This window comes from Adiantum capillus-veneris, chromosome 4, assembly GCF_014529385.1.
Source record: "Adiantum capillus-veneris isolate H3 chromosome 4, ASM1452938v2, whole genome shotgun sequence".
Taxonomy (NCBI): domain Eukaryota; kingdom Viridiplantae; phylum Streptophyta; class Polypodiopsida; order Polypodiales; family Pteridaceae; genus Adiantum; species Adiantum capillus-veneris.
The window spans coordinates 75184472-75472829 of NC_140934.1; the positions used below are offsets into that span (position 1 = coordinate 75184472).

At 43.2% G+C, this 288358-nt stretch overlaps 5 protein-coding genes across 18 annotated transcripts; 4 read left to right on the top strand and 1 right to left on the bottom strand.

Annotated features, from left to right (window-relative positions):
- Positions 1 to 35883: 35883 nt before the first annotated feature.
- On the bottom strand, positions 35884 to 37962 carry LOC147459431 (uncharacterized). The gene is made up of 2 exons (XM_086511593.1): positions 37405 to 37962; positions 35884 to 37295 (listed from the first exon to the last, which is right to left on the bottom strand). The coding sequence occupies exons 1-2, from the start codon at positions 37499 to 37501 to the stop codon at positions 35884 to 35886; spliced, it is 1509 nt and encodes a 502-aa protein (XP_086367719.1). The 5' UTR covers positions 37502 to 37962.
- A 1744-nt stretch (positions 37963 to 39706) lies between these two features.
- On the top strand, positions 39707 to 170962 carry LOC147459432 (uncharacterized). Of its 13 annotated transcripts, none has more exons than XR_015187874.1 (14): positions 39708 to 39909; positions 121112 to 121371; positions 124762 to 124808; positions 125031 to 125106; positions 129930 to 130013; positions 130202 to 130306; positions 130404 to 130517; positions 131820 to 131876; positions 133653 to 133778; positions 133865 to 133942; positions 142258 to 142369; positions 168715 to 168834; positions 169103 to 170617; positions 170697 to 170772. XR_015187874.1 is itself a non-coding variant. In XM_086510703.1 (14 exons), the coding sequence occupies exons 2-14, from the start codon at positions 121183 to 121185 to the stop codon at positions 170810 to 170812; spliced, it is 1287 nt and encodes a 428-aa protein (XP_086366829.1). In that variant the 5' UTR covers positions 39711 to 39909; positions 121112 to 121182; the 3' UTR covers positions 170813 to 170962. The 13 variants fall into 13 exon arrangements, 8 of the variants coding, with proteins under 8 accessions (XP_086366837.1, XP_086366832.1, XP_086366835.1 ...); XR_015187873.1 differs by having other exon boundaries at positions 170545 to 170617; positions 170697 to 170759; XR_015187871.1 differs by having other exon boundaries at positions 39709 to 39909; positions 142258 to 142359.
- Positions 115394 to 120440, top strand: LOC147459433 (uncharacterized). Its single transcript, XM_086511594.1, has 6 exons — positions 115394 to 115506; positions 115657 to 115767; positions 117493 to 118327; positions 118434 to 118883; positions 119557 to 119718; positions 119814 to 120440. The coding sequence occupies exons 1-6, from the start codon at positions 115394 to 115396 to the stop codon at positions 120246 to 120248; spliced, it is 2106 nt and encodes a 701-aa protein (XP_086367720.1). The 3' UTR covers positions 120249 to 120440.
- Positions 170963 to 186395: 15433 nt separating the features above from the next.
- On the top strand, positions 186396 to 192169 carry LOC147459434 (uncharacterized). 2 transcript variants are annotated; one of them, XM_086510713.1, is made up of 2 exons: positions 186396 to 187309; positions 191968 to 192169. In XM_086510713.1, the coding sequence occupies exons 1-2, from the start codon at positions 187112 to 187114 to the stop codon at positions 192034 to 192036; spliced, it is 267 nt and encodes an 88-aa protein (XP_086366839.1). In that variant the 5' UTR covers positions 186396 to 187111; the 3' UTR covers positions 192037 to 192169. The 2 variants fall into 2 exon arrangements, with proteins under 2 accessions (XP_086366839.1, XP_086366838.1); XM_086510712.1 differs by having other exon boundaries at positions 186424 to 187367.
- A 32489-nt stretch (positions 192170 to 224658) lies between these two features.
- Positions 224659 to 225752, top strand: LOC147459435 (uncharacterized). The gene has a single exon (XM_086509831.1). It carries the CDS (start codon positions 224747 to 224749, stop codon positions 225647 to 225649), a length of 903 nt encoding a protein of 300 aa, XP_086365957.1. The 5' UTR covers positions 224659 to 224746; the 3' UTR covers positions 225650 to 225752.
- Positions 225753 to 288358: the final 62606 nt, after the last annotated feature.

Genomic DNA, 288358 nt, shown 5'->3' on the forward strand with positions numbered 1-288358 from the left:
ACAAACAATATGTCCATCTCACTAAATTCTCCAAGGATGTTCTTGAAAATAGCAAAATCACAAAAGGTTTGCAAAGTTTAACAATAAAATAGGTCTTCTTTGTCCATATCATTTAGGGTGTCCCAAGCATCTTAAACCTTGTAATTTTGCTCTAAAGCCTATTGCTTTCCTCTTTTTCCTAAATCTCAAGTGGATAGAATCCAGCTCACTCCTGACCGAGTGGCTCTTTGGATGTATACATGTCCAAAAAACACATGTAAACTTGCGAACCTACTACCTGCGAGCTATAGCTAGCTCAAATTGTATCCACAAATGCATACATAACATAAAATTGCATAAGACCGTGCCAAAAAGCTCTTAGGAATGCTCCACACAATCATACATGAGCATTACATGTGCTGCATCATCTGTGCTAGAAAGATTGTGCAACATGTGAGCAAAACTACTGGGAAACATCGATCGGTAAACTCGTCTACCGAAAACACCGTCCAAGAGCTGATCATGCTCGAGGAAAAAACCTACTCCGGAATGGGTCATCGGAGTCGAAAATTGGAGAATCATCAAAACCAAAACGCCGTGGAGAGTACGTCGAAGCAGGGCCGCTACAGATGGGGGCTAGCCGAGAGTCAATGCCCCTCCACTCGTCAGTCTCTTGCAATGTTGAAGTCGGGGTGTCAAGGATGTATGTCGGAGCTAAATCTGCTCCGGAATGAGCATGGGAGGGAAGTCGATGGAAAAGCTACAATGGAGGAGAACCCTTCCACTCTTCTTCTTCACCTCCTTGTGTGTGTGTATGTGTGTGTGAGAGAGAGAGAGAGAGCGCGATCGAGCATTGCGGCGGCACGATGGCGGTGAAGCGGTTGAGCGCGCCGTAGCGACGTCTCCTTCTTCTTCGCGGCGAGGAATCCTCCACGGCAGGAGCATAGAGCGGTGAGTGACACACCATTGCCCTCTTTTGAGCTTACTAGTTAAGCTAGTTGTGTGCTTGGAGCCGTCTATGGCTCGCACACAGTGTTAGGCAAGGCCCTTGCTTCGATAGTGCGGCAAGGAGCGCACATTTTTGGCGCCGCTGCCGGGGAATTGCCCTGCACTAAGCCCAAAAGGCACTTTGTGCTTCTCCTATGAGTTGTTTGTAGTAGGAAAGAAGAGGAAGAGGAAGAGGAATGAGTTGTTTTTCTGCAAGTTGTTAATTTCTGTATTGTCTGCAAGTTCTGTGATTTCTGCATAATGTTGTGTTTTCTGTTTGCACATAGTCTTTGCACAATTAGTAGTCGTTAGCTTGTTTGCAGTGAATGAATAAGAAGGAAGGCAATTAGCAATTTCTTCTTGCACACAGTCAGTACACAGTTTTCTGTCAAGGTTTGCTTGCACACAGTCTTTGCACACTAAGGTAGTGAGAGAGGAAGTAGGTGGACAGTTAGCTCACTGTCAGTAAGCAGTTAACAGATTAGTTAGTAGATTAGTTAGTAGATTAGTTAGTAGATTAGTTAGTAGATTAGTTAGTGGTTAGCAGCACTGCTAGGAAGTAGATAAGGTAGTGAGCTGTTGACTAGGAGATTAGGTAGGTGACAGTGTGTGTGGCCAAGAAAGGGTCACCAAAAAAAAAAAAAACCAAAAATATTTAAGCGTGAGTGACTGGGCAGCTACACTAAAATTTTGATCATGATCGGGATCATTTCCCCAAGCCCAAGCCCAAGCCCAGGCCTCAGGCCTCAGGCCTATGATATATAATAGACTCACGCTTATATATATACCCTACCCCCTCAAGAGGGAATGAGAGCATGTGGGGCAAGTCCTCCACTCTCCTCCCTTCTCTTCCCACTTGCACCCTTAGACTTTCTAATTTGGGCCTAGTTCCCTACTAGAAATTAACGGTTTTAGGGATTCCGAGGGCATAAAGTGACCAAACGGAGGGCTGTAAAGCACGGCACGTCCCTCTGACCGAAACGCTCGTTTTGAGCTATCATACGTTCTATTCTATAGCTGGGTCAAAGAAAAAAGGACCAAAAAATCAAAAAAGAAAAAGGAAAAGACTTGGGTTGCAAAACACCCAAAAATACTAGGTGAGCAGCCTTCACGGGCACTCACTGACACTTCTAGGGGATCCAAGTCATATGAACCTACGCTCTGGACGAGTGTTAGAACACGAGCATATTGGTAGTGCCTCCATGTACGCGGGCACCCATTATTCCTCCACCCTAGGTTCTGGACCTTCGATCGGGACTCAAGGGAGCGCGACCCAAGATCCTCATATCGCGTCTAGTGATTCTTCCTCTGACTACGAAGTCATGGAGGGGTATCCTACACCAAACCCTGATAGTTCAAGTCAAGACATGCATGCCATGGGCCCACGGCCCGGGTCGAGCGTGTTTAGCCGCTTAAAAGAGACCCTTAGTAGAGCTACTCGCTCCGAACATGCGGTTAATGAAATAAATGAAGGGAGTGGGGAAGTAAATTCGTCATTCATACCTAAAATAGACCCTATGCTTCTTGAGAGTGTGCATGTGAATGTTCCATCCATTGCACCTCCTGATCCTTTAGGACTATCTCCCTCTGAGGTTTTACTACCCGATGGTAGGAGTCTTGCCGAAGTACAAGAGATCGAACGCTATATGCAACCAACAAGGGAGAGGGAAATCCAGAACCTACGAGGGCTAGAACAAAGTCGAGCCCTGAAAGCAAAGTCTCCTATGACAACAATCATGCCAGCCGAGCAACCGAGTGCTCCCAAGGTAGCAGTCACGGAGGGGCAAGCAATGGGGAGCAATAATGCTTCCACTTCGAGGGAAACCTCCAGCACGCCAGGCCTAGATGGGATATTCCTAAACGAAAATTGGGAGTATGACCTACAAGAAGAAGCTTTAACTGATCGGTACACAGGACACACCTATCATGTGGGTTGGTTAGATGTTCTACAATCCACATCGGGTGCTACTAGCATAGATGAGAACCAACAGAAAGTCTGTGATGTCCTCCATAGGATTCTCGAGTTAGAAAGACAGAACACAGGGATCAACATGCCTGCAACTGTGCGCTCCTTGCCGCACTGTCGAAGCAAGGGACTTGCCAATACACCGTATGCGAGCCACAAACGGCTCCAAGCACACAACAAGCCTAAACTAGCAAGCTCAAGAAAACAAAGGGTGTGTCACTCACCGCTCTACGCTCGCCTTCGTGGTGGATTCCTCGCCGCGATGAAGAAGAAGCTGCAGTCGTGCCGCGCTCAACCGCTTCGCCGCCGTCGTGCCTTCGTAATGCTCGATCGCACACACACTCTCCCTCTCTCTCTCTCTCTCACACACACACACACAAGGAGGTGAAGAAGAAGAAGATGGAGATGGAGCAAGAGCACTCTTCAATTGCACAAATGAGAGAATGAGTAAAAATTAAGTTTAGTTGGCTTTTATAGGAGCTCACCCCATTCACACTTGGGCGCCCATGCTTAACCAACTAATCCCTTGAATGTCCAAGTTAAAGTGCGCCTCTCATCGACGATCACTCTACCTTTCCCTATTGGACCGACAAGCCCGGTACCTGACTCTATCGAATACATAATACGCGTCCATCGTAGGTGATGGGTGTCCGTGTGCCGTGAGGGTTAACATGCCCCCCTTCCTGATGTAGATTTCGTCCTCGGAAGCTATTGAGTTGAAGCTGGTTCGTCGAGGTGGAAGAGCATTTGAGATGAATGTCCTTAGCCTTCTTCAGTCACTGCAAAATCAAACAACATTGGCACAGTAATGGCATTCTCTTAAAAAGCATATGCAGTTTTAGGTAGAAAAATTGATTGGTCAAAGAATTTCAAACAATTTGTTAGCAATGAACATTAAATTGCAATGTAATCAAATGCATAAACAGATGTAAAGGGAAAAAATTAAACAAGTCCGGGGTCGCTAATTTGACGGTCGAAAAGCACTAGAGATCGAATATTAATACCATGGGTAAGCTTCTTAATTTTTTGTGGTCAATTAAGTTGTTTAATCGCGAGAGCCAAGTATTCATGTTCGAGGGCTGACTAGAGGCTATATCTAGAAAACCTTGTAGTTAAGCTACCATAAAAGGAATTTCTCATGAAATCATCGCCTGGCTGATTACTTTTTCTTTGACCCCCCAAGGTCTTTTCACACTGATTCAATTTTGAAGTGGGTGCTTATTTTGTATGCCTTGGGTTTTTTGCTTTTCAAGGAAAAGCGCCCACACTGGGAACCTCTAGGGCTCTAGTACCATAGGCAATACATGTGAGTGAAGTACCAAATCAAGCTGAGATTTCTCTTCCAGCTTAAAATTTTACATTGTGGCACTTTGATTTTTTGTTTGTTCATTTTCAGCATTTTAATTTTGTAACTTTGGGGGGTCATATAACACTGTTACACTCCCCAGGCTCATCACATTAGTAAACTCCCTTTATAATACTTAAGCTAAAGGTCGATAGGGTTAAGCCCACTAGAAAGCCCTAGTACATTTCATACAATGCTGCCTAAATCGGATTAAGAACCTAAGTAACCATTGCTTATTAGGAAGGCATTCCCCATGGTATTAAGAGAAGATTTCTAATACCTAGCTTGGTCAAACTAGCTTAGTCGGACTGCTTGATTTTTAAACCTAGACAAGTGATTATGACAAAACACTACATTGAATTAAATGTTTGATACTAAGCCAATGCGCTGAATATTATGCTACCAATCACAACCAAAGCAGACAATCATAGATGCAAAAAAGATAAGGGCAATGCTAATGGACAAGAAACACCTGTTTGTGTTGATGGTCGCGCTTGATTTGAAGGTTCCATGAAGGTCCAAATCCTATCAATAGCAATACGCTCCTGTACACACTAGGAAACAAAAGGAATACCTCCAGGAGGCACATCAGTGGGAAAAGAGAACTTTTCTAATCTCTCAACTCTAAAACAGTCATGACATAGGTTTCTGTTGCAGTGTACCAAATGTGACATGTGTAGGTCTGAGTCAATGTTTTGACTTTAATGTGCATACTCCTTTGCTAATTGCTCTTGCTCTTTTTTTTTTTTTGAGTATAAAGCTTTATATGTACATTCCCTAAGATTGGAGATTGAGAGGTCAGGGAGAAAGGTTGAGGGGGAAACAAATGAATGATGACTGTCAGCAAACACTCCCCCCTTCCTTGGGTAGATCATACCGTTTGAAATGAGCTTGTCACCCTTTGAAACCAATTGTTCCAGTTGGTAATAGGTGAGGATTTTTGCCAGTAGTTTGCTATTACCCTAGGTGCCTCGTCAAGCTGCAAGGGTGGTAAGGTACTCTCCCAGGATCGAACTTGAAGTGGTACATCAGGTGATTCTTGAACACTGGGAGGTGTGGATTCTTTTGTAGCTTCATGGAGGTCCATTACTATAGATGGAGGCTGTGTAGAAGCTTTTACCTCTATGGATGTATTACATGAGGAGCTAGAAGCTTCATGGGACTCCCCCCTCCCTGAGCTAAGTGGAACAAATCGTTCTTTCTTTGGTACCCAAACTAGCTCTGGACTAGGTGTGTAGCATTCTGTGATTTTTTTCTTTCCATGATCATTGATTCGTTTTGGAGCTACGGGATTGGGCTCACTTGGGTCAGGTGATAGGTAAGAGCACAATCTACGTTTGGGCACCCAGATTTGATCATTTCCTTGATAGTAGCCTTGGGCTTCCAATAGTCGTTTAGGGATCCATCGCAACATTTTCTTACTTTTCTTGGAGTCAGTGGTACGTCTCTTACAAGGCTTCTGTTTTTTAGCACTAGCTATGGTCGCTAAAGAAGTTTTAGGGACCCACTTGTATGTTTTCTTTGTTACCTTAGGATGAGTCTTGTCGGAAGCGATATGCATTGCTTGTAGCATATTTAAGGGTATACGCATTTCATCCCCCTCAGGTGTTACCCAGGTCGTCCCCCTATTTCCCCAAGTGTCTATGGTTGATGCTAGGTGGACCCAATCCACATTGTCCGACTCAGTCATCCCAGGTAGGATATCCATATAAGGAGAATCTTGGCCAATGTCTGTATCCTTCTTACAAGTGTACCAATATTGTAGTGGGGCCGAGTGAACTGTGGTGTCAGAGCGATGATCAATAATGGTTTTACTCCCTAAGGGGTGTACCTTACCAGTCACCAAATCCACTCTAAGGACAGAGTCTTGGAATTGCAAATAGACATGATTTTTAGACCAATCGTGAACCATTTGTGCTTCCCTCATGAATGGTCGTCCTAAAATCATTTCATATGACATAAGGTGTTTAGAGAAATCCATTACAATGAACGTATGTCGTACCTTGTGTCCTAGAACTTTGATCTTAAGATCCTTGAGCATCCCCATAGGTTTGGCTATGGTACCATTTGCCATCTTTACCACAATGTTAGTAACACTGAGGCGGGGTTTTCCCATGGATTCCCAACAATCTTTTGTAACGATGCTAACTCCCGCACCACCATCAAGAATTCCCTTTATAGTTAATCCCTTGGTAGTGATGGGTAGGGTCGCATTAGACTCGTCGCCTTCAAAATACTGCCCTAATTCGTTAATGGGTACCTCGATCACAGACTCATGTCCATCTAAGTCAAGTGATTGCACATGATTTTCCTCATCAATCATAATCGAGTCAGGCCTATTTGGTTGCGCAAACTGCGGTAATCCCGTTCGTAGCTCTCCGTTAAGGAATGCTCGAAGTGCAAGGAATAACTCAGGATCTCCATACAGCTTTGCTATGATCGTGGTTCGGACCTCAGAAGACATGAAGTCCACTAGTTTGGCAACATTCATTGGCGTTTTGCAGGGTGTAGGTCCTTGACTAGGAACTGGTGAGGATGGAATCTCATATTCCTCAATGGGATCAGGTATTCCTTCGTTAAACATCCTTTCCAACAAGAAGGGTGTATGCTCACTTTCTGATGTCCTGTCCTCACTCCCTTCTTGGATGATACTAGATATGGCTAACGGTCTATGGTTCATGTGGGGTGGATGAACTTGCGTGGGAAACACTGTGTCATGAATTTTTACATGCATGGGTTCTGGTTCTAGTTTCCTTTGAGTCTCCTCCACTAAACCTCTTAGATGTTTCACCTGCTCAATCTCATCTACTGGGTTTGGGTACGTCCCAATCTTCTTTTTACGATTTTTCCCTTTTTGCCCCTGCGGTTTATCTTGGGGGTCTTGGATTGGATTTGGAAACACTTGTGGTGTTTTCAGAGGCTCTTTATGGTTTTCTCTCATTCGGTTTTCATTTGGTTCCATGTTACGGTTTTCTTTGTCGGTCTTTCCCTTTGTGGTATTGGTTCTAGTCTCCATTGTCTCGACTGAATCTGAATCATCCTCGAGGTCATTCATATACACGGGGTCATCTCCTGTTCCTATGTTTGTTTTGGAACTTGGCTTTGAATTTTCCGTATTCTGTGACTTCTTCCTTCGTGTCTTCTTTTTCTTTGCTTGGATAATTGACGCGGTATCTCTCTCTTCGAGGATATGTCCTGGCCCTTGAAGCATGGACCGTGTAATCGCATAAGCGGGTGCGACGGGTGGTATTGGTGACGTCACACTAGCAATTTCGACCAAATTCAGGGGTGTGATTTTAGGCGCATTTGGGTTATAGGGGCATTGGGCAATCAAGTGATCTATGCCACAACGATTACATGTGAGTATTGGCATTGCAGACGTGCTCCCTTGATTCACTTGCATCTGTGCAGCATTCTTTTGCAGCCTAATAGGGCATTCCGCTACTCGATGTGGTCCACCACACTCGTAGCATTGAAGAGGTGGCCTCCTAGCCTGGGTGTTGATATTTTGACCTCTGGATGCGAGAGCAGCAGCTTGATAAACCGGCTTGACTTGTCCCCAACAATCTTCCATGTAGTATATAGGACACTCTTCCAATGTATCAAGTCCATAGGCAATACTAGTGTCTATTTCCTCCTCACAGCCATCTGCATAAGCATTTGATGGCTCGCAACCCACTTGGTTCATAGGGGCGACTCTTGGATGCGGGGGCTGCGGTCCTAGCACAGGAGGTGGTAACGGTGTAGCTTGTACAACATTTTGAGGTCTAGGGACCATGTGTTGCGGTAGTTGCTCAACAGGTGGAGTAGGCATCAATACAGGAGCTCGAGGCGCATCCGTCCAGGCTACAGGTGGTCTATTTGCCATCATACGTTTGATCATTAAACAATCCTTAGCTTGGTGACCATACCTACCACATGCGTTGCAAGTTCCATTAAATTTTACTCTAAACGTAGGGCACTCACTAGTGCTATGTGGACCTAAGCAAATGGAACACCATTGTTGCTCCCTTCTTGGGTACATGTGACTATTTTGAGGGGGTCGATTATCCTTAAGAGACTCTTGGATTGCCTTGGTGAGGTCTGTCAAGAATGTCTCAAATACCTTTGGCTCATTGGCAATGGGCTTTGCAGTCATGGGTTCATACTCAATGGCTTGTGAGCTAGTGGATCTCGTGTCAGTAGACACCCTCATGCCTGCTATCATCAAGTTGTCCTCTAATTGGATTGCATTGGCAGTGACATCTTCCCAGGTTGTGATACCTCTAATCACTAGTCCATTATAGATTCCTTCATTCCTCAACCCTCGAATGAATCGATCAAGCAGTTGGTTATTGTTGAAGCGCTCATTTACAGGGCAACGAGAGTTTAAGTGCTTTAGACGACTAATGAAGTCCCTTACTGACTCTCCTTCCTTACGTTCGGCCTTCTGTAGCTGAGATGCTACACCCCAAAGCACACCTTCTCGTATGTACTCCTTTAGAAACAACCTTCGAAGGGTAGGGTAGATTGTTTTCTCGTCCACCCTTAGGGTCCTATACCAATCTCCAGCCTTCCCACTTAATGTCAAGCTTAAGGCATTGCACTTATGTAGTTCGTTGTGTTCCCCTAAGGAATCACATACTTGTTCAAACACTTCAATGTGTTTTCTAGCATCTTCGTCCCCATTGAATTTTTGCGTGAGTTTGGCAATTTGTACTGCCTTACTTCTAGGCTCTCTATCAGATGCGTGACGCATATTTTCCGCGATAGATCGACCTATGGTTTGAGCAAACGCTGCCAAGTCACCTATGTGAGGAGGTAGGGCCGGTGGAGGTACTCTTGGAATCATATGTGGGAGAGGAACGGGTACCGGTCTTGGCATATGTGTGGATGATGCAGGATATGGAACATAACCGGGCATAGGTCCACTCGGATAAGAGCTAGGGAGCGGCACTCGAGGAGCATAAGCAAGTGGTACAATTGGAGGTGTGGGGGCCATGTGTGCATAAGGGGCTAGAGGCACATATGGTCGAGGCCCCATATTAGGTACTACGACACTAGGTAGTGGCACTGCGCTAACCGTAGATATCATCGATACATTCTCTGTCAGGCTTATCCCTGGAGTGAGCACTGTGTTTTCCTTGATAGAGGGTTGAGCCAAGTTAGGGAAGCTAAAGTTTTCGCTCGGAGGCTCAGATTGCATAGAGACCCCAGGTGAAATGACGTAAGATGGGTCCATGGGGCTCATTAGAGGAGTCTCCATTTGAGATAGAGTAGGCTGTTGAGCCTTGCTCGTATCCAGAAATCTCATGGGGCCAGTTGAGAGTATATTTACCCCTCGGTTTTGCCTTTCTGATTGAATAATGCCATGGATAACATTACAGATCATTTTCTGTTGATCTTCGATGCTCGTGGCACTAGAGGTGGATTGTACAATCTCTATCCATCCTACATGGTAGGCGTGGCCAGAGTGTAGATCCGTCAACACCTCAGTGTGGAGGTCGTATGTCCAATGATCATTAATGAACAATCCTTCTAGAGTCGACGTGTTAACGGTTTCTTGTGAGGTAGAAGCAATGTTGCTCCCCGTGGTTTTACTTGCCACCAACGGTACTCTAGAGGGAACTTCTGAAGGAGGCAGCTCAACAGGGCCTTCTTGGTAAGAAGTTGGTAGGATATCCACATGGACACTCTTTGGGGGTGTGGGGTCCACGTGCGATGTGAAAGGAGAATCCACTTCCCCACCCCCTTCGTGTGCTTCATTTGCATCAGGTTCCGAGCGAGTAGCTCTACCTAATGTTTCCATGAAACGGCTAAACATACTAGTACTAGGCTGTGGAGCTTCGGGAGGTGCATGGCCTTCTCTCTCAGTGTTTTGGGTAGGGTATGCTTCCATGATTTCTGAGTCGGAGGAGGAATCACTAGCGGCTATTTTAGGGTCTTGGGTGGTGCTACCTTGTGTCCCCGCTGAGGGTCTAGAGCTTATCGTGGATGGGTAATGGGTGTCCGTATGAACAGAGGCACCCTCAATATGCTCGTGTTCTAGCACCCGCCCAGAGCGTAAGTGCATGTGCTTTTGATACCCTAAGGTGTCAAAAAGCTGCTCTAGAAGGCCTTGTGACTAGTTTTTAGCGTGTTTTTTGTTTGTTTTTTTGCTAGATTTTTTAGAGCGTGTCGTGGAATGGGCCGTGTGATAGCTCGAAACGAGCGTATCGGTCAGAGGGTCGTGCCGTGCTTTACAGCCCTCCGTTTGGTCACTCTATGCCCTCGGAATCCCTAAAACTGTCAATTTCCAGTAGGGAACTAGGCCCAAACTAGAAAGTCTAAGGGTGCAAGTGGGAAGAGAAAGGAGGAGAGTGGAGGACTTGTCCCACATGCTCTCATTCTCTCTTGAGGGAGTAGGGTATATATATAAGAGTGAGTCTAGTATATATCATGAGACTGAGGCCTGGGCCTGGGCTTGGGCTTGGGCTTGGGCTTGGGCTTGGGAAAATGATCCCGATCCCGATCTATCTTTTATACAAACCAACCCGTACGTTTTAAGAGTCACGTTTTTTATTTTCGAAAAATATCGCCACCCACTCGCTCGCGTTTTTAATTTCCGAAAAAAAAATTATTTTTTTTTCAACCTTTTTTTTTTTCTCAAAAAACTTTTTTATTTTTTTTCAAATAATTTTTTTTTTTTTTTTTTTGTTGATGCAAAAAAACGCAGAAATTGAAAAAAATGCAGAAAAAACGCAGAAATTGCAGAAAATTGACAGAAATTGCAGAAAATGCAAAAAAACGCAGAAATTGCAGAAAATTGACAGAAATGCGAAAGCAGGAAGTGAAAACGCCGAACTTGAAAAAACGCAGAAATTGCAGAAATTGAAAAACGCAGACAATAGCAGAAATTGAAACTTGACAGCAATTGCAGAAAACGCAAAAAACAGAAACCTTCCACACACTCCTTCCCTGCTTTTCCTATGATAGAAATTGCACCACAAGGAAGCGTAAAGTGCTAACCGAGCTTAGTGTAGGGCATATCCCCGGCAGCGGCGCCAAAAATGTGCGCTCCTTGCCGCACTGTCGAAGCAAGGGACTTGCCAATACACCGTATGCGAGCCACAAACGGCTCCAAGCACACAACAAGCCTAAACTAGCAAGCTCAAGAAAACAAAGGGTGTGTCACTCACCGCTCTACGCTCGCCTTCGTGGTGGATTCCTCGCCGCGATGAAGAAGAAGCTGCAGTCATGCCGCGCTCAACCGCTTCGCCGCCGTCGTACCTTCGTAATGCTCGATCGCACACACACTCTCCCTCTCTCTCTCTCACACACACACACACAAGGAGGTGAAGAAGAAGAAGATGGAGATGGAGCAAGAGCACTCTTCAATTGCACAAATGAGAGAATGAGTAAAAATTAGGTTTAGTTGGCTTTTATAGGAGCTCACCCCATTCACACTTGGGCGCCCATGCTTAACCAACTAATCCCTTGAATGTCCAAGTTAAAGTGCGCCTCTCATCGACGATCACTCTACCTTTCCCTATTGGACCGACAAGCCCGGTACCTGACTCTATCGAATACATAATACGCGTCCATCGTAGGTGATGGGCGTCCATAGGATTCTCGAGTTAGAAAGACAGAACACAGGGATCAACATGCCTGCAACAAGCCTAATGAGATTCTTGGATACGGGAAAGGCCAACCAACCAACCCTGTCACAAATGGAGACTCCCTCAGTGAGCCCCATTGATCCTCCATATGTTGTTTCGCCAGGAGTCTCAGTACAATCTGAGCCCACAAGTGGCAGCTTTACCTTCCCAGATCTAGCTCATCTTTCTCTTAATGACACTATGGATACTATGCATATCCCAGTGGTGAGCATGATAAGAAGTACACCATGGAGTTCATTTGTTAACACTGCGTCGATGCCTAGTAGCACAGTGCCCCCAACTATACCTACATGTATGTATCAATCATGTGCACCTGTCGTACCTCAGCCTCATGTAGCTCTTACACCTCCGATTATTCCAAGTGCTTACAATCCACAATGGAATTATCCAAGCTCTTATAAAGGTGAAGCCATGCCATATCAAGCACCCCCTATGCCTAGGGCCACTCCTGTAAACTTTGGACCACCGTCTGGTACACCACCATACGAAATTTGGGACCCAAGAGCCGCGCGTATGCCAAGGCCAAGGCCAACTCCCATCTCACATGTGGTTCCAGGAGCACATACACCCATTATACCTGCTCAAATAGGAGATTTGGCAGCATTTGCTCAAACTATCGGTCACTCTATTGTGGAAAACATGCGTAGTGCACCTGATAGAGAGCCTAGGAGCAAGGCAGTTCAAGTAGCTAAGCTCACACAGAAATTCAGTGGAGACGGAGATGCTAGAAAGCATATGGAAGTCTTTGAACATGTGTGTGATTCCTTGGAAGAGCACAATGAGCTACATAAGTGTAAGGCTTTGAGTTTGACCCTAAGCGGAAAGGCTGGAGATTGGTATAGAACCTTAAGAGTAGAAGAGAAAACGATCTACTCTACTCTTAGGAGACTGTTCTTAAAAGAATACATACGAGAGGGAGTACTTTGGGGTGTAGCCTCTCAGCTCCAGAAAGCCCAACGAGAAGAAGGTGAATCTGTGAGAGACTTCATTAGTCGCCTAAAGAATTTGAATTATTGATGCAATCCAAACGAACGATTCAACAACAACCAATTGCTCGATAGATTCATTAGGGGACTACGACATGAAAGTATTTATAATGGCCTAGTCATTAGAGGTATCACTACTTGGGAAGCAGTCACCATGAATGCAATCCAATTGGAGGATAATTTAATGATTGCAGGAGAAAGAGTGTCTGCCGAGCCGAAGTCTAGTAGCTCGCAAGCATCAAGGCATGAGCCAATGAAGATAAAGCCAATCGTTAAAGAGCAAACGATATCTGAGATGACTTTGGCAGATCTCACAAAGGCCATCCAAGAAAGCCTTAGGAGTAATCGTGCTCCACAAAACACTCATATGTATCCAAGAAGGGAGCCACAATGGTGCTCAATTTGCTTTGGCCCACATACTACGAGTGAATTCCCTACTTTCATAGTAAAGTTTAACGGGACTTGTAACACGTGTGGTAGGTATGGCCATCAAGCGAAGGATTGCTTAATGCTTAAACGCATCATGGAAAATAGACCGCCTATAGCTTGGGCAGACTCACCTCGAGTTCCTGCATTGATGCCTACACCACCCATGGAGCAACAGTTGCCATTACAACACATGGTCCCTAGAACCCAAAATGTGGTCCAAACCACACCGTTGCCACCTCCAGTGCTAGGACCGTAACCCCCTCATCCAAGAGTTACACCTATGAACCAAATAGGTTGCGAGTCATCTAGTACTTATGTAGATTGCGAAGAGGACATAGACTCTAGTATCACCTATGGAGTCGACATGCTTGAGGAGTGTCCCATGTACTATATGGAAGACCATTGGGGACAAATCAAACCGGTATATCAAGCTACTGTGCTAGCAGCAAGAGGCCAAAACATTAATAGTTTTACCAAGAGACCACCTCCTCAGTGCTACGAATGTGGTGGACCACATCGAGTAGCTGAGTGCCCCATTAGAATGCAAAAGAATGTTGCACTAATGCAAACAAATCAAGGGAATGCATTGGCAATGACAATACTCACTTGTAATCGTTGTGGCATAGATCATTTGATCGCACAGTGTCCTAACAATCCAAACGCACCGAAAATCACACCATTGAACATAATAGAGATTGTTGATGGGACACCACCAACTATAAACATAGCACCAATGAATGCACTCACACGGTCGATGCTCCAAAAGCAAAATTACATCCTTGAAGAGAGAGATGTTGCATCCATTGGCCGAGCGAGAAAGAAGACAACACGAAGAAAGAAATCCCTTAATGCTTCTAGCTCAAAACCTAGTTCAAAGACTAACATAGGGACAGGAGAGGATCCCGTGTATATGAATGACCCTGAGGATGACTCAGATTCGATAGAGACCACGGAGACCAAAATTGTTACTACAAAGGAAAAAGCCAGTGAGGAGGATCACGAGAGGGACTTACGACGAACACCAAAAGAGTATTCAAAGTTAAACCACCCAGTTGCGAACCCAAGATAAGCCACGAGAGGCAAAAAATGAGGATTGCAAGAGAAAGATTGGAACCTATCCAAACCCAACGGTGGAAATTGAACGAGTCCAACAACTGAGGGGTTTGGTGGAAGAAACTCAACGAGCATTAGAACCTGAACCCAAACATATCCAGATGTCGGACACAGTGTTTTCCACACAAGTTCAACCTCACAAGAACTATAGGCCGTTAGCTATACCCAGTATCATTCAGGAAGAGAGTGAGGGTAGGACATCTGAAAGCGGACACATATCTTTCCTACTAGAGAGAATGTTCAATGAGGGAATGCCCGACCCCCTTGAGGAAGTGGAGATTCCATCTTCACCATTCTCTTGTCAGGGTCCTACGTCCCACAAGATGCCATTAAATTTTGCCAAATTGATGGATTTCATGTCTTCAAAAGTTAGAACCACCATCATGTCCAAACTATATAAAGACCCCGAGCTAGTCTCAGCTCTTTGAGCCTTCCTCACTGGAGAATTACAGGCCGAATTACCACATTTTGCACATATGAACAAACCTGACTCGGTAATGAATGATGAGGAACATTTAGCACCACCATCTGACCTAGCGGGACATGAATCTGTAATTGAAGTACTCGTTAACAAGTTGGGGCAATACTTTGAAGGTGATGAATCTAATGCTACTCTACCAATCACTACTAAAGGATTAAATGTAAAGGGAGTCCTTGACGGTGGTGCGGGAGTCAGCATGGTGACAAAGAGTTGTTGGGAGTCTATGGGGCGACCTCACCTTGAAGCCACAAGCGTAGTGGTAAAAATGACTAATGGATCTATTGTTACGCCTATTGGAATGCTAAAGGATCTCAGAATCAAGGTCTTGGGACACAAGGTAGGGCAGACTTTCATTGTTATGGATTTTTCCAAGCATCCTATCTCATTTGAGATGATCTTAGGGTGTCCATTCATGAGGGAAGCAAAAATGGTGCATGACTGATCCAAAAACCACGTCTACTTACAGTTCCAAGACTCTGTCATTCGACTTGATCTTTTAAGTGGTCGAACGCATCCTCTAGGAAATAAATTCATCATTGATAATCGATCAGACACAACAATTCACTCAGCTCCATTACAGTATTGTTACACGTGTAACAAAGACACGGATATTGGGGAGAACTCTCCTTATATGGATATCCTACCCAGAATGGCTGTGTCAGACAATGTCGATTGGGTGCACCTAGCGGCAACTATAGATACATGGGGAGCTAGAGGAACAACCTGGGTAACACCAGATGGGGAAGAGATACCACACATTGCACCAGTAAACATGTTAGGTGTAGCGCATGTAACATCCGATGATAAGAAAGAGGCACACCTACCTGAGAGTGAAACCGATGATTCCTCAGAGGCTTCAGGCCAATACACATCAAAAACGGAATCTCAGGGAGAAATGAATTCAGAACCTGAGGAAACATCGAGTGAGCCAAGTATAGAAACTGAACACTCAAGGCCTAGTACGACCATCTATGGTAATTTATATGAGAGTGAAGAAGATACAAGCGAAGACCTATCAAGCGAGTCGAGTTCAAACATTTACCAAAATCAAAACCTTAACAAGAAACAAAGGTCATATAAGAGACGACGATATCGAGCAAATGTGAGAGCTAGGATAAACAAGGAAAGATCTACTGCAGAATGGCTTAGCTATCTAGGGGCATGTGATGCTCATCGAAAGCTAGTAGACAATTGGGGTGAACATCTCCAAAGTGTCATGTGGTGCAGCCCGCGACCCATTGACCTCGCTCAATTGGAGGTTACAGAGCCGAAATTGAGTCGAACTATAAGAAGACGTCAAAACCGAGAGTTAGCACAACAACAAAAGGAGGCAGAACTAAAAGAAAGGTCTCCGTCAGGACAAGAGCCTGCTGACTTACATACGGCTCCTGAAAATTTTAAATCTTATACCACGGGGGAGCGAAAGGTTGTGTATGCCAAAGCCCAATGAATACCTACCAATGGAAGCAGTGGAGTCTATGATGGTCCAGCAGTAGTTAAAGAGATAGAATTAGCAGAACCAGGTGAGGAGTCTAAACCAGTCTTTATTGCTCAAGACCTTACCGAAACTGAAGAGGCTGTACTTAAGGAGCTCCTCGAGGAATACAAGGATATCTTTGCTTGGACATATCATGACATGAAGGGCGTTCCACCTTCTGTGGTGCAACATACAATTCCCATGATCAACACTGCTAAACCCGTCAAGCAACGACCCTATCCAATGAATCCTAAGTATGCCAAAATTGTACAAGAGGAGATTGAAAAACTTATCCAATGTGGATTCATATACCCTATTGAGCACTCATAATGGGTTTCTCCAATAGTCATTGTGCCAAAAAAGAATGGGAAACTAAGAGTGTGTGTGGACCTCAAGAAAGTTAATGCAGCCACTAGGAGAGATCATTATCCCTTGCCATATTCAGAACATGTGCTTGAAAGAGTTGCGGGCAAGAAAGCTTATAGCTTTTTAGATGGGTACTCTGGTTACAATCAAATCACAATTGCAGTAGAGGACCAAGCTAAAACTGCTTTTATCACAGAGTTTGCATTTCGTGTTATGGCTTTTGGCTTAACGAATGCCCCTGCTACATTCCAACGATTAATAAACACTGCGTTTAAAGAATTTCTAAGGGAGTTTTGTGAAGCTTTCCTAGACGACCTTTGTGTTTATTCTTCTTGGGAGAAGCATTTGTTATATCTACGAAAAATATTTGAAAGGTGCAGATTTTATCGCATCTCATTGAACCCTTTCAAATGCCAATTTTGGGTTAAGCATGGAGTCATTCTAGGGCATATAGTGTCCAAGAATGGGATATCCACAAATGAGAGTAAGATTAAAGCCATTGCCGATTTGCCACCACCTACTAACTATAAAGGAGTTCAAAGATTTATGGGCCATGTTGGTTATTATCGAAGGTTTATTTTAAACTTTGCCGAGATAGCGCGTCCATTGTACAAGCTTCTTATCGAGTTTCACTGGACGGAAGAATGTCATCAATCTTATGAATTATTAAAGAAAGCCCTAACAAGTGCTCCAATCCTACGAACACCTGATTGGAATGTACCTTTTCATGTGCATATTGATGCATCAATTTTGCTATTGGGTGTGTTCTAACTCAACCAGGAGAACATAAATTGGACTACCCTATTAGCTTTGCAAGTCGCCAATTAAATGATGCCGAGATGAACTACACTACTACAGAGCGCGAAGGTCTAGCTATGATTTACGAAGTAAAGAAATTTCGCTATTACCTTCTTGCTACCAAGTTTGTGTTTTATGTTGATCATCAAGCATTGCTATATTTGGTAAACAAGCCGTGTTCCACAGGTCGAATTACACGATGTTTGTTTATTCTTCTTGAGTTTGACTTCACCGTTGTTGTGAGGCCTGGGAGGAAACATGTCATGGCGGATCATTTATCTCGTATCCCTAATGGCGAAGCTCCTACGGGGGTTGATAATGAATTGCCTGATACTCCTTTGTTCATTATTGAGACAATGCTTGAATGGAGTGAAAAGATTGTTAACTTCTTAGTTAATGGTTTTCCACCCAAAGAACTGCGAAAAGATATAGCTCGAAAATTAATCAAGGAATGCAAACCCTGTTGCTTACTGGCTGGAACTCTCTATAAGAGAGAAAAAGATGATGTTCTTAGACATTGTGCCCGCGAGGATGAGTATTTATATATTCTACAAGAGGCACACATGGGCGTAGCTGGTGGTCACTTTTCAGGAAAGTTGACTGCCCGAAAGATCTTACAGTCAGGCTATTGGTGGCCCACTCTGTTTAAGGATGCATCACTTTTTGCAAAGGGATGTGATGAATGCAAACGCTTCAACAAGCCACAAAGAAGGGATAGGATGCCTCTACATCCCATCAAGGTAACCCAACCATTTGAAAAGTGGGGCTTAGACTTTGTAGGACCGATTAGTCCGGCTGCATGTAACACGCAATCACGATATATCATTGTGGCTACCGACTATGTAACCAAATGGGCTGAAGCAAAAGCAACACGAAAGGCGGATGCAAAAACAACAGCTAAGTTCCTCTTTGAGAACATTATCACACGTTTTGGATGCCCCTTTGAACTTGTGAGTGACAATGGAACTCATTTTATAAATGAAGTAATAAAAGAACTCACATCAAACTTCATGATATCTCACCACAAGTCTACACCCTATTATCCCCAAGCAAATGGCCAAGCTGAGAGTACCAACAAAACTCTCATCTCCATTTTGACAAAGACAGTTGAGGCTCATCGCACTGATTGGGACCTAAAGCTTACATCAGCTTTATGGGCTTATCGTACTGCGTATAAAGTTGTTATTAATTGCACACCGTTTAAGATGGTGTATGGCCAAGAAGCAGTTATGCCATGGGAGTTTGTCATTCCTAGTCTTCGAGTAGCTTCTCAAGAAGGTTGGGATGGTAACCCCTTAGTGGAGCGATTATATATCCTGGAAAGGCTAGATGAAGAGAGGCAATTAGCTGTGCGAAATGCTCTAGTGGAGAAGGATAGGAGAAAGAAGTGGTTTGATAGCCATTTAAAGGATAAAGACATCAAGGTTGGTGATAAAGTTCTTATGTACGGGGTACGTAATGAAAAGAAGAAATTGAAATACGCTAGTAAGGGACCATATCGAGTGTGTGAAATTACCCCGCAAGGTACCATTCGTGTGGAGACTCTAGATGGAGTTGAAACCATTGGATTCCTTAATGGGAGTAAATTCAAAAGATATTATGATCCTCTAAGCCAGGAAGAGTTGCAAGCCATCCATCAAAAGAAGGCTGCCAAGGAACAAGCAGACCTTTTAAAAATCCAAGCAAGAGTTGAGGCTCGAGAACGACAACAACGTCTTAGACGCCAACGAGAGGCTAATCTGGGAATCACGCAAGCATTTTTCGAGGACATAGATGACGACTCATTAGAATCTGAGCCACCCCTACGATACCCAATTGAGCTAAATAGCCCCTATGGGAAAGTACTATACAATGCCTTATTAGATACGGGAGTTAAACACAATTTGTTATCCTATGGAGTTTGGTGTCAATTAGGGAAACCGACCCTATCCCCGAGTACGATGCAAGTCAAGGGCAATAATAAAAAGAAAACTGTTATTCTTGGAGTCCTTCAGACCCCTGTTGTCTATGACAATGGAAGCATAGTGCAGAGGTTTCTAGTCATGCCCGCGGGAGCTATGGAAGGCAACGTAAACCTGGGACGCACGTGGATGATGACAACCAAATGCACTATTGATTGGGATACTGGTAGTGTCACGACGCGATCGCCGACTCTTACCCCTATCATTCAAGCAAAGTCCCCTACGTTGCAAACTCTAGCAAAGTTGAAGGATAGCCAACATTCACAAGCCAAGGTGGTCAACTCGTTTTTGCCGGCTACCCATGAACCTAGCACTTCAACACTTGTAGTTGCAACAAGCAGTAATATTGCAAGTACTCAACCTGCACGACCTAAGAGTACATACCAATGGGTCCCCAAGGCCTTACTTCCAACTACCTCAACCCTCCCATCTATTCCAAGAAAAAATTTCCCCGGAAAACCAAGAGCGCGCCCTAGGAGAGTCAAGACCAAATCACGATGGATTCCAAAACAACTATTAGAAGCCCAAGGCTACTATGATGGAAATGAGAAAATTTGGGTACCTAAACGTAAAATGTGTCCTTCCCTATCGACAACAAACCCATATGAGTCAAACAGTGTAACGCTAAAGCCAATGGCAGACCGTGGGAAGGGAAAGATCACAGAATGCTACACACCTAGTCCAGAGCTAGTTTGGGCTCCAAGGCAAAACCAATTTATTCCACCTAGCTCAAGAAGGGGGGAGTTCCATGAAGCTTCTAGCTCCTCATGTAATACATCCATAGAGGTAAAAGCTTCTACACAGCCTCCATCTATAGTAGTGGACCTCTATGAAGCTACAAAAGAATCCACACCTCCCAGAGTTCAAGAATCACCTGATGAACCACTTCAAGTTCGATCCTGGGAGAGTACCTTACCACCCTTGCAACTTGACAAGGCACCTAGGGTAATAGAAAACTACTGGCAAAAATCCTCATCTATTACCAACTGGAACAATTGGTTTCAAAGGGTGACGACATCATTTCAAACGGTATGATCTACCCAAGGAAAGGGGGAGTGTTTGTGGACATCCATCATTCACTTGCTTCCCTCTCAACCTTTCTCCCTGACCTCTTAATCTCCAATCTTAGGGAATGTATATATAAAGCCTTATACTCACAAAAACAAGATAAAAAAGTAAAAGAGCAAGAGCCATAACACAAATCATAAAAACAAATTATGCACAACAACACGACCCTTGTAATATTTGCACTCTAACCATCATCTATTTGCGTGTACAGATATGGCTAGTACGCTAGAGTCATCCACTCCTGCCTTGGGTGAGAGGTACCCTTGTTACTTTTCACAAATATTTCACATGGTCTTTCCAGTGCTTGCATGTGAATGGGATTTGATAGGTACGCTAGCATGCGAGAGGAATTTTGAGGAGTTAGAATGGCTAATACGTCTCTTGACCACGTCTGATCCATACTTAGTAGAGAGCGTTTCTCCCATTGCACAAGCCTACCCTTTTGACCAAGATGACTATACGCGTCTAGTGACCTTCTTAGTAAACATGGGCACCTATGATGAAGAAGAAAATTTACACGACTACACGGATGGCACATATGGTCTCATGGATGATAACTTTGTTTATCTCGATGACGAGGATAGGGGTTTAGCCTTAGGATTTCCCCCCAACCTCTACAATATCCTATTCCCTTGACTCTCTAGGGGGAGTGCAAATAATTAGGTTAGGGTTCCTTATGTTTTTTGTTGTGTTCAATAAGTGTTAGTACCTTTTCCCACTAATGTGCCTCCTGGAGGTATTCCTTTTGTTTCCTAGTGTGTACAAGAGCGTGTTGCTATTGATAGGATTTGGACCTTCATGGAATCTTTATCTCGACTCACTCTTCAAATCAAGCGCGACCATCGACACAAACAGGTGTTTCTTGTCCATTAGCATTGCCCCTTATCTTTTTTGCATCTATGATTGTCTACTTTAATTGTGATTGGTAGCCTAATATTCACCGCATTTGCTTAGTATCAAACATTTAATTCAATGTAATTTTTTGTCATAATCACTTGTCTAGGTTTAAAAATCAAGCAGTTCGACTAAGCTAGTTTGACCAAGTTAGGTGTTAGAAATCTTCTCTTAATACCATGGGGAATGCCTTCCTAATAATCAATGGTTACTTAGGTTCTTAATCCGATTTAGGCAACATTGTGTGAAATGTACTAGGGCTTTCTAGTGGGATTGACCCTATTGACCTTTCGCTTAAGTATTATAAAGGGAGTTTACTAGTGTGATGAGCCTGGGGAGGTGTATCAGTGTTGTATGACCCCCCAAAGTTACAAAATTAAAATGCTGAAAATGAACAAACAAAAAATCAAAGTGCCACCTTGTAAAATCTTAAGCTGGAAGAGAAATCTCAGCTTGATTTGGTACTTCACTCACATGTATTGCCTATGGTACTAGAGCCCTAGAGGTTCCCAGTGTGGGCGCTTTTCCTTGAAAAGCAAAAAACCCAAGGCATACAAAATAAGCACACACATCAAAATTGAATCACTGTGAAAAGAATTTGGGGGGTCAAAGAAAAAGTAATCAGCCAGGCGATGATTTCATGAGAAATTCCTTTTATGGTAGCTTAACTACAAGGTCTTCTAGATATAGCCTCTAGTCAGCCCTCGAACATGAATACTTGGTTCTCGCGATTAAACAACTTAATTGACCACAGAAAATTAAGAAGCTTACCCATGGTATTAATATTCGATCTCTAGTGCCTTTCGACCGTCAAATTAGCGACCCCATACTTGTTTAATTTTTTACCTTTACATCTGTTTATGCATTTGATTACATTGCAATTTAATGTTCATCGCTGACAAATGGTTTGAAATTCTTTTACCAATCAAATTGTCTACCTAAAACTGCATATGCTTTTTAACTTATGAGAATGCAATTGCTGTGCCAATGTTGTTTGATTTTGCAGTGACTCAAGAAGGCTAAGGACATTCATCTCAAATGCTCTTCCACCTCACGAACGAGCTTCAACTCAATAGCTTTCGAGGACGGAATCTACATCAGGAAGGGGGGCATGTTAACCCTCACGGCTCACAGACACCCCATCACCTACGACGGACGTGTATTATGTATTTGGTAGAGTCAGGTACCGGGCTTGTCTGTCCAATAGGAAAAGGGTAAGAGTGATCGCCGATGAGAGGCGCACTCTAGCTCGGACATTCAAGGGATTAGTTGGCTAAGCATGGGCGCCCAAGTGTGAATGGGGTGAGCTCATATAAAAGCCAACTAAACCTAAAATTCACTCATTCTCTCATTTGTGCAATAGAAGAGTGCTCTTGCTCCATCTCCATCTCCATCTTCTTCTTCTTCAGCTCCTTGTGTGTGTGTGTATGTGTGTGAGAGAGAGAGAGAGAGAGAGAGAGAGAGAGAGAGTGCGATCGAGCATTGCGGCGGCACGACGACGGTGAAGCGGTTGAGCGCGACGTAGCGACGTCTCCTTCTTCTTCGCGGTGAGGAATCCTCCACGGCGGGAGCATAGAGCGGTGAGTGACACACAATTGCCCTCTTTTGAGCTTACTAGTTAAGCTAGTTGTGTGCTTGAAGCCGTCTATGGCTCGCACACAGTGTTAGGCAAGGCCCTTGCTTTGACAGTGTGACAAGGAGCACACATGCATATGCTGAAGCATCAATGTGCACATGGAATATCTTTTCCCAATCTGGTGCCTTTAGTACAGGTGCTGATATAAGGTTTTCCTTCAGCTTTTGCAATGAGGTCTCACACTCCTTGGTCCATTCGAAATTGACTAGCAAACGATACAGAGGTTGTGCGATAACCGCATACATGTATATGAATCTTCGATAATATCCGCAGTGCCCTATGAAGGATTGCACTTGTTTCGCATTAGTAGGCCTGGGCAGGTCTACAATGACTTTGACTTTGTCTAGATCTGTGGTTATGTCGTTTCTTGAGACAATGTGTCCTAAGATTCGTCCTTGCTTAACCATAAATACACACTTTTCTGGGTTTAGACAGATTCGATATGTTCTGCACTTTTCAAAGACCTTTTGCAAATGGTCAATAGGTTCCTCTCGCAAAACAGAGTGTACAAACAGGTCATCCATGTAAATTTCTAAGAATATTCTTAGGTATTCCTTGAAAGCGTGAGTCATTAACCTCTGGAAAGTGGCTGGTGCATTTGTTAAGCCAAATGGCATAACTCGATATGCATAAATCCCCCATTCTGTGGCAAACGCTCTTTTGTGTTGATCCTCCCTTGCTATTGCCAGTTGGTTGTATCCTGAAAACCCATCCAGAAAGGAATAATCCCGTTTCCCGGCCACTCGCTCCAGTACATGTTCTGTGATTGACAAGGGATAATTATCCCTTATGGTTGCTGCATTCACCTTCTTGAGGTTTACACACACCCGCAGTTTTCCATTCTTTTTGGGAACTACCACAATGGGTGACACCCAATCTGTATGTTCAATCTCATAGATGAATTCCGCTTCCATCAGTTTATCAATCTCTTCCTTGATTCGTTTAGCAAATGTGTCATTATATGTATAAGGACGTTGTTTGCTAGGTTTTGCATCCGATTTCAAAGGAATTGTATGTTGGCATATCAATAGATCAACTCCTTTGAGGTCTTTATAGGACCAAGTGAACACATCTTTATACTTCGTGAGAAGTTGTGTTAGTTGTGCTTCCTCCTGAGGCTCTAAATCGTTAGCTATATAGACCGGCTGAGGCTTTTCACCTGGTTCTGCGAGGTCTATTCTTTTTGCATTTTTAGGCCCATCGTAAGATTCTTGGTTGGTTCTCTCCCTGATTGGTGGTGTCATGATGATTTTTCTATCTTGGACAGTAAATTTCCGATAGTGTGCTGGTACGTTCATGTTGCCCTTTTCTGACTCCCCTTTACCATCACTATCTTCTTCAGTAGTCCATATCTCTCTCAAAGACCGTTTCAGTTCTTGGTATTTCTGTTTACGCTCCAGTTTGGTCCACTCTTGGTCTTTTGTTGTTTCTTTTTTTTATTTTTCAGATTTTTGTGATTTTGTTTCGGTTTTAGCTTTTCTTACCTGTTTTATTTCTTCTCGCATTTTTTCTTTTTGATTTTCTAAGAATTTTCATGATATTTGATCTTTTACACAATCCTCTGCTTTTACAAGCATCAAATAGTGAGTTTTACCTTTTATCCTGGGCATCAGGTTCTCTCTCGCTTTCTTTCCTGCTCTTTTCCTCCTATAGCGTTCTTGGCGTCTAGGGTGTTGATTAGCAAAATCATAAAAATTGATATTCTCGGCTTCATTTCCACGCTCACTTGAGGTGTCTGAACACTCATTATCTGCATCATCATTTACTTCCAATTGTTCAAAGGAGTTGTAAAACTCTTCTTGTTTTGGAGGTTCTACCGTCTCTTTTTCTGGTACAACGCTTACCATGTAATAGGGCAGCACATCGTAGCCATCCTTATCGCAAAATTTTGTTGTTGGACTGTCGGTAATGGTACAGACATCCAATGTTGCCAGTATGTGTTCCCATTTTAGAGGTTCCAAGGCATCTTCAGGGAAAAGTTCCGGAATATACTCCTTGTCCTCAATTGCTCTTTCTAAGACGCATTCCTCTTTTCTTAAGCTTCCACAATGTGAAGCTCCGCACATCCATAGCTCTTTTGGTTGCCCTAACCATGCTGGTAGTTCCAATCCTGCTACTGTAGCTGAATCAAACTCTTCCACTGGTGTTTGGTTTACATCTTTGTAACTATGGTCTTTCAGGTATATTTTAGTTGTCGTCTCACCATGTCTGAGGTATATGTGTTCATAACCCCAATCTTGGACCATCTTCAGTTGTCGCATGAATGGTCGTCCCAAGATTATCTCATAATTGTTCTTTTTGTTGAAATCGACTATTGCAAATGTATGCTCATATTCGATTCCACACGAAGTGACAATTACTTTTTCTAAGAGTCCTAGAGGCTTCTCCATGAACCCATCTACCAACTGCAGTTTCATTCTGGTAGCCCTCAGAGCTGGTTTTCCCCATTTTTTCCAGATTTCCTTGGTGGCGATAGCAACTCCCGCTCCACTGTCAAGAATAGCTTTGGAAACTACTCCTTGGAATTCTACCGGCAGCGTCGTATTTCGGTCTTCTCCCTCGCAATATTCTCCAACCTTATTCAATGGTACTGGTCTAGTGTTTAGGTTAGGTTTGTCCAACTCCCTGATTCTTTCTTGGAGCTTCAAGGTGGGGTCTTTTACTCCAAATTTTTCTAGGCATTTTCCTACTGTGGTCCACATGTTTGGCCTTAACCTTAGGAGTTCTGCTAACGTGATTGTGCAAGCCACCGGGGTGGATAACAGCTCAATCAATCCTTGTGAATCCATCACCTTGTTATTAGAAAGTCTTTGAGATGGGATTGCTCTCACTTTCGACTTAGCTTCATATTCTCCCAGGTAAGAGGGTAAAGTTCTCAAAGAGTCTGGTCGGCTGTGCCCCGAACTAATAGATCCTTGGTCTCCCCCTTGTGAATGTATCTCAAAGTTCATTTGTGATCTTGCCTCAAATTCTTCAATAGGAGGTAAGATCACATTCTTTTCTTTTCTCGTGCTATTCATGTGGCTACTCATCCTATTAGCCTCGTTGGCCTCTCAGATTTGCTTCCACAGATCATCTAGACCATTACCGTCCTTTCCCATTTCTGCTAATAGGATGGACCCCGTCACTTGCCCCATCGGTGGTATTTGGCACTATGATAGGCTCTCCTCTGGACTCATAATCATTAGTGAGTCTTTCCTTTGGTTCTTCATGTTTCTCTAATGTTGGTTGGATAGGGGTTGGAGCTGGTGCGTTGGGTAAACCCGCCGGTTTACCCAACAGGTCTTCCATCAATGATTGAGCCGTCTCGATCATCTTTTTACACATATCCAACCTCTGTTTTTCTATTTCTGCATATGGATAATTCATCCACCTTTGCTCCTGGGTTTGGTTCTTTTTAAGTCAAGCTTCATAAGCTTTTAGAAGCGCATCCAGCTGCTCGTTTACCTTGTCTACCAGTACAGATCCTCCTGATCCTGCACTTTTGGGCTCTGCTATTTCCTTGGGTGCTATGGCTGTTGTGGTGTGTGACCTTAAGCTAGCTAGATCCTCTAACCGCTCCAATCTGTTCTTTGTATGTTTCAACTCATCGGATAGGGTTGTTTGCTCTCGTTCTTTCCTGGCTTTCCTACGCGCCTTTCTAGCTTTCCAAGTGCTTCTCTGATTTTTCGTTTTTGAACTTTGGGCATCGGTTTTTGGTTCTTCTACTATGGGTTCGTTCGTCCTTCTTTGGGCTTGGGCTCGTGTTACCGCCTGAATAGGTATGATTGTTTCATTTTCCGATCCTCCACTGGAAGGTACTGTTTCTAACATGTTCAAGGTGGTTTTTGCTCCTTTGCTCGGGTTTTTAGGGCAATCGGGAATCAAATGAGTAATTCCACATTCTGGGCAATATGTATTGACTCTAATGATTTCATCATGAGGACAGTCTCTCAGCCAATGGTCTCCGCCACACTTGTAACAGGGTCCCTTGGGTTGTTGAGGTGCTCCTTGAGCCCCTCTTTGTTGGTAAGCCTGTCTCTGTCCGCCCATGCCTCCATTGGCTATGAACAACAATGCTTGTTCATCTAAGCTATATCTTCCTTCTCTTGCAGCCTGTGTAGCAGTTGGTGGTCCTTGATTCCCTATCATGCTCCATGGTTCTGGTGTTGAGGGTTCTTCCGGTGGATAATAGACAGGGTTTGCCGCATATTTATTGGGATCTTCATAATATGCATGCATAGGCACGAAAGCCTTTTCTTCTGATTCAGTTACCGTTGGTGTGTATCTTATTCCAAGTGGTCTTAAACCTGGTAGGGGTGGTTGTTGCCCCAACACCTGTTGTGGTCTTTCTACACCTACAGGTCCTGGTAAGTTGCATGCTTGATATCTGGGCATCGGTGGAACTTGAGGGGAAGCTACTGGAGCTTGGGGAGAGTAAGGTCTCTCCCTCACATATCCCTTGTTATAATAACATTCCTCGGTCCCATGGTTTGTCCATTTTTGTTCAATAGCACACCACTTGGGCTGTTTAGCTTGTGGTTTGGCGTACAAGTTGATTTTTTTTAGCACTTCATCTACGAGCTTACCGCTATTTCGTCTTTCAGTCCTGTCTTGGAAGACTTGCTCCCACTTTTCTGTGAAGATGAATCGTCATCAAGGTCCTTGAACTCCCCTTCTTTGTAGACCGCACAATTGTCCACAAGGTACAGAGCCTCCTTGGTCAACTCATTCAACGTCGTGCTCCTCTTCATATGTAAGTCTTTCTGGAGATCTGCATTCCTTAGTCCTTGGATGAATATCAACATAAGTCTGAACTGAGTTGGCAGTTCTTCAACAGGACAGAACTTAACATATCTTTTTAGTCTTAGGGCTGCCTTCCATATAGATTCTCCATCTTTTTGTTTGAATTTATGGATTTGTGAGATGGTATTATGAGCTATTCCCCTTTGAGAGAATTTCTCAATAAACTCGTCAAACACTTCCTCCATCGACTCAAAGTCTCTACGCTCCACAGAGTCAAACCAAGTTGCAGCATCATCCTCTAGGGTTAGTCCAAACCCTGCAAATTGGGTAGGAAAATCTAACACCTCTTTGGCTCTAATTACACGCACAAAGGCTGCTACATGATCTCTTGGGTCTTTGTTTCCTGTGTATTTCTTGTTTACCCATTTTTGCACTTGAGAAGGTCTAATACTGCGATGGTCTACAAACTTCATCATTGGATCACCCCGTCCAAGTCGATACACCTCCTCAGGCCTTCTGTAATAGGCTAGTTCCTCTCCCAACGGTGCTCCTAAGCTATAATTTCTAACGGTTCTCGCTGGAGGTGGTTCTCTTCTCTTCGAACTCGTTCCATGGGTGGTCCTCCAGGCTCGGTCTACCCTTGTGTCTTTGGCTTACTCTCTGCTTGATACCTTGAATAGTGTGGTGGTTCTTGCAAATCCCTGAGCCCTCGTGCGGCTTGATAACCATCTCGATTTCGGTGTGGTTCCATTGTTGCACTCTGTCGAAGCCATGCCTGCAATGATGGCTGGTTTGCTGGTTGGTCTTGGTTGTTGAATGCTTGCGGTCTGGTGGAATGTGAGGTAGTGTCATACTCATCTGAAAATGGATTTGTTGACTTGCTTGGGGTGTGGGCGGCTCTCTGCATTTCCTCATGGGCATATGCTGATGCTCCTGGACCTGTTGCTCTTTCTACTTCCTCTACAAGAATACGTTGATATCCTCGCCCGTATCTATCAACAAAAACTATGCCCTTCCCCGTAGCAGTTTCATAAGAGAATAAGTAAAGAACCTTGTCTTTGCTTAGTTCGTTTACGTATGGTTCTTTGCTGCAAAAGTAAGAGACAATACCCTCACTCTCATGTTTGTAGATTCCCACATTCTCGTTATAAGTTAGAATCCTGGTTGTTTTCTTATCATACATAAAAATAGCTCCGGGCCGATCAATGTTTGGTGGCGGTTCTTGAGTTTTTGAAACCATTTCCCTTTTGCCACGTTATCTCCATATCTGTTGTAATCTTCAAGGTTGCTAACTATTAAATAGTGGTTCCCCTTTTCGTCTCGAAATCTATCTCTATCATCATACACTCGGATTATCTCCAATCTTTGAGCTGGCCTCTCTTCGATACAAATGCGCTTGCGGTCTCGATAGTCAGAATAGACTAGGGCTCCTCTTGAGTTTGTTCCCTCTAAGAAGATCACCGTGAGCCTGGAATCATTCAAAGGATTTTGGGAGGTGATTCCTCCTCGCATAGGTCCATCATAGGTGAAACCTCCTGGCTGTTAACTACCCATCATGAAGAAAGATTTGTCTCACGAAGTGTCAGTATCACTACCTTCCTCAATAATCAGTGCTAGCGGATCTAGCCTTGCCTGAGTTACACTCTCTTTGGTGGACACTAAGCTACCTTGGTCACCTGCCACCTTCTGGTCTCTAACAATGTATCTTCCTGATCTTAAATTCATCAAACTTATCAATGCAATTTATCACAAATTCAACCACTCACCTGGCAATGGGTCAATTTCTGAACAACTTCTTGCTTTGTTGCTGAATATACCTGTACACAAGAGTTTTAATTTCGGCAATTGAATCAAATCATTTATCTGCTAGAGGTTATCTTAATAATGATTGGTATAACTGGAGAGTTAATCTCAACCACTACTATATTTTATACACTGCTGATGTTTTGGAATAGGTTTGCTAATCTGAAACAGTACTTCCCCTTGATGTTGGCCAATTTACGCGAAAAAGTCTGAATTCGGTCCTTGCTTCGTCAAATGGGCAAACAAGGTCCAAATTCACTTCTGAAAGAAGTTTTGGAACCCTTAAGTCAAATGGAACCTCACTCTCTAGGCCAGGTCAATTTTTCTCTGAAGTATGCCCCAATAGACATCCTACGCGTAGGATGTCTCCTGCTGTGTTTTGTCTAGATTTTTGCATTGTTGTTTCCCCTTGTTGTGCTGAGCTTACAGCTGCTTTTACTTTTTGATTTGGACACCTATTAGCTAGTCAATGAGTCAGAAATCTGTTCCGACGACTTGTTGATGGTATTGATCAGTCTAATCAACTCCAAATTGGACCAAAATTGACAAGGAGGCTTGCCTTAGGCTATATAACACCTTACAATGCTCAAAGACAAATTCTGGCTTCATTTTCTTGCATTAGACATCCTACGTGTAGGATGTCTTTTTCTTCAGAATGGCTTTAAACTCAAGGCTCAAGCTCCCCTTGAGTTGCTGATCACTTTGGTATACTCAGAATTCAGTTTGGAGTCCCAAATCACTCAGTAGGATGTCTTTTTGGCCTGTTTGACCCCAGATTTGTCCCACAGCTTCCCCTTGATGTCAGTATCCCAGTGGTATGCTTAGATTTTGATTTGGATGTCAAAAGTCACAAACTTCAGTTGTTTTGCTTTTTCAGTCAAAAGTGCCAAAGTCCACTTTGAACCCAATTTTCTTACCCAAATGAGATGGAACCCCTTTCAGTCACTCAATATATCATTCAAGACATACTTATGCAGCCATCTTATGGTTTTGGTCTCAAGTTAATGTTTTGGCACTATTTGGGTAGGATGTCTAGCAATTTCAGTCTATCTAGCGTTATCATGTCAAGATATGGCCAAATTTCCACTTTCCAGTTGAAATTAGGGTAAACCCTACCTTCTGAACACGCTGGTCAACTCAAAATCCCAAAATTTCTCCCATATTGGCCTGTAGACATCCTACGCATAGGATGTCTATTGGCTTAAAATTAAAGTCTTTTCTGACAGGAATGCTCCTGATGCTCTGTAGATCTATTAGAAACACTCACAGTAACTTTTGGACTTCAATTAGGCTTTCAACCACACTTTTGCGTCTTTTTGCGTCTTTTACAAACTTGTAATGATTCTACCAAGCAAGTGTACATGCATGAAATGCTCTAGATCTGAATCATGATGTCCTACTTACTCTACTCCTACCTATCATGAAGAAATGGTGATAATGGTGTTTTTGGTTGCTTTTTGGCCTCTCCGGACTCTCAAGCTCTCCTCTCACAGCTTCTACCACTCCAACTCCTACTCTAGAACTCGACTACTACCTAAAACTACCTAAGTCTACCTCCTCTACCTAAGTCGAAGGATCTAGGCCAAACACACGCTTCCTAAACTCCCTCTAAGACCTAGAGAGTCCTCCACCCTCTGATCCTATCTAAATGTAAAGCGAGACTCTTGGCAAGCCAAAAATCCCAATCCTCAAGGATTAGTCTCGGTCACCTACCTAAGGGTTTTGTCCCCGACAGCGGCACCAATGTTGGACGGATACGCCGCAACGGACGTCAGCACAGTGAGAACTCACCTAACATGTAATATCAGCTAAGGACGAAGCTCGACCCGTAGGCGCGTGGAAGAAAGCATAAGGTGTCAACCTACACTCGACCGACTCCTAACTAATTCCTACAGAGGTCCCTACCAATTGTCTAAGTCACAGCCTTCAAGAGTGCAAAAGAGGAAACTTCCTACAACGCTTGCTAGAGCCGAACACCCATCAAACACTTTCGAAACACCATAGAACTTGAAGGAGACCCTACTAATACCTATAGGCCGCTCTCCCTAAGGTCTATGAACCAAAATCACGACCCAAAACACCCGATGCAGAAACACGTAGGATGTCTGGCCGAAATCTGCAGGTCTTCGTTTCTGAAATCTGAAGTTCCTAATGTGTAGTTCTACTCAATGTGAATGCGTGGAGATGCTGCAATGCGAAATCAAATAACGTATGCTCACCCAAACAACCGATGAAGCTGGTAGAAGGAGCTCCCAAAGCCAGACCGTACGCGCGCAATGTTGGTATCGGCGCGTAGCTCTAGTCGGGGGCAGCACGCTGCACTTCTCCGCACTCGATTCCGACCACCGTAGCACACGTAGCGTCAAGACGAAGCTCACTCTCTCTCTCTCTCTCTCGTACACAGTACGCTCACTCACAGACTTCAAACTTGTTTTAAAAATGACAAAAGCTTTTTCATTAAGGTCAAAAAGTGGTATATATACCTTACAACTTCTCAAACCCTAAAGTTCCAAAATCAATCATCTACTCAATCTAACAATCAAAACTGGGATACAATCTGGAAACTCTGTAAGTCCCAATATTTACAAGGTGAAAAATCGGGTTTTCCTCAATGAATGAATAATTACAAAAATAATAGTCCGCCGAGTAGTTAGATGCCGTGGGGTGTGTCCAGCTTCTAACAGCAGTCGTGACCCTTTCACTTGTTTTGTTATCACGACTTACTCATAGCTAGACTTACCTCACCCTTCGCTTTTAACATAGAATGAGTGTGTTGATTACAATAGGTATATCATTACATGATAAATGACATTGTGTAAAAAATGATTGTTAGTAGTGATTGTGCAGTGATTAAGGGATTTTTTATTTTTGTGAAAAATTGGGTGCAGTCCTGCAATTAGGAAAGCCTCTCAAAGAAAAGGAAGATGGTCTAGGGCTCACGATCCTCTATGCAATGATCAAGTGTGCTCCGTGTCAATTATCATAGAGGACTTTGATGAAAACGATCTTCTTGGTGATGAGAGCAAGAGCACGTACATTACAAACCCACTTGCACTTTTGCAATTTGCTATAAGTAATAAAGAATGTATGTAGGGACTTGCTCGATTATTTTGTTGCTCGAAAATACTCGCTCACCAATTTGTATAACCCTCACATCTCGCTCTCTCACTGGATTGTCGGGACGGGTTGTCGAGGATGTCAGAGGGAAATGGTGGGAACGGGGCCTTACACACAAAAAGGTTAATCAAAGTTTTTTTAAAAAAAATATTTGATTTTTGCTGCAAAACTGTCAAAATGGCAGACTTTGTAGATTGTCGATTGACGACAGGGTGTGTGCTTCTCCTTGCTCGGTCTGCTCCCTTGGTATGCTCCTCGCTGCAACCCGATTGCAAGCTTCTCCCAAATTTCTTTCAATTAAGGCTTTGTATTCAACGTGCTCAATTGCCCGATTTTGCAGATGCCTCCCAATCTCTGCAAAGCTCACTCTCTTGGCAAGCCCTATGGTAATTGGATCCCCCCTCTTCTGCTCGACCTGCTTTGCTCGATTCACCTTGCCTTGCAAAAGCCCAAGCTCGATACCTGCTCACGAGCTCATCGCCTCAAGCTTTGGATCTTATCGAGATCTGCCTAATTTCCCCTGCAAATCTACAATTGCCTCGAAATGCTCATTGTCGGGTGGGGGAGGTGCGAGATAACTTGAATTTAGTAACTTGCCCAAATTCACCTTCTCGCTTCAATATGCATCGAACTACTCTCATGATTCCAACAATTGATCCCAATTTCCAATGAAGTCTAGTCGTGTAAGATAGTGTGAAGGGTCGCCGTCGAATCTATGGCTCCTGTTATTCAACGTGATGGGGAACGATGTACACCAAGTGAACTAGGGTAGAGGGGCCAATAGGGGAACACCTAAGGTCTCAAGAAGGTTTAGGGGGTCAAATTTTGAAATTTTGAGGAGTTTGAAATTTGGCCAGGAGCGCCACGTGTTGCTCTACAAGGGAGGGTAAGATGGTGGGATTTTGATGAGGGTAGGTGGGTCAATTCTGATGAGGGTAGGTGGGTCAATTCTGGCTTTTAAAAATTTATTTGTTACAAAAATAAGCGTGAATGCCGGGATGGTCACTCCCCTTGGATGTGTCGACACCCGATTAGTGCTAGAGAGGTAACTACCCAATCCAAAGTTGGATGGTGCTCATTTTGGGGCCATTGACTCGCATGCACGTGGATACGAGCTATCGAGTGCTATCCTTGATAGTCGCCCCTCACCTACCTACACTCTTCATTTCCACACGAGCAAAGCCAGCTCTTGGAGGCGTTGCCAATGTCTGCTCTTTGCTTCAGCAGGTCTCTCGTTCTCTGGACTGTGCAGATTACGCCAGGCACCCATCAAAGACCTTTCCTTCTTTGAATGCGCAAAGTATGCTGGCTCAGCTGGCCCATCCTCTCCCTCTGCAGACCGCACGGCTTGCCCTCCTTTTAAACTTCTCGTCCAACCCGCCTTGGTGTCCCGTGGCTACCAGCACTCCGTCCTGTGGCTACCAGCACGTAGGTACAAACCAGCGAATGCGAGCATGGACTGTTAATTATGAGCTACATCTGGTAAGTTTCCCTCCATTGCATTTAGACATTCAATGGACGTTTCTTGCTTGAAACTCAGCTCTCCCCTCTACATGCATGGCATCGTCTGCAGGCCCTTGCTTTGCATTCTTGCAGACAAAGACAGTGAAGGCGGGATGGCTTTGCACAATTGTTTTGCGCCAACATTCATGAGATGAGAGCAGATCAAGAAATTAATTTGTATATATGAGTGTGAGCTGCAATTTGGCAGGGCTTCCTCATCCAACTTTTGTGTTTAGTCTCATTTTCTGTACGTTTTTTTCAAGTCAAACTCACATGGGTTAGTGGAGACTCTCAGCCTCAGACTGTTCAGTATGCTGTTCAGTTTTGGAGCACTTGTATGCCAAGTTTTGTCTTAGAATTCATGTCTATGTTTAGGTTCATATCACATTGTCTCGAGTGCATCTGGTTAGGTTGTGTGAATGTGATGGTTTTTGGTTGCATGCACTGGAGATGTGTGACATTGTGCTTAGTACTAGTGTCTGTCAAGTTCTCATGTTTGAATTTGCTTGTGGCAGAGGGAATCCCTAGTCCAGCTGCTGATTTTGGTTGGCACGATCTTGGTTTCATACATTCAAACCCTATGCAATTTCACCCAGGTACATTATTTGGCCTCTGAATCAGTACTTGGAAGCTTATTACAGCACGAATCTTACATGCTTTTTTCTAATCCTAATGTATCTTTATAATGCCATAGGCTCAACAACTGTCAAAGTTTAGAGGCAGCAGTAGAAGTGGCTGCAGGTTTCTTAAATATGGCGGTAAAGCCTGTACTAGTGGGGGGGTCCAAAATTGAGAGCTTCTAAAGCAGAAAAAGCTTTTCTAGAGGTTGCAGATGTGGCTGGTTATCCAGTTTCTCTGATGCCATCAGCCAAAGGGTTGTTTCCTGAGACGCACTCGCATTTCATTGGGACATATTGGGGTGCTGTCAGCTCCCCATTTTGCTTGGAGATTGTGGATTCAACAGATGCGTATCTATTCGTTGGGCTTGTTTTTAATGACTACGTGAGTGCATAGGTGAGGATCTATGACCTCACTCAGCAATCAGTACAAAAAATTGCATGCCATTTATTTCTTGGAAAAAATTATACAACAATTTAAAGATTGTTTCTAGGTTATTGATAAATAATTTAAAAACTTCTTTTGAAAACTTATGTACCCTTGGAAGGTTGCAATAGATGAAGGAAGCATGGAAAGGTATTGTTTAAGTTTTAAGAAGGACCAGTACAATCGGATTGCGGATAATACATGAGCCATACCAAAAATGTTGGAACTGACCAAGGGACATACAAAAATGGGTGCAATTTACATAAGCAAAATTGTTGGAAATGGCTAAGAGGTAGATAGGAATAAGGGTTTAAAGATGTTCATGCCTTATATGAAAGGATCCTAGCTATAGGCCTAGTGATCCATAGCAAAATCCTTAAGAGTGGAGGTGAGCTGCAAGTAGAGGTCACATATGAAATGAAGGATCTTGAAAAGGTCGACGTGATTGGTTTAACTTTTCCATTCGATGCTTTCGTGCATAAGCATGGTAGGGTGTATCGATGTGGAGTGGTTTAAAATGCAGACCCTGTACAGAACCACCTTCCCATAAAATAGAACGTAGGCGATTCTAAAAAAACTGCTGCTGTACCTCCCAATTCTTCCTTAAAACCTTTGCTTGTTGAGATTCTATCCTCTGCTGTCTGGTTGCATCTCTCTCTGCAATTGCCTGCTGCCTCTTCTTCTCTTTTTCGAGCCTCTTTTCTTCCTTCGCTCTTGTTACTTCCTCTTTCTTTGTATTCTTTGCTCTCATACTCTCAATATATCGATCTGATGTTAGAATTAAACTGTTTGTGTAATCAACGAAGGCCTCGCGATTGACTTGTCTAATGCAGACTTCTGTAGCTGGCACTTGTAGTATGTCAATAATTCGATTGTTGTCTTCTAACCCTTTTACCTGGTTCGTTGCAAGGGGTGGAGCATTTTCATTTCCCATTTGCTTCTCTTTATGCTTTGGGTTCCTTGTTGCTAGTGTTTCTATGGAATGTGGGAGTTGCGACGTATTTTGCAATGGGGTGGGATGTGAGAGTTTTGACCTTCTCATGATTGGAGTAAATACTTCTTCAATTTCAAGTTGCTGATGTTGTGTTCTTCTTTCTGATGATGGGCTAGAATGTTGTAGTCTTCTTTCTAATGATGGGCTAGAATGTGAGGGTACTGATCTATCTTGAAAGGGGAGAAAATCTTGTTGGTTTTCAGCTGTAGTCACTTCTGGTCGAATGCTCGATCTATAGGCAAGACCAGTAGCTTCGTCTTCTTCTAGGAGCTGAGTGAAGGACAGTCCATAAGAAGTGCTCTCATGAGCAGCAAACATTTCTTCTTCAAATTGAGTTGCCATATGGTTTAAGGCTTCAACAGCCTCATCCTCATTAATGTCGTTCATTGGTGTAGTCGATACTTGGGGTAAGTCTTCATTTGCTATAGTTGTGTCCTCTAAAACATTGATATGATTGCAAGGCATCCCTTCGAATTTGACTGCGGATGGGTTTAATGGCCAAATACCTGTGCCTCTAAATCTTGCCTTGATATTTGCCTCTGTGAAGGAAGATTTTATTGCCTTCGCCACAATAGATGCCAATTCTGTTTTGCTTGCTTCCCTTGATGAAGCTCTTTGTTGCCAAATGGCCCTCTCCTTTCGAAACTGAACCTTCAGGGATTTGAAGACGGAAACATCCAAAGGTTGAAGTTTATGAGAGGTATGGACTGGTAATGTGAGAATGTCTATACCTACTTCAAAGGCCTTAGCAACAACCTCGAGGGAAACATGGCTTCCATGGCCATCAAGTATAAGAAGATGTCTGCTTTCCTTGCCAATGCTCTCACTAATTGCTTTATCAAAATGTTGAAGCCAGGCTTGGAATAGCTCGCCTGTCATCCATGCTTTTTTTTGCATGGCCATCGTTGCACCATCTTCACAATGTTGAATGTGATTACTTGTTATTCGGCTGCCTTTAAAGATGTAATATGAAGGAATTGCTTTGCCTGCGATATTTCAATGTCACAACACAATCTACTAAAATAGAATGCTAAATATAAGTATTTGCCAATTGGTTGTTCTTATTCAAATGTTGCTTGAAGAATAATGCCTTACCTGCTGCATTCACACAACACAAAACTGTCATCCATTCTCTGGAATCACATGTGATGCTGTACACTGCCTTTGCACCCTTTTTGGCAAGAATTTTCATGCCCTTGTCGCGTGAGCCTTGAAAGCCTGTTTCGTCTGCATTCCATATGTTTGTAGGAGGATAGCTATTTTTAGCATATAGCTTTTGGAGGTTATCATGGAGAGTTTTTTACTATCTCTTGTCTAAACCGATTGGCTCTTGATTGGTCTAGGCCCTCTGAAACTCTGAAAACTAATTTAGGGTGTCTTTTGCAGAAGCTCTCCCACCAGCTTTTGCCCGGTATGCCATTGGTAAATAAGGTATGTCTTGTTTTGCATAGCTCTGCTACTTTCAATTTGACATCCAATACCGAAACGCCATGCCCAGATTCACATTTAAAAAAAATCCACTATAACAAAGCTTCTTACTCCTCGGCCAGTAATTGTGTAGGTGGGCCTTTCTTCTTAGATTGAGTCCTTCCTTACTCCCAATTAGAGATTGCTGTTTTGCTGATTCCATATATGAAGTGAGCATTGCTGTAACGAGAGGCCATTTTCTCTAGCTTGTAAAGCTTTGGCCATATCCTCTTCTGTCCATGATAATTGTGTCCGCTTTTTACTTCTTTGGGGTGTGTTTGGTGCATCTTCAATATTTTGAGAGAGAGGTTTTAAAAGGGTTGTTGGAGTAGCAGCAAGGTTGGGTTCTTTGTGAGCTTTTGGTCTAGGAAAGGTGGGTTTAGCTTGTAGAGCAAGGGGAGGTTTCTTTGACGATTTGTTGAATTTCGAAGAGCGCTTTCAAGGTGCAAATGTAGCAGCAATGTTGTCATCAGGCTCTTTAGAGGAGGATGCTACAGGCAAGCATCTCTTTGAAATAAGCTTTTTGGGTCTGCTTGTTCTTGTTCTCCGTGGTGATTGCGAGGTTTGTTTTCTCTTCTTCATGCTGTCTACACATTAGCAAAAAGCAATGAATAAATTAAGCTAAAAGGAGTGCAAAGATGGTTCTAAAAAGTTATAGAGCACAATTTGAACTAATGTAAATCGAACACTAGCTATAAATAAATTTTATTGGTGGATATGCCCAAGCAAAACATAGAAATCGTCTTACATGCATAAAGCTAGTCTCGATTGTCTTCAAGCAGGTAAGAGTATTCCTTGAGTGAAAATTTCCTCTTCGGCGCTGGTTTTGGAGGACTCTTCTCAGGGCTTTCCACCTTTTGTATTGAATTTGATGATGTGCTTGGTTTCGGACTGATAAAAGGCGGTTTCTTGCGTGGAATCTTGCAAAGGAAGATGGGCATCACATGTACTCTTCCGCAACAGCATACACGGCCACCATTCTTGTGTAATAACAATGACGTGCAAAGCAAACCTTCAAGTTGAGGGTGCCTCTCTATAGGCATGCCTTGCATTCACAAGGAGCTTTTATAGTAGCCATTCAGGGATGTAGAGCATAATTGTTGAACTGTTTTTGTTGGACTGGTTGGTTGAGAATGAAGGTTCTTGCAGATCAGAATTGAACTGTCCATCCAGCGGGATTGATGTGTTGGTGATCTTTGCAGTTGCTATGGTTTGTTTGGTTTTGTAAGTGTTTCATATGTGTGCATTCAAGGGGATTGATGTGCAGGTGTTCTTTCTAGCTTGCTGTGAATGGTTTGGCTATGAAAGAAGGGTATTTGTGTTGGAGGGAGGGATGTGGAGGAGTGTGGAAGGAGACAGAATGTTCTGTGCTCTCTTGTTTAAATGATTCTGGTTGTATAGCATGTTTGAGCTTCTCACGTTTGTTGTATTGATACATTTATGCTGATGCTCGTTGGAACTATGAGTGAAGGATCTAATACACACTGGATTATGATTTTACTTCATTGAAGAGCTGTTGCTATGCTAGAGAGGTGTTGGCAGCGTGAGTTGAGAGTTGCACGCATGGTTATGATTTAATTCTGGATTTCTGTGTATTTATATCACGTTTTTTTCAGATTTTGCTTGATTGCTGAAAATTGGGTTGTTTGCAGGTATTGAAGGATAACACTGGTTACTAGGAGAGCGGGAAGGTGACTTATACGTGCCATGAGTGCGTTCCAGCCTGAAGGTGATCGAGTACCAGTTGGAGAACGCGCGCCCATGCAAGTAGTTCTACGCGGGAAACTATATGGCACTGATTATTCTTGAGAGAGAAAGAGAATGCCACGTAGTAAAAATACCCTGTTTTGGGTTTTTTGGGAACTTTTAATACAGCTGGGTTGTGTCTCATAATTGTGTCTCTTTTGGCCCCCGTCCCGTTATTGGTCGGTCGAGGGGAAGTTCACCCCTATAGTTCACCATCCATCCCCCCTGAGCCTGAGCAGTTTACCCACATAATTCTAATTCACCTACTCCGCAAGATCCGACGGCCCAATTTTCACCCCACGGAGGGACCCCTGTTTGTCATTTTGATCGAATCTGACTTTTCCTTCGCTTCTCTTGTGGCGGGTGATTCGGGAGATACAGACGAAGGTACAATTTGTGTCCCTACTTCGCCTCTCTCTCTCTCTCTCTCTCTCTCTCTCTCTGTGGTCTAGTGCATTCTCATCTCTCTGTCGGACACAAACACATGCGCGCGCGCGCAAAACACATACGCACGGAGCACAACATGCCAAATGCATGCATTGTTTGGTTGTCTCAAACACCTGTCAGCTGTGTGTCAGTACAAATAGGACAAGTAGGACATGTGCTTTTCCATGTGCAGAGGTTTTTGATCTCTGAAGTTGATTTTTCACAGAACATTGCATGGTTATCAACTTTTCATGAATCCAGCTGGTTGTCAAATAAAAAGATCAACGTTTTGACACCAGAATGTGGGCTCAACAGTTTTATGCCTATGCCCTATGAATTGTGCTCTTCTACACGTGCAATCTCCCTTATGACTTGTTTCTCTAGAGAAATACATAACTGGCATGATAGTGGAGGGTAATAAAAGTTTTTTTTGGATTACATAAGGAGTCCTTAGTGAAGGGTTGATTTTTTGGTGCAATTGTGGACCATTGGATAAAGCTTGCAGATTAGTGCCACATGGCAAAAAACTTTTTTCTAGGTCTTTGTGAGAGGTGTTGACAATTGTGTACCTCTTTGTTTAAAGAGGACATTGAATATTGGGTCACACACAATCTTTTTTGTCCTCTTTCGCCTTTTCTTTTCTTCAATTTTCTACAATGCTTCTAGGTGGTTTTTCAAACATTTTAAAAAATGTTTTTAAATATATTATAGCCTAAATAGTTTATTGATACACTTTTATCAGAAAAACATAATATTTAATTGTGATAACAAATGTTTTAAAAAGTTTGTCACTTTCTTGTTTCTTCTCACAAAGAAACTTTTATTATTAAATTCTTGTCATAGTCTTAACCTTATGTAGGCCATAGTGAATTTTCACCTTGTTTTCAAAGGTTCAAAAAGAGACCGTGGATCTCTTTGTATCACAAAGGATCACTCTCGGTGCGTTCACTCTTGGTGCGTTCAGACTAAGGCGGAGGCAATCACAAAGGATCACTCTCGATGTGTTCAGAATAAGGCGGAGGCAATGCGTCCCTGGGTTTGAGCTTCCATCCGAAGAGTTCACACAAGGCGGTGGTAGGGGATGTGAAACTATGAATGAGGTTGCCGCTACCGCTTTGCCATTGGCTTGTTGAAGGTGGTCCCTGCTCACGTCGAGCATTCTGCACTTCATGCTGACCACAGGGGCGGGAGAGAGAGGTTTTCGAGAGGGGGGAGGGTATGCTGCCCATCTCATGGTGGCTTCAGAAACGGAGCTTTCAATTCTTGTCCAATGAGCGGCTTCCATGAAAGCCTTGCGCCCCTTTGGAACCCGGCCTATGTTTACGTCACAAAATGCATGTTATCCAAGGAAATTGGCCGTCTGAATGGGCGTGTGAGGAGAGTGTGCCAGGTGCTGAATGCAACTACTACCAAGCTGATGATGTGGTTGCAAACCCTTATGAATAGTCAGCATAAATCATTGTGGGTAGTGTTGTGCAGACCGTGGCGGCATTTTGAGGGTTGTACGGTTGATGACATGGTTTGTAAGGACGTAGGCTTGTATGTGAAGACAAAAAACCACAATGCTTATCACAACTTGGTGATGTGGCATGACTTTTACCGTACAAGAATGAAATAGGAGAAGCCTATGAGGAGAGCCGACCTGAGTTGGAGGCTTGATCTGAGCCCAGCCACCCAAAACTGATGACATGGAAGGTTTGGCGTTGGGAGGGGGGGGTTTGGCGTTTGTTATGAAATTAGTTGACAAGGTGATTTGGGGGCGCCTGTGCCCATTTTAGAAGCAAGAGCTTGTGGGGGTGCCATGTAAAGCAAAGGTCTTACATGTTTAAATATCTCCCTAGGGAGAGCCTTTATAAAGTTGTAGAGTGGGTTCTCTCTGGTAGTTGTACGCACAACTTAGAGTTCAATAAAAGTACCGTAGGGGTCACCTACGTTACGGGCCAATTCATTTGAGTGGGTAACTCTTCCCATTCAATTTCTCTCTTTCAATTCACATATTTTCCGTTTTTGTTTGTTAGTAATGTTGTTTTGTCTTACAAGCACTTGAACTGGATGTATTTCCACGTTTGCTCTAGATCTAAGACTTGATGGAACTCCGAAGCCTCTGCTTCCTATTTCAGGGCAAAACCCTTCGTCTATAGCAGAGGGTAGTGTGCTGCTTCGATTTTTTGCGGGTGTCTGTGGGTTCGTGTAGCCAGGTATCCTCTTGTGCAGGTTTCAGCACGTCCCTGCTGCCTCTTCATCAAGAGGGTGCTCCTTGGACTCTGTGTGTGTGGGTATATGAATGTGTGTGTGTACGCGCCTTGGGGATTTGGGTGTGTGTTAAATCCTTCGGCCACTCGTCTGTCGCGCAACTTTGTTCTACACAACATCTACCCTGTGCAGGCCCTTCACAGCGTGCCGGTGGCTGAAGTTTGATTTCGCCTGCACGCAGTCCTCTTGTTGTTTTGTGTGTGAGAGAAAGGTGCATGTTTCTGTACAGTCAGTCTCGTGTGTGTTTGTCTGTGTCTATAGCAGTCAAATATCTAAACACCTCCCCCTCCCAAAAAAAAAGAGTGCGTGTATGTGACCTTCACATGGATTCGATTGATCAGTGTATATACAAGCATCGGAAAGCCATGGAATCTTTGGATATGGATGTTGTTACAAAGTGATGAGGTGGTTGTGCGCTCTGCGAGAAACCCTATTCTGTTGAAACCCTAACCCTAACCCTAACCCTAACTGTAGAAAATGAAATCCTAATTTTGTTGAAAGCCTAACCCTAACCCTGACCTTAACCTTGATTTGCTGTATGGACACCAATGCGATTCACGGAAAGTTGGGCAGATTTTTGGCATTGCATTTGCTTTTGTGTGGGCTGTTTTTGGGGTTGTTTTGGACTTGCTTTTAGGCATGCATGTTGACAAGAGAGCTCTTTTGTTTTGCTTTTACTGCGCGAGAGAGAGAGAGAGAGAGAGAGAGAGAGAGAGAGAGAGAGAGAGAGAGAGAGAGAGAGAGAGATAGAGAGAGAGAGAGAGAGAGAGAGAGAGAGAGAGAGAGAGAGAGAGAGAGAGAGAGAGAGAGAGAGAGAGAAATGAAATGAAATGAAATGTTATATTAACGTCTTCAAAAGGCCAAAATGACCTATGAGACCAATCAGTTACAAAATAGTGAATCTAATACCATGTCTGGGTACAAAAGAACTAGAAAAGAACTAGAAGTGGAACAAAATACTACTACTACTACTACAATCTAAAACTACGTGGGTGTAGCAGCTGATACAATAGGTACCCGGTAAACTGGATGTAACAGTGTGTGAAACAAAGATGGAAGAAATGGTGAGGATCCATCCTCATCTGCACTCTGGATGTCGAGAGAGTATGGCTCGAATCTTCTGTTGTAGTCTCCGTCGATGCTGTGTAGCTCCTCTCCTCAGTCGCGGTCGTCTGTATCTCTGTAGCTCCAATGCTCGGTCGATGAGAGTGCCAGTAGTGGTCGAATGAGTGTGGGACGAGCTCTGCAGTGGTGGCTGCTCCTCTGGCTGTCCCATATCTAGTGAAAAGAAATCTGTAATGTGTCTCTGGGACTGCCTCTCTCTAGCTCTCCCCAGTAAAGTGTCTCTATACCTGTGTAACTCAAGTAGATATAGTCCAAGACATCTCTGATCCTCATAACTCATGACCCTAGATAGAGGACCAAAACCCTCTCTGAATAAGCAGTGGAAACGCCCCCGTATCTCATAGAACACTGTGCAATGACATATGTAGTGCAACTCTGTCTCTGGCTCTCTCTGGCATAATCGGCATATCCTGCTGTCTGCTGGTATCCCTCTGAATCTACCGGTCTCAATCTCGAGCTGATGTGAGGATGTGCGTATCTGACCAATGGCACAACGCAAACCATGAGACATATGTGTGTCCATGTAGCTGGGTCGAATCACAAACCCATCTCCTGTGAGGTGGAGAAGATGCTCTCTATAGAAAGCCATCTTCGTGCTCAACTCCTGAGGCGGCTCTATCCATGTCCTCCTGGTGTCGAGCTGGATCAGGTCCTGACGAATGAGTCTAGTGATCTCCACCCGTGTAAGAGACAGCGAGGGTGCCTGAAGAGAATACTGGAAAGGGGGCAACCTGTCCATGGTGAAGCCATGAGTCTGAAACCATGAAGTCATCTGTGCATACCAGCATGAAGTGTCCCCCTGTAGAGCTAACTGTCTGGAAGACTCAAGGGCCAATCTAGCATATCTGTCTCTAGTAGTATCCCATAGGCTGTGCACAAAGGACACTGATCTGGTAAGCGCCTCAATCTCCATGGGGGGGGCAGCTAGCTCTGCTCGAATGATCGCGTGAGGTACGGAGGCCTTGGCTCTAATCAATCGGGAGATCATAGATACCAAGGGCCTCTCCATACGTCTCCAACCATCCTGGCCTACAGAAGGTCCCCATACCTGTACCCCATACATCATAGCTGAGGCTACTAAAGTATCAAAGAGCCATAACTTTGTCCGAGGTTCCTGGAACTGAACCTGCGAACACATCCTCTCCAAGCCTCCCAAGGCCGCATAAGCTCTGGTCAGTCTAGTCTTTGCTGCTCTCCCCAAAGAAAACCTCGGCCCAGTGAAGACTATCCCAAGGTAAGTGTATGCATCTGTATACTCCACAATCTCTTGACCATACGTGAAGGTCGGTGCCGATCTCCTGATCCACTGCGATGTGGTGTTAAACACCATGACCTTGGTTTTACCAAGGTTTACAGACAATCCACTATCCTCTGCAAAACTGTGTAATGCATCCAACTGTCGCTGCATACCCTCTGGTGAGTCAGAGATCAAGACAATATCATCAGCATATAACAACAATGGGATCCAGGTCCCTGCCAGCTGGGCACCTCTATCACCCTCTCTGTCAATGTAATCAGACACCTCATCAACATACATACCAAATAGAGTAGGAGACAATGGGCAACCCTGTTTCACCCCGATAGTGGAGTGAACTAAGTCAGATATCCCCTCTGGGGTGCGTACATGTCCCATCACTGATCTGTATAAAGCCATAATCCCCCAAATCAACACTGTGGGCACCCCCATCTCCTGCAGTCTGCGCATCAGTCGAGCTCTCGGTACCATGTCAAATGCTTTGCGGAAATCCACAAAGCTACAATAAATCCGTCTCCCATGTGACCTGCCCTCCTCAATGATAGCTCTGAGTGTCAAAATATGGTCAAGAGTGGAGAAACCCCTCCTGAAACCTGCCTGTCCCTTTGCCCGTACACCCTCACCCTCTGCCCAGTTACTCAACTGCTGCTCAATAATGGATGCATACAATCGTGCCAGTGTGTGTCCAACCATAATAGTGCGGTAATTTCCAGGCTCTGTAGGATCACCTGCCTTGAATATAGGCACAATAGTAGACAACCTCCAAGTCTCAGGTAATCCCTCACACATGGCACGATTGAACAACACTGCAAGAACCTCCATCAGCATATCCCTAGCATGTATAAAGTGCTCCGCTACTAGACCGTCATGATCGTAAGCCCTCCTGGTCCTCATCCTGTCAATGGCTCTCTTTACCATCTCAGTGGTAAAGAAGGTGCTCGTAGGTGGACATGGCTCTGTAGGATCTGGAAGGGGATCCTGCCCAGGAACCGTATATAACGATGTCGCATACTGGCCCCACACATCAGGAGAAGTAATCACTGGGGGAGGGGAGTGCTCATGGAAGAGTCGCCATGCCTCGCCTGAGTCTCTACTCAAGAACAACTGATACAAGTCTCGCTCCATCTGGGCCAGGTAAGCTCGTTTCTTCTTTCGCACAAGGCGCCGGAAAGCAATCCGCGACTGTCTGTAGGTGATGACTCCTAAATGAAGATCCCTCTGAAGCTGGGCTCTCATCTCTCTGCACTCTTCATCATACCAACTATTCTGGGGCATGCTCCCAGAATGTCGCCTCCGATCCGGTTGAGTGTGTGGGTATGCCTCTGATGCTGCATCATGTAGTGTCTCAGTCAATAAAGTAGTGCACTCCTCTACTGAGAGGCCTGGAGCAACTGTGCATAGACGATCCCAGATCGCCTCTGTATAAACCGAGTCAGTCTCTGGTGTAAATGTATAACGGGTGTGTGACCTGCCTCCTGATTTCTGGGCTGTACTAAACTGAAAAGATACGGACAGTGTCAAGAGAGCATGATCCACTGCTACGCCCACTGGTCTGGCTCCCACTGTGAAATCCTGAATACAAGGAATAAAGCTCGGCTGTGTCATAACATAGTCCACTGTACTGGCCCCATGTCTGTGTGGAAAGCATGTGAAGCCTGCTGCTCCAGGAAACCGCTGTAAGCCATTAAGTATGGCTAGCCCATGTGTAGTCGTCATCTCCGTGAGGTATCTCCCATACTCAGTCTGCTCTCTGTCATGTGAGCATCTGTCAAACCCCAGCTCACCCACATCCAACTCTCTAAGCATCTCATCTGAGGTGTCGTAGAAGACTGTCTGACAGTTGCCCGTTCGAGCATTGAAGTCTCCTAGGAGGATGATATCACCATCCCTAGAAAACTCCCATATATCATCATCTAGAATTGAGAAAGGCGACTGCCCTCTGGATACAGCATATACTGACGTACTGGGGGGGAAGTAACATATAGCAATATATAGAAATCGACCTGTGTCAGCTCTCAGCCTCACCCACATGTATCTAGCCTGATCATCTCTCCGTACAATATGTAGTAGTGGCTGTAGCTCCTCCCTAAACAACACCGCTACTCCTCCTGAACCTCTACTCCCATGCTCAGATCTCGTGACTGTTCTGTGGGCTGTCTCCCATTTGTATCCCACCACATGTGGCAACAGTTGGCCAGGGGCCTGGTGAGTCTCTGAAAAGAAAACAATGTCCTTGTCTCTGAAACTGTCCTCAAAGGCACCAACATCCAACCTCATAGACCCATTACAATTCCAAGTCGCCATCCTCAATGTGGTCCCATAGGTCTCGCACCGTCATGTAGAGCGCCGCTCTACAATCACCACCCGACCATCTCTGTAAAAGGCCATCTTCCCCTTCTCCCTTGCCGCTTGAATCTCGGGCATTACTTCTCTCATATGCGCAAGTTGTGAGAGAGTGAGGTCATCGCCTAAGAAAATACCTGTCTTCTTGAGAGTAGGTCTCTTCCTCAAGAATTCCTTCTTCTCTTCCAATGAAGGGAAGCGTAGTATGAGAGCTCTTTCCTTTGAAGATTCTCCGGGGCCCTCACTCTTCTTGCCCACTCTCCATGCCTTTGTGTGTGAAGGCTTCTCCACCCCCATCATTGATGTGAGGCTTGTGACCTCTTTTTCCACATTGTTTATGTCCTTGAGGCCGGTTACCCTCACATGTAGAGCCCGCACCCTCCTTCTTTGTTCCTCTTCGAGGGTCATGTTGATAAGAGTGGGTGTACAAGGAGCTTCCTTACCTTTCCCTTTCTTGGCAACCTCAATCCATTTTTCGGCCTCCTCTACTTTCTTTTGCGTTTCGGATATGATCGCGGCCCATGACTTCTTCTCCTCATTGATGTTGTCAATTTCTTCCCTCAAAGAGGGCTGAAATTCCCCCTCTTCAAGCCCATTTTTTGACCGTGTTTCCAACACTTCTTTGTGGAGGTCCAAAATGCTATTCTCCAACGTGGCGATCTTGTTGAGAAGATGATCCTTCTCGTCCTTCCACCTCTTCTCCTTTTCTTCATTTTCTCGGAGGAAAACGGTCTTCGCGTTCTTCCAATCTTCCATCTCTTTTCTCCATGCTTTCATTTCCAATTCAATGATGGAAATTCGTTTGGAGTGAAGCATATATTTGAGTTTGCTTGTTGCCATAGGTGAGGTTGGGGATGACATGAGAGAGAGAGAGAGAGAGAGAAGAGAGGATTGATGTTTCTAAAGTGCAGAAAATGCAGCAAACCCTAAAACGCAGATCTGTCCAACAACCCCAAAAAAAAAAAAAAAAAAAAAAAAAAAAAAAAAAAAGTCGCGAACCCTAAAATACAGGTCGCGAGCCCTAAAAACAGGTCGCGAACCCTAAAATACAGCAGCAAACCCTAAACGAAAGCATGGTAAAGAGAGAGAGAGATGGCGTGATGAGAGAGAGAGAGAGAGAGAGAGAGAGAGAGAGAGAGAGAGAGAGAGAGAGAAGTTTTGGAGTGATGAGAGAGAGAGAGAGAGAGAGAGAGAGAGAGAGAGAGAGAGAAGTTTTGGAGTGATGAGAGAGAGAGAGAGAGAGAGAGAGAGAGAGAGAGAGAGAATGAAATGAAAATGAAATGTTATATTAATGTCTTCAAAAGGCCAAAATGACCTATGAGACCAATCAGTTACAAAATAGTGAATCTAATACCATGTCTGGGTACAAAGCGGTGGATCTGATACAAAGAGAGAGAGAGAGAGAGAGAGAGAGAGAGAGAGAGAGAGAGAGAGAGAGAGATTGGAAAAAAAAAGTAGAAAGCTTTTAGGCTTTTGATTTTCAGCTTTTGGGGCTCTGCTTTTGGCATCCCTTGTACCTTTAAACATGTGAGCAGGCCTCTCACAACTGAGAGCATCTGGACGCAGAGTCTGAGTGTGAGCGCCTGTCCGCACTCTTGTACTTTGAACTCAGATTGATAGAAAAAGAGATACCGAAAGGGGTGCCAGTCTTTGGGGCCAATGTCACCAGCGTGTGACTACTATCTATCCTTTTTGTTGATTTCTTTCTTATTATCTATTTACTTTCACTTTTTGGAAACACCCCTCGGGAAATCTAACTGCCCTGCATTGCATAACTAGTGTGGAACTGTCCAGAGGGAGTCCAGGCCTGAGGGCAAGAGAGCACTAAGGTTGGACAAGGACTATGGTTAGCCAAGTGGGGTCATTGACTAGCCAAAGTGGAATCCTTTGCTACAGAGGCTACATTTCAGTTCTGGATGTGGCCGCAGTGTACAAAGAGGGTCGGATGACCTAGAAAGATACAATGGCAGCATCTCCTAAAATTTAGGGAACTGCTATTTTGGGACCTGAAAATGTGTTGGCGTCATTACCTCCGGAATGACAAAGGGAACATTTTCTTACTCTGCCGTGAAGTCAACTGGGCAACCGGTTGGGATATTTTTAGGCGGCAACCCCGAAACGGGAAAATGCTTGTAAATGTGCCAAGTGGCACATTCTGGTGCAGTTTCCAATGCAAGAAGGAGTTGGCGCTGAATTTGAAGGGAAGAAGGACTCATTTGCTGATTTTGTCACAGGTTAAGAGCTATGGAGTGCTTGCTTTCCCTCTTATGCACAGTGCGGTGCCAGGAGTGATGCCCTGCACGCTACGCACTGCCCTCTCTCTCCCCTTTGGCAGTATGTTATGCCCCTCTAGTGGGCTCTTCATTTGACCAATGTACAGTTGTGTGGGTTCATGCGCGATTGCCGAGGCAAGAGCCTCTTGCACAGGTACTGGATTAGCTAGCGGCTAATCCCCCCGCAGGTACAGGTGAATTCGGAGAGGTTTCACGCCAGAAATCTCGTCCGATTCAAAGGGCAAGTAGCCCTACAGGTGCGGGAGCTCGAGGACTTGCTAGGGATGCGACCGGCACGCGAAACGGAGCCCGAAACAGTGAATTACAGCCTGCTGTGTATTTTTGCAGGTTTAGGGTTTTGGCCCTAAACGGACCCTAATACCCCCAGGAGGTTCGGGGACGCAAGGGGACCGCTGTACAGGTGATCTGGCGCATTTTCAGGGCTGAAAACAGAGAATTCAGCGTGCTGCAGATTCTCGCCAGGTTTTGCAAAGTGCCCGTATGCGTCGGGAAAGTCAGTCAATGCGTGGGAATACTGACCGTGAAGGGTTCTAGTACAGTTATGCTGCCGAAATCGGGCTGGAACAGTGGAAATTCAGCCGAGTTTGTGCGGGGCAGCTTGTAGGAACCACAACGTTTATTCCCTCTTTTGAACAATAAAGAAATACCGAAAGGGGCGCCTAAGTTAGGGGCCAATCTGGTGTCTGTCTACTCATACAGGTGCAATCTAGCAGCCTGTATCCCTCTCCCCTTTGTTGTGTCTTGAAAATACAAGTAAAATAGACGACTAATAATGGGTGAAAGCTAAATCAAGGTTTAAAGTAAAGTCTACCGCCCTTTTTGGATCTTACAGGCCGGTTTCATGGTTCCATCGACGGGATTAAATCACTTTTTTCCATAGAAGTGAGCCTTGGTCAGTTTTGGGCTTGAAGACATAGGGGATCATAGACCAGACACAGGGAATTGTAATTATGGCTGACAGACCAGATGATGTGACTGAAGAGGTTTCCTCTTCACAGGGTCAACAAACACATGAAGTGGGTGAGTCCTCAAGACCACCACAGACTGATGATGATATATTCAGGACCCAGTTGGTTACTGCTGTGGCTATGTTCACACAAGTAATGCAGAATCCGAGGTTTTTAGCCTTTCTGCAACCTCCTGTTCCGTCTCAGCAAGTTGGGTCACTGGATCATATTCAAAAGCCTGTTAAGACTCGAACACAGGTGATTCATACCGCACAGTCAATGGAAACACCTGTACACTTGACGGAGAACATGCAGTCTCCACAACGTATGCCTAAGGTGCAAGAACAGGTGGCTGAGATGCCAGTTTTTCAAGCTGTACCAATTCAGCCCGCCACCTTTCAGCAGCCTATAGCTGGTTCTAATGGGCAGGGAAGCAACTTACAGGCTATGCAACAGGCCTTCCCACCACCTTCAGTACACCCTGGCTATTTTGGAGGTGGATCCGTATTCCAAAGCATGGCTGGTCATGCACCTGGAAATCAGTTTTATACGCCAGGAACAGTGTTTGGGGGTGCTCAAACGATGATGCCTAACCCCATGTACAGTGTCATGGGTATGCAACCAGGGTTTCAAAGCACTCAGGGACAATTTGGGATGCCACAAGCAAATTTTGGTATGGCTGGAATTACAAATCAGCAGCCAAATATGGCATTTCCAGGTCAAGTTAATAGCGGCCAAGGAACACAGATGAACCCTAATAGTGTTCCCATGTTTCAGTCACTTCCATATGACAATTTAACGCCGCTGGAGAGGCCAACTCCGTACAAAGAAGGTGGCAAAGGTGTGTCATTCACGACCTTTACAGGGTTTGATGACAGGAAGAAGGCTCTTTCATTCCTCCAGCAGTTTGACAAGGCCTATGCAGGGGGAAACTTTACAGAGGCTTCAAAGGTCCGCAAGGCAGCCACTTTCTTGACAGGGAATGCGGGACAATGGTGGACAACTTTATTGCTTCAAGGGCAAGCTCCGTCCACATGGATTTACTTCAAGCAGATTTTTGCAGCAGCATGGTTATCTGATGATTTCGAAGCAGATGTCATGACAGAATGGCACCAGCTTAATGCTGCCATTTGCGGAAATCTGGATGATTACAATCGGAAGTTTTGGAAAGCTCTGCTTCCAGTAACTTCCTATAGGTTTGTGCCATTGACAGAACAGATTGAAAAATACTGTTGTGGCCTACCTAAAGGATTGAGAAAGTACTGTACGAAGACAAAAGTCACTACTTTGACGCAGCTCATCGAGGTAGCAAACACTGGCAATGGTTTGCTCAAGGGAGAAGATTGTGAATTTAACACTGGCGTCAAGGCAGGATCAGGCAAGAAAAATTCAGCCAAGAAGCACGTTCCCAATGAGGCTCCTAAAGGGACTCAGGAGTCAGCCAACGCAGGGAAAGACAAAGCTACGGCTGAATCAGAAAAAGTACCAGCAAAGAAATGGAAAAGACGTTTTCCTCGCAAGTCAGAAGAGCAAAAGAAGGTCCTGAGGACAGAGAACAAATGCTTTATATGTGAGCAGCCTGGCCACATTGCTTACAACTGTCCTACAAAGAAAAGGCCAGCTGATTCTGAAGACAAGGAGGACAGGAAGGGAAAGAAGCCCATGGCTGGTCTAGTGCCAGATATGGTGGGCGACAAGCCAAATTCAGATGCAAGTGAGCTTTGCAGAGCATGGGGAAAGGTTAGGGATCAAACAGTGCTTATCTTCTTTGATCCAGGTGCCAAAGCCAACTTTATTTCCCCAGAATTGGCTTCAAAGTTGGGAATCAGACCTGAAGAGATGGGGTATACAGCAGAGGCAGGTTTGGCATGTCCTGGCCATACAGAGGCTGTGACACCCATCATTGGAAAGTTGCGTCTACATATCCAGTCCTATGTAGATGCTGAAGAATTTTACATCATGCCACTGGACGAATGTGATGTGTTGTTAGGTATTCCTTGGTTATTTCGTGTACAGGGAATCATGGATGCCTACAACAAAAAGATCACTGTACAGAGCAGGGGAAAGACTCACATTCTGGATGTAAAGCTTAAAGGGGAGTCTATTCCTACTGTATCAGCTTCTGCTATTACTTCTTAATGAAAAAGCATCTTTCTGCGTACTTGGTTTTTGCACGTGAAGTGTCAGATTGTGATGAATCAAATTTATCTGTGCTAGATAAAGAAAGGTCAATGTTTTTACAACAGTATAGTGACTGTTTTTCCGATTCATTACCGTCTCAATTACCGCCAGAGAGACCCGAGGACCATGCGATAGATTTGGTGCCAGGCTGTAGCCCACCAAATAAGCCTCCGTACAGGGTTAGTGCGGCTCAGCAGAAAGAGATAATGGGCCAAGTACAGGAGTTGTTAGAAAAGGGGCTGATTCAGCCCAGTTCATCTCCATTCTGTTCTCCAGTGTTGTTGGTGCAGAAAAAGGATGGCTCATGGCGTATGTGCATCGACTACCGTGCACTGAACAAGAATACCATCAAGAATAGGTTCCCTATACCTAGAATTGATGATATTATGGACAAATTAGAAGGAGCAGCTATGTTTAGCAGGATAGATCTAAAGAGTGGGTATCATCAGATCCGCATTAGATCAGAGGATGTGCACAAGACTGCTTTTAGAACAACGTTTGGCCTTTACGAATTTTTAGTGATGCCCTTTGGTCTCACAAATGCTCCTGCTACGTTTAATAGGATGATGGACAGAATTTTCCGTCCACACCAGCAGTTTGTTGGTACATTCTTTGATGACATGATAGTCTACTCAAAGAATGAAGAGGAGCATAGGCATCACTTGGCCATTGTGTTCAAAGAGCTACGCAGTCATAGGTTGCTCATCAATGCAAAGAAAAGTGAGTTTTTTCTGGAAGAGATTCACTTTCTGGGACACATTGTCTCAAAGGACGGTGTCAGAATGGATCCTGCAAAAGTCGAAGCGATCAAGTCATGGCCAAATTTGAAGACGGTGCATGATGTCCGAAGCTTTTTGGGACTATGCTCCTATTACAGAAGGTTTATCCGAAATTTCGCTGAGATTGCTTCACCTTTACATGCTCTTCAAAAGAAGGCAGTCACCTTTAGATGGACACAAAAAGAGATTTCAGCTTTTAATCTCTTAAAGGAAAAGATGACTTCGGATCCAGTCATTGTGTTGCCAGATCTTAGGAAGTCATTTGTGGTCCAGTGTGATGCCTGCGGTAGTAGCATTGGTGCTGTGCTAATGCAAGATGGCAGGGTAGTAGCCTATGAGAGCAGAATTTTGCAAGGGCCAGAGATGACCATGTATGCAGGGCATCGTGGTATCGATGCTACAGTTAAAGCGGTTGAGACATTCTTCTATTGGCCTACATTGAGAAGGGATGTGGATGCCTTTGTGCGAGAATGCCTAATATGCCAAAAAGTAGGCAAAAGGCACCAGGGTTATTGCAACCACTACCTATTCCAGATAAACCATGGGAAAGTATTGCTATGGATTTTATCTTTGATCTTCCAAGAACGCAGACAGGAAATGATGGTATTTGGACCATTATTTGCAGATTCAGCAAACAGGCTCATTTTATTCCTGTCAGGAAGAAGATAAAGCCAGATCAGATGGCACGCTTGTTTATGAGCAATATTTTCAAGTATCATGGCATGCCACAGTCGATTATTAGCGACCGTGATCCACGCATGACTAGTTTGTTCTGGAGAGGCTTGTTTGAGAATATGGGTACCACGCTCAAATTCTCTTCGTCATTTCATCCTCAAACAGATGGGCAGTCAGAAGAGGCAAATTCTACTGTCCTAGATCTGCTGAAGTGCTATGTGTCAGAGCATAAAGGAAAGTGGGAGCAGTATTTGCCATTGGTGGAGTATGCATACAATAATACAGTGCATTCATCAACTGGCAAGGCACCTTTTGAGATAGTTGAAGGTGGCAAGAAAGTTCCTCCCATACTGCATACAAAGGACAAGATATTTGAAGCAGATAAGTATGTTCAGGACATGGATGAAATGTACAAGAAGGTCAAAGTGGCCTTAGAAAGGACTCAGGCAAAGCAAAAGAAAGCAGCTGATCGTCACCGTCGTGAAGTGGTATATTCACTTGGTGATTGGGTGCTTCTACGGTTTGAAAAGGCAAGGTTAAAGAAGATGAAGGGCAAGGAAAGACTGTTTCCAAAGCTCAGCATGCGTTACTATGGGCCTTTTCAAGTGTGCGACATAATCAGTGATGTTGCATATAGGCTGAAATTGCCTGACAGTTGGAAGATTCACAATGCGTTTCATGTGAGTCTTCTCAGACCCTATGTGGGTGATGTGCCAGAAGATATGCCAGCTGAAGATCAGCCGGAAGTCGAGGAACTTGACGAGATCTTGCTCCCTGAACAGATTTTGGCACACAAAGAAAGGAAAGTGAAAGGCAAGGTTGCTAGGCGTTACTTGGTAAAGTTCAGAAACTATCCACCAATGGATGCTAAGTGGATGGAAGAAGGTGAACTTGCAGAGTCACCAACTGTGTTATCACTCTACCTGGAAGCCTTCGATTTGCAACCTACCTTGACCCCTTGAGTTTCAAAGCTACATGGATTGTCAGTGTGACAATGGCTTCTGAAACAAATGATGTACATGGTATTTAAAGTGAGCTCAAATGAAATACCTGTTACATGAATGTTAGAGCTGTACAGATTGTCAGTTTGGCAATTGCTCTTATGGAATGTCCAAAAGTTTGGTTAGTGCTATAGAAGTGAGTATTTCTTGTCAGTTTGTCAAGGATACAGTGATTGCTTCTATTGAAGAGTACATGTGTAACTGCATTCTTAAACTGTCGGTTTGGGTATGCTCGAAAGTGTTACGGGATCCAACGTGTACGATAAGACAGTGGCAAAATGTGCAGCTATCATTTTGTCATTGGAAAGTTAGTGACTCAAAGCAATGGCAGAGTGCGAAGCTACCACTATGTCATTCGGACAGGGTTCACACGCAGGCAATACATGAGTCGACGAGGTGTTGAATACACCAGGGTTGACAATGAGCATGTATGTGTCGTATATGTGTCGACAGGTGTTGAATACATCAGTGTTGACAGTAAGCATGTACGACATAGATGCAAACGAGGACGTTTGAGATTTCAAGAGGGGGGTATGTCACCAGCGTGTGACTACTATCTATCCTTTTTGTTGATTTCTTTCTTATTATCTATTTACTTTCACTTTTTGGAAACACCCCTCGGGAAATCTAACTGCCCTGCATTGCATAACTAGTGTGGAACTGTCCAGAGGGAGTCCAGGCCTGAGGGCAAGAGAGAACTAAGGTTGGACAAGGACTATGGTTAGCCAAAGTGGGGTCATTGACTAGCCAAAGTGGAATCCTTTGCTACAGAGGCTACATTTCAGTTCTGGATGTGGCCGCAGTGTACAAAGAGGGTCGGATGACCTAGAAAGATACAATGGCAGCATCTCCTAAAATTTAGGGAACTGCTATTTTGGGACCTGAAAATGTGTTGGCGTCATTACCTCCGGAATGACAAAGGGAACATTTTCTTACTCTGCCGTGAAGTCAACTGGGCAACCGGTTGGGATATTTTTAGGCGGCAACCCCGAAACGGGAAAATGCTTGTAAATGTGCCAAGTGGCACATTCTGGTGCAGTTTCCAATGCAAGAAGGAGTTGGCGCTGAATTTGAAGGGAAGAAGGACTCATTTGCTGATTTTGTCACAGGTTAAGAGCTATGGAGTGCTTGCTTTCCCTCTTATGCACAGTGCGGTGCCAGGAGTGATGCCCTGCACGCTACGCACTGCCCTCTCTCTCCCCTTTGGCAGTATGTTATGCCCCTCTAGTGGGCTCTTCATTTGACCAATGTACAGTTGTGTGGGTTCATGCGCGATTGCCGAGGCAAGAGCCTCTTGCACAGGTACTGGATTAGCTAGCGGCTAATCCCCCCGCAGGTACAGGTGAATTCGGAGAGGTTTCACGCCAGAAATCTCGTCCGATTCAAAGGGCAAGTAGCCCTACAGGTGCGGGAGCTCGAGGACTTGCTAGGGATGCGACCGGCACGCGAAACGGAGCCCGAAACAGTGAATTACAGCCTGCTGTGTATTTTTGCAGGTTTAGGGTTTTGGCCCTAAACGGACCCTAATACCCCCAGGAGGTTCGGGGACGCAAGGGGACCGCTGTACAGGTGATCTGGCGCATTTTCAGGGCTGAAAACAGAGAATTCAGCGTGCTGCAGATTCTCGCCAGGTTTTGCAAAGTGCCCGTATGCGTCGGGAAAGTCAGTCAATGCGTGGGAATACTGACCGTGAAGGGTTCTAGTACAGTTATGCTGCCGAAATCGGGCTGGAACAGTGGAAATTCAGCCGAGTTTGTGCGGGGCAGCTTGTAGGAACCACAGCGTTTATTCCCTCTTTTGAACAATAAAGAAATACCGAAAGGGGCGCCTAAGTTAGGGGCCAATCTGGTGTCTGTCTACTCATACAGGTGCAATCTAGCAGCCTGTATCCCTCTCCCCTTTGTTGTGTCTTGAAAATACAAGTAAAATAGACGACTAATAATGGGTGAAAGCTAAATCAAGGTTTAAAGTAAAGTCTACCGCCCTTTTTGGATCTTACAGGCCGGTTTCAGCCAATATCTCCAGGCACGAAACTCCGCTGGGCAAGTGTTGAATCAATCGTGAACTGTGAACTATTTTGAAGTGGTTATTTGGTACTGTCGTGGTAGATTCTTGACTTGGAGTGTCCCAAGTCTCTTACAGTGGTATCATGGCACGGTCGATTTCTCTTCTACGGGAAATCTGATCCCAATTTTTATTTTCCGCGGCACCTATGGCTTCAGGCAAAGATCAATCGACTCCCTCTGCATGTGGAGATGCGGGAAGGGATCACAACGAAGATTCCAGCAAGGAGTATTGTCCGCCTCGGCCTACTCACGCGGAGCGTCGAGAGATGGAGCGTCGTCAATTGATTGGCAATGCAACAAAGATGATGCTTAATTTTGCCAAGGACTCGAAAATGGCAAAATATATGAGCAAGACCTCTTTGGAGGAGGTGTACACCCAGTGGCAACAAACCACAACAACGCCAACAAAACCCGCTCTCAAGAAACCTTTTGCTCATAAGAAATATTCAGAGAAGGAATTAGCAGAGGTGGTTGATGCACGGATTGCTCAGCTTTTTGACGCGCAAAACAAAGCTAAAAAGCATGGCAAAAAGTAGAAGAAAGGCACTGACTTTCCGGGCTATTTGGGTCGTCAGTCGACATTTGAAAAGGCAAAGAAACAGAAGAAGCGTGTTCGATTTGAAGGAGTACCCAGTTCTTCTTCTTCTTCTTCTGACTGTTCTTCTAGCTCGTCTGACTCGAGCGAAGAAGACCAAAAAGGCAAAAAACGAAGCAAGAAACAACACTTCGGAATCGGCAAGAAAAAGGCAAAGAAGTCTAAATCTCGCCCAGTGAGTGACAATTCTACAGAGGACTCGTCTATAGACAGTTCAGACTCTGATGAGAGCAACTTCTATGCAAAAAAGAAGAATTTTTACAAAGCCAACCAGTATGACTTTCTTGAAGACAAAAGCAAGAAAGTCCGAGAGTTTAAGGAAGGTGGACAGTCAATTAAATTTGACACATTTTTGGGATATAGAGATGCTTCGAAGTCTTTTGTACAGCAGTTTGACATCGCTTTCGCGGGAGGACGTTACTCAGAGCACTCTAAGATTCGGAGAGCTGCCTCTTACTTTAAGGGGAATGCTCGAACTTGGTGGTCCACGCTTCTCTTAAGCAAGACTGCGCCAGTTAAATGGTTGAAATTCAAGAGGCTTTTTATTTCTTCTTGGTGGAACCATCTTCGGATGACCGAGAAAGATACAGTGGATGCTTATTGCGAGAGATTCTGGAGCTCTTTTCTACCCGCCTCTTCATTTAAGAAGGTTTCGTTCAAAGAGTAGATTGAGCGGTTTACCAGGGGTCTTCCTACAGAGATCCGAGATCACTGCTTGAAACAGAAGTCAACTTCTATTCAGGAGTTGATGAGTCATGCGAAATAGGGTTTTGCCATCCACTCTGGCAATCTGACTTACCCCATCAATGAGATCATGACACAAAGAGCTGAATAGACTTCGACAAATGGAAGTAGAAAGAGAGAGAGCAACTCAAAAGAACAGGACGACGAAAGGCCTGAGAGTTCGAGAGCAGCTGAGGAATGTGGAAGAAAAGGCAAGATGAAAACAGGATTGGTTCCTGATTGCGTGGATACCGATCCCAACACGTTGGACGAGAGTATAGAACTTTGCCGAGCTTGGGGGCAAAGTGAAAGACCAAGAGGCCCCGATCTTCTTTGATGGAGGAGCCAAGGCCAACTTCATTTCACCAGAATTGGCGGCGCAGCTCGAGATCACTCCCGATCGGATGGACCACTTGCCGAGGCAGTTCTAGCGGCACTCGGCAGGGACGTAGCCATTACACCTATCATTGGCAAACTTCGGTTGCATTGTCAGGGGTATTTGGGGCATGAGGACTTTTACATAATGCCTTTGGAAGGTTGTGATGTTCTCTTGGGAATTCCCTGGTACCACAAGAACAACGCCGTGGTCGACTATCGGGCGAGGAAAGGAACATTGACCACAGAGAAGGGCAGAACAATTGTACTTGACATTAAACTGAAGGGCGAGTCTGTCCCTATTGTATCGGCTTCGGCCATTTCTAAATTAATGAAATCCAGTCTGTTTGTTTACTCGATCTTTATGAAAGAGTTGAGTGATGAGGATAGGACAAATATGTCTAAACTTGATAAAGAACGCCAAGATTTTCTCCACTCTCATGCCGATTGCTTCTCAGAGGGTCTGCCAGGCGAGGTACCACCTGCTCGTACTGAAGATCATACCATTGATCTGATACTTGGAAGCACATCACCGAACCGGCCACCTTACCGTGTGAGCCGAGCACAGAACGAAGAGATTATGAACCAAGTGAAAGACCTCTTGGAAAAGGGTCTTGTCTAGCCTAGTACTTCACCGTATTGCTCTCCAGTGTTGTTGGTTTTGAAGAAAGACGGATCTTGGAGAATGTGCATCGATTATAGAGCTCTCAACAAAATCACCATTAACAACAGATTTCCTGTCACGTGACACATCCCAACTCTATGTGTCCGTGGACAAGCTAGAGCATGATCAGGGTTCAGTCAGTCGAGTCAAGTCTAGACTAGCAGTGATCTGGCACTTTTGTGTGTCTATTCGTAGACCGTGCATGCCCAGTCACTTAGTGTAGATGCGTATCCTCTGGTTGCACACCACATAAGCATAAGCATTTCCATCAGATTCCATCAGAGTCATTTGGGGATTTTTCAAGTGACTTTATCCTATTTTTCCCTATTTTTAACATTTTTCACTTATTTATTAAGTGACTTTTGTTGGGAACTCAGTAGGGCAAATTGGGTAAGTTAATATATAAGCAAACCCAAGTTAGCACAATTGGGCAGATGAGCAAAGAGCACAACAGGCTTCCCCAAGCAGCAGGTGCTCCCGCGGCCGGCCAATCGACGGGAGGTGGGAAAAAGCAACCTTGGTGTGAGCGCAAGGCCGCCAAGGGATGCGCCCGCAGAAAGGAGTAGAACTCGGGTGAAGAGAAGATCCTTCTCCAACGCGATTTGCAAGCGAAAGAAAACCTCAAGAACCCAAGACCCTCAAGAATCAAGAACCTCAAGAATCTCAAGACCCTCAAGAACCCAAGTTCCTCGCGAACTTAAGAACCCAAGATCTTAGTGCATGGTCGTCACCCGAAGTGGAATGGATACTTAGCATACAGGTGATGAGCATGAGAGAGGCGATGAAGACTCTTCCCCACCAGGAGATGATTTCTTCAACCCTCCCCCTTCGCCATCTACGCCACCAAGTGCACCAAACCCTATGGAGGCAATGGTCAAGCAGACGATGGCCATGATGGATAGACAAGAAGCAAATCGCCTTGCTTAGGACCGTGAGCGCGACGAAAGAAACGCAAAACTTGCTGCACAACAAGAAGACAACCGCCTTGCTTTAGAACGCGAGCGCAATGAAAGCAAAGAACGGAAACAACAAAGAAAGGCGGACGAGGCGGCAAGAAACGCGGCTTTGGAGGTCGATCGTACAGCTCAAAGATTGGCTTTGGAAACCGAGCGTGAAGCTCAACGAGAGCTACGCACTCAAGAATTGCTTCGACAAGCGCTAGCCTCAAAGACCGAACCACCCAAAGAGCGTGGGAGTTCGTCAAGTGGCGCAAGCCACGACACGGATTCCAACCATCCAGTCACAGAAAGGTTGATTTTTAGTAAGTATGACGGTAAGATGGATGCTACGGTTATTCATTCTTGGTTGCATCAATTTAATGCTTATTTTGCGACAACTAAGAAGACAGGAAATAACAAAGTTTTGACGGCAGCTATGTACCTTGCCGGTGATGCCATCAATTGGTACCACGCATGGCAAGAGGCGCAGCTAGCCGCGCACCTAGAGGAAGCCGACGGATTCACGTCCCTTTCCTTCAATTGGGCTGATTTCCAAGACAAGCTCAAGGTGCTGTTTATGCCACCTCAGTACCTCGCACGATTGAAGGACGATTGGCGCTCTCTCAAGCAAAATGGCATGCTAGTCATGTCTTTTTCTAATCGTGTTTTGTAGCTAGGCACTCAATTACGAAAATCGGATGATGAGCGCAAAGAGGCTTTTCTCTTTGGATTGGATGAGTATATCAAGTACGATGTCGAGGTACTCGATCCAATCGATCTCAACAAGGCAGTAGTGATTGCTCTTGCACAGGAGATGAAGCACAACAAGGGAAAGCCTAAGGAGAACAAGACTTCCACAAGTACCTCGCAGACTTCTCAGAACCCTCAGAACGGTAAGAATGGTAAGAATGATAACTCTTCTAACCAATCTTCCAACAGTCTCTCATCAAAGAATTCGTCCAATGAATCTAAGGGTAAGGCTAACACAATTGCTAAACCTAAGCTTACTTTAGATGAAAAGGTAGCACAAGGAATTGTAGGAGGATACATCACTTCGGAAGAACAAAGCACTTATTCTAAGGAAGGTTGTTGTTTTCATTGTCACATTAAGGGTCACATAAAAAGAACATGTCCTAAGCTCGAATCGAATGAATCTAAAGAACCCACAACACCCACTTTCTCTATCAATGCAATGAATGATAACTCGAGTGTGCCCCAAGTTTCTCAGGACCCTCCCATTGATGATTTTCTCATTAAATGTTATGGTCGTACGTCGAGGCACCGTTTTGTCATATTGTTTGACCCAGGTAGTATGCATGATGTAATCAGTTCCTCTCTTGTTGAGAGAGCCTGCCTCGAAGTTAATCCGAGATCTCCTATCGAGGTCTCTGGCTTTCGTCCCGGTATGGATGCTCTCATCACGGAGGAGTGCCTTGTTGCAATTCAACAAACTGCCTTCACTAGAAGATTTGTTGTTTCTCCTCTCTCGGGATGTGATATGATTTTGGGCATTTGATGGTTTTGTGAGACTAACGCTCTTATTGATTATGAGGCTAACTCTCAATGCCAAAAGTGATTCTCCTACTGTCTTTCATGGAGAGGACATTGGTCCTTCTCCATCTCTCATTGCTAATATGCAAGACAAGGTTGAGAGGATTCGGGATAAGGAGATTCTCTCAATCTCTTTTTCTCCATAGCATGACACACAGGATTTGCATGATTATGAGAAGCATGATGATTTGAAGGATAATGATTTGCATGATGATTTGGATGACAATGACAAGCATGATGATTTACATGATCAAGATGTGATTTCTCACAAGCATGATGATTTGCATGAAGATGATGTGATTGTTCACAAGGATGATGTGTTAGTGGATGCTTTTTCTAGCGAAGCTAACCTCGTTGTTGATTCGATCAATCACGAAGGACCGATCTTGGCTTTCGAGTCGAGGTTCAAAGAACCCTCGCAGGACGATTCGATCTATCAAGAAGAAGTGATCTTGGCTCTCGAGCCTAGGTCCAAAGAACCCTCACAGGAAGTATTATGTGTTCGCATGATTGATATGCACGCATTGTTCGAGTGTTTCATTCGTGATCGTTTCCTGTATTTTAGTCAGCGTCTTTATCTGATCCCTTTTCCTAGGCATGACATATTGTATGTTGAGCACGTTTCTCTCATGGATGAGCACGAATGTATGCGGATTTCTCATGAAAAGCTGAAAAGTATGCATTCAAGGAAGTCACATTCTATGTCTTTTCCTTGGCACGACACAGTTGTAGAAAGAACACATGAAAGTATGAGCACCAAGCATGGGCATTTCCATTGTGAATTGCCACAGTTGATTGCTCTAGATCATAAGAGAAAGATTCGATCTCATTGTTTGCGTGTGTGTGGTGAACGGTTTGTCACTTCGTCTCTAAGTTCATCTACATTGCATACAAGATTTTTTCCACTCACTTTACATGGAATGGGTATGTTCATGTTTTTGTGTTGGAAGTGGTTTCAGGAATTTTCAGCCGTGGAGATTCTTGATGATGGAAGAAGTAAGACTCTAGACGAAGTTGAAGCATCGAAGGAGCCACAGAAGACTTTGTGTCGCTTTCGGCGCGGCCCAAAGAAGCAAGCTTTGCAAACCTTTATGAAGTTCAAGTACCGCACAATCCACACATCAGAGTGGGCCGGCGAATAGTCCCTTCCAGGATTCCGGATGTTATTGGCGATCTCCCTCGACGCCATACAGTTCGGTACTAGTACCTCACTTTGAAAAGGAGGGGATGTCACGCGACATATCCCAACCATATGTGTCCGTGGACAAGCTAGAGCATGATCACGGTTCAGTCAGTCCAGTCAAGTCTAGATTAGCAGTGATCTGGCACTTTTGTGAGTCTATTCGTAGACCGTGCATGCCCAGTCACTTAATGTAGATGCATATCCTCTAGTTGCACACCGCATAAGCATAAGCATTTCCATTAGAGTCAGTTTGGGGATTTTTCAAGTGACTTTATCCTATTTTTCCCTATTTTTAACATTTTTCACTTATTTATTAAGTGACTTTTGTTGGGAACTCAGTAGGGTAAATTGGGTAAGTTAATATATAAGCAAACCCAAGTTAGCACAATTGGGCAGATGAGCAAAGAGCACTACAGGCTTCCCCAAGCAGCAGGTGCTCCCTCCCTCTCTCAACAAGACCTCTCCAAGCCCTCCCTTGGCGACCCATCCCCATCCAAGCATAGCGCCACACCTTCTCACCCTTGGCATTTTCCCCTCTTGCAACTATCGCCAGCAAAGTCAGCATCGTGGGCGTTTCCCCCCCTACAGGTAGCCCAGCCAATAGCGTTTTTGGATCGCCTATCCCCAACCAACTCAGCGTTTTTGACTCAACGATTTCAGCCAATTCAGTGAATTACTAACGCTAGGAAAACCTGCCATTTCAGTGTTTTTCAGCATTGGGAAAACCTGCAAATATCCAGCGTTTTCAGCCTACGACCTCAGCCCAAAAACGCAGCCTGAACATGCCTCATCCTCAGCGTTTTTGTCATCAGCATGACCCTCGGCGAACCCGTCATTTTCAGCCATAAAAACAGCAGTAAAACAATCATTTTCAGCCACCGAAACAGCCCCGAAATTCAGCAGATACAAGATCATAGATTTCAGCCCTAAGTCGTCGTCATCATCACCGTCGTTGTCATCGGCATAGTCCAAGTTGCATCAGTCCTTTGCATACGCATTGTACCTCTTTGTGCAATCAAAAGTAGACCACTCTCGCCGACGAGAGTGGGGCCTTCGGAGGAGGGTTTTACAACCTCTCGGGTGTTGTATCTCTTCTCTCTCCTTCTCTCAGTCTCATACACTTGCATGCACAATATCCACTCACTTGTTCGTGATCATAGCACTCTCCCTAAAGACGGAAGGCTCTCTCCTTCCCTAAGAACTAAAAGGAACCTTGAGCAAATATAGATCACTAATCTTGAGAAAATACAACATTCATTCCGCTGCACCTTACATTCCGATTCCTAGGATCGATGATATACTCGACAGATGACAGGGATCCTCGTGTTTTAGCAGGATTGATTTGAAGAGTGGATATCATCAGATCAGAATCGCGCCAAGAGAAATAAAAAGCCTCTTGAATTTCAGCCATTTAACTGGCGCAGTCTTGCTTAATATTTGCGCGTCAAAAAGCTCAGCAATTTGTGCATCAACCACCTCTTTTAATTCCTTCTCTGTATACTTCTTGGGAGTAGGAGGTTTCTTGAGAGCGGGTTTTCGAGATGGTTCTGTGGTTTTCTGCCACTGCGGTGCACCTCCTCCAAAGAGGTCTTGCTCATATATTTTGCCATTTTCGGGTCTTTGGCAAAATTAAGCATCATCTTTGTTGCATCGCCGATCAATCGTTGACGCTCCATCTCTCGACGCTCCGCCTGAGTAGGCTGAGGCAGGCCATACTCCTTGCCTGAATCTTCGTTGTGATCCCTTCCCGCATCTCCGAGTGCAGAGGGAGTCGACTGATCCTTGTCTAAAGCCATAGGTGCCGGGGAAAAAAAAATTAGGGATCGGATTTTTCGTAGGAGAGAAATCGGCCGTGCTTTGATACCACTGTAAAAAGCCTCTTGAATTTCATGATAGGAGCTTCGAGGATATGGTCGACCAGTATGCCATAGATCCAGATTTTGTTGACGTTTTTACACGGATTCGGGATGGGGAGACAGTAGCGGGATATTCCATTTGGGATGGCTACTTGATGAGGAAAACTATATTGTGCGTTACACAACCGTTGAGGGAAAAGGTTATGACCAAATGCCACTGTCCACCTTTAACGGGTCATCGCGGCATTGCTACCACCATGAAAGGGGTAGAGAGATACTTCTTCAGGCCGAGACTCAAGAAGGATGTGGAAGAGTTTGTGCGCAGTTGCTTGGTATGCCAGAGGTCAAGTTTGACATGCATAAAGCACAGGGATTGTTACAGCCTTTGCCGATAACCACCGGCCCCTGGGAAAGTATTGCAATGAATTTCATTTTTGATCTCCCGAGAACTCAAAGTGGTCATGATGGTATCTGGACTGTTATTGACAGATTTAGCAAATAGGCTCATCTCATTCCAATGAAGAAAACAGTCAAGCCGGATCACTTAGCGAGACTGTTTGTGACCCAGATTTTTAGATTACATGGCATGCCTGAGACGATTGTCTCCGACAGGGACCCCAGATTTACGAGTTTGTTTTGGAAGGCAATTTGGGAGAACATTGGCACGCGGTTGCAGTTCTCGTCACTGTTACAATATAAAGGCAAAACATGCCATGCACAACTTGAACTCCAACTAAAGCTACCTGCATGCTTCATAAAGGGGAGTTTCCCACAGGCTAGATGCACACTGGGCTTGCATACCCAACAATCCTCCCCCTCAAGCCCGAACTAGACATGCAACTCACGACACCTCGAGTTTTTGGTGTACTCCTCGACCGTGAGTTTTAGGTTCGCTCACAACCAAGGATTTCTGGTGTATCCATAACCTAGTGCTATGATAGTAGAACCCCCCCTTGAACAGATAGGGTGTAGGTCAAAAAATTAGCTACCAATAGATGGAGTTTTTGGTTCATTGCCAAACCTTGGGTTTCAGGTGTACCAGTAACCTCATGAGTAGCGATAACAAAATAAGACTTGAGAACAAAAACTGATAATTTGGGAGGTCTTCACCACTCATGTGTGGCAGTGTCTATAGCCCGTACAATTTTGACATGATGACAACTGACAAGCATGACAATAACTAACAACAGATAATGTAAAAGGAGGCTTTGACTGGAAAGTATTTGACAAAACAAAACTACTTAACGGGTAAAATAATTTGTGAAAACTTGTACTGCAATCTCGAAGTAGTTCTTCATGTATCGGTCTTTGACTTCCTGAAGGAGATCTTCTTGTGAGATGTGTAGCATTTGTTGATGTATTTGAGCATGTCGTAGGCCTTGCTTGAAGCAAAACCATTGAATAATCACCATTGTCTTTCTTTCTAGAAGAGCTTTGATTTTGGAATTGCTCTTCTGTTGTCTGCTAGCATCACTGTCCAAGTTATCATCATCAATAGTTCGGTTCTTTTCAAATGTATCAACAAACTTCCAAAGATCCTCTTTATCACCACTTGGAGACGACGTTTTGAAAAGCAAAAGCGTGCAAGCAAAAAAGCTAATTCCTTGTACTGCCATCGCGACACCGTCTTTGTGAGTATTTCAATATGATTGTGAATCGGTTTTGTAATCTTGCTCGATCGGGTTTGATTGGGTGAGAAGACCCTCTAGGCAAGGATTAAATACAACGGCTACCACTATTTAAACAATAGTTTAAAATATAAAAACAACCGGAATCTATTGCAGACCACGCAGGCAACAACGTTTTCATGAGCCCTGCTTTGAGCATGCGCGTGCAGACAACGCGTTGAAAAACGTCTTACAAACACACAAGCTCCTTTGCCAACATTGTGTGCCACTGCCTTGGTGTGTTGCACTGCCTACCAACAGCGTTTTGATACGCTCCTAGCCACCGCTTGCAACTCTTCAACGGCGCCTTGCCTTGCCAGTGCCAAGCTCTTCTAGCTTGCCTAGGACTCGCCTTGTGAAGGCTCTCTGTAGGAGGAAGATGATAACGAACCACCTGCTGCAGCGAGCATCGAAGCTGGACAAAAAACGCTTAAGAGGAGGTCGCTTTCACGCCTTGCATAGTCGCCATCTTAAGGCTCTGATACCAAGTGTTGAGCTTGCATAGCTATGGGGAATGCTGTAACCGGCCTGTTCAATCCAAAAAGGGCGGTAGACTTTACTTCAAACCTTGATTTAGCTTTCACCCATTATTAGTCGTCTATTATACCTCGCTATAGTAACACAAGAGAGGGGAATGGGATACAGATGCTAGAATGCACCTGTATGAGAAGACCGACACCAGATTGGCCCCTAACTTAGGCGCCCCTTTCGGTATTTCTTTATTGTTCAAAAGAGGGAATAAACGTTGTGGTTCTTTCCAAACTGCCCGCACAACCTTGGCTGAATTTTGACTGTTCTGGCTTGATTTCGGCAGCATAACTGTACTAGAACCCTTCACGGTCAGTATTCCCACGCATTAAATGACTTTCCCAACGCATACAGGCACTTTGCAAAATCTGGCGAGAATCTGCAGCACGCTGAATTCTCTGTTTTCAGCCCTGAAAATGCGCAAGATCGCCTGTACAGCGGTCCCCTTGCGTCCCCGAACCTCCTGGGGGTATTAGGGTCCGTTTAGGGCCAAAACCCTAAACCTGCAAAAATACACAGCAGGCTGTAATTTACTGTTTCGGGCTCCGTTTCGCGTGCCGGTCGCATCCTTAGCAAGTCCTCGAGCTCCCGCACTTGTAGGGCTACTTGCCCTTTGAATCGGACGAGATTTCTGGCGTGAAATCTCTCCGAATTCACCTGTACCTGCGGGGGATTAGCCGCTAGCTAATCCAGTACCTGTGCAAGAGGCTCTTGGCTCGGCAATCGCGCATGAACCCACACAACTGTACATTGGTCAAATGAAGAGCCCACTAGTAAGGCATAACATACTGCCAAAGGGGAGAGAGAGGGCAGTGCGTAGCGTGTAGGGCATCACTCCTGGCACCGCACTGTGCATAAGAGGGAAAGCAAGCACTCCATAGCTCTTAACCTGTGACAAATTCTGAAAATGAGCCTCTCCCAGCTTAAAAATCAGCGCCCATCTTTCTGCATGAGGAAAGTGCACCAGAATGTGCCACTTGGCGCATTTACAAGCATTTTCTCGTTTCGGGGTTGCTGCCTAAAAATCTCCCAACCGGTCGCCTAGTTGACTTCACGGCAGAGTAAGAAAATGTTCTCCTTGTCATTCCGGAGATAATGACGTCAACACATTTTCAGGTCCCAAAATAGCAATTCCCTAAATTTTAGGAGATGCTGCCATTGTACCTTTCTAGGTCATCCGACCCTCTTTGTACACTGCGGCCACATCCAGAACTGAAATGTAGCCTCTGTAGCAAAGGATTCCACTTTGGCTAGTCAATGACTCCACTTTGGCTAACCATAGTCCTTGTCCAACCTTAGTTCTCTCTTGCCCTCAAGCCTGGACTCCCTTTGAACAGTTCCACACTAGCTATGCAATGCAGGGCAGTTAGATTTCCCGAGGGGTGTTTCCAAAAAGTGAAAGTAAATAGATAATAAGAAAGAAATCAACAAAAAGGATAGATAGTAGTCACACGCTGGTGACATACCCCCCTCTTGAAATCTCAAACGTCCTCGTTTGCATCTATGTCGTACATGCTCCTAGTCAACACTGATGTATTCAACACCGGTCGACACATGTACGACACATACATGCTCATTGTCAACCCTGGTGTATTCAACACCTTGTTGACACATGTATTGCCTGCGTGTGAACCCTGTCCCAATGACATAGTGGTAGCTTCGCACTCTGCCATTGTTTTGAGTCACTAACTTTCCAATGACAAAATGGTAGGTGCACATTTTGCCACTGTCTTATTGTACACGTTGGATCCCGTAACACTTTCGAGCATACCCAAACCGACAGTTTAAGAATGCAGTTACACTTGTACTCTTTAATAGAAGCAATTATTGTATCCTTGACAAACTGACAAGAAATACTCACTTCTATAGCACTAACCAAACTTTTGGACATTCCATAAGAGCAATTGCCACTGACAATCTGTATAGCTCTAACATTCATGTAACAAGTATTTCATTTGAGCTCACTTTAAATACCATGTACATCATTTGTTTCAAAATCCATTGTTACACCGACGATCCATGTAGCTCTGAAACTCAAGGGGTCAAGGTAGGTTTCAAATCGAAGGCTTCAAGGTAAAGTGATAACACAGTTGGTGACTCTGCAAGTTCACCTTCTTCCATCCACTTAGCATCCATTGGTGGATAGTTTCTGAACTTCACCAAGTAATGCCTAGCAACCTTGCCTTTCACTTTCCTTTCTTTGTGTGCCAAAATCTGTTTAGGGACCAAGATCTCGTCAAGTTCCTCGACTTCCGGCTGATCTTCAGCTGGCATATCTTGTGGCACATCACCCACATAGGGTCTGAGAAGACTCACATGAAACGCATTGTGAATCTTCCAACTGTCAGGCAATTTCAGCCTATATGCAACATCACTGATTATGTCGCACACTTGAAAAGGCCCATAGTAACGCATGCTGAGCTTTGGAAACAGTCTTTCCTTGCCCTTCATCTTCTTTAACCTTGCCTTTTCAAAGCGTAAAAGCACCCAATCACCAAGTGAATATACTACTTAACGACGGTGACGATCAGCTGCTTTCTTTTGCTTTGCCTGAGTCTTCTCTAAGGCCACTTTGACCTTCTTGTACATTTCATCCATGTCCTGAACATACTTATCTGCTTCAAATATCTTGTCCTTTGTATGCAGTATGGGAGGAACTTTCTTGCCACCTTCAACTATCTCAAAAGGTGCCTTGCCAGTTGATGAATGCACTGTATTATTGTATGCATACTCCACTAATGGCAAATACTGCTCCCACTTTCCTTTATGCTCTGACACATAGCACTTCAGCAGATCTAGGACAGTAGAATTTGCCTCTTCTGACTGCCCATCTGTTTGAGGATGAAATGACGAAGAGAATTTGAGCGTGGTGCCCATATTCTCAAACAAGCCTCTCCAGAACAAACTTGCCATGCGTGGATCACGGTCGCTAACAATCGACTGTGGCATGCCATGATACTTGAAAATATTGCTCATAAACAAGCGTGCCATCTGATCTGGTTTTATCTTCTTCCTGACAGGAATAAAATGAGCCTGTTTGTTGAATCTGCAAATAATGGTCCAAATACCATCATTTCCTGTCCGCGTTCTCGGAAGATCAAAGATAAAATCCATAGCAATACTTTCCCATGTTTATCTGGAATAGGTAGTGGTTGCAATAACCCTGGTGCCTTTTGCCTGTCAAACTTGACCTTCTGGCAAATCAGGCATTCTCGCACAAAGGAATCCACATGTCTTCTCAATGTAGGCCAATAGAAGAATGTCTCAACCGCTTTAACTGTAGCGTCGATACCACGATGCCCTGCATACGGTGGGACATGACTCTCTTCCATAACTTTGCGTCGCAATGGCTTTGTGACACACAATCTACCATGCATCATCATGAACCTGTCTTTAAGAAGATAGTGTTCATGACGTTGTCCTTGCATTAGCTGCTCGAAGACCCTTGCAAAATCTTCATCATTTTCATACTGTTCTCTCATATCATCAAGTGCATGATGATAAGGAATCGACACAGCTGAGATTTGTGGCTTCCTTGACAAGGCATCAGCCATAACGTTCTTCTTGCCTTCCACAGGCACAATCTGAAAATGGAACATGGATAAGATATTTGCCCATCGCATATGCTTCTCAGATAACTTTGTCTGTGTCAAGAAGTATCGCAAGGTCTGATGGTCCGTTTGGACAACGAAATCTGCACCAGGTAGTGTTTCCAACTTAAGATATTTGCCCATCGCATATGCTTCTAAGATAACTTTGTGTGTGTCAAGAAGTATCGCAAGGTCTGATGGTCCGTTTGGACAACGAAATCTGCACCTAGCAGGTAGTGTTTCCAACTTAAGAGCGCATGAATCACAGCCAGTAACTCTTTCTCATAGACTTGCATGGTCATCTGTGGCCCTTGCAAAATTCTGCTCTCATAGGCTACTACCCTGCCATCTTGCATTAGCACTGCACCAATGCTACTACCACAGGCGTCACACTGGACCACAAATAACTTCCTAAGATCTGGCAACACAATGACTGGATCTGAAGTCATCTTTTCCTTTAAGAGATTAAAAGCTGAAATCTCTTTCTGTGTCCATCTAAAGGTGATTGCCTTCTTTTGAAGAGCATGTAAAGGTGAAGCAATCTCAAGGAAATTTCGGATAAACCTTCTGTAATAGGAGCATAGTCCCAAAAAGCTTCGGACATCATGCACCGTCTTCAAATTTGGCCATGACTTGATCGCTTCAACTTTTTGCAGTATCCATTCTGACACCATCCTTTGAGACAATGTGTCCCAAAAAGTGAATCTCTTTCATAAAAAATTCACTTTTCTTTGCATTGATGAGCAACCTATGACTGCGTAGCTCTTCGAACACAATGGTCAAGTGATGCCTATGCTCCTCTTCATTCTTTGAGTAGACTATCATGTCATCAAAGAATGTACCAACAAACTGCTGGTGTGGACGGAAAATTCTGTCCACCATCCTATTGAACGTAGTAGGAGCATTTGTGAGACCAAAGGGCATCACTCAAACGTTGTTCTAAAAGCAGTCTTGTGCACATCCTCTGATCTAATGCGGATCTGATGGTACCCACTCTTTAGATCTATCCTGCTAAACATAGCTGCTCCATCTAATTTGTCCATAATATCATCAATTCTAGGTATAGGGAACCTATTCTTGATGGTATTCTTGTTGAGTGCACGGTAGTCTATGTACATACGCCATGAGCCATCCTTTTTCTGCACCAACAGCACTGGAGAACAGAATGGAGATGAACTGGGCTGAATCAGCCCCTTTTCTAACAACTCCTGTACTTGGCCCATTATCTCTTTCTGTTGAGCCCCACTAACCCTGTACGGAGGCTTATTTGGTGGGCTACTGCTTGGCACCAAATCTATCGCATGGTTCTCGGGTCTCTTTGGCGGTAATTGAGACGGTAATGAATCGGAAAAACAGTCACTATACTGTTGTAAAAACATTGACCTTTCTTTATCTAGCACATATAAATTTGATTCATCACAATCTGACACTTCACGTGCAAAAACCAAGTACGCAGAAAGATGCTTTTTCATTACAGAAGTAATAGCAGAAGCTGATACAGTGGGAATAGACTCCCCTTTAAGCTTTGCATCCAGAATGTGAGTCTTTCCCCTGCTCTGTACAGTGATCTTTTTGTTGTAGGCATCCATGATTCCCTGTACACGAAACAACCAAGGAATACCTAGCAACACATCACATCCGTCCAGTGGCATGATGTAAAATTCTTTAGCATCTACATAGGACTGGATATGTAGGCGCAACTTTGAAATGATGGGTGTCACAGCCTCTGTATGGCCAGGACATGCCAAACTTGCCTCTGCTGTATACCCCATCTCTTCAGGGCCGATTCCCAACTTTGAAGCCAATTCTGGGGAAGTGAAGTTGGCTTTGGCACCTAGATCAAAGAAGATAAGCACTGTTTGATCCCTGACCTTTCCCGATGCTCTGCAAAGCTCACTTGCATCTGAATTCGGCTTGTCGCCCACCATATCTGGCACTAGACCAGCCATGGGCTTCTTTCCTTTCTTGTCTTCCTTGTCATCAGAATCAGCTGGCCTTTTCTTTGTAGGACAATTGTAAGCAATGTGGCCAGGCTGCTCACATATAAATCATTTGTTCTCTGTCCTCAGGACCTTCTTTTGCTCTTCTGTCTTGCGAGGAAAACGCCTTTTCCATTTCTTTGCTGGCCCCTTTTCTGATTCAGCCGTAGCTTTATCTTTCCCTGCGTTGGCGGACTCGTGAGTCCCTTTAGGAGCCTCATTGGGAACGTGCTTCTTGGCTGAATTTTTCTTGCCTGATCCTGCCTTGACGCCAGTGTTAAATTCACAATCTTCTCCCTTGAGCAAACCATTGCCAGTGTTTGCTACCTCGATGAGCTGCGTCAAAGTAGTGACTTTTGTCTTCGTACAGTACTTTCTCAATCCTTTAGGTAGGCCACAACAGTATTTTTCAATCTGTTCTGTCAATGGCACAAACCTATAGAAAGTTACTGGAAGTAGAGCTTTCCAAAACTTCCGATTGTAATCATCCAGATTTTTGCAAGTAGCAGCATTAAGCTGGTGCCATTCTGTCATGACATCTACTTCAAAATCATCAGATAACCATGCTGCTGCAAAAATCTGCTTGAAGTAAATCCATGTGGACGGAGCTTGCCCTTGGAGCAATAAAGTTGTCCACCATTGTCCCGCATTCCCTGCCAAGAAAGCGGTTGTCTTGCGGACTTTTGCAGCCTCTGTAAAGTTTCCCCCTGCATAGGCCTTGTCAAACTGCTGGAGGAATGAGAGAGCCTTCTTCCTGTCATCAAACCCTGTAAAGGTCGTGAATGACACACCTTTGCCACCTTCTTTGTACGGAGTTGGCTTCTCCAACGGCGTTAAATTGTCATATGGAAGTGACTGAAACATGGGAACATTATTAGGGTTCATTTGTGTTCCCTGACCGCAATTAAGTTGACCTGGAAATGCCATACTTGGCTGCTGATTTGTAATTCGAGCCATACCAAAATTTGCCTGTGGCATCCCAAATTGGCCCCGAGTGCTTTGAAACCCTGGTTGCATACCCATGACACTGTACATGGGGTTAGGCATCATCGTTTGACCCCCGAACACTGTTCTTGGCGTGTAAAACTAATTTCCAGGTGCATGACCAACCATGCTCTGGAATACCGATCCACCTCCAAAATAGCCAGGATGTACTGAAGGTGGTGGGAAGACTTGTTGCATAGCTTGTAGGTTGCTTCCCTGCCCATTAGAACCAACTATAGGTTGTTGAAAGGTGGCGGGTTGAACTGGTACAGCTTGAAAGACTGGCATCTCAGCCACCTGTTCTTGCACCTTAGGCACAGGTTGTGGAGACGGCATGTTCTCCGTCAAGTGTACAGGTGTTTCCATTGACTGTGCGGTATGAATCACCTGTGCTCGAGCCTTAACAGGCTTTTGAATATGATCCAATGATCCAACTTGTTGAGACGGAACAGGAGGTTGCAGAAAGGCTAAAAACCTCGGGTTCTACATTACTTGTGTGAACATAGCCACAGCAGTAGCCAACTGGGTCCTGAATAAATCATCATCCGTCTGTGGTGGTCTTGAGGACTCACCCACTTCATATGTCTGTTGACCCTGTGAAGAGGAAACCTCTTCAGTCACATCATCTGGTCTGTCAGCCATAATTGCTATTCCTTGTGTCTGGTCTATGATCCCCTGTGTCTTCAAGCCCAAACTAACCAAGGCTCACTTCTATGGGAAAAAGTGATTAAGTCCTGTCGATGGAACCATGTAACGGGCCTGTTCAATCCAAAAAGGGCGGTAGACTTTACTTCAAACCTTGATTTAGCTTTCACCCATTATTAGTCGTCTATTATACCTGCGCTATAGTGACACAAGAGAGGGGAATGGGATACAGATGCTAGAATGCACCTGTATGAGAAGACTGACACATGATTGGCCCCTAACTTAGGCGCCCCTTTCGGTATATCTTTATTGTTCAAAAGAGGGAATAAACGCTGTGGTTCTTTCCAAACTGCCCCGCACAACCTTGGCTGAATTTTGACTGTTCTGGCCTGATTTCGGCAGCATAACTGTACTAGAACCCTTCACGGTCAGTATTCCCACGCATTAAATGACTTTCCCGATGCATACGGGCACTTTGCAAAACCTGGCGAGAATCTGCAGCACGCTGAATTCTCTGTTTTCAGCCTTGAAAATGCGCAAGATCGCCTGTACAGCGGTCCCCTTGCGTCCCCGAACCTCTTGGGGGTATTAGGGTCCGTTTAGGGCCAAAACCCTAAACCTGCAAAAATACACAGCAGGCTGTAATTTACTGTTTCGGGCTCCGTTTCGCGTGCCGGTCGCATCCTTAGCAAGTCCTCGAGCTCCCGCACTTGTAGGGCTACTTGCCCTTTGAATCGGACGAGATTTCTGGCGTGAAATCTCTCCGAATTCACCTGTACCTGCGGGGGATTAGCCGCTAGCTAATCCAGTACCTGTGCAAGAGGCTCTTGGCTCGGCAATCGCGCATGAACCCACACAACTGTACATTGGTCAAATGAAGAGCCCACTAGTAAGGCATAACATACTGCCAAAGGGGAGAGAGAGGGCAGTGCGTAGCGTGCAGGGCATCACTCCTGGCACCGCACTGTGCATAAGAGGGAAAGCAAGCACTCCATAGCTCTTAACCTGTGACAAATTCTGAAAATGAGCCTCTCCCAGCTTAAAAATCAGCGCCCATTTTTCTGCATGAGGAAAGTGCACCAGAATGTGCCACTTGGCGCATTTACAAGCATTTTCCCGTTTCGGGGTTGCCGCCTAAAAATCTCCCAACCGGTCGCCCAGTTGACTTCACGGCAGAGTAAGAAAGTGTTCTCCTTGTCATTCCGGAGATAATGACGCCAACACATTTTCAGGTCCCAAAATAGCAGGTCCCTAAATTTTAGGAGATGCTGCCATTGTATCTTTCTAGGTCATCCGACCCTCTTTGTACACTGCGGCCACATCCAGAACTGAAATGTAGCCTCTGTAGCAAAGGATTCCACTTTGGTTAGTCAATGACCCCACTTTGGCTAACCATAGTCCTTGTCCAACCTTAGTGCTCTCTTGCCCTCAGGCCTGGACTCCCTTTGAACAGTTCCACACTAGCTATGCAATGCAGGGCCGTTAGATTTCCCGAGGGGTGTTTCCAAAAAGTGAAAGTAAATAGATAATAAGAAAGAAATCAACAAAAAGGATAGATAGTAGTCACACGCTGGTGACAAATGGCGCCTGAGAAGTGCCATGGCGAGAAGCTGTGCGAGCAAAGAAACGAGAGAGAGAATAGAGATTCGATACAGCAAAGAACAAAAACAAACACGCTATTCTTGATATATTAAAAAAACCTTTGTAAACATTCCCTACAATATAAAGGCCAAACATGCCATGCACAAGTTGAACTCTAACTAAAGCTACCTGCATGCTTGATAAAGGGGAGTTTCCCACAGGCTAGACGCACACTGGGCTTGCATACCCAACAAAAAGTATCTACCTACAATATAAAGGCCAAACATGCCATGCACAAGTTGAACATTCCCTACAATATAAAGGCCAAACATGCCATGCACAAGTTGAACTCCAACTAAAGCTACCTACATGCTTCATAAAGGGGAGTTTCCCATAGGCTAGACGCACATTGGGCTTGCATACCCAACAAAAAGTATCTAGCTTTGGTGGAATTTGCCTACAATAACATGATACACTCTTCGACGGGGCAGGCGCCATTTGAGATTGTTGAAGATGGTGCGAAGGTTCCACCCTTCCTAAGCACGAAAGATAAGATTTTTGAAGCGGATTAGTATACGCGCTACTTGAGACACGGCTTTTGCCAAGGTCCGCGAGGCTTTGCAGAAATCTCAAGAACGACAGAAAAAGGAAGCGGATCGCCATCGTCGCGATTTGAAATTGAAGGAGGATGATTGGTTGCTCTTACGTTTTGAGAAGACACGCCTGAGAAAGAAAAAGGGAAAGGAGAGGCTTTTTCCAAAGCTTAGTATGCGATACTACGGACCTTTCCAGATCTCCGAAAAAAATCAATGATGTCTCCTTTCGAATGAAACTGCCTGCCACTTGGAGGATTCACAATGCATTTCATGTGAGTCTCTTGAAACCTTTTAAAGGTGATGTGCCTGATGATGGGGAGCCCGATGAGCAACCCGAAGTGGAAGAAAACGAGGAGATCCTTGTTCCTGAACAGATTTTGGTACATAAGGACACAAAGAATAAAGGTAAAGTTCGAAGGCGGTTCTTGGTTAAATTCAAGAACTATCCTGCATTGGATGCAAAGTGGATGGAGGAGGAGGACCTAGCAAATACTCCTCAGATTGTGAAACTTTACCTCGAAGCTTTTGGTTTAGCATAGTCTATTCCAAATGAAACCCAGAAGTCAGCTTGGTCGGAGATCTGGTGCATTGGGATGCACAAGAGGGGAGTTACTCCGCTCCTTTGTCAACAAATGCCTTGATTTTCGTATACTAGAGTCACTGATGTCTCTTTGAGCTTGAGGGATACTGAGAGCTGACAGTATTTTGCTGTATGACTTTATGAAATGGAATTCCGGAATATGAAATTGATTTGTTCTTGACTTGTTTTTAAGTGGCAGGAACTGATAGACGAAATGACTGCAGCATTTTGGTCTAATTAATCTCGAATAGACATGGTTGGAGTAGGGGTTAGTCAATCGGCCATCGGTGAGGTATCTAGATGCGATTGCTAGCTACATTGCCGATAAATCATGGTCTAAGATCCAAATGAATGTTGAATGTCATGTGATTCCTGTGATGTCCTGCGATGTCGTGTGATGTGACTGTCGATTCGTACATGTGCTACATGTGTGTTTTCTAGTGCGTAGGTATTAACAGTTAGTGTCTGCTAAGACAGTTTATGGCCTCTGCCTTTTTTGCGGGTGTAATCGAGGGCGATTACAATGCTTTCAAGAGGGGGGTATGTCACAAAGTGATGACGTGGCTGCCCGCTCTGCGAGAAACCCTAATTTTGCTGAAACACTAACCTTAACTTTAACTCAAACCCTAATTGCAAAAAATGAAACCCTAATTTTGTTGAAACCCTAACACTAAACCTAACCCTGATTTGCTGATCTGGCGGGCTGACACGTGGCCTATTGTACGGACATCAGCGCGATTCACGAAAAGCTGGGTAGATTTTTGGCATTGCTTTTGCTTTTGCGTCGGTTGTTTTTGGGGCTGTTTTGGACTTGCTTTTAGCCACACAAGTTGACAAGAGAGAGCTCTTTTGTTTTGCTTTTACTGCCCGAGAGAGAGAGAGAGAGAGAGAGAGAGAGAGAGAGAGAGAGAGAGAGAGATTGTAAAAAAAAAAGCAGAAAGCTTTTAGGCTTTTGATTTTCAGCTTTTGGGGCTCTGCTTTTGGCATCCCTTGTACCTTTAAATACGTGAGCAGGCCTCTCACAACTGAGAGCATTTGGATGCAGAGTCTGAGTGTGAGCGTCTGTCCGCACTCTTGAACTCGGATTAATACAAAAAGAAATACCGAAAGGGGCGCCAGTCTTTGGGGCCAATATCTCTAGGCACGGAACTCCGCCAGGCCAGTGTTGAATCAATCGTGAACTGTGAATTGTTTTGAAGTGGTTATTTGGTGCTGTCGTGGTAGATTCTTGACTTGGAGTGTCCAAGTCTGCTACAGATGCTTTAAGCCTTTCAAAGAATGTTTGCATGAGGACTTCGAGGATGCACGTCAAGCCTGGGAAGGATCTGCTCTCGTCATGAAAGTGCACATCCCTATACAGGAGCTTATGGATCCTGTTGCTCAATATGCTCTTAACGCGATGATTCTTTTTTTCTTGAGTAGAATGTCTACGGCTCAGGATGTAGGCCAATGGGTTGATTTCCTACTCAAACAGCAAGCAGTTGGAGAGGTTTACTTTGGCACGCTAGGGTTCTACGAAGTCTTGTTGGCTGACATGGATGCTCGGATGCTTTGCTTCAAATGTCTCCTCTTTTTTTCAATACCAAGATGACTCATGTGCTGCCTTGGGCTCTCACCAAGGACTATCAGAGTCTCATTTGTCACAAGTGTCCCGTCTGGGTTGAAGTGGTCGACTTTCCTCGCACTTGGCGTCACTTTCTTCCTTTGTTGGCTGCTCAGCTGGGCAAAGTCATTGCCCTTCTAAGCTGGATGCAAACACTAACCGTTTTTGTATTCTGTGGGACACAGATATTCCCATACCAGCAGGTATTTCAATCGATTCTAGGGATGTAGTGGTTGGGAAGCGTCCATTCAAGCTTAAATGGGGCAAGTTTGCAAATTCTTGCTTCCGCTGTGGCAAATTTGGTCATATGCAGTCCGAATGTCCGGAACCAAATCTGCAACCATCTCCTTCGACTGTCCTTGCTCCTCAACCTCGCTCACCTCCGAAATCTTCTGAGGTTCAAACCAAAGGTGCTTCAACCTCCTTCCCGATAGTTGGGGTGAATAAAGGCAAAGGAAAACAAGTACAATTGTCTGCACTTTCTACTTCTCCAAATACTAAAGACAAGGGAAAAGAACAGGTCTCGACCTCTCAAACTTGGTTGGTGCCCAAGAAACCCGCTAAAGTTGCTACGGCCCGTATTCCAGCATCTTGCCGTAATTATGTGCCCCCTTTGAAGAATGTTGTTAAAAAAAAACTCCCTTGTAATGACAACACTTCTTTGGCTGAAGCTTGGGACAAGGTGGTTCGCTCTTACAAGGAAGTTGTTACAGGAGAAGCCTCTTCATTGCAAGGTGCCTTTATTTTTAATCATCTGGATCCAAGTCCTGACCCACCTCCTCAGGTACCTAGAGCTGGGGAGGATATGTCGATGGGCACTGGTACTTGAGTTTTCTCCCCCTTTTTCTCGTTTCCTCGTCCACTGCATATACCATATAGAATGCATAGTTCTTTGAATTGTATCTCCTATAATGTGCGTGGGTTATGCAATCATGACAAGTGGCGGCTACATGTAAAGCGGACATTGTGGTTCTTCAAGAGCATAACCAACATCAATTTGCAGGACAAACTACTTACTTTGCGGGCTCCTGGATAGCGTATGCAGGATCAGCTAGTGCTTATACTTGTTCGACATGAACTCTTCCCGACCTTGGTTTTCAATGATCCGGTTGGGAGATGGATGGTCATCCAATGTATTGTTAATGGGGAAGTTTTCGAATTTGGAGGATTATGTGCATACACAGCTTTTGCAGATAGGGCACGGTTGTGGAGTTCTATCTCCTCTTATTGTTGGCGTTCCAATGCCTTTCTCTGCAGGGGTTTTAATAATGCACCAAACCTTGCGGATAATACTACAGGCCATTCTCACATGCTTCATATGGAACGACAACCATGTGACCAATTTATTTCGACATGTAATGGGCTTGATTTGTGGTCCTTTTTGCATGCGACTGATCCAGAATTCACTTTTCAACATAATACTCAATCTATGTATCGCGCTCGGCTGGATCGCTGGTATCTTCTTCACATGCAACAATATGATGATTTTGTATGCAAGATGAGGATTGATTATGCTATGTGTCTCTCGGATCATTTTCCCGTATGCTTGAAACTTAGTTTTGGCGCTTTTGATGTCAATGACCGCCTATCCAAGAAGAGACTTTTGCATTTCAATAATGCTTACCTCAAGCATGAATCTTTTCGCACTATGATTGTGGATGTCATTCAATCTTTGATCTCCCAGATGCATGTTGATATGGACATAGCCTGGTTCCGCTTTGTTATGCGTGTTCAGTGTGTTATCCAGGATTATGGCAGGGCTTATTTGTCACGATTAAGAGAACAAGTTAATCAGGCAAAGGATGCTTGTAGCAGATTAATGCACTTGGCTAATCATTCTTCTCTTACTGCCACTCAAATGATTAAGTTTCTTTCTGCTTGCGTTATGCTATGGCACAATGATGAGAGGAAATTGGCCAAATGGCAGACTCGAGCTCGTCAACAGGCTTTTACAGATAAAGGATGTGCTAGTAAACAATTCTTCCAGCATTTGCATCACTCCAGGCAGTCTCAAGCTATACGAAGAGTTAAATTACCGTCAGGGGAGTACCTCCACTTTCCAAGAGTTGGCACTAACCCTACACTCTCATTATGGCAACATTTTTGAGGCCCCTTCTTCTCCCACAAGAGAAGGTCGCCAAGCGCGTGTTTCTATCGCATGTTGCTCCCATTCTTTCGATGCGGCAGGCTCAAGACTTGGAAGCTGTTTTCACTGAGTCGGAATTATATGCTGGCTTTCTTGATTTGGGTTGATGGAGAGCTCCTGGTTGGGATGGTCTCTCTGTGGAAATTTTCTTGTCTATCTGGGATTATTTGAAGCTGCCTCTGTTGTTCATGATGAATACAGCTTAGGAGCAGCAGGAACTGCCTTCCTCTTGGAAAGAAGGGTTGCTCAAGCTGATACCTAAGCATGCATTGTGTGAAAAATTCTCTCATTGGCGCCCTATTACACTTATGCTTGTTATATATAAATTAATGGCAAAAATGCTTGCTAACCGACTCAAGTGCTTTTTGCATAAAGGCTTGCATCAATCTCAATGTGGCTTCATTTCATGACGTCAAATTACTGATAACCTCGCGAATGTCATCATTGGAATGGAATATGCAAAATATACTTGACAGGATGTCTTGGTCATGCATGTCGACATTGAAAAGGCATTTGATACTGTTCTTTGGTATTATATTGTAGATACCATGCAACACTTGGGCTTTGGGCCTAGGCTGTCCCGTGTCGTGCTTTTCTTGTATGCAGACAACACTTTTGCAGGCTTGCTGGATGGATCTCTCACAGAATCTTGGCCTTTGGGACGGTCTGTAAGGCAGGGCTGCCCTCTGAGTGCTTTGCTTTATGCGATTGCTACTCATCCCTTGTTTTATGTATTTGAATTCCTTGACTTCCACTGGTAGGCTACATGGCCTGACTTTACGTTCTGGACGACAGTTTGCTGGTCAGGCTTATGCGGATGACTCTTTGTTCATGCCTCGCAATAACTATGATGATGTCCAACAGATTATGAATACTCTTCACTTGTTTGGATTGGCAGCTGGTCTCAAAGTTAACTTTTGCAAATCCAAGCTACTGCCTCTGAAAGAATGTGACTGGCATAAGATATTGTGGCCTGGGGAGATTGTTCCTCCACATGTTCTGGTTCGCCATTTGGGTTATCCGCTGGGTTGGAATGTATCGGCTATGCAAAAACTGGATTGGGTGCTCCAACGTCTGCATTCCAAGTTGAATTATTGGAAACTGTCCACGTGGCCACTTCATGCGTGTCTCCGGATTGTCCAATGCATCCTTGTGGCTTATGTGTAGTTTTACTTGCCCTTGTTATCCTGGCCTCGGTTGCGTTTGCAGTCCCTCATGTCCAATATTTTAGAGCATTTTTGGCGGACCTCCTCTAGCAAGAAGGGTCTTCGGCTTCTATCTATGGACAAGCTGTGTTCTCCCAAGTGGCTTGGAGGGTTAAAGATTTTGGACTTGCAACGTCATCTTCCAGCTCGGAAAGCTATGTTGTTGCCAGTTTTGGTCGAGCAGCAACAACCCTAGGCTCTCATGGTTACACATTTGTGTACGCACATTGTCACCCCATCTTTTGGTCATTGGAAACCGACTTATTGGGACGTGGTTTTTTGAAAGCTTGAAGGCCACATTCTTGGATGTCCCTTTACTTCTTCTCTAATTGTTGACTGGAAGGTTGTCACCTCGCATTTGGCTTGGAATGATCGACAATCCTCTATGGGTAACTCTCTTCGCTTAGAGAGTCTGCATTGGAGCAGGCTTTCGCCTCGACTTTGGTTCAACTGTTTCCTCGCCAAGCGTATTTTCTTTCCCAAAAAGGGATCTGTTGGGTGTATCAGGTGGTTGATGACTTGCGTTATGTTCTTTCGTTTGCTGATGCAATGTCTCGCTTTCGGTTGAGTCTTCACTATTCTCCTCTCTGGAGGGAGATTCAAAGAATGCTTGCTGCTCATTCACCTATTCCTCCTTTGGATGTGGACTCTCGCTTCTCTGACTGGAATCTAGCTACTACTAGATTGGACTGCGTCTCAGCTAGCAGTGTCTATGCCATCCTTCAGTCTGATGTATGGATTGTGCATCAGGATAATCAGCTGTGGTCGCTTTCCGAGTCATCCTTGTGGTGGCAACACACATTGTCTCGCATTTGGCAGAGTCATCTGCCTTTGAAGGAACGCGTTTTCTTGTGGCGCTGGTTGGTGGGAGCTCTACCTGTTGGCAGTGTGTTACATGCTCGGCATATTGTGTCTTCTCGTTGTCCCATATGCCTTGAAGTTGAGGAGACAATGCCACTCTTACTATGGCGTTGTCGTCACTCCAGAGCCTTCATTCGGCAAGTGTCGACCGCTCTTCGGCTTCGTTTTCCTGCCGTCTCTTTTCACAGACGCTTTTGGCTTTTTGGAGTGCTTCAGTCACCGCAATCTCAGTTTGCGGTGTTCTTCAACTGGGTCACATTTTGGACTATGTGGGCCATCTGGCACCATAGGAACTTCTTAATGTTCCAAGGCACTTCTATTAATCCCTTTCCCTATTTCTGATTATCTCTTGGTCAAGCACTGCATTTTGCCTATGACGTTGAAGACATCACTTTGATACCTATAGGATTTACTTTGACTGTTTTTAGCCTTCGAGCCTCATAGTGCTCCGCTTTTTGTATCCCTTTTCTGTTCATGGGTTTTCCTCGCTTTGAGGTTTCCCACTTGTAATTAATCAAATGTTAGGTGCAGCGGAATGAATGTTGTATTTTCTCAAGATTAGTGATCTTTATTGCTCAAGGTTCCTTTTAGTTCTTAGGGAAGAAGAGAGTCTTCCGTCTTATGGAGAGTGCTATGATCACGAACAAAGTGAGTGGATATTGTGCGTGCAAGTGAATGAGACTGAGAGAAGGAGAGAGAAGAGATACGACACCCAAGAGGTTGTAAAACCCTCCTCCGAAGGCCCCACTCTCGTCGGCGAGAGTGGTCTACTTTGATTGCACAGAGGTGTACAATGCGTATGCAATGGACTGATGCAATGGGACTGTGCCGATGACGACGACGGCGACTTGATGGCTGAGATCTGAGTTCCTCTATTCGCTGAATTTCAGGACTGTTTTGGTGGCTGAAAATGACTGTTTGGCTGCATTTTTATGACTGAAAATGGGGGATCATCTGCAACCAACTTGGGGGCTGATCTGCTTCCGTGTCTAAGGCTGAAACTGCGAGTATTTGCTGCGGTAAGGGGCTGAAACCAAAATCGCTGAAGGGGTCCTGCTGCTAACCAAAAACGCTAGGCTGATTTGGCTCTGCAATCCAAAAACGCTGGTTGGGCTGTCTTGGAAAAACGCTAGGGAGACTTGATGAATCTGCTGGCGATGGCGGATATCTGCAAACGCTAGGGGCTGAAGATGGATGGCGATGGCCTGCTGTAGAAGGGATCGCCAAGGATGGTGTCAGGATGCAAAAACGCTAGGGGGGTCATGAGGGGGGGGGGATCACTGCTGAAAAGTTGCCTGTTGAGCGGGAAGCTCCTGCTGCCTCTTCTGCCAGAAAGTGCTAACTTGGGTTTGCTTATATATTAACTTAGCAAAATTGCCCTACCTACTTTTGTTGGAAAGTCACTTAAAAATAATAAGTGAAAATAACCAATAAATAGGAAAATAGGCTAAATGCACTGGAAAATTCCCCTAATTGATGCTAATGGATTCTGATGGGAATTCCGATGATCATGTTGTGTGCAACCGGAGGATATGCATCTATTGCTAAGTGACTGGGCATGCACGGTCTACGAATAGACTCACAAAAGTGCCAGATCACTGCTAATCTAGACTTGACTGAACTGATTGAACCCTGCTGTGGTGTAGCTTGTCCAGGACACATAGGGTTGGGATGTGTCACGTGACATCAAAGCAGATTTACAAAAAAAGTGTGTGTGTGTGTGTGTGTGGGGTGTGAGCGAGAGAGTTACCTGATCTCTGTGCGTGCCCTTACGGTGCCCACTGCCCACCTGTGCGACCTCTAGCTGAGTCCTCAACTCATTAGCTCGTGCTCCCTGTCGCCTGCAGAAGACCCTACGTTCTACTGTCACGTGCGCAGACTATTGCTACAGCCAGCCAGCGAGCGTGTGTGCGTGCGCGCATGTGGGGGTGTGTGTGTGCGCGCTTGGTTTCACCTCTGCGACCTGCGCAAACTGCTGCTACAGCCAGCCAGCGAGTGTGTGTGTGTGTGTGTGCGTCTGTGTCTGCTGCATCAACAATGTCAAGCGTTTTACAGATAGGGAAAGTTTAGAGTATTCGAGGCAAACAGTGTCAGACAATTTAGAGATAGGGATAGTTTACAGTATTCCAGGCAAAGTTATTTTGCAGATGTATGTGTTCTGTGAGAGACGTACATATCTCTGAGGTCTTTGTAAATAAATAAATTGACAAAATACAAAAAAAGTCTTTTGCTTTGGCTTTCGGTCGTGGTCCGGTTGATGCATGTCAGAGTTCTCGTGTGTCTTCAAGCGTCGTAAAGCCATGGAAAGTATTTCGGAGAGTGTTTTTGAAATCAAAAGTTGTCTGTATGAAGACTTTGAAGAGGTCCGAAAAGCCTGGAATGGTCAGGCACCTACCTTTGAGATGCGAATTCAAGTACAAAACTTGATGGATCCAATAGTGCAATATGCCATAAATGCGGTCATCTTGTTTTCCCTTGGCAAAATGCCCATTGTGCAAGATGTCGGACAGTGGGTTGATTTCCTTCTCAAACGCCAAGCTGTCCGAGGCGTTTATTTTGGCGCTCGGGGTTTCTATGAGGTTTTATTGGCTGATACTGAGACTAGAAACCTTTTGCTCGAGACGTCTTCCCTCTTTTTTTGCACGCAGATGACCCATGTTCTGCCCTGGGCACTTACGAAGGACTATCAAAGTCTTATTCGTCACAAACGTCCGATGTGGGTGGAAATTGTCCATTTCCCTCACACGTGGAGGCATTTTCTTCCGTTGTTGGCTGCTCAGCTTGGCAAGATCATTTGCCCCCCGAAATTGGATGCGAACACCAATAGATTTTGCATTCTTTGGGATACGGACAAGCATATTCCGGATGGAATTATGGTGGATTTAGAAGATCCTTGGGGGCAAGCGTCCTTTTAAACTCAAATGGGGCAAATTTGCTAACTCTTTGTTTCAAATGTGGTAGATTCGGTCACATGCAATCTGAATGTCTTGAACCAGTTTTGCAGCCTCCTCTTTCGGCTGTTCCTTCCTCTACCCCTGTCCCTATAGGCAAATCTGTTGGTGAAGCTAAATTGAATGGAGTCCCTGCTATAAAGGTGACTCCCAATGCAGATAAGTTGAAAAACAAAAATCCGCAGTCTGCTGATGTTGGGAATGTAACTGCAGGGAAAGGCAAAAATGTTGGGTCGAGTGATGTTGGTTCATGGGTTGTGCCTAAAAAGATAGTGAAAATTCGTACTCCACCTTCATCCCGTAATTATGTTCCTCTGGTTAATGCCAATAAGAATGTATCGTTTAAGCAGCTTCCTCGCAAATGGCAATCGCATGTTGATTGATGCTTGGAAAAAAGCGGTGCACTCTTATAAGGATGTACTTTTGGGTGAGGCTTCCACCTCTCAGGCAGATTCTATGGACAAGTTTCCTGCTTTGACTCAGCGAATGGGTTCTGGCATGGATATGGTGGAGGGAGATGTCTATATGGGCATCTTGACTTGATCCCTGTGCTTCTTGCCGTTGTATATATGATTTTTTGATGCACAGTCGCATATGGATTTCATACAATGTGCGTGGGTTATGTAACCTTGATAAATGGCGACTGACCTGGCACTATGTATATACATGTGGGGCCTTTTGTAAATCGAAGCTTCTGCCTCTTCGTTCTTGTGATTGGCATTTTTTTTTTTTTAATAATCCGCCTCCGCGATTTCCGGAATTTAGGGTTTCTGGCAAAAATTAGGGTTTGCAGGAATTTTAGGGTTTTTGGCAAAAATTAGGGTTTCTGCTGTCCGCCACGTCATCACTTTGTGACATACCCCCCTCTTGAAAGCATTGTAATCGACCGCGATTACGCCTGCAAAACCGACAAAAGCCATAAACCGTCTTAGCAGACACTGACTGTTAGTACCTACGTACTAGGAACACACATCTAGCACATGTACAAAATCGACAGTCACATCACACGACATCACAGGACATCACCAGACATCACAGGACATCACATGACATTCAACATTCATTCGGATCTTAGACCATGCTTTATCGGCAATGTAGCTAGCAATCACATCTAGGTCCAATCGGGACCTCATCGATGTCCGATTGACTAACCCCTATTGCAACCATGTCTATTCGAGATCAATCAGACCAAAATGCTGCAGTCATTTCGTCTATCAGTTCCTGCACTCACAAGAAGTCAAGAACAAATCAGTATCATAATCAAGAATTCCATTTCATAAAGTCATCCAACAGAATACTGTCAGCTCTCAGTATCCCTGAAGTTCAAAGAGACATCAGTGACTTTAGTATCAAAATCGAGGCATCTGTTGACAAAGGAGCGGAGTAACTCCCCTCTTGTGCATCCCACTGCACCAAATCTTCGGCCAAGCTGAGTTTCTGGGTTCCGTTTGGAGTAGACTATGCTAAACCAAAACATCGAGGTAAAGTTTCACAATCCGAGGAGTATCTGCTAGGTCCTCCTCCTCCATCCACTTCGCATCAAATGCAGGAAAGTTCTTGAACTTAACCAAGAACCGCCTTCGGACTTTACCTTTCTTCGTATCATTATGTGCCAAAATCTGTTCAGGAACAAGGATCTCCTCGTTTTCTTCCACTTTGGGTTGCTCATGAGGCTCCCCATCATCAGGCACATCACCCTTAATAGGTTTCAAGAGACTCACATGCAATGCATTGTGAATCCTCCAAGTATCTGGCAATTTCAATCGGAAGGAGACATCATTTATCTTGTCAGTAATCTGGAAAGGTCCGTAGTATCACATACTAAGCTTTGGAAAAAGCCTCTCCTTTCCCTCTTTCTTTCTTAGGCGTGCCTTCTCAAAAGTAAGAGCACCCAATCATCCTCCTTCAGTTTCCAGTCGCGACGATGGCGATCTGCTGCCTTTTTTTGTCGTTCTTGAGACTTCTGCAAAGTCTCGCGAACCTTGGCAAAAGCCGTATCCAAGTCTCGCGAATATTCATCCGCTTCAAATTTCTAATCTTTCGTGCTCAGGAAGGATGGAACCTTCGCAGCAGTTTCAACAATCTCACATGGCGTCTTCCCCGTCGAAGAGTGTATCGTGTTATTGTAGGCAAATTCCACCAAAGGTAAGTTCTTTTCCCATTGAGTCTTTTCATGCGAGATACAAGACTTCAATAAATCTAAAATCACTGAATTGGCAATCTCAGATTGCCCGTCAGTCTGCAAGTGGAACGATGACGAGAACTGCAACCGCGTGCCAATGTTCTCCCAAATTGCCTTCCAAAACAAACTCATAAATCTGGGGTCTCTGTTGGAGACAATCGTCTCAGGCGTGCCATGTAATCGGAAAATCATCGTGATCATTCTGTATTCTCGGGAGATAAAAAAAAATGAAATCCATTTCAATATTTTCCCAGGGGCGGGTGGGTATGGGTAAAGTCTGTAACAATCCCTGTGCCTTATGCCTGTCAAACTTGACCTTCTGGCATACCAAGCAATTGCACACAAACTCTTCCACATCCTTCTTCAGTCTCCGCCAAAAGAAATCTCTCTCTACCCCTTTCATGGTGGTAGCAATGCCACGGTGACCCGTAAAAGGTGGACAGTGGCAATCAGTCATAACCTTTTCCCTCAACGGCTGTGTAACGCACAACATAGTCTTTTTCATCAAGTAGCCTTCCCGAAGGGAGTATCCAGCTACTGTCTCCCCATCCCGTATTCGTGTGAAAATATCTGCAAAATCTATATCTGTGGCACACTGATCGACCATATCCTCGAAGCTCCTATGATGTATCGCGGAAATAGCCAGAACCAACGGTTTCCGAGACAAAGCATCTGCCACCACATTCTTCTGTCCCTGCACATGGACAATCTGGAAGTGGAACTGTGACAAGATGTTCACCCACCGCATCTGCTTTTCCGAAAGCTGCTTCTGTGACAAGAAGTAGCGCAAACTCTGATGGTCTGTAAAGACAGTAAAATCCGCTCCGAGTAGGTAATGCCGCCACTGAGTAAGAGCGTGGATAACTGTCAAAAGCTCTTTCCCATAGATCTGTGCTGTCATCTCCGGCCTAGAGAACAAACGGCTCTCGTAAGCTATGACATGGCCTTCTTGCATCAAGGCCGTACCCAGACTACGACCACAAGCATCACAAAATACTTCAAATGACTTCTGCAAGTCCGACAAAGTCAAATCTGGTCCTATAGTGAATTTCTCTTTCAATGTCTGAAAGGCAGTCACCTCTGTGGGTCCCCACGAAAAAGGTACTCCTTTCTGTGTCAAGGTATGCAAAGGGGAAGCAACCTCTGCAAACTTTCGTATGAACCGCCTGTAGTACGAACACAGTCCCAAGAAGCTTCTAACTTCATGGACATTCCTCAAATTGGGCCAATTACGGATAGTCTCTATCTTGGCGGGATCCATTTGCACTCCTGCGGCTGACACAATGTGTCCCAAAAAGTGTATCTCTGGTAGGAAAAATTCACTTTTCTTTGCATTAATTACTAACTTGTGATCTCGTAATGCCCGAAAGACTTGAAGCAGATGATCTCTGTGTTCTGCCTCATTCTTCGAGAAAACAATGATGTCGTCAAAGAAAGTGCCAACAAATAGCTTGTACTCTCGAAAAATCCTATCCATCATCCGGTTAAATGTCGCAGGAGCATTGGTTAAGCCAAAAGGCATCACCAAAAACTCAAATAACCCAAAAGTCATCCGAAAAGCTGTCTTGTAGACATCTCCTGGCGCTATCCTGATCTGATGATATCCACTCTTCAAGTCAATCCTGCTAAAGCACGAGGATCTCTGTAACTTGTCGAGTATATCATCGATCCTAGGAATCGGAAATCTGTTCTTGATGGTGATTTCGTTGAGAGTGCTATAATCGATGCACATTCTCCAAGATTCGTCTTTCTTCAAAACCAACAACACTGGAGAGCAATACGGTGAAGTACTAGGTTGGACAAGACCCTTTTCCAAGAGGTCTTTCACTGGGTTCATAATCTTTTCATTCTGTACTCGGCTCACACGATAAGGTGGCCGATTTGGTGGCGTGCTTCCAGATATCAGATCAATGGTATGATCTTCAGGCCCTCTCAAAAGCAATCGGCATGAGCGTGGAGAAAAAAAAATCTTGGCGTTCTTTTCTTCAGGTCAAAACATATTCTACCTTTATCCATCGTTCAGTTCTCCCAAAAGAATGAGTAAGAAAACTGAAGTTCATCAAGTACAATCTCTAAGCCCTTCATTTATCAAAGTCGCTTTCTCGGCCCGGTAGTCAACCACGGCGTAGTTCTTGTGGTACCAAGGGATCCCGAGTAGAACGTCACTCGCGTGCCCTGAACACCCCTGTCATTGCAAACGAAGTTTGCCAATGCTCGGTGTAATGGCAACATCCCAACCGGGTGCCAGTCGAACTACCTCCGCCTGTGGCGTCAGTCTGTCGGGCGTAGTTCCAAATTGAGCCGCCAATTCCAAGTGAAAAGAAGTTTGCCTTGGCTCCTTCAAAAGAGCTTCTTGATTCTTCACTTTGCCCCGAAAGCGGCAAAGTTTGTACTTTCATTCATTAGATTCGGTGCATGTCCCACGCCATGTGGTACCAGTTCTGCTTTTCTATCTGCCTTTTCTGCCACATTCCTCAGCTGCTCTCGAACTCTCAGACCTGTCGTCGTCTTTATCATTCTGTTCTTTCTGTGCCTTATCAGGGCACTTTGCGGAAATATGTCCATGTTCCCCGCATCCAAAGCACTTCCCCTCTCTAATGAAGCGAGCTCCCTTCTCAGGAGTAAGCTTGGGTCGTGCATCCTTTTTTTTTTCTCCGGGTTGCTCTTTTTCATTCTACTTTCATTCCTAGGAGTCTGTTCGGCTCGTTGTGTCATGGCCTCATCTGTGGGGTAGGTCAGACTGCCAAAGTGAATGGCAAAGCCCCGCTTTGCATGACTCATCAACTCCTGAACAGAAGCTGATTTCTGTTCCAAGCAGTGATTTCGGATCTCTGTAGGTAGACCCAAGGTAAACCGCTCAATCTGTTCTCTGAACGAGATCTTCTTGAATGAAGAGGCGGGTAGAAAAGAGCTCCAGAATCTTTCACAATAAGAATTCACTGTATCGCTCTTGGTCATCCGGAGATGGTTCCAAGCAGCTCGTATATCTCGCTCAAACTCTTGAGTCAACCAAGAAGAAATAAAAAGCCTCTTGAATTTCAGCCATGTAACTGGCACAGTCTTGCTTAATAGAAGCGTGGACCACCAAGTACGAGCATTCCCCTTAAAGTAAGAGGCAGCTCTCCGAATCTTGGAGTGCTCTGAATAGCGTCCTCCCGCGAAAGCGATGTCAAACTGCTGTATAAAAGACAAAGCCTTCGAAGCATCTGAGTATCCTGAAAAGTATCAAACTTGATCGAGTGGCCACCTTTCTTAAACTCTCGGACTTTCTTGCTTTTATCTTCGAGAAAGTCATACTGGTTGGCTTTGTAAAAATTCTTCTTGTTCGCATAAAACTTTCCGTCATCGGAATCTGAGCTGTCTGTAGACGAGTCCTCAGTAGAACTGTCAGTCTCTGGGCGAGATTTAGCCTTCTTTGCCTTTCTCTTGCCCTTTCCAAAGCGTTGCTTCTTGCTTCGCTTTTTACCTTTTCTGTCTTCTTCGCTCGAATCCGAGGAGCTAGAAGAACTGTCAGAAGAAGAAGAAGAAGAACTGGGTAGGTCTTCAAACTTGACGCGCTTCTTCAATTTCTTTGCCTTGTCAAATGTTGACCGACGACCCAAATATCTCGGGAAGTCAGTGCCTTTCTTCTGCTTTTTGCCGTGCTTTTTGGCTTTCTTTTGCGTGTCAAAAAGCTGAGCAATCCGTGAATCAACCACGTTCTCCAGTTCCTGCTCCGTATATTTTCTTGGAGGCAGAAGGTTTCTTGAGAGCGGGTTTCGGGAGTGGTGTTGTGGTTCTCTGCCACTCCATCTGTACCTCTTTCAAAGAGGTCTGGTTCATATATTGTGCCATCTTCGGGTCCTTGGCAAAATTGAGCATCATCTTTGTTGCATCGCCGATCAACTGGCGACGCTCTATCTCTCGCCGCTCCGCCTAAGTAGGCCAAGGCGGGCCATACTCTCTGTCTGAATCTTCGTTGTGATCCCAACCCGCATCTCCACATGCAGAGGGAGTCGACTGATCATTGCCTGAAGCCATAGGTGCCGCGGAAAAAAAAAATTCGGGGATCGGATTTCCCGTAGAAGAGAAATCGGCCGTGCTCTGAGATTGTTTCTCCAAATGTAATCACTAGGCATTTGGGTTATCCAATTGGATGAAATGTCAGTCACTCTTAGAAAGTGGATTGGGTTATGCAACGTTTGAATGTCAAATTGCATTACTGGAAGCTATCCACTTGGCCTTTACATGTCCGTCTGTGAATTGTTCAGTGCATACTGTTGGCATATGTTCAGTTCTTTTTGCCACTGATGCATTGGCCTCGTCGTCGTCTTGATTCTCTTATGTCGGACATTATGTCTCATTTGTGGCGGACCATGCTCAGAAAAAAGGCTTACGCTTGACGTCGATGGAGAAGCTTTGTACGCCTAAACGTGTTGGTGGCCTTAATGTCTTAGACATGTTCTTGCTAGGAAAGCTATGCTGTTGCGTACACTTGCGCAACAAATTCAGCCTTGGGCTCTCATGTTTGCATACCTTGGTCAACATGTTGTTGCTTCCTCTTTTGGCCATTGGCATTCATCTATCTAGGAGGTGGTTTTTAGCAAGATGGAAGGGCACATTCCTCGATGTCCTCTTGCTTCCTCTTTGGTATCTGCCTGGAAAGAGGTTACGATTCACCTTTCATGGAATCCTCGGGAGGAAGGTGATTTGTCACAAGACGGGTACCACGTGCCAATAGAAAAGAACAGACTGAACATACTTTTAGCCATAGTTACATGGGACGGCGGGTCGGGGTCGGGAACGGGGTCGAGAACGGGGTCGGGACGGCAAAAGTCAGGAAACAGGGACAGGGGTCGGAACGGCAAAAAAAAAAAAGAGTTTTTTTGCCTTTTTTTGACCTACACACATGCCACACACATAGAGCATCACTTTGACCATAAATTTGCACTAAATAGACCAAAGAACACGAGTCATATAGGCTGAAATGTGCTAATAAAACATCGATGATCGATGGATACAAAATGAGAAGTGCATGCCACAAGGGCTCAAGAGTCAAAAAGCCTAAAGGACTTAGGACAAGCCTGAGGCCTCAAGGATAACAAAAAGTACAAAGGGCTATGTAGTAGGTAGAGTCGTAGACTCAAGAGTCTAGACTCGAGAGTCGAGTGATCAATGATCATCAAACTCAAGAAGTGCTCGCCTGCTGAATCTCCACATCGTCGTCGTAGTCGAGGTCGTTAGCAACGTATGAGGGCTCCGGCTCGGGAGGCTCGCATTGAGGCTCGAAATCCTCCTCTAGCTCCTCCAAAAGAGTATCGGCCATAGATGGATTCTCTTGTGCCATCTCCCACTCAGTGAAAGGATCTGCCTTGTGTGTGATACTCTTGGCAAGCATGCGCAAGTTAGCGCTCACAAACACCAAATCATTGGCCCTCTGAACGCCAAGGCGATTCCTCTTCTTAGAGGCAATGTGGCTGTACACACTCCATAGTTGGTCCAAGCAACTAGTGGTACATGCTTGGCTAAGGACACGAACAGCCAAGCGCTGCAAATGTGGGCCATCTCCTCCATAGTCCTCCCACCACAAAATCGAGCCAATCTTGTTGCGATCAAGCTGTGCATCTACACATCCATAGGAGCCCTTCTTTTGCCTGTAGTTGAGTAGCTCGTCTCTAATCTTGCGCCTAATGTCACTGCTAGGCTCAAGGCGCTCCAATGCAAGCCGCCATCCTTTGCTCACCTCCTTGTCGGTCTCTTGACGCCTTCCTTGAAACTCAGGGTAAAGCACATAAGCTGCCGCATGAAGTGGAGAGTAGTATCCATTCCACCTCGACTCACACAAGCCATGAATCTCCGCATACTGAACAGGGTCAGGCACAAGCTTCTCAAGTGCCTCTATCATCCGATCCATGGCTTCGTAGACTTTGCCAATGCATGGCTGCAAGCCATCCACCACTCGAAGTAGGTGTAGAATAGGCTTGACCATGGCGTCAAGAGTCTTCACCTCCTCCCACCAAGCGGCGTCGTCGGCCCATTCTCGGCATTTCAATCCTACTGCTGATGTAGACTCCGGCATGGCCTGGAACTCATCACTGAGAAAGAGGCCCCTTAAGGCTCCGCCACATGTAGACAAGCGGCCTAGCATAAGCCAATTGAATGCAAATCTTGTCTCTGAATATTTGAGCAAAGACAACTGGCTCCTCTTTGAGAATTCATGGCGCACTTTTTGATGGTTGAGCACAAAGGAGACAATTCGAGAGGCGTCACCAATGGTGGGTGAAATCCATGACAAGTTCCCTATGTCCTTGAGGAGGTTATTGAGGCAATGCGCCATGCAAAATGTGACATGGATGCTGGGATACATGCCCTCAATGATAGCTCCGGCTGCCCTATTTGATGCCTCTCCATCTGCAACCATACAAAGGACATTCTCCGAGCCGGTGATCTCTATGGTGTTTGTCCACTCCGCAACAAGCATCTCGGCAGCCTTGCCACTATCGGATGCATCATGTGACTCCACAAAGTACATCTCCCCCCGAGAGTAGGCCACCACCCCGTGGATGGACCGCTTTCGGGTGTCGCTCCATCCATCTACAAGAAGAGAGACGCCATTGGTCTCCCACAAATCCTTTGTTGCTTGGGCCGCTTGCTCCACGGCAAGCTTCTCTTTGTCAAGAAGGGTGGTGCGAAGCCTCTCCGATGAAGGTGGCACATAAGAGGAGCCACATTCCCCTATTTTCGTAACCATGGTTCGAAAGTATGGAGACCTATCCACACAAAATAGAGCATGTTGCGTTAGTATGGAGAGTCGAGAAATTATAACCCATTATGAATACAAAATGGAAGATTGCAATGTGCATATGCCAAGGGAAACTCACCGCGAAGCATGGAAGGCAATGTGGTTGTGGAAGAAGAATCGGGCAACCGACCTATCTACCTCTTCCTTCAATTTAGGATTCCAATTTTCGTTGAGAGTGGTTTGGCGATGCGGAAGGGAAGAGGACGGTGTAGATCCATGGCTCTTGAAGGTTCGAGAGATGTCGTCAAGGTTGGCTTCCCTTTGCTCTCGCGGTGTCGCCGTGGCGGAGGGATCAACGGCAACAAAACGGCCCCTCTTGGCCGCTTCCGCAACCTCATACACCGTGAGTTTCTCAAGAAGATCCAACCTCTTCTCGGGAGCTACATGAGGGCAAAACTTCACCTCGTGACCGGGTTCATGAAGAAGATGGGCTCGCACTTTGTTTGAACCACCCGATCTCTTGTATGGACATAGCTTGCACGTCCATGGTCTTGCACCGCCACCTTTGCCACGCGAGCTAAAGTCGACTTCATCCCACCACGACCACGTTTGCACGGCGGGCCTCCTTCGAGAAGAAGTGGCTTGAGAAGTGGAGTTGGCTTGAGATGACATGATGGTGGAGAGACTCGAGAGAGTAGAGCTTAGAAGTTAGAAGGGTTAGAGGAGAGCTTGTGTGGAGGAGAGTAAAGGAGAGCTTCAAAGTGGGTAGAAGAGGGAGAGGAGAGCTTCAAAGTTCAAACTTGAGCCTTGAGCTTGAGGGAAATGGAATGAGCTTGAGCCTTGAGCTTGAGGGAAATGGAATGAGCATTGAGCATTGAGACTATGAGTATTAAGAGGCCCAAGGGAGCCTTTTATAGCCTCCCAAGGGCCAAGGCTTAAAAAATATGGCAGTTGGGGCTGCACAGAGCCGTTGCCAACGGTAAAAAACGGTTACTTTTTTGAATCCGACCCCGGCCGACCCCTGCCGTCCCCGTCCGGTCCGTCCGGCCCCGGCCGTCCCCCCTGCGACCCGCCCGTCCGGCCCGTTTTTCGTCCGTCCCTCGGCGTTCCCAGCCGTTCCCGGCCCGGTTACGGCCGTTCCCCGGCCCTGGGGCCCGTCCCCCCCGTCCCCTGTAACTATGCTTTTAGCACTTCAATAACAACTGGACTGAAAGAGAGAGACGACATGTGACACGGAGTGGCGGAATTCCACCCCAGAGAGTATTGGCCCCAAACCTTGGCGCCCCCTTCGGTATTTCTTTATATTGCATCAACACAGTACAAGCCGGTACTCCAGACTCTGCACCTTCTCCAGGAAGCATACCGGAGAATGAGCCCTAACCTCATATTTAAAGGCCCTTGGTGTAAAAAGCAATTATAGTGAAGAGCCTTCAAACTCAAAAGCATCCGATCCAAAAGCAAAGCTCAAAAGTTGTCAGCTTAAAATCCGGAATTCTGTGCAGCTGCCACATCAGCAGTCAGCGCAAAACGCGGAAATCCGTACAGCATGCTAAGTCATGAGCCATCGTGATTTTTGAAAATCTGCCACGTCATCAGCTAGCTTCGTGATTTCTTGTGTGTGTCGTGCTTTATTTTAATTCTTTATGTCACTTGGGGCCCCATAAGTTGGTAGGACTTCTTCTTCTGTTACGTGTTCTTCTTAGGGTTTAGGCCCCTCGGCCAGCATCTGTAAGTTGGCTCCGTTCTTCAGGGCTTTGACACTAGTAGTTTGTTACATCTCCCCTTCTTGAAAGAGAGTAATCGTCCGCGATTACAACATATTTGCAAAACAACTCAAGTTAGCTCAAAAAAATTTCCGAGGGTCATTCCGAGGGACAATCAGTTTGCTCTTTTTGTTAAGGAGTTAGCTTCTCCTTTCGGCTCTTTTGATCAAGGAGTTAGCTTCTCCTTTCGTCCAGATTGGAACTCTTGATATTTTGGCGTAGTAAAATTAGCCATCACACCCAGACCGTACTGATCTTCCACGGGTGTCTTGATGCACTAAAATTACATACCCAGGCAATCTCATCCAATTAGGAATATTCAGTGGTTGGCATATCACAATGCAACACAAATGCTCACATATACATGTTACAAGACATAGAAACATAAAGCCGCCGATGAACACTCCTCCCGCATAACCTAGCAAGGTTCGGGCCGGGAGCTATTCAACGACTCCCTCATCACTCCTCTCGCATAACCTAAAAAGGTCCGGGCCGGGAGATATAGAGGCCTTTTACAACCAAACCCGCCTCCCAAACCGCAGCTTGCGTCGTTTGGAGGTACTGAGAGTAACCATTGCTCAGACTTCTTAATACTCCTCCCGCATAACCATCCAGATCCGGGCCGGGAGTCACAACAACAATTATTTTACAAGCATACAACTAAACGCTCCTCAAGCATCGACCTGCGTCGTTCGGAGGTTTTCTAACATACAACAAAACGCTCCCCAGGCATTGGCATGCGTCGTTCCGAGGTCCAAACAATACCAAAACAATATTTCTCACTTCTCCACTTGGGAGTAAAATCACCAATCAATGAAATCAGTATTAAAACCAGAGTCAAACATTTCAAATCGGCACTAAGACAGGTTCAAAACAGATACCATCCATTTCAAACACATTCCAAATAGGATCACCAAACAAGTTCAAACAAAACTCAAACTTAAATGCAATCTTGACATCAATCGAGCTCGAAAAGTCGACTGACTTTCCATCCTGAAACCTGCACCAAAATATTAGGGTTAGGTTCATTCCATAGGGTCTTAGCCGAGCACAGCATGGTCCATCAGCTCTTGGACAAACAATGTTTCTTTGGCGGCGATGGTAGCCCCAAGATAGCAATCGCACTGGACCTCCAAGGTCATATGCACGTGAAGAGACATCTACAGGGAGATGTCGAGAAACTTCAAGTTATAATCTGCTAGGGTTTCCATGGCAAGCATTTCAGGATACCCCACTCTGCCAGAAGTTGCACTCCGAAGGAAGATGTCAGAAACCATATAACTTCGAGCAAATTTTTTTCTTGAAAGCTTGCCAAGTCGTTGGAAGTGTGTGGCTTGTAGCTATAGACATCTGCATGGTACTGTCTCTGAGAAAAACAGCAGGTCGAAACAAATCTTGGATCCTTCTCTTGCAAGTGATCTTAATGGCTTATGCTGTGTAAGACATGAGCGGTGAAGACGGGAGCGCGCCCGATGCATGATGAAGTAAGGGTGGGAGTGGCTAATAAGTCCGGCTTGGAGAGCGAAGATACCTCGATTAAATTCCAGAAGTCTCTGGTTTTCTCTATCTTCTCTGTTGTAAAACCGATGTGCTTTCAGAAAAGCACACGCTGTTGGGAAACAAGCAAACCGAAACACCTCTATAGTGATGTCACCCAAGAGCGTTGAAAGAGCACTACAAGAACACCAAAGCTTTGGAAAATCCCTTTGAAACACCACAAGTCCAACAAGAGTAGTCCCCTTGGGAATTTACTGGCCGTCGCCCACCCAAGAGACTATGTCCCATAGGAGCAAAACCCTGCCAAAGCATGGATTTACAGTACACGCCGACCAATGCATATGAAGACAAGGGCCTCCCCTTTCACCAGTGAACATCACAAACCCACAACTTTGACATCAATTCCACAATTCATACATACATGCCCTCCCAATCTGCGTGCACACAATTTGCCACTAGGCTCCCATAGCCATAACCCTGCAGAGAACTAGTCGTAACCTGAAGAGCACAACTCCAATTGGGGCACTTTAAAGCTTGAGAGAAAGCTTGAAAAATGAATGGCGAGAAAGCTGAAGATGACGCAATTTGAATCTACACGCCGCTACATGCAAAATTGATGCGAACAGGGAGCTGTCTCAACACTACACGTAGAGTAGGCGAGGTGGGGGCGAAAATTGCAACAGACACCATCAAGGAGGCACAACCAGCTCAAACCTACAATTTTCTGGTGTTTGGTTGAACTTTTTCTAAGTTTGTACATGAGTTTAAGTTATATACAAGTCTCCCTTCAAAATACTCACTCACGGGTAGTTACAGTAGCCGGACAGTTGTCACTAGACTAGCGACTTGCAGTGCATGTACATGTGCTTGCCTAAAAACCCCACAAAAAGAAAGCCCACACACCCTTTTGACATCGGGCGTCATGTCCGTATGTACAAATTCACAAAAAACGGGGTGTCAGAGATGCGCCCAACATAGTTTGCCAACCCTCCTAGTCTGCTAGAGCATTCATGCTCAGCAGTAGCATAAGCATATTGTCCATCCGGATCAAAGGGCCATACAACATAAGCACAAAATGCATGAAGAAACACCAGCCATATCAATTTTTCCACTACTAATATCAAAGCATAAACCATATGTAGAATCTAAATCTTGTTTAGGCATAAAGGACTCTCAATAGATACCACATAGAGACACCCTTTCATTACTATAGCATGCAAGGAATCCTTTAACATTTCATCCAAAATGTGTTCAACTTTTAACTCAACCATTTTCATATCCTCTTGCATATTCATCTCATTATCCCTACGCTTGACTAAGCATCCATCCACCAATTCAACCACACCATGCTTGATAGGTAAGCCACCCTTCATACATAAATTAGGCTTCTCAATAAGAGGATCAAGAAAGGTAGCATCAACCATATTCACAGGAGGCATAACAAGAGAATCTCCATCATTTTCCATGTCTTCTAAAACTTCAATATTCTCTTCATCAATTAAGGCAGCATCACCCACACCATCATGCACGCCATGAAGCTTCTCATTGATAGGGTCCTCATCAACAAGACAAGTAGTATACTTAGTTGCTTCATCACCCTTTTGCATACAATCACCCAAAGCATATACTTGAAAACCCTCATCATACACATCATCATCTTTCCCATTGCTAACTTCCTTGACCTCCATCATGTGATCTTTGACTACTTCATCTACACAACGAGAACTCCCAAGAGTCACATTTGTATCACAAACATACTCCCCTTCATTAGAACATACATTAGAAGCATCAACCATGTGACTTGGATATTCAAAATTCTCATTTTCTTGCATTTGAGACTCAATCATGACCATGGTAGCCTTCTTGCTTACATCCATCTTACTAGCATCATCAGGATGGTTGACATCAAAGCGCTTAAACAACAAAGAGGGCATACATTGAGCATTCTTCTTGATCTCATTATGCATATGACATTCTTCTTTCACATGCTCAAGAGAATGAGAACATGGAAGTCTTCATTGCATACGTTGTCCATATTCATGTCTAAAATATAAGATACATTTGGCTTCACATCTTCTTGCAATCCAAGTTGCCTCACTCTCTCTAGCTTCCATTTCTTATGCTTTGCAACCTTAACTGCATCATCAAATGTAAGTGGCTTTTTAAGCTCAACGTTTAACTTCAAATCAGCCCTCAAACTTTGCATAAACATACACTTTTTAAGCATAAGAGGAGGAGCATCACTGCCCAAAGAAACACACCATCTCTTCCACAAGGCATTGAACTCCTTGACAAAGGCATCTACACTTTGACCATCACATTGCACAAGTCCTTCAATGGAGTGCCATACATCCGTTGGGTCCTCTACCTTCTTGAACTTCTCAAGAAAATCCTTCTTTAATGCATCATAAGTAATCACTTGTGGAGGTTATGATGTTTCAACCAAAACTCATACTCATCATACCATATCCTTGCATCCTCTTTCAAGCAAAAGCTCAAAATCTTGAGCATAATCATTGAATCTTCCTTATTTGCCATCAAACAAAAAAACTCCATCTTTTCAATGAATGCATCAGCATCCTCACCTACATGACCATAGAACCTTGGAAACTCTATCACCATAGCCATCAAAGCTGTGAATTGAAGGTCGCTTGAAGAAGATCCTCGGTGGCGGCCACCAAAACATTGTTGGGAAACAAGCAAACTGAAATACCTCTATAGCGATGTCACCCAAGAGCGTCGAAAGAGCACTACAAGAACATCAAAAGCTTTGGAAAATCCCTTTGAAACACCTGGGAATTTACTGGCCGTTGCCCACCCAAGAGACTATGTCCCATAGGAGCAAAACCCTGCCAAAGCATGGATTTATAGCACACGCCGACCAATGCATATGAAGACAAGGGCCTCCCCTTTCACCATTGAGCATGACAAACCCACAACTTCAACATCAATTCCACAATTCATACATACATGCCCTCCCAATCTGCCTGCACACAATTTGCCACTAGGCTCCTATAGCCATAACCTTGCAGAGAACTAGTCGTAACATGAAGAGCACAACTTTAATTGGGGCACTTTAAAGAAAGCTTGAAAAATGACTGGCGAGAAAACTGAAGATGACCCAATTTGAATCTACACGCCGCTACATGCAAAATTGATGCGAACAGGGAGCTGTCCCAACATGACTACACGTAGAGTACACAAGGCGGGGGCAAAAATTGCAACAGAAACCATCAAGGAGGCACACCAAGCTCAAACTTGCAATTTTTTGGAGTTTGGCTGAACTTTTTCTAAGTTTGTACATGAGTTTAAGTTATATACAAGTCTCCCTTCAAAATACTCACTCACGGGCAGTTACAGTAGCCCGACAGCTGTCACTAGACTAGCGACTTGCAGTGCATGTACACGTGCTTGCTAAAGCAAGCTAAAAACCCTACAAAAAGAAAGCCAACACACCCTTTTGACATCGGGCGTCATGTCCGTATGTACAAATTCACAAAAAAAGGGTGTCAGAAATGCGCCCAACAACGCCTGATGCTCTGATACAACTGTCACAAGATGAGCACCGCGTGCCAATAGAAAAGAACAGACTGAACATACTTTTAGCACTTCAATAACAACTGAACACGACACGGAGTGGCGGAATTCCACCAGAGAGAGTATTGGCCCCAAACCATGGCGCCCCTTTCGGTATTTCTTTATATTGCATCAACACAGTACAAGCCAGTACTCCAGACTCTGCACCTTCTCTAGGAAGCATGCCAGAGAATGAACCCTAACCTCTATTTAAAGGCCCTTGGCCTAAAAAGCAATTACAGTGAAAAGCCTTCAAACTCAAAAGCATCCAGTCCAAAAGCAAAGCTCTAAAGCTGCCAACGTAAAATCTGGAATTCCGTACAACTGCCGCGTCAGCAGTCAGCGCAAAATGTGGAAATCCGTACAGCATGCCACATTATCAGCCAGCGTGATTTTCGAAAATCTGCCACGTCATCAGGCAGCTTCGCGTGTGTGTGTGAGTCCTGCTTTATTTTAATTCTTTATGTCACTTGGAGCCCCATTGGACGGGGTCCCCATAAGTTGGTAGGACTTCTTCTTCTGTTACTTGTTCTTCTTAGGGTTTAGGCCCCTCGGCCAACATCTGTAAGTTGGCTCCATCCTTCAGGGCTTTGACACGTCAGCAGTTTGTTACATGATTTGATTCGTTTGGAAAGTCTTCATTGGAGTCGGGTATTCTCTCTTACTTTGATCGATTGCTCCCCTCGTGGTTGAGGATGTAGTCGATGAGGCTGGATATACTTTTGAGTTTCCCTTCGCTGCTCGCCGTTTTGGATTGGGTATGCATTATTGTCAGTTTTGGAGAGAGCTTCAAAGCATACTGCTCGACTTTTTGCGTGTTTCACCGATGATGCAGATGCTGAAAGCCGAAGAGGTCGGCGCAAAAAGACTGAGCGCGCAAGTCTGAACTTGAGCAGGCAGAGAACGCGTTTGCGCAGGACTGAGAACGCAATTGCAAAAGCACTTATGCACCCCAACACTTTTTTTTTGTAAATCGATTGATTAATTTACTAGTGGGAAACCTCAAAGCGAGGAAAACCCACTGAAAAGATCATATACAAGGGGAAGAGCACAGAACTCCTCATCTGTAGAACGTAGCTAAAAACATTCATATGAAAGTTGATGCATCTTTGAGGTGATATCACCAACTTCCAAAGCAAACCGTAACGATTGTCGAAGAGAAAGCTTGAAGAGAGAAAATGGATCCTCATGATTACGATGGAACATGTAAGCATTACGCTGACTCCACACGATCCAGAAAGCCCAGTATCTGACCCACATGAAGAAGACTACAAAATGCTGTAACGTCGGTGAGAAAATGCCAAATGCCTAGAACCTTTTGTGAAAGACAACCCCTGGAAAACGGAGCCGCACACACGCCGATACATGGCGAAGGAAGTCTCTAGTAACGCAGCAATCCCACAACAAGTGACAAATATCCTCTTCTGCAGTCGAGCAACGAACGCAAGAAGAAGAACGAATATGAAGCGCCCGAAGAAAAGTGCCAACGTGAAGCACTCGAAGCAAAGAACAACAAAGAAACAGACGCTCCTTCAAAGGCAAATGGCTTTTCCACAAGGCAGAGAGGAGCCTCCTCCACCAGAGGTCAGATTTGTGCATGTGCCAAATGGCATTACAATGACCATCAAGCCATGCTCGTGTTAGAAGAATAGCATAAATTCGAGCTGCAGAAATATCTCGAAAAGGCGTTTCCTGAAAGGCCCAATCAAACATGCGATCGCCATCAGGCAAAGGTGAAAAAGGCAAAAAGTCGAGAAACATGCTTTGAAGCTCTCTCCAAAACCGACGGTAATGCATGCCCAACCCAAAACGACGAGCAGCAAAGGAAAACTCAAAAGTATATCCAGCCTCATTGACCACATCCTCAACCACACGAATGCCACGACCAGAGAGAAAGTAAGCATGACGAGGTGAGCGGTCGACCAAAGTAAGAGAGAATGCCCGGCTCCAATGGAGACTTTCCAATCGGATTGAATCACCTTCCTAGCGAGGATTCCACAATAAATGCATCGTAACCTCTTTCCAAGTAGATACTAAAGAGGAAGCAAATGGACATCCAGGAATGTGCGCTTCCATCTTGCCAAAAACCACCTTCCAGAGAGAGGGTTGCCAATGGCCAAAAGCAGAAGTAACAACATGCTGACCGAGGAATGCAAACATCAAAGTCCAAGGTTGAATTTGTTGCACAAGAGTGGACAACAACATAGCTTTCCGCGCAAACACATGCATGCGCAAATCCAAGATATTAAGTCCACCAAAATGTTTAGGAGTGCAAAGCTTCTCCATCGACATCAAGCGTAAGCCTTTTTGCGTAGCATGAGTCCGCCACAAATGGGACATAATGTCCGACATAAGAGAATCAAGACATCGCCGAGGCCAATGCATCAATGGCAAAAAGAACTGAGCATATGCCAACAGTATACTCTGAACAATTCGCAGACGAACATGCAAGGGCCAAGTAGAAAGCTTACAGTAATGCAATTTGACATTCAGCGTTGCATGACCCAATCGACTTTCTGAGAGTGAGTAACATTCCATCCAATTGGATAACCCAAATGCCTAGTGATCACATTTGAAGACACAATCTCACCTGGCCACAACAGACTATGCCAATCAGAAGAACGGAGAGGCAAAAGCTTCGATTTACAAAAGTTGACTTTAAGCCCAGCCGCAATGCCAAACAGTTCCAAGGCTTCCATAATCACCTTGACATCCACCTGCTGATTACGAGGCATAAGTAACGAATCATCAGCGTAAGCCTGGCCAACAAATGTACGACCCGAAGGTAACCGCAGACCATGTAGACTCTGAACAGCCGAAGGTAATAGCAGACCATGCAGACTCTGAACAGAGGTCAAGTGATCAAGATAAGTCAACAATGGGTGAGTAGCAATAGCATACAACAGAGCACTAAGGGGGCAGCCATGCCTGACCAAACAACCAAGAGGCCAAGATTCAGTTAATTCACCTTCTAAAATCCTTGAAGACGTGCTACATGCATACAAAAAATAAACCACATTGGCGAATTCAGGACCAAACCCTAAACACGTCATGGTGGCGGCAATGAAGTCCCACTGTACAATGTCAAAGTCCTTTTCAATATCAACTTGAATAACCAACACATCTTGTTGAGTGTACTTAGGGTACTCCATGCCAATCAAAACATTAGCCAGATTATCCATAATCTGGCGACGTGGAATGAAACCATATTGAGCCTGATGGAGTCCTGCAAAAAGATGGTCCTTAATGCGGTGCGCCAGCATCTTAGCCAATATCTTATAAACCACCGGCATCAAAGTAATCGGACGCCAATGAGAGAATCGCTCACAAAGCGCTTGCTTAGGCAGCAATTTAAGTAAACCTTCTTTCCAAGATATCGGCAAACCTTGTTTCTCCCATGCCGCATTAATCATGTAAAGCAGTGGATGCTCAAGATCCTCCCAGAAAGAGAGGAAAAATTCCATAGTAAGCCCATCCCAGCCGGGAGACCGCCAGCGGCCCAAAACAAGCAAGCAAAGCAAGTGAAGGGGTCCTCAAGATCACATGCATCTTGCGGGGATATAATCGGAGTAACAAAGGAAAGCAGCCAAAGATGTCTGAGGAGGAGCAGCAAACACCTGACGATAATGCAAAACCATGGCATCCGCAAGTTCCTGCTTTGAAGAAGTCCAAACACTCGAGGAAAGCATAACGCGCTTGATTACACATGAGATTCTAGAATGATGTAAATGCTTAAAAAATTGATTTGAAGCACAACCTTTGTCCATGAAAGCCTGTTGAGGAGCACGCGTCTACCATTTAGCAAGCTTTCGCTTGTCATTACGCGGAATACACACAGAGGCTTCACATAGCTCCGACATCTCAGAATTAGACAGAGGCCGCAAATCAGCCAACTCTTGCAGTCATTGACAAGCATGCTTCGCATCTTTGACTTCCCCTCAAGTGCACTGCATGTAATGCTTGCCATAGTCACAAATAACACTTTGTACCCTCATAACAAAGCGATACCAAGCGGCATCAAGATCAAGATGCATATGAACCAGCAGAGGAGGAATAACCTCAGAGATCATTCCCCGAAAAACCTCATGTGTGAGATAAGCATTATTGACAAGTAGCAGACGTTTCCTGGGAAGAGCCCGATCACAACGAGTCTGCCCAAAACTCACATCCAGCAAAACAGGATAATGATCCGATAACTGCAAGGTGTAATCGATGTTGACCTCACATACAAATTCCTCATATTGTTGCAAATTTAGCAAATACCATCTGTCCAACCGCGCTCGATAAGAAGAATGGGCAACATGGTGAAAAGTAAAACCAGATGCATTTGGATGCAAATGCCGCCATATATCAGTCATCTGAGTAACAGCAAAGAGATTATCCCATTCTTGCCTTTCCGCAAACAACATATGTGAATTGCCAGTGGTACTATCATCCATCTCAGGGGTATTATTAAAATCACCGCAAAGGAATGCACTCGAGGTCCATGAGCGAGAAGAGATGTCTCGCCATAGAGAAACCCTTTGTCCAGATGATGTATACGCATAAACACCTCCAAATTCATACACCTGACCGTTCAACAAGCATTGAATCACCATCCAACGGCCGTTCGGATCATTATACAAGAGAACTGGCTGAAGCTCATGCCGAACCAACATCAATAAACCTGAGTAATCATGCAAACCAGCACATGCAATCCAGTAACCTGCAAAATAAGAACACTGACCAACAAAGTCATGCTGGTTTTGTTCTTGCAAAACCACGATATCTGCCTTACATGTATGTACATAGTGCCAGGTCAGTCGCCATTTGTCCAGGTTACATAACCCACGCACATTATATGAAATGCATTTAATGCGACTGTGCATTAAAACCATATTTACAATGGCACAAAACGGAAGGATCAAGTCGAGATGCCCATATGGACATCTCCACCCACCACATCCATGCTAGTACCCATCCGTTGAGTCAAAGCAGGAAACTTATCCATAGAGACTGCCTGAGAAGTGGAAGCCTCGCCCAAAAGTACATCCTTATAAGAGTGCATCGCTTTTTCCCAAGCGTCAATCAACGTGCGATTGTCATTGCAGGGAAGCTGCTTAAATGATACATTCTTATTGGCGTTAGCCAGAGGAACATAATTACGGGATGAAGGTGGAGTACGAATTTTTACTGTCTTTTTAGGTATCGCCCACGAGCCAACATCAGTCGACGCAACATTTTTTCCTTTCCCTGCATTTACATTCCCAACATCCGTAGAGGGCGGATTTTTGTTTTTCCCTTTATCTGCAGGGATTCCATTCGATTTAGCTTCACCAACAGATTTGCCTATAAGGGCAGGGGCAGAGGAAGGAACAGCCGAAAGAGGGGGCTGCAAAACAGGTTCAGGACATTCAGATTGCATGTGACCGAATTTACCGCATCGAAAACAGGAGTTAGCAAATTTGCCCCATTTAAGTTTAAAAGGGCGCTTGCCCACCCAAGGATCCCCTGAATCCACCATAATTCCATCCGGGGTTTGCTTATCCGTATCCACAGAATGCAAAACCTGTTAGTGTTCGCGTCCAATTTCGGCGGGCAAATGACCTTGCCAAGTTGAGCAGCCAACAAAGGAAGGAAATGCCTCCACGTACGTGGAAAATCAACAATTTCCACCCACACAGGACATTTGTGATGAATAAGACTTTGATAGTCCTTCGTAAGTGCCCAAGGCAGAACATGAGTCATCTGGGTGCCAAAAAAGAGAGGAGACATCTCCAGCAAGAGGTTTTTGGCCTCAGTATCTGCCAATAATACCTCATAGAAACCCCGAGCACCAAAATAAACGCGTCGGATAGCCTGGCGTTTGAGTAGGAAATCAACCCACTGTTCGACATCCTGCGCAATAGGCATTTTGCCAGGGAAAAACAAAATGACCGCATTCATGGCATATTGCGCTATCGGATCCATCAGGTCCTGTACTGGAATTCGCACCTCAAGGGCAAGTGCCTGGCCATTCCAGGCTCTTCGGGCCTCTTCGAAGTCTTCAGACAGACAAGTTTTGATTTTAGAAGCGCTCTCCGAAACACTCTTCATAGCTCTACGACGCTTGAAGACGCACGAGAACTCTGACTGCATCAACCGGACCACAACCGAGAACTAAAGCAAATACTGTTTTTCCCTTTTTTTTGTAATTTGACACTTTATCTATTTACAAAGACCTCAAAGATATGTACATCTCCCACAGAACTCATACATCTGCTAAAAAGAAAAAACTTTTCTTGTAATACTGTAATTTAAACTTTGCCTGTAATACTGTAATTTATGCGTAATTGTAAACTGTCTAACACTGTTACTGCAGCAGTTCGATCTAAATTCTGACAGCAATGAGCATGTACAGGTAGTCCAAATCTGCAGAACACAATTAGGTAGCAAGTTGTCTCCGCCTACTGTCTGTGCGCAGTATACCGAATCTTGCACAGAACCTGTTCACTACCAGGGTGACAGTGGTGCAGCCTTGTTACTCACACTGGCGCTGACTGCAACACCCACACTCACACACTGTCACACCCACACACACCTGAACATACACAGGCCCTCAGGCTGGGCAGAGGGGCGCACGAGCAGGCTGTTGCGAAGGGCGCTCACTGTCACGGGGACGTGGCAATTGTTATCTATGTCACGAGGACATGGCAACTGCTAACTTTAGTTGTTGGTTTCTTTCCAAGGGGTTTTGTTTTATTTTTGAGACCCTCTTCTTGAAGTAGCAAACGGTCGGACATTGCATGGCCAATGTAAACGGTAGTATCACCCGCAGATGGGTAGTGGTCGGCACTGGAATTCGTATGGTAAGAGGATGTCTAGGCTCAGAGCAAGATCATATAGGTTCCCCCGTCGCACTTAGCAAGTTGGTGGATACTAGGAAGTGAACTCAATAAAGGCCTAAAGTCAAGGTGTGACTGCCAACAGAAAGTATTCGACAGTTGGGCCACATTGCACTTTTGGATGCGGTCCCAATGAGGATAGATGGTCAGAGGACCACAGGGAGCCCAACGGAATCATTTCCTAAAATTTAGGAAACTGCTATTTTGGGCCATAAAATGTGTTCGTGTCATTACCTCCGGTATGGAACATTTTACAACTATGCCCCGCGAAATCAACTGGGCGACCAATCGGGAGATTTTTAAGCGGCGAACCCGAAACGGGAAAATGCTTGTAAATGCGCCAAGTGGCAAAATTTCATGGACTTGCCTCATGCAGAAAAATGGGCGTTGAAATTTAAGCTGGGAGGAGGCTCTTTTCGCATTTTGTCACATAGGGTAAGAGCTATGGAGTGCTTCCTTTCCCCCTTATGTATAGTGCGGTGCCAGGATTGATGCCCTGCACGCCACGCACTGCTCTCTCTCTCTCTCCCCTACGAGCAGTATGTTATGCCCCACTAGTGGGCTTTTCATTTGACCAATGTACAGTTATGTGGATTCATGCGCGATTGCCGAGGCAAGAGCCTCTTGCACAGGTACTGGACTAGCTAGCGGCTAATCCCCCGCAGGTACAGCTGAATTCGGAGAGGTTTCACGTCAGAAATCTTGTCCGATTCAAAGTGCAAGTAGCCCTACAAGTGCGGGAGCTCGAGGTCTTGCTACAGATGTGACCGGCACGCGAAACGAAGCCCAAAACAGGGAATTACAGCCTGCTGTGTATTTTTGCAGGTTTAGGGTTTCGGCCCTAAACGGACCCTAATACCCCTAGGAGGTTCGGGGACGCGAGGGGACCGCTGTACAGGTGAACTGACACATTTTCGGGGCAGAAAACAGAGAATTCAGCGTGCTACAGATTCTCGCCATGTTTTGCAAAGTGTCCGTATGCGTCGGGAAACCTGTTGCGTGGGGATACTGACTGTGAAGCGTCCTAGTACAGTTATGTTGCTGAAATCAGGCCAGAACAGGTGTTTCTTAGCCTAGATTGTGCGGGGCAGCTTGTAGGAGATCACAGGTTTTATTCCCTCTGTTAAAGAATAAAGAAATACCGAAAGGGGTGCCAATTTTGGGGCCTACAGGTTGTCGGCGTCTGCTTGGAGCATTCTAGCTTCCGAGCTGTGTGTGTACTTAGGTGTTAATCCCCGTTATAGGCTACCTTTGCAAAGTGCTCTGTGTGTGTGTGTCTAAAATAAAGAATTTCGGGTGAAAGCCAACGCCTACCGCCCCACGGGCGGGTTTCATGGTTCCGTTGCCGGGATATCAATCACTTTTCCCTTAAAGAGTGAGCCTGGATTGTTTTGAGTAAAGACACAGAGTGCAGGAACGCGGGATTACACTATGGCCGACAAGGGGAAGGGCATTATGGAAGAGAGTTCCTCTTCAAAGGACAGGCAGGAGATCCCTATGATTTTCGAGATTGGCGAGAGCTGACGGCCACGTCAGTCTGTACCTCCTGTCAACGCGAATGTCCCTCTAGTAGTATAGGGCTTTATGACTGGGCAACTTGAGGATGATGCGTTCAAGACTCAGTTAGTTGCCGCGGTAAATGTCTTTTCGCAGCTGGTGCAGAATCCAAGGTTTATGGAGTTCTTGTAAGCGCCACCAGTGCAACAACAAAATAGGCAACCTACGCCGCGTACGGAGCTTGTTGATGCTCAAGCCCAGGTACTTCATGCAGCTCAGGAGGAAAGGGAACACTCGTATGTTGCGGAGTCAGGGGCTCCAAAACAGGTTCCTCCTGTGCTTGAACAGGTGGCTAGAGCGCCTATTCCACAGGTTATGCTAGCTCAGCCCGCCACCTTTCAGAGCCAGCATGCTGTCTTGAATGGACAAGGAACTAGATACTAGGCTATGCACTTAGTTTTTCCACCACCCACGGTGTATACATCTTGGGCATTTCGGGGGTGGATCAGTGTTCCAAAGTATGGCTGGTCATGCGCCTGGAAGTCAGCCGTACGTGCCAGGAACAGTGTTCGGGGGTATGCAAGGCATCATGCCAAACCCCATATATGGTAGTATCGGCATGTAGCAAGGTTTTCACTGCAACCAGGGCCAGTTTGGGGTGCCACAGGGTCATTTTGGCATGGCTGGTTTTTCTGGACAGCAGCTAGATATTGCACCTTTGACGCAAAATGTGAATGGCCAAGATGTGCCGATCATGCCTACCACAGTGCCTATGTTGCAGACCATCCCTATGACAACTCGGGGGCACTAGAGAAGCCGAAGGCTTACAAAGAAGGTGGTGCACTTGTAAACGTCAGTACCTTCATTGGTTTCGAGGATAAGACAAAGACTCTTACCTTCCTCCAGCAGTTTGATACAACTTATGCGGGAGGGAATTTTATAGAGCCCTCGAAGGTCAGGAAAGCTGCCACTTTCTGAAAGGACAATGCGCTTACATGGTGGGCGACATTGTTAATGCAAGGACAGGCACCCGCCACTTGGGTTTACTTCAAGCAAATGTTTGCATCTGCTTGGCTATCAAATGAATTTGAAGCCGACGTCATGACAGATTGGCACCAGCTTACTTCAGCTTCGTGCAAGAGCTTGCTGGAGTACAATAGGAGGTTTTGTAACGCGTTACTCTCAGTGACCTCCTACAGATTTGTGCCATTGACAGAGCAGATAGAGAAGTACTGTTGTAGGTTGCCTAAAGGGCTTCGCGATTACTGTACAAAGAACAGAGTGGCTACCCTCACTCAGCTTATGGAAGTTGTGAACACTGGTCTTGCCTTGTTGAAAGGAGAGGACAGTGGATTTCCGAGCAGCGACAAAGGAGGGCAGCAAAAGAAAAATTCAGCGAAGAAGCCCTTTGTGAAAACGGCTCTTGATGTGTCACAGGGGTCAGAAAAGGCCACCAAAGACAAGGATTCAACCGGGACTTCTGGAGCGTAGGCAAAGAAACAGAAAAGGAAGCCTTTTGTGTGCAAGTCGCTCGAGGAAAAGAAGGTCCTAATGGCTGAGAACAAATGCTTTATATGCGAGCAGCCTGGTCACTTTTCTATCAATTGTTCACAAAGGAAAAGACCAGCTGACTCAGAGGATAAAGAAGACCAGAAAGGCAAGAAGCCTAAACCCACGGCAGGTTTAGTGCCAGACATGGTGGGTGACAGGCTCAGCACAGATGCCAGTGAGTTATGCAGGGCATGGGGTAAAGTTAGGGATCGGACGGCACTCATCTTCTGTGATCCAGGTACCAAAGCCAACTTTATCTCACCAGAGTTAGCTATGAAGCTGTGCATCAGAGCTGAAGAGATGGGGTACACAGCAGAGGTAGGGTTGGCATGCCTGGCAACTCAGAGTGTGTTACTCTCATCATTGGAAAACTGCGTCTGCATATTCAGTCGTATGTGGACACAGAAGAGTTTTACATCATGCCGCTCGAAGGTTGTGACGCCTTGTTGGGGATCCCGTGGATGTTCCGAGTGCATGGAGTCTTGGATGCCTACAACAGAAAGATCACTGTACAGCATAGGGGCAAAACTCACGTCTTGGATGTAAAGCTTAAAGGAGAGTCAGTCCCTATTGTATCTGCTTCTGTTATCACTTCTGTAATAAAGAATCATCTTTTTGTGTACTTGATTTTTGCACGTGATGTCTTAGATTGTGATCAGTCAAATTTATCTGTGTTAGATAAAGAAAGGTCAGCATTTTTGCAAAAGTTTAGTGACTGTTTTTCTGATTCATTACCGTCGCAATTGCCGCCAGAGAGATCTGAGGACCATCGTATAGATTTGGTGCCAGGGTGTAGCCCACCAAATAGACCTCCCTACAAGGTTAGTTCCGCGCATCAGAAAGAGATTATGGGCTAGGTTGAGGAGTTATTAGAGAAGGGGCTGATTCAGCCTAGTTCTTCACCCTTTTGCTCCCCAGTGCTCCTAGTGCAGAAGAAGGATGGCTTATGGCGCATGTGTATTGATTACCGTGCGTTGAATAAGAATACCATCAAGAATAGGTTCCCTATTCCTGGAATTGACGATATTCTCGATCGTTTACAGGGTGCTGCAATTTTTAGCAGGATAGACCTTAAGAGTGGGTACCATCAGATTCGTATAAGGCTAGAGGATGTGCACAAGACTGCGTTTAGACGACATTTGGTCTTTATGAGTTTCTAGTGATGCCGTTTGGGCTAACAAATGCTCCTGCCACGTTCAACAGAATGATGGACCAGATTTTCCGCACGCATCAACAGTTTGTTGGAACGTTCTTCGACGACATGATAGTGTATTCGAAGAATGAAGAGGAGCATAGGCGTCACTTGACCATTGTGTTCGAAGAGCTGCGCAGTCATAGGTTACTTGTCAATCCTAAGAAAAGTGAATTCTTCCTCGAAGAGATCCACTTTCTGGGCCACATAGTCTCAAAGGATGGTGTTAGAATGGATCCCGCAAAGGTCGAAGCTATCAAGACATGGCCAGACTTGAAGACTGTGCACGATGTCAGAAGCTTCTTGTGATTGTGTTCCTACATGCGATGATAAAAGAGTGTTAATAGCACAAGATCATCAGTGGCGTGTATTTATGGTATGCAATCGAGGACGTTTGCGATTTCAAGAGGGGGGTATGTCACGGGGACGTGGCAACTATTAACTATGTCACGAGGACGTGGCAACGGCTAACTTTAGTTGTTGGTTTCTTTCCAAGGGGTTTTGTTTTATTTTTGAGACCCTCTTCTTGAAGTAGCAAACGGTCGGACATTGCATAGCCAATGTGAATGGTAGTTTCACCCGCAGATGGGTAGTGGTCGGCATTGGAATTCGTATGGTAAGAGGATGTCTAGGCTCAGAGCAAGATCATATAGGTTCCCCCGTCGCACTTAGCAAGTTGGTGGATACTAGGAAGTGAACTCAATAAAGGCCTAAAGTCAAGGTGTGACTGCCAACAGAAAGTATCCGACAGTTGGGCCACATTGCACTTTTGGATGCGGTCCCAATGAGGATAGATGGTCAGATGACCACAGGGAGCCCAACGGAATCATTTCCTAAAATTTAGGAAACTGCTATTTTGGGCCATGAAATGTGTTTGCGTCATTACCTCCGGTATGACTAGGGGAACATTTTACAACTCTGCCGCGAAGTCAACTGGGCGCCCAGTCGGGTGATTTTTAAGCGGCGAACCCGAAACGGGAAAATGCTTGTAAATGCGCCAAGTGGCAAAATTTCATGGACTTGCCTCGTGCAAAAAAATGGGTGCTGAAATTTAAGCTGGGAGGAGGCTCTTTTTGCATTTTGTCATAGGTTAAGAGCTATGGAGTGCTTCCTTTCCCCCTTATGTATAGTGCGGTGCCAGGATTGATGCCTTGCACGCTACGCACTGCTCTCTCTCCCCCCTACGAGCAGTATGTTATGCCCCACTAGTGGGCTTTTCATTTGACCAATGTACAATTATGTGGATTCATGCGCAATTGCCGAGGCAAGAGCCTCTTGCACAGGTACTGGACTAGCTAGCGGCTAATCCCCCGTAGGTATAGGTGAATTCGGAGAGGTTTCACGTCAGAGATCTCGTCCGATTCAAAGGGCAAGTAGCCCTACAGGTGCGGGAGCTCGAGGTCTTGCTACAGATGCGACCGGCGCGCAAAACGGAGCCCAAAACAGGGAATTACAGCCTGCTGTGTATTTTTGCAGGTTTAGGGTTTCGGCCCTAAACAGACCCTAATACCCCTTGGAGGTTCGGGGACGCGAGGGGACCGCTGTACAGGTGAACTGGCGCATTTTCGGGGCAGAAAACAGAGAATTCTGCGTGCTGCAGATTCTCGCCAGGTTTTGCAAGTGTCCGTATGCGTCGGGAAAGTCACCTGTTGCGTGGGGATACTGATTGTGAAGCGTCCTAGTATAGTTATGCTGCCGAAATCGGACCGAAATCGGGCCAGAACAGGTGTTTCTTAGCCTAGATTGTGCGGGGCAGTTTGTAGTAGATCACAGGTTTTATTCCCTCTGTTAAAGAATAAAGAAATACCGAAAGGGGCGCCAATTTTGGGGCCTACAGGATGTCGGCGTTTGCTCGGAGCATTCTAGCTTCCGAGCCGTGTGTGTACTTAGGTGTTAATTCCCGTTACAAGTTACCTTTGCAAAGTGCTCTGTGTGTGTGTCTAAAGTAAAGAATTTCGGGTGAAAGCCAACACCTACCGCCCCATGGGCCGGTTTCACACACACACACGCACACACACGCTCACACACACCTGCTAAGGCAGGCGCAGAGGGCTGGAGCAGCGCGCAGAAAAGTTCGCGACAGAGTGCAGAGTTTGCCTCGCGTAATTTCTCTCCCTAAAGCACTTACTTCAACCCCCCCCCCCCCCCCCCCCCCCCCCCCCCCCCCCCCCCACACACACACACAGAGGCGAAGATGCAAATGGCTGCTGCTGCTGCGCACAGGGAATCCACGCGACAGAGGAGCAGGAGATCCACGCGACGTCTTATTATGAAAGCACAACACACACACACACACACATTGTGGAAGGATAAGTGTGATGTGCATTCTGTAAGCACGGGCCTCTTAGTGCAGTGGCCTCACTCACGATTAACTATGGTATCAACAAGTCAACCCCCGAATAACAAGCCAAATTGGAAGACTAGGACATAAGTAATAGAGACAACATGGTGGTGCTCAATGCTCAGCTGAATCAATTACAAAGTATCATCTACAGTGACCAGCTTGCAGGATGCCTAGCCCCATACCAACAATGGGGCTGTTGAGGCTCAACAATGCATGGAGTGTGCTGTGAGAGTGTGTGCAACTAACTCAGGACTCTAGACCAAGATACTGCTAGATTGATGATTGATGGATAACTGATAACTCAAAGCATCAATGACATGCAAAATCAGATTATCTCCATAAAATGGCTGAATTGTGAGCAAATATCTCTACGGCAGGGTTGTTTCCGTACGTACGTACGGTTGCAGTCAGTACCGTACGGTACCTCCATACCGAATCCGTACGTACGGTATCATTCCGTACGTGCAGGGCATTAAAAAAAATTTTCGCCAGTCGGTTCCTTATCCACCTAGTCGGACAGTTTGGGCGAGGCTTTTTATATGCCAACCTATGCTATACCTCTTATTACCACAACAGAGTTGCAGAAAGAAGTCTCTGGAGTCTGCACAGTTTCTGCACAGAGACCAGGGAAGGGTGGAACGCCACCGATAAGGTCCTGCCCTCCCTCCCTCCCTCCCTCCCTCCCTTTGTGTTTGGAGTCTGCAAGCCTCAAGGAGGCACTCTAGATGTCCTGACCTCGTGAAAAATGTGCAAGTTTTGTAATCAACTTTGATTCGTGCTTTAATTGTGTTGCTGCTTGCAGAGTTATCATGCCTCGTAGACCTAATCCTCTTTGGGCCGAGCACACCAATGTCTTGAGAGTTGTCAACACAGGAGGCCAAGCAGGTTCAGGGACTCGCTCTTGGGTGTGCAAGTATTGCGGAGAGCATATGACCAGTACAATTACCAGGGTTTTGAAGCACCTCACTGGTATTGGTGTCACGAGGACGTGGCAATTGCTAACCTTAGTTGTTGGTTTCTTTCCAATGATTTTTGTTTTATTTTTGAGACCCTCTTTTTGAAGTTGCAAATGGTCGGACATTGTATGGCCAATGTGAACGGTAGTTTCACCCGCAGACGGGAAGTTGGTCGGCACTGGAATTCGTACAGTAAGAGGATGTCTAGGCTCAGAGCAAGATCATACAGGTTCCCCCCGTCGCACTTAGCAAGTTGGTGGATACTAGGAAGTGAACTCAATCAAGGCATAAAGTCAAGGTGGGATCACCAACAGAAAGTATCCGACAGTTGGGTCATATTGCACTTTTGGATGCGGTCCCAATGAGGATAGATGGTTAGAAGACCAGCGGGAGCCCGACGGAAGCATCTCCTAAAAATTAGGGAACTGCTATTTTGGGCTGTGAAATGTGTTCGCGTCATTACCTTCGGTATGACCAAGGGAACATTTTAGTACTCTGCTGCAAAGTCAACTGATGCACCAGTTGAGAGATTTTTAAGCAGGAAACCCAATGCGGGGAAATTGCATGTATGAGTGCCAAGTGGCACTTTGTGGTCAATTTACCAAGTTTGGGAGAACAGAACCCGTAACTGACTTTTGAGAGCAGTTTTGGAGGCTGTTAACTTGGATTTTCAGCCATTTCTCTCCATTTTTGAGCTTCCCATGAGTTTGCCTAGGTCCAAGGAGCTCATTTTCAGCATTAGAAGGCATCAGATGCGTGTTTACAGGGCTGTTTTGCTGCGTTTTCAGCGATACACAGGTTTTGGCAGCCATGGAAATCTTCTCCTTTTTGCATCTATTTGTTCATAGATGCATTACAGGTCAAGGGCAGCAGAGGGGGCGCTCGATTTATGCTGGGAGGATGCTTCATTGAGAACCTGTCACAGGTTAAGAGCTATGGAGTGCTTCCTTTCCCTCTCATGTACAGTGTGGTGCTAGGAGTGATGCCCTGCACACTACACACTGCTCTCTCTCTCCCCTACGTGCAGTTATGTGATGCCCCACAAGAGGGCTACTCATTTGACTGATGTACAGTTGTGTGGGTTCATGCTTTTGTGCTGAGGCAAGAGCCTCCTTGAGCAGGAACAGGGGTAGCTAACTGCTGCTCCAAAGCAGGCACTGGTGAGGGTCATAACCTCACCGTACAGGTGCAAAATCAGCGCATACACAGCGCTGTAAATTCACTGTTTTTCAGCCATACGGACGCCAGGATCATTGGGAATCATGCCCCACTGGCAAAGGACAATTAGGGGACTGTTTGGGGCTGAAAACAGGGCAAAAACCAGTAAATACAGCGAGCTGAATTTACTGTTTTTGGACAGGAATCAGAGGGTATACGACAGTGCAAGCGAGTTCCAGCAGGGGAATTGGTTTCGCGTAAGTTTTGGGGCTGTTATGTTACCGAAATTTGGCCAAATCAAATGGTATCTAGGTGGATACACGTGAAGGATTCCCAGGACCTTACCTTGTAATTTACCCTTCTAAAGAATAAAGAAATACCGAAAGGGGCGCCAATTTTGGGGCCTACAGGTTGTCGGCGTCTGCTCGGAGCATTCTAGCTGCCGAGCCGTGTGTGTATTCAAGTGTTAACTCCCGTCGCAGGTTCTCTTTGCAAAGTGCTCTATGTGTGTGTATAAAGTAAAGAATTTCGGGTGAAAGCCAACGCCTACCGCCCTACGGGCCGGTTACAATTGGCACCACTGGACATTGTAGGGGTTGCGAGGCTATCCCGCAAGCATTGAGGGATGCCTTGATTTTGGAGCATTTTCCTCCAGGATCTACTGCATCGTCACAGTCAGGGGGAGCACGTGTAGCAGCAGTAGCAGCAGAGGATGCCTTGCAGGATGCATTATTTGGAGATATTGGCGGCTCTGCGTCTGCAGTGCCATCATTAGCAGGCACTAGTAGAAAGAGAGATCGTGTTTCAGAGGCTGAGGATGAGGGTGCTAGTGCTTCAACAGCAAGTGCAAGTGGGGTTGAGGGTGTACGCGGCCCAAGGCAAACCACATTGCCATCACGTGTACACAGTGATTCATGGGTAAAAGAGCGACAGAAAGTTGCAGAGATGGAGATTGCGCGGACTCTCATAGAGTGCAACATTGCATTCAATGTGTTGAAGACTGATCAATGGAAGAGGATGGTGAGAGCTATTTCACAGGTTGGTGCTACAGATTCCTGGAATGGTCTTGACTACCAAAAGATGCGCACTACCATGCTTGACGACCAAAAAGAGATCATAGACCGAGCATTGACTCCAGTGAAGGTTGGGTGGCAACAATTTGGATGCACTATTCTTTCTGATGGGTGGAGTGACACGCGGAGGCGTCACATTATCAATATCCTTGTTTCCTCCTGCTTGGGCACATACTTCTTACGAGCCGTGGATGCAGGGAAAGCTGGAGAACGCATTTCTGCGGCGTTCATCTTCAAACATATTCGCCAGGCCATCAAGGAGGTTGGGGAGAAGAACGTCGTGCAGGTAGATACTGATTCCTGACCATGTGGCATGCACATGAATTTTGCATACATTGTCCAACGTAATAATGTCCACACTTCATTTAATATCTTGTCATGACTCATTGTAGGTGGTCACTGATAATGCCTCCAATTGCAAGGCCATGGGGGATATGGTGGAGGCTGAGTTCAAGCACATTGTGTGGACACCATGTGCTGCACATTGCCTAGACCTTCTCATGGAGGACATAGGCAAACTTCCCTGGGTGCACCCTACAGTGTCTGATGCGTCCAAGCTTACCACTTTTTTCCGCAAAAAACACCAGGCCTTGGCAATCTTCAGGAGCCACAGCACAGTAGACATGGTGCGTCCCTCAAAGACCAGATTTGCATACATGTATCTGGTGCTTCAGAGGCTGTTCAGATTGAGAGATCCAATGTTGCAGACAGTTGTGGATCCAAAATGGAGATTGATGCACCATGCTCAGTCAGAGGCAACCAAGTACATTCAAAGAAAGGTTCTTGATGAGACCTTTTGGACACAGGTGCAATCCTTGGCAGTGGCTCTACAGCCATTGTATGTACTACTACGGGTCACGGACATGGAGGGCTCTACACTTGGGTTGGTGTATCATCTGTTTATGCAGATGAAGACACACATTTCTGTATGTACCTCATTGACACAGGATCGGTAAGTACAAACTACAAAGTGCTCTAATGTCCTCATGTGACATGTCTATTTATAATTTTTCAAAACACATACTTACTGTGACTATTTTGAAATTTGTTTGCAGTCGTGATGATATTTTGGCTATTGTAGAGACTCGATGGCAGTTCATGCGTCGTCCCATCCATGGGATGGCTGCAGTTCTCCATCCTCTCTACAAGAGCCAAGAATTGTTTGAGGAGGCTTCATTGCTCACACTACGCTCTGAATATCTGAACATTATATATGATGAGGATGAGCAATTGATTCTGGATTCAGAGATGAGTAGCTACATGAATAGTTTAGGACCCACCTTTGTGCGGTCCGTAGCATTGAGAAAGGAAGCTACCAAGCTTCCTTTAACATGGTGGCAGAACTATGGACGCCAGGGCCTTCCCAAGTTGTGCCACCTTGCATTGCGCATCCTTTCTCAGGTGAATACTGAAGTTTCAAGTCTGAATTATAATTTATAATTATTGAATGATGAATCTATATTATCACACGTGACACTTGTGAACCATGAGTGTTCGCTATTTGAATTGCTGTAGGATTGCTCAGCTGGGGCATGCGAGCGCAACTGGAGTGCATACTCTCTTATTCACACGAAGATCCGCAATCGTCTTAGCACCAAGCAGTTAGAGAGACTGGTTTATTGCCGTGCTAACATGCGGCTTGTGCGCAGCTTTCATGCCTTGGGGACACCCAAGCAGGTGAGATTTACATGCACATTTATGAAAACAAGTCAATGATCAAAAGACAGTGTTGAATCATGGACTCTGTTTTAACTTTTGTCTTGTCATTGTAGGTGGATCCCACAGAGTTGAAGATGGTGACAGATCCTACTGCGGAGGAGGTCGATGCACGGATTAGAGATGAGCAGGAGGAGATCCTTCGAGAGTTGCACAGGGAGCTAGAGAGCGTGGATCGCCGGGTCACTAGATCTCGCTCTCGAGCTTACAGTATTCCTCTTCGCATTGCTGCTGCAGATCCAGAGGTTGCACACAGAGAGAGCATTCGCAGAGGAAAGTTACCCGTTCGGCCTGCTCGTAGACGAGCCAATGAGGCTGTTCAACTCATCCACACCCAGAGTTCAGAGGCTGATGATCCAGATGAGGGTGATGCACCCCTAGCATCTGTGCCAGAGGAGAGAGATCCCGATTATGATGATGAGGGCAATGTATTGACAGATGGAGACATGCTCTCTGAGTCTTCATCAGCCTCTGATGATGATTTTGAGTAGTAGTGATTGCCCAGTGCTTTGGGTCTTGGGACTTGGACATTTGTCATGACTCATTTATGTTTTTTATTTTGTTGCTTGAGCCACCCAGACTCTTTATTGAGTGACTGTGTTATTTTTGTATCAGGATTCAGCATTCAGTTATGTACTTTTGTATCAGGATTCAGCATTCAGTTATGTACTTTTGACTCTTGAGTCTTGACTTACACTATGCCATGTGGTCTGGACTCGATTGTAGCGGTTACTTAACTTGTGGGGTGATTTTAAGTGTTTTTTGAAAGTTGTGGCTATGTTTAAGTATTGTGCAGTGTTTTTAAACTAGATAGGTTGTATATAAATTTGAAATTCTTTGTATTTTTAGCTTTTAAAAAATATACTACGAATTTTACGTACCTTATGGCCCAATCCATACGGTACAACGTACAGTACATACCGAACACGTACCGAATACTACGTACCTTACAACCTTGCTCTACGGGAGGAGTGAGTAAACTGAGGTGGGTGGTATGCCAGGTAGGCAAAAAGGCACGCTGATGGAATGACTGCCACTCGTCATGACTCGTCTCCTGCCAAAGTGACAGTCAGCTACGGTCCGTTAGGAGTCCAGTCCTTTAGTCTGTGGGTTGGTCCACTGGCCCACATCCACTAGCCCACTAGTCTGGCTAGACTCGAGCCAAGTCCAACCGTCTAGTCTACATCCATCTCTCAGTGAATGCTATTTGCACTTTGTGCCAGGCAATACCACGTACCCACACCCCACACACTCACTCACTATTTTTTAAATATTAAAGCTGTCTGGCAAAGACTTAAGATGAGCTCTAGATTATACAAAAAGAAATTACTTAATCGAGATGTTTTTATGACAGGAAGCAACCACATTTAAATAGTTTGAAAGTCAGAGGAGAACTTGTACCCGCAATTATTTTGAGTATACCCTATGGCAAATGATCCTGGTGATAGCAGTAAGAAAGAATCCTCTAAACCATCAGCATCTACCGGTGGAAAGACTAATATCAAGCCAGCAACTGCCACCCCTACTTCTATTGATAGTACCATCAAGTCAGCTCCCAAAGATGGCGGAGAGCCTATTGATGGTAGTGGACCTCAGCCAGTGGACATTCATGAGGTATTCCTGTGGTTGAAACTGGCTATTATTATTGGTCTTATGTCATTCTTTATTTTCTGTTATACACAGTCATAATATTCCTGTGCATTTTCTGTGGCTGGTATGACCTGAGTTTTGTGTGCATCTTAAAAAGATTGAACTACAATTTGCTGAATCAATTTTCTATTATAGATGGAGCTTTGGAACTCTACAGAAAAGTGTTCTGGTGCAACAGATTCTTTCTAGATGATGATTAGATGGAGCTATCTGTTTCTAGTAAAAGCACACATTTATACAAGTAAAGTTTTTGATGATTTTCAACCGTTGACAACTTGACTTTCTTATGTCTCAATGACATAAATCTGGCTTCTCTTTACATGGTCTTTACCTTGACAAGGTTTGTGCTGCTAGCTACTTTGTCACTCATTAGAGTGCTAGAGTTGGATAGACCGGGTCACATTTGCTCTATCCTCTGCTGGCAAAGACCTAGCCATAACTAGGCTTCTATGATTCTGATTATTATTGTGCATATGCTGTCTATTTGTTACAAGGTCTGTTTTGAGAGTTAGAGCAATGGCCAGGAGATATGCCAAGCAGAATGATTGTGCTAGATAGAACTGTCTGATTGTAACTTTTCAAGTGAAGCATATTGGTGTAAGTCTCTATAATACTTATTCGATAAAGCAATTGGATGAGACACAGCAAACAGAAGCAGGACAAGAAGTATTATTAAGAAACATTCCCATTTTCTCATTTTACCATGCAGCTTGCCGAGTACTTACAAAGCTCTTTACCTCTTCATGCTCCATGCTTACAAATGTATCAATTTATCAAGCGTTGCGGTTTTGATCATTGGTTTTTGTTTTGTATGATTTCTCTGTGCATCTCTTTGCACTTTACTCCATTGTTCCTGTTGAAGCTTTGATGTGTGGCTAGGTATTTTTAGGACAGGCCTAGCAATTGGTGTAAGCATGTCTCCTTGATAGTTTTTCAGCAAAGACGCAGCAAGATTTCAAGCCCCATTTACAAAAGCAATTTGTCCTTTCTCCTGGGATGTCACAAGGTATGGACTGGTTGTCTCAAAAATAAGCATGAGGATCTGTCCACCTTTGTAGACAATTATTGGGCCATGCTTCTTAAGGTTACCACTTTTCTCTCCCTTAGTGAGGAGAGGAGAAAAGCTAAGGCTTGCCTTCAATCAATCATTCAAAAGAGTCTCAAGTTGTATCCAACCTCCACTTCACTAGTGGTACCTACTCTTGGAGGCTATGATGTATTTTTGAGTCTGCCACTTGAGGGGTTCACCTAAAGGAAATCATCTATCTCACATGTGTTCAAAGGGCTTAAAAAATACCCCAATGCTTAAATGCTAAGAGGTAATACAATGATCCCTTTCACCCTTCATTCCTCTCGCATCGGGAGCGCAAATCAGCCCTGGATTTACCCCTTGGTGGCCATCTGCAACCCCGCATTGAGAAGGATCCAAAGGTGCATCAAATAAGCCTTGGAGGTGCTTCATTTGGAAGAGTTACTGTGGCGACATTTCCTCATCAAGTTTACTTTTGAGGTATTGCATGTGTGTACATTCCATTTACACAATCAAAAGCATTGACAGAGAAGAGACACAACATCGACAAAGAAGAGACATTACTTGCTAGACAAGGGACATCACTTGACAGAGCGGTCCAGCTAGGACGAGCTAGACGCCCCAGGCTACGAGGATCCTCACATCACCGGAGATGCGTACATAGGCGGATCAATATCATCATTGATTGACATTGAGCATGACTTGTCAGGCTTCTCAACATGGATACCCTACAATAGAGTGATCTCTTGAGATGAGCTGTTGTACACCCTGAGCCTCTACCCCCTATCCCCCCACTCTTCCCGTATATTGATGTATATGATAGCCTCTAGCTCTCATCTCCCCTACCTTGTTCACCATGTCTACTCTCTTACCTCTCCCACCTACCCATCAATGTATGAGAGACCTAGATTTTATAATTTTTATTTTTATTTTTTATTTTTGTAGCTTTCCAGAGAGAGCATCAGATTCTATTGGGATGTCTCATAGGTCATTTGGCCTTTTGAAGACAATTAATGTAACATTTCATTTCTCCTTCTCTATCTCGATTGGCTTCAATACTAAGTGATAAAGTCTATTTATCTGAGTGTAGTTGATATTATTGTGAGGTCCTGTTTGTGACAATGATCTCTCCTTGCTCTTGCATTGTGGAAAAGGTTGCTGCTGCCCCATCACCCTCTCCATCATTCTTTCGGGTGCTACTCCCAAATTTTGAACCCGTGCTCCTCACATGAATTCCTCATACCCTCAAATCTACTTGATAAAGTGATTTAGCCAACCCTCCAAGTAGAGAATGGGCTGCCTCTATTGGTGGTGTCTTGTCAATGAAAGCTGACTATAATGAAGACCAACAATAAAAACAGAACTTCCTCATAGGTTTTCTACATACCACCCACATGCCACCTCATCCATCGAATTTGTTTCCATGGGAGCTCACCTGATGTCTAAGTTAAAGAAACTGCAACAAATCGCACTGAGAATACTGGGCTAGTTACTGAGAATCAGTGGTACATTTATTGAAATTCAAAGCAGAAAACTTTTAAACTCAAATAGAATCACAAAATAGAGACATGCAACTTGATGGAGACATGCAAATAAAGAAAGAAAGTGCCAAAGATCCTTCAGCTGAAGGAAAAAAGGTTAAATCTTCTGCTTCCATAGCTGAAGAGGTTTTATGTACTTTTAGAGAGAAAGGAGTAAGACAAAAGTTGGGATTGAGGGCTTGCCTGAGAGCTGGCATAAAACTGAGATTCATGAATATAAAGCATACTTCCATTCCACATATGGGCCATTAGAGCGATAGAAGGTCTTCAATGCTCACATCTAAATCACAGCTTGGGACTGTCCTTTTCTCTCCCCCACTTGTTTGGTTATACCTTTTGGCATTACGCTTCTGTTGCAATGCGTCTTTTTGGACTTCAACATGAGTCTGTGCTCTTGTAGTTCTCTTGATATATCTTCTTTCGCGGGGAAAAAGCTGGTAGCGTGCACCTCCATGGTGACTTTTTTTACACCCTGGTTGACTTTTGTATTTTGATGATCAGTGTTAGTTTGGTCTACGTATGTAATTTGTTTCTTTGAACAGAGGAGAAAGAAAGAGCCTGGTCCCCTATTGTAGTGCCATATGGCTGCTGACAGTTGTGTGTTTGCACATTTTGAGCTAAGTTCTTATAACATAATGTGGGGGCATATTTCAGCATGTAGTAAATTTTTCTAGAACAAACCTTTGTTTGGTCAGTATCACTGTTCTTTTGTTGAAAGAGTTCTTGAAGACATTTAGCAGTCAGATTTCTAGAATATAACTCTGAAATGCTTGGCTTTAACAGCTTCAAGCCAAGATTGAAGCACAAGATCTAGAGATTATTAAATTAATGTAAGATATCCTTCTCATATTGATTAAACATCATAAGAGTGGCTCTAGATTTCAGATCAAATGCCTATTGAATATAGAAGAGTTGGTCTTTTACAAATGCTTTATTGCTGAAGTGAAATTGTTCTTATAGTTGAAGATGGTTAAATTGTTTAATTCAGATTAAAATTTTTATTGCTGGTAATTTTATAAATTTTCTAATTAAATTCTTAAATTTTTTGACAGGAAGATGCTACAAATGTATGTAGGGAACGAAGGGCAGAACATACGAGAAGCTAAGATCCTAGAGCTTTCAAAAAGGGCAAGATCTTTTGTTTCTTTATCCCTCACTCTTTGATATCCTCACACTGCTCCTTGTCTTTTAAAGACATTTTCTTTAGCTACTAAATAACTCAATTCTGAAGTAAAATTGAATTTTTTTTCTATTTCTTTTCTTCGTGGGTACCATTGTACTTGGTATAAAATTTGAGTCCCTTTTCTTACACTTTCAAATGTTATGGAAGACGGCTGCAAGCTAGGCTAACCCCTATAGTCAAATTTTGGCTACTTTCCAAGCATGGGGCATAGTCTCCTCTTGTTGTGTTGCGTGCTACAAAGGTTTTGGCACAAATTCTCGTCTTGAATCTTTGCTCTTGCTTGCACTCTTTTTTTTATGATGTTTTGTATATTTTAATTACCTTTGATAGCTTGACTTGGGTTGAAGTGACTCAACAAAGATGATTATAATAGGCACTTTATGATTAAAAATTCCGTTTGCTTCATTTAAAGAGGCCAAATTGGAGGCCTCTGTTCCTTGAGGGGTTGAAGCCCCTAGGGTAGGTATCTAGACCCCAAAAAATGCTATTGGCGTAGTTGACTACATCCTTACTACTTTATAGCTTGATGTGTGAACTAGCGAAGAGGGACTAGCCCTATTCCTGGAATGAGGAACATGCAAATTTGATGCAATTAATGATATGAACTAGTGAAGAGGGACTAGTCCTATCCTGGAATGAGGAACATGCAAATTTGATGCAATTAACATACATCAAAGATCAATCAAGACCATGTATTTTGACGTGATCATGGGCATTATATAAAAAATTGTTGGCAATGAACCCATTATGTATATTGACGTAACGATGGACATTGCTTAAGGATTGTTTGCAATGAATCCATTATGTAGACTGTGTTATGTGATGTGTATATCATACATTATCCATGGCATGAGCATAACACAATGCTCTATTGCAATCTATGTCAGTTTGTGTCTTGCCTTATGATCTCTTTGTGTAGTCTTGTGGAGGTAGCCTTCTGTCTCATGCCACTTTTACACACACGGATGTGAAATTGACAATTTTACACCCTTGTGAATAAGTGAAACGCAAGATGTAAGCAGGTAAAGGTATCTTTTTGTACGTGTCAATTTTACACATAATGGTGTGAGGAATCAATTGAGGTCTCCTTAAGCACTCTTTAACATTTTTTTCAAGCTTTCACGTACAAACTGGAGTTTTGGGCTTAAAGCTACGGCTAGTTCTCTGTGTTGTTGTCTTTATGACAGCTTCGTGTGTGGTGTATGTATGAATTGAGAGAGACATTGCAATTGTGGTTTTACGTTGAATTGTGAAAGAGAAACCCTTGTTGTGGGATGCATTGGTCAGCATGTGTTGTAAAGTCTTCCAAAACAGGGTCTTTTCTTTAAACTATGGTCCTTTGGGTAGGTGTGGACTTGTAAATTCTCAAAGGATTGTGGCTGTTTGGTAGTGTGGTTCCTTGAGAAGAGCTGAGGACTGTTTGTGGTGTTCAGTTTGAAAGTTTGATGTTCTTGGGTGACATAGCTATGAAAAGTATTGCTCTAGCGCAAGAAAGTCCCTTTCTTAGTTCTTCGGCTGCTCCTATTCTATTTGCTCGTAAGAAAGACTACTGATCCTGGTTATGTGTGGATCACACGGTTCTCCCTTTGTCGGTTCTTTTGCTGCATCTATTGTATTGCTCATCAAAAAGACTGCTCATCTTGGTTATGTGTGGATCACACGGTTCTCAAAGCCTCACATTGATGATAGCTTGGAGCATTTCATTGCTACTTTATTGGGCTAAGGAATTCTCAAAGATCTAGTTGAAGAGTGGAAACGACCAGATACAAATCACAAAGTGAGATTGTCTCTATACCCTCTTAGGCAAGTCAGCAATGAGAACAATATCATGAGCATAAAGCAACAAGGGTATCCAAGTGCCTGATAATTGTGCACCTCTATCACCCTCTCTATCAGTATAGTCTGATACCTAATCAAACTGAAAAGAGTAGGAGAGATTGGACATCCCTGCTTTTCTCCAATTGTGGAGTGAACAATCTTTGATAACCCCCCTGGCGTGCACACTCTACCTGCTACCGTCTTAAAAAGTGCCACGATACCCCATGTAATCTCACTTGGATACCCAAATCATACAATCTATGCATCAATCTTGCTCTGGGTACAGTATCAAAAGCTATGCAGAAACCCACAATGCGTCAATAGATACGGTGTCCATGTGCTCGGCCCTCCTCAATGATAACCAAGGTGTAAGTATATGATCAAGCGTAGAGAATCCTTTCTTGAATCCAGCTTGTCTGTGTGCCCAACAACTCAGCTTGTGCTCAATCACAAAAGTGAAAAGCTTGGCCAATGGGTGGCCTTTCATGATGGTATGATAGTTAGTGGGGAGCATAGGATCCCCGGCCTTTAATATTAGCACAATAGTGTTAGTGCTCGAGCTCTTAGGAAAGCCTTTGCATATGGCTTTGTTAAACATGTGTGCCAACAAAGTTGCCAGAGTATCTCGGGCGTGACACAAGTGCTAAGTAAGTAGACCATCGCGTTCATGTGATCTGCTTGTCTGTAGTCTATCAATGGCATTGCATATCATACTGTCTGTGAAGGTGGAACTTTGAGGTCGAGACGTCAGTGGCATTGATAGGTGAAGCTGAGCTAATATTGTATAAAGACTAGTTGAATATTGTTTCCATGTATCCGCAGAAGTAATGGGTGTGGGTGCTCACTGCTCTTGAAATAGTCTCCATGCCTCTCGGGAATCCTAACTCAAGAATAGGTGGTACAACTCCTCAACCCGAGCTAAATACACTCTCTTCTTTTGCCTCACAAGGTGTCGAAAGGCAATTTGTGGTGTGGTGTCCCCAACGTTACCTCTCTCTGTAATCTGGCTCTAGTCTCTTGACGCTTCATCATCATACCATCTATTTTGTGGCATAATGTGACTACCATGTCTTGCTATACCACAAGAATGGGGAAAAGTTGTAGCTACCGCTGCATGAATGGCGTGTGTAAGGTGGTGTGTAAGCTCTATCAAAGGTGCATGGGGATCCACATTTGCTAGCAATCTAAAGATCATAAAAGTATAGACATGATCGATCTCTCTAGAGAACTCGTATCTAGGACAAAGACGTCTCTGCTGGCTATCTATGGGCTGTGTAGTATAGTCAATCTAGCATGAAAGATAGATATGGATGAACTGCAGCAACTCCAATTGGTCTTGCCGAAATGGATAGCTCTTGAATACGTGGTATAAGAGCAAGTGGAGCGAGTACATAATCCACTATGCTGGCACCATGTCGATGTGGGTAACATGTAAGTCCTCCCGATGATATGCCATTAAGCTATGCCATTGAGTATGGCTAACACATGCGCAGATCCCATCTCTAGGAGGTATATACCATACTTTGTGCATCTACATATATCATTGGAAACGCTCTCAATGCTAAGATCTGCATGGTCATACTCATGAAAATCCTCCGCTGATGTATCAAAAAAGACAACATGACAAGAAGCTGTTTTTGCATTAAACTCCCCAACCAACATCTCTCTCCATTCTAGAGTTTTCCATAATATCATCATCCATGATCACATACAGTGATTACCCATTTGGGCTAGCATATTTAGAGGTAGAAGGCGCAAAATAGCATGCGGCAATGTAAAGAAGACAATTGTTCTCTGTCTGAATTCCAATCCGCGTATAGCGAGCATGCTCCTCCCTTCGTGCTATCTGTATAGTAGGATGTAACTTCTCACTGTAAAGCATGGCAACTCCTCCTGACCTTCTACTAGTATTCCCACGAGCATCTTCCTTGCCAACAATTTGTATCTATATGAGATTGTGGGCAAGTTCCTTGGCTTACATTCACAAGTTTCCGAATATGGAACAATATCTCGTCTCCTCAAAAGCACCTACATCCGTGATCCATTACGAGTCCAAACTGCAAACCTTAGCATGGTCCCATAGGTCGTGCACCGTCATAAACTCCATCTTTCTGTAATGATCACTCTCCCATCTCTATACACAACCCATTTTCCACCTTTCTAGCCTCGAGAAGACGTGGTATGCATTCTTTTCGATGTGCTGCTTGAGCATGAGTGAGATTTTTCTCCAAAAATATTTTCTCACTCTTCAAGGCACGTCAATGTGAGAGAAAATCTCTCTTTTTCTCCAATTCAGCAAGCTTCATTAGAGGCGGACTATCTTTTTGATGCCTCCTTCCCTACCCTCCATGCATCTATCGGCAACTTTTCATTTGCCCCCAATTTTATAGATAAAGCCAATGCATCATCTTTTGGGCTGTAGTCCTCCTTCCGCCCCACAACTCGTACATTTGAAGTTTCAAACCTCCTCCTCCAATTCCTTTTTCACCACTTTTATCCATTTAGTGATTTCCTCAAGCTGTCTAAGGTTTCAATCCGATCTCTACATGTGACTTGAGAACACTTCTTGTAAATGTGGACCCACTGTCCCGTTAAAGTTGTCTCACTTGCATCAAGCTTACTCTTACATATCGCCCTTGAGATCTTCACTTTTCCATTGTCAATTTCTGTGATTCAAGAGTATCATCCAATTTCTTTTGCACCATAAATTCCATTACATTTTCCTCTACTCTCAAAATGACTTGCATTTGCCCTATGAATCCTGTGTACATCTCAACGCAAAATTCACCTAGGATTTCTTTTTGCAAGGCATCCCTCATCTGCACATACATATCATTCTTGCGAGCTTCGATAGCTACATTTTTATTTGTTCTTGTATTAGTTTTTGAGGCTCTTATCTTATTTATCTGTCATTTGTGGTCTCAGATTTTGTCTTTTGCAACTTCTGCAGAATCGTGACCTCAATCTAGCTTTAGAGAAGGAGCGAAGGTGTGCTTCTAGATGGAAGCACCAATATCACATAGCCCAGGAGGAGGTATAATGGTACAACTGCCATGTGTTTCAAATCTATACAGTACTTACCTTCAAAACTTAAAGTAACCCCAGCTGGTATTAGGTTCACTTTGTTTGCTTAAGATTGTGTGGAAAAGAATTTTCCTGGATAGCGTTTCTTCAGTTTGTTGTTTCAACAGTTTGATAGGGGAATTCTTTGAACTATTGTAGCTTGTAAAAAAGAAACAAGAGGAGGAAGCATCATTGAATACAGATGAAAGAAAAACAGATAAAGAGGTCAAAGAACTTCAGGAATGGAAGGAAAGATACAATCAGGTGAGCAAAAAACTCTGTATGGAGGATTAATCATGGAAACTAGACATACGTATCCAATAATTAGTATGATTATGTTACATAAAGTGTTACATTGCAGACAAATGTGAAGCTGCTTGAGGTTCAAGCTGCACGATCAATGCTGGTTGCTGAAGTGAGCAAGTTGCAACATGCTTTACATAGAGAAGTTGGAGATCACATACCTATTTCTAAGGTGCTGTGAAACTATTTGTTTGAGTACTATGACCTATCTTAATATTTCGGACAAGTTAACTGGTAGGATGGGTGAGGTTCCAACATGTATCTCAAGGAGGAGAGGTGGCTGCTACATCCTCCCTCTACTGTCTTCAGCATTGTTACGGCACTAGTCAGCATTAAGGTTTTTTTCTGCTTCTTGCTGGAAGGGAATTTTTTTCTCTATAATGCTTATTTTTGACAGTTATGAAACTGCTACCTAGCTCGAAGTCTTTCTGGTAGGATGGGGCATCTTATTTTAGCTTGTTCACAGTATACTATTTGAGTAGTCCAGGAATGACTTGAAAAACCCTGCATTGGAGAGTCGGACATTCTGTGGATATGGGAGCAGATTTTCTAGCCGTCAGCTAATCAAGTGTATCTACTAATGTGGATTTCAATGCTGAGCAGTTATCAAAACAGCTAGGAAAATAGTTTGTGAAATTTTCAACTAGGGAGATGAATTGCGAGCTTTGTATGAAGCTGTGTTATAGGACATAGACAAAGACTTATTCTATCTAGGAGCACCAAGGCTTCCATCAAAGGAAGGAATCTTGAATGAGCTATTCACAGGAGGATTAGAAGAAAAGGAGAAAATAATAGTAAATGCCTTTGGAGGGTCAAAATGACCTGTTAGGCCGACAAAGTTTGTCACTATATCTGTGGGTACAGAATGTGTAGGAAGCCAAATAGCTTATGGAGAGAGTTTCATGATGAATAGCGACATGGAGGGACCACCGATCTGATTATTGCAGGACAATACAGAGGAAGTCCTCCATACTGAAAAAGCTGGTTTACATGTTGTAAAATTACTGCAGGGCAGGTGCAGTGGATTTATACACCTCCAGCATCTTTTCTTTTGGCTGTAGAAACATAAGTTGCTCATAACTGGTTTGCCAGCCAGTGTGTTACTCTCTTCTCTTGCTTTTAGTCCACCACGCTACTATTCGTCTCTTTCTGTACTTCTCTCAGCTAATTTCAGGCCCTTTTGTGGGCATGGTCTGGTGGCTTCATATGTTAGCTTCACCATAATGATTTCTCGTCTTAACTCTTGAGGAGATTTTAGGGTCAAAATTTGAGCAGGACATGTGATTTTGCTGGTTTCTTTTTCTTTTGATTTTCGAGTTTCTGAGAGGGTCACTCTGTACTTCAAGATCATTTTCATTTTAAGCTTTAATACATCGGCTTTGCTTACTTCTTGTCTTGTTACATGTTACTGTTTTAAAGCACGCAAATGGTTCTTGTGACATCCATGTGTTGAGTGAAAGTCTGAATGTTGAAGGTTCTGGAAGAAGGTGGAGACTGGAAAGGGCGCAGCCAGCAGATATGCATATTGAAGGTCTGTAGCTGGAAGTTTACTACACTGTTTCAGTAAGCATGCTATGTTGGCAAAGTCAGCTAGGTTATTTGTTACAGTTTTGTTAGCATAGCAAGTGTCTTGCCTGTTGCTTGAAACTCATACACATAAGCATTGTTGATCCTATGAAATCATTCTATTCAGTCTCAGTTCAAGTCAGAATCATCAGCATGTGAAATACTCATGGAGTATATAGGGTGCTTTTGACGCGATGTTGGTATACTCACTGTTCCAAGGGTCATCAAACAAGCTTAGTTCCTTGTAACATATCACTAAACACTTACATGTTAAGAAAATCAAGGGCATAGATGGGATGCTAATCATTCTAAAGTAGGTCCAGAATTTTTTTTCATTTGGATTTAGAGAAGAGATACCTTTGTTGTTGTGATCTTGATTTTTGTTATATCATGCTGATTAGGGTTGCAGAGAAACACACAGCTTGGAGAAGACGAAGAAAGCTCAAGGCACACAATAGAGAGTGTGTTACTTAGTGTGCAATGGAAAGATAGATAGCCCTAGAGTGATGGGCATATATACAATGCTCGGGGGAAAATACCTCCTAAAGAGGGAAAAAATGCCTTGGCGGTCCTAGTGTGTTCACACACATCACTACCACACATGTATATGGTAACAAATCCCCCTTGGAGTGATGCGGTGAACGAGAGCTGGCACATGAGTAAAGGGAAGTGCCATGCCCTAAGGACATGATCAGTCCACAAAGGGGAGTAAGCCCAAAGCTTTGCGGAAAGCTTCAAGCTTCTCACGAGACAATGCCTTTGTGAAAAGATCTGCAAGGTTGTCCTGTGTTGGCATATAAGCCAAGTTGATCTCTCCTGCTGAGAGCCCTACACCATATTCCAGACGCCCTTTGACACAAGAACGTGTTGCATCATATAAGCCCACATAGGGTAATTGTCCCCATCCAACCTCTCCTCAGCAGCAAACATCTTGAAGACATTTGTGTTGTTGTTAGCCATGGTAAATGTTGCACCTGATGTGAAAACTGCGCGAAAACAAAAGAAACGGAGTAGGAACTACACGTGCTATATAGCACAAACCGTAGAAGATTGTAAGACACCTGTTATGCAGAAATCAGCATTGATAGAAATTCTGCACAAAATGACAAAATTGCATGTGCAGACCTGCTTGTAGTGGAAACGGAGGCCGAAATGAGCCCGAATCAGAAATCTGAGCAGACTAAGCTCTACGAGTTCTCCCAAAATATTTGTCGACCTGCGAACGCTCGCCAAACCTCACTGTAATCGGAGAAAGTGAGTGGGCGTGTGCTGGAGCAACTGGCGACTAAGCCTGGGAGGACGTAACATGCTCTAATACCAATTGTTGGAATTAGGGTTGCAGAGAAACACACACAGCTTGGAGAAGACGAAGGAAGATCAAGGCACACAATAGAGAGTGTGTTACTTAGTGTGCAATGGAAAGATAGATAGCCCTAGAGTGATCGGCGTATATACAATGCTCGGGGGAAAAAACCTCCTAAAGAGGGAAAAAATGCCCCGGCGGTGCTAGTGTGTTCACACACATCACTACCACATGTATATGGTAACACATGCTTAATGTATCTGCCCTTAACATGATTTTTGAGTGACTATTTTTCTATTGGAGACATTGAAGGAAGGCATAGCCTTTCACCATAAGCAAAGAGGCGGTTGAACTTGCATATTCTTTTCAAAGGAAGAACAAGATTGTAATGCTTTTTAGTTTCCAAAAGCCGTGTTCTTGACATAATTTCACTTCCAGGATAAACTTGCAGAACTGAAGTCCAAACTACGAGAGCAAACAGCTCATGTTAATGAACACAACCAAAACAACTACTTTGAGAGTGCTCAAAAGCAAGAATATGAGCAGATATCTGCAAAATTTTTGGTTTGCTTCTCTTCATGTTATTTTGATTTGTACGCTGACTGAAAAGTGTTCAATCCTTATATCTACTTTTCTTTAAATTTGTGAAGGCTTGTAGAGAAGAGTTGAAGAACACAAAGCAAAAGCTAACTGGAGTTTTAGCTCGAAGAAATGTTTTAGAGAATGAGGTATGCACTAAACTCAGAAGAGTTTTATTATCTGCAAGTAAAGCTTTTCTTAAATCCAACAATCATAAGTCAAGAGAAGAGACGGACTTCAACCGTGTTATGAATTTCTCAGTCAGTGGGCAATGGCATTTTTTGAGGAAGTACCAAACTTTTCTTCAAAGCCTCCCAGAACGTAGGAAAGTAATTGTATGTCAAACCATCCTCTCCAGAGATTTGCACTTGATCAAAGCATAAAGGCACCGGTCATTCCTACTTTGTCAGGGAACCATTAAAAAAGCTCAAATAATGTTTTTTATTCGCTTTGAGTTTTTTCCAAGCCGTTTGATCCTTTTTCCCAAGCATCCTATTTTAGGGCGGAGAATTGTCAAAATTAGTAGTAAAATGGCAAGAAAATGGTGGCATCTAGGCCAAAAGTATAAAAAATGCCAGTCGCTCAGGTGCCATGATTTTTAAGCTAGGAGGTTCTTGCTTAGCAAAATATCACCTTTTTCAGTGTTTTGAAAGAACAAATAGAGAGTTTCTTGCGGCTGATACTATGTAGTCAGCCTTCCTTCCTTCCTTGTTTAAAGGTTTCTTTCATCAATTTTGTGTAGGCTTATCCAATGAGAGCTGAAGGTGCTATAGTGTATTTGTGAAAGTTTTAAGGGAGGAAGTGAGGGTTTTATTTAGGACAAAGTGAAGCTGTCTTTGTGCAACCGGAATTATGTGGAAGAGAAGGGAAAGGAGAGTTGGAGTTTTGCATGGGTTGTGTTGTTGTGAAAGTTAAGGTCCTTCTTTGGGTTGAGAAAATGGTGTTTATTGGCTATCTCTTGTTTGGTTTGGTTGGCCTGTGGTTTAACTCACTCCACCATTCGATGGTGTTTTTTGAGTTATTTTGTTTGCTCGGTTGTTGTGTGGTTGAATTGCAAGGCTTGAAGTTTACAATTCACTTTGCAGGGGGTTTTGGGTTGGCGTGTGAGTGGAGTTTTCAGCCGGCAAGGAGGCTAAGCTATAGAGGTGCCCTATGTTTTGCTGTGCCCTATGTTTTGCTTTACTTTGTCAACAAAATATGTATAATGATGGCTAAATCTGGATATGGGAGGAGGAAAGCCCTCCTCCTGCCAATGGTTCGCTGCAGGACGAGTTTCTCTCTGAGCTGTCAGTATGTGACGTCCCAACCATGCTGTGTACTGAAAAAAGGGAGTCCCCAGGTGATTGGCCGGAGTAAAGGATCTCGCAAAAACCACTCCCTCAGGTCCCACTGCACTTGCACTAGGGACCAGTGTCCTGTCTCAAGAGCTGACGGGTCTGGGTCTATCACATAGCTCCTCCCATTGATGCCCACAACTCGGATACTCTGAAAGCAGCACTCGGCCACCTTTGGTGGTATCAGCAGTGACGCTATGAAGGCGGCCCTCTTTGTAAACCTCAAAGAACATGCAAAACCCGGCGTCTGAGCAAGCCCTAATTGTAATGAGTACCTCTAGTCGAGGGAAAGCCCCAATCCAGTAGGGAGCTGCAGGCTCACGAAGGGTGTGCCACTTTGCTGGTATAGCGTCTACAATACCCTCCTCATGTCTTGCAGCCGAAGGCTCTGAACCTTCTCAGGAAGTGCTGTAAAGTGCAGGCAGTCCCCAAACGTGCGTACCCTCTGCCATGAGCCCCCAAGAGACATGAGGTCGGTTACCAACTATGTGACCTTGTTGTGTATAGACCAAAGGGTTCCATGGAAGTGGCTGTTGCAAGCGTTCCTCAATGCATGTGGGCTAGTGCTGCTCAAGGCCACTCCGTAGCTGCTCCCAAGAACAAAGCAAGCTCAAAGCAAAAGGGTCCTCCTATCTCTTGCTTAGGCCCACTCACATCTCTGTGAAAATCTAGCGAGTGGAAGGGCTCCATGGGCAGCCGGTCTGTGGGACCTCAACAAGAATCTGGTGAAACAATAGCTCCTTCCAGGGCTCCTCCGATGGTAGGAGACCTCTGACAATGAGCTTCCGAAGGAGGGCTGTACTTTGCCATGCTGGGTTGATGATCTTCAATCCTCCCCGAGAGCAAGGTAAAGTAATGACCTTCCAGGACACTTTGGCCCGAGCAGACTTTATGTCTCGCATTGACCGCAAAAAGTTCCTAATCAACCTCTCCAACTGGCTGATGCAAGAACTCCAGAAAATCAAGCAAGATGTGATGTATCACATAGTAGCCAAAAGCACCTGGTTGGCCACTACAGCCTTGCCAGCAAGTGAAAGCCGTGAAGAAACCCAATGGAGCAGTTTCATCCTGATGGATAGGAGGAGAGGAGCACTTTGTTGGGTGATAGATTCAAACCAACCTGACAACCCAAGTATCGAATTGGTGTCCTTGGGGGGATCCACCTAAAGCCCTCTCGAAGCGACCAATTCGGCGTGGGAGCACGACCAACCCAGAAAACCACTGTCTTCCACCAATTAATCCATGCTCCTGACGCACAACAAAATACCTCAAGAGCTTGCTCACACCTATGCAAATTGACCTCGCGGTCCTCCATAAACATTCTTGAGTCATTAGCAAACTCAGCATCCAAAAGCTCTTCTCCTCGAATAGGTAACTGTAATCCATGCAAACCAAGTTTGTGAAGTCAAAATCTACTCATCGCCTCAACGTAGAAAAGGAACAGGAGGGGGGCAAGAGAGCATCCTTGTCGTACTGACCATGTGGGCATGAAATGTTTCCCTCTTCCCCCTGCCAGCAACACCTGACTGTGCACACACTTGTAGAGAGTTGACACCCCTTTAATCCACGCATCTGAAAAGCCCATCTGGTGTGTAGTGCCCCTGTGGAAGGCCAAGTTAACTTTGTCATAGGCCTGCTCAAACTTGAGAAGGAGCACCACAAGGTCCTCTCCTCGGAAAGAGCAAGAGTAGTCGCCTCCCAGAAGGTGAAAATGTTGTCGAGGATGCTACACTCCTTGACAAAACCCGTTTGTGTCTCATGTGATGCTCTCAAGTAGTAGCTAAATTCTCTAACTCAGAGTCTTCACTAGAATTTTGTAGGTTGAGTTGAGAATGGTGACGGGTTGCCATTGCCGAATCTCATCCAAAGAGCCTCCCTCTTGGGGGGTAAGATAAATCAAGCCCTCACTGATGCTATCCGGCATATCCCTACTGTGCAAAATGTGCTGGTATGCACTACAAAGGTCTCGACCAAGAAGCTCCCAATACTTCAAGAAGAAACTTGGAGTCAAACCATCCTCCCCTAGGAAACTTCCTCAGGGAAGTGCCTTGAGAGCTTCTTGGAGCTCCGTTGTTGCATTTGCTCAGTGACTAAGCAAGGCATGTGTGCCCACACTTACTCTCTGCATGCATCCTGACAGTCTGGCTGTGGCTTATAGCTGAGAGCAGCTCATGGTAAAAGTTAAAAACAATTGCACGCATATCCTCGGGCTGTGTGGCAACAATTCCTTCTGGTCTCCTCAAATGGCGAACACTTGAATGTGCATGACGAGGAACCATCATCTCAGAAAACTCATCAGTAACTTTGTCTTCCACTTGGGTCCACTGAGATGCCTGACAGGGCACACTCTTGGCGCCACTCCTCAATGGTAATCGGCTCCTATCGAGCTTGCTGCATCTTATCCTCCATCCATGGGCTACCTAGGTCATGCTCTTGAATTCGCTGTAAAGCAACAATGCCCCATTGGAGCCGCTTCTCCTCCTCTCGGGCGGTAACCAAGCAGGCTGCGGACTCTTGGAGGAGAAGTTAATGTTTTTTTCTTTTTTGGCACGCTAAAGACCTTAATGCACTATGGGTGATGAAGGTCGTTCAATTTTCATTGCTTGACAAGTGTCCTAAGAGGCCTTGAAAGTCTTGTGAATAGATAGACATGGTAGTGTTTTAAATGCTATTTTCCAAAGTTGTATTCACCTTTTTGGATTAAAAAGTGTATTCATAGGAGTTTGATCCCATGATATGAGGTATTGATATCTCCGCGACATAATTTTAGTTAGCATCAGTGTTTTCGGTTTTCAGTAGCTAGACACCGCAGGAGAAGTCCCGAACCTCGCAAATCTCACCTTCCCGCAGCAGATTCTCGCCGCACGGTCAAATCCAGAGTAGTTTACAGTTTCAGCCCGGAAAACGCAGATTTAAGCATCTGCGTTTTCAGCGCGTCGTTGCATTGTCGTCATCGCCATCGTCACCAACATAGAGTCAGAATTCAGCAGATAAAGATTTGCAGATTTCAGCCATTAGCGTTTTCAGATTTCAGCCCGTTTGTCGTCATCCTCATCGTTGTCGACATCGTCGGCAAGTCCAAGCATTGTAGCAATCTGTGCAATCAATAGTAGACCACTCTCGTCATAGAGAGTGGGGCCTTCGGAGGAGGGTTTGACAACATTCTGGTGTCGTATTCTTCTCTCTCTATCTCTCAGTCTCAGCACCTTCATTCACAGTGTTTATCCAGTTTGTTTGTGATCACTTGCACTCTCTCACTAAAAGAACGGAAGGCTCTCCCTTCCATAAGTAAAAGGAACCTTGAGCACAGTTCTGAGCACTCATCTTGAGCAAAGTTCAACTTTCACTTCCGCTGCACCTTACATTGGTATGAGAGCTTTGGCAATGTTCTGTATCACTCAAGGAAAGAACCACAAGACTTTTTTTGCTTGTTGCGGTCGCACGTAACCCAAGTCCACTTGGGCGTGTCGATTCCTAATCGTGTTTTGAAGAGTGACAGGAAACCCAAGAAAGGAGGGCTTGTCCAGCCTCCCCTTGTTTCTCTTTTCACTCATTGAGAGCGGACCGTGCATTTAGCGGCCGGCCAATCGACAAGAGATGGGAAAAAGCAACCTTGGTGTGAGCGCAAGGCCGCCAAGGGGTGCCGGTGCCCGCAGGGAAGAGTATAGCTCGGGTAAAGAGAAGATCCTTCTCTAACACAGATTGCAAGCTAAAGAAGAACCCCAAGAACTTGAAGACCCTCAAGAACCTCAAGAACCTAAGACCTTCATGATCCCCAAGAACCTCAAGAACCCAAGAACCAAGACCCACAAGAACCCAAGTTCCTCTTGAAATTAAGAACCCATGACTTCAGTGGATGGTCATCACCCGAAGCGGAATGGATACTTCGCATGAAGGTGGTGAGCATAGGAGTGTCGAAGAAGAGTTTTCTCCACCAGGAGGTTTTTTTGACCCTCCCCCTTTCCCATCTATGCCAAGGATTGCACTAACCCCTATGGAGGCTTTCGACAAGATGATGATGGACAGGAAGCTAGAAAGCGACGAAAGAATGACCGCCATAGAGCGTAAATACAAAGAAAGAATGGCAGCCATAGCACGTGAATGCGAAGAAAGAATGGCAATGATAGCGCGTGAGCACGAGCAAGCACGCTTGAAAGCCAAAGTAAGAAAAGCCAAATTGGATCGTGAGCGCGACAAAAGACAAGCAAAATTGGATCGCGAGAACGAAGAAAGACAAGCAGAAATTGATCGCGAGAACAAAGAAAGACAAACAAACTTTCATCATGAGAACAAAGCAAGACAAGAGATGAGTGACCAACACATGAAAGAGTTGTTGCGACTTTTTTCTATTGTGCAGGCGCAATATGAACAGAATCAGGAGAAGGAGACTCTCTCAGTTTTGTCTTCTCCAAAGCATGACACACATGATTTGCATGATAATGATAAGCATGATGATCTGCATGATCAAGATGTGATTATTCACGAGCATGATGATTTGCAGGAAGATGATGTGACTGTTCACAAGGATGATAGTTTAGTTGATGCTTTTTCTAGTGAAGCTAACCTCATTGCAGATTCGATCAATCACGAAGAACCGATCTTGGCTCTCGAGTCGAGGTCCAAAGAACCCCCACTGGAAGATTCGATCCATCACGAAGAACCGATCTTGGCTCTCGAGTCGAGCTCCAAAGAACCCCCACAGGAAGTATTCTGTGTTCGAATGATTAGTCAACACGCAATGTTCGAGTGTTTCATTCGTGATGCTTTCCTGTATTTTAATCACCGTCCTTATGTGATCCCTTTTCATAGGCATGCCATATTGCACGATGAACACGATTCACTCATGAATGAGCATGGATATATGCGGATTACTCATGAAAAGATGAGATGTTTGCATTCAAGGAATTCACATTCCATGTCTCTTTCTTGGCATGACTCAATATCAGAAAGAGCACAAGAAGGATTGAGCATCAAGCACAGGCATCTCCATTGTGATTTGCCACAGCTAATTGATTTAGGTCAGAAAGTCAAGATTCGACCCGATCGTTTGCGTGTGTTTGATGAACTCCGTCACTCCGTATGGCACTTTGTTCATCTGCATTGCATGCACAGTTTGTTAGAAAGAATAGTCGTTTTCTAGTCACTTTACATGGAATGGGTATGTTCATGTTTTTGTGTTGGAAGTGGTTTCAAGAATTTTCAGCCTCGGAGATTCGTGAAGAGGGTAGACGCATGACTATGGACGAAGTTGAAGCATTGAAGGAGCCACAGATGACTTTGTGTCGCTTTCGGCACGGCCCAAAGAAGCAAGCGTTGCAGACCTTTATGAAGTTCAAGTATCGCACGACCCACACATCAGAGTGGGCCGACGAAGAGTCCTTTCCAGGATTCATCCAGACGTTGTTGGCGATCTCTCTCGATGCTATACAGCTCGATACCAGTACCTCACTTTGAAAAGGAGGGGATGTCACTTGCACATCTAACCCTATGTGTACGTGGACAAGCTACTTTATGACAATGGTTCAGTTCAGTTAGCTTAGGAAGTGTTCTGACACTTTTGTGAGTCTGTTTGCAGATCGTGCACGTCCATGCACTTAGAGTAGATGCATATTGTCTGGTTGCACACAGCATGATCATCAGATTACCATCAAAACCCATCAGGAGCGTTTTTACAGTGGATAGACCTATTTTCTCTATTTTTGACATTTTTCACTTATTAATTTTAAGTGACTTTTGTTGGGAAGTGGGTAGGGCAAATTAGCCAAGCATGTATATAAAGAAACCTAGCGCTAGCACTTTCTGGCAGAAGAGGCAGTAGGAACATCTGTTCAACAGACACCTTCTCAGCAAGATCCCGCCCCCATCAGCAGACCTAGCGGTTCTGCAACTGCAAGCCTAGCGTTCTCATCCCCAGATCAGCCCTTGCGTTTTTGCATTGCAGAGCAGCCGGCAACAGCAAGAACACTGCAGATCAATCCTAGCGTTAGCAGATTTCCACTGCAAGACAACATTCAGCCCTAGCGTTTTTGCATCAGCATAACCATCCAGCGTTTTGCAGATTCTCCGCAATAGAACCTCAGTTAGCATCAGCATTTTCAGTTTTCAGCAGCTAGACACCGTAGGAGAAGTCTCGAACCTCGCAAATCTTCCCGCATCAGATCCTCGCCGCACGGTCAGATCCAACGTAGTTTGCAGTTTCAGCCCGGAAAACGCAGATTTCAGCATCTGCGTTTTCAGCGTGTCGTCGTTCCATCGTCGTCATCGCCATCGTCGCCGACATAGAGTCAGAATTCAGCAGATAAAGATTTGCAGATTTCAGCCATTAGCGTTTTCAGATTTCAGCCCGTCTCGTCGTCGTCGACATCGTCGGCAAGTCCAAGCATTGTAGAGATTTGTGCAATCAATAGTAGACTACTCTCGACATAGAGAGTGGGGCCTTCGGAGGAGGGTTTGACAACATTCTGGTGTCGTATTCTTCTCTCTCTATCTCTCAGTTTCAGCACCTTCATTCAAAGTGTTTATCCACTTTGTTTGTGATCACTTGCACTTTCTCATTAAAGGAACGAAAGGCTCTCCCTTCCGTAAGTAAAAGGAACCTTGAGCACATTTTGGAGCACTCATCTTGAGCAAAGTTCAACTTTCACTTCTGTTGCACCTTACAACTTATGCTTGTAAGATGTTTTGAAAGAATTTTTATTTTTTTGAGATTGGGGGGCCCTACCCATACAATTTTATATTAAAACACAACAAAAATTCCATGTGATTATGGACACGTATTTAAACTTACTCCCTCTCATCTCCCCTTAATTTAGTAGGCCTTCGTGCCTTCTCTCCTTGTTTTTTGAAGTAAAAAAGGACTCTTAATGTCTTGTCTACGTCTTAAACCCATACACGCAGTTTCATGATGTTTTTGTCTCATTTGTGAAAGTTGTGATGAAATTTGATATACTTCAGTGTGTGCCACTTTTGGGGCCAATTACAAGACTAGTGTAAAAATGTTCTAATGGAAAGTAAATGACTAGACTTTGTACATTCAAACAATGAAGCTAAGTAAGAAACATGCGGTTTAGCATAAAATTTGTTTCATATTTAGAGCATTCTGGAATCAATTCTCTTGATGTCCATTGCAGTTGAAGGTTGCAAAAGAAAAGATGTCTTTGCTCATAGGAAAAAGCGACAATGACGATAGATTAATAACTGCCTTGCGACTTGAGCTTGAAGCTCAAAGACAGGTATTTGAAGGTGTAAGATGGTATTACCTTCCCTAAGCTTGTTTTTTAAAATCAGCTAGCTGCGTGTCTACATGTGAGTTGCACGTGATAGAACTTCTGATGTAATTAAAGTATTACGAAAAATTTTCACCTTGTTGCTTTTACCTAAAAGATATTCCTATACTACTGTTTCATACCCTTGATCTATAATCGCGGGAAACCCTTGCTATGCATATTGAGAAAAAAACCAATCAACCATTTGATAGCCTTTTCAAAGCTTAGAATAGCCGAAGGTCGTTTTGACTCTTGTGCCCAATTGCCAATCTTGTGAAATGAAAAGATATTGTCAAGGATGCATCCATCCCAATTGAAACCTGTGTGAGGACTCTGGACGAGATTTGGCGGAAGGCCTCGAATTGGCACTTCAGAAGCATGCATGAGATCTTGCAGAAAGGTTTCAGATGATCACTGAGCACGTGGACCAAAATCTTATAGCCGGGAGAGATCAAGGTGATTGGGTGCTGATGTCTCAAGTTTCTAGAGGCATCCCCTTCTGGAATCAAAGAAATGGTACCCAAAGTCCTCGACTCCATCATAAAACCAGTATCAAAAATATGAAGTAAGTGCAAACTTGCAAGAGGCCATCTCTCCACCCTACCCCCCCCCCCCCCCCCCCCCCCCCCCCCCCCCCAACCCAAAAAAAAAAAGACTCCCCCTTATTGTATTATCAGTCACAAGTGATGACGTGGCATGACCATGACCAGACTGCACAGAGCAAGGGCAGAGCAAAGGACTCGATTCTGTAGCCAAGCATGCGTGAGGTGGCTGGATTTATGGGACACGTGGAAGTACGGAAGTGTTGATGTGGCAAGCCGTACGACAACTCTTCTGGCTATTATGACAGGCTTTTGGGGCGACCTGTTTTAGCAGGTGGTGCTTTTGAGCGTGTCTAGCTTTTGTATCAGTTGCTTGTTTAACTAGTGCCTTAAAATATGAGCCTAGGGGGCCACTCTCAACAAAGCAATGCATAGTATGCAGAGTGAGCTCCCCAGCATTTGTACTCTGTGGATTTCAGTATAAAAAGAAGTACCGCAAGGGACGACAGACTTTGGGTCCAATACATTTGGTAGTGGAACTTCGCCATGTCTTGTCTTGACTTAGTTGGTTTTCAAGTTAAAGTGTTATCAGTTTTCAGTTTTGTTTGTATGTCTGCTGTTAATTCACCGCCTTGCCAGTGGCTTGTTGGTTAACCATCTTTGGATGAAAGAAGAAGATACTCTTGCGACCTACGGTCAGAGATTTAGGGATACTTTTCTCCTTGTCGCTTCTTTCATGAAGGTTTCTCTCAAGGAACAGATGGAAAGATATTGTTGTGGTCTACTGAAAGAACTTCAAAGATACTGTCTAAAGTAGAAGTCCTCTAGCATTCAACAACTTATGGACCATGCTTTGGATGGCTACTCAATGTTGATGGGGTCCTTCACATATGCTATGGACGATCTAGTGTCCAAAGCTCTAGAGAAAGAATCTTGAGAAGTAAAGAAGAGAGGCAAGAAGGTTGCACGCAAAAAGAAATTCCTAGTTCCTGAGTTGTGTGTCGAGCAAAGGGCGAATAGTACAAACAAGGAAAGTGCTATGGGTGTGGTGAAGTAGGGCATGTGTTAGCAAAAGAAAGAGGAAAAGCTTGAGGAAAAGCCAAAAATTTCTAAGGCGGGAGAGGAATGAGAGGAGGGAATGACAAAAGTAGGACTTGCAGTAGATGTCATGAGGACACCTAGACTCGCATAGTTACCTGGAACGAGAACGGGAATAGGACGGGAACGGGGAGGAGGAGGGGGGCCGGAACGGGAGGGGGCCGGAACGGTCGACTAAAGTAAGGCTTGAATTACCTCCATTCAACTTAGTTCCAAATAAACTCCTAAACAACCCCAAAATTGCCTCCAAATTTGCCCCCAAACCTGCCCTAAACTGCACCAAATATGTCCCCCAAACATTCTCAAACCTGCTCCCAAAAGCCTACTTTTTTGCCCCAAATGCCTACTTTTGCCCGTTCTGCCTCGTTCCCCCCAGTCCAGAACACCGTTCCGGTTACACCTCGTTCCGGAACGGCGTTCCGTTCCCGACTCCGTTTTGGGAACGGGACTCATCCGGAACGCCGTTTCGGAACGTTTGGGCTGTGTTCCGTCCGTTCCTTGTTACATTGACCTGGAGATAACGAGGATGACGGTTTTGAACTTTCCTAAGCTTGGGGCAAAGTATAGGATCAAGCCCTCATTTCCTTTTTGACACCAGAGCCAAGGCAAACTTTCACTGAGATGGTGGCTCGGTTGGGAATCAAGTTTGAAGAGATGGACCACAGATGGATGCAGCGTTAACGGCACAAGGGCATCAAGTTGCCATAGCACCTGTCCTTTTCAAGGTCCGCTTGCATTGCCAGGGTTACATTGGGCACAAGACTTTCATATTATGCCTTTGGAAGAGTGTCATGTACTCTTGGGGCTACCTTGGCACCACAAGAACATTGTCGTGGATTATTGGGCTAGGAAATTCTAAGTAAAGAATAGTAAGGGTAGAGATGTGGTCTTTAATGTAAAACTTAAAGGCGAGTGAGTCCTTCTTGTATTGGCTTTGGCCATTTCAAATGTCATGTGCGCATTGCAGCGAGCCATGTGGACAAGCTACTGCTAGAGGTCAACATTAGTCTTAGTTAGGGATCTAGCTTGGCCTTGTGTGAGCCTCTAGGATGTGCATGATCAGGTAGGTCATAGTTGCATACCCTCAATTAGACAATACAATCACTTAAGCATATAGGCATATGAACAATCCCTTAAGTCATTTATTAATAAGTGACTTTTTTTTTCCGAGAAAAAGTTCCTTCTATTAGTTAATAAAACTGCCCATAGGGCTACAACCACCTCTACTAGAGAGGGCTACAACAATCGAAGGGGGAGATTCTCTTAATGAAAAAACAACATATATACAATGAGGAATAAATCAAGAGATGGGGGGAGAGAAAAGCCACACAGGTGGACAATAGTGCCATCTGAGCTCACCCTAGACCATGGTGAAGAAAGGCCCAGGGTGCTAAAGTCGAAGGAACGCTTCTCTACGCTCTTGACATGCGGTCAGAGCTGCACTGAAGTCTCTCGAACTCTCCCCTAAGAGTATGGATCAACTCCATCCAAAAATCTCAAACAGTCTCCGTTGGTGGCACAAGGCGAGCCAAAGCCTTCGATACAGTGCCCAAAGCTAGATTGATGCGCAAACAGCAAGAGATGGGGGTTCCAAAAAGAGTTGATATGGGGATCATGGTTCTATACATGTCACAAACTGATGACGTGGCATCACTTTGCGGACAGCCCTTGTTGACGTGGACAGAACTGTAGCGACAGGCTGTACGGATTGCTGACGTGGCACCTATACGGACAGATTGGCGTGGCATTGTATGGACGCCCGCTTTTTGCACTGGCTTGCTGATGTGGCAACTGTATAGAAATTCCGCAAATTGCGTTGTTGCTTTTTGTTGGTAGATTTTGAGTCAAAAGCTTTTGGGACTCTATTGATTTTGAGTTTAACGCTTTTGGGGCTTTGCTTTTAGCACCCCTTGTAATCTTTATAAGTGACCCAAGGGGACTCACTTCTCAGAGCATCTGGACGTAGAGTCTGAGAGCGAGCACCCGCGGGAAGTTGTACTTTGCTCAAAGATTAATATAAAAGAAATACCGAAAGGGGGGCCAGTCTTTGAGGCCAATCTCTCTTGGCACGGAACTACGTCGGGCCGTGTCGACTCTTGAAATTGTGAAGTGTTTTGAAGTGAATCTCTGTTGTGTCGCGACCGAATCTAGACCTGGGAAAGGAAATAGAAAGAAAAAGAATCCCCAAGAGAAAGAAAGATACACAACTCAGATTGACTATTAGAGAGAGAGATAACCATCTCAAAGAGAGAAAGTCTTTTGGTTTTGGGGAACAAGGGCACATCTCCGCAAAGTGCCCCAGACTGAAGACAGGCCATAGAGTTCTAGAGCAGCGGAGGAACGTGGCAGAAAAGGCAAGATGAAAGCAGGACTGGTATCGGATTGCACGGGAACCGACCCAAGCCAGATGGATGAAAGTACAGAACTTTGCCGCGCATGGGGCAAAGTGAAAGATCAGGATGATGGAGGAGCCAAGGCAAACTTCATTTTACCTGAATTGGCGGCGCAACTCGAGATAACGCCCAACAGGATGGGGCCACCGGTGGAGGCAGTTCTAGCGGCACCCAGATGGGATGTATCCATTACGCCTGTCATTGGCAAACTTCGTTTGCATTGTCAGGGGTATTTAGGACACGAGGACTTTTACATCATGCCTTTGGAAGGGTGTAATGTTCTCCTAGAAATCCCTTGGTACCATAAGGACTATTGGGCCAAGAAAGCGACTTTGACAAATGTTACCATATACATGTGGTAGTGATGTGTGTGAACACACTAGGACCGTCGGGGCATTTTTTCCCTCTTTAGGAGGTTTTTTCCCCCGTGCATTGTATATACGCCCATCACTCTAGGGCTATCTATCTTTCCATTGCACACTAAGTAACACACTCTCTATTGTGTGCCTTGAGCTTTCTTCGTCTTCTCCAAGCTGTGTGTGTTTCTCTGCAACCCTAATTCCAACAATTGGTATCAGAGCAGGTCATGTCCTCCCGGGCTTAGTCGCCAGCTGCTCCAGTACACGCCTGCTCACTTTCTCCGATTTCAGTGAGCTTTGGCGAGCGTTCGCAGGTTGACAAATATTTTGGGCAAGCTCGAAGAGCTTGGTCTGCTCAGAATTTTGATTTGGCCTCATTTCGGCCTCCGTTTCCACTACAGGCAGTATTGCACAAGCTATTTCGTCATTTTGTGCAGAATTTCTGTCAGTGCCAATTTCTGCATAAGAGGTGCCTTATAGTCTTCTACGGTTTGTGCTATATAGCACAGGTTGTTCCCGCTCTGTTTCTCCTATTTTCGGGCAGTTTTCACAGCAGGTGCAGCATTTACCATGGCTGACAACAACAACACAGATGTGTTCAAGATGTTTGCTGCTGAGGACAGGTTGGATGGGGACAACTACCCTATGTGGGCTTATATGATGCAACATGTTCTTGTGTCAAAAGGTGTTTGGAACATTGTGCAGGGCATTGATGCACGTCCTGGTTCTGAGGATGTAGGCGATGTTGAGGATGTTGCAGGTCTTGCTGCAAGGATTGCAGCTGTTAGAGTTGTTTTTCCTACGGCAGAACAAGCTCGTTGGGATGTTAAGGATGCGCAGGCTCATGCATTGATTTCGTTGTTTGTGAAGCGCACCATTGTTCCTCACATCCGTTCAGCAAAATCTGCAAAACAGGCTTGGGATATTCTAGCAGGTCTTTATGCAAGCCGCAATGAGGCTAAAATTGCTTTGCTGCGTAAAGAGCTGGAGTCGAAGATTATGCATGAGGAGGATGATATGGACACTTTCCTTGCTAGTGTCAAGGATATCAATGAGCAGCTTATTTCTGCAGGTGAAGTCATTTCAGACAGTTCCCTTGTGCAGACTGTTCTTGATGCCTTACCAGATTCCTACCAGACTTTTGCTAGTACTTGGAGACTGATGACCCAAGGAAATCCTGAAGTTGTCAAGTTTGATGCATTATGCACATTGTTGTTGCAAGAGTCACTTTCTAGAAAAAACAGGACTAGGTAGCGTGCAGTTGAACAGGCCTTTATTGCTTCTCAAAGAAAGGGTGGTAACAGTAATGCAGCCACTTCTTATGGTTCTGCTGCGAGTGGCAAAAATTATGTTCCTAATGCTTCTGCTGGCAGTACTTCGTCTAGCAATTCTGGTGATAAGGGCAAAAAGAAGATGCGTTGCCATTATTGTAAAGCCAATGATCAATTGATCAAGTCGTGTCCTAAGTTGAATGCCAAAGAGGCTAAGAAAAAAGAGGGTGGTTCCACTGCAAATGCTGGTACCACTACAAATGCAGCCATTGTTGAGTCTTCTGTGAAAGGAGACTGTGTTGCTGATGTTGATGCAGAATGAGGTTTTAGCGCAGAGTGCACTTACAATCCTGCTGTCCATGATGCATGCTTGTCAGTTGCTGCAGATTCACATGTGTGGTATTTCGACAGTGGTGCTACAAAGCACATTACCTCACATCGTGAATTGTTTACCTCTCTCGAGTCTGTCCCTCATGGGAATTCAGTCACTTGTGCCAACAACGCCTCTTATCCAGTTCAGGGAGTTGGAAAGATTGTGCTCACTGCTGCTAATGGTAGTTCCTTCACACTTGTTGATGCACTTTATGTACCTGGGATCAAGAAGAATCTCTTGTCTATCCGCACTTGCTAGACTTGGACTTGTAGTCAAATTTGTGCATGACAGATGTACAGTTCATGATCTCAGTTTTGGTGATGAAATTGTTGCATCTGGGCTGTATAAGCTCACTTTGTATGACAAGTGTGGACAAAATTTTGCAAATGCTGTTGCAGATTCAAGGGTTATTTCAGATGCAAAACTTTGGCATGCACGTTTTGGTCATCTGAATTTTGCCAGTTTGCTGCGTTTGCAGAAATCTGATATGGTTGCTTCTTTGCCGCCTCTTGAAGCACCTGTCAAACATGTTTGTGAAGGCTGTATTTTGGGTAAGATGCAGCGTTCTAAATTTCCAAAGGATGGTTCAGTTCGGGCCACATGCAGGTTGCAGCTTGTGCATAGTGATGTTTGTGGGCCCATGCAAACTCCGTCCTTGGGCAATTTCCTGTACTTCGTGACTTTCATTGATGATTACTCCAGGCATGCATGGGTATTTCCGCTTAAAGCGAAGTGCGAAGTTTTTATGTGCTTCAAACAATTTCTGGCTATGGCTGAAAATGTCTCGAAATGTACTATGGGCACCCTCCGTTCCGATCGAGGGGGGGAGTATATGTCTCATGAATTTAATGCATTTTTGGCTAGTCGTGGGATAAAACACCAATGTACAGTGCCTTATACACCTCATCAAAATGGTGTTGCTGAGAGGAAAAGAAGGTCACTGACGGAAATGGTACGATGTATGGTCAAAAGTCAACCTTTACCGCATTCTTTTTGGCTTGAGGCCATCATGTGTGCCACTTATGTACTTAACAGGTGTCCTACGAAAGCTTTGCAGTCTATTACTCCATATGAAGCATGGCATGATAGAAAACCTTCTATTGAGCACATGCGTGTTTTTGGCTGTTTGGCATATGCTTTGGTGCCACAAGTGCAGCGCAGAAAATTGGATGATAAGGCTGTCAAATGTATTTTTGTTGGTTATAGTGCTGAAAGCATAGGTTACAGGTTGTATCATTCGTAAACAAAACGTATTCTGGTTTCTCGGGATGTAGTGTTTGTGGAAGATTGTGTTCAGCCCTTGCTGTCATGTACTAGAGACAGTAATGTAAGCTCACAGGACATTTATGACACTTTGTTGCGTCTTTTCAGTGGTGGAAATACGAATGTAAGTTCCAATGAGGCAAATGTACAGCCTATGGGGGTTTCTGAAAATTTTTTAGATCAGCTTATTACTGATACAGATGTACATGATGTACTTGATGAGGAAAGGGCTGAAAATGAGCAGGCTAGAGGTATGCCAAAATGGCTGGTGCACACTTTGCGTGACAGTAAATTGGATGCACCTTTGTCTAGTCGTACTCGTTCAGGCTCTCGCCATGCATCAGATTGTTATGCTTTGGCTGTGTCTAGTTTACATGATGTTGAAGAGCCTCTGTCTTTTGATGAAGCACAGAATTCAGAAAATTGGATGGTTGCCATGCAATCAGAATATGATGCACTTATAGAGAATGACACATGGACTTTATGTGATTTGCCTCCTGGCAAAAAGGCCATTGGTATGAAGTGGGTTTACAAGTTGAAACGCAAGCCGGATGGTGAGATTGATCGCCATAAGGCTCGACTTGTTGCAAAGGGTTACGCACAACAAAAAGGCATAGATTTTGAAGAAACTTTTGCTCCCACTTGTCGTATGACTACTGTGCGTTTTCTATGTGCATTGGCAGCTCATTTTGGTTGGGATGTACATCAATCAAACATTGTTACTGCTTTCTTGAATGGTGACATATTTGAGGAAGTTTATGTAACGCAGCCTCGCGGTTTTGTCATAAAAGGACAAGAGGACAAAGTGTGCAAATGTAACAAGGCTTTGTATGGGTTGAAGCAATCTCCTCGTGCTTGGTATGAGAAAGCTGACACTCATTTGGTCAAACAAGGCTTTCGTAACAGTCCAACAGAAAGCACATTGTATGTAAAGCGTGAGGGTGATGTACTTCTCATCGTGGTTCTTTATGTTGATGATTTGCTGATCACTGGACCAAATGAGAGACATATTGCTGAATTTAAGGCTGATTTGAATGCTACTTTCAAGATGAAAGATTTGGGGCTGTTGCATCATTACTTGGATATACAGTTTAAGCAGTGTGATGGTGGTATTGCCTTGTGTCAGAAAAGTTACATAGAGACATTGCTATGTAAGTTTGGACTTGAGGATTGCAAACCTATTGCCACTCCCATGGAAACATGTTTGAAGTTGAGTCTACATGATGCTGGCGATCCTGCTGATGTCACTCTTTACCAAACTGCTGTTGGTTGCCTCATTTATGTATGCAACACGAGGCCGGATATTTAGTTTGCAGTCTCACAGGTCAGTAGATTTATGCATAGCCCAGGGTCTAAGCGTTGGCAGGCTGTGAAGAGGATTTTCCGCTACCTTAGTGGCACTTTACATCTTGGCTTGTTTTATCCCAAGGGGGGATCATTGCCGCCAGACTTACATGCTTTTTCGGACTCAGATTGGGCTGGTTGTTTTGACACGAGAGTGTCCACAAGTGGTTTTTGTTTCATGCTTGGCAGTTCATGTATATCATGGTTGAGCAAGAAGCAACCTACTGTGGCCACTTCGAGTTGTGAGGCTGAGTACAGGGCAGTCTTCACAGCTACGGTGGAGTGTGTATGGCTCAGACGCCTTATGGCTGATTTGGGTGTTGGACAAGACAGTGCCAACACTATCTACACTGGCAGTCAGAGCGCATTGGCAATTGCGAGGAACCCAGTTTTTCATGCTCGCACAAAGCACATTGAGGTGCATTACCACTATGTCAGGGAGAGGCTCTCAGCAGGAGAGATCAGCTTGGCTTATGTGCCAACACAGGACAACCTTGCAGATCTTTTCACAAAGGCATTGTCTCGTGAGAAGCTTGAAGCTTTCCGCAAAGCTTTGGGCTTACTCCCCTTTGTGGACTGATCCTGTCCTCAGGGCATGGCATTTCCCTTTACTCATGTGCCAGCTCTTGTTCACCGCATCACTCAGGGGGGATTTGTTACCATATACATGTGGTAGTGATGTGTGTGAACACACTAGGACCGTCGGGGCATTTTTTTTCTTCTTTAGGAGGTTTTTTCCCCGGTGCATTGTATACACGCCCATCACTCTAGGGCTATCTATCTTTCCATTGCACACTAAGTAACACACTCTCTATTGTGTGCCTTGAGCTTCCTTCGTCTTCTCCAAGCTGTGTGTGTTTCTCTGGAACCCTAATTTCAACAACAAATGAGAAGGGCAGAAAAATTGTACTTGATGTAAAATTCAAGGGCGAGTCCGTCCCTATTGTATCGGCTTCGACCATTTTAAAATTGATGAAATCCAGTCTTTTTGTTCACTCGATCTATTTGAAAGAATTGAATGACGAACAACAAACGAACATGTATGAACTAGACAAAGAACGACAAGAATTTATGCACACACATGCTGATTGTTTCTCAGAAGGCTTGCCAGGCGAGTTACCCGCATCTCGTCCTAAGGACCATACTATTGATGTGATTCCTGGAACCACACCACGAAACCGGCCACCTTATCGTGTTAGCCAAGCCCAGAATGAAGAAATCATGAAGCAAGTGAAAGAACTTGAAAATGGTCTCATCCAGCCAAGTACTTAACCCTACTGTTCTCCGGTTTTACTGGTACTAAAGAAAGACGGATCTTGGAGGATGTGCATTGACTATAGAGCTCTCAATAAAATCATTATCAAGAACAGATTTCTGATTCCAAGGATTGATGATATTCTTGACCAACTTCAGGGATCCTCTTGTTTCAGTAGGATTGATTTCAAAAGCGGATATCATCAGATTAGAATCGCTTCGGGAGATGTCTACAAGACAGCCTTTTCGGACAAGCTTTGGTTTATATGAATTTTTGGTGATGCCTTTTGGACTCACCAATGCTCCAACAACTTTCAATAGAATGATGGATAGGATTTTTTGAGAGGATCGATCTTTTGTGGGCACTTTCTTTGATGATATTATAGTTTTCTCCAAGGATGAAGCACAACATCGACACCATCTGCTACAGGTCTTTCAAGCATTACGTGATCACAGATTGGTTAGCAATGCCAAAAATAGCGAGTTTTCCTTGTCAGAGATACACTTCCTGGGACACATCGTCTCAGCAGCAGGAGTACAGATGGACCCGGCCAAAATTGAGACTATCTGCGATTGGCCATACTTGAAGAATGTTCATGAAGTTAGAATCTTTTTGGGCTTGTGTTCTTACTACCGGTAGTTCATTCGGAAGTTTGCAGAGGTAGCTTCCCCTTTGCACTTATTGACTCAGAAAGGAGTCCCTTTCTCGTGGGGACCCACAGGGGTGACTGCCTTTCAGACACTTAAGGAAAAATTGACTACTGGACCAGTGTTGGCTTTGCCAGACTTGCAAAAGCCATTCGAAGTTTATTGTGATGCTTGTGGTCTTAGTCTGGGAGTGGTCTTGATGAAAGAAGGCCATGTGATTGCTTATGAAAGCAGAATGTTTTCAAGGCCAGAATTGGTAGCATAGATTTATGAGAAAGAGCTATTGGCAGTGATCCATGCTCTTACTCAGTGGTGACATTATCTACTCGAAGCCAATTTCACGGTCTTTACTGATCATCAGAGTTTACGCTACTTCTTGTCACAGAAGCTACTTTTAAAAAAGCAGATGCGGTTGGCTAACATCTTGTCACAGTTTCACTTTCAGATTGTCCATGTCCAGGGACATAAAAACTTAGTGGTAGATGCATTCTTGGAAGCCCCTCGTCTTGGCTATTTCCGAGATCCATCATAGAAGCTTCGAAGATATGGTTGATCAGTACGCCACCGATCCGGATTTTTCCGATGTGTTTACTCAGATACCAGAATGGGGAGATAGTGCCAGGGTATTCCATACAGGATGGCTACTTGATGAAGAAAACAATGTTGTGTGTTACACAACCGTTGAAGGAAAAGGTTTTGACTTAGTGCCATTGTCGACCTTTTATGGGTCACCGCGGCATTGATACCGCCTTGAAAGGTGTGGAGCGTTGTTTCTTTTGGCCGAGACATCAAGAAGGATGTGGATGACTTTGTTCGCAGTTGTTTAGTATGCCAGAAGGTCAAGTTTGACAGGCATAAGGCACAAGGATTACTACAGCCTTTACCCATTCCCACCTGCCTCTGGCAAAGTGTTTTTTTTTTCCGAGAAAAAGATCCTTCTATTAGTTAATGGAAACTGCCCATAGGGCTACATCCACCTCTGCAAGAGAGGGCTACAACAAGCATGATAGGGAGACTCTCCCAATGAAAAAACAACATATATACAATGGGGCTAAATCAAGAGATGGGAGGAGGGAAGAGCCACACAGGTGGACAGTAGTGCCATCTGAGCACCCCTTGGACCATGGTGTAGAAAGGCCCAGGGCGCCAGAGTCGAAGGAAAGCCTCGCGGCGCTCCCCCTCTGGGAAAGTATTGCAATGGATCTCATCTTTGATCTCTCGAAGACACAGAGTGGGCACAATTGCATTTGGATTGTCATTGACAGATTTAGCAAGCAAGCTCGCACCATTTAGCGAGACTGTTCATTGCACTGATTTTTCGATTACATGGCATGCCTGAGACAATAGTCTCCGACAGAGATCCTCGATTCATGAGTTTGTTTTGGAGGGCTATTTGGGAGAACATTGGCACACGGTTACGGTTCTTGTCATCATTCCACCAGCAGACACATGGGCAATCTGAGATTGCAAATTCAGTTGTTCTACATTTATTGAAGTCTTACATCTCTGATCAAAAGACTCAATGGGATTTTTTTTGCCTTTGGTGGAATTTGCCTACAACAACACGGTTCACTCTGCGACGGGGAAGACGACAGTTGAGATAATTGAAGGTGCTCAGAAGGTTTCACCCTTTCTCAACACTAAAGACAAGATTCTTGAAGCCGATGAGTACACGAGGGACTTGGACACTGCTTTTGCCAAGGTCCGCGAGGCTTTAGAGAAATCTCAAGAATGACATAAGAAGGTAGCAGATCGACATTGACGAGATTTGAAACTAAAGGAAGACGATTGGGTGTTCTTACGTTTTGAGAAGGCACGCCTAAGGAAAGGAAAGGGAAAGGAGCGGCTTTTTCCAAAGCTTAGCATGAGGTATTATGGCCCTTTCCAGATTAAAGAAAAGATAAATGATGTCTTTTTTCAACTCAAACTACCCGCTACTTGGAAGATTTACAATGCATTCCATGTGAGTCTCTTGAAACCTTTTAAAGGTGAGGTGCCAGTTGATGGGGAGCCTGATGAGCAACCCGAAGTCGAAGAGAGAGAGGAGATACTCGTTCCTGCAGAGATTTTGGCACACAAGGAAAGAAAGATGAAAGGTAAAGTGATTCGGCGGTTCTTGGTTAAATTCAAGAACTATCTGGCATTAGATGCGAAGTGGATGGAGGAGGAGGACCTAGCAGATACTCTTCGGATTTTGGAACTTTACCTTGAAGCATTCGGTTTAGCATCGTCTACTCCGATAGATTCCCGAGATCAGCAAGGTTGAATCTGGTGCAGAGAGATTGCACAAGAGGGGAGTCACTCCGCTCGTTTGTCAATAGATTACCTTGATTGAATAAGGTCACTGATGTCCCCTTTGGGTTTCAGGGATACTGCTGGGCTGACAGTATTTTGTTGTATGACTTTATGAAACGGAATTCTCGAAATCGAGCATGATTGATTTGTACTCTCTCATTTGACTTGTTTGATCGAAATGACTGCAGCATTTTGGTCTCATAAATCTCTATAGGCATGATTGCAATAAGGATTAGTTAATCCGGCATCAGTGAGGTCCGGGATGGATCTAGATGCGGTTATTAAATACGTTGGAGAGGGGGAATGGGGAACACACCCACCACACAATACAATGCCTCCCTATAGCTCAGGGTATCCACAACACCCCTAACCTCTCAAATAACACCTACAAATCGGCTAATTTGCACTACCAGAACAATGCTTGCACACAAAACAATAATATCCTGCTCTGCAAAACCATTATTCGGCACACATGCCCATCAACGGCTCAACTCACCCCCTCCGAGTCACACAACACCCCAATTCTATCCTCTTTGCACCACACTATACTCTGCGGGCACACACCTCCGCACGCACCAACATGCACACAAAGAGCGAGGAAAAGGAAGGGGAGGGGAGAAACGGCACAAGGAAGTGGGGCAACGGCTTAGTATTATTTAGCAAAAGGATAGTACAACCATTCCAGAGCTTTAATGGCAAGCTTCCACACAGAACACCTCCACAATCGGAGTCTACATGCCTTCACAGTGCAAAAAAGCCCCTAAAATGAACCATCTTTTGGTATTTATAGCAGAGCTCATCCTTATTTGGTAAATTGGGGAGCATTGGACATTTGTCCCTTTGCTTATCTAGAAAGATTGCATGGGATTTGTTTCCTCTAGGGAACTTGAACTTTACTTGCTCTCTTGAAGGGGGGGTGCACTAGCGACGTCGCTAGTGCCCCTTGGCATTTTTTAATTTCTTTTTTTGGGTTTTATTTTCCTTCACTTCCACCTTTGGACAGCCTTTGATTTAGCCCACCTTTGGCCGACCTCTCTTCAATGGCCCTCTGGTCCGCCCTTGAAGTGTTCTCTTCGGTCGCCCGGCTTTGCCTCCCATTGACCGGCCACTCTCTCTCCCTTTCTCATCTATACCCGGTGCCATGGGACAGCCTCCCTAGCACTAGCGACATCGCTAAAGGAGGCTCCCCCTTGCTCTCAAAAAATTAGTCCTCTTGTGGGACGTGGGAACCACCTTTAGGCGGGCGCCACTGCCAAGTCATCACTGTCGTCCGCGGTCGTCTAACTTCCCAGCAACGTTGTCGTATGCCCACAACTCCGAGAGCCACCTGCACAGCGCCTGCAAGGCATATAGTCTTGCATGCGCCAAACTACCAAACGATCATCGTAGCAACGTGCTAAGGGTCTTGATTAGCGATGACCCAACCACGTTTAACTCAAAGTTTAGATTGAAAAGACTTTGGTGCGTTTTTTGGAAAAATCAGAGTTTTTCTTGATCATTTTGGCTCATACTTGACATGTGGCATGTAATAGATGATGCCAAGTTTTGCCTTCGCTTATGGGACAATCTCCCCGCCACGTGGTGGCCTCTGGACGCCCGAATCCCCATGCCTAAATTTTTTTCAAAGTTCATCAAAATAACCCTTTTGTGTTGCCCCTCAAGTTCAAGGCCCTGCCATTTGTGGCTCCGAGATCCGGCTCCCGGTTCGTAAAGCCCGACGAAAGAGTCACATTATTGGCTCCAAACCCCCCCGGCCTTGTCGCATTCCAAGACTCTCAAGACCGCAGACCAAGGCCGCAAAAATGCGAGGTAACCATTTGTAGCCAACTCCGAGCAATTGCACCCAAACTTTGATCGGCCATAGCTTGCAGTCCACTCCTCCGTTTGGTGAGCAGTCAGTGTTTGTTAGCTTCACTTGATGCATATCACCCTCTAGAACCCTATCGAGGCCAAACAAATGAGAAGTGGCACACTTTCCCAAGCAGTTGAACTGTCACACACGTGGTCCCCGGATGTCACGTGACACATCCCAACCCTATGTGTCCATGGACAAGCTACACCACAGTAGGGTTCAGTCAGTTAGTCAAGTCTAGATTAGCAGTGATCTGGCACTTTTGTGAGTCTATTCGTAGACCGTGCATGCCCAGTCACTTAGCATAGATGCATATCCTCCGGTTGCACACAGCATGATCATCGGAATTCCCATCAGAATCCATTAGCATCAGTTAGGGGAATTTTCCAGTGCATTTAGCCTATTTTCCTATTTTTGGTTATTTTCACTTATTATTTTTAAGTGACTTTCCAACAAAAGTAGGTAGGGCAATTTTGCTAAGTTAATATATAAGCAAACTCAAGTTAGCACTTTCTCGCAGAAGAGGCAACAGGAGCTTCCCGCTCATTAGGCAACTTCTCAGCAGTACCCCTCAAGGACCCCTAGCGTTTTCTGTTCCCAACAGAATCCACTCACTTCCCTTGGCGTTTCCTCATTGCAGACCATCGCCATCACACTCAGCACGCTAGCCTTAGCAGATTGTCGCCATCGCCAGCAGATCCATCAGATTGGATAGCGTTTTCACTATTCAGCCCCATCAACGTTTTTGGTCTCTCTCCTAGATTAGCATTGGCGTTTTTGCTCTGTTGCAACGATTTCAGCAGATCATCCTCGCATGCATCAGATACATCAGCGTTTTTGATTGCAGATGCAGATTCAGCCAATGTTTTGACTTTCAGCCCCTAACCGCCGCAGGAACACACAATTTTCAGCCTATGAGACAGTAGCAGATCAGCCCCAAGATGGTTGCAGATGTTCCCTCATTTTCAGCCATAAAAACACAGCCAAAACAATCATTTTCAGCCACCGAAACAGTCCCGAAAATCATCGGATAGAAGACCTAAGATTTCAGCCACGAAGTCGTCGTCGTCATCACTGTCGTCGTCATCGGCATAGTCCCATTGCATCAGTCCATTGCATAAGCATTGTACACCTTTGTGCAATCAAAGTAGATCACTCTCGTCGACGAGAGTGGGGCCTTCGGAGGAGGGTTTTACAACCTCTCGGGTGTCGTATCTCTTCTCTCTCCTTCTCTCAATCTCATTCACTTGCACGCACAGTATCCACTCACTTTGTTCGTGATCATAGCACTCGCCATAAGACGGAAAGCTCTCTCTTTCCCTAAGAACTAAAAGGAACCTTGAGCAATAAAGATCACTAATCTTGAGAAAATACAACATTCATTCCGCTGCACCTTACATTGGTATCAGAGCTTTCAAAGTGTTCTGCATTACTCAAGGAAAGAACCACAGGAACCACAATAATTTTTTTGCTTGTTGCGATCGCACGAACCCAAGTTTACTTGGGCGTGGCGATTCCTAATCGTGTTTTGTTGAAGAGTGACGGGAATCCCAAGAAAGAAGGGCTTGTCCAGCCTCCCCTTGTGTCTCTTTTCACTCATTGAGAGCGGACCATGCACTTAGTGGCCGGGCAATCGACGTGAGGTGGGAAAAAGCAACCTTGGTGTGAGCGCAAGGCCGCCAAGGGGTGCGCTCGCAGAAAAGGGTAGAACTCGGGTGAAGAGAAGATCCTTCTCCAACGCGATTTGCAAGCGAAAGAAAACCTCAAGAACCCCAAGAACCCAAGACCCTCAAGACTCAAGAACCTCAAGATCCTCAAGAACCCAAGATTCTCACGAATCAAGGACCTCAAGAACCTCAAGACCCTAAATAACCCAAGTTCCTCGCGAGCTTAAGACCCCAAGAACATGGTGCATTGTCGTCACCCGAAGCGGAATGGATACTTCGCATACAGGTGATGAGCATGAGAGAGGCGACGAAGACTCGTCCGCACCCGGAGATGATTTCTTCAACACTCCCCCTTCGCCATCTACACCGCCAAGTGCTATGGAGGCAATGGTCAAGCAGATGATGGCCATGATGGATAGACAAGAAGCAAGTCGCCTTGCTCAGGAACGTGAGCGCATTGCTCTTGCCGCAAAACAAGAAGAACATCGACTTGCTTTCGAACGCGAGCGCTATGAACGAGAGGCTCAAAGGGAGATTCGTCATTAAGAATTTATTTCCCACATCCTAGCCTCGAAGACCGAACCACCCAAAGATCGTGGGAGTTTGTCAAGTGGCGCAAGCCACGACGCGGATTCCAACCATCCAGTTACAGAAAAGTTGACTTTCAGTAAGTATGACGGTAAGATGGATGCTACAATTATTCATTCTTGGTTGCATCAATTTAATGCTTATTTTGCGACAACTAAGAAGATAGGAAATAACAAAGTTTTGACGACAGCTATGTACCTTGCTGGTGATGCCATCAGTTGGTACCACGCATGGCAAGAGGCATAGCTAGCTGCGCACCTAGAGGCAGCCGACGATTTCACGCCCCTCTCTTTTAGTTGGGCTGATGTCCAAGACAAGCTCAAGGCGCGGTTTATGCCACCTCAGTACCTTGCACGATTGAAGGACGATTGGCGCGCTCTCAAGCAAAATGGTATGCCGGTTATGTCTTTTTCTAATCGTGTTTTGCAGCTAGGTACCCAACTACGCATGTTGGATGATGAGCGCAAAGAGGCTTTTCTCTTTGGATTGAATGAGTATATCAAGTACGATGTCGAGGTACTCGATCCAATCGATCTCAACAAGGCGATAGCAATTGCTCTCGCATAGGAGATGAAGCACAACAAGGGGAAGCCTAAGGAGAACAAAACTTCCACAAGTACCTCGCAGACTTCTCAGAACCCTCATAACGATAAGAATGGTAAGAATGATAACTCTTCTAAACAATCTTCAAATAGTCTCTCATCAAAGAATTCTTCCAATGAATCTAAGGGTAAGGCTAACACAATTGCTAAACCGAAGCTTACTCTAGATGAAAAGGTAGCACAAGGAATTGTAAGAGGATACATCACTTCGGAAGAACAAAGCACTTATTCTAAAGGTCGTTGTTTTCATTGTCACATTAAGGGTCACATAAAAAGAACATGTCCTAAGCTTGAATCGAATGAATCTAAAGAACCACAACACCCGCTACATCTGTCAATGCAATGAATGATAACACGATTGTGCCCAAAGTTTCTCAGGACCCTCCCATTGATGATTCTCTCATTAAATGTTATGGTCGTATGTCGGGGCACCGTTTTGTCATATTGTTTGACCCAGGTAGTATGTGTGATGTGATCAGTTCCTCTCTTGTTGAGAGAGCCCGCCTCAAAGTTAGTCCGAGATCTCCTATTGAGGTGTCTGGTTTTCGTCCTGGTATGGACGCTCTCATCACGGAGGAGTGCCTTGATGTGTTGTTTGCAATTCAATAGACTGCCTTCACTAGAAGATTTGTTGTTTCTCCTCTCTCAGGATGTGATATGATTTTGGGCATTCGATGGTTTCGTGAAACTGATGCTTTCATAAATTTTGCGGCTAACACTATAACTCTCAATGCCGACACTGATTTTCCTACTGTCTTTCATGGAGTGGATACTTCTCCTTCTCCATCTCTCATTGCTAATATGCAGGACAAGGTGGAAAGAATTCGAGATACGGAGACTCTCTCAGTCTCTTTTCTCCACAACATGACACACAGAACTTACATGATTATGAGAAGCATGATGATTTGAAGGATAATGATTTGCTGATGATTTGGATGGAAAGACAAGCATGATGAATTGCATGAAGATGATGTGATTGTTCACAAGGATGATGTGTTAGTTGATGCTTTTTCTAGCGAAGCTAACCTCGTTGTAGGATCGATCAATCACCAAGAATCGATCTTGGCTTTCGAGTCGAGGTCCACAGATCCCCCACAAGAAGATTCGATAGATCCGGAAGAAGTGATCTTGGCTCTCGTGCCTTGGTCCAAAGAACCATCACAGGAAGTATTATGTGTTTGCATGATTGATACGCACACATTGTTCTAGTGTTTCATTCGTGACGGTTTCTTGTATTTTAGTCAGCATCGTTATGTGATCCCTTTTCCTAGGCATGACATATTGCATGTTGAGCACCTTTCTCTCACGGATGAGCACGAATGTATGCGGATTGTTCATGAAAAGCTGAAAAGTTTGTATGTAAGGAAGTCGCATTCCATGTCTCTTCCTTGGCATGACACAGTTTCCGAACGAGCACATGATTGTATGAGCACCAAGCATAGGCATTTCGATTGTGATTTGCCACAGTTGACTGAGTTCGATCAAGCAGAAAAGATTCGATCGCATTGTTTGCATGTGTTTGATGAACGGGTTGTCACTCCGTCTCTATGTTCATCTACATTGCATACACAGTCTTTAGAGAAGACAAGACTTTTTTCCTTCACTTTACATGGAATGGGTATGTTCATGGTTTTGTGTTGGAAATGATTTCAGGAATTTTCAGCCATGGAGATTCTTGAAGACGAAAGAAGCAGATCTCTAGGCAAAGTTGACGCAAGAAAGGAGATTCAAACGACTTTGTGTCGCTTTCGGCGCGGCCCAAAGAAGCAAGCGTTGCAGACCTTTACGAAGTTCAAGTACCGCACGACCCACACATCCGAGTGGACCGGCAAAGAGTCCCTTCCAGGTTTCCGGATGCTGTTGGCGATCTTCCTCAACGCCATACAGTTCGATATCAGTACCTCACTTTGAAAAGGAGGGGATGTTACGTGACACATCCCAACCCTATGTGTCCGTGGACAAGCCACACCACAGCAGGGTTTAGTCAGTTCAGTCAAGTCCAGATTAGCAGTGATCTAGCACTTTTGTGAGTCTATTCGTAGATCGTGCATGCCCAGTCACTTAGCATAGATGCATATCCTCCGGTTGCACACAGCATGATCATCGGAATTCCCATCAGAATCCATTAGCATCAGTTAGGGGAATTTTCCAGTGCATTTAGCCTATTTTCCTATTTTTGGTTATTGTCACTTATTATTTTTAAGTGACTTTCCAACAAAAGTAGGTAGGGCAATTTTGCTAAGTTAATATATAAGCAAACTCAAGTTAGCACTTTCTGGCGGAAGAGGCAACAGGAGCTTCCCGCTCATTAGGCAACTTCTCAGCAGTACCCCTCAAGGACCCCTAGCGTTTTCTGTTTCCAACAGAATCCACTCACTTCCCTTGGCGTTTCCTCATTGCAGACCATCGCCATCACACTCAGGACGCTAGCCTTAGCAGATTGTCGCCATCGCCAGCAGATCCATCAGATTGGATAGCGTTTTCACTATTCAGCCCCATCAACGTTTTTGGTCTCTCTCCTAGATTAGCATTGGCGTTTTTGCTCTGTTGCAACGATTTCAGCAGATCATCCTCGCATGCATCAGATACATCAGCGTTTTTGATTGCAGATGCAGATTCAGCCAATGTTTTGACTTTCAGCCCCTAACCGCCGCAGGAACACACAATTTTCAGCCTATGAGACAGTAGCAGATCAGCCCCAAGATGGTTGCAGATGTTCCCTCATTTTCAGCCATAAAAACACAGCCAAAACAATCATTTTCAGCCACCGAAACAGTCCCGAAAATCATCAGATAGAAGACCTAAGATTTCAGCCACGAAGTCGTCGTCGTCATCACTGTCGTCGTCATCGGCATAGTCCCATTGCATCAGTCCATTGCATAAGCATTGTACACCTTTGTGCAATCAAAGTAGACCACTCTCGTCGACGAGAGTGGGGCCTTCGGAGGAGGGTTTTACAACCTCTCGGGTGTCGTATCTCTTCTCTCTCCTTCTCTCAATCTCATTCACTTGCACGCACAGTATCCACTCACTTTGTTCGTGATCATAGCACTCGCCATAAGATGGAAAGATCTCTCTTTCCCTAAGAACTAAAAGGAACCTTGAGCAATAAGGATCACTAATCTTGAGAAAATATAACATTCATTCCGCTGCACCTTACACCGGCACAACTTGGAAGCTCTTTATCTTGATACCCGTGACTCGAATTGCTGATCTGAAAAGACCAGCAGGCTCCACAAATCAAGCACTACGTATCTATCCACTGAATCCGGCTCGAACTACCTGACAGTACCTGCCTTGTCTGTCTCAGATCTGCAATGCACTGCACCTTCAAACTCAAATATCTTGGGCTCCGTAGCTCTGTTTGATGAGACGTCTGCACCCGCTCCTTCAACACTTTAAGCTCTACATTTCTAGGCAAAGAGACTGCACCTTGAACCTCTTTCAACTGCTACCCAAATTAGCTCTTCTTGGAGCCCTCCTTGGCCTGTAAACCGCATCAGCCATACACTTCCGCTGCTACATTTCTATCCATGATCTTTGTAGCTGCTCCTACCCTTGCCTTGCTTCTGCTAGCCTGCACATATCTGCCCATGCCATCTTCTACGATTGAACAACTTTGGTTGCACCATGGTTGCTAGCAGTCATGGTCTGAGATTTGGAATGAATTTTTTTGTGATTTGTCATGTGATGTCTTGTGATGTGACTGTCGACTTTGTATAAGTACTAGATGTGTCGTGTCTACCAGTGCATCGGTACTTAGAGTCAGTGTTACTGAGTTGGTTTATGGCTTGTCTGTTCTGCAGGCGTAATTGAGGGCGATTACACTTCTTTCAAGAGGGGGGTATGTCATAAATTGATGACATGGCATCACCCTGCGGACAACCCCAATTGACGTGGACAGAACTGTATGGACTGCTGACATGGCACTTGGGCGGATTATTAGCTTGGCACCTGTACGGACAGACTGACGTGGCAATGTACGGACACCCGTTTTTTGTGCTGGCTTGTTGACGTGGCAACTGTACGGAAATTCCGCAAATTGTGTTGTTGCTTGTTGCATGTAGATTTTGAGTCAAAAGCTTTTGGGACTCTATTGATTTTGAGTTTAACGCTGTTGGGGCTCTGCTTAAGTGACCCAAGGGGGCTCACTTCTCAGAGCATTTGGACGCAGAGTCTGAGAGCGAGCACATGCGGGAAGTTGTACTTTGCTCAAAGATTAATATAAAAGAAATACCGAAAGGGGCGCCAGTCTTTGGGGCTAATCTCTCTTGGCACGTCGGGCTGTGTCGACGCTTGAAATTGTGAAGTGTTTTGAAGTAAATCTCTATTGTGTCGCGACAGAATCTAGACTTGGGGAAGAATATAGAAAGAAAAAGAATCCCTTGGAAAAGAAAGATACACGACCCCGATTGACTATTAGAGAAAGAGAATCTCAAAGAGGGAAAGTGTTTTTGTTGCGGGGAACAAGGGCACATCTCCGCAAAGTGCCGCAAAAAGGCACAACGAGGACAAACCGAAGACAGGCTAGAGAGTTGTATAGCAGCGGAGGAACGTGGCATAAAATGCAAGATGAAAGTAGGACTGGTACCGGTTGCATGGGAATCGACCCAAGCCAGATGGATGAAAGTACAGAACTTTGCTGCACATGGGGCAAAGTGAAAGATCAGGAAGCCCTTATCTTCTTTGATGAAGGAGCCAAGGCCAACCTAATTTCACCTGAATTGGCGGCGCAGCTCAAGATCACGCCCGATAGGATGGGGCCACTGGCGGAGGCAGTTCTAGCGGCACCCAGACGGGATGTAGCTATGGATTATATACAGAGGTGGACATTGACGAAGCTCTTCAGCGATCGATGCATTACTTTCTCGGGCAACGTTCAATGCCAGGCATCCTTGGGCATGGATGATGATGATGATGATGATTTCAGGCTGACGATCTGAGTCTTTTACTCTTAGTTATTCACTTTCATTTTATTTTTGTACCCAGACATTGGATTAGAACCACAAGGATTGTATCAGTTTGGTCTCATAGGTCATTTTAACCTTTTGAAGACGTTTTTCATTTCATTTTCATCTCTCTCTCTCTCTCTCTCTCTCTCTCTCTCTCTCTCTACCCAAACACGCCACTCTCTACACTCACTAGCCAGCTCTTCGTAGTGTTACACACCCTCAGCTCTCAGCTGCTTTCCAGACACTACCCATAGTGGTCGACCTCCATCGTCTGGGACGATGCCCCAGAACCGATGGTATGAGGGGGAGTGCAGAGATCTTTATAGACAGCTACGGGCTCGACGAGCCTTGGAGGAGATCATCGAGAGTGAGGTCAGGCGACAGATGAAGGCTATCACACGCCGTAAATGGCGGGCTTTCGAGGAGGCGTAGGACCTTGAGCTATACCACCTTCTCATGAGTACAGACTACGCCGCAACATGGAGGATTCTAAGAGAGCCACGCCCCACCACCCACCTGGAAAACCCCCAGATCTGGCATGACTATGCCGAGCGCTTATACCAAATACCTCGATAGCCATTGATCCGAGAGCCATCCGATCCTGGACCTATCACCTCGACTTCCTTCACATCTAGTATGGTGGGAGGACCATTCGACGCCTTTAGCATGGCTGCTTAGCAGATCACACTGGACTACAGAGTGAGCACTTGATATATGCAGCAAACACTCTCTCCCCCTTGATAGCACGTCTCTTCAAACCGCGCTTTGGTTGAGAGGGACTACCAGAGGGGTGCACTATGGACACCATTGTGCCTATCCACAAATTTGGTGACACCCTAGATCCAGGGAACTACAGGACTATCATGATTGGTAACACATTGGCCAAATTTTATGGGGCAGTTCTTGAGGCAGAGCTTAGCACATATATAGAGGCATAAGGGCTACGCACACAAGGACAGGCAGGCTTACGACGCACTTTCTTGACTATCAACCACATTTTCGTGCTTTGCTACCTGATCGACGGAGCGAAAGCACGGAAGAGGAGTCTCTACTGTTGCTTTGTGGATTTCCGCAAAGCCTTTGACACCATCCCTAGAAAGAGACTCTTTCAGCACCTTCAAGAGCTACAGATACCATCTGAAATGATATGGGCCATCCATTTTTTTGTATGCACAAATCATAGGTAGAGTGCGATGCCCAGGTGGACTATGAGATCCCATTGCTAGCACCATTGGTGTGAAGCAAGGATGCCCCCTTTCCCCGACTCTATTTGGTCTCTACATCGACGAGATCTCATATTACATTCTACGAGGAGGCGGAGAGGGATCAGACTTAGCAGGTATACCAGTCCATATTATGCTCTATGCTGATGATATCATTCTAGTTCTGAGACACAGGAGGGACTACAAAGCCACCTACAAGCCTTGGATGATTTCTGCACACATTGAGGGCTCACAATGAACCTTGGCAAGAACAAGGTCATGGTCTTCCACACCTCCAGGACAGTTTTGAGCAGAGCAGTATACTCACAACAGTAGGCGGGAAGGTCGAGGTGGTTGATTCATATGTATACTTGGGGGTGACTTTTACTGGCACCACTGGCAATTTTTCCATGGCCCAGGCAGCCCGAGACCGTCTTAGACGAGGATATGCAACGCTGGCCACCTTAGAGCGCAGATGCCATCAGGCCACTTCAGGAGCTTCGTACCAAGGGGTGACTTTTTGACACTTTAGTCACACGTGCCATGATGTATGCCGCTGCAGTATGGACACCAGGGCTATCAACATCTCTCTGGGCACAGATTAGAGCGCCCACAGATCATCATGATCTCTCGTTTGTTAGACAGCAAACCCTCAGTACCACATGACATCATCAGAGCAAAGTTAGCTGCACCACCGATGCTAGTACAGGCCCTCTTCCAGACAGTTTGCTTCATCTAGCGCATCCGAGAGCTCCCACCAGACAGACTCACCCGTAGAGCTTTTGGGGCATCGATACAACTGCATCAGGAAGGGGATACGAGGGCATGGTACTCACAAGTCATAGAGTGGTTGACATTCCATGGCTTGGACATCACAGCTTTGTCTCCTTTTCAGTACGATCCTGACTCCGCTCATATACGCCTCTCACACACCAAGAGGAATCGAATTCTCAAACAGGATCTCTGGCAACTATACATCTGGGAGACATTCTAGTAGATGGGTTCATCCAGAGACCGAGATACATGGATATCTACATGCCACATAGAGCATGGGTTGCCATCGGACAACTCAGAGTATCATCACACGAGCTAGAGATTGAGGCAAGGAGAGCTGTACATGTCCCTAGAGCAAAGAGGATATGCAAACTTTGCACAACAGAGATTGAGAGCGAGGAGCATTATGTATGCAGATGTAGAGCGTATGAGGCGATCAGAGGCAGATATCTGACCTTATTTGCAAATCAGCCCACTCTACATCAGATTTTTGAGTCCAAAGACCAGTGACAATTGGCCGCTACCTCGTAGAGGCACAACAGCATTGGGATTCCCTTCTCCAGGCAGCATCAACTGGGAGAGACGAGCGCCGGACACAGCTCATAGACTTTTTTCAATGGACCATAGCAGCACCACCATCTCCGACCATCCAGAGAGGAGCGACTCTACAGCAGGCTGAGGAGGTCCGAGCTCGCAGACACCCACGTACCCATGGACGTAGGGCACCTCGCCTACACCAGAGAGAGATCCAGAAGATTCAAGAGCACTACTATAGATCTCTGGAGGAGAGACGCATCTGGGCTTTTGCAGATCCAGCCGCCACACCCTACGACACGCAAGGGTGTTGAGACTTAATTTACTTCTATTGACCACAACTCAAGAAGGATGTGGATGAGTTTGTGTGTACTTGTTTGGTATGTCATAAAGTGAAGTATGACAGGCACAAATTGACAGGTCTCCTAAAACCCATATTGATTCTAGATAGACCACGGAGCGTATAGCGATGGAAGTCATCTTCAATCTTCCCAAGACTCAGATGGGCATGATGGGATTTGGACTATTGTAGATAGATTCAGTAAGCATGCTCGCTTCGTACCAGTGAAAAAGACAGTGAAGGCCAAGCATTTGGCAAAGCTGTTTATTTTGCACATTTTTGGGCTATACGGGATGCCCGAGTCTATTGATTCAGACAGAGACCCCAGATTTATCAGTTTAGAATAGTGTGTGAGAATGTGGGTGGTATGTTCGAATTCTCTTCTTCATCCGTAGACCGATCAACAGTTAAGAGGTTACCAACTTTGTAGTAGTATTAGATTTTTTCAAGTGCTCTCTCTCTGAAAATAGATCTCAATATGAGAAGGATTTGCCATTTGTGGAGTTTGCTTGCAATAACACTGTTCACACGTTGACAGGGAAGACACCATTTTAGTTTGTTGAGGATAGCATAAAGGTGCACCCAGGATAAGATGTTTTGAGAGTACACAGGATCTTGGCCATGGCCTGATTCTCTTCTGTTACGCTAGTCTGCATAACAACTTGAGGCATTGAAGATGTTTTCTGCCCGATCTCTTTACACTGCATTGTTGTTTGTCTGCAAGCTGAGCCTTGCCTTGTTGCAATGCTCAGCATTTCTCTTGCTACAGTTGTGCAGGATGCCAATGCTTAACCATGATTTGCATTTAGGAGGTGTTCATGATTTGCTGCAGTCTTTGCATGGAATGATAAATTACAGAGATTCATAAGCGCAGTATGCTACTATTCTTTTATCAAACTTTACGCAGTGGTTTTCGGACATAGAGAATTTAGAACTGGACAGTTGCTGATGCTCAATTTTTTTGCTAATAGGGTCAAGGCCCTACATTGTATGGTCAAAAGGTTGGAGGGCCACTCAGTTTGGACTTGGTACAACGTCAACATAGACTTGCAGCCTCCTTCCAAGACTTGAAACGCCATTGCTACCAACAGGTTGTGTCCTCCTTTTTTGTACATAGGTTGTTGCAGCCCACACACCTGCATAACATTGCAGTAAAATGAGGTAAAAGCATCAGGCAGATTAAAACGTAGGTTGATGGGTGCTAGGTTTCTCAAGACCCTATGTTTTATAAGAATTTGGCATGGCTTGGTACTAATTTTCTTTTTCGGCCAGGGGAATTGAAAAAAATTTGTAGAAAGTGTCAGCGCATGTAAAATCCTGTTGCTGGGCTGAAGTTTGTTTTTGAATTTTTATACACAGATGCACAAATCTGGCATTGAAAAAAGGCTAGAAACACTTAATAGATCGACATGAACTGGCAAGAGTTCAGGCAGTAGATTCTTCATATTCACCCAACCGCATAGATTCCATGTTGCCCTCAGTTCTTTTTATGGAACATCTCAATTCACTTTGTGGTTTGACTAAAGAAATAGACAGTGACCGTGATCCTAAATTCACTGCCAATTTTTAGCAAGCAGTATCCACCAATTTGAGACTCATTTCACATCAAAGGACAAACTGAATGTACGGGGACAAAAATATGGAGGATAATCTTCTTGCATGTCTCATGTCATCAATCTGATTGGGAGTGTTAACTCGTGAAAACTGACTTTGCTTATAACAGACTCAACACCTGGCAGCATGCTATAGCTCATTCATGCTTATGTATGCGCATGAGCCAAAATTATTGAGTACTTAAGGTCCGTGGCCCCACTTCTTGCACAGTATGCAGATGGGTCAAGATCGTGCTACCTCATATGCTAATCAAGCCCTCATGACCTCCATGAAGGATGTAGGCAAGGTTTATAGGTATCAAGGAAATGGCACAAAAAGTCTGTTAAGTTCCTGAGCGACTCTGCGGACACACTCCATAGCAGTTTAGGTTGGCCATGTAAGACACAAGTGCTTGTAGGAGCTAGGTTTGAGTGGTGTGTGTTATGTGCTCTGAGGCGATAAGAGGGTGAATTTGTCTTGGCTCCATGGCTAGCAGGGGAATGTGATGATTTTCTATGGTTGTATGGCTTGCAGCATGTCATTTGTCCGAGGCATTGCCTGCAAAATTGGTAGGCCAATGTGAATCCTTATTACTTGTTGGTGGACTTCTCAGTGATTGGAGCACAGTTGCAATTGTTATCTAGACTTGTGTTGCAGATTTTGCAGTGCACTTTATTTGTGCCATCCTCCTGGTTGGAAAAAGACATGGAAAGTCAAGACTAAATAAAAAGTAGCGAAATTCTACTAAGACAAATATGATAGGAAGCACATGCTACATTGATATAGACCAATTTCCTTGAATACAATTAGCAAAGTGTCGTTGAATACAGTGTCCCAATTTTAACCGGAGTCCAGCGGAACATAACGAAAACATCCAGTCGTCTGCTTGAGATAACAAGAGCTATCTGATGTTTCTCTTTGCCCACTTCACTTTGGGGGTTTCGATAGTCAGACCACATTAATCACCTATGTGGCAAATGCCCCTCTACCTCTATGAGCTGATATGTACATTGTCACCAAAAGCACCTAGAAGCATGTAGAGCCTTCGCGCATTATTATATGCACCACACGCTTCCCCCTGTAAATCTCAATAAAATTCATCTGTCGCTGGTAATGTTTCTCTTTGGCAATGATTATTCAATCAATGAACCTTCAAGTAAACAGACAATGCTTTCCTACAAAAGGTTGCATGATAATTTGTATTTCAGGAGTTGCAAATTCAAGCTCAAGCAGAACTCATAGATTACCTTCGAGCAATCGCATCATCTCAACATGAAGAAGGTATGACATTAGAAGCAATGCTTAGATGCTCCTGTTGGGTGTCAATGCAAGTCATCTAAGGTTAGGGAATTTGTTACAGAGGTTGTGAAGAATGGCATATATGATGTGGGGAACAGCACAAGCGAAATATCAATGACGAGCAAATCAAGCGTTTTGTCTCAGTTTGATCCGAATAAGTTGTTGGAAGTTCAGTGAACTGGAGTGGCTGGGTTTAGTGATTCAACAGTGGCAGCTCTAGTTGTGTTGTGGACAGTTAATTTGATGCTATTTGTTATGGCCATGTACTGAGGGAACCATGTAGCTCATGTTGTGCAATGGAAAATTCTATTTCTGTGTTGGCCCGCTTCCTTTGTAGGATATGCTTGTGAGTATATGTAGTATTTAACACACCACTTATCAAACCTTTTGCCTTGATACTTAACCATCCCCCCCGCCGCCTCCCCCCCCATGCCCCCGGGCCACATCAGGATCGGCACATGACAGCTGTCCCATCAAGTGTGAACATGGCCACTTGTTAAGTGAGTCTTATATATAGCACTGTGGTCTTATTCGTGAGACATCTTGTGTGATCGCCACACTTGGACTCTAGGTCCTTGGCAGCTCTGCCCGCACACCCGTGTCGGTGTGGGCTTGGTGTTATGGGACATCCCCCATTGTGGTAGAGGCTAGCCCGTTGGCTGTAGGCTCTCCGGCTTGGGGGTGAGGCCATATTGTCTCTACAGCTGGGAGGTGAGCCTGATGTCCACTCTCAAAAAAAAAAAAAAAAAACACCCCACACCATGCATACCCTTGAACATCAGTACTAATTTCTCCAACAAGGGAAAGGCAAACCTTTTGTTATCATCTGGGGTGGTGGACATTTGGATATATGGTGCAAACATTCCTTTTATAAACCTTCACTCATTATTACATTACAACTTATCTGTTCAGCTCAAAGAATTTTCACAAAGGCCATTGTGATTAGTCATTGTGCCTCAGATTCTCTCTCCTTTCCCTATCTTAACATAAATTTGATGTGTCTAAATTCACAAAGTATGGTTCAACACTTTCCTTTTCCCCAATTCACCTATAGAACGCTCCTCTTTTCAGGTAGGATCCTCTCAATTTGATTAGTCTGAATTCATAAATATGATTCGCACCCTCTTCTTGCCAGATGAATCTCTACGGTGCACATACTTTAATTGGTCATTGAAGAGTCTTTAGTAGATTTGACTCCAGAAATGTGCTTTATGATCCAAGGAGTGAGCTACATGTATTGCTTGATGATATCCATAATAAGTGTCATAAGACAAGTTTGTAGCTTCTTTCTTCGCCGGAGCCTAATTTAGACCTCATTGTCTTCTTTCCCTCTTGACCATCAGGTCTTGGCTTCACAAAACTCGCTGGATGGACCTTCGAGGTCTCTTGTGTGCTCCCTTTTTCGTATCAAGTGTTGAAGAATGGGGTAGTAGTAATAAGGTGTTAGAACATGTAGGTGACACATTACTCTCTTTTGCCCCCAACAACCTCCCTCTTAAATGTAAGTGCACCAAAGTAGCTATGGACATACAAAAATTCATGAAGATAACTATGCCTAGTGTCCATGAGATATATTTTGAAAAAAATTGTTTTTTAATTGGTTTCACTGTCACCGACAAGAACTTAGCACTAAAAGCCAGCCTTTAATTGCTCCCTAAGTACTTATGGCCATGGCAATGCAACATGTGCAAGCCTTTAGTGTTTGCATACCACCAATGAGCCATTAGATGTAGGATAAGGGACTGCTGTGGTTGCATATGGTGATATGCGATATGGGGTGACGAACTATATTATGTGGCTATACACCATGATAATCTGTTTGAATTATGTACACACTTAGAAGGAAGGTGGAGGGAGAGTAGAAGTGTGAGAAATTGGGAGGAGCCATTGTAATTTTTCAAGAGGAAAAAGATGTGCACAGTGGACATGGTGTGTTGCATAACATAGGTGAATGCCAAGGAAAACGAGTATAAAGTGGAGTTGATACTTACAACACGGAAAATTGTGCATCGTTAATGCATTCATTGACCTAGTGAATGAAACAAGGCCCGAGCATTATGACTAATTATAAGTTTACTCGTCCACTATCCACTTTAACATTTTCTCACTATAACAAGTCAATCATTGTTAACCCACAATGTAGCAAGACCCATCGGAGGTAAACCCAAGATGGAACAATGAATGAACTTTGATAGTAGGTAGTGAAAAAAATATGATTGAAGCAAGAAACTAGAGATACTTTTAATATGGTATATCTTGAAAAGATTTGATAGCCAGGATCACGGGGCACAAAGCGTATATTTTTGAGCCTATAAAAACTATAGATTGGCATTCCCATGCTCGCTATAATCACCCATAAGCTTGTGTATCATGTTTGGTAACTATCATACAACCCACTCATTCACCTCAAACACAAAGGGGTCCATAGATCGTCAATAGAATGTGTTTGTCTACACCAAATTATCACTCTCCCTAAAGCTTTCCTAGCTCATCATAGCATCAAAACAAGCATTATTGGAAGTAGGTATCAATACGATGACACAAAATAGGTAGCCTCATTTCGTTTTTTGAAAACACACAAAAGAGCTGTATTAGTAGAGGGCTCATATGTATACATGTTCCCGTGCGTGCGTGTGTGTAAGCACCCATGTGTGCATCCATATGAGAGATTGTTTGTTTTCTTGTGAGTGGCATGTGGACGTGCCATGAATATACAAGGAGTGCAACGTAAGATAAGATACAAAGCAAGTTGAAGGATCATAAAAGTGAAGTGAGTGCCACATAGAGAGGATGTCAAGCCAAAAGGGAAGAAAAATAAAGTGTGGTGGGGTAGCAAGAGAATATTAGAGGCTTTTCCTAGAGAGAGGAAGTGGAGAATGTATAGAGAAAAAAGAGAGTTTTTGCGAAGAGATTGCAGGTGTCAATGAGAGAGTCTAGAGAGAAGTGACAACAAGTAGGGAGAGAAATGGGGTATCATGTGCAAAAAAAGCGGATTTTCAGCATTAGGTACAGCTTCTCAAGACCTTGAATGTTTGACAAGTTTGAATCTCAAGATATGTTACTCAAGAGAGAAATGGGATAACCAATCCACCACCTTGGGTGAGCAAGTGTCAATTAGAGCAAGAAAGTTGGTACCAAGTAGAGAGAAAATCGGGTATTGCTACCATATACATGTGGTAGTGATGTGTGTTAACACACTAGGACCGTCGGGGCATTTTTCCCCTCTTTAGGAGGGTTTTTCCCCCGAGCATTGTATATAGGCCCATCACTCTAGGGCTATCTATCTTTCCATTACACACTAAGAAACACACTCTCTATTGTGTGCCTTGAGCTTCCTTCATCTTATCCAAGCTGTGTGCGTTTCTCTGCAAACCTAATTCCAACAATTGGTATCAGAGCAGGTTACGTCCTCCCGGGCTTAGTCTCCAGCAGCTCCAGCACATGCTGGCTCACTTTCTATGATTACAGTGAGGTTTGGCGAGCGTTCGCAGGTCGACATATTTCGGGATAGCTCATAAAGCTTAGTCTGCTCAGATTTTTGATTTGGGCTCATTTCGGCCTCCGTTTCCACTACAGGTAGGTCTGCACAGGCTATTTTATCATTTTGTGCAAAATTTCTGTTAGTGCCATTTTTTGCATAATAGGTGCCTTACAGTCTTCTACGGTTTGTGCTATATAGCACGTGTTGTTCCCGCTTCGTTTCTCCTCTTTTGGGACAATTTTCACATCAGGTGCAGCATTTACCATGGCTGACAACAACACATATATGTTCAAGATGTTTGATGTTGAGGACAGGTTGGATGGGGACAATTACCCTATGTGGGCTTACATGATGTAACATGTTCTTGTGTCAAAGGGCATCTGGAATATTGTGCAAGGCATGGATGTACGTCCTGGTTCTGCGGATGCAGCCGATGTTGAGGATGTTGCAGGTCTTGCTGCAAAGATTGCTTGGGATGTAAAGGATGCACATGCTCATGCATTGATTGCATTGTCTGTGAAGCGCACCATTGTTCCTCACATTCGTTCAACAAAATCTGCAAAACAGGCTTGGGATATTTTGGTTGGTCTTTATGCAAGTCGCAATGAGGCTAAAATTGCTTTGCTGCGTAAAGAGCTGGAGTCGAAGATTATGCATGAGGAAGATGATATGGACACTTCTCTTGCTGGTGTAAAGGATATCAATGAGCAACTTGTTTCTGCAAGTGAAGTCATTTTAGACAGTTCCCTTGTGCAGACTGTTCTTAAAACCTTAACAGAGTCTTACCAAACTTTTGCTAGTACTTGGAGACTTATGACCCAAGGAAATTTAGAAGTTGTCAAGTTTGATGCATTATGCACATTGCTATTGCAAGAGTTACTTTCCAGAAAAAAATGGACTAGACAGCGTGCAGTTCAACAGGCTTTTATTGCTTCTCAAAGAAAGGGTGGTAACAACAACGTAGTCACTTCTTATGGTTCTGCTGCGAGTGGCAAAACTTTTGTTCCCAATGCTCCTGCTCGCAGCACTTTGTCTAGCAATTCTGATGATAAGGGTAAAAAGAAGATGCGTTGCCATTATTGTAAAGCTAATGATCACTTGATCAAGTCGTGTTCTAAGTTGAAGGCCAAAGAGGCGAAAGAGGGTGGTTCCACTGCAAATGCTGGTTCCACTACAAATGCAACCATTGTTGAGTCTTATGTAAAAGGAGACTGTAATGCTGATGTTGATCCAGAATGGGCTTTTACCGTAGAGTGCACTTACAATCTTGCTGTCCATGATGCATGCTTGTCAGTTGCTGCAGATTCACATGTGTGGTATTTCAACAGTGGTGCTACAAAGCACATTACCTCACATCGTGAATTGTTCACCTCTCTCGAGTCTGTCCCTCATTGGAATTCAGTCACTTGTGCCAACAATGCCTCTTATCCGGTTCAGGGAGTTGGAAAGATTGTGCTTACTGCTACAAATGGCAGTTCCTTCATACTTGTTGATGCACTTTATGTAACCTGAAATCAAGAAGAATCTTGTCTGTATCCGCACTTGCTAGACTTGGACTTGTAGTCAAATTTGTGGATGATAGATGTACAGTTCATGATCTCAGTTTTGGTGATGAAATTACTGCATCTGGCCTTTTGTGCCGTGGGCTGTATAAGCTCACTTTGTATGACAAGTGTTGACAAAATTTTGCAAATGCTGTTGCAAATTGAAGGACTATTTCAGATGGAGTTAGGTCTTCGAGCGAGCTCAATGGAGGAAGCTTTGAAGTGAGCTTTTTTTTTTTGGGAGTGCCGCTCTCTCTACCTCCCCTTCCTCCTCTTGCCGCCCATGTGCTTCCTCCTCTTCCCTTCCTCCTCCTCCACAGCCTCCTCCTCCAAAATCTTTCCTCTCCTCCACCTCCTCTCTCCATCTACTCCTCTAACCACCTTCCCTTCCTCCAGCTCCTCCTCTAGAAACCACTATCCCTTCCCTAAAGTCCTCCTATCTCCTACTCCCTTCTTCCTCTCTCTTTTCTTAGTCGTTCTATAACCCCCCCCCCTCTCTCTCTCTCTCTCTCTCTCTCTCTCTCTCTCTCTCTCTCTCCACCCCTCTCTCGTGCTGTCTTCCCTCTGTGCGTGTGTCTCTCTCTCTCCCGCCACCCCTCTCTCTCGTTGTCTCCCCCCCCCCCCCCCCCCGCTCCTCTCTCTCTCTCCCTCCCCCCCCCCCCCCTTGTCTTCTCTAGCTTCTTGGAGTGAGCTTCAACCCTCTCTCCCCCATGTCTTCTCTCTCTCTCTCTCTCTCTCTCTCTCTCTCTCTCTCTCTCTCTCTCTCTCTCTCACACACACACACACACACACACACACACAAGGACGAGAGGGAAGGGGGGCAAGGGTAGACTCTCTCTCTCTCTCTCTATCTATCTCTCTGACACACACACATACACACACACTAGGACGAGAGGGAAGGGGAGAGAGAGAGAGAGAGAGAGAGAGAGAGAGAGAGAGAGAGAGAGAGGGTGTAGAGCGCTATTTAAAAAAAACAAAGCACTAGCAGTATCTCTAGTGCCTCCGTTTTTTTGTAAAAGAGGGAGAGAGGGGGAGAGAAAGAGAGAGTGATAGCGGGAGGGGAAGAGAGAGGGGAGGCATTGGGAGGGGGAGAGAGATCAAGAGAAGAGGGGTGGCATGTGGAGAGAGAGTAGGAAATTGGGAGGGAGAAAGAAAGCAAGCGCCGGGGGGGGGGGGGTTGTACAGGGTGAGCCTGTCTTTCTTTAAAAAAAAAACAATACACTTCACCTCTCTCCCTCAAAATTTTGTCACCCCCTTCTCTCTCTCTCTCCCACTGCATCTTCCTTTTTTCTTTCTCTGCCTCCTATCACATTGTCGCTTTTTGAGTCCCGCCAATCCTAATGACAAATGAAATGAAATGCTATGTTAACTGTCATCAAAAGGCCAAAATGACCCATGCAAGCAAAATGATACATTCTTGGTGGATCTAATACAATGTCTGGGTACAAAATAAAATGAGAAAGAAGGGGAGAGAGAGAGAGAGAGAGAGAGAGAGAGAGAGAGAGAGAGAGAGAGAGAGAAATGAAATGAAATGAAATGTTATATTAATGTCTTCAAAAGGCCAGAATGACCTATGAGACCGAACTAATACAAAAGTGGTGAATCTGTTACAATGTCTGGGTAGCTTAGTACCAAAGTACTAAGTGTCAAAAGTGTGAAAATAAATGTGAAAAAAGAAATACAAAGTATTAAATAAACTTCTTACGAGCATTCTGGGTGTCTGGCTAGAATACTTCTAATCCTTTGCTGTAGTCTCCTCCGGTGCAGTGTGCTTCTGCATCTCGGTCGTGATCGTCTCGATTTCCTAAGCTCAATTTCCCTATCAATGAGGGTGTCTTTGGTATGAATGTGGGTACTCCTTTGTGCTAGCTGCTGGCTCTTGCTTCTCCTTTCACCCCTGCTTCTCTCGATCCGAAGAAATATGTGATCTGCCTCTGAGGCTGTAGTGCTCTTTGTCTTCTCATTAGATTATCCCTGTGCCGATGTAGTTCCAGTAGGTACAAGCCTAAGCATCTTTGATCTTGGTATTGCATGCCTCTATCTAGAGGTCCAAAGCCTTCTTTAAATAGACAATGGAAACGCCCACGTATCTCATAGTATACGGTGTAATGGCATATGTAGTGTAATTCTGTCTCCGGCTCCATTCCGCATAACTTGCAAATTCTGTTCTCAGGTGGGATTCCCCTAAATCTGCCAAATTCAATTTCCAGTTGGTGTGAGGATGTACGAATCTGACCAATAGCACATCTCAAACCATGAGACAGGTGGGTATCCATGTAGCACGGGCGAATCACAAATCCATCTTCAGATAGCTGTAGGAAGTTTTCTTTGTAGTCGGCCATCTTCGTGCCCAATTCTTGTGTAGGGTCTACCCATGTCCTCTTAGTATCCAGTTGTTTAAGATCGTGACGGATGATTTTAATAATCTCCGTTCATGTAATTGCCACTGATGGAGGCGCAAGAGAGTATTGGAAGGAGAAGAGAGAGAGAGAGAGAGAAGGGGGGAGAGGGGTCCGCAAGGGAAGGGAAGGTTTGGGCACATGGGGGGGGGGGGGGGGGGATTGTGAGAGGGGAGAGTAGAGTGTAGTTTCTTTTTTTTTTTTAAAAGGGAAAGAAAGGGAGAGAACGGAGTGCTTAGGCCCCCCCCAAAAACAAAAAAAAAAACATGCAAAGCAATAGCGAGGTCGCACCTCGCTATTGCTTTGCATGTTTTTTTTTTTTTTTTGGGGGGCCTAAGCACTCCTCTCTCTCCCTTTCTTTCCCTTAAAAAAAAAAAAAGAAACTACACTCCACTCTCCCATCTCACAATCCACCCCCCCCCGTGTACCCAAACCTTCCCTTGCGGACCCCTCTCCCCCCTTCTCTCTCTCTCTCTCTCTCTCTCTCTCCCCTGCTTCCAATACTCTCTTGCGCCTCCATCAGTGGCAATTACACGAACGGAGATTAATAAAATCATCCGTCAGGATCTTATACAGCTGGATACTAAGAGGACATGGGTAGACCCTACACAAGAATTAAGCACGAAGATGGCCGACTACAAAGAAAACTTCCAACAACTATCTGAAGATGGATTTGTGATTCGCCTGGCTACATGGATACCCACCTGTCTCATGGTTTGAGATGTGCTATTGGTCAAATTCATACATTCTCACACCAACTGGAAATTGAATTTGGCAGATTTAGGGGAATCCCACCTGAGAGCAGAATTTGCAAGTTATGCGGAATGGAGCTGTAGACAGAATCCCAGCCATAGTGTGGGCTCTCCATTGCGACTCTCATCACCACAATTTTGGACCATCAAGAATCACTCATCAGCGACACAAATACTACATCACATGTAACTTTGGTCCCATATGTCATACGATAAACAAATGTATCTATCTACCTCTCCCTCCCCCGTTGGCCCCTCCCTTCCCTCTCTCTCTCTCTCTCTCTCTCTCTCTCTCTCTCTCTCTCTCTCTCTCTCTCCTCCCCCCTCTTTCTCTCTCATTTTCCTTTGTACCCATGCATTGTATTATATCCACCAAGACGATATCAGTTTGGTCTCATATGTCATTTTTACCTTATGAAAATGCTTAATACAGCATTTCATTCCATTTCGTTTCATTTCTCTCCAGGGTTGGAGGGACTCAAGGGGGGGTGGTGTGGTGGGAGTAAAGAGATAGAATAGGAATAGGGGGTGGGGAGAGAGGTGGCAAGTGGAGGGGGGCAGAGAGAGAGAGAGAGAGAGAGAGAGAGAGAGAGAGAGGAATGGGTTGGAGGGATCATGAGAGGGCGAGAGGGTCTGATTTAAAAAGAAAAAACCAAAGGTGCTAGCAAAATCGCTAATGTTTTAGGTTTTTTTAGAGAGACAGAGAGAGAAAGAGAGGAGAATTTTTAATGTTATAGAAAAGTACATATATATATATACATAGAGAGAGAGAGAGAGAGAGAGAGAGAGAGAGAGAGAGAGAGAGAGATGGGGGGGAGAGGGGTGGAGCTCACTCTAGGAAGGGAGGAAAGGCAAGGGGGAGAGAGAGAGAGAGAGAGAGAGAGAGAGAGAGAGAGAGAGAGAGAGAGAGAGGAAGAAGGCGGGGGGGGGGGAGAGAGAGGGAGAGAGAGAGAGAGAGAGGGGAAGAGGGGGGGGGGGGGGGGGTAGGGGGTGGGAGGGGGAGACAACAAGAGAGAGGGGTGGCGGGCAAGAGAGAGACACATGCACAGAGGGAAGACAACAGGAGAAGGAAGGAGAGAGAGAGAGAGAGAGAGAGAGAGAGAGAGAGAGAGAGAGAGAGAGGAGGTCCTTGGCTACTCCACTGGAGAGAGGGGCGGCAATTAACGGTGGTGGTAGGAGTAGGTGCGACACATGGTGGTAGTAAGTTAGCACCACTAACCACCAGTGGTGGGCTAGGGTGGTGGGTGGTGATGGTTGCTAAGGGGCGGCAATGGGAGGTAGTGGTGGTGGAATGATGAAAAAAAAAGCTCGCTCCTTAACCGTCCCCTTTCAGATGCAAGACTTTGGCATGGAGGTTTTGGACATCGAAATTTTGACAGTTTGCTGCGTTTGGCGTTTGCAAAAATCTGATATGGTTGCTTCTTTGCCGCCTCTTGAAGCACCTGTCAAACATGTTTGTGAAAGCTGTATTTTGGGTAAGATGGAGTGTTCTAAGTTTTCAAAGGACGGTTCAGTTCGGGCCACATGCAGGTTACAGCTTGTGCATAGTGATGTTTGTGGGCCCATGCAAGCTCCGTCCTTGGGCAATTACATTTACTTCATGACTTTCATTGATGATTATTCCAGGTATGCATGAGTATTTCCTCTTAAAGCGAAGTCCGAACTTTTTATGTGCTTCAAACAATTTCTGGCAATGGCTGAAAATGTCTCGAAATGTACTATGGGCATCCTCTGTTCCGATCGAGGGGGGGAGTATATGTCTCATGAATTCAATGCATTTCTGGCTAGTCGTGGGATAAAACACCAATGTACAGTGCCTTATACACCTCAGCAAAATGGTGTTGCTAAGAGGAAAAACAACTCACTTATGGAACTGGCACGATGTATGGTGAAAAGTCAAGCTTTGCCGCATTCTTTTTGGTTTGAGGCCATCATGTGTGCCACTTATGTACTAAATAGGTGTCCTACGAAAGCTTTGCAGTCTATTACTCCATATGAAGCATGGCATGATAGAAAGCCTTCTATTGAGCACATGCGTGTTTTTGGTTGTTTGGCATATGCTTTGGTGTCACAAACACAGCGCAGAAAATTGGATGATAAGGTTGTCAAATGTATTTTTGTTGGTTATAGTGCTGAAAGCAAAGGTTACAGGTTGTATCATTTGCAAACAAAACGTATTCTGGTTTCACGGGATGTAGTGTTTGTGGAAGATTCTGTTCAGCCCTTGATGTCATGTACTAGAGACAGTAATGTAAGCTCACAGGACATTTATGACACTTTGTTGCCTCTTTTCGGTGGTGGAAATACGAATGTAAGTTCCAATGAGGCAAATGTACAGCCTATGGGGGTTCTGAAAATGTTACAGATCAGCCTATTACTGATGCAAATGTACATGATGTACTTGATGAGGAAAGGGTTGAAAATGAGCAGGCTAGAGGTATGCCAAAATGGCTGGTGCACACTTTGCATGACAGTAAATTGGATGCACCTTTGTCTATTCGTACTTGTTCAGGCTCTCGCCATGCATCTTATGCATAAGATTGTTATGCTTTGGCTGTGTCTAGCTTACATGATGTTGAGGAGCCTCTATCTTTTGATGAAGCACAGAATTCAGAAAATTGGATGGCTGCCATGCAATCAGAATATGATGCACTTATAGAAAATGACACATGGACTTTATGTGATTTGCCTCCTGGCAAAAAGGCCATTGGTACGATGTGGGTTTACAAGTTGAAACACAAGCCGGATGGTGAGATCGATCGCCATAAGGCTCGACTTGTTGCAAAGGGTTATGCACAGCAAAAAGGCATAGATTATGAAGAGACTTTTGCTCCCACTTGTCATATGACTAATGTGCGTTTGCTATGTGCATTTGCAGCTAATTTTGGTTGGGATGTACATCAATAAGACATTGTTACTGCTTTCTTGAATGGTGACATATTTGAAGAAGTTTATGTAACGCAGCCTCGCAGTTTTGTCATAAAAGGACAAGAGGACAAAGTGTGCAGATGTAAGAAGGCTTTGTATGGGTTGAAGCAATCTCCTCGTGCTTGGTATGAGAAAGCTGACACTCATTTGGTCAAACGAGGCTTTCGTAACAGTCCAATAGAAAGCACATTGTATGTAAAGCGTGAGGGTGATGTACTTCTCATTGTGGTTCTTTATGTTGATGATTTGCTTATCACTGGACCAAATGAGAGACACATTGCTGAATTTAAGGCTGATTTGAATGCTACTTTCAAGATGAAAGATTTGGGGCTGTTGCATCATTACTTGGATATACAGAGTAAGCAGTGTGATGGTGGTATTGCCTTGTGTCAGAAAAGTTACATAGAGACATTGCTATGTAAGTTTGGACTTGAGGATTGCAAACCTATTGCCACTCCCATGGAAACATGTTTAAAGTTGAGTCTACATGATGCTGGCGATCCAGCTGATGTCACTCTTTATCAAACTGCTGTTGGCTACCTCATTTATGTATGCAACACGAGGCCGGATATTTAGTTTGCAGTCTCATAGGTCAGCAGATTTATGCATAGCCCATGGTCTAAGCGTTGGCAGACTGTCAAGAGGATTTTTCGCTACCTTAGTGGCACTTTAAATCTTGGCTTGTTTTATCCCAAGGGGGGATCATTGCCGCCAGACTTACATGCTTTTTCGGACTCAGATTGGACTGGTTGTTTTGACACGCGAGTGTCCACAAGTGGTTTTTGTTTCATGCTTGGTAGTTCATGTATATCATGGTTGAGCATAATGCAACCTACAGTGGCCACTTCGAGTTGTGAGGCTGAGTACATGGCAGTCTTCACAGCTAAGGTTGAGTGTGTATGGCTTAGACGCCTTATGGCTGATTTGGGTATTGGACAGGACACTGCCAACACTATCTACACGGACAGTCAGAGCACATTGGCAGTTACGAGGAACCCATTTTTTCATGCTCTCACAAAGCACATTGAGGTTACTACTTGGAGAGGCTCTCAGCAGGAGAGATCAGCTTGGCTTATGTGCCAACGCAGGACAACCTTGCAGATCTTTTCACAAAGGCATTGTCTCGTGAGAAGCTTGAAGCTATCCGCAAAGCTTTGGGCTTACTCCCCTTTGTGGATTGATCATGTCCTCAGGGCATGGCACTTCCCTTTACTAATGTGCCAGCTCTCGTTCACCGCATTACTCCAGGGGGGATTTGTTACCATATACATGTGGTAGTGATGTGTGTGAACACACTAGGACCGTCGGGGCATTTTTTGCCTCTTTAGGAGGTTTTTTTCCCCGAGCATTGTATATACGTACATCACTCTAGGGCTATCTATCTTTCAATTACACACTAAGAAACACACTCTCTATTGTGTGCCTTGAGCTTCCTTCGTCTTCTCCAAGCTGTGTGCGTTTCTCTGCAACCCTAATTCCAACAGGTATTGAGTAGAGAAAGAAATTGAACGATGTATATATATACTAGGGAAAGAGAGGTAAGGTGTATCCTTCAGAAAGAAGAATTTAAAAAGGGACTAAATGAGGTATTATGACACAAAGTCAATGAGTTATTGGAGCATGGAATGACAAGGTCAAGTTCATTTTCTTTCTATGTTTGAGTGCTTTTAGTGCAAAAGAAGGATGGCTCATACGGGATATGTGTAGATTTTCATGCACTAAGGATAGAATCACTAATAAGAAAGGTTTCATACAAGAATTCAAGATTTTTTTGATATGCTCCAAGATTGCTCCTATTTTAGTAGGATTGACCTTAAAAGTAGCTATCAAAAAATTTGAATTGTGCCAAAAGATATTCATAAGATTGCCTCCAGGGCTACTTTGCTCTTGATGAATACATAATGATATTATTGGACTCACTAAGGCACTAGCTACCTTCAATAGCATGATGGACTGATTACTTGCTAAGCATCAAGATTACATAGGGTTTTTCTTTTATGATATTATGAGCTGCACTTGATGAGCACAAGGATCAGTTAAGAAAATAATTTCAAGAAATGCTTCATCATAACCTCTCCATGAATGACAAAAGAATTACACTAGTTGCAATATTTGGTTCATATCAGTTTGAAATAGGATATATGAAGGTACCCAAGAAACTTAAAAGTAAAAGAGGACTGGCCCCCACTCAAGAACTTACATGGATTTAGAAGGTTTATTGCTGCAAAATTCTCTACACTAGCTAGACCACTCCACGATTTCATTGAAAAGAAGTTTAAATATCAATGGACAAATAGAGAACAAGAAGCTTTTACAACCCTTATGAAAAGGCTTATCTCTCAGCGCGTGCATTTACTGATCTCTCAAAGCCTTTTGAAATTCACTGGGAAGCTTGCAGCAAGTGCTTAGAAGCTATCCACTTACAAACATGCATGCTATAGTTTATTAGAGCCAAAAGCTTCATCCTAATGAGCACATTTTTGGAAAATGAGAACTTTTTACAGTAATGTAAGCTCTAAGTTGTGGAAGCGCAACCAGAGATGAGAGACAGCAACCAGAGATGATCCTATGACATGAAGGTAGCCTACTACGTAGCGGTAAGGTTTTATGTAAGTAGTTGGGTACATTCAAACTTTACTTTTTTGATAACACAAAGTGGATGATGGAACCTCTATTTGGGTAAGCGTAACATGTGACCCATAAGTGGTGCCTAACTATGAGGCTTGTATAGAATGGCTAGACTAGAGGTCTCTAACCTTACGTTGTCTCATATGCCAATATAGGTACCAATTTTAGTATCCCTTTTGTGTTTATTGGATTTAGTATGAAAATATTTTCTTAATTACTTGCCAATATAGGTACCAATTTTAATATTTGTTGTGTGTCTAATGGATTTAGGATGAAAATATGTTCTTAATTACAAGTGTTATAAATCGTGATGATTTAAGCTAATTAAGTTTCAAAAGTAAAAAAATCTCCTTGAATTGTTGAACAACACCCATTAACATCACAGCCTTTTGTTGGGGATATGGACGTGCTTGAGCTCTATTGATCATTGTGTCATCAGAACAAAGTTATTGCTATAGCAATCGACGAGCACTTTGCATTGGCTTGCAACAATAGAAGTTCTTGGCTCAAATAGGTGCTCGGGGTGCAAAACAACAAGTGAGCGCCTAGGTACTCGCTTTTGCAAATCTTGCATCACTATAGTCTAGTCTACAAGAGAATAATGAGCAGTAAGGTGTTGACAACACATGGGTGGAGCTTGAGCCAAACATGCCAATGCAAGCACTTCCTCCTAAAAGGATTCCAAAGCTTTCAAATCAAACAACAATATAGGCAAGGTTGGCTAGGTGGTGAGTAAGAAAGCCCACATGGTACTGACGGAGGTGAAGGCTGAGTAGTTCACACTTTTGATAGTAAAATCTTCACTGGTTGCCACAAAACCTTGTTTGTGCTTCTTGCTTGTTGAGTGGCCTTAGGATAGTAAGCAAATGATTCTTAGTGGAAGACCTTGTACCTCTTGAATATGGTGGTTATGACTTCGCTAGTGGACTTGTTGCCTCTATCTATGATGATCTTCTGGGGCCACCCAATGCCATCAAATATGTTATCATCATACAAAAAACACGACACAATGTTAGCTATAAAAGTAGCACTAGCAATAGTGTCCACTCACTTGGTGGTGGCCTATCTTGATGCGTTCATAAAGATACGTTGTAGCATGTTTAAACAAGCCATTCACAATAGAGGAGAAGGGAAAATGGCGTACAAATCTGTTTGGTGCGTTTGTTTAGTTGGTAACTGAGTTCGCTTCATCAAAGGGCCACATTAACTCCTTTTACAATTTGTTTGGACCACTACACGTACGTGCGCATGCATGTGCACACCGAGATATTAAACAACCAGATTAACAATTGTGGCCTTGTAAATCCTTAATTGATAGTTAGCCTATATGAAAAATTTAAAGTATAACATCATGCAATTGGGATGTTAAATTACAACCTTGATGTGATAAGGACGTTCAAAAGCCAGTGAGGAGTTGAGTAAAAATTGTAAAGAGAAAATGTTTTAAGAATTGGATGTTGGAACTTGGAACCGTCGATGAGAGGTTGCCTAGTCCACACACGAGGTATACAATAAAGAATAAGTCTTGTGGAAAAGAAATAGAAAGAGAAGCTTCTTGTTTGTTTATTGATGCTTTAAGTGATTGCTCATGAAGCAATGACTTAAACAATGCAAGAAAGAACAAAGTGAGTTGCATTTGGTAGCATGAAAAAGGTTCTTCTCCTATAGGGACTAGATAGAAAAGAATCTTTATTTTAGGTGTTGATGTGCTCACAACAACAAGGTAGTAGGAGTGAAAATAATCCCTTTGAAGCAAAGCGACCTTTCACCTACATTTTCATGTGGGTTTCATTTACAAGATGCTTTGATAGTTCCATTTTATCTCTTTGAGGATGGTGGCTACCTAGCAAACAAAGTGGGGTTGGCTACATGGGCGCGTGTAGAGTTCAATCCCCACCTCTTTCCTTATGTAACCGTTGTGTGTGTGTGTGTGTGTGTGTGTGTGTGTGTGTATGGACAAGTGTAAGTGTGTGAGAGAGATTTAAATCTATGAGCATGTATGAAACCGTTGTCTGTGTGCGCACGCGCAAGTGTGTGTGAGAGAGAGACTCAACACTATGAGCATGTATGTAACCCCTAGGGTTTGCTAGAAACATTTTTTCCTAACCAACGAAAAAAAAGGGCATGATCAAAACTTTCTCGGTGTTTTTGTTGAAAATTTGAAGCATTTGCCAGAATTTGGAAACTGAAACTTGTAAAATTTTGCCGGTTTTCTTCAAGGCAAGCGCAGAATGTAGCCCGGATTTTGCAATTTTAGGTAGTTAAAAATACACTACATGCGGGATTTTTGCAAACATTGATGTGGCCTATTCAGAAACAACAAAATAAAGACGACCGAAACCAAGAATGGTTATAGAAGTTTCTATGTCAAGGCGCACCTTGCTTGCAAAGGAGCCTAAAACAATAAGGCTGAAGGCATGTTATATTTGTTGATTGGCAAAGGTGATTGCGTGAGTGAGTTGAAGTGTCCTTGTTTAGATGAAGAAAGAGACCCAGTCCTCCAAGGAAGGATGTGTGAAGAAACAATTAATAAATGCAAGTAAAGGAAGGTGGGCGCGACACACACACACACACACACACACACACACACGTAGAAATAAATTTTGGCGTGGTGGGTTGGGTACTCTTCTCCTGTCCTCTCCTCTCTCTCTCTCTCTCTCTCTCTCTCACACACACACACACACACACACACACACACACACACACACATTTAGAATCACAGCAAGTGAGTGAGTGAGGGGAATATGGAGAGCTTTGAGGGCTTGCTTCCCCTATTGATGTCAGTGGTATGGGGGGCAGCAGCAAGAGGTAATATGCAACATATGATGAGAGCTGAGGTGGAGCTACTTGTCAAGAATGCAGACGATGCGGAGGAGACAGGCCGTAATGTTAAGAGAAGCACTATGATGAAGAGCGGCAATTCATCAGCAGGCAGCCTACAGGTAGTAATGGCCAGTGCATTGAGGACTTCATCATCATCATCAGCAGCAGCATATAAAGGTGTTCATAAGCAGAATGACTCTAATTTCTACTATATGTCCTTATGTAGCCCTCCTCCCTCTCTCTCCAATTCCATTCATAATACACTTGTGTGCTTGCCTCATGTGTAGAGAGACACACAAGAGTAGTCATATATGCATATGCATTCGTATATCCTCTTCTTCCCTCTTTACCTTCTCTTCAGTGAATGACCTTTGTAAATACCTGTTGTCTTGGCTTTGAAAGATTACACTCTGCAATCCACGTGTCCTAAATGCAACCACTAGAGAACAAGCAACCAATGTCAGCGGGCGGGCGGGCCCTCCATTTTCGTTGTCTAAATATGTATGCTCGAGGCTATCACTATCTTTTGCACCTTGTTGGGAAAGCCCCATCAGGCAAGCAACCCTTTCTTATAGTACTAGTATGCTTCTGCCGCCTCTCTCTTTCTCTCTCCCTCTTTTGGAATTTAGCCTTCATCTAGTAGCTTGCGTCATGTGTAAAAGGCACTCCCCTCGGCCATATTATGTTAAGTAGATGCAACTTAAAAACCAAACAATCTGTGCTTTGGGTTGAATGAATGAACGACTCTTGTTCACCTCCCTTGTTTAAATTAAGATTAGAGTCTCTCTCACATACCACCCCATGGCTCGTGCCTCTGTATAATTCTAAGGTTGTTTGATAGCACTTGCTTAATTTTGTGTGCTTTGGTTTAGTTTATGTAAGGGAGGGAGAGGCATCGTACAATGAAGGAAAAAGGTGCATTTTACAAAGCAAGGCCTCTCTCATTGCCACAAAATAGCTTGACTTTTGGAACGCTCCTTGGGTATTTTTACTTTCTTTTAAATTGGCCTCTCCTGTATACTAGGTTATTAAAATCCTCATTAAAACGATAACATGCTAACTTTTGACGTTTTGGATATACATATTGCATGAACTATCCACTGGCTCCTGCTCCTGCTCCCATCCAGTGGCTCTCCCTTAAAAAAATTCAATAGTCCATAGATTCCCTTCGTATTTTCCCACCCCTTTTTTTCGCCCCTTTCTTGCTTGCCTACGCGTCGCCCCTACACCTCGCCTGCCTCTAATAGCCCCTCCCCTCCCTCAATAGCCCCCAAGCATATGCGCTTGACATGCTGCTATATCCTCGCCTCTACAACATCGTTTGGAAGCCGAGCCACCTTTTCTCTAGATCTTCCTTCACACCCTCGCCTCGCCCTTTTATCTCCATATCGTGCGCATGCGCGCGCGCGCGCACACACACACACACACACACACACACACACAGATTATGCTCATCCCGTCCTGTGCATGACCTACACGTGGCCAGCCTCGAGAGTGAAAAGAGAAGCATAGCCAACGTCTCCCCTTCTCACAGCCTTCCACAAATCATCCCTTCCGCTCACAGACAAAGGAGAATCAATCTTCATTCTCCTATTCTTTTCTTTTTCAAAAATCGTGATGCCTACTAGGTCCCATAAACTTACAAAGAATGCACGAACATAATTGCTAATGTGAGTCTTCATTCACCTGTGCGGACACACACATGTATATATTCATATATACATACATACACACACAGACACACAAACACACACACACACACATATATGAGGAACCACCCTCAACTATATCTCACATTGGTATGAGAGATGGGATCAATGGGCTCTCATTGGCTATAAAAGTCAACTTGAATACCAAAGTTTACTTCCCTCCATTGCGATATGTTTGGACCTTAAAAATTGAGAGACACGTCTACATTCCATGAACAACATGCATGAGCAACGTAGATAGAGGAGACGCAAAGGAGGCGTAGTAAACTTAGGTACCCGAGTTCTCATTTTTTTTAGTTTACTTTGTGTGAGATCTACAATGCTTAAACATCCCACCGTAGATCCCATCCACTTCTTTGTATATGTCAAATTTAGCTATGTCTGAACCACCTCATTAGCAAGCTTTCATTATGTTTTTTTCGCTTTATTAAAAAAGCCTTATGTTTTCAACGATGATGAGAGTTACCTTAAATGCTATTTCAATGTTAAAATAGTAAATGGATCTCTTTATTTCACCTTTCATTTTACATCCAAACATGTCTTACACGTCTTTACTTTTCTTGCATTCTATTGTTTTAGAATGTTAAACTGAAGCTTCACCTTGCATAATTTTAATAAATTCTATTGATACACACATATTGATGAGGTCTTTTTATTTCACACTTCTCTTCACATGGCTTGACTTTTCTTGCATTCTATAAATTCATTTTAGTCAATATTTATTTGAGAATGTCTCTTTTATTTAACGTGTGTAATATTTTCTAATTCAATGTGTAAAATATCCCCTTTGATTTGTACCCTGCCAAGGCATACTTAGAATACCCCTTTGATTGGTACCCTTCTAAGGCGTACTTAGAATATCCCATGTTTTTCATGAATATAACATGCCCCTTCCAAATTCAATGTCTGTATATCCCCTTTGATGGGTATCCTTCTCTATGTTAATAATGGTTGAAAAATCGGGCTAGCTACTCTCCTTCCATTGAACTCACGTACTATGTTTACAATATTGTGAGTGATGGATGATGACAAACAACAACCCCCCCCTCCCCCCCCCCCCCCCCCCCCCCCCCAAAAAAAAAAAAAAAATCACCTCATACACATTCATCATGCTCATGTGCATAATGATGCACAATTTTTTTGATGTGTTTATAAAGGAAAATATGTGATTACCTACCGATGCTATTGTGCTATACAAACGTAAGATTATGTAATTTTCTGACTTGATATATATATATATATATATATATATATATATATTGGCAATACTCACATAGTGTGAGTTGAACTTATATTACCAACATCTCAAAAAGAATTACAACTCATAGGCCATGCTCAGGCTGAGCCATGGTACCCATACATCATTTGACGAGTGAAAAGAGTTAGATAGAAGCAAAGTGACCTTCGCGAGGAGGCTTGACCTAGAATAATGAGTTAAGAACTGACAAAATTTGGTTGTTATTTTGCCTTTGGTTTATATTTGCCAAGTGAAAATAATTAGATAGAAGCAAAGCAACCTTTCACAATATTTTTGACCTTGAATAATTTATTGGGTCAAAATTTAGAGAATTTTGTCGTTATTTTATGTATAATAAAGTAGATGTGCATGTGAAGAGCTCAAAGGGGTGTCCCAGAGAGAGAGAGAGAGAGAGAGAGAGAGAGAGAGAGAGAGAGAGAGAGAGAGAGAGAGAGAACAATCTACTGATCCTCTCTAATGAGAATCCAATCAATACACAAATGCGATCATGTGCACACGCACACGAGCGCGCATGTGCTTACAAGTACTATTTTGATATCCTATTGGAGCGAGTGCTTGAGGTTTGTATGGAAACAAAAACCATAATCTTAACATTCACATCAAGAACTAGGGGCATGGGTGAAGAGATACTTACAATTGTTACCATTATGACAAGTTTGAGGTCTCTTTTTTTCATTTTAACATTTAGAGAGAGTGAGTGCTCTAGGCCAATGAGAAGAGAGCTTCTGATACGGTACCTTCATTTTAAAAGTTGCTTTTGAATTTCTAAAAAGATTTTTTAGAAAAGAAAGAAAATCTAAGGTAACTTTCCATTATGTGCTCTTTTTTTTAAAAAAAAGGTCTCTTTCATTGATCAAAAAGTGTTTTTGAATCTTCTCACGGCTTTTTTTCCCCTCATATTCCCACCTCTCTTTTGAATCATCTCATGGAATTCTTTTTCCTCCTATTCCCACCGCTCTCCTCATTCCACCGCCTTCTTCTCCCTCCTCTTCCTTTTATCCTTTCTTCACCTTCATCTTCTGTGTGTCATCTTCCTCAAGCAATGGAATCCACCTGGTCTAAAGACCCTAGCATATCCATTGAAAGCATTATCACATATGCCACATTAAACGAGTACAAATAGTGGATCCCAATATCCATAGGGAAGGGTATCTAGATTATAATGCAGTAGAGCAGGAGAAGAAAACATTCCTCAAAATACCAATTCTTGTCATATTGGAAAGAAAGAGGAAAAAATTTTAGGCTTTTTGAAGCCAAGAAGACACTAAAGGAAGTTTGAAGCATGTCTACATGCACAAAGGGGCTTCATCTTTATCGCGGGAGCTCCAATCTTTCTCTGCATAGACTTCCACTTTGCTTTGGATTGTTTTTGGTACTTCGCTCCTATAATTGTTATATATTTTTTTCTTGTTTTGTGCTACTATGCTTCTTACACATCTCTATCTTTAAAGAATATATGAATGGCAGTAATGGAGTTTGCCATGGACATTTTGGGTGTCTAGTATGGCTCCATTGGGGAGGAGCTTTACAAAGAGAGAACTCATGGGTCTGTAGACAAAGAAAGGATTTCTATATTCCAAGACATTGATATGTTGATGAACATTGACCAAATGAGCACCTGGAAGATAAGATCCATATGCACATTTCACCAAATGAGGCAAGATCTACACAATGCACAAACAATTTTTCTTTAGTTTTTGCTTTTGAGATAAATAGAAAGGTGTGTAGATAATGATGTCTTTATTTCTACCATTATATTCTCCTATGAGATATAGTCTTACTTTTCTTTTTTTAATAATATATCTTGCAGGTCTTGATCACTATTGAAAGAAATTTCTATGGCAAGAAGTGTCAGAAGGGATTACCTATCTACTGCTAAGCTAAAGCTTACTTCTTAGTTAGAATCCTACACTATTGCTAGTGTTGTTGGTAGTTTGTATCAATTGTTCCCGACAATAGGTATTTTGTACAAAATATTTTGATATCAATGACAATAACTTGTTTGGTGCAAATGTTTCATCTTATTGGTTTCCATTTTGTAAGTATTTTTTGTGGTTGGATAGAAAAAAGGTGTTCCAATGTCATGCCCATAATATTGTATGGTTTTTGTATATTAAAACAAAGAAAGTGCTATCATGCCACAACCTTCTCATGCCCTTGCTTTATGACAGTATAAATAGCTCAAGCAAGTTTCCAAAAATCACCTATCCACATTTACAATGGGCAATACAGATAGAAATATGCATAAGAATACATGCTCCTCTTCCTCACTTCCTACGAGCAAGAACAAGGAGAACAATAAAAAAGAGAAAAGGGGATGAGCAAAAGACCATAGAGGAGGAGAAGGTAGAGAAGCAAGTAGAAGAGAATGTAGAGGGGCATACTTTGAGCCAGTTTTTATCATCTCAAAATGTTTGATTTTACAGGGGGTTTATAGCCATACAAGATGTTGGTTTTCAAAAAGGAATATTGTAAATAACATATAGTGTATGCTAACTACCACATTATATGCTAACTGTATACTTACTTGCCACTTTATAGTGTGTGCTACTTAACAAAAAACCCAATACATAATTCTGTAACACATAAAAATGGAATAGTAGGAGGCAATTGTTGAAAAGATTATCTCATCATTAATTTCCAGCATCAAATAACATAACATAGGGTTTAATTTTACAATGAGAGTCACACCCCCTAAAAATCTTTAGGCCTCCTCACAGGGCGTATGTATAGACTGTGCTTTTTTGTTGCCTCCTTTTTCTTTGCTTTCTCCTTTTCTTCTGCTTTTTCCTGTCTCTCATCTTCTAGGTCGCCACTCTGCTACCTCTTTTCTTTTCTTTCCCTCTCTAGCCTAACTTTCTCCTCTCTCTCGTATGCTAGGTCAACTTCCATTTGCTGCTCCATTTGCATGTGCCTTCTATTTGCCTTTACCAACTGTTTGAGGACTTCATTAGAGAAGTTATCAAAGCCTATATCAAAGGTATTGTCAGCCACATATGCTGCCCAATTATTTGACTGTAGCCAAAGAAAAAGCCAGTCTTTCATAGTTTTTATAAGAAGCTGTTCTCTCTGCTCAGCACTCTGGTCCTCTAGCTTCGGAGCAATGAGCCAAGCTTGTGCTGGGTTCTAAGACACTTTTTAGAGACTATCATCAATTAGAAGCGTGTTTTGGGCATTGTACACCGGAGCGTATTTCCAAAACACTGCCAAATCTTTCATAAACATAGGTTTATTAAAGATCTGCCAAGGTTGCCTCTTGCACTGCTCTTACGCAAGAATACGGCAATCCTTGGCACCTACAATTTAAAAGCAGCCTTGCAAATAGTCATGACTTTATGTTGCATGCTTGTGCTTCAAATATACACAGTGAAGAACTGAAGACACCAGTCCAAAAACTTGTGACTGTCCTTGCGATAGAACACATGCTGGCCCTCTACATTGTATTTTATCATTTCATCTGCATATGCAGGGGGCTTTTCGCCAAAGCGAGTCTCTACCACCCTTACCAAAAGACCATTGAGATCTAGTAAAAGAGCCCTTTTTTCATCACAGAGTCGCTGAGGCACCCATATTGGGTTTGGAGAAGGATACCATTTAGCATATATAACCTCCCCAGATGGGTGAACATAATTTAGGTGCTAAAAGATTCTACGGGCATGCTATGAATATCATTTGAGCCGCTTTTCAATCTTCAATTTTTGTCTCCTTATTTGCATGGCTTTGTAGGCTCGCCTTTTTGAAACTTTCTACCATTGCATGGCCGCATTTACATCAGGCAAAGAAATTAATGCCAGTTTCTCTTCCTCTGTAAAGAAAAACGATACAAAGCAAAGAAGTTCATGGATTGGTAGAAAATTATAATGGACTTTAATCAACATTATATTACACATACATTTTCACCAGGAAAATAAAAAAAGTTACAATGTCAGCCAAAAGAGGCATTAGTTTTTCAAAATGGCATAGCCATAAGAATGAAGGGCACATGTATGGGAACACTAAGTAAAGGCCAACAACTGAACAGTGACAATTGCCTGCTTACAATACAGAATCTAAGGAAAGGTCATTGACATAGTTTTTTGCAAGCTCTTGAGCGGGTGACTTTCTTTTCACCTTTGGTGCTTTCAGCTTTGTCCTCCATCTTCTTTGCAGAACCACATCCATTGCTTGCAGTTTCTTCAGGTACCTCTTTAAGGCCCACTTTTCTCTTTGCCTTAGCCTTTTGCAAAAAACCCTCGAGAGGGCTATTATCACCAACTTCCTGCAGGTCCTCTATGCTATTAGTCTTCAAAGATTCCCCTGAGGCACTGGCACTAGCACTGCCATTGTCTGCTGAGAGAAGTTTTTACTGTTTCAGTTGCAGCAGGCATGTTATCACCAGCTTCCTGTGGGTTCTCTACGCTGTTAGTCTTCAATGTTTCCCCTGAGACACTGGCACTAGCACTAGCCATTGCCTCTTGAGAAGTTTTTACTGTGTTAGTTGCAGCAGGCATGTAATCACCAACTTCCTGCGGGTCCTCTATGCTGTTAGCCTTTAATGTTTCCCTTGAGGCACTGACACTAGCACTGCCATTGTCTGCTAAAAAGATTTTACTGTGTTAGTTGCAGCAGGCATGGCATTCAAAGGGTTCTCAGTTGTAGCCTTTCCCTTACCTTTGGTGTCATGCACACTACCCACATCATGCAGGGGCTTTGAGAGGCCTGCAACAAAAAAATCCTTGATTACACCGTTTACAAGCATGTCATGTATTCTACATAGTATGTTTGATATGCTGACTATGTGTGCATCTAGGCCAGTATGCCAATTAGCATTCCCATGTATATTAGCTAGCATAATCATATATGTTAACTAGAATATCAAGTATGCTAACAAGCATACTAGGTATGCTAAGTAGTAAACCTTATAATCTCTAAGCAAGTCAAGTGTACCCACAAGCTTCTGTGTGCTTGCTAGAGGACAACATATGCTAATTAGCATATCCAACATGCTTAATAGCATATCAAGTATGCTAATTAGCATATCCAACTAGCATACTGGACATGCTAATTAGCATATCCTGTATGCTAACTATCATTCCATCTTGCATATCCGATATGCTAATTAGCATATCCAATATGTTAACTAGCCTACCTAGTATGCTAACTAGAAAAACTTATAATCTCTAAGCTAATCCAATATGCTCCAAAATGCTTACTAGCATATAAATATTGGTAATTAGCATATCCAACTTTCTTAATAGCATATCAAGTATGCTAACTAGCATATTCAGTATGCTAATTAGAATTCTAACTAGCAATCCAATATGCTAACTAGCATATTGGATATGCTAATTAGCATTCAATATGCTAACTGTGGTATGTTAATAAGCATACCCAATATGCTTACTAGCATACTGGATATGCTAATTAGCATCCACTCATCTAACTAGCATATCTAGTGTGCTAGTTAGCATACTGGATACACTAATCAAGTCAGCCTACTAGCATATCTAGTATGCTAACTAGTATACTGGATATGCTAATTTGCATATCTTTTATGCTAACTAGCATATTGGATATGCTGATTATCATATCCTGTATGCTAACTATCATTCTAGCTTGCATATCCGGTATGCTAATAAGCATATCCAATATGTTAACTAGCATACTAGTATGCTAACTAGAAAACCTTATAATCTCTAAGCTAATCCAATATGCTCCAAAATGCTTACTAGCATATAAATATTGGTAATTAGCATATCCAACATGATTAATAGCATATAAAGTATGCTAACTAGCATATCCATATGCTAATTAGCATTCCAACTATCAATCCAATATGCTAACTAGCATACTGGATATGCTAATAGCATTCAATATGCTAACTCCGGTATGCTAATAAGAATACCCAATATGCTTACTAGCATACTGGATATGCTAATTAGCATATCCAATATGCTAACTGTCATACTGTATATGCTAACTAGCATATATAGTATGACAACTAGCATATTTGGCATGCTAATTAGCATATTCATTATGCTAATTAGCACACCTTTTATTCCCAATATGATCAAGCTTGCAGACTATATGTTTTGTATGCTAGCTAGCAAGCATACATTCAAGGATGGTTTCTTACCAATCTCTGGTGTGATTGGATGTTGTGTTGCAAGGTTGCACAACCATGCGGTAGGTATGCTTCTTTTGCAGGAGGGAGCAACACAGGTGGTCCGAAGGGAGCATGTAGCAGCAAAGCAGAGAAGGTGATAGTTATGCTCACAAGGGAGCTTGACCATTGCAAGGAATGGTAGGACCTCAAGGGGTAGGACCACAACCAATACACATGTTTGTTCCGATGCTCTCTTGCACCTCTCTATCCTTCATAAAACTAGCAAAGGCTAGATTAGTTAGGGTAGTCTGGAGAAACAAGCCTTGCAGCTTGGACTGCATGTGCATCAAAAGTTCAATTGGCTTTCAGATTTCTGCACCTTGGATTTTGCAAGTCCACCTCAACCTACAAAACCAAGACAAAAAGAGCATGGCAAGTACATGAGTTAGCTGAGAACATGTACCAAATATAAAGTGAAGAGATGAAACTTATGGACACTTACCAGTTTACAGGTTATTTCTATGTCACTATCTAGGGGGCCATCTTCACCAGGAGGAAACCCCATAGCCTTTATGGTGTCTTTGGTTGTCTCTATTATGATTTCAAGCTCCATCTTTCGCCGGGCATCTGCATCATTGATTTGCAATAGAGCCTGCAACTCCATCTCAGCTGCTTGCAACCTCTTTCTCATGGCCGTGATAATAGGATTGACCTTCACATTTTTTGCATTCAAAGCCCTAGCAAGTTCCAAGGCCTTTTGCACATTTTTTAGATTCTGTTTATCATACTGTAGCTGTGTTTTCATATGAAGGACAACTGCCTTCATGCACTGCCATTCCTCCAACACACAAAATGAAGAAGCTTCCATCTCCTGTCGACTATCTTGATGAGGCAAAAGTGTGGCCTTGGTAGATTTGGCAGTACTCTTTCCTACCAATGCCATGTTCTTCTCACAGATGTCAGCAGACTCATCCTCAATTTTTAAAGCTAGAAGCTGAAGATTGCGTATTCTCCACTTGTTAACATGGCCCTCATAATAGCCCTTCTCTCGAATATCCTGCAAGTACTGTATCGCAAACTCGGCCCAATTGAACCTAATGGCTGCCCCCCTTGCAATCACGATAGGACTGAATTCTTTCACAAAACCCTTTGCAAATGCAGAGGAAATTTCCATGTTGGTTGGGGCCTTCTAGTATACACTGTAGTGCAGTTTCATCATCAACTCATCCATTTTGATGCGGATGGTACTGCATTTGATGCGGTACTGTCTAGGATCCTTTGTTTGTTTGAACACACTGAACCATTTGGGATGAACGACCTGCTCCCACCTAACCATTTTGGGATCTAAACCCTCCATGGAAAGGCCATAAGCAGTATTGAACTCTTTCAAAGTTGTACAAAATTTGTCCTGCATGGGGATCATGACCTTTGGAGCTTTCCATCGGCATGCACACATCAAAGGGAAACGTGCTCAAGTGTATTGTATCCAACAAAGGGAAATGTGCTAATTGTATTGCATGGAAATGTGCTCAACTGTATTGCTCAAATGGAATTGTGCTCAACTGTATTGCTCAAATGTATTGCATGGAAATGTGCTCCACTATATTGCATGGAAATGTGCTCAATTGTATTGCATGAAGCTTCTTGTGGTAGAAGTGAAAACATAGAGAACCTGCACGAGAGAGAGAGAGAGAGAGAGAGAGAGAGAGAGAGAGAGAGAGAGAGAGAGAGAGAGAGAGAGAGAGAGAGAGAGAGAGAGAGAGAGAGAGTACCTGAGTCATGCTTCTCCACCTTGACTGCCTGCCTAAAATGGGACATTGGGGAACCTTGAGATGAAGATAACTTTGCCCTTTTGCAGGGAGATGGAGAAGTAGAAGGGGTTCTATGTTTTCTGTGTATAGGATGGGTAGTCGGCTCTTTGGAGCTCCTTTCTTCAAACTCCAAACTCCCTTCCTGCTTAGCAGCTACTGCTGGCTGCTGAGGAGAACACAAATGTCTTCCATGCACCAATTGCAGACTACCACTGGATTTATGTTCTCACTTGAGAGTACTTCTATCACATGGAGCAGCAAGAAGCAACCTACAGTTGCTCTTTTGAGTACAGAGGTAGAGTACAGGGGTGCTGCAGTGGCGGCTTGTGAGGTTGCATGGTTGGGCTTGCTACTTCAAAAATTTTGAGTACAGGTACAAAGCCTGGTTGTCATCTACTATGACAATCTTAACATCTTACAATTGGCACAAAACCGAGTGTTTCATGCCAAGACGAAGCACATCGAGGTACACTACCACTTCATCACAGAGAGGGTCTTAACAGACAGCATCGACCTTGAGTACGTGGTGACAAACGAGCAAGTTGCCAACATCTTCACAAAGGCCCTTTGACTGGAGAATCTATGGTGATTTTGAGTGATGCTTGGCATACGAGAGATGGCATTGAGCTTGAGGGAGAGTGTTGAGATGTCAAGCTCAACATGTACGTCTCTTGGATGACTACCACTGACAAACATCATCACTCGTGCACCGTGATGGATACACATATCTTCGCCAGTGATACTACAACTATACTACATCGAGATGGTCTACCTACAGGAGTGATGTCAGACTTATTTACTCATCTCACTCATTAGAGGTTTACACTAGACCATTGTAGTAGTTTTCACTTTATGTTGTATTTTTCCTGTATGTTTTTTAGACCTCTTATCTGTAATTAGTGAAGAAGAAGAAGAGCAATCTCTTTGCCTCCATCCTTGTGTGTATGTGGGTGTGTGCTTTGGCAAGATCTCAAGCTCTCTCTCCTTGTGTATCTCTTAACATCTGTGAGAACTTGACAACATCCTCCTCCATAGGTAGAACCTCCATCTCCATAGGTAATGCCATGAAGGAGAATCCCTTTGTGAAAGGGGGAGTGGTGGCAAAAAGGTGGAAAAAGCAAGGCCGGATTGCTAGGGCTGTATCTTAAAACTAAAGGTAGAGCAATATTGATCGTTTATATAACAACAAAATCAATCGTTGATATAACAACACTAAATACTTTGCCAACTTGCTCGCTGAGGTGAACAAAACCCAAGAGAAAAAGACCCGATTAATATCTTGCCAGGGTGAAGTTAACATAGCCTAAGAGATAAAAAGAAAAAAAAACGATTAAATAGTTTTTGACGCTATTAATTGTGTTTTGGCAACCACTTGCAACAGCGAGGAAGGAGACGGGGGAAGGGAGGACTGTGCATCAGTACTATTCTCTTTGAGGCTTTCTACAAATGTTTCTTGCTTGTCACTCTTCTAGGCAAGCTGGTCAATTGTGAACTCTGTGAACACTTCATAAGAAAAACCGATGGTGGCTTCCAGCTCTTTGCAGACCTTAGGACGAGGGATAAGTGCTCTAAAGTTTTAAAATCCACATCAAAGAAGCTACTGCTGCTCGTGTTTTTGCAAAGGCTAGAGTCTTACCATAGCCCGAGCAAGATTTCTCAAGCAATGTAAAACCCGAGCAAATATCTAAATGACTTCTACCCATGTTATGCTATGTATGCTCTTTTTCCTTACTTACATTTCATTCCATGTCTTGATCATGTATTTGAGTGTAAAAGTATGTATTGGTGGTACCACTTTTTGCACCTTCTGGTGGTACCCTTTAAAAAAAGTGGGGACCGATAATTTTTTTGCAAAAAAACTCAAAACTTGTCGGACTTTATACTTTTAGATTCTACATGAAAAAATCTATCCATTGATATATAACATGCTACTTTATTTTATGTGTAACGCATGAAGATGGGGCTTGTAAAGTGCTACCAACGGAGTGTCCAAGAAACCCCTTTTTGGTACCACCAATACATGCTTTGACCTTTGAGTCAATCTTTGTAGAGAAGGTATTAATAAGAGCCAACAAAAGTTTCCCATGGCTGAGTACACAAGATGGATGATAACTTGAACATGAATTTCTATGAAAAGGTCCAAATGAGGCACAATAGTGGAATTCAAGTGTTATCCATCAAAGGGAAAATTCAACAAGATGAGGTTAGTAACACGTACAATTGTTGTACCAATGTGAATGTGGAAAGTTCCATAAAAGCGTGCTTGCGTCATCTGCTCATAAATAGGGATTCAAGCCAAATGGTGCATACCCATTGTAAAGTCAACCATTATATCAATGCAGTCCCCAAAAATAGCCATGCATCAAGAATCATGCAAATAAAATAGAAAATGCCTGAGAGTCTTCACAAGTTGGAAGAAGGAAAATCTCTTCCTAGAAAAAACTATGGGAGAAGCAAAATAGAATCAAATGTGTGCATAGCTAGGGTATAGCATTTCAACAAAACCTATGGAAGAGGTAGATGTAACTCATCGTTGATGAACGTGACCTTTTGACATGTCAATGAAACCTATGGAAGAGGTAGCTGCAGCTGATCAGGCATGAACATGGCCTATTTTGTTTTTAAAATTATGCACACATTGATGAACGTGACCTTTTTAACATTTCAAAAGCTTGCTCACATGAAATCCTCTCTACCAATAAGTTGGTATCGATTTGCAAACTTAAGATGTTTCCATGGTTGGTTGCGGGTCCTATTCACAGTTGCTAGTTGATAACTACTTCCCTTCCACTCAACCTTTTTAGGCATGAAGTGGGAGGGCAACCACACAAACAAGAAAATATGTCCTAACCTACATGCTCTCTTTTGGTAGAAAATGGTCTCTTTTAACAATTTAACAAATCATATGTACTTCGTGTTCTCATTGTTTTTCACACCAAATGAACTTAAATTTCACTGTTGCTATTTGCAATCAATAACCTTGTGAGCTATCTCTTAGCTTTCATTACATGAGGGCCTCAAAATGGACAATGCAAGGAAGGGGAAAGAGAGAGAGAGAGAGAGAGAGAGAGAGAGAGAGAGAGAGAGAGAGAGAGATATTAGCATGTGAGGTATATAAAATTAGCATTTTAAAATAGCTTCAAAAAACCTAAAAATATGTACAACATTTTACAGGCTCCACGCAATAAAAACATTGTTTTGAAAATAGCTTTGCATTAACATATATCGGGCCAAGAGAAGAACCACCAATACGACGTTATTGCAAGTCTATGTCTTGAAGGCGTTGTCTTCACCTGAGTATGCTACATACAACCTTCTTCAACACTACACAAAACTACGCTTGGATGCCCAAAGTTGTCTACTAGTGCGGGTAGCACTCAAGTTCCTCCTTCAAGCTAGCTTCAATCTGCTCTGCTCATGCAGAGATGCAAGAAGATGAAGGGTTTCACACGAGAGTAATTGTGGGAGGCCATTGCAGTTTTCCATGGGCATGTGGTTTGATGCATTGAGAGAGAGAGAGAGAGAGAGAGAGAGAGAGAGAGAGAGAGAGAGAGAGAGAGAGAGAGAGAGAGAGAGAGAGAGAGTTGGAACATTGGAAACTTTGATTTTTCATGCTGCCTAGCTAGGTCCCCTTGGCCAAGGGCCACCCAAAGGCAAAGAAAAAGCATCGCTTGTAATTCATGTTGAGGTCAAGCAAGGGCCATCCAAAGGCAAAGAAAAAGCATCGCTTATAATTCATGTTGAAGCCAAGGACGGCACAAAATTGCAATAATCTTGCCATGTTAGCACATCATGAGAATGCTTCACCTTTAAAAACCATCCATGAAGCCCTTATACATACCATCGCATGCCGATATGCGCCAATCTGGAGCACAGCGAGCTGCAAGGTACTATGTGTCAACATGAAGCTTTGCACACTGACGTGAGCCTGTCTGGAGCGGAGTGATCTTCAAGAGAGTCCGCTGCATGAATCTGTGGCAAGATCTGAGAGATGTTGGGAGGCGGGATGCAAAGATGCAAATGCTGGATAGCTTGATGCAAGGCAGATGCAGAATGCTTTGCCTTTTAAAACCATCCATGAAGCCCTTATAATACATACCATTGCATGTCAGCATGCTCCAATCTAGGCATTTGAGAAGCTTCCCCATGCTTGGAAGGTAAGGGCTGAGGAGCTAAAGTCAAAAAGAGTCCCTACAAAGGAGGGGGCGAGCCCCAAAGCTAGGGACATGCTTGACTTGACCTTCCACTCACCCAAAGGGCACCCCTTCCTTAAGGGGCACAAGGACATATGTCAGGTTCTCCCATGGCTTAACTACATGGTGTGCTTGAATCCTATTGTCTAGGCTAAAGAGGAGTCCAATGATCATTTAGATTGATTAATTAATTATTTAGATATTATCAAGCCCTCTCTCTCAAAGGGGTAAGGAGGACACTTGTCCAAAGCCTACCCATGTTGCTTGAATGTACAAGGCATGTGATTGGCCAAGCTTTAGGGGGTCCAATCAAATCTCATGATGAGCTAGGAAAGGGGTCGAACATGAGATGCTAGGGCCTTGCTTGAGGGGTATACTCCCTCTCACACACACTCACATGCTCTCATTCTCTAATTGTGTGAAGTGCAAAGAACTTCATTTCCTTCTCCAAGTTTGTTGTTTGTTGAGAAGTGAGAGCCTATGCCAACACTCTTGGCTATGGAATGCAAATCCACCAACCAAGAGCCATGCTTCAATGCTATGCTAGGCATCTTCTTCATCTCCATTACTATGCTACTATGCTATGCTAAGCTCTATGAGTAATGGTATGAGAGAACACTATTTATTTCTTGTAAGTTACTTCTTCTTCCTCTTTCTACCCTCATTCCCTGCTAGCTCTCTCCACCTTCGAAGGTGTTTCAGGTCTTGGGAATGAGTCCAGGGACAAGTTAATGCTTTCATTATATTAAGTTATATAAATAATTGTGGTGCATGAAGCTTTCTATCTTCATTGCACCATCAAGGTCTCAAGGAACACAAAGTTTGTATTGTACCAAGTCTCTCTTTATGGAAGAAACTATAATACAAAATCCTTTTGGAGGGGGGATTGGCTCCACATGAATCAGGTCCTCAACTGTTGTCAAGTTCTCTAATTCTCTCTCTTGCAAAATATTGTTCATGCCAAGTTAATTAAGTATAATTGTTATTTTGCTATCTCTAATCAAGTTCACCCTCTATTTTCTCAAATTATTCTCATACAAATGCTCACTGCAGTTTTCTTAATTCCACTATTCTCAATGTTCGTAGTCCATTTCCATTACAATCAATAAAGCATTGTTTTTAATAGCTACTTTAGAGATATTTTCACAAGTTAGTGGCAAGTCCTTAGTTCTTATTTACTATGTCTCATATCTTTTCTATCATGTCAAAAATTGCACTGATTTTGCATCTATTACGAGTGAGACTCGCACCACCTTCGACGATTGTGCTACCTACAACAACAAGAAAAGGAAAATTAATCATTTATGAATAAGAAGACTATCAAAAACTTTCTTGTGCTTTTGTAAAAATACCATGCTTTTGGTGATGATATATTTTTTTCTCGCTAAATGAAAATGTGTTTGGTTCTCATCCAAACCTTGAAAGTTGAGTGTTGTGCATGTTGAGCATGCCACAATAGACTTGCAAAGTATTGCAAAACACATTTTTTCAACTTCACGTGCTTACTAATCTCATCATCAACAAAATAGATGTCCTTCATGATAGCACATGCCCTCAAATTGTAAACATATGCAATTGTTGGTGGTTAATACAATGTATAGATTTATATGAGTCAAAGACAACTTGTTGAAGCCTATCCATGGACATGTATTGCGATAGGTGTAGCACCTTAAGGGTGTCATCCATTTGAAAAGCAAGAATATGTGGTTGCTTAGGAGAGAATCCAAAGTTTTAAATTCACCCAAAACAGCTCATAGCTTCCCAGCCTTGACCTTGTTAGGCAATATCTTGCAATTAGTGCAATCCAAGATATAATGGATGTCCACCTCTTTCATCTCCCACACATTACTACCTATAGGAGTCTGTAACCTTGTTGTGTGGAAGGACAAGAAGACCACCTAGATGCTCGCTTATATAGTGAGAGGCTCAATTGAATATGGACAAAATATGTGCCAAGGAGTATGGATCCCTTCATGATCTTGTAAATCCTATTGTTTAATATGTTATGTGTTCTATTGTATAATATGTACCATACTCATTTCATCGCACTCACTAACTTTTTTTTTTCGACACACCATAGGGCCCACAGGGGGAGGTGTTTATCCCTTCCAAATATTAGCCATGTTACATGGTCGGGCAAGGGCCGCGTACCATCGGGCAAGAGCCACGCGTAGGCATCACTAACTTTGAACTCAACTCAAAAGAAGATCCGGTATTGTTGGAATATATAGGATTGAAGGGTTTCTCCAACATTCCAATCCATGCACAAGAGATTCAAAACACATGGAGGAGATCCTGCTTACAACAGACCCAACCAAAATTGTGCTAAAGGTCAAGGTTGGGCTAGGGTATAAAGAGCACTTTATAACAACCTAGTTCATAGTAGAAAGATTAAAGATGCCTCTAGAAGGAAAAAAAGAGCAGGGTAGAGCTACCTAAGGAATTCCTTATAGCAATCATGGACTATTTCATTAAGGTCAAGTTCGTGGAGTATTACGTCCGAGATGCCAAGACAATTGAGCATGGTATCCTTTGTACATCAACTCTAATTTAAATTTTCATTAATTAAGCATACCTCCCACTCAACAGAATCTCCATAGGGGATTTAACGCTTTGATCAAATGTGCAAAAATTTGAACTTCCATACTAGCATACTTATTGGGTCTGTTGGAACATGTATTAATTAATTACATTGGAAGATTCGCTTTCTAACTCTAGGCAATCTAAAGTCTTCTGCATTTAATCCTGTTCCCACGTGCTGCTTTTGCACCCATCATCTGCTCATCATCCTCTTCTGCGCCCATCTTTGTGTCCAGCAAGACGGCCCTTTGCTCTGCACTCTGCGCCTCGCCCACCCTTGACCATAGTCCACGCGACTCTCCCTCCTGTGCCCATCACGCAAACCCCCATCCCGATGGTCTACTCCCTGCGCCTCCACCATCTGTGTGCCATGCGCTCTGATCAGAGCACACACTGCCCGGTACACGCGGGGGCCACGTTGCAGAACCCCCTCCATCCGGAGACCCCCCGCAAGGAAAAAAAGTTCAAAAATATGTCTATTTCCTGCAGCTCGCACCCCGTCAGGACCTGCCGTCTCAAGATACTGAAGCTGAAGCGATTGCACCCACAGAGAGACATGCTCAATAGTCTTTTGTATTTTCACCCTTGTCTTTACCATAGTATCCTTAGCTTTAGTGTTTTCAGAAGATGATAGTGTAATTTTGGGTGCTCTCTCTTTTGACACCTTGTCTAACGCAGTCTGAACGTTAGAATGCACTGGAGACAAATTTGCCCAATATATGAACTGCCATACACACCAAGCTTTGAAAAGACTTTTGGACGGCTTTGGCAGTCTATTGCACCACGTTGGTAGATAAAAATTGGCTAATATTGATATTGGCCTCTAGGTCCTGGATTTTGGACAGTTGCATGGCAAACAACTTCTCAAAAAATTATGTTTTGGGTTGTTCTTAAAGATGATTGTTTCTACTATAAATCGGCACAGTAAGGTACATTCCAGTGCAGCCACTAGAATGACCTGCGCTCCATCCTTTTTCTTTTTCTTCACCTACTCATCTTCGTTCAAAAATTTGTTGGCCTCCTCAGCAGTGGCTCATGTGGGTTTCTATGAGTGATACCTACATCAAAAGATAGCTTGGCCGCCTCCACTATGAACTCGAGGAGCATAGCCTTAACAAAGCTTTCTCCCTCTCTCTCTCTCTCTCTCTCTCTCTCTCTCTCTCTCTCTCTCAAAACACATACTTGGCAATCTTATTGTGTGAAACCACTCCTATTGCCTTTGCTATTGAATCTATCAAGGTCTTGGTTTGTGCCAACATGGTATACATGGTGTCTTTCTTTTTTTCTCACATTTTCCTTCTTCCCATGTATGACTCAGGTGAGTAGGTTTGTGTAGAGTTGGAGTACTCACTTGTAGTGGTGGTGAATGACTTGAAGAAGTAACACTTTGGTGTCTCTGGTAGAGCTGTAACAATTGTCAATGGAGCAAGTGTAGGTGGCAAGGAATTTGATGTTGCAAAGACAAAGAAAACTCTGCACGTTGTGATGCAAGTGGCACAGGAGGATGCGAGTAAAGTGAGGATGGCACACTCTTTGCATAGTTATACATACACCTGCCATGAATGCTTCACTCCTTTCTGGTTTTGAGATTTTGTGCACCATTTGTGACATGTCAAACATGCATTAGCCTGCCTTGATCTTTATTACTAACAAGATTCTCTTTATGATTGTGGCATTTAATTTTTGCTAATGATTGTTATAGGGTACTGATTCTACAGGCTTTTTCCACTGGCTCTCAATTGGCTTGTCTGATTTGGCACATGTCTAAGTCTGGGATGAGTGTTGTTCGTGACTATTGAAGGGCTAAAGCTACACTAGACCGATATGAAATAAATCCACGGTTCATCTTTCGATTCAGGATGGACATCTGGCATTGGTTCTTATGGGATTTCCTCTGACCTATCATAGTATAACTTGATGTGTCCCCATTGTATACTCCTGTAACAGCAATCTTGCGAAATATTTGAGCCTTAACGTACCATTGGAGAACACCCAATCCACCTCATAGGGTCTTGACCAGGCTATCTTCAAATTTGGCTTCTTTGGTCCCAACTTTGACTGGTAACTCAATACCAAATCATGCTTCTTGAGCTCCCTGACCTGAATCTTACTATCATGCTAGTGCTTCCTCCTCTGTTGTACCACTTCATGTTCCAACATTGCCCTCTACTTGATTTTATCCAATTGCAACAACTCATCCAACCTGTGCTTCAGATTCTAGTTAAAATCCATTCCATGTTCAATTGCAAGTTTCAGGATTGGAAAATTCCATTGGAGCTACTGCCTCTATTCCATATACCATTCTTAAGGGTGTCATGCCAATAGTAATCTTGTAGGTAGTCCAATAAGCCCATAACACTATCAGAAGCTTGGTGTCCCACTTGTGTGGTTCCTTCTAAACTATCTTTGTGAGAATGGTCTTGATGGTTTTATTACTGCTTTTTGCCTACCCATTGTACTTGGGATAATAAGGCGTGTATTTTTGGTGCTTCATTGAAAATATCTTAGTCAATATTTGAATGGTTTCATTGATAAAGTGTGTCCCATGATCTCAGACTCTATTGGGCATCCATACATGCAGATGAGGTTCTCATACAAAAATATAGTTGTTGATTTAGCAGTGTTATCTCTTGTAGGACCTTGCTTTCAACTCACTTGTTGACATAACATGTGGCCATAATAATATACTAATTCTTTCTTGGAGTAATATTCTCAAAAGTCCCCATGAAATGCAGACCTCATTTCATAAATATTCCTAGTGGAAGTACTGGAGTCAGTGGTGTCATATCAGAAGTTGTTGGTCTCCCCATTCTCTGGTAGCTATCACAAGTTTTACAAAAGGCTCTAACATCAGCCATCATTGTCTGCCACCACAATCCTGCCTGGAGGATATTTTTATATGTGATATTAGTTGAAAAGTGGCCTCCTACATCTCCATTATGGGCTTCAGTAATCACTTGCATTCGACCTTTCATTGGCACACATCTGCAACTATACCATCAATGCCCAATCTGTAAAGTGCTCCTACAGTGATGGTAAACTTCAGGCTTCTTATGATCAATGCCTTCTTCTTATTATGGGACCAATCGTCTAGGAAACTTCCCGGGTGAGAAAATCATAAACATCCTGCCACTATGGGTGTGGCTCTTCCTCAACTATATTCTAAAATAACTCAGCATCTACAACTCATCTCTTTACGATGTTTCTAAACAACCTTCTGAGCTTCTAGAAAGGAAGTCTGTCCCACAATGCAACTTTCTAGAAAGGAAGTCTTTTAAGCATTGGAAACTCTACTCACATTCTTTTGTCCAGATAAACTTGTTTCCTTTCTTGGTTAGTTCACATGTTTGCAGCTAAGGCAATGCATTAGCTGCAAACATGTGAATAAACCTTCTGTAAAAGTTGATATATCCTAGAAAGGAACTCAATTATGATACTGTTGTGGGCGCTCTAGCCTATTGAACACATTTGACTTTGTCATTAGCCATTTCAATCCCATTTCTAGACACTATATGTCCCAAAAGTTTTCCCTTCTAAACAATAAACACTCACTTGAAGGGATTCAAGTAGATTCTCTTTTCTTTGCACCTCTCAAAGACTATCTCCAAAAAAATGTAAATGCATTTCTTCATAAAAGAATATGGTAAAGTCATCAATAAATATGGCCAAAAACTTATGCAAAAACTCACTACAAATTTCCATCATGCATTGTTGAAAGGTTGTTGGAGCATTGCAGAATCCAAATGGCATTATTAGATACATAAAGGCTCCCCATTCAGTGATGAATGTAGTCTTGGCCCTATCTTAAGGTGCAATTTTGAGTTGATTGTAGCCTGCAATCTCATCTAACATCATATCTATAAAGGGTAGTGGAAAACGATCTTTAATTGTCTATGCATTCAGCTTCCTATAGTCCACACATACCCTTAGTTTCCCATGCTTTTTAGGGACTACCACTATGGGAAAAATCCAGATATCGCTGCTTGCAGCTTCTATGATGCATCCAGCTCTGAGAAGATTATCAATTTCCTCTTTCACTTTCTTGGCATAATTGGGGTTCATCCTATATCTCTATAATTTGAATGGTCTGGCATCTGGCTTCAGTGGTATCCTATGTTGGCACACCTCTAGATCTACTCCTTTCAGATCCATGTGTTCCCAAGCAAATACATCTTTGTACTTCTAGAATAGTGCCTTAGCTTTCTGCTTAATCTCTGACTTTAAATGCTTGTTGATTTTGATCATTCTAGGATTTTATTCTGAGCCGAGATTATACTCTTCAACTTCTTAGTCGTCTAGGAGTAACCAATTTGGGCACATTTGCTTGGTTGGTGTCCCCAAGTGGTCTAAAATCAAACTTATCTGGTGTTGGTTGTTCTCGTGGCCGTCCGTCCAACTAAATTTTCCTCTTCCCAAGGTTCATCTCAGTCTCGAGGGATTTACCATTTGAGACCCCCCTATATAACGTGCGTTCATGGGGTATTTAAAAAAACCCTCTTGTAACATGTTTAAATGAATAAAATAACCCCTTATTTTAAGAATTTTTTCCAAAATTGAATATAGAAACCCCTTATTTTAATGTATCTCTGTTAAATTGCCTAAAATTTTTACATTTTAAAACCCCTCCTTTCGAACTCACGTTATATATTAACATGATTACATAGTGCACCCCACGAGATCTCAGTGAACTAGTCTAGGTATTGCCTCTTTTGTCTCTCGGCTTGATCCTTATCCATAATCACAACACTAAGGTCGATCTCTGTTAGTGGATAAATATTCATTGAGGCAAGCATATTTTATATTTTCTTCGCCCCTATTTCTTGCATAATTCTTCAAGCCTCGAAGCCTTTTTCTAGCTTCTAGTGTTGTCAGTTTTTATCTAAATCCTTGTGCTAGCCCCTTGGATAGTTAATGTGTGATTTGCATAATCATGTATATCACCAGCATTCCTAGGCCAAGGTCTACCTAGAAGCATCCCATATGCTACTTGCACATCCAATACTAAGAAGTCGGTTTTAAATTTCTCCTTACCCACTCTAATCTTCATATTCTCAATCAACCCAACAGCTTGGACTATTCTGTGGTCAACCATTTTGACTCTGAATGGGGTTGATTTCCTTTTAGTTATCCGTAGCTTTTGCCTCAGATGCTCCCCGAGGATGTTGACTCTGGCCCCCATCCAGGATCACTTCATAAAATGGTTTTCATTCCTTTCTGAGCTTGTAATCAATCTGAATCACTAGAACCTCATCATCCTAGATAGCTGCAAGGTCCACTGCTCTGGCTTCAGCCTCAGCTTTTCCCTTTTGTTTAACAAATTTTGCAGTTTCAAATAATGTCCATGTGATGTCATCGAGTTTGACTATTAACTTCTTCTGTATCCTCGTACAGAAGAAAAATATCTCATCTTGTTCATTACCAGAGCTATTGTCTGAACAAGAAGATTTATCCTCCTAACTATCTTCATAGTTCCATTCTACTATTTCCTCTTGTCTAGCTTCTGGCTGGTTTTGAGATGGGTTCTATATTGGGTCCTTCATCAGACCAGTGGCTCTAGCTTTGACCAAGTCTGATATGACTTGTCGTACCTCATTTTCCAGACTCTGTACCCCACAATAATTTTGAAGTTTGTGGAGAGTGAAGGAGAGAAAGGGGCATAAAACCCACATGCAATGTACTAGTGTATGGCCTGGTATAAAGAGACCCATTTCTCAATGGAAAATCATCCAAGTTTGTGCACATGAAGTGAAATGGTTGTTATGAACTTGTGATCACTTGCACTTAACTCAAGATCGTGTTTATGAGTCAAAGCTTATCTATCTTAGAACCTAATTCGCTTGAGTCATATTGCTTGTTTACACACCTCTCCCACTTATGCATTATGGTTGGGCACCATCCACCCTAGGTCTCTTGGATACATGAATCTTAACACTAATCATGGACTCACTTGGTTAGGATGATGCCTTCTGGTTTTCTTGCCCTTCTGAAAACTGGGACAGTAGCTTCTGAATTGTGTGAGCCTCAGAATATTCTAGTCGCTCCGATAACTTCTTGGTCAAATTCTCAGTAAATTTTTCTGCAAGCTCAAGTTTTTCCTACCATTGATCCACTACTTTTTCCTTGTCCTTAGCCTTCCAGTGCCCTTTGTTGATCCCACTTTCTGGTTCTCGCAGTTTGCTTTTCCTCATTCTCATATGGGATCTCCTCTATGACGACCCCCTTGCTTTTGGTTACTAACTTGACAGGCACTGATTCTGGTGCCTTGTGGTCAAGAGTTTTTGTCTTGGGAGCTTCTGGGCACTGAGCTGCAAAATGTCCATATTTTCCGCATGTATAGCAATTGAGGCTTTCATTCTCAAAATTTCCTCTACCTTTGCCCCTACCAATGCCCCCTTGGTACCTACCCCTGTTGATACTAGTACCTCCCAGTTCTTGTGTTGACTTCATTTTCATTGGATCCACTAGCCCCATTTTCCTTGACTGCTTCTAGATTTGTCAGTGCTATCATTGAAAGGTCCTTCTTTTTCTTGAAATGATGAATTCTCATTCCACAATCGTTTCACACATGACCATAGGCTTTATAGTAAGTACACTGTGAACATTCATCAGTTTTATGATCTTTGGATCTAAACTTGGAGCACCAAATTTCCATTTTCTTGAGTGAAGGTCTTGTTTTAGCAATCTTAGCGATCTGTTTTGACATCTCCTCTAGTTTTCTAGTCCATGATCCTTTCTTCTTCCCTTTGCCTTTGTCATTTGGTTCACTTTTAGATGTATTGGAGCTAGTACTAGAGTCTAATTATTTGGTTCACTTTCAAATGTATTGAAGCTAGTATTGGAGTCTAATTCTTTGATAGAAGATTCACTGTTATTGGAAAACTTCTTCTTATGTCCTTTCTTGTTCTTGGCCTATTGCTCAAGTTTCAGTGCTCTTTACACCAGATCCTAAACTTTTTGGTTGGCGTTGGCACCTCCTTCTCCCTAAGCTTTTTACTTTTGAAATTATTTAGAAACCAAGCTCTCATCCTCTTTTCAAAAGGAGGTTCTTGTAATTGTATGGTCAGTTCCTTGATTTTTTCAACATAACTTTTGATTGACAGGTTAATTTTGTCAAGCTCACATAAAATATCTTCATCCCCTCTGTTATCTGAATACTCCAATGTGAAAGCCTTGATGAGATTACGGTTTTCTTTTTAGCTAGGTAGTCTAAGGAATGGTTGTACCATTTTCTTGCTGCCTCCTGTTGGGGTAAAGAGGCTCTGTCTTTTGCCCGCCCGGACGTCCACTGTCCGGCCGACCGCCCACGTGTGTACATACCCTTATTCTTCATTGCATATGAGAATAAGGAGCTCCTCATCTTAAGTTTTGTGAGGCTTCTACACCCACACCTCCTGCTCCCTAAGCTTTTTACTTCTGAAATTATTCAGAAACCAAGCTCTCATCCTCTTTTCAAAAGGAGGTTCTTGTAATTGTATGGTCAGTTCCTTGATTTTTTCAACATAACTTTTGACTGACATGTTGATTTTGTCAAGCTCACATAAAATGTCTTCATTCCCTCTGTTATCTGAATACTCCAATGTGAAAGCCTTGATGAGCTTATGGTTTTCTTTTTAGCTAGGCAGGCTAAGTAATGGTTGTACCATTTTCTTGTTGCCTCCTGTTGGGGTAAAGAGGCTCCGTCTTTTGCCCGCGCGGACGTCCACTGTCCGGCCGACCGCCCATGTGTGTACATACCCTTATTCTTCATTACATATAAGAATAAGGAGCTCCTCATCTTAAGTCTTGTGAGGCTTCTACACCCACACCAGCTTGTGCTTCTCCCCTTTCGTGCACACACCACATCATGCATGCACGCATGCACACATCCGCGCACACGCGTACTCATCAATTGGTATCAGAGCTACGGCTAGGTGACGATAGCGATCTCTTGGTGGCGATGGAGTTCGGTGCTTGGTGTTGTCCGATCGGAGGCGGTTCGACATGGATTCGAAAAATAGATCTCAGAGATCAAGGTAACAGGAGCTTACACTCCACCAAGCAAAAGGGGAGAGAGAGAGATCAAGTTTTCAGTGAGCTAGGGACACTGAGAAGCAGGTCCGCTCAGGTTTGGCAGCTTGACGGCTGTTCAGTATTTTAACCATAACTTAAGCTAGGAAGCTCCGATTTTAAAACTTTTTTATCAAAACGTAGATCTCTTCAAGATCTACAACTTTGTAGAATAAATAATTTTCGTATTCGAAGTGCAGGTGGGTCGAAAATCCAAAACATAGAGACTGTGTTTTTCAAGACAGTTTGGTGTAGAGAGAGAGGAGATTGAGAGAAAGTGAATTGTGTGAGAACACACTGGCTACGTGTAGGGAACTAAACCCGGTGTTATCCGGAATCGGTCCGAGTTCGGTCTTCTAGCATCGTCTACGGCCTCGAGCATTGACGGCTCGGCTTGGCGCATCGGTTTCGACACCGATTTGCGTCTATTCGACTAGCGTGCTTTTGCCCGGTGGTGGAAGCCGACATCGAGCGACTTCTCAACTTCGAGCACAGGCAGCCATAGCATTGGCACTTCCGTCCGACAGTGGAAAACGGCTCCAACGACTATCTCCGGCTTTACGACTTCGACGATTATCTCCAGTTTTGGCTTCAAAGACAAAGAACCGACAGATACGGCTCTGACGGACCGTTCCATAGGGGATTTCTCTCTTGAGCGCACACAGCTCTTGACAAGTTTTTTTGATCGACGTGTTTACCGATCAATGAGGTAAAAGTTACCAATTTCTTCGACGGTTTTGCTTACAAGTTGCGAGCAGCTTGTGTGGAGCACTAGAGAGCATTTTTCGCACAGTTTGGTGCAGTTTCATGCTATGTATGCATATGTGGATACAACTTGAGCTAAGATAGCTCACAGGTAGTAGATTTACAAGTTTACAGGTATTTTTGAACAAGTAGACGTCCATAGAGCCACTCGGTCAAGAGTGAGCCAATTTGCCAGGCTTTTGGCAGCGTATGTAGACCATTTGTGGATCTGTTTACAGAGATACCGTGTGTCTAGTTTTTATGTGATTCACTGAGATTTTTTGAGTTTTTACTCAGTTTCCAGAGAAACTCTGTCGGATTTTTCCAAGATTCTCGCCATGGTTTGCACGTATTCACAGTTTGCTCTCGGATGGTGTAGTGGTCGAGTTGACTCCCACTCTGGCAGTTATCTGCAGTTTTCTGGCTTGCGGTTTGCGTTGAGTTTTGACTCATTTTGCAACGGAAATTCAATTAGTTTTTTTCTGTCTTCTCGCCATAAAAGTTCGCAATGTTATGCCATCTTCTACACTGGTCAATATATTCCCACTTTGACAGTGATCGAGTTCTTCCTCTCACTTTGACAGGTTTTGTCAGTTTGGACACAGTTTGGTGTTCTTGTACCCACTCTCGTGTAGGAGTGAGGATTGTGATTGTGTATGCTTGTGTGGATACAGATAGACAGTCACAAGTTTCACAGGTTTTGGCAGATATTTTGCAGGCAGTTTCTCTTGTGGATGCATTTTGAGCTAGCTAGTTCTCTACTTCGTATATGGTTATGCTCTTTACGATCAATAGTTCATCCTAGTTTATGCTAGTAGAGTTTGCAGATTGTGGAGTTGGCTTTATGCATATGTGAGCATCGGTTTTGATGCGTTTGATTATGCTTTTGAGCATTGTGTAGTGGTCGAGTTACCTCCCACTTTGTTGCCAGTTTGACACGATTTATGGTTGAGATTGTACTTAAGATTTTGCTCAGTTTACAGGGGAGATTCTGTCAGATATTCCCAGATTTCTCGCCATACTTTGGCTCTTAGACATTCAGTTATAGTATGCTCATAATGGTTATAGGTTTCCTTTGATTTTGCCTCATGTTCTCACATCGACGCATATTTCGACCGTGAGACTACAGCATGCAGGTTACCGGTTTTCACTATTGAGCTACTGGTTAGTTTATGGTTGATTAGCATAGTGGTGAAGTGATATCCCACTTTGTTGCCATTTTGGCGTTCACTTATGGCAGCAGACATGTGTGACATTAAGAGACGGCGGTCTCGTACTTGCCGATACTTGTGTTGTTGGCATTGCAGTCACATAGAACACATTAGACGTCGTTGTTTCAGATGTATGAGACAGCAGCAAAGATGTATACGAGATACAGATACAACTTTGACACATATTAGAGAGACAGATCCAGTGGTAGTCTATGCCAATGGATAGTGATGTCACGCTTGCCTCCAGTGTACCTCTTGCAGATTTGTCTATGGTTAGAACCCTTTCTCCACAGTGGTTACTAGATAGCGATGTAGTTTTCCATGTCGTGAGTGGTTTAGCACATTTTCTAGTGGAAGAGTTGGTTGTGTGTACTTGGCCGATGGTTCGGAGATTGACATAGAGGGTATAGGAGATGTTTGTTTGTCATTGCCCAGTGGTGCGTCATACACGCTACGACATGTGCGCTATGTTCCTCAGCTGAGATAGAGCTTGATCTCAAAGAGACAATTGACGGTTTTTGGTTGTCAGGTACTGCTTAGAGAGCAGTCTTTCCACATGCATTGCGGTTCACTAGTGATTGCTAGAGGAGCCTGCAATGGCCTTGTATATCCTATGCATGTGTCTGAGGTTCGAGACGGCGTAGTTTCGGTTTTGTTGCTAGCATGCTTTGAGCAAGAGATAAGACGTGTCTTTTTCACCAGTGATCTCCATCATACTCAGGAGACAAAGCATTTAGCTGGGCATGACGTGCTAGTAAACTCTGTAGAGACAGAGATAGAGCGGTAGTGCTCTAGTGAGACACAGGAGGTGTTATCAAACTTTGTGCAGGCATAGGTAGAGTAGGTCTACTCCCTAGAGACACAGACATAGCTGACAGATTTGGAGTTTTTTGACATGCTCATGTTAGAGGATGATGAGTTATGCACAATTTTGCCTATGGGACATAGCTTCCCCAGTGTTGATGTTGACACATCCATACGGGATGGGTAGTTCTGATGATGTAGTGATTTCAAATAGCACACGGGAGGCGAGTATAGCCAGTTTTGCATAGATTTTGTCAACGTTTGGGCGTCTCATGTTTGACTTATTAGTATCGAGGCCCGACCTAGCAGCTGTAGTGGGAGCATTTTCAGCAGCGATAGTTAGTCGTACGGTGGCTGACACTAGCATGACGCTTCGTGCAGCTTTGCAGACCATACAGAGTTGTCTGTGGGATTTACATGCAGGTTGTAGCATGGGTACGCACACTCGTCTACCACCAGAGCTGATACGACTGCGTGTAGATCGACAGAGTGGGTCAATGGGTGTAGGTTGAGAGAGTCTCTCACCTAGCTTCTTGTACATACTAGTAGTTTAGCTAGTAGGCCTCACTTATTGGTGCATCGCCTTTAAGTGGGAGATTGTTGGGGTAAAGGAGCTCTGCCTTTGCCTGTCGGGACGTCCACTATCCGACCGTCCGTCCACGTGTGTACATACCCTTATTCTTCATTACATATAAGAGTAAGGAGCTCCTTATCTTGAGTCTTGTGAGATTGCCCCACCCACACCGGCTTGTGCTCTTCCCCCTTCCCCGCACGCACCGCAACGCGCACGTATGCACGCATCCATGCACACACGCACCCAACACCTCCTTAAGTGTTTGTGGAAAATACTCTCCCCATTCATCTTTGTCAATACTCTTAAGCTCACCATAATGCTCAAACGCTTGGATATGAACATCAGAAATGCTTATGACTGCTAGCTATGGTTTTGGAAATTAGTTTCTTGTCCTTAGATTTATGCTTGCTGTAATGAGATCAGTGTCAGCTTGCCAGTCATTTTGTGTTTTTGTTTTTGTTCTTGTTTCAGTCACTGTATCTGCAGCTTTCTTCGCTGACTTGTGACCTACTAAATGATGTCTTCTCTTGCTCCCCTCACTTCCTTCAACATGTTGCTGGCTATGCTGGGATCCGTGGGATCGATTGCGTTGTTTTGCTCTCTCAACCTTTCTACGCCTACAATGAGATGAATGTTATGAATCCCTCCATTCATCAAGTGTTCTTGGTCCTGGAGGAACATCGGTCTCATTCCCAGGTTATCTCTTCATCTGAGAGCCTCAATTTGACTCTTCTGGTACTGGGCTGACGTGGTCCAGATTTTTCCGTGAATCTCGCAGTTGACCTTCTGCTTCGTGACGTTCTTCTAGACGACATGACTGGTTGTATCTCTAACACCAATTGAGAGATAGTTCGACTGTCAAGAGTAAATTAGCTCAAGTCATCGTGATCACCAAAATGGAATGAGATGGACATGCTTAGATAGCTATTCCAAGTTGGTAGTTAGAGTTAGCTTAGACCAGACAAGAGCATTCAGATTAGACCAAGCATACTAGAAAACAAGACCTGAACAAGAAATGATATTAAATACTGGAACTAGACAAGACAGTGAAGATTGGAATTGGAATTATGTATTCAAAACAGTGAACAAGTAAATCAAGCATTGAAGGTGTCTTTTGATGACTATCTCTAAGCACTAGTAGGTGGCAGTAAATTTTGGGATTGGGAGAATTTAAGAGAGATGCTTGGTTTGGCTTCGAAGGGAAAAAGCAAGGAGGTGGCATGTGAAGCGCGCACGCGCACGCGCGCGCGCGCGCGCACACACACACACACACACACACACAAAGCGAGAGAGAGAGAGAGAGAGAGAGAGAGAGAGAGAGAGAGAGAGAGAGAGAGAGAGAGAGAGAGAGAGAGAGAGAGAGAGAGAGAGAGAGAGAGAGAGAGAGAGAGAGAGAGAGAGAGAGAGATTTAATTGTTGTGCTTTTTGATAGGCATTGGGCATTACAAGACTAGTGCTAATGTTCAATAGGGTCGTAGAAACAAAGATCTAATGCAACCAAGGATGCTTTTTGATAGGCATCGGGTTTAGGGTACGAGGGCCCATAATGGAATGGCCCCCTTTAGGAAAACATATGGGGCATAAAACAAGTTAAATAAAAGCATCAAATCTACAACATCGAGCGTCGTTTGGTGGGATGGTTTACGAGAATGAATCGTACTCTTATTGGTTGAGTGTGAGTGTGAATCGATGTGGCATTCGCATCCGTGAATAAGCCCCATGAAAGGTCTAGGAGACTGTGATGCCGGATCCACCACCCTAGCACCCTATGTATAGACCGGCTCCTAGCCCTAGCCATAATATAGATCCCAAGTCCACACTGGTCCAGTCCGAGACCTGGCTCAAGTCCCTGACCCCCTAGGTCTAGCCTTGCTCCTTAGGATCCTCGTCCTTGAAAACAAGAGTGGCATCCTTCATGGATCCAGTTGTTCGCTTGACCAGAACACGGTTCAGTATGAGGTTCAATGAAACCAAGAGTAACATCTTGATTTTCCACATTGTTGTCCATTTGCAATTGTCAAGTGTTACCGCCTCCTAGAGTGTGTAAACTCCTTTTAGAACACAGACGAGCAGGCTAAACAAGTTATCAAAACAAAGATGTACCCAAAAGAGTACCTCTTTTCACTTTTCATAAAAGTATCTAGCTAACGTAACTTATTAGCAAAATATAAGTCGTTGACTTGATCTCAATTTTCATCAGTAGACAACCCCACCATAACTAGTGTTCAAGATTGAGAACCTGATTTACACATGAAAAGACTAAACCTAATCGCAAACATGCTTTATCTTATGGTAAGAAAACTCCAAAAAGAGCAATAAATGCTTATTGATTGGAGTGGTTGGTGCTAATGTATGCACTTTACATATCCCTTAGCACAAAATTACACTTTGTAATCTGCCTATCCCCTTGGATACTGACAATACTGAGTTCCCCCACGGTTTACAGACAGTCTTCCGAGATGATTGGTAAATAGGGATCATAAGATTATATAACATTGCTGAGAAAACAACAATGTCCTGAATAACCATCCAGGTTAACTTGAAAGATCCACATGCACCCAAACCGAGCCATGACCTCTATTGTTGATTTGTAGACCCAAAAGGAATCTCATAGAGATACTACACATAGAGTGCAAAATGCTTCATAAGAAACCAATGTGATGAATATGCATGCCACTCCAAATCAGCCTTTGCCAAACACTATGGCCCATAACACCTAGTGTGCATGCTTTTAGCAAAAAACAGATCCGAACATGTATATCCATGATTATCCTTTCCAATACTTATGACGAATGTGATGCTCCTAGCACACATTAAAGAGGAATGCGAAAAGTTCTAAAAAGAAACTAAATACTTTCAGCTGCCCATGATTGCAAGCCTTGCTGAAATGTTTGAACCATCACAGAAGGTGAAACAGTAATCACTTCTAAGTACAAAAAATGAAACCTTTTCATTAACAACTCATAGCCTTGCTATATGCATAAACAACCATCTGTAATGTTGTTTAACTGCACTTGTACCTTAACAAGTCATTCCAAGTATCCGACAATTTTTTACCATCGAAATTGCTTCTGATACGTCATGTTGAAAATGGTCTAGAAAACAGATTTGGCCAGCACCTAGGGACTTTGTCGTGACACTTGAAATAGTGGGTGCCAGTGTCAGTCCCAGAGACTCATATTCTCCACATGTGGAATATGTCTCATGTAAGGGTGTCTGAAAAAAGAACATCCTTCAAGTACAAGATGTACTTGTGTGTGGAGGTAACTGCAACACTCTACGATGGGAGTGAGAGGGACTCTCATTAGCCTTGCTCCACACTGGCTAAACCGGACTCCTTAAGTTCCTATACCATGTTGCATCCCATGTGACAACATGTGCCAAATAAACCCTACATTGGGTCTTTGACTACATAATGCAAAAAAAATGTATGTTGGACACAACGGCCCAAAATGCTTGCTCTTACATGACCGTGTCATCTCTTTGAAGAGCAAAAATAGATGAAAGCCATCCAACTTAGTCAGCCGACTTGAAAGCATAATAAAAAATGAAACTAAAACAAACCAGACCCGTACCTGGAGGGTGAACATAGTGTTCAACTATGTGTAGCGAAAGGCATCTGGCCAAATTTCCCACCTGCAAAGGCCTAGGAATACTATGTGAAAATTAGTGGAATGCAAGTAGTAATGCAGATGTAACCTTGGGTGTTGCCTTTGCAATCCAAACCCCTTGGTTAAAGCAACATTGTCAAACCCCTTGGTTAAACGTTGCATGAAAACTGTTGAACGAATAGCCGACCCTTGACCTTTGTTCGTGACCCCCCTTGGGTTTGCCCATGGCATTTCATTACTTTTGAAGTTGAAAGATGTCCACTACCCCTTGGCAGTTCGAGGACTTCTTGCCTTGAAAATGCAAGTGTTAAGGTTCCAAGAATGGACCATCAACCCTTACTAAGTGATTTAGTAATCACGAGTTGGGTCGTACCCCAAACTGTACTCATATAGGCACTCTTAGTGCTAATAGGAGCTCCACTAAAGTTGGAGTCGTATTCACAACTAGATCTTTTCCACACCCAAAAATCCATAATCTGGGGTTGTTGTGAACAGTCATGTGGTCTGAAATGGTGGCTTCATCCACACACCTTGGTAGTAGGGATAAGCCCTTACAAGTTTAAAACGTTGAAAAACTCAACTTGACTTGCACACTTAAAGTGTGGAGTGCTAAAATAATGCCCAAAAATCATTAATGGCAAGACCCTTGCTTGTCCATTATAATTGATGGGTACTCACCTGGATAGAAGTGTTCGATCTTGAAATCAATCACTAATGCACTAAAAATAGATGGTTTGTAGCCATACCAAAATAGATGGTAAAAGATGGCTCTTAGCCCTTCCTGTTTGCGTATTGACATAGGAATATTTCAAGAAAGTCATGAAATATTTCCATAAAATCATGCCTAGATTACCTTTCCCGCATAGAAGTTTGGAAGAGAGAGAGAGAGAGAGAGAGAGAGAGAGAGAGAGAGAGAGAGAGAGAGAGAGAGAGAGAGAGAGAGAGAGAGAGAGAGAATGCTGGGTTGAGGAAAACCCCTTATACGAATGTGGTGTATGCCCCATGCATATGATCTTGGGCAGACCATGTATGAGGCATAGCGGAGCCTATAAGTGGACAATTGCACGCTCACGGAGAGAGAGGCGTAGCTTATCCTATAAACGTACAACTGTGTACGTATACCACGCCCTCGTAGAGAGAGGTACCATGAGTCACATCTGGAACCATTGTGCTTGTATGTGACCATGACTGTATCAAGGTAACTTGAAATGCGACACTTTTCCTATGAATAACATAAAAAATATTTGAAGATATCAGTTACTTACCTTGTCGTTGACAGAGTATTCGATGTGATAGCGGAAGCGTATACAATGATGGAGTGTCATACGTCCATCGGATTAGTTTGTTGTGCATACATAGCAAAAAATAGAAGAAGAAGCCCATGGCTTCATTGATAGTTGCAACCATGTGAGTCGTTGGTATACATGTCATGCACGATTTCACATGGCACATAAGAGAAGTCGTGCTTCACATGAAAAGTGACAAAGCACTGTGCTATGAACAGCGGCTTTGTATGGAGTCTTCCCAAGAACTTTGTGTTTCACAGCAGAGAAATCTGTTCCAAAATAAAAATCAAAACATAGACAAAAACAAACATAACTGGAAAATGTATTAAGCTTGTCACCGAGTTGTGGCCAGGTTTTTGGTAGTTTGCTTGAATCCGACTCATAGCTAGATGTACTGCTCGTGTGAGTTAGTACATGTATCATATACATCCTCGTGGGATGTAAAAACCTGCAAAAACCTTGGCAAGTTTTCCCAAGTTCGTATGCTAAGAGCATTTTCCAAACTGCAAAAATCACAATGCCAAATACTAAAAGGAAGCCTTGCTTCCCATAAGTACTCTTGGAGATCTGATACTCATAGTGAACAAATACCCTTGCCAATTGACAATGTTATATAAAAAGAAAGTCGACCTTGTTGAGCATTCACAAATAATCGATCTTGTCGAGTTTTAGGTAATGGTTGGTCTTACCGAGGTACCTGTACCTCCTTCATCAAGGCTAGGAACATGCCATGCCGATCTCCAGAAGATGCTCAAGCACTACCATGCCCAGACCGTTGCCAGGCATGGAAAGAAGCATTGCTTTTAAATGAGAACATTGCTCACTCAAGCCTCACTTGAATGTGAGTGGTTGTTGCTCATCGTGTGCGCAGAAAAACAAAAATATCATGCGTTTGGTAATGCTCACAAGCCTTACTTGTGCCTTAAGTGTTGAAAATGCACAAGCATGGAAAAATAAAAAATAAAAAATTTCACAGCAACATACATACCTTCTAAAGTACTCGGATCAACTTGCCTTGCCGTACTGCTTGGGTTCAATGTGAGCATGCCTTGCATGCTTTTATTGAAATTCTTGTACTTGTCGCAGTTTTGGTAAACAAAAAACAACGAGTCCCGTCATGCCGAATAACGTTTTTCGTACATGCCACGAGCCTTGCCTGTCTCAGTATGCAGCAGGGCTTGCTTGAACACTGTGACATTTGTTCTCAACAAATATCTCACGGAACAAACTCCCCTTCCACCATAAGTCATGGTCGGAAGGTTACTTTTACTAAAGTGTCTGCAAAATAAACTCAGAAGCAAGTTAGCTTTAAAAAAATATGCGTAGCGATGACCTTGTTGACCTACTGAGGTGGTTAACAACTTTCTTGTGACTTGTCTATGGTTGCACGTACCTACAATAGACCTGATGATACCTTTTGATTTACCTTGCTTTTTTTCAATGCTTGAAGACTACGGCTATGGATAGACTCACCTGGCACCAAAAAAAAGCGTGATGAATCATCTATTAGACTATAAGAACGTTATCCTCTTCTCGAGCTTCTCTGCCATGAAGTTGTGCCTAGTGCGTGCATGCCTTGCATGCCTTAACAAGCTAGACTCTCTATCAAAATTGCGGCAAAGGATGGCCAAACGTAACCATGGAATACTTCCATGCATCCCAAGGGGAGAGGATTGTGCCGACTTCATGTCCCTTTGAAGGTGCAAGTGACGCTGCCCCTTGGGTAGCCTTGGCACCCTAGGGCGCCCAATATGAAAAGGCTTCTGAGTTTTATGGGCAGCAGCGAGCAGACGCAGCAGGTGAGAAAAATGGCTTCATGGCGACTCGTGGCGAAGTCGGATGGCAGCGACCCTGTGTAGTGTTAGCTTAGCGGCCCTGAGGTGCCTCCATCGAGCATGGTTGCATGAAATTTCATGCACGTTGCGTTCAACCTCCCCCTTTGAACAAGTCGTATGTCCCACGCTCTGTTTCGGATGCTTGAGCCCGTCATGAAGACCCCCATGTAAGGGGTTAAGCCTGCGGCTCCGCCCTCGACGACTGGCCCCTCCTTGCACGTCCTCCTGAAAACGAGAGAGAGAGAGAGAGAGAGAGAGAGAGAGAGAGAGAGAGAGCTCATGCAGCCAACATACAGCTACCATGCGAGGTCTTTCCCCCCTCTTCCATAGCTCCCCCCTCCCCTGGCTCTCATAAGAGTGAAAGGTCTAGGAGACTGTGATGCTGGATCCACCTCCCTACCACCCTATGTATAGACCGGCTCCTAGCTCTAGCCATAATACGGATCCCCATTCCACACTGGTCGACTCCGAGTCCATAGCTCAGGTCCCTGACCCCCTAGGTCGAGCCTTGCTCCTTAGAATCCTTGTCCTAACACCCCATGTGTGTCTTGCATTTGAACCCCATTTTTGTTTAACATGAAAATTTTTGATGATGTTGCCCACATTGTCAAAGGTGCCATTACATCCCAAATCCTTGCAGCAACATGACCTTTGCCCCACCGGCCTTGTGCGCTACAGAGAGGCACCCACTTAAGGATTTTACCCTGGACGATCTCTCGAATCTATACTATTATAATAGGGGGAGGGATCCCCCCCCCCCTCAGGTGGCAGCAGCTCCTCACTCCGACAGTGTAGCATGTAGTGCCTAGCAACATAGTGACGCAAAGAAAGAGAGAGAGAGAGTTACTAGTAAGTAATAAAGTTGGGTTTAGACGAGCCCAAAGGAAGAGAAGTGTGGTTCAAGTCTATCTTTGTCTTGTTTGAATGATGTTGCAATTGGAAGAGATGTAGCGCCTCATCACTATATCACACGGGCATGCTCAAATGGGATCAATGGTGGAGGACGAAAACATGGGGCGCGCCAATCGTGGACAGTCAGATTTGGCAATTTTCCCAAATTTACTAGTCTACCCGAATTTACAAATTTGCTTCGAATTTACTAATTGGCCCAAATTTACAATATAACATACTCGAATCCCCTGTATTTCAACGAATGCATGCGGGCATAGTGGTTAGTGCACATGTCTCGCAATGGGGAGGTTGTGGGTTCAAGACATGGGGTGCGGACTGCCCTGAATTTACAACCTACCCGAATTTACTTTTCTCCTCGAATTTACTAAATGTCCCGAATTTACCAAATGTGCATCTGACGATCTGAATCACCTCAACCGTAGATCCCATTTGAAGCTACCCGTGCGAGATAGTGTGGAGGGCTGTAGCAGGCTTGGAGGAAGAGAAGCTCACATTGTAGCCAACCAACTCTAGCCACGTCACCCTTTTTCCACTGTGTGGTCTGAGCCCAGCGTAATTTCATTTTTGAAACAACTAAATCAGAATCGCATTAGGCCAACCAATTAAAAACACACTAAATTGCTAAACTATTTGTTTGTAAAATCTCGAGGCTCATTTTAAATACTAAATTCATCTTCTTCAGCAAAGAAAAACATCTTTGGACTTTGATGGGAAACATTATCGCATTTGGATATATAGAGATAGAGAGAGAGTGTGTGTGTGCGCCTAGAGAGAGAGAGAGAGAGAGAGAGAGAGAATCTCTTATTCTGTAATTCCCATCTCGTATCTGAGAGAGAGAGAGAGAGAAAGAGAGAGAGAGAGAGGGAGGGAATATTCAAGGGGTACTGTGGTGGGTACATGGAGGATGTTTCTTTCCAAAGCAATGCAGCGATTCATTCAAAAAGAGCTAGGTACGATCCCTTTCTGCAATTTGGTTGTAGGTTGCCGTCTTGCAACACACACGCTCCTGAAAGCTCTTTAAACCATATGGATGAAGCCCGCATGGATGTGCATGGCCAAGAAAGCAACAAATCTCAAGGCAGCTGTGCACACACATTGGGAGAGGTGGAGGCAATGGGAGAGGTGGAGGCAAAGCCAGCGCCCGACGAGCATCCCTCGATTGCGATTGAGGACCTCGGGAGCTTCGATTGCCACATATGTTTGGAGGTAGCACAAGAACCTGTTGTCACCATTTGTGGCCATCTCTTTTGTTGGCCCTGCATATACCAATGGCTACACCTACATTCTCTTGCTAAAGACTGCCCCGTATGCAAAGCAAGCCTTGGTGATGATAGCAAGATAGTTCCCCTTTATGGCAAAGGCAAATTTGGCTCCCCGGACCCGAGATCGAGTACACCTCTCCCTCATCGCCCACATGGTCATTGGGCTCAAGACGGCGGTCCACCACCATACTTGACCCCAGAACAGCACACAACCCCTCCACCAATGACAACATCCTCTTTTGGAACTTTAGAGCCTTGGATTCATCCGCGGCGGCCTCCCTCGCATCGACTTCCCTTCCACTCCACATTTCATCCACCCAACCACCGCGTTCCCCTTTTCGAGATGCAATTTCACACAGACAATGAATTCTTCAGTGCGTCCTCATCGTCTTCCACATCCGACAATGGGAGTCTTTCAAGGGAAGGCTTCACAAGCCGTTTGCAAGCATCCCTGACCAGTGAACAAAGAGAAGTGTTGTTTTACCGGCTCTATATCATCCTTGTTTGTGTTGTCATTGCGCTGGTGCTCTTCTTTTAGGTTGTACCCATTTGGTCACATATTGTATGTCATGAGAATTCACAGATAGGGTGTCTTCTCCAAATAAGGTGGAAAATTGTCATAACTTACATATTCTACTTAAGGATTGCTTATGGTAATGGGTAGAGCCCATTTTTATCTCTTGTTAAAAAATGAGCAATTCTATGAGCATGGTCATCTCTCTCTCTCTCTCTCTCTCTCACACACACACACACACACACGCACGCACGGGCGCCCCCCCCCCCCCCCCCCCCCCCCCCCCCCCCAAAAAAAAAAAGAAACCCCCCACTCCCAAAAAAAACAATGTGAAGCCTCATGTAGGCATTCTAAAACAAATATGTAAAGGTATTATGTGGTCCTTCGATGTAGGGACCCACAAATGCTAGGGCACATCTGCGCACTCTAGAACAATGAAACAAAATATAAAGGTACAAGCGACTCTTTTTTTTTTTTTTTGCAATACTCTCTCCAATTAGAGAGAGTTAGGTTATATTAGCAACCATCAATCATACAAAAGCAACATCTACTAATATAATATGGCGGAAGGGCTGCCCTTTACACGTGTCGCAATCTGCGACTTGAAGGCTAAAATCCAAAAAGAAAAAAAGCCTAGTTGCACGCGATAAAGAGGGAGAGAGACCGCCGAAGGCGGCCGGCCATACTAGTGCTCAGAATGAGCCATGGTGAACAACCCAAAAAGAATTACCAAAGGATCCGTGGCTAACACTGGAGCCACCCAGTACTACTACCAGAAGCTCAACATAACATATGCAAACTAAAGCATAAGGCGGGGGAGCTTGCAACGTCCATCACCTCGCATCAGATAGACCTAACCAATCCACCATCTGAGCACTATAACCAGATCATAGGCTTTTGTGGAGGGTTCCAGTGAGCGGTGGCATGGACCTGCAAAGTGGTTGGTGCTTTGTGTAGCATGTGAGGGATGCAGAGCAGGGGGTCCAAGGCATCACCTACAGCAGGGGGTAAGGTACAATAGCTCGCAGCATGAAGTGGTGGCAAGCTGCACTGGTGTGGTAGGGATAAGCTCCGGTGCAGGGGGCTCCTAGCAGCCACCCTCTCTGTCCCGACATGTCCTCCTCCACCCCCCTCAATTTTTGCTCGTAGGGAGAGGCTATTCGTCCCTCCTCTTCCACAAGAGGGATTTGATAGCCAGTTTCTCTCATGGGCTATTTTTTTCAAGTGGCGCTTCGGCAAGGAGATAATGTGTGGCAGACACATCTCCCTAGTGACAGCACATCATCGCATGGAAAGGGGTTTGGAAGGACATAGTGTGTGGCAGACGCATCTCCCTGGTGGCAACGGATCATTGCATGCGAAAGGGTTTGGCCCCCCTTATGGCCTACATGTCCTCGACAAGTGCTGGTGCTTCTAGAGGACAAGTGACTTTTTTTTTTGCCATACAGTTGTGAGTGGAAGAGAAGTATTAAAGAGATGTACAAATATCCTCGAGCATAAAGGGTGCCTTTAGGGATCATGTTACATAAACGGGGCTACACCGTCCTTGAGAGCCAAATGAAAGTGTCCATAATGCGGAAGCATGTGTCCGTGGTGCGGTTCAGTGCATGCCAGGAAGGGGAGAAGCAAGACCGTGATGTGTGGGTGGAGCAAACCCTAGAATGAGAGGAGACCCTTATTCTTCGGTGCATGAAGAATAATACACACAGTGGGCGGTCGAACACCAGATGTTCGACCTCGGACAAAAGCACAGCACCTTTACCCCAACAATCTCCCACTTAAAGGCGAATATGCCAATAAGTGGGTCCTACTAGCTAAACTACTAGTATGTACAAAGAAATTGATGAGAGAATCTCTCAACCTATGTCCACTTGCTCGCTCATTCGATCTACATGCAGTTGGCAGTACATGTGCGGAAAGGGACAAGGAAGCGGAGAGAGAGAGAGAGAGAGAGAGAGAGAGAGAGAGAGAGAGAGAGAGAGAGAGAGAGAGAGAGAGAGAGAGAGAGAGAGAGAGAACACGAGCACGATGTGGCTGGAGCTCTTAGTGAGGATACATAGTTACCTCACTACTCCTTATTGTTCTATATGATCAAAAGAATAGGTAAGATTAGCACGGCCAGTGTGATGGGTCAATTGGCATGAACCCTAACACCGAGAGTTACTCTAGATACTTACATTTTGGTGTCTGGTAGATCCCAGACATGAGAGGGCTTTGACTGCTAGATTCTAGTCTTTTGAGTTCTTTTGTTTTCTGATAGAGATGATCACCCCCCTACTTTATTAAATAATCTCATCGAAGCTTGTCGTCGAATGGTCTTTTCCAAAGATACATTTGTTCTAAAGTAGCAGAAGCATACACTCTGCGTGCATATAGGATGGCTCCGTTCTTCCAATCCCATTAGTAGATCCTTCTTGTAAAATAGGACCTTCCAAGCCTTCTATATCCATTTACATAATTTTTCCACTAGGCCCCTTGTCGACGGACAATCTTGAAATAAGTGAAGGGGATCCTCACTAACCGCTTTACACCATGGGCATCTATCGGGGTCAATTTCTCTAATGAATACCTTATTCTTGGTCTGTATGGTCCCCAAAGTATCTTCCATAAGAAGATCTTCATGGTTAGAGGTCACTGCGGGTCCCAGATATTGAGTGTCATTAACGCCCATGTGGATTCTAGCCAATTCTTCTGTCAATGTTTTATGAAAGGACTCACACACTACTGAACAAATGCACAAAAACAGTTGGAATCCTTTCTCCCTTCTCCTCTATGTGCATGCCAAAATAGCTAAGGGAACTTCATTAGGAAAAATATGAACCCCAAAAGGGCCTTGTAAGGATTTCTAATTTTAAGGGATTAACGCTAAAAATGTGTGTGATTTAGGAGACAAGGCCATTGAATGAGGGTATTCTCATAGGCTTTTTTCTAAGATTTCATAAGCTTTTGTAGGCTGAAATAGAGGTTAGGGAGGGAGGATAGGTACATTCTCTTTCTACCCAAAAGAGTGGTGGCCCTTATGACAATAACTACCCTCCCCACCTTTCTTTTGCCACATCATCAAGGGAGTCCATAACCTCACCCCAAAAAATCATTTTTTCAAAAAAACTTCAAATAGTCCTCATTTTTACTTAAAAATTCTCCCCAACCTATATGTATACCCAAAAGCCAATTTTTTTTCCTCAAATTCTCACTACTAGACCTGCAAAATATAAAACTTTCCTCCTTTTTTCCCCTCCAAAATCACTCCCCTCTCTCTCACTTCTCTCCTTCTCTCGTCTCTCTCCTACTTTTTAACACACCCTCTTCCCCTCTCTCTCTTCTATCTCCTACTTTTCATCACACACTCGTCCTCCTTCCCTCTCCTTGTTGCTGGTCTCTTTGTTACAACTCTTCTCTCCATAGCTCTCCACTCCATAGCTTTGTTGCAGATCTCCCCCCCATAGCTCTCCACTCCATAACTCTTCTCTTCATAGCTCTACTGCAGCTCTCCATCCCATAGCTCTTTACTTCATTGAGTATCCAACCTAATCCCCTCTACAAGTCCTCACTCGTTCTCTTGCTTGAGTCCAGCTTAATTTCCCTCTCCATGGAGCTAAATGACATTACAAACCTCCTATCCATAGCAAGATTGCCAAGTTTGGAAACGGTGTTTCTACATGTTTGATGGCCAAAGGACTTCAAACCCTCAAAGAGTCATTACTTGCAAACTGTACACCAACGTCATAGTGCAAGTCACACCAATGTGGACCTTTGGGTAGTGCATGGTTGCCTCTAGCCTAATGATTCAGCCATCAATGTGTATCCAACATTCAATATCCTTGCTACATTCTTACAATATGTAGGTAGAGGGGGAGCAAGTTCTTCTTGGATACTGCAAGTGATTGTTGTCTATTGGAGTTGATAATGCATGATGATCTTTGCATCAATGCCAACTTCTTTCCCATACCACTAGTGAATTGCACAAAAGGATTGTTCATGCAGAGAAGGAAGTGAAAACTCTTAAGCTACAGGTGGAAGAGGAGGATGGTAAGAAGGTGAAGCTTGAAGGTAAGATCCTGCATCTTAAAGAGACGCCCTTAGGTGCAAGGGAACGTAAGAGGAGCATCTCATCCATAGAGACTTTAGCCCCCAAAGGAGGTGCTCACAAAAGAAGGGTTACAGCTACAAGGTGCATTTTGCTATGCTCCAATCTGTGCTTTAAATTTCTTATGCGGTAATTAATGTGTCCCTTCTTGTAGGAATTTTATGCAAGAGCTGTGTGGTGGCCATAGCCAGGAGGATCGCATCCATTTGTTAAGTTTGTGCCTCAAGAAATCAGATGTCGTAGCCCTTCTACGAGCACCAATTGCAAAACATTTAAACAATAAGACCATATTAAGTAAAGTGGGAAAATCCCAATTCCCCGGTTGGACAACTTTCAATATATCATGTACAAAATATCGAGATTTTGTCAAAAATTTGAGTTTTCTTAAGGTCTCGTTCCACTTTATGCACATACATTACACAATGAAAACAACTAAAATTCCATGGTTTCAATCAATTGGATTATTAGGAGACTAGTATATTGTATCCATTATCATTGTCTATGTTCTATTGTCCTACCTACAACTTATCTCAACATGGAGAGCTTGGTTTCTAGGTCCACCACTTGTCCAAGTTAATGTAAAAGTGACTCAAGGGTCACAACTTGTGAAAGCAAGGATCCATTGAGGAATACAATCCACTTGGCTATGTTTCCTTACTTGATTGCATGTGACATTCAAGCAAGGTCCACTTCTAATCTAGAACTTCTTAATTTGAGGCATGGGGTATACATAAAATATGTAGCATATGCTCTATTGCCTCATAGGAAGGTTGGTTTCAAGGTGCACTTATCCAAGCTACCCTATCTTGGAGAAGTGATGGAGCTTGCTTATCTCCTTGTTTCAATGGAGACTAGCTTGGAAAAGTGGTGGACCTTTGCTTCTCTCTATGTTTCAATAGCGTTAGCTTGGACAAGTGGTGACCTTGGAACAAAACCCCCATGTAAAACATATCATGGGTATTCCAAGTGATTAGAAAGATTACCATTTAAGATATAACCTTATAGGTTGGACAAATGGAGCTTAGCTTAGAGAAATGGTGGACCTTTGATTCTCTCCATGTTTCAATGGAGCCTATCTTGGAGAAATAGTGGAGCTTGCTTCTGTCCATGTTTCAATGGAGCCTAGCTTGGACAATTGGTGGACCTTTGCTTCTCTCTATGTTTCAATAGAGTTAGCTTAGACACGTGGTGGATCTTCAAATAAAACCAGCTACTATCAATGTCTCCTAGCTTGGACAAGTGGTGGAGTGTTTCTCCTCTCCATGTTTCAATGGAGATTAGCTTGGACAAGTGTTGGACCTTAAAACAAAAACCCCATGTACAACATAGCATGGATTTTCTAGATTTCAATGGAGTCTAGCTTTAACAAATGGTGGAGCTTGCATTCATCCATGTTTCAATGAAACTAGCTTGGACAAGTGGTGGACCTTGTAACAAACCCCCCCATGCACAACATATCATTGGTTTTCTAAGTGATGGGAAGGAATACCATTCAAGATATAAACTTATAGCTTGGATAAGTAGTTAACCTTAAAACCAAATTCATCATAATACAATGAAATATAAGTCAACCAATTCCTAAATCTTGGGACCAAACCTTCCATGCTATTAGAGCTAATATATTGGATAAGTGGTGGACCTTCTATTATTTTCACATGCCTAGTTTAGACAACCGGTACACTTTGCAGCTCTAAAGGTTGTACGAGTGGTGGAGCCTTGTTTCTATCCATGTTTTAATGGATCCTAGCTTGGACAAGTAGTGGACCTTGGAAAAAAACTTCCATGTACAACATATATGAGGTTTTCCATGTTTTAATGGAACCTATCTTGGACAAATGGTGAAGCTTGCTTCTCTCCATGTTGATTTTGGAACTCCCTTAGACAAGTGGTGGAGATTTTCTTTTCTACTCTTCATAATACAATGAAGTGTAGGCTGGTTACATGGTGAATCTTAAGGCCAAACCTCCCATTTTACTAGAGATGATAGGTTGGACAAGTGGATCAACCTTCTATCATTTCTCCATGCCTATATTAGACAATTAGTAGACCTAGCATCTCTCTATGTTGTCTAGAGATGAGCTTGGACAAGTGATGGACCCTGCTTCTCTCTTCCCTTGGTTTACTAGTTTGAAGACTCATTATATATACTTTCTTAGATCTAGCTTGAACAATTGGTGGACCTTGTATCCACAATCTTAATCCATTACAAAAAAGTATATGAAAAAATAACATAGGAATCTTGGTTTGAAGGTCAAGCAATTAGGTTCCAAATGCACGTGATAATATATTTTCCACCCATAAGAAAAGAAAGTTAAATATGTTATTTCATACCAAATTGACAAAGGTAACATCCAAGAATTCTAGCTTTGCATCTTGTTAGATCTAAACCTTCATCAAGGCGACATGCATGTATACATCAACTTTCAAGCCATTCAAGAATACATGCACTTAGATTCCATAGTTTTCTTTTCAAAGTCTTTTAGGTTCTAAAACTCTTTTACATAAAGGATTTAATGATAAAATTCTTGAAGCAAACATTCGTGCCCAAGAAAAAGATCCCTCTCACATATTTAAAGTCCATGAATTCTCTAATCCACACTTACAAGTTTTATTTTGACATCAAACATCAATTCTCTCCTAGCTACAAATAAATACAACCTCGAGATGAATTGACAAAAAATGAATTTCTTTTACTATATGATTCAACATAGGCCCTAATCAAATAAAAAATGAGTCCCAAAAAATTTGGGTGCACTCTAGCAATACATCAGAGTCCTCTTACAATAGGATGCACTCTAATAGTACATTGAAGTCCCCTTAGAGTAGGGTGCACTCCATTGAAGTGTTCATAAAATTGACACACCTTTGTTTTTTTTTAAAAAAGACTATATCAAATTATACAAATGTTGAAAGATACGCACCAGAATAAAGAAAGCATCTTATGGCTATATTTATTCAATGCTTTCGTGTTGACAAGTACACACCAAGGATATAATTTGTCTCAGAATCACTGTACTGATTTACAATTTTGTTGTATGTATAGACTCTCTTATGTCTTGCATACAACCATCCTACCAACCATGGAATTATTGTTCTCTGCAAGAAGTTTTGAAGTTTCTCGGAAGTTTGCCTCCACATATTTGGAAATATAAGATATGTCCCTGGCATGTTCCACATCACCCTATATGGAGTGACATAAAAAATTAAGGTATTGTTTACATCCAAATCCTCAAATATCTTCCAAATATCACTCAATTTTTTGTGATAAACCCTTGTAAATCCTAACATGATATTTGGATTTTTGTAATTTTTGTTACTCATAAACACCTTGAACTTGGGTTACTGCTCAGGAAAACATTTTTGTGTGATGCGTTGCACCCTTGTTAAGTTATAGCAACTCCATATCCATAGCTCAAAGTATTCAGCACAAAAATCCAAAAAACTTTGTGCGTCTGGTCGCACCACATGATAAACTGCATCTTTACCCTCCACAAGTCGCATGTGTTGAGCCCAAGTTGGCATAGAATCTCCATGTTTCATTTCATTGTCTTGAGAAGTAACCCCTCTAGATCCAAGATAAGTACTCTTTTGATGTCCTTGAAATCACGTGGTAGGTGATAAGGAGGTGGTTGATTCCTTGGACAAGGTCTTGGATGAGGTTGGATGGGTAATTCAATAGTTTTCTTCAATTTATGCCAGCATATAGCCAATCCATTTTTCTATAATGATTCTGAAATTAAAGAACAAGAACACTTAATGCAAACACAACAATACACATGAGTTTTACATTGTCTACCCTAAGGTTGTATTAGATACCAAAATCCATCTATGATCTACTCATTAATAGAAAGAAAGTCAAATTAAAAGCCTGACCGTTTTTTATGCTACACTTTCTCTTAGTGTCAATACCATGGAGTTCAACTAGATTTAAGTCAACCAATAACTACTACTTGTTGTTAAAGGTATGCTTGAAGTGCACAAGGCTTAACCAATTCTCTAGTGTAGAATTGTTAGGAAATAAGACGTAGCTAAATAGATAATTGAGTAAATTACTTAATGGAGAGAGACAGATTTACATACACGAGATTAGAGAGAGAGAGAGAGAGAGAGAGAGAGAGAGAGAGAGTACACACGATATACGTGGTTCACCCAATGTGGGCTACGTCCACGGGAAAGCAGCCACTCAATGGCTTTAGTACTTCAAAACAAGAAGTAATTTACAAAGGGATTATACCCTTAATGGAGCTCCCGCCTTGCTTCACTCTCACCACCTCACACTCACCTTGTTGCATCAACTTCACACTATGAAATGTGTGTAGAAATGGCCTCCTTTTATAGGCCAAAAGGGCTGCCCTCTCTTATGAGAGACAGCCATGTGTAGCCGCCCTTGTACGAATAAGTCCAAATCGGACCCTCCAATCCGCCCATGTGTGGCCGCCCTTGAGAAGACAAGTCCGCTTTTGAATTTGGCCAGCGGCCATTGAATTCGGCCACCAGCCACCGGCCATTGACTTCCGACCACCGGCCAACCGATCGGTTGTTTTCCGACCACTTTCCGGCCGCCGGCCGGCCATAATATTCCGGCGAAAAAAAAAGGTCTCGGGGGCCTCCGCCCCAGAGGCCTCTAAAGTTGCCCCGGATTCTTGTCCGTGAAAATTTTGGTTTCCGGTGAGTGATTTTCCTTCACGCACGATGGCTTCTCCTCATAATGGGGACCTTACAAATGTGCGCTTTTACCACAGAAAATTACAAGGGTAAATCAGGCTCCATACTTAACAAGAATGGGTATTTAGGTCTCAAGGTCTACCACTTATCCAAGCAAAGATCCATTTAGATATGGAAACCCAATTTTTCTTAATATAATCATATAGAGTGGATAAGTGATAAATCCTGAGACCAAACCACTCATGCTACTAGGGATAATAGGTTGGACAAGTGGTGGACCTTGAATGTAAACCCCCCATGTACAAAATATCATGGGTTTTGGGTATTTCAATGGAGCCTAGCATCTTGGAGACATGGTGGAACTTACTTCTCTCCATGTTTAATAATGGAGTCTATCTTGGATAAATGGTGGAGCATCATTCTCTCCATGTTTCAATGGATCCTAGCTTGGACAAGTGGTGGACCTTTGTTTCTCTCTATGTTTGAATAGAGTTAGCTTGGACAAGTGGTGGACCTTGGAACAAAACCTGCATGTAAAACATATCATGGACATTACAAGTGGTGAGAAAAAATACCATTCAATATATAAACTTATAGGTTGGATAGGTGGTGGACCTTAACACCCAATTATTCTTAATATAATGACATAGAGTGGACAAGTGGTGAATCTTGTGACTAAACCTACTAGGAAAAATAGGTTGGACAAGTGGTGGACCTTGAATGCAAACCCCCCATGTACAAAATATCACTCATGCTACTAGGGGTATTAAGGTCCATGTTTCAATGGAGCCTAGCTTGGAAAAGTGGTGGACCTTTGTTTCTCTCTATGTTTCAATAGAGTTAGCTTGGACAAGTGGTGGACCTTGGAACTCCCATGATCATGGAATGAAACTCCCATGTACAACATATCATGGGCAATTCAAGTGGCGAGAAAGGATACCATTTAAGATATAACCTTATAGGTTGGACAAGTGGTACACCTTAACACATTGTTCTTCTTAATATAATGTCATAGAGTGTACAAGTGGTGAATCTTGAAACCAAACCACTCATGCTACTAGGAATAATAGGTTAAACAAGTGGTGGGCCTTGAAATAAAAACCCCTAGAGTGTTTCAATGGAGCCTAGCTTGGAAACATGGTGAAGCTTGCTTCTCTCCATGTTTCAAGGGAGCCTATCTTGGATAAATGGTGGAGCGTCATTCTCTCCATGTTTCAATGGAGCCTAACTTGGACAAGTGGTGGACCTTTGTTTCTCTTTATGTTTGAATAGAGTCAGCTTGGACAAGTGGTAAACCTTGGAACAAAACCCGCATGTAAAACATATCATGAAAATTACAAGTGGTGAGAATAAATACCATTCAGTATATAACATTATAGGTTGGACAAGTGGTGGACCTTAACACCCAATTATTCTTAATATAATGACATAGAGTGGACAAGTGGTGAATCTTGCGACCAAACCTACTAGGAAAAATAGGTTGGACAAGTGGGAGACCTTGAATTCAAACCCCCCATATACAAAATATCACCCATGCTACTAGGAATAATTTGGTATTAAGGTCCATGTTTCAATGGAGCCTAGCTTGGAAAAGTGGTGGATCTTTGTTTCTCTCTATGTTTCAATAGAGTTAGCTTGGACAAGTGGTGGACCTTGGAAAAAAACCCCCATGTAAGCATATCATGGGTATTACAAGTGGTGAGAAAAAATACCATTCAAGATATAACCTTATAGGTTGGACAAGTGGTGGACCTTAACACCCAATTCCTCTTAATATAATGACATAGAGTGGACAAGTGGTGAATCATGAGACCAAACCGGGCCTACTAGGGATAATAGGTTGGACAAGTGGTGGACCTTGAATGTAAACCCCCCATGTACAAAATATCATGGGTATTGGGTATTTCAATGGAGCCTAACATCTTGGAGACATGGTGGAGCTTACTTCTCTCCATGTTTCAATGGAGCCTATCTAGGAGAAACGGTGGAGGTTTCTTCTCTCCATGTTTCAATGGAGCCTAGCTTGGACAAGTGGTGGACCTTTGTTTCTCTCTATGTTTGAATAGAGTTAGCTTGGACAAGTGGTGGACCTTGTAATGAAACCCCCATGTAAAACATATCATGGGCATTTCAAGTGGTGAGAAAGGATACCATTTAAGATATAACCTTATAGGTTGAACAAGTGGTGGACCTTAACACACAGTTATTCTTAATATAATGACATAGAGTGTACAAGTGGTGAATCTTGATACCAAACCACTCATGCTACTAGGGATAATAGGCTGGACAAGTGGTAGACCTTGAATGTAAACCCCTCATGTACAAAATATTATGGGTTTAGGGTATTTCAATGGAGCCTAGCTTGGAGACATGGTGGAGATTTCTTCTCTCAATGTTTCAATGGAACCTATCTTGAAGAAATGGTCGAGCATCCTTCTCTCCATGTTTCAATGGAGCCTATCTTGGACAAGTGGTGTACCTTTGCTTCTCTCTATGTTTCAATAGAGTTAGCTTGGACAAGTGGTGGATCTTGGAACAAAACCCCTTTGTAAAACATACCATGGGTATTACAAGTGATGAGATAAAATATCATTCAAGATATAACCTTATAGGTTGGAAAAGTGGTGGTGGACCTTGACAAGTGGTGAAGGATACCATTTAATATATAACCTTATAGGTTGGACAAGTGGTGGACCTTAACAGCCAGTTCTTCTTAATATAATGACATAGAGTAGATATAACCTTATAGGTTGGACAAGTGGTGGACCTTAACACCCAATACTTTTTAATACAATGACATAGAGTGGACAAGTGGTGAATCTTGAGACCAAACCTATCAAGCTACTACGGATACTAGGTTGGATAAGTGGTGGACCTTGAATGTACATCCCCTATGTACAAAATATCATGGGTTTAGGGTGTTTCAATGGAGTCTAGCATATTGGAGACATGGTGGAGCTTGCTTCTCTCTATGTTTCAAGTGGTGGACCTTCAATTATTTTCCCATACCTAGTTTAGACAACCCATACACTTTGAAACTCTAAAGGTTGGATGAGTGGTGAAGCTTTGTTTATTCCATATTTTAATGGATCCTAGCTTGGACAAGTGGTGGACCTTGAAAAAAGTCCCCCCTGTACAACATAGCTGAGTTTTTTCACGTTTTAATGGAAGAGAGCTTTGACAAATGGTGGAGCTTGCTTATCTCCATGTGGATTTTAGAACTAGCTTGGACAAGTGGTGGAGCTTTGCTTTTCTACTCTTCATAATACAATGATGTATAGGCTGGTTACATGGTGAATCTTAAGGCCAACCCCCCCATCTTACTAGAGATGATAGGTTGGACAAGTGGTCAACCTTCTATCATTTCTCCATGCCTATAATTAGACAATTAGTAGAACTAGCATCTTTCTTTTGTCTAGAGCTGAGCTTGGACAAGTAGTGGACCTTGCTACTCTCTTTCCTTGGTTTATTAGTTTGAAGACTCATTATATATACTTGCTTAGATCTATATACTTACTCATTAGCTAGGTTACAAGTAGGTATGTAATGTGTTAACCTCAAGGGACTTTGAATATTGAATACTAAGAAAGTCAAGTGCTGGTTTGAAGATCTTTTGCTTATCTAAACTATACTCTAACTCAATAATAAGTTTCTTAAGTTCCACAAATTGTCCTATCTAGGCTCCAAAAGAGTCTTAATTGGTTTGTGCTAGATTCTAACTTCCTTGATGGGGTAGAATCCTAGAAAAATGAGGCACTATAAGTTTTACCTTAGCTCAAATGGATTTTCACTTAAACTAAACTGCAATTTGGCACTCTAGTATCTTTGTCTCGATGGAGTTTAACACTAGATACATAGTAGTGATATTTAAGCTTTATGTATCTTCACTTGATCGAGATATGAGACCATACTTTCAAGGTCATCACTTGTCTTACCTAAAGACCAATGTGAGACATGGGAGCAAGAAAGCCATCCGATATTGCTTTAAGGACCATTACATAGATAATCAATAACTTAAGTAAAGCAAAAAGACTTGGATCTTTCACAATTAATAACTTAAGTAAAGCCAAAAAGACTTGGATCTTTGACAGTTTTTTCAAACTAAAAAAGCACAATCTAAAGCTAACAAAACTATAAATCACAATTGAAAGTTTTGAACAAGAAAAAGATCAGCAATCTTAATAAGAAGGATACTTTTCATTTCATTTGATGATTACAAATTAAAAGAAAATCTCTCAAGAAATTGATAAACAAAAAATGTAGGTGACTGCTTCATTATTTTGAGCAAAAAAATCAAAATCTCTATTGATTTAGCTCCATCTAGTAATATCCTTTGTAAGATCCTGCAAGAAGGAATAAAAAGAAAGATTTGTTAGATACCATGCACATGAGTGTTCAAGCATATTGTGTATCAAAAATATATGACATGTCACTAGTACCTTAGGGTTGTTTTCTATCCAACCTTAGAAGATTGTTCTCAGCTTTCATCTTATTTATATAAACCTTTGTTGTGGCTGCCTTCAAAACTCCTTTTGTGTTACAACCCAATTGCCTAGCTAAAGTGGTCAATTGTGATGCCTTCATGCTTTCAATGGGTGTACGCTCCTTTGCCAATATCTCTTGTATTTGGGCTCTTCTCATTTCATTGCGGTGGCTTGTGTCAATTAATTCTTCAATGATAGTTTCATCTCTGTCACCTTTTGCAGGTGGTATTCTTCTTGTAAAAAACACCTTAGCTGACCAAACATCATTTTTCTGCTTCCAATACTCCATGATTTGTTTGTATTCACTATCATTTGTCACTATAGGTTGTCCATAACGATTAGAAGCAATTAAATCACGCACATCCCTTCTCTCATCAAGATGAAACAAGTATGGAAGTAGCTCCTCCAAGAGCATATTGTCAACCATCTTCTCAGCATCAAATTGTGGTGGAAAAATTCAATTGTTTGCTGGTGAAATACATCCCTTGTAAGGAGAGTCATCAATAAGCACTGTTCTTTGTGGATCACATTCAAACCCCATGGCAATTTTGGCTAGAGTCTTGAACATTGCCTCAACGTTTGGATTGTCGGGTCTAAACAATTTTTGAGTTTGAGCGGTGTAGCAAACATCTTGTGACCAAATTGCAAAGAAAGGCAATGTATCCTCAGCTAAGTTGTTTAGTGCTCCAAGGATTTGATACACATTATTCCTAGTAGCTGTTGACCAAATTGCAACATTAAACCTCTGTAAAATAGTCTTCAAGAATTGGATGTAACCTGGCCTGAGTATAATATATCTTTTTTTAATCCATTTGCACTGAGTTGTGGTGTGAGGATGGTTGAGGGGAACGTTTCAACAATAGACCATTTAAATCCAATATAACTGTAAGCATGGATTTCTCAACATCTACACTACATGAAGTAGTAGCAATTGGCAATAGCTCGTGAGTGGACTTTTCAATCTCTTTTGATGTATGTTGCATTTTTGAAGCATCGATTTCTTGGTTCTCATTATTGCAAGCTTGCTCAAGTTACACAACACTAGACTCTAGTATAGAAATATCATCCATCTTGGGCACTTCAGAAACCAGAGAATCAATGGATTCTATAGTTGTTGACTGAACCATAGGAGCATTATCCATCCCAGTTTGTGAATCTAAGAAAACACACACACAATTGGTATCTCAAAACTCACTAGAATTTAATTCACCATATTTACATGTAGAACTCCTCGTAAGAAATTTATTTAAGGTAAAATCGTTGCTAGAATCCTTGCAACCATTTTCAACATTCGTACACAAAACACCACTTGTCTAAAATACAATCTACTAAATCAACATTTTCCATCCTACACTTTATTAAAGATGAGTACTTAAAGTGAAAACTAAAAGCCACAACTTGTTGAGGAAACATGGATACAAGGTCCACCAAATGTCCAACGTAAACTACAAGCAAACAATTAGAGATTTGGCTTATATTTGGATTCAAAGGCCACCACTTATTCAAGTAAGATAGCTCCACTTGTTTAAGACAGTAATGTTTGAAGCCCCACCACTTGTCCAACCTAGACATTGATTAAATTTGGTAAGATTTATCACAAATCTAGAGTAGAATCAAGATTATATGACCAAGGTAATCAAATCAGTTAGACAACACACAAAGCATAAGAGCACTCTAGATTCTCATTGAGCATAAACTAAACAATAATCAAATGTTACACTCACTTGATATTTCATCCATGAAAAATGAAAATGATGCATGTACTTGAGATTTCCATCCATGTACAATACTTTACAATGTCAAGTAAAGTCATAGTCAGCAAACAACTCTTCTCCTGCTTCAACTTGACAAATAGTCTCAATGCATTGGCATGGCCATATTCTTCTGACTTGATGTGTGAAGAGGTGCATTTATTCCAAGGTGGAAAATTTGGATCAAATGTATAGCGTATGTTAGGACAGACACTTGTACTGTGAGAACTAGTTATATAGCCCGACACGTTTCCTTCTTCTACACAACCAATAATGTATGATTGATCTTCCTCTTCTTCTATGTTTGGATCCACTAGAAGAGAATATTTAGAAGCTCTCGGAAATATTTTGCATATCTTTTTCCAGTCTTGAAATCTATACTTATGCCCTCCATAGTTTAGAATAATCACACCACTTTCCAGGGTAGTATGCACAAATAGCCCATAACCAGCTCCTTGAATACATGAAAGTTGCACTTCAAAATCCACACCGTTAATATGGAAAATTGCATCTTGGGGAATAGGAAAAGTTGGTGTCCCAAAAGGATCTTCATGCCAATCATAGTGTGAAATACAACTAGGTTTTATATCACTTAACTCCTTTGTGTCTGCAAAAAGAAGAAAATATTATGCATAAAATAATGACAAGATCAAAGAAATATATCATTATTTTATAGTCCAATAGGTCCATTGTATGGAAGACTTAGAGTGCCTCTTACATGGTGCCTCCAAGGTTTCCAAAAAATAAAATCATTGAAAAAAAAAAGGCTACTGTGTCTCCAATCTATTACCCATTTGAAGCATAGAGAGAACCAAGGTCCAAGGTCCACCACTTATCTAAGCTAGACATGGAGCATTGACGCAAGGTCCAACACTTATCCAAGAACCCTATAGTATATGTGGTAACATGGGATGCGTTGATGCAACAAAAGTAGTCTAGCCTCCTCATCCATCTCTTTTTTCTTGTAGCCTAGAGGTATTAGTTTCAAGGTCTATCACTAGTAAAAAACTACAAATAGAACATTGATACAAGGTTCCACCACATGTGCAACCTATCATCTCTAGTAGCATGTATGGTTTGATATCAAGGTTCACCACGTGTCCTACCTATAGTGGTACTACACTTGTCCAAACTTGGCTTGTTGTTGATATCTGAAGGTAATCAAGGGTCCTCCACTTGTCCAAGTTAGGCATATAAAACAATTGCAAGGTCCACCATGTGTACAACATATGATTGATTATAGCATGCATGGTCTTATTTCATGGGCCACCATCTTCTCTCCAACGTGTGTCCAACCTTGGCTCCATTGAAGCATGGAGAGAAGCAAGGTCCACCACTTATCAAAGCTATTATTTTCTCCCAGTGCTTCAAAACCAATGATACGTTGTATATGGGGGGGGGGGGGGGGGGGGGGGTTCTTGTTTCAAGGTCCACCACTTCCAGGGATTTCATTAACGTAATCACGATCGGGTGATTACGTAAATAACTATAGTATTTACACAAAAACATCACGTGATCACGTTAATTGTTAACGTGACTTCGATTATGACCTGCAAAAACCTATAGAGCCGGTCAGTCCACCGGGCTTCCACAATTTCCCTGCGGGCATCGCCGGGTATCTGCGTTATACCGGCGGGCCCGCCGGGAAAATGAAAAAACCCGGCGGGCTTATTTATATATAGTAAATAGTGTACTAACCCCGGTTTTTTATCTAGGCAAATCCTTGGGGAGTGTATCCGAGTGCCGGGTATTGTCATCTCCTTGTGATTTGACCTAAGGTTACAGAGTCACGGGTCCTTTTTTGGGCCGGATGTGATTCTTAATTCGGTAACCACTTTTAAAAAATTTTAATTCGTTTACCGACATAAAGGTACGAAACCAAAACAACTAAAAACTTGGGGAATCATGCTCATTGCGAAGAAGCCATTGGTCCAAATGAGGGCTGTAATTGGTTTTGGAAAATGAGCATATGTAAATGTCTAGTCGATAGTCAAGGGTCGAATGTCCTCTACTAGTGTACCGGGCATATAAGATCCTTGAAGTCTTATATTTGAGTTGATTTACAATATAAGAGCTATAATCCTTGATTGGGTTAAAATAGCTTTTATATATTGAATTGGTTGCATGGGTGGGCTACAATCCTTCACTGGGTTCAAGTAGTCCCCAATTGGGTGATTATATTGAAGATTTATTTGCGTTAGTTCATGCATTGGTTTATATATTTGTTTGCATTATTTATTACGATAGATTATTAGTGCATGAAATGACCAATTATATATTTTATTGCTTTCATTTCTTTTTGTAGCAAATGAAATTAGATGTGTCTTATTGTTTGCAAATCAAAGTGGACATATAAATAATCATTATAATAATAATTACATAGAGAGATTCATAGTATTGTTATGGTTATTACGCCATGTATAGATTACATTACAATGTGTATAGCTGCTCACAATATAGGTGATTGATATGTGGATTGAATAGCGTGCATTGAAAATCTCATATTGTGCATCATGGTTACTTTCATATTGAATGGTTTTTAAATTATAATATATATTGAAAATAAAAAAATTGTTTTCAGTTTGTAACATCTTGTTCTTTTCTCTTCAGTTTTAATTTAAAAGCAATGGAGCAAAATGTGGGCACAAGTGGTACAAAGAAGCCAAAGAATAAAAAAGCTCCTGGCAAAGAGTGGAATTATGCTCACAACATATGCGGCCGATATATGGAGTGGCAATGTAAATTTTGTCTCACAACAAAATATGGCGGTGCACCACGTATTAGGGATCATTTCCTGGGTAGCGCTAAAAACAATTGTAGAAAATGTGAACATTCTCAGGCACCTGCAGTTGCAAAGCGTTTGAGAGAAGAGCTCGCCAAAAAGGGTGGCAAGAAACGACAGATATATAGCTATGTGCCTTCAAATCAAGAGTTCCCAGAGCCAAATATTAACTCCGCAGATCCTGTAGTGATGCCAACTAACCTTGGAGAGCAACCTGCGCAAGGAGAGGAAATTCCAGGCAGTATTCCTTTTAAACGTCACAATGAAGGTGGACTTTGTCAAATGCGTCAAAAATCATTACATCAAAGCTTTCGAGTGCAGTCTCTAGAAGAAGCACAAATAGCACTCGCCAAAGCAATATTCTTTACTGGAAGTGCTTTGTTCATGGTAGACAGTAATCATTGGAAGGCTGCTTGGAAGAAAATCGATGAGTTTGGTCCAGGATTTTCACCTCCTTCTTATCACACGATAAGAAATGTTTTCTTGGACAAATGTTACATCGAAGTCAAAGAGCGCGTTGGCAAAATAATACTTGGGAATATTTCACTTTCAGGGTGTACGATTGAGAGTGATGGCTGGTCAAATATTCAGAGAAGACCGTTGATCAATGTAATGCTGGGTTAGTCAATGGTGAGAAAACGTTTTATAAAGGTGATTGTCGTTCAGTTGAGTTCTGGTGCAATTAAAAGTGGCAAATACATTTCTGAGGTCTTGATTGATGTAATTAAAGAAATTGGTGTTGAACATGTCATTGAGGTTGTGATGGACAACGCAAAGAATTGTAAAAACGCCAGTAAATTAATAAAGAAGTGCTTTTCGCACATTTTTGCCAATGGTTGTAATACCCACAGCTTGTACTTGGTGCTGAAATATTGGTACACTAGTGAAGAAACCACATGGTTCGCCAAAATAATTGATACATCATGTCAGTTGTGAAATTTATCTTGAAACGACAGAGAGTGCTCGATTTGTATAGGATGCGCATGTCAGTGATGCTAAAACTTCCTGCTGAAACTCGGTTCTGCATCACTTTTACTACACGCAATCACACCGTTATACCTTGCGATTACCATTCTCTGGCAAACAGCGGAAAATTTTGGCTAAGTATTTTCATGCAAGGTGGAAGAGTGCTCATAGTCCACTCCATAGCGTGGCTTACATGCTAGATCGAGAGTATTGGAATTTAGATTTGATGTCCAATACAGAGGTGGTAGGCGATTTCTATCACGTGGTCAACACATTCTACTCCAACGTTCAGGACCGAATTGATTGCATCAAAGAAATGAATGCATTTAGATTAAAAGAAGGTCCTTTTGCGAATGATTTTGTACAAGTAATGGCAAAAGAGAAACTTGCATGGAAGTGGTGGATGATGAATGGTGGAGAGCATTACTCTACCTTACGTCCTCTTGCAATGAAAGTACTCGCACAATGTGCAGCAAACTCAAGTTCAGAGAGAAACTGGAGTATGTACAAGTATATTCACAGCACTATTCGCAACAGACTATTAGCAGACAGATGAGAGAAATTAGTGTATATGTATTGCAACGAAAAGATACTGAATCACATCGAAAGTGTTGGCTACAAGGAGGAAATGCCAACCTGGTTGTATGATTGTCAAAACGAAAATGAAGAAGATTTCAATGTTGGTGTATCTCAATGCACTGTAGACAAAATAGAAGAGAATTTGATAATAGATGTGGAGGTTGAATTACAAGGAGAACCACAACACTCAGACTTAGAACCAGATAACAACTCAATTGATTCAATATAGCGTGAGAGTAGCATGAGAAAATGTCAAAAACCATTGTAAAAGACCTTGTATTCAAATGTGTTTTGAGTAATTACAATGCTTCATATTCTCGATAGTACATAGTTTGTCGCGATATTACATAGTTTGTCGATCTCAATTGTGTTGCCCTGAAGCAGCATCTTGCTCATCAAATAGATTTCTAATTGTGCTAGGGGTATCTGGGCGTGCTTGCTTGAATTTATATTCGTTTGCCATGCCAAACATAATATACATTGCTTGTGGAATATCTTGTGAACAAATTGCGCATCGACTATTGTTTTGCATCAAACGAATAAGACAAACTAAATGATAATAGTGACCACATGTCAATGTATAGTACCCACTCCATCCATCAAAATTCTTGAAGCAAACTGGACATTGGGAAGATGAGGATGCATTTGAAGTAGATGAGGGGACCAACTACGGATGCAAGACAAGGTGGTTGATGTGTGTCCCTTGTACAGGTGTTGGATTCACTCGCTGTGTTAGGGTTTGAACGTCCTGACTTAAGCGGTGAATGCTTTTCTCCATCCGGACTTGTGAGGGTTGCGGTGTCTGGGTGGCTATAGAAAGACGTGTTATTTTTGCATCTTTCTCTGCCAACTGTGTCATGTAAATATCCTTCTCTTTCTTTAACTGTAGGTCGACGCCTTCCACTATCAATGCCAGCTCATCTCGGGTGAAAGTGACGCAACTCTCCCTTAAATCATGAGTGGCAACAGTTGTCTCCTTTGACGAGAAGTCTACTGGTCGCTATTGCACAAAGTGAACGTATAACATTTTGGCAAAATATAGCGCACAATCTGCATTGTGCAGGGGATGGCCATAAACCTCCAAATAAATCCTCTCAACATTATCTTTGATACCATCATGCATGCACTTCGAAACTTTCCACCTTCCTTTCTTGATCTCTGCATCCTCATATGGCCGTATTGTCTTGATCATGTCCTTTGTCACTTCTTTATTGATCTCTTTCCACTGCATATGGTTTGGATTTGCCCACTTTGAGAGTCAGCGAGCAGTACGCGTCGCTTGTTGTGCCGACATGCCGTGTGCCAGAGACTTCATGCATTGAAATGCATTAACAGTCGCTTGTTGTTGATCATCAGGCAGTGATTGGGTGGCAATATCTTGTTCTTGATCGGCCATTTTCTCTTAGAGCTGCAGTCAGCAGAGTGACAAATATTCAATATCATTGGAAAATATATATTCTCACTGATTGGGACACTGCGCAGAATCCACTAAAAACCACCACTTCAAATGTGACTAATTGAACCACAAGGAAAATTTGAAATAATGACAGTTAAAACTTAAATGACAAATTTGAAACAAGGGAAGATAATTGACTCAATTAGGTGAACCACTTCAAACCAGATAATACACTTCAATAAAAATTTGAATACACTTGACAAGACATGTATATCATAAAAATGTTTAAATCGGATAAAATGATGGTGCAAGTTCAACAAGTGAACGTTGCACAGGATTAGGGTCTGTCTTTAAATGTTCTTTGAAAAACATCAACATGTTAGAAGCATTCCTTCTTTGGTCCCGATCTTTTGAATTCATCCAACAATCTACTTTAATTCGGATAGCTCTCATGACATCTTCGTCCGGGTGGTGAAAAACATCGTCTAGAAAATAAAATTTTCTGGCTACACTCCAAAAATCTGCCAGCATGTCGAACAGGTAGCCCAATGCATAAATATCGCTGGCTTTTGAGTATGCATCTGCGCACCGTGGATCGTATAGTTTGGGAGCAATCCACAGTCGCTTAGCCATCTCAGCGTTCCCTGCTCTCTGTGCATTCAAAATTGCTTCGTCCGACTGTGCGGTTGGAGACAAATAATTGTTTGCCACGCGCTTAGCAGGTGTTCTCAGCATCATACCCCAGTCAATGATACCGATGTGGGTTTTATTGGCGCGTGTAAAGTCCAACATTACGTTGAACGGGTGCAGGTCACTGTGCACTATACTGGCTTGGTGGGCAGCCACAACGCCATCGATGAAGGCATGACAAATTGCTGGCATCTGCTCGACCAGTGCTTTGATCCGCACCGTGTCTATCTCGCTTACAGGGTTGTTTGCTACAGGCAATGACCTCCAGCCGTGTTGTAGCCTGTGCATGTGTCATCTGAACAATCCGTGAGCGAAAGGTAAGCGGCACATCATGTCACTCATGGTATCCCCATTGTAGTATGGGAATATCGTGATCCAAGGAGACTCTGTGGTAAACCCAATGCACCTGACAATGGAGGGGTGAAGAGTTTGCATGCCCTGCTCTATCTGAAAGCTGTCAAATTTTGCCTCACTCCCTCCCTTGTAACATTTTCCCACATATGTAATGTGGTCTGGAAAAAATGAGATGCCTTTGACAGTGTACAATGTGCACACACCGAAGAAGCCAGCTCCAATCCTCATACCTTCTACCAAGGCTTCATGAGGGATGCCGACAAGATGAGCGCACTTTGCATTCAAAGCAGTGCGCATGATTGTGCCGGTGCCGCTGGCATCGGATCGACCTCCCAAAGCTCCTTGTGCATCTCGTGCCATCTTCAATCTCTTGGGTAGAGCTGCTTGGTCCTGCGCTTTCACACGCTTCATCTTTACCTTCTGTTCTTCCCACAATTTATCCCAGAGCTCTAATTTTGACATATCGCAAGCAGGTGGGATATCTTCCTTTAAGTCTCTGCAACATACTTTCATATTGCCCAACACTGTCCTAACTTTATGGTGGGGGTCAAATTCTCGTATCCCAGCTGGACTCAACAACTCGTATTGGCCTTCAAGTCGCAACCTGCGCTCTGTGTTCTCCCATATAGCGCTAGTGATTTCTTTGATGTAGACATCGCTTTCACTAATCTACTGTATGCGATTAGCTGTACATGATGAGATTGCCGAAACACATACCCGGATCATGTGGTCAGGTACTCTGCTGATGCCGAGCACTGCGACACAGAGCACGCTCCAACACGACCCCCTCTCTCCTCTCTCCTCTCGACGTACCTGCAAAGGTGGCACAAGCTCTCTCTCTCTCTCTCTCTCTCTCTCTCTCTCTCTCTCTCTCTCTCTCTCTCTCTCTCTCTCTCTCTCTCTCTCTCTCTCTCTCTCTCTCTCTCTCTCAGAAGGCGAAAGCGATAATAGACCCAACGGGCCCGATCGGGCCCCCGTATATATAACGCAAACATCCCGCCGAGCTTATTCGCTTTCCCGACGGGCCCACCAGGCTTTTCTGTTAACCCGGCGGGAGTTTGTGGGTTTGCAAGTCACCCTAAACCGGTTTCTGTGTGATCATGTTTGATGTGATCATGTAAATGTGTCAATAAGACCTTGTGATCACACAAAATTTGACGTAATTATGTAAATATTAAATCCCCCACTTGGCTAAGATAGGATCCATTGAAACATGAAGAGAAGCAATCTCTACCATTTGTCCAAGCTAGGTGCCATTGAAACATGAAAACCCCATAATATGTTGTATACGGGGGGTGTTTTTCAAGGTCCACCACTTGTCTAAGCTATGGTCCATTGGAACATGGAGAGAAGCAAAGCTCCACCACTTTTCCAATCTAGGATCCATTGAAACATGGAGAGAAGCAAGCTCCATTGTTTGTCTAAGCTAGGCTCCCTTCGAACATGGAGAAAACAAAGCTCCACCAGTTGCCTATTATTGCATAGAGATTTTGGTTTGAAGGTCCACCACTTGTCCAACCTTGCCTTCATGTATGGAGATAATCAAGGGTGCAATGCTTCTCTAAGCTAGGCACATAAAAGAGTTGCAAGGTCCACTACATATACAATCTATGATGGGTTGTAGCATGGGAGTTTTCATTTTAAGGTTGACCACTTCTCCAGCTTCGCTTGTCCAACCTCAGATCCATTGAAGTATGGAGAAGAAAGGTCTACCAACTCTCCAAAATAGGCAAGAAAATCTCTATAAAATCCATGAATTGTTAATATATGCTATGCTATGGAGTTTTGTTTGAAGGTCCACTCCTTATCCAAGCTAGAATCCATTGAAGCATGGAAATAAGTAAGATATATCTCTAGTCCAAGATAGGATCCATTGAAACATAGAGAGAAGCAAGGTCCACCACTTGTCCAAGCTATGCATGGGTAATTGATATAAGGACCACTATGTTTTCACCTATACTATGATCTATCATGGATGGTTTCATATCCCACCAATTTTCCAACCTATTTAATATGTTGTATTATGGGGGTTTGGTTTCAAGGTACTTCACTTGTCTAAGGTGGGTTCCAATGAAGCATGGAGAGAAACAATGTCTACCACTTGCTCCTTTGAAACATAAAAGCAAGGTCCACCACTTGTCCAAGCTAATGTTTCTCTCCATTGAAGCATGGAGAGAAACAAGGTCTACCACCTATCCAAAATATGCTCCATTGAAACATAAAAGCAAGTTCCACCACTTGTCCAAGCTAATGTAACAAATGGGTGTTGGTTACAAGGTGTACCACACTTGTCTAAACTAGTCTCCATGCAAGGTCCACCACATGTCCAAGCTATATGAGCTAGGTTTGAAGATCTACCACACCTCTTGAAATTAGGATCCATGTAAGGTCCACCTTTTGTCAAGCTATGCCTTTAGTGAGTACTAAAACTAAGTAAATTGCAGTACTTAAATACCTTTCCAAGCTCATTAAGATTTTTGTCTCTAAGGACACCACCACATGTCTAATCTATGCTCTAATTGATTACTTATGCTAGTTCTCAAATTCCAAACATAAGCTCCCTTCTAGCAAGGTTAGTTTAAATTTAGGCTCCAGCACCTGTTTAAGCTAGGTTCAATTTATGAAGCATCAACATTTAACCATGCTAGGATCTAATGTAGCATATCAAGGGGGTATTGATAAAAGGTCCAAAACTTATTGAGTTCAAGCTCTTAAGTAATTAAGTCTTCATGAGTATTAAATGTTATAGTTTTTGTCTAAAGATCCACCATTCAAAAACTCAAGTAATTTACTATTTACATTCAAACCTTGAATGCTTGAGATAAAAAATACAAACTCAATCAATACTATATAAATCAAAATCTAACATTAAGAGTATCAAATCAGCAACAAGAAACACTAACATGCACAAGAAGCTCAAAATATACGTGTCTCCATTTCAAAAAAGTCCTCCATTGACAGAGGATGTTGTTCTTCTTCTTTTTCTTCTTCTTTTCTTCGTGGAGAGCACTCCTTTGTAATAGGCACAGTGTCATCTAATTGCAAAGTGGATTGTTGAAGTCCAACCCATTTTTCTATATCTTCATGAGACTTAACAAAGTCTAGCAGCCTGGTCTCCACGTTTTTTGCCTCCTCCACACTGTCAACTAAGCATATAACTTCTTTTTTCTGTTGTATCCTTCTTGTGCAACCAAGGAGCCATCACCAAAAACATCAACAAGCTTGTGGTCTTTAAAACAATATGTACAAATGTAGTGCTTGATCAAAGCTCTTTTTTTTGCCTCCAAATATTGCAAATCTGACATATCTTTATCTGCTACTTGAAGAAGAGAACAATCAATTGGCATGGGATGTTCGTCTGATCTTCTTCTCAGGTCTTCAAATGCATTGCCTTGTCCCAAGAAGGCAATAACTGTTAGGAATTGAATTGCTCCTTTTCAAGGAGCTGATGGAAAGTGATGCAATGCACCACAACATGGTAGCTCAGATTATCTCCCATGGCGTGAAAGGCACATTGCAATTTTGTGAAGTTAGTGAAATCCACAAATGCAAGAAAGAAAAATCCAGGATCTGTTGACCCTCCAACAATAGCCAAGATCCCATCCAAAGCATTGTTAAATGTCTCCTCACTCCACTTCAAATTGCCTCCAATGTGTTTTGTCATATCTAAAACACATAAGCCAATAGGCACTTTATTATTGAAGTGGCGCATCAAGTAGAGATTGCCTTCCATTTGCAGGCTCACCACATAGATTGACCATGGAAAATCTCTAGGCTCAATTTTCTCCTTTTGAAGGTGAATTTCCCATTGCATGTATTTTATTGCTCCATCTGGAAAAGCCGTTTTCTTTGTTCCACGCTTCAAACTAGATCTGAGCCATTCCTTGCATAGCATTAAAAGTGTTTTATAAACAACATCATTGATATTATACATTTTGACCACCTCCTCCCAATCTTTACATGGTGAAGACTCATTCGAATTGTTCAAGCCTTCAAGAAGTGCATCTTGAATCAATTTGTCTTGCTTCAACTGCTTGATTTGATCATACATGTCAGTTGCATCACCATCCTTTGCACTCTTTGACAGTAAAATCTTATCATCTGTAATCTCTTCTTGAATAGTCTTTACCTCTGATTCCTCAAGGCCACAAAGGTATCTAAATACAGTTGTCTCCTCTTCTAGGCTTTCAATGATTTCTAACCAGCAGTCATAAATTGGATCAGAGTATGTGACCATGTGTGCCTGTTTAGCAATCCAACTTGCTTCTGCACTCATTCTTGCCAATCGAAGAAAAGCCTAAAAAGAAATAGAGAAATAATTAAACTATTGAGAAAGATTTGTTAATTAAAGACTATCAGAAAGACAAAGAAAATAACTTACATCCCATCCGGCACGAGATGCATGTCCCTCTGCAATTCGACTTGCTGCCTTTGGTGGTCGTCCTTAGAAGATCCATTGACTCCGTAAATGTCTCAATATTTGGTTGTAAGGTTGCTTGACATACAATGCTTGAGCCTCCTCATTTGCAATGGTAGATATAGCAGTTGCAACAAATTGAGGAGCATTCACAACAATGCGAGCCTTTCTAAATTTATACACGTCAATCAGTCTTTCAAATATCTCTTTGTTGTTTTGTTCATTGTGAAGCAAAACTTTTGAAGCATAGATTGAATGGTGCCCATCAAGAATCCAATAATGATAATCTTTAATTTTTTTCTCTTCTACCTCTTCTATTGCCAAAGGAGTCCCCTTCTTTGACTTTGCATTTCGAACAAGCATCAAATATGCACATGCTGCAGGCTTGGTCATACTCCGTGAAAATCCAAATAACACACTTTCAGCATGTTTTTTATCCATAATACATGCATTATAGTGATCAGGAGCAAGCCAACAATTTTGAATAGGGATATCAAATTCCCTATATTGAAAAGGAAAATAGTTTATGTACTTATTCATTCCACCTGTATCTTTTTCTTGTACTTTCATGGCCTCAGCTTCTAAAACATCTCGATCCACAATTCTCATCTTTGACATTGAACCCTCTGTTGATGAGGATGCCAAAGATTCCTTGTCTACATCAAAAATGGAACTAGTTCGCTTAGCTGCTACTTTCTGCACTTTTGCTTTCTTGTTTGTTGTGGTCTTTGTGAGCTTACATTTCTTTATTTTTTTTGTAGTGTGCAATGATGGAGCTTTGAACTTGAACTGCTATGATATTTGGATTTGATTCTGCAAACTTCCATCCTCGAGAAAACATTGTCTCTTCTTTGTTTCTAGACATGCGCTCCAATGCATATGCTCCTGGAGATAGTTGAAATTCTAGATTCATTGGAACTAGAATGTCAATGCATTCCACCTCCGGATGACTATCAACTACAGAGACAGATGTTTCCACAACTTGTCCGACATCTTCAAACAAGCTGTCATTCTCCTTTTTGACAATAAATATATGCACCTTATGAAATTGTGCACCCTCTATACCATGTATTTCCAAATACCATTTCCTAAAATCATTGCAAGTATAGTCAACTGAGACAGCAACCCATGTAACTTGTGTTTTTGGAGCCATCTTTCCTGAAACAAAAAAAAACCAAATGTTATTTTAACATATACTTTTTCGTAATGGATTAATTTTGTGTGAATACAAGGTCCACCACTTGTTCAAGCTAGATCTAAGCAAGTATACATAGTGATATTTAAAGCTAGTAAACTAAGGGAAGAGAGAATCAAGGTCCACCACTTTTTCAAGCTCAACTCTAAACAACATGTAGAGATTCGAGGTCTACTAATTGTCTAATATAGGCATGGAGAAATGATAGAAGGTTGAACACTTGTCCAACCTATCATCTCTAGTAAAATGGGAAGTATGGCGTTAAAATTCACCATGTAACCAACCTATACGTTATTGTATTATGAAGATTTGCAAAGCAAAGCTCCACCATTTATCCAAGCTAGTTCCAAAATAAACATGGAGAGAAGCAAGCTCCACCATTTATCCAAGCTCAGCTCCATTGAAACATGGAAAACCTATTATCACTAGTAGCATGAGTGGTTTGGTCTCAAGATTCACCATTTGTCCACTCTATGTCATTAATATAAGAAGAATTGGGTGTTAAGTTCCACCACTTGTCTAACCTATAAGGTTATATCATAATTGGTATTCTTTCTTACCACTTGGAATGCCCATGATATGTTTTACATAGGAATTTTGTTCCAAGGACCACCACTTGTCCAAGTTAGGCTCCATTAAAACATGGAGAGACGAATGCTCCACCATTTCTCCAAGATAGGCTCCATTAAAACATGGAGAGAAGCAAGCTCCACCATGTCTCTAAGATGCTAGGCTCCATTGAAATACCTTAAACCCATGATACTTTGTACATGGCGGTTTAAATTCAAGGTCCACCAAGATAATGTAACAAATGGGTGTTGGTTACAAGGTGTACCACACTTGTCTAAACTAGTCTCCATGCAAGGTCCACCACATGTCCAAGCTATATGAGCTAGGTTTGAAGATCTACCACACCTCTTGAAATTAGGATCCATGTAAGGTCCACCTTTTGTCAAGCTATGCCTTTAGTGAGTACTAAAACTAAGTAAATTGCAGTACTTAAATACCTTTCCAAGCTCATTAAGATTTTTGTCTCTAAGGACACCACCACATGTCTAATCTATGCTCTAATTGATTACTTATGCTAGTTCTCAAATTCCAAACATAAGCTCCCTTCTAGCAAGGTTAGTTTAAATTTAGGCTCCAGCACCTGTTTAAGCTAGGTTCAATTTATGAAGCATCAACATTTAACCATGCTAGGATCTAATGTAGCATATCAAGGGGGTATTGATAAAAGGTCCAAAACTTATTGAGTTCAAGCTCTTAAGTAATTAAGTCTTCATGAGTATTAAATGTTATAGTTTTTGTCTAAAGATCCACCATTCAAAAACTCAAGTAATTTACTATTTACATTCAAACCTTGAATGCTTGAGATAAAAAATACAAACTCAATCAATACTATATAAATCAAAATCTAACATTAAGAGTATCAAATCAGCAACAAGAAACACTAACATGCACAAGAAGCTCAAAATATACGTGTCTCCATTTCAAAAAAGTCCTCCATTGACAGAGGATGTTGTTTCTTCTTTTTTTCTTCTTTTCTTCGTGGAGAGCACTCCTTTGTAATAGGCACAGTGTCATCTAATTGCAAAGTGGATTGTTGAAGTCCAACCCATTTTTCTATATCTTCATGAGACTTAACAAAGTCTAGCAGCCTGGTCTCCACGTTTTTTGCCTCCTCCACACTGTCAACTAAGCATATAACTTCTTTTTTCTGTTGTATCCTTCTTGTGCAACCAAGGAGCCATCACCAAAAACATCAACAAGCTTGTGGTCTTTAAAACAATATGTACAAATGTAGTGCTTGACCAAAGCTCTTTTTTTGCCTCCAAATATTGCAAATCTGACATATCTTTATCTGCTACTTGAAGAAGAGAACAATCAATTGGCATGGGATGTTCGTCTGATCTTCTTCTCAGGTCTTCAAATGCATTGCCTTGTCCCAAGAAGGCAATAACTGTTAGGAATTGAATTGCTCCTTTTCAAGGAGCTGATGGAAAGTGATGCAATGCACCACAACATGGTAGCTCAGATTATCTCCCATGGCGTGAAAGGCACATTGCAATTTTGTGAAGTTAGTGAAATCCACAAATGCAAGAAAGAAAAATCCAGGATCTGTTGACCCTCCAACAATAGCCAAGATCCCATCCAAAGCATTGTTAAATGTCTCCTCACTCCACTTCAAATTGCCTCCAATGTGTTTTGTCATATCTAAAACACATAAGCCAATAGGCACTTTATTATTGAAGTGGCGCATCAAGTAGAGATTGCCTTCCATTTGCAGGCTCACCACATAGATTGACCATGGAAAATCTCTAGGCTCAATTTTCTCCTTTTGAAGGTGAATTTCCCATTGCATGTATTTTATTGCTCCATCTGGAAAAGCCGTTTTCTTTGTTCCACGCTTCAAACTAGATCTGAGCCATTCCTTGCATAGCATTAAAAGTGTTTTATAAACAACATCATTGATATTATACATTTTGACCACCTCCTCCCAGTCTTTACATGGTGAAGACTCATTCGAATTGTTCAAGCCTTCAAGAAGTGCATCTTGAATCAATTTGTCTTGCTTCAACTGCTTGATTTGATCATACATGTCAGTTGCATCACCATCCTTTGCACTCTTTGACAGTAAAATCTTATCATCTGTAATCTCTTCTTGAATAGTCTTTACCTCTGATTCCTCAAGGCCACAAAGGTATCTAAATACAGTTGTCTCCTCTTCTAGGCTTTCAATGATTTCTAACCAGCAGTCATAAATTGGATCAGAGTATGTGACCATGTGTGCCTGTTTAGCAATCCAACTTGCTTCTGCACTCATTCTTGCCAATCGAAGAAAAGCCTAAAAAGAAATAGAGAAATAATTAAACTATTGAGAAAGATTTGTTAATTAAAGACTATCAGAAAGACAAAGAAAATAACTTACATCCCATCCGGCACGAGATGCATGTCCCTCTGCAATTCGACTTGCTGCCTTTGGTGGTCGTCCTTAGAAGATCCATTGACTCCGTAAATGTCTCAATATTTGGTTGTAAGGTTGCTTGACATACAATGCTTGAGCCTCCTCATTTGCAATGGTAGATATAGCAGTTGCAACAAATTGAGGAGCATTCACAACAATGCGAGCCTTTCTAAATTTATACACGTCAATCAGTCTTTCAAATATCTCTTTGTTGTTTTGTTCATTGTGAAGCAAAACTTTTGAAGCATAGATTGAATGGTGCCCATCAAGAATCCAATAATGATAATCTTTAATTTTTTTCTCTTCTACCTCTTCTATTGCCAAAGGAGTCCCCTTCTTTGACTTTGCATTTCGAACAAGCATCAAATATGCACATGCTGCAGGCTTGGTCATACTCCGTGAAAATCCAAATAACACACTTTCAGCATGTTTTTTATCCATAATACATGCATTATAGTGATCAGGAGCAAGCCAACAATTTTGAATAGGGATATCAAATTCCCTATATTGAAAAGGAAAATAGTTTATGTACTTATTCATTCCACCTGTATCTTTTTCTTGTACTTTCATGGCCTCAGCTTCTAAAACATCTCGATCCACAATTCTCATCTTTGACATTGAACCCTCTGTTGATGAGGATGCCAAAGATTCCTTGTCTACATCAAAAATGGAACTAGTTCGCTTAGCTGCTACTTTCTGCACTTTTGCTTTCTTGTTTGTGGATGGTGGTCTTGAAGCTTTCACCTTTTTTCGTTGTAGTGTGGCAATGATGGAGCTTTGAAGTTGATCTGCTATGATATTTGGATTTGATTCTGCAAACTTCCATCCTCGAGAAAACATTGTCTCTTCTTTGTTTCTAGACATGCGCTCCAATGCATATGCTCCTGGAGATAGTTGAAATTCTAGATTCATTGGAACTAGAATGTCAATGCATTCCACCTCCGGATGACTATCAACTACAGAGACAGATGTTTCCACAACTTGTCCGACATCTTCAAACAAGCTGTCATTCTCCTTTTTGACAATAAATATATGCACCTTATGAAATTGTGCACCCTCTATACCATGTATTTCCAAATACCATTTCCTAAAATCATTGCAAGTATAGTCAACTGAGACAGCAACCCATGTAACTTGTGTTTTTGGAGCCATCTTTCCTGAAACAAAAAAAAACCAAATGTTATTTTAACATATACTTTTTCGTAATGGATTAATTTTGTGTGAATACAAGGTCCACCACTTGTTCAAGCTAGATCTAAGCAAGTATACATAGTGATATTTAAAGCTAGTAAACTAAGGGAAGAGAGAATCAAGGTCCACCACTTTTTCAAGCTCAACTCTAAACAACATGTAGAGATTCGAGGTCTACTAATTGTCTAATATAGGCATGGAGAAATGATAGAAGGTTGAACACTTGTCCAACCTATCATCTCTAGTAAAATGGGAAGTATGGCGTTAAAATTCACCATGTAAACCAACCTATACGTTATTGTATTATGAAGATTTGCAAAGCAAAGCTCCACCATTTATCCAAGCTAGTTCCAAAATAAACATGGAGAGAAGCAAGCTCCACCATTTATCCAAGCTCAGCTCCATTGAAACATGGAAAACCTATTATCACTAGTAGCATGAGTGGTTTGGTCTCAAGATTCACCATTTGTCCACTCTATGTCATTAATATAAGAAGAATTGGGTGTTAAGTTCCACCACTTGTCTAACCTATAAGGTTATATCATAATTGGTATTCTTTCTTACCACTTGGAATGCCCATGATATGTTTTACATAGGAATTTTGTTCCAAGGACCACCACTTGTCCAAGTTAGGCTCCATTAAAACATGGAGAGACGAATGCTCCACCATTTCTCCAAGATAGGCTCCATTAAAACATGGAGAGAAGCAAGCTCCACCATGTCTCTAAGATGCTAGGCTCCATTGAAATACCTTAAACCCATGATACTTTGTACATGGCGGTTTAAATTCAAGATCCACCAAGCTAATGTAACAAATGGGTGTTGGTTACAAGGTGTACCACACTTGTCTAAACTAGTCTCCATGCAAGGTCCACCACATGTCCAAGCTATATGAGCTAGGTTTGAAGATCTACCACACCTCTTGAAATTAGGATCCATGTAAGGTCCACCTTTTGTCAAGCTATGCCTTTAGTGAGTACTAAAACTAAGTAAATTGCAGTACTTAAATACCTTTCCAAGCTCATTAAGATTTTTGTCTCTAAGGACACCACCACATGTCTAATCTATGCTCTAATTGATTACTTATGCTAGTTCTCAAATTCCAAACATAAGCTCCCTTCTAGCAAGGTTAGTTTAAATTTAGGCTCCAGCACCTGTTTAAGCTAGGTTCAATTTATGAAGCATCAACATTTAACCATGCTAGGATCTAATGTAGCATTTCAAGGGGGTATTGATAAAAGGTCCAAAACTTATTGAGTTCAAGCTCTTAAGTAATTAAGTCTTCATGAGTATTAAATGTTATAGTTTTTGTCTTAAAGATCCACCATTCAAAAACTCAAGTAATTTACTATTTACATTCAAACCTTGAATGCTTGAGATAAAAAATACAAACTCAATCAATACTATATAAATCAAAATCTAACATTAAGAGTATCAAATCAGCAACAAGAAACACTAACATGCACAAGAAGCTCAAAATATACGTGTCTCCATTTCAAAAAAGTCCTCCATTGACAGAGGATGTTGTTCTTCTTCTTTTTCTTCTTCTCTTTTCTTCGTGGAGAGCACTCCTTTGTAATAGGCACAGTGTCATCTAATTGCAAAGTGGATTGTTGAAGTCCAACCCATTTTTCTATATCTTCATGAGACTTAACAAAGTCTAGCAGCCTGGTCTCCACGTTTTTTGCCTCCTCCACACTGTCAACTAAGCATATAACTTCTTTTTTCTGTTGTATCCTTCTTGTGCAACCAAGGAGCCATCACCAAAAACATCAACAAGCTTGTGGTCTTTAAAACAATATGTACAAATGTAGTGCTTGACCAAAGCTCTTTTTTTTGCCTCCAAATATTGCAAAATCTGACATATCTTTATCTGCTACTTGAAGAAGAGAACAATCAATTGGCATGGGATGTTCGTCTGATCTTCTTCTCAGGTCTTCAAATGCATTGCCTTGTCCCAAGAAGGCAATAACTGTTAGGAATTGAATTGCTCCTTTTCAAGGAGCTGATGGAAAGTGATGCAATGCACCACAACATGGTATCAGATTATCTCCCATGGCGTGAAAGGCACATTGCAATTTTGTGAAGTTAGTGAAATCCACAAATGCAAGAAAGAAAAATCCAGGATCTGTTGACCCTCCAACAATAGCCAAGATCCCATCCAAAGCATTGTTAAATGTCTCCTCACTCCACTTCAAATTGCCTCCAATGTGTTTTGTCATATCTAAAAACATAAGCCAATAGGCACTTTATTATTGAAGTGGCGCATCAAGTAGAGATTGCCTTCCATTTGCAGGCTCACCACATAGATTGACCATGGAAAATCTCTAGGCTCAATTTTCTCCTTTTGAAGGTGAATTTTCCATTGCATGTATTTTATTGCTCCATCTGGAAAGCCGTTTTCTTTGTTCCACGCTTCAAACTAGATCTGAGCCATTCCTTGCATAGCATTAAAAGTGTTTTATAAACAACATCATTGATATTATACATTTTGACCACCTCCTCCCAGTCTTTACATGGTGAAGACTCATTCGAATTGTTCAAGCCTTCAAGAAGTGCATCTTGAATCAATTTGTCTTGCTTCAACTGCTTGATTTGATCATACATGTCAGTTGCATCACCATCCTTTGCACTCTTTGACAGTAAAATCTTATCATCTGTAATCTCTTCTTGAATAGTCTTTACCTCTGATTCCTCAAGGCCACAAAGGTATCTAAATACAGTTGTCTCCTCTTCTTAGGCTTTCAATGATTTCTAACCAGCAGTCATAAATTGGATCAGAGTATGTGACCATGTGTGCCTGTTTAGCAATCCAACTTGCTTCTGCACTCATTCTTGCCAATCGAAGAAAAGCCTAAAAAAGAATAGAGAAATAATTAAACTATTGAGAAAGATTTGTTAATTAAAGACTATCAGAAAGACAAAGAAAATAACTTACATCCATCCGGCACGAGATGCATGTCCCTCTGCAATTTCGACTTGCTGCCTTTGGTGGTCGTCCTTAGAAGATCCTTTGACTCCGTAAATGTCTCAATATTTGGTTGTAAGGTTGCTTGACATACAATGCTTGAGCCTCCTCATTTGCAATGGTAGATATAGCAGTTGCAACAAATTGAGGAGCATTCACAACAATGCGAGCCTTTCTAAATTTATACACGTCAATCAGTCTTTCAAATATCTCTTTGTTGTTTTGTTCATTGTGAAGCAAAACTTTTGAAGCATAGATTGAATGGTGCCCATCAAGAATCCAATAATGATAATCTTTAATTTTTTTTCTTCTACCTCTTCTATTGCCAAAGGAGTCCCTTCTTTGACTTTGCATTTCGAACAAGCATCAAATATGCACATGCTGCAGGCTTGGTCATACCTCCGTGAAATCCAAATAACACACTTTCAGCATGTTTTTTATCCATAATACATGCATTATAGTGATCAGGAGCAAGCCAACATTTTGAATAGGGATATCAAATTCCCTATATTGAAAAGGAAAATAGTTTTATGTACTTATTCATTCCACCTGTATCTTTTTCTTGTACTTTCATGGCCTCAGCTTCTAAAACATCTCGATCCACAATTCTCATCTTTGACATTGAACCCTCTGTTGATGAGGATGCCAAAGATTCCTTGTCTACATCAAAAATGGAACTAGTTCGCTTAAGCTGCTACTTTCTGCACTTTTGCTTTCTTGTTTGTGGATGGTGGTCTTTTGAATAGGGATATCAAAATTCCCTATATTGAAAAGGAAAATAGTTTATGTACTTATCATTCCACCTGTATCTTTTTCTTGTACTTTCATGGCCTCAGCTTCTAAAACATCTCGATCCACAATCTCATCTTTGACATTGAACCCTCTGTTGATGAGGATGCCAAAGATTCCTTTCTACATCAAAAATGGAACTAGTTCGCTTAGCTGCTACTTTCTGCACTTTTGCTTTCTTGTTTGTGGATGGTGGTCTTGAACTTTCACCTTTTTTCGTTGTAGTGTGGCAATGTTGGAGCTTTGAAGTTGATCTGCTATGATATTTGGATTTGTTCTGCAAACTTCATCCTCGAGAAAACATTGTCTCTTCTTTGTTTCTAGACATGCGCTCCATGCATATGCTCCTGGAGATAGTTGAAATTCTAGATTCATTGGAACTAGAATGTCATGCATTCCACCTCCGGATGACTATCAACTACAGAGACAGATGTTTCCACAACTTGTCCGACATCTTCAAACAAGCTGTCATTCTCCTTTTTGACAAAAATATATGCACCTTTGAAATTGTGACCCTCTATACCATGTATTTCCAAATACCATTTCCTAAAATCATTGCAAGTATAGTCAACTGAGACAGCAACCCATGTAACTTGTGTTTTTGGAGCCATCTTTCCTGAAACAAAAAAAAACCAAATGTTATTTTAACATATACTTTTTCGTAATGGATTAATTTTGTTTGAATACAAGGTCCACCACTTGTTCAAGCTAGATCTAAGCAAGTATACATAGTGATATTTAAAGCTAGTAAACTAAGGGAAGAGAGAATCAAGGTCCACCACTTTTTCAAGCTCAACTCTAAACAACATGTAGAGATTCGAGGTCTACTAATTGTCTAATATAGGCATGGAGAAATGATAGAAGGTTGAACACTTGTCCAACCTATCATCTCTAGTAAAATGGGAAGTATGGCGTTAAAATTCACCATGTAACCAACCTATACGTTATTGTATTATGAAGATTTGCAAAGCAAAGCTCCACCATTTATCCAAGCTAGTTCCAAAATAAACATGGAGAGAAGCAAGCTCCACCATTTATCCAAGCTCAGCTCCATTGAAACATGGAAAACCTATTATCACTAGTAGCATGAGTGGTTTGGTCTCAAGATTCACCATTTGTCCACTCTATGTCATTAATATAAGAAGAATTGGGTGTTAAGTTCCACCACTTGTCTAACCTATAAGGTTATATCATAATTGGTATTCTTTCTTACCACTTGGAATGCCCATGATATGTTTTACATAGGAATTTTGTTCCAAGGACCACCACTTGTCCAAGTTAGGCTCCATTAAAACATGGAGAGACGAATGCTCCACCATTTCTCCAAGATAGGCTCCATTAAAACATGGAGAGAAGCAAGCTCCACCATGTCTCTAAGATGCTAGGCTCCATTAAAATACCTTAAACCCATGATACTTTGTACATGGCGGTTTAAATTCAAGGTCCACCAATTGTCCAACCTATTATTCCTAGTAGCATGAGTGCTTTGGTCTCAAGATTCACTAAGAGTTCACTATATGTCATTATATTAGAATATTTGGGTGTTAAGGTCCACCACTTGTCCAACCTATAACGCTATATTATACTAAATGATATTTTTTCTTACCACTTGAAAAACCACGATATTTTGTACATGGAGGGTTTACATTCAAAGTCCACCACTTGTCCAACCTATTATCTCTAGTATCATGACTGGTGTGGTCTCAAGATTCACCACTTTTCCACTCTATATCATTATATTAAGAAGATCTGGGTGTTAAGGTCCACCACTTGTCCAGCCTATAAGGCTATATCTTAAATGGTATTCTTTCTCACCACTTGGAATGCCCATGATAGGTTTTACATGGGGGTTTGGTTCCAAGGTCCACCACTTGTCCAAGCTAACTCTATTGAAACATAGAGAGAAGCAAATGTCCACCACTTGTCCAAGCTAGGCTCCATTGAAACATGGAGAGAAGGATTCTCCATCATTTGTCCAAGATAGGCTCCATTGAATGAAGAGAAGAAAGCTGCACCATGTCTCCAAGTTGCTAGGATCCATTGAAATACCTTAAAGCCACAATATTTTGTAGATGTGGGGTTTACATTCAAGGTCCACCACTTGTCCAACCTATTATCCCTAGTAGCATGAGTCGTTTGGTCTCAAGATTCACCACTTTTTCACTCTATGTCATTATATTATGAAGATCTGGGTGTTAAGGTCCACCACTTGTCCAACCTATAAGGCTATATCTTAAAGGGTATTGTTTCTCACCACTTGGAATAAACATGATAGGTTTTACATGGGGGTTTGGTTCCAAGGTCCACCACTTGTCCAAGCTAACTCTATTGAAACATAGAGAGAAGCAAAGGTCCACCACTTGTCCAAGCTAGGCTCCATTGAAACATGGAGAGAAGGATGCTCCACCATTTTTCCAAGATAGGCTCCATTGAAACATGAACAGAATCAAGCTGCACCATGTCTCCGAGATGCTAGGCTCCATTGAAATACCTTAAACCCACGATATTTTGTATATATGGGGTTTAAATTCAAGGTTCATCACTTGTCCAACCTATTATCCCTAGTAGCATGAGTGGTTTGGTCTCAAGATTCACCACTTTTCCACTCTATGTCATTATGTTAAGAAGATCTCGGTGTTAAGGTCCACCACTTGTCCAACCTATAAGGCTATATCGTAAATTGGAATGCACATGATAGGTTTTACATAGGGGTTTGGTTCCAAGGTCCACCACTTGTCCAAGCTAACTCTATTGAAACATAGAGAGAAGCAAAGGTCCACCACTTGTCCAAGCTAAGCTCCATTGAAACATGGAGAGAAAGATGCTCCACCATTTGTCCAAGATAGGCTTCATTGAAACATGAAGAGAAGAAAGCTGCACCATGTTTCCAGGATGCTAGGCTCCATTGAAATACCTTAAACCCACAATATTTTGTACATGGGGGGTTTACATTCAAGGTCCACCTCTTGTCCAACCTATTATCCCTAGTAGCATTAGTGGTTTGGTCTCAAAATTCACCACTTTTCCACTCTATGTCATTATATTAAGAAGATCTGGGTGTTAAGGTCCACCACTTGTCCAACCTATAAGGCTATATCTTAAAGGGTATTTTTTCTCACCACTTGGAATGACCATGATATGTTTTACATGGGGGTTTGGTTCCAAGGTCCACCACTTGTCCAAGCTAAATCTATTGAAACATAGAGAGAAGCAAAGTTCCACCACTTGTCCAAGCTAAGCTCCATTAAAACATGGAGACAAGGATGCTCCACCATTTGTCCAAGATAGGCTTCATTGAAACATGAAGAGAAGCAAGTTGCACCATGTCTCCAAGTTGCTAGGATCCATTGAAATACCTTAAAGCCACAATATTTTGTATATGTGGGATTTAAACTCAAGGTCCACCACTTGTCCAACCTATTATCCCTAGTAGCATGAGTGGTTTGGTCTCAATATTCGCCACTTTTCCACTCTATGTCATTATATTAAGAAGATTTGGGTGTTAAGGTCCACCATTTGTCCAACCTATAAGGTTATATTTTATATGGTATTCTTTCCCACCACTTGGAATGCACATGATAGGTTTTACATAGGGGTTTGGTTCCAAGGTCCACCACTTGTCCAAGCTAACTCTATTGAAACATAGAGAGAAGCAAAGGTCCACCACTTGTCCAAGCTAGGCTCCATTGAAGCATGGAGAGAAGGATGCTCCACCATTTTTCCAAGTTAGGCTCCATTGAAACATAAAGAGAAGCAAGTTGCACCATGTCTCCAAGATGCTAGGCTCTATTGAAATACCTTACACACATGATATTTTGTACATGGGGAGTTTACATTCAAAGTCCACCACTTGTCCAACCTATTATCCCTAGTAGCATGCGTGGTTTGGTCTCAAGATTCACCACTTTTTCACTCTATGCCATTATATTAAGAAGATCTGGGTGTTGAGGTCCACCACTTGTCCAACCTAAAAGACTATATCTTAAAGGGTATTCTTTCTCACCACTTGGAATGACCATGATAGGTTTTACGTGGGGATTCGGTTCCAAGGTCCACCACTTGTCCAAGCTAACTCTATTGAAACATAGAGAGAAGAAAAGCTCCACCACTTGTCCAAGTTAAGCTCCATTGAAAGATGGAGAGAAGGATGCTCCACCATTTGTCCAAGATAGGCTCCATTGAAACATGAAGAGAAGCAAGATTCACCATGTCTCCAAGATGCTAGGTTCCATTGAAATACCTTACACCCATGATATTTTGTAAATTGGGGTTTTACATTCAAGGTCCACCACGTGTTCAACCTATTATCGCTAGTAGCATGAGTGGTTTGGTCTCAAGATTCACTACTTTTTCACTCTATGTCATTATATTAAGAAGATTTGGGTGTTAAGGTCCACCACTTGTCCATCCTATAAGACTATATCTTAAAGGGTATTCTTTCTCACCACTTGGAATGACCATGATAGGTTTTACATGGGGGTTCGGTTCCAAGGCCCACCACTTGTCCAAGCTAACTCTATTGAAACATAGAGAGAAGCAAAGTTCCACCACTTGTCCAATCTAAGCTCCATTGAAACATGGATAGAAGGATGCTCCACCATTTGTCCCAGATAGGCTCCATTGAAACATGAAGAGAAGCAAGATTCACCATGTCTCCAAGATGCTAGGCTCCATTGAAATACCTTACACACACGATATTTTGTACATGGGGGGTTTACATTCAAGGTCCACCACTTGTCCAACCTATTATCGCTAGTAGCATGAGTGGTTTGGTTTCAAGATTCGTCACTTTCCCACTCTATGTCATTATATTAAGAAGATCTGGACGTTAAGGTCCACCACTTGTCCAACCTATAAGGCTATATCTTAAAGGGTATTCTTTCTCACCACTTGGAGTGACCATTATAAGTTTTACATGGGGGTTTGGTTCCAAGGTCCTCCACTTGTCCAAGCTAACTCTATTGAAACATAGAGAGAAGCAAAGGTCCACCACTTGTCCAAGCTAGGCTCCATTGAAACATGGAGAGAAGGATGCTCCACCATTTGTCCAAGATAGGCTCCATTGAAACATGAAGAGAAGCAAGCTGCACCATGTCTCCAAGATGCTAGGCTCCATTGAAATACCTTAAATCCATGATATTTTGTACATGGGGGGTTTACATTCAAGTTCCACCACTTGTCCAACCTATTATCCTTAGTAGCATGAGTGGTTTGGTCTCAAGATTCACCACTTTTTCACTCTGTGTCATTATATTAAGAAGATTTGGGTGTTAAGGTCCACCGCTTGTCCAACCTATAAGGCTATATCTTAAATGGTATTCTTTCTCACCACTTGGAATGACCATGATATGTTTTACATGGGGGTTTGGTTACAAGGTCCACCACTTGTCCAAGCTAACTCTATTGAAACAGAGAGAGAAGCAAAGTTCCACCACTTGTCCAAGCTAGGCTCCATTGAAACATGGAGAGAAGGATGCTCCACCATTTGTCCAAGATAATCTCCATTGAAACATGAAGAGAAGCAAAATGCACCATGCCTCCAAGATGCTAGGATCCATTGAAATACCTTAAACCCACGATATTTTGTACATGTGGGTTTTAAATTCAAGGTCCACCACTTGTCCAACCTATTATCCCTAGTAGCATGAGTGGTTTGGTCTCAAGATTCACCACCTTTCCACTCTATTTCATTATAGTAAGAAGATCTGGGTGTTAAGGTCTACCACTTGTCCAACCTAAAAAGCTATATCTTAAAGGGTATTCTTTCTCAAAACTTGGAATGAGCATGATATGTTTTACATGGGGGTTTGGTTCCAAGGTCCACCACTTGTCCAAGCTAACTCTATTGAAACATAGAGAGAAGCATTGGTCCACCACTTGTTCAAGCTAGGCTCCATTGAAACATGGAGAGAAGCAAGCTCCACCATGTCTCCAAGATGTTAGGCTCCATTGAAATACCTTAAACCCACGATATTTTGTACATAGGGGGTTTAAATTTAATGTCCCTCACTTGTCCAACCTATTATCCCTAGTAGCATGAGTGGTTTGGTCTCAAGATTCACCACTTTTCCACTCTATGTCATTATAGTAAGAAGATTTGGGTGTTAAGGTCCACCACTTGTCCAACCTATAAGGTTATATCTTAAATGGTATTCTTTCTCACCACTTGGAATGCGCATGATATGTTTTACATGGGGTTTTGTTCCAAGGTCCACCACTTGTCCAAGCTAGATCTATTACATATATAGCATGCATACAATATTCAACTAGATTCCCTACCTATCATGTCCAGTAGCATGGATGCTCTGGCTTTAAGGTCCACCACTTGTCCAACCTATACTCTCTTATGTAAGGAAGATCGTGCTATAAATTCAAAACCTTCTCGCCTAAATTTAAAATTCAAAATCTTATCGCCTAAATTTAAAATATCCCTCCCAAATTTTAAATATCCCGCCCAAATATTAAAATTCAAACTTTTTTATTAAATTCAAATTTTATCACTTAAATTTAAAATATCCCACGCGAAATTGATTTTAAATTCAAGTTTACCATAAAAAGATGTGATTATCCTGCCTAAATTCAAATTCGCAAACCTCAAATCATTATATTGTACATAAAGTCAAACAAATTCAAAATAACAAGCCTTAACTAATATTAGTTTGCATAGATATCAATTTATCACACCTAAATTATGTCACCATGTTAGAGAGAGTGGTTAGAGAATTTGAACAAGGTTCACCACTTGTCCAACCTAGATGATACCAAGAAGGATTGAGTGTACAAGGTATTGTTTGGAGGTCCTTATAGTCCACTGGTCTCAAGGTCCACCACTTGTGGTAAGGGTCACCAACTAGTGTATATATTCATCCAAAGAAATACACGTATTTTTGGTCTACATGTCCTAGTTTCAGCCATTTATGTCCATTAGGTGCATCACTAAACAACACTACTTTTGTTGAGAAACAGAAGTTACAATCAGATCTACAAACGGATTAGAGGAAAATCAGCTCAGCATAGATCCAGAACTCGCTACAAGAATCGACTTTAACAGATCGCGCAAGTAAGTCTTCCATTCAAGTTTACTAGTATTACAATGTGTTAGTTATCTGTGATATTTATGTATGTATATATACTATGTGTGCATATTTTAATTAAGTGTAATTGTGTATCTACATTATGTATGAGTATTACAATGAAACAGCACAAATATACATACATACACATAGATAACACAAACGCACACATACATGAGCATGTATTTTCAAGAGAGAGACAGCAAGATACAGAGAGAGAGAGAGAGAGAGAGAGAGAGAGAGAGAAATACATGTTTTCTAGAGAGAGGAGAGAGAAAGATAACAGATTTTATTGTGTTTATGTATGTGGAAGAGAGGAAGACAATGTGTGGAAATATGTGCATGTATTTTCAAGATAGAGACAACAAAATAGCAGATTTCACTGTGGTTATGTATGTGGAAGAGAGGAAGATGATGTGTGGGAATATGTGTATGTGTGTGGGAATACTTTTAAACTATGTATCTCTATCTTTTGACGAGAGTGTGTGTGTGCAAGAAAGAGTTACAGAGAACCATCTTCTCTATATGGAGAAAGACAGAGAGTGAGAGAGAGAGAAATACCTGTTTTTCTCTATTCATGAGGTGTGCAATGTCTCCTGAGAAGAAGCTATACCCGATGCTTCCCTTCTGGAAAGTGTTGCGTACAATGTTGTTTCTTTATCCTGTGCATGAACTATCAATCCTGTGCGCTCCACCTGTGCGTTGTGTACGATGCCTGGTTTGCTCCTCTGCGCGCGCGTATACTCCAACTGTGTGCGATCCGCATGCGCTTTCTCTATGTTTGTTACTCATCTGCTTTCTCTGTGTGCGTTGCTCGTGCGCTCTCTCTGTGCCTAATCTTGATAGGGTTTATTAGAATGCCGCCCCTTGACCCCGCCTGGGCGCTGCCCCAGGACCCCGCCCAGAACAATATCCCAAACAGCCTCCCAAGCCCCTCCATCGAGAGCGCTATATTCCACATCCCCATCAAGAGCGCTACCCCCAAACCTACATAGAAGCATTGCCTCGTCAAATGCTCCCCATCGTGGCATTGCCCTAAGACCCCGCATCTGGAGTGCTAAATGGGAACATTCTTCATTAGTGAAATTTTGAACATAAATTATATTTAGCATATACTTAAATATAATATAAATATTTAACATAATAACTAGACTACTAATTTACTAAAGCACTTCTAGATTATGTCCCATACTATATTTAAGGTGCCAAAGGTTTGGCCTTATGGTCCTAGATTTAGCCAAGTGGTCAACACATATAGGACCAAGTGCACACTGTGCCAAGAAACTTGGCCACCAATTCACTTGCCAAAGTTTAGGCCACATGGTCAATCCTAACTTTCCAATGTTCTTATTATGTCATAAGAGACAACAGTTCTTTTTTGTCACATTTTGTCTCATGGAAAACCTAGGCTTGTTTTCACATACTCAGGCACTTCAAGCCATAAGAAATTCTCATTACTCTTCGGCAACCCTTTACTTCAAGTCTTTGAAAAAACATTGTTTAAGGCCACCCTAAACCATTGACCAATTCAAATATTAGAAAGCAAGGTCTTGCAATACTTTCCTTTGGACATCACACATTAAAACTAGGTCCCTCACTTGTCCAAGCTATGCTCTAATACAATAAAGGGCTTTTGGTTTCAAAATGCACCACTTTCCCAACCTTGATTCCATTAAAGAAGCTAGCTCTACTTAGACATTTAATAGAAAGGTCCTGTAGCAGTTCACATTGAACATTTTCCATGATAGCTAGGTCCACCACTTGTCTAGGCTATCCTCTAATAGAGCAAGGGGGTTTTGGTTTCAAGATCCACCACTTGTCCAAACTTGATTTGGGAAGCAAGGTCCTATAATAGTTTGCTTTGGACATTCACCATTACAACTAGGTCCATCACTTGTCCAAGCTATGTTATAATACACTAAGGAGGTTTTGGTTTCAAGGAGAACCACTTGTACGACTTTGTTTTTGGAAGTAAGGTCTTTACATAGTTCACCTTGGACCTTGGACATTGGATACTAAAACTAAGCCGACCACTTGTCCAAGCTATCCTCTAATATAGCCAAAGGGTTTGGGTTTCAAGATTCACCACTTTTCCAACCTTGCTTCCATTAAAGAAATGAGGGGCATTATAACTAGGTCCACCACTTGTCCAAGCTATGCTCTGATATAGAAAGGGGATTTTGGTTTCAAGACCCACCACGTGTTCAACCTTGCAAGACTCAAGGGATACTTGGACATTGGAAAGCATAGTCCTATAGTATTTGATAGGTGGCAGTGGGTATTACAACTAGGTCCAACCTATGCTCTAAAATAGCAAAGAGGCTTTGGTTTCAAGGTCCACCACTTGTCCAACCTTGCTTCCATTAAAGAAAGGAGGGGCTATGTAAACATTGGCAAGCAAGGTAGCAAGGTCCTAAGGTATTTCTGAAGGAGTACGAGCGGAAGTGCGACGCGAGAGAGAGTGAGAGAAGAAGAGCACGACGATATGGTGAACTCGCTCTACTGTAATGTGTAGAGCATAGTGAGTTCTTATTAGGTTTTTACAAAAGAATATGTGTACATACCTGGCAGCCCGCCCACTTACCTGGGCGACCACATTGGGCTTTATACCCCAACAACCTCCCACTTAAAGTCCAATGTGGTACTTTAAGTGTGAGAGAAGCTACTATACAAGCTAATATACAAGAGATGTAGAGAAGTGATGTACTACCCTACACCTAACGGCTTGAGAAAATGCGCAAAGCTCTCTGAGGGAAGTCCTTTTGTAAGTAGATCAGCAGGATTTTCTGTGGTGTGAACTTTGACAAGCTGAAGTTGCTTATCCTCGAGCATTTCCGTGATGAAATGATACTTCACATCCACATGCTTTGTCTTTGAGTGATAAACTGGATTGCGAGCCAATTGTATAGCACTTTGACTATCACAATATAACACATGCATCTCTTCTTTGATTCCCAAATCTGTTACTAGTCGATTAAGCCAAATTGATTCTTTGCATGCCTCTGATGCTGCAACATATTCAGCCTCTGTAGTAGACTGAGTAACACAATCTTGTAATCTAGAACTCCATGATACTGCTCCACCAGCCAATGTAAAGACATACCCTTACGTAGACCTTCGGTTGTCTAAGTCACCTGCATAATCTGAGTCTATAAAACCCTTTACACTTAGCTCCTGACTCCCATAGCATATACGCATACTCTTTGTAGCTTTCAGGTATCTCAATATTCCTTTCACTGCCTCCCAATGTTTCTTGCGTGGGTTTGACATGTATCGACTTACTACTCCTACTGCAAATGCAATGTCTGGGCGAGTAGCAATCATTGCATACATCAAACTACCCACTGCAGACGCATATGGAATCTTATCCATTTCAGCCTATTCTTCCTCAGACACAGGACAATCTTGTTTGCTAAGTTTCACATATGGTGGAAATGGAACACTCAGTGCCTTTCCCTTCTCCATATTGAAACGTTGCAAAACCTTGTCAATATACTCTGTTTGAGATAACCAAATCAAATTCTTTGATCTGTCTCTCTCAATGCGCATACCAAGTATATGACTTGCCTCACCCATGTCTTTCATGTCAAACGATTTTGCCATCTTTGACTTCAAAGCTGAAATTTCTTCCAAGTGCTTGCCAGCAATCAACATGTCATCCACATACAAAATAAGGATCAGCCAACTACCATCCTTAGCCTTCTTTGTATATAGACAGTGATCGAACTCACTACGTTTGTAGCCTTGAGAAAGCATAAACTTGTGGAATTTATGGTACCATGCCCTTGGTGATTGTTTTAAGCCATAAAGACTCTTTAACAACTGGCATACCCAATCTTCCTTGCCTTTCTCAACAAACCCTTCTGGCTGCTGCATGTAAATTTCCACATCTAAATCACCATGCAAGAACGTTGTCTTGACATCCATTTGGTGCAACACCAAATCTAATATGGCAACCAATGGAAGAAAGCATCTCAATGTAGTCATCTTGACCACCGGAGAGAAGACTTCATCAAAGTCAATGCCTTGTTCTTGCTTAAAGCCCTTGGCAACAAGCCTTGCTTTGTACTTTGGCTGACTATCATGAGCGGTGATCTTATACCTGTAAACCCATTTACAAGGTAGAGCCTTTTTGCTCTGTGGTAATTTAACTAGCTTCCATGTCTTGTTTTTATGCAGAGCTGTCATCTCTGACTGCATGGCCAATTGCCAATTCGCGGAGTCCTTCATTTGCACTGCTTCCTTGTAACATGAAGGCTCATTCCAATCAGTCAACATGACATAGTTCATAGATGGAACAAACCTATCGGGAGGTCGCGTGACACGTCCAGATCTACGCACAATAGGTGGCTTAGGCTCAGCCATAACCTGTGGTTCCAATCTATCCTCTCCTTGCTCCTCTTGAGCCTTGACATTTTGTCTTGCACGTGCAGGTCCATCTTCTTGGAAGAAAACTCTTCTAATCTCCTCAACCCTCTCTGGATTAGAATGATATTTGGATTCATTAAAGTGAATATCATTGCTGCGGACAACCTTTCTGGACTCGGGATCCCAAAGTCTGTACCCCATCTCACCAGAATTACCATAGCCTAGAAAGATGCACTTTCTACTCTTTGGCTCAAGTTTGTTCCTAAATTCCTTTGGAAAGTGAGTATATGCCTCACAGCCAAAGACTCTGAGATGCTTGTATGAGGGAATTTTGCCTGACCATACCATCTCTGGCACTGAATCCTTCTGCAAAACCTTGCTAGGAGATCTATTTACAAGATGAACAACTGTTGATACAGCTTCAGCCCAAAACCCATTATGCAGTTGTGCATTAGACAACATACTTCTGACCTTCTCTTGTATGGTCCTATTCATCCTCTCAGCAACACCATTTTGAGGAGGATTGTAAGGAGAAGTAAGTTCACATTTTATACTTTTTGACTCACAAAAGTCCCGAAAGGCCTTTGAAACATACTCTCCACCATTGTCAGTGCGTAAGCATTTAAGCTTCTTGCCACTCTGATTCTCCACAAGTGTCACAAACGTTTTGAAAACACTAAACACTTCATCCTTGTGCTTGAGAAAGTAAACCCATACTTTTCTCGAGTAATCATCTTTAAATGTCATAAAGTAAGAAGCTCCCCCTAGAGATAGGTTAGGCATAGGTCCACACAAATCACTATGAACAAGTGCCAACTATGTATCTCTTCTACTGCTTCTATGCTTATGTGGCTGCTGTGTTTGCTTACCATACAGACAATGTTCACAGAATTCAAAATCATTAAATGAAAAGCTAGGCAAATAACCAGAACGAGACAAGATTTCCATTCCCTTCTTGGACATATGTCCTAACCGGCTATGCCACAAAGAAACGTTCGACTGCTCGGTTACATTGATTACATTTTTAGAGACATTTGATACATAAATCATGTAAAGTCCTCCAGAATTTACTCCATGTGCTACTGTCATAGAACCCTTGGATATCTTCCACATGTTCTGTCCAAAAGTGGTGACGTAGCCAGCATCATCAAGTAAACCTGTGCTGATCAAGCTCTTTGTAATTGCGGGAACATGTTTCACATTCTTCAGCGTGAAAGAAGAGCCATTCTGAAACTTCAATTGAACATCTCCAACACCTAAGATCTCACATGTCTGCCCATTGCCTAGCCGAACATGATCTTTAGTGGTCACATAAGAAGTAAACCACTCCTTGTTTGGAGACACTTGAAGTGATGCCCCTGAGACTATAATCCAGTCACTCAGTGCATTTCCATCAGATGCTGTAAGAAGAGCTGAGTCCATTGTATTCTTCAAGAAGTAGATGTCTCCTAACACTAGACTGTCATCCTCTGCAACAGTGTTTGTCACATTTATTTCTTGAATCTTCACTGAGGACTTGTTCTTCTCACCATGGTCTTCACCTTTCTCTTTGCCTTTTTCTGCTTTCCATTCTCTGCAGTCTCTTTTCATGTGACCCTTCTTGCCACAATGGTAGCATTCTATGTCACTCTTGCCTTTCGCACTGCGGGACTTGCTACGAGACTGATTCCTCTTTCCACCTTTGTACTTTTCTTTGGTCCTTCCCCTGACAACTAAGGCTGTTCCTTTGCCTTTGTCCATTGTCTTTCTATTGGTTTCTTCAGTAAGCAGACTTCCTTCTACACCTGCTATGTTCAAACCATCTGGAGGTGCAGAATTACTCAAAGCTGTGCGAAAAGTGTCCCAACTTTTTGGCAATGTGATCAATAGGAACATAGCTCTAACAGGTTCATCAAACTTGACACCTTGAGCTGACAATTGACTATAGATTGTGTTGAATTCATTCAGATGATTGGACATAGGTGTCCCTTCTTTCATCTTCAAGTCAACAAGCTTCTTAAGCCAGTATACCTGTGAAGCTGCACTCTGCTTCTCATAAAGATCACTCAGCTTTAACCATGCTTGATAAGCCGACATCTCGTCTGCTACATTGAAGTAAACGCTTTCTGCCAAAGTCAACATAATGGTAGAAAGTGCCAATTCATCCATTTTGCTCCATTTATCTTCGTCCATATCTTCTGGTTTTATCCCCTTGAGCTTTATAGGTTTTATCTGCTTCTTTTGTATCAACACGTGCCAAATCTGCTTCTTCCACAATGGAAATTGGTTCCATCCAGCTTCTTGATATTGTAAAGAGCAGTGTCCTGTGATCCAGCCATAGCTACGCTTCACAGTGGTTTACTTTCTTGGGAAAAATTCGACAGAGTTTCCCCTGTAAACTGACCTCTGAACCAATATCAACCTGTCAAATGAACCAAGAAAGCTTCAGATTCTGCATAAATTTTGGCAGAGTCTCCTTTGTAAAATGGCTCTGGTGTACTCAAAAAATAGACCAAACAACAGCTCAAAAAACACTTTCTCTCTGACACTGTAAGCTGCGGGTAAACCTGTCCTGCACCTGTACTGTCTCTCATTGTCCTGTCACTGTCCTGTAAGCATAGACTATGACAATGCCTCAACGGCAGTAAAGCAAAGATGCAATCCCAACTCTCTAACTCACAATCAATACATCCTAGCTGCCTATCTAAGGGTGCTCGAGGGATCGCTCCAAGACCTGTATCACCGAAAGGATCTCAACATTCGAGAATCCCCCAGCTCAATAAAACCTCACTCGACGCTCAACAAAGGCTGCAGTAAATCTGACAGTACATAGACTTCCCACAAAGTCATACATCCACAAATTTCCCACTATATGTTGTAACCGTTGCGGCGGTTGTTTGCTGCGTGACTCACAGCCAGCAAACCCTCAACAAGCATACATCATCTCTGACAATACATCCCATGTGGAAGTACCTGCAATGTTAGGATGAAATCTAGAATATCAAGCAGCAAACACAAGCTACCTGATGAACTAGTGGATGTCGCCTATAGTCTGTGTGTAGATGCGCCCGTGTCGTATGTGACACGCCTCCAAGAACTGTGAGCCGTCCTTCGATGTGTAGACAGCCACAAATCAACACTCTGGGAGTGTCGATATCCTCAGCACATGCAGTCGTAGGCCGAAAATCCCAAATTTGCAGAGTCGGATCTGCACTTGGCGGATCTGCACCCGCCGAGACCACGTAGTCGAAAATGGCCTGCGCAGACCTTTGTCGAAGCCGAACGGTGACCGAGATGACCTCAGAATGAAATTCTGGGCACACCAAGCCCTACGGGCTCCCCACAAGATTTGGGGCCGTGTCTTTGCCTATCGAATTTCACTCCAATCTGAGCTGGTGACTCTAGCCTCCTGCAGTGCTGCCCCGAGCCTCGATCTGAGCTCTGATACCAGTTGAAGGAGTATGAGCGGAAGTGCGACGCGAGAGAGAGTGCGAGAAGAAGATGTTCAACCCTTTTATATGAGAATCATCTCAACTTCTTCTTGTCCATGATTGATTGCAACTTCAATTTACTATTTTGATCATATTCAGTGAACATGTCACTGGATGCAATTTGTATAAACTTCATCTTTAGTGATCTATGTTAGCTATTTGAATGTTAAATTTGTATTTAATAAAAAATTGTCCCGTGATTGACATGAAAATGTCCATTTGGTATTCCAAGTGCCTTGCATATGCTAGAACATGGCAATTTAGGCCTAAAAGTCCTTGTCCACGAGGGCACGAGAAAATGCCATGCATGACTTATGTCGGGCACTTTCTCGCACCCGGCTTTTTAGGCCTAAATTTCCATGTTCTAGCACATGCAAGCCACCTGGAATACTATTGGATAACTAATTATTATCTCACCTTCAACCATTTAACAAAAATAAATGTAGAGAAATATATACATGAAGCTTAACAACATTGAGAGATGTGCCATCTAGCATGCCAGTAAAATGAACTAAATTAGATAAACAGAAATACTTATTTAAAAATTAAATAGATAGACAATAAAAGACGTGATTGTCTCTATTGTAAAGTGCAAATTCATTGAGTTCCAAAGAAAACTTGATTCTAGTACAAGGGTTGATTACAAAAATGTTTGACATAAAAAAATATCACTCATGCCAAAGGCGACATGCTAGTTGCATGTCAGTAGCCATGATTGTTACACGCTTAGCATGGACACAACATAGGAACGTGTCCTCAAAAAGAGTGATCAAATAAGCCTCTACAGCCTCCTGAATTGCTTCTAGGGCAACAAACAGACATCCGAAGCTCTATGCTGTAGCTTTGGAGCACCTCTCTACACGTCCGTGCAAATGGTGCCTTCCCGGGGTGTCCACTAGGAAATATGTAAGATAGCACGTGCAAACAAAATAAGGGATTTATAATTAGGTACATTTACAAAAAAATGTACTTACATAAAGGGTTTTCAAAATGAGAAAGTGGAAATTTTCATACATAAGGGCTAGTTTTTTTTACAAAAATGCATATATATAATACTTGAAAATATACAGGTAAGGGATTATTTAAATACCTCTTGTCGCACGTGTTATATGCAGTTTTTACGTAGTGGAGTCCGCGGGGGTGCCTTCCTAATAAGTGGCTCCACGGTCTTCTGGTAGTGCCGGATTTTAGCGAATGCTCTACAAAAGCATCGTGCTCTTTGAGGTCGTGGTTATGGAGGCCTCTGAGCTCCATGTCGGCGTGGTATTTGTGGCTTCTTATAGAATTTTGACTTGCGGTGGCGCTTGGGGGTGTCTCAGGGGAATTTTCATCATGATTATAATCTTCATCATCATTGTTGTGCTCATCATTGATGGGTGGATCAGAAGGCATGCCAACCATTTCCCTAGGCATTGACTTGCCGGCTACCTTTTAGTGACCTAGGCCGGATGGCCTCGCGCCCATCCCTCCTGGCATTGTCTTCCTTCCCACCCTATGATTCACTGGGATCTCTTCCCCTTCCCAAGGTGGATGCTCATCATACGTGTCCGTCTCTGTGCGTTCATGGTCGACTAGCTCATCTGGGTTCCCATTAGCACACACCTTCTGCCTCTTGCACACCTCATTGGTCTTTGGATTCTTCTTTGCAGTTTGTTTGGTCCTTGCCATCTAGAAAGTGTGTCTGGGTATGTCCTTAGAGCTTGTGGTTTTTGGTGAGGAAGGGAGTGTTTTGTGTTTGTGATGGGGGGTTTTTCCCTCTTTATATAAGGTGGTCATATAAGGGTGGGTTCACACGGTGAAAAAGAGCCGCTAAAAGGATGAGAAAATAATCTTTTGAAGTACAAAACCACATCAAAGTAGAGAACTACTCTGTAATACTCAAATCACGTGGATTACAAGTGCATCCAAGTGTGTTTCACGATTGGCTTTTCCATTATCATGAGATTCCAAGTACATCTACTACATTCCTAGGAGCCTAGACTTTTTCCATCCTAGTCCTTGATGCTTGCCACACTGCATGCCATGTTGGACCTTGTGAGGATCTCCAGTGCTCTGAGGAACGAGCATGGACCAGTCAACGGGCTTCTTTTGCCAAGTGTGATGACCTAGCACATTCAATCGACACTTTGCGTCCAAAACTGGTACGGTAAAACCAATTGAACATTTCTTGAAGATAGCATGATCGCACTGAATCCCCTCCATGTCTTGTATTCTTGAAGTGACACCCCTGGCATGATAGTGTGACTTCTCCATACCTTGCGTGCTCTAAATATCCAATGAACCATACATGTTCATAAAGTATGCACCATGTGCATAAAGGATATGCTGCCCATAAATCCACAACACATCGATGATTAGAACTAAAGCATAGAACAAACCAAGGTGGAATAGCAAGCACTCACCATATAGTGTGTAATGTCTGTTTCACCCCATGCTGTGACAATGCCTTTGTGAACTCCACCACCAAAATTTGGAATTTTTATTGCTGCTCATTGGTTGTGCTTGCAAGCCGTATTACCTGTTTCATCTGATCGAATACCACCAGAACTTGCTATTGGCTAAGCACAACACTTGCATTACTATCATTGTATGTTGTATACTTACAAAGATCCTTCCACAACTCCCACACACCTTCAACTGTTGATGATCTTGCATGTGCACTACTTTCCTTGGGCGGAACCCTCTTCAAAAAGTTTCTTGCCTTTAGTCCACTCATGAAAACTGTTTGGGACGCTTTCTGAGCGCTTGCATTGTTCTTCTGTGCAACAACGGAGGTTTTGGTCCCATGAGAACCTATTGAATTTAAGAGCCCTTCCAGTTTTGAGATAGCATCAAGCAACCTCTCCGTAGGCTTCATTGTGAAGCCATAATCAATATGAATCTTTAATAAACGTTCAAAGATGCGGATAAAAGCATGAAGTGTGTAAAGATGCACATTTGTGAGAGGGAAGTTAGTTATAGGGTTCCATTCACTTTGTTTTGTGGCATAATTGGGCTCCTCTAGCATAGAACATTGGAGCACAGAATGCTCTGACACATGTGTAATTTGTGAATTGTCTTCTTCCTTTGCTTTGTCAACTGTTGCGTTTTTGCATGTATTCCCCTTATAGCCCTTTAATGAAAAATGGACAAAGATATATATCTCCAGCCCCTTGTTTGCACCCTAGTATGTACTTGATTGTTTTCAAATTGCCACCTAAGTACCAATCAACTTCAAAATCTACTATGCCATCTACTTGTAGTTTTTCCCCAGCTAGCTGTGCCTTTATGATATCTGTTATCCACAAAATGCATTCAATAATAGAAGCAAGCACTTCATGGGTCTCCTTGGGAACCTCAAGAGATCCAAGCCACCAATTTTTTTTCTTTGACTGGACACTGAAAGATGATACACAATCCTCATTCATAGTTGTATGTTGTGAAGGATTTGGGGGTGGCCTCTATAACACCTCCATTTTCACAAGATATATGAGGCAAAGTAAAGTATCTCTCACAAGAGAGCGGGATCCGATCTCCACTCACAAAATCACTCACCCTTGCACACACAAAGCCTCGCCTACACTTGACTAGATTCCCTCCACACTTCCATAGCCCTAGCTATGATCAATTGCACTCAAGGAAACAAAAAACCCACTAAATTTTGGGGAAAAAAACCAATAAAAACCAAGAAAAATCTCTGAACTTTTGCTCATAAATACCATACCCTCACACCATCTCGGCAGCCCTTGCATATTCGAGATGGGGCTCCATAGTTGCTCCCAACCATGCACATAAACCCATCAAAAACCATATCAATCATGAGTTATACAAAAAATCATGATATTCAGCCAAAAAACTCAGAAAAAACCATGGAAAACATGGGGAAGCACCCTCTCATTCACAACGCTAACAAGGGGCTTTCATTGCAAAACCCAAGTAGCAGGCACACACGTACAAGAGAGCTTCGCTTCACGTAGCTTCCATCACCAAAAAGAGAGAAGAGGGGTGAAAATGCAGAGGTCACCACCCATGTTCATGGCCTTCTTGATGTGAGACACACTCTCCAATCAAGGCTCCAAGCCCTCGCACACACACATAGGAACCTCCACCACAGAACCCCCATGGGAGCCTCCACCACAGAACCCCCACACACCACCGTAGACTACAACAACAGAGGCTTTCTTCTTCACAACTGAAATCTCCCACTCTCATGACCCCAAGCTGATAAAATTTTTGTGTTTCTTCATGTTTTGAAAACACTTACTCACTCTTTGAGGTCTTGACACTTCTATGTACAAAAACAACAAAACTATGCACCCCACACGACTGGCTCGCATGCGTAGAGAGAGCTGGCACACACTGTCTTTGTACACTTTGTACAAGCATGCTATATTTACATCAAATGGTCCCAAAATCATTTAAAAACATATCTTAAATTTTTTGGGGTGGTCCGCACCATTTTGCTAAAACACTTACAATGTTTTGCATGAAATAATGCCTCGTTCTTGAGAGTAATACTCATCCTTTCTAGTCTTAATTTCTTCACAATTTGACACTCATCTAGCTTGAGAACAAACACCAACTTTAATCCTAGCACTTCAAAATGTCCAAAATAACATATAAAAAACCGTAATTTGGAAAAAAGAAACTATGCATTACTGTAGCCTCACCATTAGGTGGCAGACCATAAAAATCTACCATTGCCATTTGAAACTTTCTCAAATCAACAAAAATATTATTTGACATTGAGTAAAGAAATCCCTTGTCCACTCTATCTGCACCTATGCTTGCATTGGTACGTTTCCTTACTCCTTTTGACGACTTGATAAAGATGGATGAATACATTGTCTCCTCTATGTACAAATAGCCCCCTATCCGAAAGTACACATCCTCAATCAAAGCCTTCTTAGCAAGTTTGACCTTAAGTGGTATATGAAAAACATTCTCAGTAATTCCTCTTTCCCTTAAAGCATCGTTAAGGATATCATATGATGCAATGTAGCCCTTAGTACTAATTCCCACTTCATCACATGCCTTCTGCACATCAACTGCCCTCACAAGATTTGAAAACTTTCGCATCATCTCTTTTGTAACTACATTGAAGACCATATTAGGTATTTTGGTAAAAATCTCACATTATGGGAATCTCCAAATCGACTAATTCATGTAATTTGGAAATTTTCTACTTAAAGTTGAAAAAATTGAGGTGTCTGGTTAGTAAATAAAGTGAAAATCTCATAGGATTGTGGTGTTGACAAACACCAAAAATCAAGAGGATGTACAACACATGGATTTGAATAAAAACTATGAATTACATAAAACAAAGGAAGATACAAAAAAGATTTTGTTTACAAAATTGACTATTATAGTCATAATAGAAGCTCCACATAATTTTACTCCACATTTGATACCATATCTAAACTTTGATCCAAGTGTGGTTGATGTGCATGACGGAGGCCTTCTTTGGCTTTTATACCCTATCTTTGTACCACCACAAGTGGAATCTGGATGAGTTCTACACACACACCCAATACCAACAATTTCATTTGTCAAGTATCATATGTACTTTCTCCCCAGATTCAAAGTCCATCCTGTAAGTGAAAAAGATTACATTGTTAAATCCATAGTCATAGAAAAATACTCTTCAAACAAAAAATCATGCTACAACATGAAAAAGGTGCATAGGTTGGACAAGTGGTGAACCTTGAGACCAAATCCTCCTTGCTATATTAATGGAAGCAAGGTTGGAAATATGGTGGATCTTGAAACCAAAGCCTCCTTGCCATATTAGAGCATAGGTTGGACAAGTGGTGGACCTAGTTGTAATACCCACTGCCACCTATCAACTACTATAGGACTATGCTTTCCAATGTCCAAGTATCCCTTGAGTCTTGCAAGGTTGAACACATGGTGGATCTTAAAACTAAAATCCCCTTTCTATATCAGAGCATAGCTTGGACAAGAGGTGGACCTAGTTATAATGCCCAATATCCAAGGTGAAATTGTTGGGGTATAAAGCCCAATGTGGTCGCCCAGGTAAGTGGGCGGGCCGCCAGGTATGTACACATATTCTTTTGTAAAAACCTAATAAGAACTCACTATGCTCTACACATTACAGTAGAGCGAGTTCACAATATCGTCTTGTAACTCCCTCTTGATTCTACACCAGAACCTATAGATGACAAGCTCCTTCCATTGGGGGACTCTGTTGCTGACACAATTGCACTGGTGACAATGAAAATTCTTAATGTAGAGCAGAGTCATGTAACGGATGATGAGTTTATTGCAACACAGGCAAGGGTTGCTACCAACCAAACTCCTATACGGCATGACTCACCTGGTTTGCACAGCCCCCACAAAGTTGATGAGAAAAAATCCTCTATCAACCTTGAAGCCACAACAACTATGGATGATGAGGATAAGCAATAAGAGGTAATTCTAAGCATCTTGTACGTTGAGAATTCTACCTTTATTCTTTGCATTTAGTTAATTCCATTTTTGCAGGATGTTTTGGACATGGAAATGTGGGCTAGCTAGAAGGGGGGGAGTGCACAATGTTTGGGCCTCAGGCAACCATTGCACACTACATTGGCAAACTACCAATGCAAGATGTGTGCATCATCCTAAGCATCTTGTACGTTGAAAATTCTACCTTCATTCTTTGCATTTAGTTAATTCCATTTTTGTAGGATGTTTTGGACATGGAAATGTGGGCTAGCTAGAAGGGGGGGAGTGCACGGTGTTTGGGCCTCAAGCAAACCTTGCACACTACATTGGCAAACTACTAATGCAAGATGTGTGCATCATACACAAGGATTTCTCCCCCAATGGCCATTTTGTTTTGTGGGTGCTCAAGGCCGCTAGCAAACTCCTATGCTTAGCCACCATCCCTCAAACATCCCATGTAATTATTCTGGTTAAAAATTCCCTTGCAATTGTCACTTTTGGCATTGGTTTTCACGGCAAGTTCATGAAACACATATCACTTATCAAGCCTTGGGGGTTGACAATGCCCAAGCCATAGCTTCCTTTGTACTTACATCCATCCTACCCAATGTTGAAGAACTTCGTAGAGAGATTGCAAAGCGTCTCATGTCAAAAGATGCTCTTCATCTTCAATAATTATGATGCTAAGGCAGCTAATCTCCACCTCGGGTATTATTGCAAGGTCACAATTGTCGGGGTCAGGCACCTTAGAGGTGCCGGCAATCTGCTCTCTCACAACAGTTTTCCTTTCCAAGACATGGGGACATTTGTCTACTTGCAGTCTTTACTCACTTTGGACATCTTTAGGGGCGGGCTTGGGATCTTTGCGATCCGGCAACACCCCACCCATTGCCAGATGTGGGATCTTCATCTCCTCCAAGGAGGGCTCCATTGCATCCAACATATTTGGTGTCCTTTAGGAAAAGAAGGAACGCAAAAGGGGTGTGTGTGGCTCTTTCGATGTTGCTATTGAGTGGGAGGAGGATGCGTTAGCATGTGCTACCATGACTCTCTCTCTCTCTCTCTCTCTCTCTCTCTCTCTCTCTCTCTCTCTCTCTCTCTCTCTCTCTCTCTCTCTCTCTCTCTCTCTCTGATATTGAAGATAGAAAAAAATAAAAATCTCCCTCCCCTTTATATACCCAAGCCCCCCCCCCCCCCCCCCCTTGCTACCACAAAAAATACCAACCCGAAGCTCTATGAGATACAAAAAAACACACATGGGTGCGCACACAAACACCCAAACAAAAATTAAAAATCTTAATCAATGACAATGATATAATAACGACAAAAAGGTTTTGTATTTCCATTAAAAAAATTGCTTTACAACGTGGAATTAGAGCCAGTTACATTGATCTATTGGATCAACTTAAAGACAATGTGATGCCAACCCTCCACTCCTCTTGCACTTTCATGACTGCCTCCATTTGCTTACCAATCTGAAACAACAAAAAAGCTTTTAGCAAGACTAGCATTGGGACACATGTAGACAACACAGAATTTTAAATGACCTTGTGCCGATTGAGACAAAAGTAGTTGTCTTTGATATCTTTGTAGCCCAAGATAATCAAGTGTTCTCATATGTTGGAGAGAGTCCAGTGGTCACTGACTTGTACAATCTCAGAAACACCATTTGACAAAGTAATGGGTATGTCAAATGTCACAAAATCAACAACATTGGATTGTAGGGTATCCACTTACCACTCTTACACATACAAATCTCATAGTGGAAGTGTAGATACAAAGTAGTGTGCACTTTGATGAGTGCGCATGTGCGTGGATGCGTGCGTGCATGCGCAATGCAGTGCGTGCGGGGAAAAGAGAAGAGCACAAACCGGTGTGGGTGGAGAAGCCTCACAAGACTAAAGATGAGGAGCTCTTTATTCTCACATGTAATGAAGAATAAGGGTATGTGCTGGGATAAAGGTGCTCCCTCTTTTGCCCTCCCGGACATCCAGTGTCCGATTGTCGGCCCACGCATGTACACACCTTTATTCTTCATTACATATGAGAATAAGGAGCTCCTTATCTTTAGTCTTGTGAAGCTGCTCCACCCACACCGGCTTGTGCTCTTCCCCCTTCCCTGCACGCACCACACAGCGCACGCATCCGTGCACACGTGCACTCATCAATTGGTATCAGAGCTACGGCTAGGCGGCGGCGCCAATCTCTCAGTGGCGACAGAGTTCGGTGCTTGGCGGCGTCGGATTGGAGGTGGTTTGGCACGGATTTGGAAAGTAGATCAGAGATCAAGGTAATAGGAGCTTACACTCCACCAGCCAAAAGGGGAGAGAGAGAGAGAGATCAAGTTTTCTGTGAGCTAAGGACATTTAGAAGCAGGTCGCTCAGATTTGGCAGCTTGATAGTTGTTCAGTATTTTAGCCATAACTTGAGCTAGGAAGCTCTGATTTCAAAACTTTTTTTATGAAAACGTAGATCTCTTCAAGATCTACAAATTTGTAAGGAAATTGTTTTCTGATTTGGAGTATAGGTGGGTCAAAAATCCAAAACCAAAGATTTTATTTTTTAAGATAGTTTGGTGTACAACTGCTTGGAGAGTGAAAGGAGATTGAGAGAAACTGAACACACTGGCTACGTACGGGCGAGTAACGCCGGTGTTATCCAGCATCAGTCCGAGTTTGGTCTTCTAGCATCATCTATGGCCTCGAGCATTGACGGCTGGGCTTGGCGCATCGGTTTCGACACTGATTTGCGGCTATTCGCAGCGTATGTAGACCATTTATGGATCTGTTTACTGAGATACTGTGTGTCTAGCTTTTCATGCGATTTGGTGAGATTTTTTGAGTTTTTGCTCAGTTTCTAGGGGAAACTCTACCGGATTTTTCTCAGATTCTCGCCATGGTTTGCATGTATTCACAGTTTGCTCTCTAATGGTGTAATGATCGAGTTGACTCCCACTCTGGTAGTTATCTACAGTTTTTTGGTTTGTAGTTTGCGTTTTGATTCATTTTGCAAAGAAAATTCTATTCGTTTTTCCCCATCTTCTCGCCATGAAAGTTCGCAGTGTTACGCCATCTTCTACAGTGGTCAATATATTCCCACTTTGAGAGTGATCAAGTGCTCACTCTCACTTTGACAGATTTTGACAGGTTTTGTCAGTTTGGACACGGTTTGGTGTTCTTGTATCCACTCTCGCAGGATTGAGGATTGTGATTGTGTATGCTAGTGTGGCTATAGATATATAGGCACGGGTTTCACAAGTTTTTGCACATATTTTGCATGCAGTTTCTCTCGTGGGATGTGTATTAAGCTAGCTTGTTCTCTACTTGCGTATATGGTTATGTGCTTTATGATCAGTTGAGCAGTTTGTCCCAATTTATGCTTGCAGAGTTTGTAGACTGTGGAGTTACTTTGACATATGTTAGCGTCATATTTGATGCGATTGATCATGCTTTTAAGCATTGTGTAGTGGTCGAGTTACCTCGCACTTTGTTGCCAGTTTGGCATGGTTTATGGTTGAGATTGTACTTGAGGTTTTGCTTAGTTTTCAGGGGATATTCTGTTAAATTTTCCCAGATTTTTTGCCATACTTTGTCTCTTACCTATTCATTTATAGTATGCTCGTAGTGGTTACAGGTTTCCTTTGATTTTGCCTCATGTTCTCAGATCGACGCATATTCCGAGTGTGAGACTACAGCATGCAGGTTACGGGTTTTCACTATTGAGCTACTGGTTGGTATATGCTTGATTAGCATAGTGGTCGAGTGATCTCCCACTTTGTTGCCATTTTGGCGTTCACTTATGGCATCAGACATGTGTGACATTGAGAGACAGTGGTCTCGTTCTTGTCGATACATGTGTTGTTGGCGTTGCGATCACACAAGGTACATTACACGCCGTTGTTTCAGACGTATGAGACAACAACAAAGATGTATGCGAGATGCAGATATGGCTTTGACTGATGTTAAAGAGACAGTTTCAGTGGTAGTCTATGCCAGTGACGATGATGTCACAGTTGCCTCCAGTGTACCTCTTGCAGATTTGTCTATGGTAAGCACACTTTCTCCACAGTGGTTACTAGATAGCGAGGCAGTTTTCCATGTCACACCATGTCGTGAGTGGTTTAGCACATTTTCTAGTGGGATACTTGGTTGTGTGCACTTGGCCGATGGTTCGGCGTTTGACATAGAGGGTTCAGGAGATGTTTATGGTCATTGCCCACCAGTGGTGCATCATAAACTCTTCAACATGTGTGCTATGTTCCTCAATTGAGATAGAGCTTAGTCTTAGTGAGACAGTTGCAGCTTTTGGTTGTCAGGTACTGCTTAGAGAGCAATATTTCTAGATGCATTGCGGTTCACTAGTGATTGTCAGAGAATCCTGCAGCGGCCTGGTATATCCTATGCATGTGTCTGAGATTCGAGACGGCATAGTCTCGGTTTTGTTGCTAGCATGCTTTGAGCGAGAGACGAGACATGTCTTTTTCCCCAGTGATCTCCATCATGCTCAGGAGACGGAGCATTTAGCTGTGCAGACCTGCTAGTAAACTCTATAGAGACAGAGATCGAGAGGCAGTGCTCTAGTGAGACATAGTAAGTGTTATCAGACTTTGTGCATGTAGAGGTGTAGCAGGTCTTCTCCCTAGAGATACAGATAGAGATGGGCAGATATGAAGTTTTTTACATGCTCATGTTAGAGGCGAATGAGTTGGTGCCAGGATGCACAGTTTTACCTATGGGTGAGAGGGACATAGCTTCCCCAGTGTCGGTGTTGACACATCCATATGCGATGGATAGTCCTGAGGATGCAGTGATTGCAGATAGCACAGGGGAGGCGAGTACAGCCAGTCTTGCGTAGATTTCATCACCGTTCAAGCGTCTCATGTTTGACTTGTTACTGTTGAGGCCCGACCTAGCAGCTGTAGTGGGAGCATTTGCAACAGGGATTGTCAGCCGTACGGTGGCTGACACTAGCATGACGCTTTGTGGAGCTTTGCAGACCATACCAAATTGTCTGCAAGATTTACATGCAGGCTCTAGCATGGGTTCACACGCTCGTCTACCACGAGAGCCGATACGACTACGTGTAGACCGATAGAGTGAGCCAGTGGATGTAGGTTGAGAGAGTCTCTCACCTAGTTTCTTGTACATACTAGTAGTTTAGCTAGTAGGCCTCACTTATCATCACATCGCCTTTAAGTGGGAGATTGTTGGGGTAAAGGCGCTCTGCTTTTTGCCCGTCCGGACGTCCAATGTCTGGCCGCCCGTCTTTTGCTCGCCCGAATGTCCAGTGTTCGCAGCCGCCCGCCCACGTGTGTACATATCCTTATTCTTCATTACATATGAGAATAAGGAGCTCTTCATCTTTAGTCTTGTGAGGCTGCTCCAGCCACACCGGCTTGTGCTCTTTCCCTTTTCACTCTCCGTACATGCACCGCATTCGCGCACTCACAGTATGTACACACATGGGCGGGTGGTCGGACAGTGGATGTTCGGGCGGCGGGCAAAAGGCGTATCGTCTTAATCCCAACAATCTCCCGCTTAAAGGTGATGTGCCGATAAGTGATTTCTACTAGCTAAACTACCAGTATGTACAAGAAATTAGGTGAGAGACTCTCTCAACCTACGCCCACTGGCTCACCCTGTCGATCTACATGCAGTCGTATTGACTTTGGTGGTAGGCTAGTGTGCGTACCCATGCTAGAGCCTGCATGTAAATCCCACAGACAACTCTATATGGTCTGCAAAGCTCCACAAAGCGTCATGCTAGTGTCAGCCACCATACGACTGACAATCCCTGCTGCAAATGCTCCCACTATAGCTGCTAGGTCGGGCCTCGACAGTAACAAGTGGAACATGAGATGCCCGAACGTTGGTGAAATTTGCGCAAGACTGGTTGTACTCACCTCCCCTACGCTATCTGCAATCACTGCATCCTTAGGACTACCCATTGTGTATGGATGTGTCAACATTGACACTGGGGAAGCTACGTCCCTCTCATCCATAGGCAAAACTGTGCATCGTGGCACCAAATCATTAGCCTCTAACATGAGCATGTCAAAAAATTCCATATCTGTCAGCTCTGTCTGTGTCTCTAGGAAGCACACCTACTCTACCTCTG

What these genes read in the sequence shown, in the direction of transcription:
- LOC147459433 (XM_086511594.1), top strand. Translation starts at nt 115,394, where the DNA reads ATGCCAACCTATGCTATACCTCTTATTACCACAACAGAGTTGCAGAAA. An exon ending in GGGAGAAGAACGTCGTGCAG is followed by an intron (nt 118,328 to 118,433) that starts GTAGATACTGAT and finishes GACTCATTGTAG; the next exon opens with GTGGTCACTGATAATGCCTC. An exon ending in CCTTGGGGACACCCAAGCAG is followed by an intron (nt 119,719 to 119,813) that starts GTGAGATTTACA and finishes TTGTCATTGTAG; the next exon opens with GTGGATCCCACAGAGTTGAA.
- LOC147459434 (XM_086510712.1), top strand. Translation starts at nt 187,112, where the DNA reads ATGGAGAGCTTTGAGGGCTTGCTTCCCCTATTGATGTCAGTGGTATGG.
- LOC147459435 (XM_086509831.1), top strand. Translation starts at nt 224,747, where the DNA reads ATGGAGGATGTTTCTTTCCAAAGCAATGCAGCGATTCATTCAAAAAGA.
- LOC147459432 (XM_086510703.1), top strand. Translation starts at nt 121,183, where the DNA reads ATGGCAAATGATCCTGGTGATAGCAGTAAGAAAGAATCCTCTAAACCA. An exon ending in ATCACATAGCCCAGGAGGAG is followed by an intron (nt 130,014 to 130,201) that starts GTATAATGGTAC and finishes GAACTATTGTAG; the next exon opens with CTTGTAAAAAAGAAACAAGA. An exon ending in GGAAGGAAAGATACAATCAG is followed by an intron (nt 130,307 to 130,403) that starts GTGAGCAAAAAA and finishes GTTACATTGCAG; the next exon opens with ACAAATGTGAAGCTGCTTGA.
- LOC147459431 (XM_086511593.1), bottom strand. Translation starts at nt 37,501, where the DNA reads ATGAAAATTCTTGCCAAAAAGGGTGCAAAGGCAGTGTACAGCATCACA. An exon ending in GTGTTGTGTGAATGCAGCAG is followed by an intron (nt 37,296 to 37,404) that starts GTAAGGCATTAT and finishes GAAATATCGCAG; the next exon opens with GCAAAGCAATTCCTTCATAT.